At 35.9% G+C, this 268,527-nt stretch overlaps 4 protein-coding genes across 5 annotated transcripts; 3 read left to right on the top strand and 1 right to left on the bottom strand.

Moving 5' to 3' along the window:
• Positions 1–39,014: 39,014 nt before the first annotated feature.
• On the bottom strand, positions 39,015–130,190 carry IFT74 (intraflagellar transport 74). The gene is made up of 20 exons (XM_036898098.2): positions 129,999–130,190; positions 123,111–123,249; positions 120,192–120,324; positions 118,308–118,356; positions 116,743–116,841; positions 116,519–116,579; positions 114,626–114,685; positions 113,444–113,505; positions 99,569–99,707; positions 98,331–98,393; positions 91,088–91,231; positions 89,767–89,807; positions 87,665–87,744; positions 72,393–72,446; positions 70,668–70,765; positions 69,729–69,855; positions 52,295–52,458; positions 51,630–51,755; positions 40,626–40,686; positions 39,015–39,344 (listed from the first exon to the last, which is right to left on the bottom strand). The coding sequence occupies exons 2-20, from the start codon at positions 123,228–123,230 to the stop codon at positions 39,226–39,228; spliced, it is 1,800 nt and encodes a 599-aa protein (XP_036753993.2). The 5' UTR covers positions 123,231–123,249; positions 129,999–130,190; the 3' UTR covers positions 39,015–39,225.
• LRRC19 (leucine rich repeat containing 19) lies at positions 101,766–114,597 on the top strand. Its single transcript, XM_036898097.2, has 5 exons — positions 101,766–101,893; positions 106,587–106,676; positions 107,650–108,163; positions 109,310–109,498; positions 110,009–114,597. Exons 2-5 carry the CDS (start codon positions 106,596–106,598, stop codon positions 110,347–110,349), a joined length of 1,125 nt encoding a protein of 374 aa, XP_036753992.1. The 5' UTR covers positions 101,766–101,893; positions 106,587–106,595; the 3' UTR covers positions 110,350–114,597.
• Positions 130,191–131,682: 1,492 nt separating the features above from the next.
• PLAA (phospholipase A2 activating protein) lies at positions 131,683–173,320 on the top strand. Of its 2 annotated transcripts, XM_036898095.2 has the most exons (14): positions 131,693–132,665; positions 138,568–138,761; positions 152,863–152,963; positions 153,051–153,171; positions 154,931–155,098; positions 155,566–155,701; positions 157,231–157,400; positions 159,937–160,094; positions 160,782–161,001; positions 162,849–162,920; positions 165,750–165,818; positions 169,674–169,772; positions 171,289–171,453; positions 172,591–173,320. In XM_036898095.2, exons 1-14 carry the CDS (start codon positions 132,271–132,273, stop codon positions 173,154–173,156), a joined length of 2,634 nt encoding a protein of 877 aa, XP_036753990.2. In that variant the 5' UTR covers positions 131,693–132,270; the 3' UTR covers positions 173,157–173,320. The 2 variants fall into 2 exon arrangements, with proteins under 2 accessions (XP_057354724.1, XP_036753990.2); XM_057498741.1 differs by lacking the exon at positions 169,674–169,772 and having other exon boundaries at positions 131,683–132,665.
• A 10,792-nt stretch (positions 173,321–184,112) lies between these two features.
• Positions 184,113–264,637, top strand: CAAP1 (caspase activity and apoptosis inhibitor 1). Its single transcript, XM_036898070.2, has 6 exons — positions 184,113–184,769; positions 199,054–199,254; positions 200,037–200,121; positions 201,082–201,157; positions 244,518–244,591; positions 263,349–264,637. The coding sequence occupies exons 1-6, from the start codon at positions 184,128–184,130 to the stop codon at positions 263,693–263,695; spliced, it is 1,425 nt and encodes a 474-aa protein (XP_036753965.2). The 5' UTR covers positions 184,113–184,127; the 3' UTR covers positions 263,696–264,637.
• The last annotated feature ends 3,890 nt before the right edge of the window (positions 264,638–268,527 follow it).

Here is a 268,527-nt window from a genome sequence, read left to right as displayed (position 1 = left end):
CTAGGTCCTTTCATCTGGACAGGTCAAAGATGCTAGCTTTGTATCTCTGTGAAAGCGTGGGAGGGTCACAGCTGTGCTCTATTTTAAGAACATGGTGCCTGGGACTTTGTGAGGCCCACTGGCCCCAGCCACACCAAGCAACGGTGGAAGGCCTTGGAAATAAAACTCTAGGGCATCTGCCTCCTCAGGTGCAGCTTCCTCTGTTTGTGTTTGATGACCACACAATGAAATCGTCATTGCTCACACTCCCTCCTGTTGTCTAGTTTTTGTAGGCTGAAGATGCTACTACCTTGCTTCTTTTTCTGGGCTGCCTCCCTTTGTTATTCAGAAAAGCAGCTCAGTTTCATCCTTCTCCCATTATCCAGAAAGGTGGACCCTTACCCAGAATTGCTAGTCAACTTCTTCCTCCCTCTCTTGTTCAGAATGGGTGACTCAGTTCCATTCTTCTCTCTGTGTCTTGCCAATGGGTTTCAGCCCCGGGCAAGTTCGCTATGGATTCAGTGTGACCAAAGAAATTGACAGCAAAATGTTCTTTGGGGTGAAAGGATTATACCCAACTTTATTTCCAGGTGGCAGGTCTGTCACTAGAATCCCATTCACTCAGAACGAGTCTGCATGCAGCAAGCCGGTCTCTGCCTCTGGGCCCCTCTGCTTGCACAGCCATCCTCTAGGCCTCTGTCCTCAGTGCTGCTACCACTCCAGCCTCTGCTCTGCTCTCCTGCAGCCTTACAGCCCTGCCACCATGTCACGCCCAAAGCACTGGGCAGAGCTCTTTATATAGAGTCAACAGCCATGTATTGCCCACAGGTGTGCAGTGAGCTAGTCAACCAGGGCCAGGTGAGAATCCTGGCCACAGGAACTCTCATTTTATCCACACTGTGTATTCCAGAAATTTTGCTCAATTTATTTCTCCATTACCCAAAAGCTATATAGTTTAATCTCCTCTTCCATTTAACCCTTTCCACTGTTATTTAGAATACTGACTCCACTTAATACTGCTGGATTTCCCGACCCTGTGATTATATAGCTAGTCAAAGGGATGAACAATTTTTCTCTGGGATGTCTGAAACTTTAGCATGTAAATTCCAGGTATAAAGGGAAGATAACTTGTAGACAAAAGTGCCCAGACATGCTTCGCTCCAGTTTTCTGTCCTTTGGATCTTAGAACATGGAGAACCAATCAAGGGACAATAATAATAGCTTCACCAAGCACTGTGGGGCCAATAGGTCAGCAGAGATGATTGGCAACAGGTTGGGAAGTTGCAAAACTGGATGGCATGTCAAGATTTCCAAGGGAAGGGAGAGGCCACTTCCATGTCTGGATAGAACTTTCCCCAGTACTTAATGTATTAAGGAAATACCACATACTTGGACATGCCACAACCCTTCTCTAGAAAGCTGGCTATGGCCATTGTGGATAAAATGAGAGTTCCTGTGGCCAGGATTCTCACCTGGCCCTGGTTGACTAGCTCACTGCACACCTGTGGGCAATATGTGGCTGTTGACTCTATATAAAGAGCTCCGCCCAGTGCTCTGGGCATGACACGGTGGCATGGCTGCAGGGCTGCAGGAGAGCAGAGCAGAGGCTGGAGTAGTGGCAGCACTGAGGACAGAGGCCCAGAGGATGGCTGTGTGGGATGACTGTGCAGACAGAGGGGTCCAGAGGCAGAGACCGGCTTGCTGCATGCAGACTCGCTCTGAGTGAATGGGATTCTAGTGACTGACCTGCCACCTGGAAATAAAGTTGGGTATAACTCTTTCACCCCAAGAACGTTTTGCTGTCAATTTCTCTGGTCACATTGAATCCATAGCAAACTTGCTTGGGGCTGAAACCCATTGGCAAGACAGCCATCATCAGGGCATTTTCATTCCCTGAAGAGCTTTGTTGGGGATCAGCTGGATTAGTTTTCTATGCTCCATCTACCTGGAAAGGTTGAAATATCTTCCCATCCTTGCTTGACTACCCCTACTTATATTCTCGGACTCAGTTTTAGAAAGGTATTTCCTCATCATTAAACCTAAGTTAGGGTTCCCCTTGTTCTTCTCTAACACTATGTCTTTTTTTTCATGGTACTAATCACAAATGGTAATCATATTTGTGTCTTTATCTTATCAACCTTTCTTTCCTCCCAGTTGACTGCAATCTTCATAAGGCAGGGACCATCTAATTCACTACTGAATTCCCAGACCTGAGCATAGTGTCTGACACATAGGCCTTAAATAAATACTTAATGAATTAATAATAAATGAAGATATTCTGTTACTCATATTTAGAAAAGGTTTTAGAGTCAAGCAAATCTAGATTATATGTTATAGCTGTAATTTACTCTCTGTATAACCTGGGCAATTCATATCTGAACCTGATTCCACATCTTTAAAATGGGAGAAAAGAATGTCTAATTAGTGGGATAAGACATACACAGTATATGGCATAACACATATTCAATGAGATTTCTATGGGCTCCTTCCCCATCCACAACCATCACTACCATCCCCGGACTGTTATACAGAGCTATTTGCAATGAAGAAAGGAGGTCCCATACAGGCTAAGTAACTTGCTCAGCTGTGGGTAGTAGAGGAACTATTAGAATCCCGGTATCTTGGCCTTGAATTTTTGCAAGTTCAGTATATAACTTTTTTTTTCATAGTTCATAGACCACCATGTACAGAAAAGTAGACAAAGAAAAATATAGGAGGCATCACAAGTACCAATAGGGTATACCCAGACATTAGGAAAATATTCAAAATGAAACTTTAAAAGATAATGGAAAAATATGAAGATGCTGAGAAATGCAGTCACTTCTCATTGTGCTTTCAAAATAGTAATAACTAATATTGGGATATGTGAGCATTCCTGCCTTGCTCCAAGGACCTGAAAGGGGGCTTCCTCATGAGTCAAGCTTTTTCAGTTTGATTTTTCCAACACTTACAGCAGAACAAAAGGGAAAACCAAATCAATAAACTGGCAAAGAAAATGAGGCAACAAGCAAGGCACTTGGCTGGTTTTTCATTTTCTCTTCTCTGCTTTTTACACTTAATATATGAAAAAACATCTGTAGAAAACATTAAAAGTCTTTGGAACAGATTAACAAAAATATGAATGGATAATGAAAATGTTTGTGAAGACATGTGGAAAATAGTGTATACAATGTTACTATAAACTGGCATCACATGCCTAAAGGTCAATATCACAAATATATAGCAAAAGTTTTAAATGCATCTCTTTTAGCCCAGAAAACCCATTTTTATGATATACCACAAACCAAAATAAAAGATATACCCGAACTGTATGTATAAAGGCATTGTAGAAACACTGCTGATAATAATCAAACCCTGGAAACACTCTAAATAGCCAATAAAAATAGATTATTTATATTTATATAGATCATGGTACACAATGAAATACTAGCCCATGTGGAAATGTGGTGGAAGCAACTGACAATAAAAGATGTAAAAATGTTTATGCTATGATGTTGATCTGAAAAAGCAGTTGGAATAGCATGAAATTTATACATGTACTGTAGCTCTGTGGGGGAGGGAGTTGACTGCCTGGGGCGAGTTCACCATGGATCTGATGAAACTCAAGGAGGACAAGGGCAAGGACAGGTCGGGTTAAAGGAATTTATTTCTCACGTTCTCTAGCCAGGCCCTGTACCATGCACCCCCTCCTGCCATGGCCCATGCTCTGCTCTTCTGCCCCTTCCGGGAGGAACTCCATGGGCAGATCCTTGGTGACTGGCAAATGCCAGACCAATTAGGTACCAGGAACGGAGGGGAGGAAAGAATGGCTGTTTTCTCTCTGCCCCTTGCCCCGGTGCTCTGTTGAGGTAAACATCCATTGGCATGTAAATGGACTAAGGCCAGGCGGAAAATTCTGGGTGAAAACTTCCATTTATCACACATGTACACATACACACTCCATATATATAACAAATATACACCAAAGTGTTAAAAGTGATTATTTCTGGGTTATTGGAAAACCAATCATTTTGGTCTTTATAACTTTCGATAATTTCAACATTTTAAAAAACAGTGACAGATGTAAAATGAAGGTAGGAGGAAATCCTTGAGACAGTTGATCTGGGGCAGTAGAATATACCTTAAAACACCCATTGGCAGAGAAGAAATAAACTAAGTGACCCTCAACCTCTAGGAGGTGAGCAGACTGGGGTGTCGACTTCCCACAGCACAGGCTTGCCATTCTCCCTTTTGCTGGCATGTGGGTGTTGAAACTCCAGAGCCATCACAGCTGGCTTCTAAAGGACCTCCATGATGTTTTTTTGTGAATCTGCTATACTGAACAGTGGCTAGCAGAAAAAGAAGGGTCATCAACAATTAAGTCTTGGCCTTCAGCCAGGATAGCACAGTTAAAGTGGCAACACCCATTCTGGTCTGGAGCTGAGCTGATGGCTATGGAAAATACCTGACCCTCTATGAACCCCATTTACTCTAAAGCTTTTTTTTTAAGCATTAAATGGCAAGCACGGTTCTAGTCACTGTAGGAAGACACAGATATAGAAGGTGTGGTTTCTGCTTTTGAGGCTCACAATTACACAATCCCAGCATGGCAACAACGCATCAAAATGGGAAAAATTAAATAACAAAATCAGGCATTGTGTGGTTAAATTTTCAGTCTTTGCTTTAGTATCCTTTAGCCCACGAGGCACCAATTCTCGTGCCTTTTTTTCCTTCTCCTGGTCCTTGTGTGGCACGTGTGGCATTTTTCCAGACAGTCTATAAACCCCTTAGGGCAGGGGCCCTCTACTTCATTTCAGACAATGCTGTGTTATTCTCTCAATTGCTTGGAGTAGTAACTAGGATGCCCCATAATTGCACTGAGACCAATTTACCACAGACAGAATAGACTGGGGGTATTTCTATGACCCCTACCCCATAAAAAAGATAAAATAAGAAATAAGAAAAAGAAACTCCTATTCATCCTTCAAAATACAACTCAAATGTCACTTGATATGTAAAAGCTTCTTCCAACAGGTAGCTATTTATACTTAATAAACCATCCCTTAACTTGGAGACTTAAAACAACATGTACATAACTCATGATTCTGTGGGTCAACAGTTCAGGCTCACCTGGATAGTTCTGATCGAAGCTGGCCTCCCTCGTGTATCTGCAGTAAAACATCAAATCATTACCTAGCTCAGTTCTGGGGATGGGCTGACTGTGTGTGCGGCAACAGGGCTGAAAGAGCCACAAGACTCTCATCCTTTAGCAAGCTAGCCTCACTTGTTAATATGGCAGGCTCAGAAATTCAATACAGTAATCAGAAATGTGCAAGTCTCTTGATATTACTAAACTAATTAAATAAGGAGGCCATTTGACTGAATTGCCTTTAATGTTTTTGGTGGCCTATGTAAGCAAACCAAATCTAAGCCTGCAAATGCCTCAAGGTTACTAAGTCAAAACACTAAGCACAACCAATCACAAACACCCAACTAGGCTTTAAGCTAGAGCCAATCAAAAATTTCCTCATTTTGTTGTGCCTTTTCTCTATACAGTCTTCACCTCAAGCTCCTGCTGGAATGCTCCTAACCATTTCCAATTTTTATGCTGCCCAATTTGAACAGGTTTTTGCTCAAATAAACTTAAACAATTTTTATTATGCCTCGGTTTATCTTTTAACAGGTCTAGACTTTGAATTGGCACATCATTACTTCTGCCACATTCTATTTGCAAAATCAAGTCACATGGCTAAGACTAGATCCAAGAGGTAGGTATACTTCACCTTCTGATATGAAGAGATAAAGTTTAAAATCTAAAGGTCCAGAATTTTTAAAATGAAGATTTTTTTGGTCATTTTTTAAAAGTCAGGTTTGTTGAAGATATTTTGGTAATTTTTAAAAAGTCATATATTTTATATACAGTAAAATTTATCCCCCTCCCCTTTAAAAAATCTGTGGTATAAAAATCAGAACATAAAATTTACATCCTAACCATCATTTAATAGTGTACTTTTCAGTAGTGTTAACTATATTCACATTGTTGTGCAACAGATCTATAGAATTTTTTTTATCTTGCAAATCTGAAAAAATTCTATATGTATTGAACAACTCCTATGTTTATCGCACTATTTACAATAGCCAAGAAATGGAAGCAACCTAAGTGTCCATCAGTAGATGAATGGATAAAGAAGATGTAGTACATATACACAATGGAATATTATTCAGCCATAAGAAGAAAACAAATCCTACCATTTGCAACAACATGGATGGAGCTAGAGGGTATTATGCTCAGTGAAATAAGCCAGGCGGAGAGAGACAAGTACCAAATGATTTCACTCATATGTGGAGTATAAGAACAAAGAAAAAACTGAAGGAACAAAACAGCAGCAGAATCACAGAACCCAAGAATGGACTAACAGTTACCAAAGGGAAAGGGACTGGGCAGGATGGGTTGGAAGGGAGGGATAAGTGGGGGGGGGCGGGGGGAGAAAGGGGGCCTTACGATTAGCATGTATAATGTTGGGGGAGGCATGGAGAGGGCCGTGCAACACAGAGAAGACAAGTAGTGACTCTACAGCATCTTACTGCGCTGATGGACAGTGACTGTAATGGGGTATGTGGGGGGACTTGGTGAAGGGGGGAGTCTAGTAAACATAATGTTCCTCATGTAATTGTAGATCAATGATACCAAAAGAAAAAAGAAAAAATCAATTGACCACAATTGTGTGGGTATATTTCTAGAGTTTCCATTCTAATCTATGTGTCTATTTTTTTGTGTTTGTTCTTTTGTGAATACTATACTGTCTTGGTTACTAGTATTCTGTAGGAACTCTTGATGTTGGGTAGCACAAGTCCTTCAATGTTGTTCTTCTTATTTCAAAATTGTTTTAGTTGTTCTTGTTCCTTTTGTCCTTATGCTTACTTTGGACTTATTTTGCTCTACTTTAGTTTTTTAAGGTAGAGTTTGTATCATTAGAGACCTTTCTTTTTTAGTAGAATCATATTATGCTATAAATTTCCCTCTAAGCACTGCTTGAGTTGTACCTTACAAATTTTGATGTTGTATTTTCATTTTCACTAAGTTCAAAATACCTTCCAGTTTCCCTTTAACCCATGAGGTATTCAGAAATGTGTTGTTTATTCTCCAAATATTTGGGGGATTTTCCAGGTATCTTTCCGTAAATTATTTCTAGTTTAATTCTGCTATGATCAGAGAACAAACATGTTTTGTATGATTTCAGTTCTTTTAAGTTTGTTTAGGTTTGTTTTATGGCCCAGAAATACAGCATATCTTGGTAAATGTTTCAGTGTGCACTTGAAAAGAATATGTATTCTTCTGTTTGTGGTTGGAGTGTTCCAAAAATTATAGTTAGGTCCAGTTGGTTCATAGTGTTATGTCTGTTATGCCTTCTATATCCCTACTGATTCCCTTTCCACCTATATCAGCTTTGAAAGCAGGGTGTTAAAGATTCCAACTGTAATTATTTGTTTTTATCCTTTCAATTCTAGCAGTTTTTCTTCGGGTATTTTGAAGGTTGTTAGGTTTACTTATATTCAGGATTGCTATGTGTTTTCATAAATTGACTCACTTATCTTTAATTAATATCTTTATCTCTGATTATATTTCCTGTTCTGAAGTCTACTTTGATATTGTGGTAATTTTTGAAATTTATCACAGCAGACTTACTCTCTTTTTTCACAGTTACTTATTCATACCATCACCCTAGACAAAGCCACGTAGAAGGGACTCAGCAATGAAGCTGAGATGTTTGCCAGGTGAACCACGACAATGAAAAGGGGGCGGGTACAACAGGCATTTCTGACATATGGCCCAGTACTCTGAGCCAACATATGAAGGTATAAAATAATATACCATGTTAGAGGAAATATAAGTAACTGAGAAAGGCTGAAATAAGAGAGAAGAGGCTTGGCCAGAGACAAGGTGCATTTAACAAAATGGGTCCAGATTTGGTATACCCTACTAAGGTCTGGAACAATGGGAAATGAAAGGTTTTAAATCTAGAAGTGTCATAATCAAATTTTCATTTTAGGAAGATCACTCTGAGAGCAACAGACATTTACAATGTTGAAATTGTAGAGATTAAAGCTAGGAAAACTCATAATAGATGAATATTGTAATGTGGCATTTAAAGATCATAAAAGTCTGAAGTAAGGCTATGTAGCATCAGAGGTAGAGAGAATGACAAGTGTTAAAGTGACAGGAATATTAGTTCTAATAACTGGGGTTGACATAGTGGGAGGAGACTAAGGTAAGTCCAAGGTTGCTATTTTGTATAAAAATATGGATGTGGTAGTACTGTGAAATGCCACAGGACATGAAGTATTAAAAATTCAATATAACATTCTGTTACAGATATGTAGGTTCAGGCTAAGTATGGGGTATCCAAGTCTGGATAGATGTTTAGTTTGCAGTGGATACATTAGTAGCAAACTCAGGAGAGGGATTTGAGCATTGCTGTGGGCATGAATGAGATCACTTGGTCGACATGCAACGTGAAGGACTCCAGAGCATCCTGGACCATATGGAGTAGATAGAGGAAGAAAAATGAATAGAGGAGTGGAGAAACATGACTTTTGGGAGGTAGGAGGAGAGCTTTTTGAAATGACTAACAAAGTATTTGTCACTCTGCACTGTAATTCATTGTTTTCCCCCTAAGCTGAGCTCCTCAGAGCCAAAGACCAGGTCTTAGTTATCTTTATATTTCCAGTATTTAGCACGGTGCTTCAACAAATTTAGCACATATACTCAATATTAAGTATTGGTAAATGAATACAGAAGGGCCCACATTTTAGAGAACAGTTTGGCCATTTAAAACAAACCCCATGCAAATGTCCTTAAAGGGCTGGTGGTAAAGTAGTTATCAAATTGTCTCTGATTCAATCCAGATGTACATCATAGAAACCAGTCTCTAAGAGGTTGAGTTACAGAAAAGCAAGAAGTATGCAAGAGCTTCAGAAACACTGAGTTGGGAATCACACGGACCCTTCTCACTAGCTATTTCATCTTGGGCTAACTCAGTTCTCTAAAGCTTAGTTTCCTCTACTGCTAAGTGAGGGAAAGGGAGGGAGCCATCTATTTTGAAATAACATTTAATTTGCATAAAATCCCTAGCATAATGCTTGATAATGATGAAAGCAATTCTCCTCCTCCTCTTCCTCCTCATCATCATCAAATACAACCCACACATTTCACAGGTAAAAAGCATCAATAACCACTTGTGACAACCAAAGAAAAAGCTGAATCAGTCCTCTACTTGGGGAATCTAGAATGCTTTATTGTAGGAAAATTGACTGCTCAACTTTCTCTCAGGCTAGTCTGTGAGCTCCCTGAGTGCAGGAGTTGTACAGTATGTATCTTCAGCAGCTATTAAATAAAGATCTAGATTTGTATCATTACATACAGAGTTTTTAAACACTATAGAAGGCATTCCAGTTTGGAGAACTTTAATATCTTGGAAAACCAAATAAAGGCGGTTTAATTAGTTCTTACATAAGCAGGAGTTTGTTCAATTCAGTGCTGTTAGCACCAATGCGTTAAATGTCCAGGAAAAGCTCTCTGAATAGCAGCTGTTTTTTGCATGTAAGTTTTATAATGTCCACATGTATGTGTCCATAGATGAAACTGAAGCTGCCCTCACCAGCCAGTCAGGAATGCAGGCACCTCACTGTGAAATGACTAAACAGTAATTCTTTGACTTATAAAACTATCTACAAAACTGCTAGGAACTCAGGCCCAAATATTTCCCTTTTGATTCCTTTGGGGTAAAACTGCTGGGGGCCATGAAGTACTTCTCTTACACCTGGCACTGGCCACATGGAAGGACCCTGCCCTTTGTGACTCATGGCTACTCATCAGCTTTGTATTGTGAACTCTTGGCGTGGCCTGCAGTGCCCTACAGGAAACATTGTGCCAACTTCTCCAGTTTATCTGGAGCCACCCTCCCTTGGCCCTCTGCACTTAGGCACAATGGTCTCCTCATTGTTACTGGAACATTCTTCATAGCCCCCTAAGCCAGTCCCCCCTGGGGCCTTTGTAATAAGTTTTCCCTTTATCTTGGAAAGCTCTTTCTGTTAATCACTTCAATTAAATGGGAAAGAGATGGAGAAAGAGAACAAAATTAACCTGGAAAGAATGTTAGGTTATGTATCATCTCTTCAGCCACACCCAGCCACTGAGATAGCAATCATAGTCCTTCACATCAGATACAGAAACAAACAAAAAAACAATTGTAATGTGGAATTTAACAAAACAACTTAAAATAGAAACCTTTTTTTTTTTTTTAAGTAATGAGGGTTTTTTTTCCTCCTGCATTTGGCAAAGTACTCTTAAATTCAGGGACATAGAGACTGTGCTGTAAATTTTTCGACACTGGGAAGCACATATTTGAAATGACTTCTGACACTGGCATTCCAGCATCACATTTACTTAATAATGTTAATTGATGCTAATTAACTGTTCTTTAACCTTGGTTAAATCCCCAAAGGAAAGAAAATCCATTATCAGGAAATACTTAGTCATTTATACATGTGTAATTTAAAATGTAGATTCATATTAATAATACCTACAGGCCTATGCATAATGTATAAACGCATAGATATGCAATTCATGCTATCACAAATTGACCTAGACTTTCTATAAATTGAATAGGCAAGTCTCCCCCAGTATAATACAGAATATTGTTAAGAGAATAGGCCTAACAATATAAATGCCAAGTCCACCATTTCCTAGCATGTTACACTAGACATTTAGGCCTCAGTTTCTTTATCTGTAATAGTGGTTTGCAAGTTCCTACTTCAAAGGAGGGGGGAAAAAGATGTTGGAGTAGGAAGACAAGGCAGAAACCTCCTCCACACACATACCAAGTAAGCAATCTACAGCAAATACAACTAACCTTGAAAATGACCAGAAGACTGCAGAACAGATCATTTGCACCTGGTGAAGAAAAGACCACACAGAGAAGGGTAAAGTGGCAAAGCCATGACTGATTGGGACTCATGCCCTTCCCCTATCCAAGCCCATAAGTGGGAGGAAGAGGAACAGAGTGGAGAGGGTACAGGTGCTCAGGAACACTGCACACCTGACCCTGGAGATCTGCTCTGGGAATACAAGTCCACATTGCATTGGGTTTTGGGATTAGCAGGGATGGACAGCAGGGAGAGTTGGAGTATTCTGGGAAGCTGAGACTCCTGCCACTTTTGGAGGACAGGCATGTTCCATTGGTCCCACTGAGACCCAAAACAGGGGTGGCAGTTTGAAAGATTTACCAGCGGCAGGAAGGGTGCCAGAGGGGTGAGGGTTGGACAGAGCTCTCTCTGCAGGAGAAAAGGCAGGTGGACAATGCTTCCCCAGCTCTACCTCAGCCAAACTTGTTAGGCACTCACAGGAGCCTGTAGCTCCATGCTGAAGGGAGTTTCAGCTCCCAGCAAGTTCACTCTGGATTTGGTGAGACCAAAAAATGACAATGGAACACTGTGGGGAAAAAGGGGATTATACCAAGCTTTATTCTCACAGTGGCAGGTCAAGTGCTAGAATCCAAACCACCTCTGGGCAGTCTGCAAGTAGCAAGTCTGTCTCAGGTGCTGCCTCAGCTCCAGCCTCTGATCCCTTCTCCCTTAGCACTGGGCCAGGCTCTTTTAATAGCAACACAGACAATAATGGCTTATCACCAATGGGTATGCAAGCATGTGCAGGTGCAACAGGCTAAGTATTACATCATTGCATGTACATAGTGGGCATGTAGGTTAGGATCAGGTGAGGAACCTGGCCATGGAACTTCCATTTTCTCTAGTGAGCTCCAAATGCTCTACCTCCTTGCTGGCAGATCAGCCCTGGGGTAATTCAATGTGCAGTCAACCACCCAACTGGCCACTTGGCCCAGCAGCATCAGAATTTTCTGTCTGGCAAGCAGAGGGAGGCTTTCCCAGATTTCTTGGCCTTCTCTCTGCCCAACTGGGGATGCACCCATGGGAGCCAGCTTCAAGTGTTCCTTCCTCCTAGCAGGATGCTAGTCTGACTCTGTGTGCCCACACACCCTGCTGCCACACACCTCTGTGCCCCAGAACTGCAGGCGGCCCCATGCACCCTGTTAGTCCAGTAGCACCACCATGGCTGCAGGCAGGCAGAGGGTGGCCCTGCCCACAACAGTCCCAGCATAAGTACTGCTGCTGGGCTCATAAAGGGCCAGCTGAGATGAGCTGCTACCTGTAGCAGATGGATAGGCCACTGCTGGCAGGCAGACAGAAAGGCAGCCCAGCTCAGAGCCTGCTGACAGTAAGTGAGGCTCCACCACAAAAGATGGTACTGGAGAGGAAAGAGTCTTGGGCTTCTGGGCACCACAGGATGCCTTCTTTATTAAGCCATTACTCTCTAGAGGAGAAAGGATAGTGGATCCATCTAATACAAAGGAATAAACACAGAAACACTGACAAATTAGGAGGCAGAGGAATATGTTCCAAACAAATGTACAGGATAAGACACCTATAAGTGAAATGGAGATCACCAATCTTCTTGATAAAGATTTAAAAGTAACAGTCATAAATACGCTCACAGATCCATAGAAAAGTATTAAAGATCTCATGGAGGACTTCAACAAAGAGAAGAGGTGAAAAAGAGACTCAATTCTGAAAAATACAGTAACTGAAATGAAATATACAATGGAGGGGATGAATTATAGATTGCTGCAAGTAGAGAAGACAATAAATGAGATGAATATTAGAGAACAGGAAAACAACAAAGCTGAGGAACAGAAAGAAAAAAGAAACTCTAGAAACCAGAGGAGACTAAAAGAGTTGTGTGACAACTCCAAACAGAACAATGTTCACATAATAGGGTAGCAGAAGAAGAATAAAGAGACAAAGGGTAGAAATTCTACTTGAAGAAATAATTGTTGAAAACTTCCCCAATCTAGGGAAGAATATAGACACCCAGGTCAAAGAAGCACAGTGAGCCCCTAACAAAAGGACCCCAGGAAGACAACACCAAGACACATAAAAATTAACATGACAAAGATTAAGGATAAGTGGAGGGTATTAAAAGCAGCCAGAGAAAGAAAAAAAAAAAAAAAGATTTCTTACAAGGGAATCTCCATCAGACCCATCAGCAGACTTCTCAGCAGAAACACTACAGGCCAGAAAGGGGTAGCATAATATATTTAATGTATTGAAACAAAAGGACCTTCAACCAAGAATCCCCTACCCAGCAAGATTATCATTCAAATTTGAAGGAGAGAGTAAACATTTCCCAGATAAACAAAGGCTAAAGGAATATATAACTACTAAACTGGCATTACAGGATATATTAAAGGGCCTATGTAGATGGAAATGTTCTTAAGCCTAAATATTTTTCACCAGTGAAAATAAACCCACAGTTAAGGTAGTAGACTAATTATTTAACAAGCAAGTATGAAATTAAAAAAAAAAAGTAGTAAAACCAATCATACACAATATCAGTCAAGAGATGCACAAAAAACACAAATTATGGCATCTAATACCTCAAATGTGTTGGAGGAAGAAGAAAAAAAAGTACTTTTAGATTGTGTTTGAAATAGGGCAATCATGAACTTAATATAGACTGTTACGTACTTAGACTGTTATAAACATTTAAAGAAGAACTAATACACATCCTTCTTAAAGTATTCCAAAGAGTCAAAGAGGAGGGAATACTTCTAAACTCATTTTGAGGCCAGCATTACTCTAATCCTAAAACCAGACAAAGAAACTACAAAAAAAGAAAATTATAGACCAATATCCCATAAACATAGATGCAAAAATCCTCAACAAAATATTAGCAAACTGAATTTAAAAATACATCAAAAGGTTAGTACACATAATGTAGGGGGGTCACAGGGAAGGCAGTTACAGCACAGAGAAGACCAGTAGTGACTCTACAGCATCTTACTATGCTGATGGACAGTGACTGCAATGGGGTGTGGGGAGGGACTCAGTGATATGGGTGAATGTAGTAACCACAATGTTGTTCATGAGAAACCTTCATAAGATTGTATGTCAATGACACCTTAATAAAAAAAATACATCAAAAGGATCATCCACCATGACCAAGTGGGATTTATTCCAGGAACTCAAGGATGATACAAAATTCATAAATCAATCAATATGATACAACATTAACAAAAGAAAGGATAAAAGCACATGATTATCTTAATCAAGGCTGAAAAAGCATATGACAAAATTCAACATGCATTCATAATAAAAACTCTCAACAAAATGGGTATAGAGGACAAGTACCTCAACATAATAAAGGCCATATATGACAAACCCACAGCTAACATCATACTCAATAGTGAAAAGCTAAAAGCTTTTCCTTTATGATCAGCAATAAGACAAGAATGTCCACTCTCACCATTTTTATTCAACATAGTACTGGAGGTCCTAGTCACAGCAATAAAAAAAAAAAAAGAAATAAAAGGCATCCAAACTGGCAAGGAAGAAGTAAAACTCACTATTTGCAGATGGCATGATACTATATATAGAAACCCTAAATACTCTACCAAAAAACAATTGGAGCTAATAACTGAATTCAGCAGAGTTGCAGGATACAAAATTAATACATAGAAATCTGGTGTTCCTATATAGGAATAGTTCCTATATACTAACAATGAACTAACAGACAGAAATCAGGAAAACAATTCCATTTACAATTGCATCAAAAGGATACAATACCTAAGAATAAAACTAACCAAGAAGGTGAAAGACATACTCTGAAAACTGTAAGATACTCATGAGAGAAATTAAGACACAAATAATTGAAAATCTATCCCAGGTTCATGGATAAGAAGAATTAAAATTGTCAAAATGGCCATCCTGCTCAAAGCAATTTACAGATTCAATTCAATCCCTACCAAAATACCAATGGCATTTTTCAATTAACTAGAGCAATTAATCCTAGAATTCATATAGAACCACAAAAGACCCCAAAGAGCCAAAGCCATCCTGAAAAAGAACAAGGCTGGGGGTAATATACTCCCTGACTTCAAGCTATACTACAAAGCTACGGTTATCAAACAGTGTTGTACTGGCACAAGAACAAACTCATAGATAGATCAGTGGAACAGAAGACATCTCAGATATAAACCCACACAAAATGGCCATTAATATATGATTAAGGAGCCATGAATATACAATGGGGAAAAGATAGTCCCTTTGATAACTCATGTTGGGAAAACTGGACAGCTATATGCAAGAGAATTAAACTGGATTACTGTCTAACTCCATACACAAAAGTAAACTTGAAATGGATCAAAGACCTGAATGTAAGTCATGAAAACATAAAACTCTTAGAAGAAAACATAGGCAAAAATCTCTTGAACATAAGTATATGAGCAGTTTTTTCCTGGACTCATCTTTTCAGGCAAGGGAAACAAAATAAAAAATCAACAAGTGGGACTATATCAAACTAAAAAGCTTCTGTATAGCAAAGGACACCATTAACAGAAAAAAACAACCTACAGTATGGGAAAATACATTCATAAATGATTTATAAGGGGTTAATATCCAAAATATATAAAGAACCCATATACCTCAACACCAAACAATTCAAGTAAAAAACTGGCAGAGGACCTGAACAGACATTTTACCAAAAGAAATTCAGATGGCCAACAGGGGCATGAAAAGATGCTCCACATTGGTAATCATCAGGGAAATGCATCTCCAAACCACAATGAGGTATCTCCTCACACCAGTTAGGATGGCCATTACTTGAAAGAGAAGAAATAACAAGTGTTGCCAAGGATGTGGAGAAAAGGGAACCCTCCTACACTGGTGGGAATGTCAATTGGTGCAGTCACTGTGGAAAGCAGTATGAAGATTCCTCAAAAAACTAAAAATAGAAATACCATTTGACCCAGTATTTCCACTTCTAAGAATTTACCCATGGAAAACAAAATCTCTGACTTGTAAAGATAAATGCACTCCTATGTTTATTGCCACATTATTTACAATAGCCAAGATACAGAAGCAACCAAAGTGTCCATCAATAGATGAATCAATAAAGAAGATGTGGTACATATACATAATGGAATATTATTCAGTCACAAACGAAAAAATTCTGCCATTTGTGACAACATGGATGGATCTAGAGGGCATGATGCAAAGTGAAATAAGCTAGGTGGAGAAAGACAAATGCCATGGTTTCATTTATTTGTGGAATCTAAAAACAAAACAAAACACAAAATGAACAAAACAGCAGTAGACTCATAAAGCCTGAGACGTTTCTGGTGGTGACCATGGGGAAGGGATTGAGATGGATGGGAGGGGTGATGAGGGAGATAAAGAGGCACAAAATTCTCAATCACACTATAAGTTGGTCATGTGGATAGAAGTACAGCATGAAGAATATAGTCAATGATAGTAACCACATTAGTGGAGGTGAGGATTTAATAATATGGTTAACTGTTGAACCACTGTGTTGTATACCTGAAACCAATATAAGATTGTATATCAACTATACTTCAATTAAAAATACAGAAAGTACTTACCTCATGAGGTTGTTATAAAGATTATATGATAATATATGTACAAATGCTTAGCATAGTGCATGAGAGAGTATGTACAACATAAATATTGCTATTAATATTGTTAAAGCTTTAAAAAGGAAGTTAATAGTCATCATTGTATGAAACATGAAATAATACATCTCAGTGATTAAGAGAAGAAAACAATACATGTAATATTAATATAATTTTTAAGTGATCGCAAGAAAAAAAACCCATCATAAATGACTCAATTATGCTTCTGTTTCCAATTATTCTCAAAAGTAATGTTTTACCCAAGTATGGCTTATGCCTTGATTACCTGTTTTAAAAACAAGAAACATTTTTTAAAACTTTCTACTTACAATGAACAAGTAAAAAATTTCAAGGTGCAAATAGAATTGAAAATTAACTTCCATTTTAAAGATGGTGAATTCATCATATGCATTAACTACTATTCCCTCTCAAAACCATTAAAGTAAATGAATTGCTTAAAGATATAAAGCGAACCTGACAATGAAAATGGGGGGAAGACAGAAACCACATAATTTTAGTAGTTGGAAATTGTTGGGCCAGAGTTACCTGATATAATACGCACAGAAATGCTACAAGTGAGCAATCACTGGAGGGGAAAGCAATATGCACTGCAGAACCTCTAAGAAATGATAAATTAGTGGCTACTTGTATATTGGGAAGTAGAGATAAAGTGGAAGTAAAAGTAAGAGGAGTAGTTGAAAGTATGTTTAAAAACCAGTTTTAGACAAAATGAGGTACAATTTCATACACACTAGAATGACTATGATGAAAGTCAGGTAATAACAAGTATAGTGCAGGATGTGGAGAACTGGAGCACCCATTTATTGCTGGTGGTAATATAAATGGTGCAGTAAATGGTGCACTTTGGAAGACAGACCAATGGTTCCTCAAAAGGTTAAACAGAGTTACTGTGCGATCCAGCAAGTCTACTCCTAAATATATACTCAAATGAAAACATGTCCTTATAAGAATTTATACATGATTATTCACAGCAACATTACTTATAATAGCCAAAAAGCAGAAACTCCAAACCATCAACTGACAAATGAATAAGTAAAATATGGTATATCCATACAATGAAATACTGTAGCAAAATAAAGAAGTACATGCTACAATATGGATGGACTTGAAGACATTATGCTAAATGAAAGAATCCAATCAGAAAGGACTACATATTATATGAATCCATTTATATGAAATGTCCAGATTAGGCAAATCCATAGAAGCATAAAGTAGATCAGTGGTTGCTTACGTCTAGGGCAGGGGTCAGTGGAGGATGAGAGGAATGGTGGGGTGGGTGACTGCTCAGGACTCATGGCTTCTTTGTGAGGTGATGAAGTGTTCTAAAATTAAATGTGGTGATGGTTGCACAATTCTGTTAATATACTAATAACCACTGAATTATACACTAATTGGGTGAACTGTATGGTATGTGGATTTTAGCTCAATAAAGCTGTTCAAATTTTAAAAAAAAGGACCTCAAGGTTTTTTTTCAAGGTAGAAAAGCATACCTTTTTTATCACAACGAAGACGGGCTGGGAGTGGGGAGGAGTCTTTTTCTCTGAAAGAGGTTCTCTTGACCATACCGTTATAGTCAATAGGATCAGGCTCAAGTTCTGAACTGAATTTTAGGGCACCTCCAGCAAAAGCATTACAGTAGCTAGAGACTCACAGGCAATAAACTGAACTCATGGCAGAGCTTCCAGTCAGCTTTCTGGTGCCCCACTCTTAAACAGATGACCAAGACAACCAGATATTTCCAGATATTTGAGGGAAGAAAGACTTTAGTGTTAAAGCAAAGGCCTACAAAAACAGCCAGAAGAAAAGCAACTTGAAAGAAACAGACTACCATGGAAGAAGGAAATGTCAAAAAAAGGGACTAATATTAGTTACAGAAATATGTGAGAAGATATTACATGCATAAAACAAGAACAGAATGCTGTTTTTAAAATATTCAGATATATTCATACAATGGAATACTATTCACTGATAGAAAGAAGCTATCAAGACAGACAGATATGGATGAACCTTAAATGCATATTACTAAATGAAAAAACCCAGTCTGAAAATGCTGCATGCTGTAGGGTTCTATGACATTCTGGAAAAGATAAGACTACACAGACATTTAAATTATCAGCGGTTTCCAGTTGTTTGGTGGGAGTGTTTGATAGGTGGAGCACAGGGGATTTTTAGGGTGGTGAAACTATTCTGTATGACACTGTGATGACAGATATATGACACTGTGCATTTGTTAATCCCACAGAACTTTACTGCACAAAGAGTGAACCTTAATGCATGCAAATTAAGAAAAAAAATATTTAGAAAGCCAAGGGATACAGGAGGGAATACAAAATGTAAAAAAAAAAATCTAACTGTATTATAAATGTATGAAACAACCTCACCTAAGGAGAGGAGAAAAAGAAGGAACCTTCTTTTTTATCCTAGTGTTCCAAACATTTGCTCATGGAAATCTATTAATGTTAATAAAGTTAGGAAACTTTTTCAACTGACATTTCCAAGTAGATACTGAAATACTCTAATGAAGATGACAGCTGGTTATGACATGTTTCTTGTGATGAAGAAAGAAGTCTGCTCTCTTGATAGGTATATCCTTAATTTTTGAGAACAAATAAAGCAGTCCATTTTTTTAACTTTTCAGGAAATACCTGTTTAAAAAAGAGAAAGAAATTTATGCCATAACACTAAGCATTTTCATATATGTTGTTATTCGATCTTCTAAAACCTTGAACGAGGAATTTCCATGTCCATTTTAGAAAGAAACATCACATTAAAAGTCCTAGATAACAGAGTATGTGGTAGATTTTCAGTGACTATTTACAGGAAACAAATGAAAGAATAAGTAATTTAAATGTAAATTATGCATGTGAAACAAATAGTATATTATACATTGCTAAGGTGGAAATACATAATGGATTTAAGTATTGTTTAATTGGAAAGTTCAATTATTGTACAATTTTCATTGAAACTTTCAGAAACAGCATCAGTGAGAGGATGAGAGTTGAGGTGGCCTTTGAAGTGTGGCTAGAATATAGATAAATGGACAGAAGAGGAGTACAGTTCAGATGGAGGCAGGTAGAGGCAGTCTGTCAGGCAGGCAAAAACATGGTCATGTAGAGAGTAAAGTGGATTGAAACACTTTCCTATGAGCCTTTCAACCCTAATTATTTTCAACTTTCATATATACAGGCTCTGCAATTTGTCTACTAATTTTATGGCTCTCTTAAAGCTAATATTTAATTTTCTTCAATATAATAACAAATATAGGAATACCGCCAGATAAATCATTAAGTCAAAGAATATAAGAAGGAGTCTTCGATGCAGGTTAAGCTGTTAAAATTTTCCAGGACAACATGCATGGTACAGTGACAGAGCTGGAGGATGAACAGCCATCTCTGGTTTCTGAGTCTGTATTCTTTCTACCTACATAGTTTGATTCCTCATTTACAAATGAGGAACTGAAGTCTGGAGAGGTTATATTACATAGTATTTATTAAAGAGTTAGTGAAAGTTACCAAGAGTTATTAAAAGTTCTCCCTTTCTGATTTATCTAAAAATTCATATAGAATAACAGAATAAGAAATATAAATAGACCACAGCTAACAGGTTCCGTTATACAGAGAAAAAGCCAAAAGCAGAGAAGCAGGTTAGAGGGGAAAGGCATCTGGTTTGTGTCAGATATGAGTTACTGGGGGATAAGCTTTAGATTTCGAGGGCACCCTTCTCAAAAGATTCTCCAAATTATGGGAAGAACCACTTGGAATTTTGGCAGATCTTGGACAACTGTTTGTGTATATGCTTGTTTATTCTAATCCCAAAGATTCTCCTTCTTTGTAACCAATTATGAACCAAGTTGTGAACTGCCTCTAACAGTTAGGTATTAGGTGTGTGCATTTCCTTGGCTTGATAGTTCAAATAACCCTCTAATCATTACCCTCTTTGAAGATTTAGACTTAAGAGATAATGATGCTTCTCAGTCACTCCCATGCTGGAAGATATGTCTGATGTGTACCTTCACCCCCTTCTTTTCAGTTCAATGGAAACCTGATAAAGACCAGGCATAGGGTTTGTTCAAACCTAGAGCTGATGAAAAAGATGAAACTAATGTTACTGCAAAAGTATATTATATACCCTGCTCATGATTTTTTCCAGAAATTGAGGAAGAATCTCTCTCCTTTTTCATGAATGTATAACCAACTTAATTTAATATTGTATTTTTTAAAAAGCAATAGAATTGAGTCTGTTTATTTCAGAAAAAAAATTATCTCCTGGAATGCTTTTATCTTAAGCAAATAATTTTGATGAAAGAAGTAAGAACATGAAATGGATAAGAAATTAAGGTGGTATTCTCATTACCTAAGTTTCTCAATTTGCTGAGAAACGAGAAAGCAAGCTAATAAAAATACTTAGTCAAATTTATGTGGAAAAAAAACACATTTTTGTGTTTAATGTAACAAATCTGTAGGGGAGTTTGATTTATTTCTGAAATGATTAAAAAAATTTTATCTACATTGCTTCAAATTTCATCTTCATGTTGTCTTTTTTAATTGCTTGCTTGGCCATGAATTAATCAGGCTCTTTTCCTGTTCGTCAGCAGTCAATTTTTTACCATTTTGAGCAGTTTCTTTTTAGGCAGTTTTCATCTTTCTATCATCTCTCTTAAGCAAATGTGTAAATTAAGTATATCAAGCTTTCTTATAATCTATCTACTATGTGCAGAAATAGTATTTCCTCGTGGAAATTACTAATGTAGAAATTTTTGAAGTGTTTACTAGCCTCTATTAGTATTTTTCCTATTAACAGGAATGAACTGATAAATTTGTTTTACGATCTTTTTATTCCAACTTGTTAATCATGGTATTTTACTCTGCTTCCTAAAAAAGATGTGCTGTAAACTTAGTAAACTGAGCAATTAACTCTGGTTTCATTTGCTCTTGCTGAAGGACTTGATAGGCATCATCTATAATAAGAGAGCCTTTCTTCTTTGAACTCTCTGCCCTTCCTCCACTCCTTACCACAGAAAATCAGTGAAAAATGTTTTTCAGTGGTATATATCAGCATGCTGCACACCACAAAACATTTTGTCAAAAGAATAAGAAGCCAGTGAACTTGCAAGGAAAATTGTGAAACAGCCATATTGTATTACCAGGATGCTCAGACATCCTGTTTCAAGACAGCACACTTACAGAGGGGAAAGTCACTTACTGATGAAAGTAAACTTGGAAAGATTTCTATTTCAGTATTCTTTCCTCTTCAGCTCTCGTGTTCCCTGCCCCCATCCCACACCCAAACTCCACTTCCCAGTTACAGTAATTTAAAAGGGGGACATCCCAATGGAATGAATCTTTGTTTGAGACTTCCTTCCCAGAAGTTTACTGTTTTTTTTCAAGATGTCACTTTTATTGCTACATAACTGTTACATGTAAGTGGCATTTTCTGTAAAAGTGATGCAAAATGCTTTCATATTTCTTGCTGCTAGTAGAAGAGATTTATCTCTATACAATTTAAAATGCACATATCCTCCAACCTAGCAATCCTACTCCTGGGAATGTATCCCAAAGAAATAAATATATCAGTCAATAAAGATATGTAAGGATGTTTATTGTAGCATAATTTTGTGTAGTGTCAAAAAATGAAAAACAAAATGAGTGTTCAGCAAGTTGGAGATTGCTGAATTGGTAATGTTATCTCTAAATCATGGAATATTGTGCTGCCATTAAAATATGAATTCATATTATACCCCAAAATTGGAGGTATTTTCTTTCGGTATGGTTGGGTTAGTTAAGTCATATGTTGAAAAAATGGTCCTATTTTTAAAATTAGGACCTTTTTGTTTTTTGTTTTAAAAAACAAAAACAATCATATGAAAAAATATTTGACCTCACAAGTCATCATGGAAATTCCATTAAAATGATAATTCAAAAATATTTAAAGTTTGAAAATACCACGTTCAGGAGTTGACTGGTGGGAGTGTAAATCAGCACAACCACTTTGGGAAGAGCTAACTGAAAATGTACATACCCTATAATCTAGCAATTCTATATCCAGGAAATGAAAGTCATATACATACACACACATACCAGGATGTTCAGTGGAACACTGCAATACAGTGGAATACAATACATAGCAATTAAAATGAATAAACAAGATCTGTAAGAATCAATATGGACAGCTTTCAATGAAATAATGTTCAGTGGAGAAAAAAGAGGTTCATAATGATTCCTTCTTTGTAAGTATTTTAAGTATACAAAACAGTCCTACATTTTGTTTATAAATATATATATATATATATATATATATATATGGAGTAAAAATATAAAAATGTCTGGAAGGATAAATACCAAATTTAAGGCAATGATTAGTTCTGGGCAATGGGATTAAGGAAAGAAACAAAAAAGATATCACCTCATAATATCTATTTTTAACATATCTGTAATGCCATTCATATCTATAATGACAAAATATTAACAATTTGCTAATTCAGAGTGGTGAATAGTGCTTGTTGTAAAATTCTTTGTATTACAAAACTTTTAATATTTTTTCAATAAAATCAAAAGTATTATTACATACGGTTGCTCTTAAATGAATTGTAAAGAGGCAAGAGATTAGTTAAGGTCCAAGCAAAACAGGATGGTGGCTTGAACTAGGATTATAATTTAAAAAATAAACAACCAGGTGATATTTTGGAGGTGAAGTTTTAGAAGTTGCTGTTGAATTGAATATAAGGGGTAAGGGAAAGAATGGAATGAAGGATGTCTCTTAATTTTAAACCTATTTTTGCCTGTAGACTTACTTCCTGTTCACAGTTTGATCTTGTTGGGCAAAAACAGTGTGAAACTACATGTGTAGTTCTATTAAATGTCACTTATAAATAGTTGGGACAATTACTGGTTAATCAGTTTCTGGTACACAAATAAGAAAATCACACTTCATAACCTGTTGAGAAGCTCTTTACTCCCAAGTAATGCAAAGGTAACAGAGCTTGGTTGGTTCCTGCCGTATCTCTAGTTAAATCATGCTTTTTGATTCGCTTGAGCTCAATCTTCCCTTCATTTGCATCAGACCTTCTCCCAAGTTGCCCATGTCAGTAACTACATCTTCTTTAACTCTCATTACCCGTCTTGTAATGGTAGTACCAAACCAGTGGTTTAGGGGAAGCTCTTGAACTCCACGCTCTCTCTAATCTACATCACTGCTCCTGAAACAAAGTGTGGCTGCTATTCAAACGGAGCTTTAAGACAAGATTCCTAGTTAGACTTTCAATGAAATTAGCATTCCTAAAACACTCTCATACAGAGATTCTGCAGCCAAGTGAGACTCAACAGTCCTGGAGTATTCCGGGATGTTGGCCAGAACATGTCATTTAGGTTACAGGTGGATCATAGGGGCAGAGGCTATGAACATTCACTTATGCCTTCTTTTTTAGAAACTCATTATCCCATAAATTTTGAGACATTTGATACGCAACAGATGAGACATCAGGTCTTGAGGTACTCCTGGAGGTTTTACTTGAATACTCAGGAAAGACAGATAGTAGTAGTGGTAGTAAGGGTTCACGAACTTGGCATTTGGGCTTACGAAGGGACACTTGGTTTAATTTTCTTGAATCAGACAGTATATGCGTTTACCAAATAAAGTTATCATCACATTAAATTGCATTATTTCATTATTGTCTGTCCCTTGAAATGTAAGCTCCATCTAAGCAGGAATTTTGTTGGTCATGGTCTCTTCTTTATTCAGTACTAGTTGAATGAATTTGATAAATGGAAAACAGGCAGCTGTACTTGCTGGTATAGTTGCCTTTATACGTACATATGTGTATATGCTTTCTTCATATGATGGACTTCACACCATTAACAGTTATTGGCAATGAAAGTATTATTTTTTTGGCAATGAAATTATGATAAATAAGCGTGAGGGTAGAATATAGTTTGTAAAAGAATAATTTCAGAGGGTTGAGGCATATGTTATGTAATTTGCTGCTGTAATAAATTACCAGAAACTTGGTGGCTTAAAGCAACACAAATCTATTATCTTACAGTTTTGGAAGTCAGAAGTCTGAGAGGTCTTGCGGAGGCTTTAAGGGAGATCCATTTCCTTTCCCCAGCTTCCAGAGACTACCTGCATTTCCTGGCTCATAGCCCCTTTGTTCACCTTCAAAGTGCATTGTTCCAATATTTGCTTCTAATCCCCACATTTTATCTCGCTTATTTTTGACACTTTTGCTTCCCTTTTAAAGGGATATTGTGATTACATTGGGCCTGCCTAGAAAATACAAAATAACCTTGCATCTCAAGATCCTCAACTTACTAACATTTACAATGTCTCTTCTGCAATGTAAGGAAACAAATTCACAGGTTCTGAAGTTTAAGATGTGAACGTCTTTGAAAGGCATTATTCTATGTACCACAGCTATTTAGAAATTTTACTTGCATTGAAGTTTTCACAGTTTGCTCATTCACTATGTTGTTGCTTCAGTAAAAAATTTTGAGGCCCACAATGGACTTTTAATCTGAATCAATAAAATTGGATATCTATTTCTATATCTACCAAGAAGTCCTAATTATTTTTTTAAATGGACTGAAGCAGGGGGCAATACTATTTATTTTATCAATTATTTCAAAATATTGTAACATGAGTTATAAATAATGATTTTCAAGTAGTAAGACTGATCCTCACCTTACCCTCATTCCTTACCTTCCAAACATACTGAAATCTGCTTTTATTACATTCAAATGTGTATTGAGCTTCAAAGTAGCAAATTTGGTAGGGCAGGCTCTTAGCCCAAGGATGTTGCCTTTATTCCAAACACTTTATAGGTTCTTTTTTGGAACTGTCTTTAGAAACAGTTCTCCAGACACAAAGGAAAACATGGCTCATTATTTTTAAAGTCACAAGGTACTTTGCGTAGTCTGTCTTCTTCCCTTCCCCATTGTTTTAATCCACTTGCCTTCATCTCCACTCCTTCCTCTGCTGACATTAGTGCCAGAGATCTGTGAGGCTGAGAGAATGGCCTGGGAAGCCAGAGTGTGACTGCGAAGGGGGCAGGGAGAGCCTCATACAGAGTTCCAGAGGCAGCCTACTGCAATGTAAGTTAATCTGTGTGATCCAGCCTATTTGAGACAGTGTTAAATAACAATATTTGATCATTTGCTGTGTCAAATGATGTTGTTAAAACAAGTCCCTATTGAGAACTGTCTGCAACTTCACCTAAACTTCTTTTAGTTTCCAATGTAAATATTATTTTAGATAAAAAGGTATACTTAATCAAGCAGACTTTTTGATGTAGTATTTTTTGACAGAGGAAGTGGGAGCATTGGAGGAAAGACTAGAAAAAATTCTACCCTGTACTGACTTTTCTTCCAAAGGACATCTCCACTTAAAAATTTTCTTAGAATAGCACTATAATTCAAACTCTGATAATTAAAGTTTAACTACAATGGTACATGGAAAAATGAAGAAAATATTACCACTAATGGCATAAACATAGGCTGCAAACTGCAAAATGGCATTATTAAATGTAAGCACAATTTACAAATCTTCTGATATTTTTAATTCCTGAAATTACACAAGATCTGACTAGTAGGATTGTTTCAGGGGACCCATTCAGAAGAAAGTATCTAAAATATTCATGACTACTACATATATTTTTTTCTTCACTGGACCAATTAAGCTTACTTTTCAATGAAATACGTCTGTATGAATACCTCAAGAGTAATAAAAGGAAATGCAAAAAGTCCTACGTTAGGTTATCATCTCACATAGGAAAGGTTTTTTTTCCCCCTTATGCAAGAGTCTTCCTCTACTTAACAAAACTGCCATGGCTTCTATGCTGTCCCATTTGTAGCTACTATCCATATGTTGTTACTGAGCACTTGAAATATGGCCTGTCTGAACTGAGACCTGCTTAAGTAAAAATATACATTGGATCTTAAAGATTTATAATGAAAAACAGAACATAAACGATCTCAATAATTTTTATTAATTACATGTTGAAATATTTCAGATAATAAGTTAAATTAAAAATATATATTATTGAAGTACAGTTGATATACAATATTATTTTATTTTCAGGTATACAAATAGTGATTCAACAATTATATGTATTATGAAATACCACAATAAGTATAGTCATCAACTGTAACCATACAAAGTTATTACAATATTATTGACTATATTCCCTATGTTGTACTTTTCATCCCCGTGACTTATTTATATTATAATTAAGTTTGTACCTCTCTATCCCCTTCATGAATTTCACCTGTTTCTTTTTACTTGTTTAATGTAGGTACTAGAAAATAAAAATTTATGTATTTGGCTTACACTTGTAGTTCACAGTATATTTCTATTAGACAGAACTATTCTAAATCATCAGGGCACTATTTCCTTCTACAGGATCAGAAACCTTCACTGCTGAATAGACATGTCTGAATGAGATTTATTTATACATTAAAATGTCTTGAATTCAAAATACTTTTAAAGCTTTATCTATTAAATCACTAGATCTCTAAGGAAGAGTAGATAGTTATGTCCCCCATTTTCCAAATGCAGTGCCACAGACATTTAAATGACTGACAATTGTAAAAGTTGTACAAGTTCTCAAATCTCTACCCAGGTTCTTACAATGTCTTTACTTTCATTTTTCTTAGTATATATTCTTAGAGAAGCAATGGTCATTTGATTAAAAAAAAAAATGCCTAGAAATAACCAAATCATTAACCCTAGAAGAAAAGCTAGCAGATGGGAGCCCAAATGAAGAATCTCAACAGATGTTCCCTCAACCACAGAGAGAGACAAGAAAAGACTGAATCAATTGCTACAATTGTCAACAGTATTGTAATAAGAAAAGCTATAAAAAAATCTCACCAATTAAAATACTCCATAAAAAAATTATTCTGAATTATATTTATAGAAGGGTCAGTTTTATATTTGTTTTATCCTCCCAACAAGTGTAATCACCTATCTACCTTTCACGTATCTTTCTCTCTATCTATCTAAATATCCCAGGGGAACAGAAACCTGGCCTGTCCTTGAATAAGCTTTGAAAAGGTCCTCTCGATTACAATAGTGACGCTAGGGAAGAAGAATGGCATTTCAGACATTACTGTTTCTCAGCAGAATCCAAGAGAATATCTAAAGACCTCTTGAGTAACTGTATCCAAGCACTCCCAGGCCCCCTCTTAAACAAACAAACAAACAAAGGAGTATTTTATTACGAGTCTCTCTTTCATGTTAACCAAAGACGTTTAGTCGAGATTTATGTTTGGTTCCCCTAATTCTTTTTTAGTGTTTTTTTTAATTAAGGTATCATTGATATACAATCTTATGCTCAGGTTTCACATGAGCAACATTGTGGTTACTACATTCCCTCTATTATCAAGACCCCACCATATACCCCATTACAGTCACTGTCCATCAGCATAGTAAGATTCTATAGAGTCACTACTTGTCTTCTTTGTGCTCTATTGCCTTCCCCGTGAACCCCCTATGTTATGTGTGCTAATCATAATGCCCCCTTTTCCCCTTATCCCTCCCTTCCCCGTCACCCTCCCCAGTCCCTTTCCCTTTGGCAAAAGTTAGTCCATTCTTGGGTTTTGTGAGTCTGCTGCTGTTCTGTTCCTTCAGTTTTTGCTTTGTTGTTATACTCCACAGATGAGTGAAATCATTTGGTACTTGTCTTTCTCCCCATGGCTTATTTCACCGAGCCTAATACCCTCTAGCTCCATCCATGTTGTTGCAAATGGTAGGATTTGTTTTCTTCTTATGGCTGAATAATATTCCATTGTGTATATGTACCACATCTTCTTTATCCATTCATCTACTAGTGGGCACTTAGGTTACTGCCATTTCTTGTCTACTGCAAATAGTGATGCGATAAACATAGGGGTGCACATGTCTTTTTCAAACTGGGCTGCTGCATTCTAAGGATAAATTCCTAGAAGTGGAATTCCAGGGTCAAACGGTACTTTTATTTTAGTTTTTGGAGGAAACTCCATACTGTTTTCCACAATGGTTGAACTAATTTACATTTCCATTAGTAATGTAAATGTTCCCCTTTCTCCACATCCTTGCCAGCATTTGTTGTTGTTTGTCTTTTGGATGTTGGCCATCCTAACTGGTGTGAGGTTATATCTCATTGTGGTTTTAATTTGCATTTCTCTGATGATTAGTGATGTGGAGCATCTTTTTATGTGCCTGTTGGACATATGAATTTCTTCTTTGGAGAACTCTGTTCAGCTCCTCTGCCCATTTTTTAATTGGGTTATTTACTTTTTGGTTGTTAAGGCGTGTGAGCTCTTTATATATTTTGGATGTTAATCCTTTATCCGATAAGTCATTTATAAATATATTCTCCCATGCTGCAGAATGCCTTTTTGTTCCACTGATGGTGTCCACTGCGGTACAGAATCTTTTTAGTTTGATATAGTCCCACTTCTTCATTTTTGCTTTTGTTTCCCTTGCCCGAGGAGATAAGTTCATGAAAAACTTGTTCATGTTTATATTCAAGAGATTTTTGCTTATGTTTTCTTCTAAGAGTTTTATGGTTTCATGACTTACATTCACATCTTTGATCCATTTTGTTTACTTTTGTGTATGGAGTTAGACGGTAATCCAGTTTCATTCTCTCACATGTAGCTGTCCAATATTGCCAACACCAGCTGTTGAAGAGGCTGTCATTTCTCCACTGTATGTCCACGGCTCCTTTATTGTATATTAATTGGCCATATATGTGTAGGTTTACATCTGGTCTCTCTATTCTAATCCATTGATCTATGGGTCTGTTCTTGTGCCAGCACCAAATTGTCTTGATTACTGTGGCTTTGTAGTAGAGCTTGAAGTTGGAGAGCATAATCCTCTCTGCTTTATTCTTCCTTCTCAGGATTGCTTTGACTATTTGGGGTCTTTTGTGGTTCTGTATGAATTTTAGAACTATTTTTTCCAGTTCATTGAAGAATGCTGTCAGTATTTTGATAGGGATTGCATTGAATCTGTAGATTGCTTTAAGCAGAATGGCCATTTTGACAATATTAATTCTTCCTGCCCAAGAGCATGGAATGAATTTCCACTTAGTAGTGTTCTCTTTAATTTCTCTCAAGAGTGTAGTTTTTAGCATACAGGTCTTTCACTTCCTTGGTTAGGTTTATTCCTAGGTATTTTATTCTTTTTGATGAAACTGTGAATGGAACTGTTTTCCTGATTTCTCTTCCTACTAGTTCATAGTTAGTGTACAGGTATGCAACAGATTTCTGTGTATTAATTTTGTATCATGCAACTTTGCTGAATTCAGATATTAGTTCTAGTAGTTTTAGAGTGGAGTCTTTAGGGTTTTTTTATGTACAATGTCATGTCATTTGCAAACAGTGAGTTTCATTTCTTCCTTACCGATCTGGATGCCTTTTATTTCTTCGTGTTGTATGATTGCTGTGGTGAGGACCTCCAGAACTATGCTGAATAAAAGTGGGGAGAGTAGGCATCTTTGTCTTGTTCCCAATCTTAGAGGAAAATATTTCAGCTTTTTACTGTTAAGTATGATGTTGGCTGTGGGTTTGTCATATATGGCCTTTATTATATTGAGTCATTTACCCTCTATGCCCATTTTGTTGAGAGTTTTTATTATGAATGGGTGTTGAATTTTAACAAATGCTTTTTCAGCATCTATGGAGATGATCATGTGATTTTGTCCTTTTAATTGATACAGTGGATGATGTTGATGGATTTTTGAATGTTGTACCATCCTTGCATCCTTGGGATGAATCCCACTTGATCATGATGTATGATCTTCTTGATGTATTTTTGAATTCTGTTTGCTAATATTTTGTTGAGTATTTTTGCATCTATGTTCATCAGGGATATTGATATGTACTTTTCTTTTTTTATGGTGTCTTTGCCTGGTTTTGGTATTAGAGTGATGCTGGCTTCATGGAATGAGTTTGGAAGTATTCCCTCTTCTTCTATTTTTTGGAAAACTTTAAGGAGAATGGGTTTTATGTCTTCTCTAAGTGTCTGATAAATTCAGCAGTGAAAATATTTGGCATGGGGATTTTTTTCTTAGGTAGTGTTTTGATTAATGATTCAATTTCATTGCTGGTAATTGGTCTTTTCAGATTTTCTGTTTCTATCTGGGTCAGTCTTGGAAGGCTGTATTTTTCTATAACTTGCCCATTTCTTCTAGGTTATCCAGTTTGTTAGCATATAATTTTTCATAGTATTCTCTCATAATTCTTTGCATTTCTTTGGTGTCTGCAGTGATTTTTCCTTTCTCATTTCTCATTATGTTTATGGGTATAGACTTTCTTTTTTTCTTGATAAGTCTGGCTTGGTGTTTATCTACACTGTTTATTTTCTTGAAGAACCAGGTCCTGGTTTCACTGATTTTTTAAAATGTTTAACTTTTCTTGATTTTATTTATTTCTGCTCTGATCTTTATTATGTCTCTCCTTCTACTGACTTTGGGCCTCATTTGTTCTTCTTCTTCCAGTTTCAATAATTGTGAATTTTGACTGTTCATTTGGGATTGTTCTTCCTTCTCTAAATAGGCCTGGATTGCTATATAGTTTCCTCTTAGAACTGCCTTTGCTGTGTTCCCACAGAAGTTAGGGCATTGTGCTGTTGTCTTTCATTTGTCTCCATATATTGCTTGATCTCTTTCAATTTGGTCATTCATCCATTGATTATTTAGGAGCATGTTGTTAAGTCTCCATGTGTTTGTGAGCCTTTTTGTTTTCTTTGCACAGTTTATTTCTAGTTTCATACCTTTGTGGTCTGAGAAGTTGGATCGTACAATTTCAATCTTTCTGAATTTATGGAAGCTCATTTTGGGGCTCATATGTAATCTATTCTTGAAAATGTTCCATGTGCACTTGAGGAGAATGTGTATCCTGCTGCTTTTGGGTGGAGTGTTCTGTATATGTCTGTTAGATTCATCTGTTCTAATGTATTGTTCAGTGCCTCTGTCTCCTTATTTTTTGTCTGGTTGATCTGTCCTTTGGAGTGAGTTGTGTGTTCAAGTCTCCTAAAATGTATGTACTGCATTCTATTTTCCCCTTTATTTCTGTTAGTATTTGTTTCACATATGTAGGTGCTCCTGTGTTGGGTGCACAGATATTTATAATGGTTATATCCTCTTGTTGGACTGAGCCCTTTATCATTATGTAATGTCCTTCTTTGTCTCTTCTGACTTTCTTTGTTTTAAAGTCAATTTTGTCTGATACAAGTACTGTAACTCCTGCTTTTTTCTCCCTATTGTTTGTATGAAATATCTTTTTCCGTCCCTTCACTTTTAGTCTGTGTATGTCCTTGGGTTTGAAGTGAGTCTCCTGTAGGTAGCATATAGGTGGGTCTTGCTTTTTAATCCATTCTGTACCTCTATGTCTTTTGATTGGTGCATTCAATCCATTTACATTTAGGGTGATCATTGATAGATATGTACTTATTGCCATTGCATGCTTTGGATTCGTGGTTACCAAAGGTTCAAGGATAGCTTCTTTACTATCTAGCAGTCTACCTTAACTCACTTATTATGCTATTATAAACACAATCTGAAGATTCTTTTTTCTCTCCCTTCCATTTCTTCCTCCTCCACTCTTTATATGTGAGGTGTCATATTCTGTACTCTCTGTATCCCTTGACTGACTTTGTAGGTAGCTGATTTAATTTTGCATTTGGTTAGTATTTAATTGGTTTCCTTCCTTTGCTGTGGTTTTATTTTCTCTGGTGACAGCTATTTAGCCTTAGGCACACTTCCATCTAGAGCAGTGCCTTTAAAATACACTGTTGAGTTGTTTGTGGGAGGTAAATTCCATTAACTTTTGCTCATGTGGGAATTGTTTAATCCATCCTTCAAATTTAAATGATAATCTTTCTGGGTAGAGTATTCTTGGTTTGAGGTCCTTCTGTTTCATTGCATTGACTATATCATGCCACTCCCTTCTGGCCTGTAGGGTTTCTGCTGAGAAGTCTGATGATAGTCTGGAGTTCCCCTTTTTAGGTCATCTTTTTCCTCTCTCTGGCTGCTTTTAATACTCTGTCCTTGTCCTTGATCTTTGCCATTTTAATTATTATATGTCTTGGTGTTGTCCTCTTTGGGTCCCTTGTGTTGGGAGATCTGTGGACTTCCATGGTCTGAAAGACTATTTCCTTCCCCCGATTGGTAAGTTTTCAGCCATTATTTCTTCAAAGACACTTTCTATCCCTTTTTCTCTCTCTTCTTCTGGTGACCCTATAATGTGAATATTGTTCTGTTTGGATTGGTCACACGGTTCTCTTAATATTCTTTCATTGCTAGAGATGCTTTTTTCTCTCTGTGCCTCAGTTTCTTTGTATTCCTCTTCTCTAATTTCTATTCCATTTACTGTCTCCTCTATCTTATATAATCTGCTTTTAAATCCCTCCATTGTTTGTTTCATTTCAGTTACTCTATTTGTTAAGGTGTCTATCTCCCTCCTGAATTTGTACTTTAGCTCTTGAATATTTTTCTGTAGCTCCATTAGCAGGCTTATGATGTTTATTTTGAATTCTTTTTCAGGAAGATTGGTGATTTCAGTCTCACCAAGCCCTCTTTCTGGTGTTTGAGGGATTTTGAATTGAACAAGGATCTTCTGCCATTTCATAGTCGTGGAGAGATGGGAGTGGCCACAGATGAGTGGTATGAGTGTGAGCTGGGAGGACAAAGTCCCTTCCTGCTTGCTGGTAGCAGTGCCTGTCTCTGCTGTCTGTGCCAGTTATCCATGCCCAGGGAGCGGCCTCTGAGTTAATCTCCTAAACTGCCATGGGTGGGGCGGTCCTCAGGATGGCCTAGTGTGATGACGGGGGTCGCTGACAAGCAGTGCGGGTGTTTACAGGGTGGGCACACCCTTTGGTGCTTCCCAGTCACTGTGCCTGTCTCTGCTATCTCGGCCAGTTAGCAGCACACAGGGAGAAGCCTCTGTGTTAAGCTGTATAGTTGCTGTAGGTGGGGCTGTCCTCTGGCTGGTCTGCAGCAATGGCGGAGACAGCAGGCTTGCATGCAGATGCCAGTGGGGATGGAGGGGCTGCTTATTGCAGTGAGGGACCTCGGGGCTGCATTGCCATGCAGGAGAATAGGGTGCCTGAAGCTCCTGAAAGTTCCCAACCTGCTGGGCCAAGTGTGCTAGGAGAATTTTGTCCACCTGTTCCTTCTCCTAAATCCTTGCCCCTTTAGCCACATTCTGACTGTTGAGAAGTCTTTTAAAGTGCCTGCTTTTCTTTTGTTCCAGAGCAGCCGGCTGTGGGAACCTGTTCGCAGTTATAGTCTCTGACTTTGGTTTTCAGCCCCTCTAACCTCCAGAGCACCATGCAATGTGGGTCTGTACTCCTAGCGTAGATTTCTAGGGCTGGGTATTTAGCAGTCCTTTGCTTCTACTCTCTCCCCACTCTGATTCTCTTCCTTCCACCGGTGAGTTGGGTAAGGGGAGTGCTCGGGTCCTGCTGGGTCATGGCTTTTTACCTTACCCTTTTCCACTAGATGTTGACTTCTCCCACAAGTAGATTGGCTGGTGTTGTTACTTCTGGTCACTCTTTTAGGAATAGTTGCGTATGCTGTATTTTCAAATATATGTGGTTTTGGGAGGAGATTTCCACCACACTTCTCATGTAAAAGAAGCTCCTCTTCTTAAACATGGCACAGAAGTCTCCTTGTTCCTTTTTTAGTGTTTTTTTTTAAAGCAAGATATAACTCATATATCATAAAATCCACTTAAAGTGTATAATCAAATGTTTTTTTAAATATTCAGAGTTGTGCAAATACCATTTCAATTTTAGAATGCTGCCATCACCCCAAAATAAATACTGTATCTTTAATTATCAACCCCTTCAATTCTGTTCCTCCCATCCCTAGGCAACCGCTAAACTACTTTCTGTCTATGAATTTGTCTATTCTGGATATTTCAGATAAACAGAATCATACAATATGTAGTCTTCTGTGATTGGCTTCTTTCACTCAGCATGTTTTCAAAGTTTATCCATGCGGTAGTATATGTTAGTACTTCACTCCTTTATATTGCCGAAAAATGTTCCACTGTGTGTGTGTGTGTGTGTGTCTGTGTGTGTGTGTGTATGTGCATGCATGTGTGTGTGTTTGTGTGTGTGTGTATATACACACACACATTTTACTTATTCATTCATCAGTTGGACATTTGGGTTGTTTCCACTTTTACACTATTATTAATAAAGCTGCTATGCACATTCATGTACAAGTTTTTGTGTGAATATATATTTTCAAGTCTCTTAGGTACATACCTACAAGTGAAATTACTAGGTCATCAGGAGTTCCACATTTACCTTTTTAAGGAATTTTCAAACAGCTCTCCAAAGCAGCTACCATGCCTTTTTAATTTGGTTTACCCTACCCCACCCAAACTAATTCCATTCAATAAGCATTCACTGTGAGCCTATGTGCCAAGTTGTAGTAAAAGTCCATTTGGTCTTCTGGTAACTGCCATAAACATGGCACAGAAGTCTCTGCGGCATTAAGAAGGCAAAGGCTCCTGTACACTGCAGGGATGCAGGCTTCATCCATTCATCTACTGTTTGGCACTTTTGTTATTTCCTCCCAAGGGATGCTTGCTTTCTGTGTAGGCTACGTGGGAAGTTAAAGAAGCTGGAAAAGCAGTTTTCTTTTCCTCCTCTTCTTAACCATTTCCCCTAATCCTGACACACAAGGTCTCTGCTTTGTCCTTGCAGTTGGGGGTTGGGGGTGAGAATGGGTAGGGCTAGTTAACCTCTAAGACAGCCCTCCCCACTCCAGTTAACTAAGGGAAAGTTCATTTTAACAAGAAGCTAATTAAATATTGAGAGATTTTTAAAGTGAACTATAGTTCCCTTTTATAAAAGAAATCAGGTTGAGTTTTGGGCTGTATCAAATATCTTCACCTACATGTCAGTCTGGACTTCCTCTAAAAGAGTGAGTTTATCTGTTGAAAATGATAACACAGAAAATGAGATAAAATTTCAGTTTGGTTAGTGGTTCTTTCTTGACCCTACGCCAAGTATAATTTTAATTGTTTAAGTCTGCCTTTCTTCAGTGGTATTACCATGTATCATGATAAGAATACTATTTTACCCAAAGATTTTGAAATAAAATATAAGTTAATTTTAAAATTTCATTGTAGTTTCTGTATTTCCCTTGTGAAAGGCTTTTCTAGTGTGTCTAAGCCTCCTTTAGGTAGTAAACCATCAATTTCTTCTGACTCATGATTTTTCCAAACTCTCTTGTATATTGGACTCTCTATAGATGTTATTTTCTCTCCCATGACACAGCTTCTCTCTATGTGTAATCACTCTGACTTACAGGACAGAGAAAATGTCCAAATACAACAGTCTTGGTCCCCAAGTAGGTTATTTCTATACGTTATTCTTATTCCCCTATACAGGTTTTCAGAGCAGCACTTCACTACAATGTATAATGAGAGAAGATATTGAGGCAGCAAGAATAAACTAGTTTCTTCTAAAATAAGCAGAAAGCATTAAATTTCTGTTTTTACAAAATTATAATAAATATTTTTAAAATAGAATTTTAAAAAATCACTTTAATTTTTTAGTATGAAAACACATCTGCATATTCTTGATTAAAATGAAATAAAGTTTCTAATTGTAGTAATGGAGGCAGTGCTTTATTTAATAAAAAATTGAAATAAATAAGGTAGTACAATATCAACCTGGATAATACCAGTGTTGGTGAGACTGCAGGAAAATGAGTACTCTTGCACACTGTTAAACCTTTCCGACAGCCATTTGTGTCAAAAGCCTTGGAGTCTGCATACTCTTTGAATCAATCCTGAGTTAAGCATTATTATTTCATTTTACAGATAAAGAAAGTGAAATTCATACAGACTAAGTAACCTCCAGGGTCATAAATTAATAGTGAGCTTCAATTGCAACTCACAGCTACCTAATCCAAGTTTACACTTAACTGTTATACAACAAACTTCATTCAATAATATGAGGCTTGTTTTTAGAAAGTATTTCTATAACAGAATAATATGTGGCAACTAAACATGTTATTGTACTAGAATATATGATGACATGGACAAATGTTTGCAGAATTATAAATAGCAAAAGCAAGCTTAAGAACAGTAAGATCTTAATTTGTTAAAAATACATAAATACAAAAACAAAACATGTGATATATACTGTAGATGCACATCTAAAGAGACTAGTGAGATCACAAGTAATTTATTTTTTTCATTTTGTTTACCTGTCTTTCCTAAGTTTTTTAACTTTGAATTAAAAATTGTTTTTTTAAAGATGTTCAATCTCAGTTCTCCAACTGTGAATCTACAATTTAAAGACATTTGTACCTTTCATTTAAAAAGGTACAAGAAAATAAGATACAGCAATTTTACAATAGATTATTACAGTTCTCTAATGATCCATTTCATTTTCTTCTAACTTTAAATGTTCTAATTTATTAATGTTGTTTATGCCAGAGTCACACAGCAAAAGGAAAACACTATAGGGAAACTGGACAGAGGGAAAGTAAGACTCCTTGGAGCACCTACTAACTGGTCTTTCATCTCTAGTGTGAATGGTTTTATTCGAGGCTCTAATCCTCTAACCCTGCATTGAATTTTACATTTTAATGTGAGACCAGAGTATGGTCAAATCAGGGACTCCCCAGTTAGTGAAAAAGAGTATCAGGAACTCATGTTTATTTACTGATAAAGGATAAGGATAGAAAAACAAACACTTGCTAACTTTCCCATGTTGACCTTCATTAGTAAAACTACTCAGCATGTTTGTTCAGTCTACAACTTCTTTCCATATGACTTACAAGGTGTTGTTTTAACAGGAATGGAACTCACTGAGCAATGTGACTGACTGAGGAAGAGCCGGCTCATGCAGATGGTAGCCTCCAGTTATATCCTAGCAGGGAATATTCTTGTTGGATATGCTGAAAAGCTCTAAAGGAAGGAAGAGACATTAGTGAGAATTTCCCTCAGATAACACACGTTTTAGTTTAAAGAAATCCTGCTCAGTTATGTTTTTCAGATATTATATATGAGTAATTTAGATCAGAAGTTGGAAACCTGGTTTTCAAGAAATTTTCAATTTTCTTTCTGCCAAACTTCCCATTGTTAGAATGCAAACACATATATTTAATGGATAGGCCAATCTTCCTACTTTTTTTCTGGGTGAAGACAGTTTCAGTTCTAGTCCAACGTCTGCAGGGTTGTCATACTATCACACCTCCTTTCCACAACTTTAAGTACTAACTGTACGTAAGACTTTATTTGAATTTTTATTGCTTTTCTAAGTATTACATGTACATCAGAGATAATTTTGAAAGCACCAAAAAGTCCAAGAAGATTAAAACACCCATAATCCCACCATTCAGGAAAATCTCTTATAGTTAAGTTTATACTCTGCTTGAATTTATTGACATTAGCATATTAAGGGTTCTGAGCAATCAAGAAGAAAGAGAATAATTTACCTTTGTTTTAAATTAAGTTTCCCAAACTACTTTGACTATGAATCCTCTGGTGGTACAACACCTACCTATTCATAACCAGAGAAACTCAGGATCTGAGGAACACATTCTAGGAATGACACCTTAATGAATGTATCACTGTCCAGGATCTTCAGCCATATTAGTAATCCAGAGTTAACCAACCTCAACAATGCTCAACCCTCTTCCTAACCTCAATTTACAGTGACAGTCACTTGAAGAAAGCAACATGCATGGGTAATTTTATAGTAAGTACATTATAGCTCAATAAAGCCTTAAAAAAAAAGAAACCAGTATGCTTATTTTTCAGGAATACTGAGAAATAGAGTAAGTAACTTGTTGTATACAAAATCAGAACAAAAGGAGAATTCAAAGAAATACTTTATGCTGGCCAAGGTGATTCATTTTTGCCCACAAGAGGATACATCTTTAGTTACTATGTCTCCCAGATTCATACTACACAGTTCTACCTCTTCTAGCTTTCCCTTTCAGTCTAGCAATGCTTATAAAGTAAGGCTCTGCTTAATTTTTGCTAAAGTACAAAACAGTTATGTATACTACAATGGGGAAAAGAACACCAGAAGCCATAGTCCAAAACAGCCCACTGTAAGTGCAGCATTTCTTTTAATCTTCATGTTTTTCCTACCGTAAACACATGAGAAAATATTTTCCAAATGAAAAGATTAAAGTTTTTAATTCCAAATGTTTAGGGATAACTGACATATAAAGAATATATGTTATATATTTACCTGTGAGTTTATATGCCTTAAAACACACCAAACACATCTTATTTGGGAAGTAACGCTCAAAGCTAAACATCTCCCTAGTTCTATTCTTACTATCTTTTTCTAGAAGCAAAAATCAACTAAATTGATATCAGTGCTAAATTAGAGTTACACTAAGTATCCCACCTAGAGTTGACACATGAAAAGATGATATTTGCTGCCATAGATGGATTATACCAACTAACTTCTTAGTTTCTCTACTTGTTCTTTGAGGTATTTTTATCGCCCACACACAAAAAAACCAAATATAATAAAGGAGATAATATATTTTCATATGCAAACTATTTATTGAACTATTGTACTACTAAAATTTCACTCATCAAAGAGGTAACAAAAATTACAGCATTCAAAAATTTTAGATAAAACTTTTCGAGGGTGAGCTGTTATTTTTTTAGTCATCTTGTACAAGTTTAACAGCAAGAAGATACTTCTAGGGAGACTTGCAGTTGGTTTAGACTCAGTTTCTATTCATGTTATGTAGAGCATCCACGATGGTTTTATTGAAATCTGCAATCTGTTTGGATACGTTCTTCATAATTGGCTGGTAATCACTCTCTTGACTCTTGGTTGCTATGACTAATTACATGAGTTAAGGGGGAACACTGTCGATAAAAATATTATTCTGATTGTGGCTCAGAAAGGAGCCAAACCATAGTGGTATGTTTCTTAGTGAAAACTGGAGATGCACAGAAAAAAGCACAAATAAAATATATTTTTAAAAATAACATATTATTCTGACAGATTAAGAATCAACTGAAACCTCAAACGTCGAGCAAAACTAGTTTCAAAGAAGTTCGCCTATAGTATGAAAGCTTTTTATAGTTAATATGTTATGCATCTCAGTCTAATTCTGGTCTTAGAAAATTGAATGTTCAGAAGAACCATGTTCTCTAGACTATCATGCAGAATTTCAGGCAAGTCTCTAGACTTCACTGTTTCAAAATCATCTACTTTATGCTGTACAAAACTAGAGTGCTTCACTTTAGCATATTGTGAATGGGAGTCTCTGGCTTTAACTAAGTGGCATGACTACTGGAAATAGAGCCCCCAGAGTATCTCATCTGGAGAAGGTGGGGTCCATGCTGCCCTGAGCTGAAGTTCAGCAGTGTCCCAGAGACCTATGCTACCAGGGAGTCAGGTGCTAGTTCTCCATGCAAAGATATCCTTGAGTGGGTTGAAGAACGAACTTTCAGGGAAATGTTTCTTACAACTCCATAATACAGTCCTCAAGCAGCTGCTTCCTCCTACGATCACACAAAAGACAAACAAGAAGATGGGATCTATGTACTGTCTTGGTACAAATGAGATGAAGCTGCACTAGATGAAACACAGATGAGCTTCAAAGCCAACTTTCTCATGACACTACTTGGTTTATCTCTCTTTCCTGCCCAGATATACTGGTACTGCATTACACAAAACAACAAACATATGTGATATATATAATTCTTCTAGTCACTCTAATGGAAGGAAGTGACTGTATTTGAGATCATAAGTTGAGGCTTAAGCAAATTAATTATCCAAAGTCAGTAACCTGTAAGTGGTAGAGTCAACAGTTAAAATTAGATCTCCCAACTCCAAAGCCTGTGCACTTGGAGACTCTGCCACACCAGGACTTTGTACAGTATGCTTTCTATTAATTACTTTGGTACACACACACACACACACACACACACACACACACACACACACACACACACACTGTTTACTATATAGAGTAGGACTAAGTCTTATTCATTTATTCCACACATATTTTGTACAGATTAGGTATTTGATTAGTGAGTGTTGAATTTCATTTGTCTTAAAAAAAATTCCTAGAAAAGGAATCCTTAAATTCATTTGCAGCTTTTTAAAGGATACATTCTTTCATCACAAAATTATTTTGCTCATGGTGTTGCCACTTCCTCTCCAAATTTGTAAGCTAAAAACACAAAAGAAAAATGTTAACAAGTGCCCATATTCAAAAACAATTATATATACCCTTTTAGGAAGATAAGAAAAAAAATCCACTCAACTTGAAATCTTATCAACTCCCTTGCATTTTATTGACATAAAGCCATGGTAGACAAAAAGAAATTTAGGAAAGATTAAACAATAGTAAATACATTAATACATACAGTGTTTATTTTAATTGGAAAACATTAAAAATATTTATTATGCCAATGAACATGCCAAGTGAAAGACAATTTATGATTTTTCCCTCTATTAAAAGAACTTAAAGAAGAAGAACGGGATGTGATGAGAATCTCTCCTTGATATCTGGAAGTCTAATGCCACCAATGTAATATATATTGCAACATTGTCAAAGGTTCAGCTATACAGGAGAAACTTCCTTATTTCCAGGGCTAAATTTCCTGTCTAATTCCACAAGCTGTGATAAGAGCAGAGCTGCAGTGTGAAGATTATATGAGGGCTGGTAAAAAGCTGGCACTGGTACAATAATTTCTGCATCAACAGGAAGCTAATGTGGATATTATATTGATGGTTGCTTCCTCAGAAGACAATTTTACTGTTATAGAATTAAATTGTTTTTCTGATTTAATTAACCTTGTAACTCAGGTTACAGTCTTTCTTTTTTAAGACGCACATAATATTTTTCCTAAACAAAGGACCATCTGAAAAGTGAACATTAAAATAATGTTCTACATGCACATTTCTAAGAGGTAATGATCATTTTGTAAATTTTGATAATTTAAACAGCATTAATATTTCTTTCTACTCTCATGTTAAAATTATTTTCAGGGCATAAATTCAGTCTTAATGTAGCATCCATCCCATTGTTTCTTCAAAGAGATATATCTAGATATTAGGATGAATCATAACTAATTAATTATGTGAACTGTATGTACTGTCAGCTAAGACTACTAAATCAGATCTAGCTCCCCAGAAAGGACCTTGAAGTTAAGATGGACTTAAGGAAGCAGTCAGCACTTTTTTTGACAATAAATCTTTAATAACCTTTTACAAAGTCAAGTATCAAACTCTCCCCCTTTGTTTAATACAGAGAAGTGGCCTTCTTAAAAGGCAACAGACCTCTTATGTGCTAAATGAAAGAATATTGCTGTAAGAGCAACAGTATGTCAGATGGACAAATTCTTTCTATTTTAAACATTTACATTACTGACTGGCCTTTAAACTTCTGAGGATATCATGAAGGAAATATCTGTATATTTAAAAAATTTGATACGAGTTTTTCATATATTTTGGATATTAGCCCCTCATCAGATATATGACCTGCAAATACTTTCTCCCATTCCATAAGTAGCTTTTTCATTTTGCTTTTTGTTTTTTTTACTGTGAAGAAGATTTTCAGTTCCACTTATTTATTTTTGCCTTTGTTGCTTGTGCTTTTGCTAAAAAATCATTTCCAAGACTAATGTCAAGAAGCTTTTTCCCTATGTTTTCTCCTAGGAGTTTTACAATTTGTTGCAATATAAATATGCTTAAATGATTTAAAGTAAATAATAGCCATTCATTCAGAAAAAGGACTGTTATGTAAAATTATTTATAGATATCAAAAAAGTTTTCAAGAAAAAGTTGCAAAAGATAGAGGCTAGGACTTGATTTGGCCAACTAGGATTCACAAAATGCAACAAATAATACAGAGAATAACTGTAAATTGTGGCTTACTTTGTGAGTTCTTGTTACCGGTATATGGGGTTAAGAATATGATTAGTGAGGATGTGCAGAAAAGGGAACCCTCCTGCACATTAGTGGGAATGTAAATTGGTGCAGCCACTGTGGAAAGCAGTATGGAAGTTCCTCAAAAAACTAAAATTAGAAATACCAGTAATTCCACTTCTAGGAATTTACCTGAAGAAAACAAATCCCTGATTTGAAAAGCTATATACATCCCTATGTTCATTAGCACATTATTTACAATAGCCAAGATAAGGAAGCAACCAAAGTCCATCAATAGATGGATAAAGAAGATATGGTATGTATACAGAAAAGAAGACTATTTAGCCATAAAAAAACATCCTGCTATTTGCAACAATATGGATGGACCTAGAGGATATTTTGCAAAGTGAAATAAGCTAGGTGGAGAAAGACAAATACCATGATTTCACTTATTTGTGGAATATAAAAGCAAAACAAAACAAAATGAACAAAATAGCTGTAGACTCATAGACACTGAGAAGTGACTAGTAGTAACCATGGGGGAAGGTTTAGGGTAGGTGCATGGGGAGGATGAGTGGGATAAAGGGGCACAAAAATCTCAATCATGATGTAAGTTGGTCACAGGGATGGTAGTATAGCATGGATAATATAGTCAATGATTCTGTAACATTTTTCTATGTTGACAGAGAACAGCACTAGTGGGAGTGTGGTGATGATTTAATAATATGGGTAACTGTTGAACCACTGTGTTGTATACTTGAAACCAATGTAAGATTGCATATTAAAGATACTTCAATAAAAATATAGAATATGATTAGCACTTAATGTGAAAATAAACATTGTAGCCAATTTACTAGCTCTAAGAAATTTTGTTTGCCAAATGTTTTCCTCCTTAAGTCATCTGTTTAGTAGAAGAGGAGGGCTGATATTCTGTAAGAAATATCAGTACTTATGCCTAAGAATCATTTAAGGCAATGATCTTAAAAACTTTTTCTTAGGTTCCTTCTCCAGCACTCATCCACAGTCTAAACAGCTTGGGATAGTTCTTCTACTTACAAGTCTATATATAGACTTTATATTATGAAGTTGAGATAGAATGTCTGATAAATTTGAACTATGTAAGTTAGTGAATTCTAAGCTTTTAGTTGTAGAAAACTCTAGTGAGACTATACCCCTTCCAAGAAAGTATACCTTTTATAAAAAAGTGGCATATCAAAGTGGTACATGAAGTATCTGATGTCATAAAAATGCCATCAAAGAAGAGCTTGAAAATTTAAGAAAATAAATGCTTAAAGACTATGCATAGGAAGTCTTAGCCATGGCAATTAGACAAGTTAAAGAGATAGAAGGCATCCAAATTGGTAAGGTAGAAGTAAAACTGTCACTATTTGCCAATGATATGATACTACACATAGAAAACCCTAGACTCCACCAAAAATCTATTAGAACTAATAACTAGATTGAGAAAAGTTGCAGGATACAAAATTAATACACAGAAAATCTGTGTATTAATTCACTTATTTGTAGTATCTAAAAACAAAACAAAATGTACAAAATAGCAGTAGACTCATAGACTCTGAAAAAGTGACTAGTGGTTACCATGGGGGACGGATTGGGGTAGGTGGCTGGGAAGGGTGAGGGGGACAAAGGGGCATAGAAATTCTCAATCATAATATAAGTTGGTCATAGGGATGGAAGTGTAACATGGAGAATATAGTCAGTGGTTTGGTAACATTTTCCTATGTTGACAGACAGTAACTGTACTAATGAAGATGAAGATTTAATAATGTGGGCAACTGCTGAATCACAGCATTGTATACTTGAAACCAATGTAATACTGTGTATCAACTATATTTCAATTTTAAAAAAGGGAAAAAAAGATTATATGTACAGAATGATTTCCTTTTTGTAAAAACAATAAATTAGTAATGGATGTATAGTTGAAAAGGGAAAAAAGTTTACAAGGATATTATACCAAAATGTTAAAGATGGTTATCTATCACAATCATATTATAATGTAAAGAAAAGGAAGAAAATATTTTAATGCATATAGAATAAATCATAGTTGCTACATAGGCTATTAGATATGAGAATGACCAATCAGACCATAATTACTGATTTTGTGTAAGACATAATGCTTCATTTAATCTTCCAACAAATATTTACTGACCACCTATTATGTGCCAGCCACTAGACAGTGCTGGGGAGAAAATAAATGAAGCATATATCATCTCTGTCATCTCAGATAGAGCTCTCAATATACAATACCTCAGACCATGTTCAAATAATTACCAGTAGGATGAGTGATATGAAAAAGGGCCTTGTTTGTACATCTTATGTAACTAATCAGAGATGTAAATCAAGAAGTTCAAGGATAGGACTTCTCTTGATAGCATTTGAACAGTTATTTGAACAGTTTTAAAACTAAAAATAACCTAAATGTCAAACAACATGGATTGGTTCAGTGAATTGTGCTATATTCATGTAGTCAAATATTACATAGAATCATATTTTTAAAATATCTACTAACAAGGGAACTACATATGTATAGTTAATAATGAAAAATAATATGTAGCATATGATACCATTTTTATAAATCTATAGAAATGTGTACATGTGCATATGTACAAAGTGTGTGTACACATAACATATATATAAGGACTAAAAGGACCCACACAAAAATGACAATTACTCTCCTGGGTGGTAGGATACTAGGCATTATGGTTTATTTTCTTAAATGGTAGTTTTATGAGTTAGCAAAGTTTCTGCATTAAAAATTACTTGCTTTTGAGGAGAAGCCAAGATGGCGGTGTGAGTAGGACAGTGGAAATCTCCTCCCAAAAACATATATATTTTTGAAAATATAACAAATACAACTATTCCTAAAAGAGAGACAAGAAGATACAGTACAACAGCCAGGCTACATCTACACCTGTGAGAACCCAGTGCCTCGCGAAGTGGGTGAGATACAAACTGCAGCCTGGTGGGACCTGAGCAGGCCCCTCACCCCAACTCCTGGCAGGAGGAGAGGAGTCGGAGCAGGGAGGGAGCGGGAGCCCAGGAATGCTAAATACCCAGCCCTAGCCATCTGCACCGGAGCACAGACACAGAGTGTGTGTGGGGTGCTGGATACTAAGGAAATGGGACAGTAAAACCTGCGAGCAGGACCCCACAGCCGGTGCCCCTGGGACAAAAGAAAAGTGAGTGCTTTTTGAAAGTCTTAAAGGGACAGGGGCCTCATAGCTGTACGGAAGCATCCCGGTGCAATCAGCCTAGCAGCTGGGAATCCCGGGGAACTCCAGGTGCCCTAACCCTGGGTGGCAGCGCAGCTTGGAGGCTCCTCATGGTGATAAACAGCCTCCTGCCCATTCTCCCGCCAGTGCAGACCTGCCATAGTGGAGTAGCAACCTGAAAGTGGCCAGACCCACAGCAACTGCGCAGAGCTTAACTCCACAGTGGCCCGGGCAAGAATCAGAGACCCCGTCTGCGCACAGCTGCCCAGCACAAGCCACTAGGGGCCGCCATTATCCCAGGAAAGGAAGGCCAGGAGCAAGTGGAAAGGGTCTTGGTCCTCCCAGCTGACACATGCGCCAACTGCTTACGACTACCTCTGTTGCCATGAAAAGGCAGAAGAATTAGATACAGACCAGAAAAACCCAGACATCCTCCCCTGAGAGGGAATCTGAGGAAATAGATTTAACCAATCTTCCTGAAAAAGAATTCAAAATAAAGGTCATAACCATGCTGATGGATGTGCAGAGAAATATGCAAGAGCTAAGGAGGAAGAGTAAAGAAATAAAACAATCTCTGAAAGGACTTAAAAGCAGAATGAATGAGTTGCAAGAGGCCATTAATGGAATAGAAATCAGAGAACAGGAATGCAGAGAAGCTGATGCAGAGAGAGATAAAAGGATCTCCAGGAATGAAAGAATATTAAGAGAACTGTGTGACCAATCGAAACGGAACAATATCCACATTATAGGGGTACCAGAAGAAGAAGAGGGATAAAAAGGGATAGAAAGTGTCTTTGAAGAAATAATTGCTGAAAACTTCCCCAAACTGGGGGAGGAAATAGCCTCTCAAGACCACGGAAACACACAGAACTCCCAACACAAGGGACCAAAGGAGGACAATACTAAGACACATAACAAAATGGTAAAGATCAAAGACAAGGACAGAGTATTAAAGGCAGTCAGAGAGAGAGAAAAGGTCACCTACCAAGAAAAACCCATCAGGTTATCATCAGACTTCTCAACAGAAACCTTATAGGCTAGAAGAGAATGGCATGATATATTTAATGCAATCAAACAGAAAGGCCTTGAACCAAGGATACTGTATCCAGCAGGATTATCATTTAAAAATGAAGGAGGGTTTAAACAATTCCTGGACAAGCAAAAGTTGAGGAAATTTGCCTCCCACAAACCACCTCTACAGGGTACTTTAGAGGACTGCTCTAGATGAAAGCACTCCTAAGGCTAAACAGATGTCACCAGAGAAAATAAAATCACAGCAAAGAAAGCGGAACAATCAAATACTAACTAAAGGCAAAAAATAAAATCAACTACCCACAAAAGCAGTCAAAGGAAACACAAAAGAGCACAAACAAACAAACAAACAAACATCTAACATACAAAGAATGGAGGAGGAGGAATAAGAAGGGAGAGTAAAAGAATCATAAGACTGTGTTTATAATAGCTCAATAAGTGAGTTAAGTTAGACAGTAAGATAGTAAAGAAGCTAACCTTGAACCTTTGGTAACCACAAACCTAAAGCCTGCAATGGCCATAAGTACATATCTTTCAATAATCACCCTAAATGTAAATGGACTGAATGCCCAATCAAAAGACACAGAGTAACAGAATGGATAAAAAAGCAAGACCCATCTATACGCTGCTTACAAGAGACTCACCTTAAACCCAAAGACATGCCCAGACTAAAAGTCAAGGGATAGAAAAAGATATTTCATGCAAACAACAAGGAGAAAAAAGCAGGTGTTGCAGTACTAGTATCAGACAAAAAAGACTTCAAAACAAAGAAAGTCACAAGAGATAAAGAAGGACATTATATAATGATAAAGGGGTCAATCCAACAAGAGGATATAACCATTATAAATATATATGCACCCAATACAGGAGCACCAACATATGTGAAACAAATACTAACAGAATTAAAGGAGGAAACAGAATGTAATGCATTCATTTTGGGAGACTTTAACACACCACTCACTACAAAGGATAGATCCACAACACAGAAAACAAGTAAGGACACAGAGACACTGAACAACACACTAGAACAGATGGGCCCAGTAGACATCTATAGAACTCTACATCCAAAAGCAATAGGATACACATTCTTCTCAAGCGCACATGGAACATTCTAAAAAATAGACCACATACTAGGCCACAAAAGAGCCTCAGTAAAATCCTAAAGATTGAAATCCTACCAACCAACTTCTCAGACCACAAAGGAATAAAACTAGAAATAAATTGTACAAAGAAAGCAAAAAGGCTCACAAACACATGCAGGCTTAACAACATGCTGCTAAATAATCAATGGATCAACGACCAAATCAGAATAGAGATCAAGCAATATATGGAAACAAACGACAACAACAACACCAAGTCCCAACTTCCGTGGGACGCAACAAAAGCAGTTTTAAGAGGCGAGTATATAGCAATCCAGGCATACTTAAAGAAGGAAGAACAATCCCAAATAAATAGTCTAAAGACACAATTATCAAAATTGGAAAAAGAAGAACATATGAGGCCTAAAGTCAGTAGAAGGAGTGACATAATAAAGTTAAGAGAAAAAATAAATAAAATTGAGAGGAATAAAACAATAGAAAAAAATCAGTGAAACCAAGAGCTGGTTCTTTGAGAAAAGAAACAAAATACATAAGCCCCTAGCCAGACTTATAAAAAGAAAAAGAGAATCTACACACATCAACAGAATCAGAAATGAGAAAGGGAAAATCACAATGGACACCACAGAAATACAAAGAATTATTAGAGAATACCACAAAAAACTATATGCTAACAAGCTGGAAAACCTAGAAGAAATAGACAACTTCCTAGAAAAATACAACCTTCCAAGACTGACCAAGGAAGAAACACAAAATCTAAACAGACCAATTACCAGCAAAGAAACTAACGTGGTAATAAAAAAACTACCCAGGAGCAAAACTCCTGAGCCAGATGGATTTACCACAGAGTTTTATCAGACAAACACAGAAGACATAATACCCATTCTCCTTAAAGTTTTCCAAAAAATAGAAGAAGAGGGAATACTTCCAGACTCATTCTATGAAGCCAGCATCACCCTAATACCAAAACCAGGCAAAGACCCCACCAAAAATGAAAATTACAGATCAATATCCCTGATGAACATAGAGGCAAAAATACTCAACAAAATATTAGCAAACTGAATTCAAAAGTACATCAGGAGGATCATACACCATGATCAAGTGGGATTCGTCTCAGGGATGCAAGGATGGTACAACATTCAAAAATCCATCAACATCATCCACCACATAAACAAAAAGAAGGACAAAAATCACATGATCATCTCCATAGATGCTGAAAAGCATTTAACAAAATTCAACATCCATTCATGATTTAAACTCTCAGCAAAATGGGTATAGAGGGCAAGTACCTCAACATAATAAAGGTCATATATGAAAAACCCACAGCCAACATCTTAATGAACAGTGAGAAGCTGAAAGCATTTCCTCTAAGATTGGGAACAAGACAGGGATGCCCACTCTCCACACTGTTATTCAACATAGTACTGGAGGTCCTAGCCATGGCAATTAGACAAAACAAAGAAATACAAGGAATCCAGATTGGTAAAGAAGAAGTTAAACTGTCACTATTTGCAGATGACATGATATTGTACATAAAAAACCCTAAAGACTCCACTCCAAAACTACTAGAACTGATATCAGAATACAGCAGAGTTGCAAGATACAAAATTAATACACAGAAATCTAAGGCTTTCCTATACACTTACAATGAACTAATAGAAAGAGAAATCAGGAAAACAATTTCATTCACAATTGCATAAAAAAGAATAAAATACCTAGGAATAAACCTAACCAAGGAAGTGAAAGACCTATACCCCAAAAACTACAAGACACTCTTAAGAGAAATTAAACAGGACACTAACAAATGGAAACTCATCCCATGCTCTTGGCTAGGAAGAATTAATATTGTCAAAATGGCCATCCTGCCCAAAGCAATCTACAGATTCAATGCAATCCCTATCAAATTACCAACAGCATTCTTCAACGAACTGGAACAAATAGTTCAAAAATTCATATGGAACCACCAAAGACCCTGACTAGCCAAAGCAATCCTGAGAAGGAAGAATAAAGTGGGAGGGATCTTGCTCCCCAACTTCAAGCTCTGCTACAAAGCCACAGTAATCAAGACAATTTGGTACTGGCACAAGAACAGAGCCACAGACCAGCAGAACAGAATAGACATTATGTTAATGTCTTGGGTCTCCAGACATTAACCCAAACATATATGGTCAATTACTACATGATAACAGAGTGATGGACATACAATAGGGAAATGACAGCCTCTTCAACTGCTGGTGTTGGCAAAACTGGACAACTACATGGAAGAGAATGAAACTGGATCATTGTCTAACCCCATACACAAAAGTAAATTCAAAATGGGTCAAAGACCTGAATGTAAGCCATGAAACCATAAAATTCTTAGAAAAAAACATAGGCAAAAATCTCTTGGACATAAACATGAGCAACTTCTTCATGAACATATCTCCCCAGGCAAGGGAAACAAAAGCAAAAATGAACAAGTGGGACTATATCAAGATGAAAAACTTCTGTACAGCAAAGGACACCATCAATAGAATAAAAAGGTATCCTACAGTATGGGAGAATATATTCATAAACGACAGATCCGATAAAGGGTTGACATCCAAAATATATAAAGAGCTCACACACCTCAACAAACAAAAAGCTAACAATCCAATTAAAAAATGGGTAGAGGAGCTGAACAGACACTTCTCCAAAGAAGAAATTCAGAATGCCAACAGACACATGAAAAGATGCTCCACATCGCTAGTCATCAGAGAAATGAAAATTAAAACCACAATGAGATATCACCTCACACCAGTAAGGATCGCCACCATCCAAAAGACAAACAACAACAAATGTCGGTGAGGTTGTGGAGAAAGGGGAACCCTCCTACACTGCTGGTGGGAATGTAAATTAGTTCAACCATTGTGGAAAGCAGTATGGAGGTTCCTCAAAAAGTTCAAAATAGAAATACCATTTGACACAGGAATCCCACTTCTAGGAATTTACCCTAAGAATGCAGCATCCCAATTTGAAAAAGACAGATGCACCCCTATGTTTATCGCAGCACTATTTACAACAGCCAAGAAATGGAAGCAAACTAAGTGTCCATCAGTAGATGAATGGATAAAGAAGATGTGGTACATATATACAATGGAATATTATTCAGCCATAAGAAGAAAACAAACCCTACCATTTGCAACAACATGGATGGAGTTAGAGGGTATTATGCTCAGTGAAATAAGGCAGGCGGAGAAAGACAAGTACCAAATGATTTCACTCATATGTGGAATATAAGAACCAAGGGAAAACTGAAGGAACAAAACAGCAGCGGAATCACAGAACCCAAGAATGGACTAATAGTTACCAAAGGGAAAGGGACTGGGGAGGATGGGTGGGAAGGGAGGGAGAAGGGGGTGGAAGAAGAAAAGGGGGCCTTACGATTAGCATGTATAATGTGGGGGCAGCACGGAGAGGGTTGTGCAACACAGAGAAGACAAGTAGTGATTTTACAGCACCTTACTATGCTGATGGACAGTGACTAATGGGGTATATGGAGTGGACTTGGTGAAGGGGGGAGTCTAGTAAACATAATGCTCCTCATGTAATTGTAGATTAATGATACCAAAGGAAAAAAAAATTACTTGCTTTCGAGAAATTTTAAACCTATTTATCATAACAGGTATGCCCATAACAGTGTGTAGTATAAAATAAGTCTTCAATACAATATTTTAAGAAGCAGGAAAGCAGGAATAAATTCATTTTGAGTAGAGACTGTAAAAATCTGGTTACCTTCAAAGACAGAGAATCTGGAAGATAAAGAAAGTTAAAAAAAAAAGGAAAGGATTGTATTGGAGTGAAAATATAGATTAAGACATCAAGACAGCCTAAAAAGATATATGAATTCCAGTCTTTTTTACCTGAGAATGTGTCTCATTTTCTTGCAATTGTGTTTTTAGTGTTTCATATTCTATGTTTAGTTTCTCCATTATTTTCTTAAAGGCATTTCTGTGGGTTGATAGTACTATCCTCTCATGATGTAATTTCTAGATAAACCCAAATAGAAGTAAATAAAGCTTTAGTAAATATCTAGCAAACCAATATAAATCATATTTGATTTGAATAATTTCAAAAATTTTCTCATAAAATTCTACTCAGGCTATAATTACTCTAAAACATGTTTGTAAAAATATCCTTTGAACTATAATAAACTAAATTAACTGTATTAATAATAACTCTATTAAGGCTGCTGTATCTGTTTCTACCCCCAAAAATTTACTTTTTAATTAATGAAAATATCACTGAAAAGCCATTGAGAAGTCTTAAGTAGTGAGATATCATAATCAAATCTACACTTTATAAAGTCTGTATTTGTTGAAATGCTCTCTCTTGATTTTCAATTTTTGCCTCTTGTTTAAAACTTAAATCATGCTAAATTCTTACTATGTATGTAAACATCTTTATTTTATTCTTAGCTTATGTATTAATCAACTGAAAAGAATATATTCTATAAATTACATACATGTTAAATTTGAACAAGAAAAAAAATTTGAATTACAATTTTGTAAGACTGTTAATAATTTACCTTTTTCTTTTCTTCACCTGATGATTTTAAAGCTGGCAAATTATTATATGTCTCCAGATCAGCTGTCATTTGCTTAATTTTACATTTAAGAGAATGTTGTTCCTCAGTCATCTTACTTTCCAGAAGCTCCATTTTCTGCAGATCCAACTGTAGATGTTGACTATCTAAAACATTAGAAAATTTAAGGACATTATTAGTCAAAACTTAATTACTTTCACAAAAGGAAGTGCAACACATCCATTAAAAACCATGGTTTACAAATGTGTCTGCAAAAGAAACACATGTCTACTAAAAATTAAGAAAAAAATACTCATCCCCCAGATAATCACCATAACCTAATGCATATTAGCCACACTTACATCCATGTTCATACAACATAAAAGAACACACATAGTTTTTTTTCTTAATAATATAACATATGAGATAAGACCCATTGTTTTTAATAGGAGTATGACACATGCACACAGTTATGTGGGGAAAAAAGCAAACTATGAAACATTTTATATATATATATTTATATATATTTGTATATATATATATAAATATATTTTATATATACATATATTTGAACAAAATACTATAATTACATATACAGGCAATTCTCATTACTTGTGATAGTTATGTTCTATAAAGTCAACATAAACACTGAGTTAGCAAATACTGAACTATTGCTCTTGGAGGAAATACAGTTAGGTTCCTATGAGTCTCTGGTTACAATATTTCCATTGTCCAACTACCACAAAACCTTCTTTTATGTTTCTGTTTAAACACACCTTATTTAATATATACTGTTGATTCGTTAACACTGAACTCAAGGCCAACTTATACCTAAACAAGCAAAGCTATTTATAACACATTTTCTCCATAAGGCACATCACAACCTTCTTGTGCTTAGGAACACGAGACACCACAGTTCAGCAGTGGCTTAGGGGCCACATGCAATAGCAAAATCACCAACAAAAAGCACAAACGTGGAGAAAAGCGGCACTAAATATACCACGAGAAGGATACCTGTTAACAGTATGAGAACTGTAACAGGAAGGCAGAGTGTTGTGCCTTATTTGACCTCTGCTGGGAATAAGCATATAAGGCAATTCAAGTTTTTCATGATTCTGCACATTTCCACCAATGACTGTGAAACAGTGTTGCAAGAATTGATTTTGGGGTTACAAATTAATTTTAGTGAGTAGGAAAATTTACAACAGAATCTATGAAAAATGAGGACTGACTGTACATATGCATATGGGGAAGCACTGTGTGTTCTCATTCTTTCTTTCAAAAGATTGGAGCACCTACTGTATGCCACCTGCTAAGAATATAATAGAAATCAACAGACTGTTTTTTCTCAAGGAGCTATATTCTAGAGATAGAACCAGGCAATTAAATAAGTGTTTACAATAAACTGGATAACTACTAAGAAAAGAGTAATACCTGATGCTGTAAGGGCATGCAGGAGCTCTCTAAAACATGCCTTTTAACTGAGGCCTTAATGATTAGGAATCAAAGGAAAAAAGTAAAAGTGTTCTAGAGAAAACAATCAACATGTGCAAAGTCTAGAGGTAAGAAAGCATGATAATTTTGGGCAAATAACAGAAGTCAGTATGACTAGAACCAAAGTTCAAAGTGGGTAGTGGCAGGAGATAAAACTGAAAACTTAGTAGGACTTAGTTCATGAAGGGCTTTTTAAGCGAGAGAGGGAGGCAGGGACTTTATCCTAAGGGCTATGGCAAGCCATCAGTGAGTTTTAAATAAGAATATAGCATAATTAGATTTTAGAAAGTTCATTCTGGTTGCAATGTGGAAAATTAATTGGAATAGCTAACCACATTCATGAATAACAGTTACTTAACCCATTCAGTGATCTAGGTAAGAAATCTTAGGCTAGTATAGACACTCTGGGGATTTGTTTTCATTAAACAAAATGTATTAAATGCTTTCTACGTGTTAGGCAAATTTCTAGGCATGGGGGATATAACAATGAACAAAGCATATAAGAATCCTTATCCTTATAGAGCCTACTGTCCAGTGGAAGAAGACCATATGAAATATGCAGTTATATCAGATGGACATAAATGAGGAAACAAGGCAGAAGAGATCAAGAGGGACTCAAGGTACTTGGGGATGAAGAAGTAGGCAATTGACCAGATCCAGGAGTAGAATCAATGAAGAATCATATTTCCAACTTGAGTAAACAAACAGATGGCAGTGGTAGGCAGAGGGAGGAACAAACTTTTGTTTGTGGGAGGGAATGAGATGATGGATTGAAGTCAGTTTAGGAAATGCTGAGTTTGGGATACCTCAGAAGCATCAGATGGAGATAAATAAAAGATGTTCATGACAGAACATGTAATATCAAATTTTTAAAGAACAAACTGATGTGAAGGATCCTACAAAGAATAAGAAATGATCAAAGAAATAAGAAAAATTAGAGCCCATGGGGAAAGACATTTCAAGAATAAAGGAGTGGTTTGTAGTGCGGAACACTAATTAAAAAATTTTTTTAAATGTAAAAATAATGTTGGATTTACTGGAATACCTTGGCCTACCTGTTAAGAACAGATTTCACAGAGAGAACCAGAACTAAGAGCGAGAGGAAGGCTGTAAGAAATTTGGCTGCATAACGTTTGAAAGAGAAGGATGACGGCTGAGTAAAGAAAACTCAGGAAAGGCTTTTTCTTTTTTTCCAAGATGGGATAAAATATAGAAAAAAGACAAGAAAGATAAATATCAAAATTTTAATAAAGTCTTTATAGTGGGATTACAAATATTTTTAATTTTTTAATTTATGCTTTTCTGTATCTCCCAAATCCTCTATAATGAATATGAATTACATATGTAATCAGAAAACAGTATTTTAAAAAATGTTCCATTCTGATAGAATTATATAATATCTACCTTCTTTATTTCAGACTCCTTAACTTTGTGGTTTTGGCTTTAAAAATCCTTTTTTAAAGTGAGAGAAAGGTAAAGGATGGAGCCAGTATCACTGAGTACCTGAAATGTGCCTGGCTTTATATGTTTATCTCATTTACTTTTCATAACAGCCCAAAGGGGTGCGTGTTATATGTGAGGAAAGTGAAGCTTAGAAAGGTAATTTGCCCAACATCACACAACTAGTCAAGCTTTGGGGCTGAGTGATATTATTGTCTTTATGAACACTTTTAAGATAGCAAATGTTATTTTTATGATCCAAAAAGATGCCTTTTTGAGCAACAATGAACTATGGGAAGAGGAACAATAACACTTGGTCAATTCTGCCACTGCAGTCTCCACCAGGCATCATTCTTTGTTTTGCTTTTCTTATAGCTAGCTACCAAGTAAAATCTGATTAAAGCTAATTCAAAAAAGTAATTGAAATATGTATCCTTTTGGGAAGGTTTCTGTAGTATAAGAGTCATCACGCTCACCCAGACATGAGAGGTCCTTGGTTTGAGATATATATCCTGCATAACCAGATGAAGAATCTGAATTCAAGTATGTCCTGGCCAGTTTTTCCTCCCCTGTGTTTCCAGGGTTAGGCATGACAATAATCCAATACATCCTGTAGTTACTTATTTGTGGATAGAGATATAACAATACATTTCATCTTAGAACATTTTGCTTTCATTTTCCTCTATTTTAAAAGGGAATATGAGTATCCTCAGAAAAATTCAGTGGTATTTAGGAGTATCAAAAATCAAACATGAACCTCTTCTTTTCACTTAAGAGATTTAGGGGTGAAAGGTTTGTATATTAAAGTAATGTATTTTGGACTAAAATAAAAAATTTAAAGTAATATTGATGATAAAATTTAATCTTATAGAGGGATGTATTGTTCCCTGTACATACATATTATTTTCTCTGCCTCCTTTCATTATTTTCTCTTTATATTTATTTATATTTATTTCAGGAACTGTGGATGAAGACCAAATATAGCTGGGAAACATGTATTTGGTCATAATAATGACCAAATATGTATTTCTTATAACTCATTATATCACAGTTGGTAACAACCTCCTTTCTTAAATCAGTGTCTTTAGAAGCATTTTTTAAAAGTATTTTATATTTTACACTCTGATAGTTGTTATATTTGTAAATAGTCACTCAATTCTTGAACACATATTTATTACAGTGTTACCATCCAAACCAAGGACCTCTCGTGTTTGGGCGAGTGTGATGACCGCTATGCTACAGAAACCTTGCACTTCACCAGTTTACTATGAGTGCTTAGTGAAGGAGTTTTATACTGAGTTTCTTAGACCAATAAAATTAACTTTTTCACCAAATTTGGGAAATTTTAAGTCATTATTTTTTTCAACTACCTTTTCTCCCAAATTCTCTGGTCCTTGCTTTCTTTCTGGGACTACAATTACATGTATGTTAGACTGCTTGAACTTTTCCTACAGGTCATTTAGGCTTTTGTTTACTTTTACTTCTTCAGAATAGACATTTTTATTCTTATTTTTTTATATCTGTCTTCAAGTTCATGGGCTTCTTTTCAGTTGTGATACTCTATAATGGTCATTCAATGAATTTTTCATGTTAGTTGCATTTTCAACTCTAGATTTTTCACTTAGTTCTTTTTGGTAATTTCCATTTCTCTGTAGGATTCTCCATCTGTCCATTTATTATGACTTTATTTTCCTTTAACCCCTTAAATATATTTATAAATTTTTTAAGTGCTTTTCATTTCAACATCTGGGTTATTTTGGGTTCAGTGTCTAGTGAGTGCTTTTACCCTTGGCTCATATTTTCCTATTTCTAGTAAATTTTTTTTTTTTTTTGAGAGGGCATCTCTCATATTTATTGATAAAATGGTTGTTAACAACAATAAAATTCTGTGTAGGGGACTCAATGAACAATCATTAATCAACCCCAAGCCTAATTCTCAACAGTCTCCAATCTTCTGAAGCATAACGAACAAGTTCTTACATGGTAAACAAATTCTTACATAGTGAATAAGTTCTTACATGGTGAACAGTGCAAGGACGGTCGTCACAGAAAATTTTGGTTTTGATCACGCATTATGAACTATAAACAATCAGGTCAAATATGAATATTCGTTTGATTTTTATACTTGATTTATATGTGAATCCCACATTTCTCCATTATTATTATTATTATATATTTTTTTAAATAAAATGCTGAAGTGGTAGGTAGATGCAAGATAAAAGTAGAAAACATAGTTTAGTGCTGTAAGAGGGCAAATGTAGATGATCAGGTGTGTGCCTATAGACTAAGTATTAATCCAAGCTAGACAAGGGCAACAAAACATCCATGGATGCAGAAGATTTCTCTCAAAACAGGGGGGGGTGAGGTTCTAAGCCTCACCTCTGTTGATCCCCAATTTCTCACCTGATGGCCCCCCTGCGACTGTGCCTGTCTTAGGTTGTTCCTCCCTTGAGGAATCTTACCCGTCTCTGGCTAACCAGTCATCTTCCGGGGCCATACAGGGAAATGTAAAGTTGGTAAGTGAGAGAGAAGCAATATTGTTTGAAAAGGTTAGCTTTTTACTTTTTTGTACATTTATGCCCTGTGGCTTTTATGCCCAGTATTTGTCTTGAGGTATCTTTACCACTTGGAAGAATTATGATACTCGGTAATTTCGTTATGAGGCATGAATTCTACTTAAGGGTTGTAATTAGGAAGGAAGAAGAAAAGCTATAGAAGTAGCAGGTGGAAGAAAACATGGGAAGATTTATTATTTCTTTGACATATCTTCTTGTAGAGTAACCTAAGCATGTATAGGTTTTAAACTACTAAATAAATTGCGCACACACATTAACATAATAGGAATAGAGCTACATAACCAAAGCAGACCTACAATTACCAGCCATCTCCAGTGAAAGCAAGAAAACCAGTTAGGCACCCTAGGCATTTGTGAAAACTTATCAGTGATATGATGGATATTGTCTAACTGAATTTGAATAGTTTGAGAAAAATCAGACAAATTAAAACAACACATTCCTGGGAACTGTTCACATCCCATATGTTCTTTTAACAGTAGATAGTCTGTAGTCGCAAGATTTTGGAGCGCTGCAACTTGCACTTCTCCTAATTCTTGGTTGACTTCCGACGTATAGATCCAGTCAAATTTTTTGTTTTACTGTATGCACAGGCTAGCTTAGATATTCTAGTAAATTTTTATAGTAAAGTTGATGCTATAGACTCTGGATTCTTCTGTACTACTTTGAAGAGCATTTATATTATAAATGAATAAACTTGGCTAAATCAAAACTCCAAACTTTTCTCCTCTGAAGTGGGCAGAATCTGAGTCTACCTTTCCCACTTAGTCTACCTTTTACCAGTGTGTCTCCCTTGTACATGGGCAGGCAATGAGTAAATAAGTTCATTTCTTCATATAAGGTTTAGCAATATTTACTTGGGAATTAAATTTTATTATCTAGACAGACTGTCTAATAGAAAAGTCAAATACAATTAACCCTTCCTCTTCTACCTATGAAACTGGGAAGATTACTGATTAAAATATAGTTGGATGGCAACACTGCTATGAATATATGTTCAAGAATTGAGTGACTCTCTGTTTACAAATATAACAATCAATAGAGTGTAAAGTATCAAATACTTTAAAAAATTGCTTCTAAAGACAGTGATTTAAGAAAGGAGGTTGTTACCAACTGTGATATAATGAGTTATAAGAAATACATATTTGGTCATTATTATGATCAAATATATATTTCCCAACTATATTAGGTCTTTATCCCCAGTTCCTGAAAACACTGCAGTCTTAAAGGTGAAACAGGTGATTTGTCATGTTAATGAGAGACTTTTTTAACCCTCACCCAAGGGCAGGGGAGGCTGAATCAGCCAATGGCCAATAATTTAGTCAGTCATGACTATGCAATGAAACACTCACAAAACCCGTGATAAGATCTTGTTCTCTCTCTGCTCTGCTTTGCCTGCTCTGCTGGGGGAACAAAAAGGCCCCTGCCTCCACGTGCCAATGAGCCAGGCCCCCAAGCTCCATGAGGACAGAAGCTCCTTTATTTGGGACGGTACCCTGTCTCTCTACATCTGGCTGTCAACCTGTATCCGTTATGGTATCCTTTATTAAACTGATAAACTAAGTGTTTTCCTGAGTACTGTGAGCCGCTCTAGCAAATTAATCAAATCTAAGGGGGGGGAGGTAATGGGAACCGCCAATCTGTAGCTGGTAGGTCAGAAGAAGCACAGGTACTGACTGAGGGTTGCAACCTAGGTCTGAAGTCGGGGGTGGAGTGCAGTTTTGTAGGACCAAGCCCTAAACCTAGGAATCTGGTGCTGTCTCTGGGCAGATAACATCAGATTTGGGTTGAGTTCTCCAACACCCTGCTGGTGTTCAAGAACTGCTTATTGTAAATATGTGTAGGAAGACCCCCTCCCACATATTTACACACTGAAATCGGGTCTGGGTACAGAAATGAAGTCACACTACTATTACTGCTGTGTATAATATTGTTACTGCTATACATATATGCAGGGAAGAAATGCACCAATGCACTTGCTGTCAGAGATGCAACACCAACTAAATTTTCTTAAGTTGGTATAATTAAACTTGAACAGTTCCTTTTGTCCTTTTAAGGGTGTTAAAACTCAATTATACTGACATATATGTTATTAAAAACATATACATATTGACAGGATTAAAGATGGTGACATGAAAGGTTAGACAGAGACCTCCTCCTAAAACCACATATAATACAAAAATATAATTAATACAACTAATCCTGAAAGAGCAACAGGAAAGAAGGCTGCACCAGACTGCATACACCTGGAGAAAAGAGCAGACCTCACAGAACAGGGTAACATGCCAAAGCCCTGACCTGGCAGGACCCAAGCCCTTCCTCAACCCCAGCTCACCTGCGGGAGGAAGAGAAACGGAGCAGGGAGGGAGTGAAGGCTGAACAGCTAGCCCTGAAGATCTGTTCTGGGAACACAAACCTACACTGCATGGTGCTCTGGAGAGTAGTGGGGTTGGAAAGCTAAGACAGGCAGAACATCTGGAGAGACTGAGATTTCAGCCGCTTCTGGAAAACAGAAATCCATATCTGGCTGATCTGCATGGGCAGTTTGAGAGACTTCCTAAAAGCAAGAGGGCTGCTAAAGGGGCAAGGATTGCACAGAGCTTACTTCTCAGGAGAAAGGACAGGTAGACAAAATTGTCCGGGTGCACTCTGCCCAGCAGGTTGGGAACTTTCACAATCTTCAGGCACTCTATCCTCTGGGTGGCTACACAGCTCCAAGGCCCCCCACTGTGATACCGGCTGTGCCTTCCCCCTGGCCAGCCCGCACATGGCTCACAAACTGGCAAACCCTGCCCTGGCATCAGGCCAGCCAGAGGGAAGCCCCACCTACAGCAGCTACAAACACAAAGCATAGAGGCTGATACCTGTGTGTTCAGCCCCCTGGTTTTGGCAGTGGAGACAGGTGTAGCAGACAGGAAGCAGGAAACAGGTTTTTCCTCCCCCCAGGCACCAGCACTACTCCCCTGCGACCGCTGACATCACTCCAGGGGCTGAGCAGCATCGGAGAGTAGAGCATCTGGGCACTAGAGGGCACCACATACAAATATGAAATGTCAAAGGAACCTGGTTCAAAGCAAAATTGCAACACCACCAGAAAAATGATCAAGTGAGACTGAACTGATCAATTTTCCTGAAAGAGATTGCAAAATAAAAATCATAAACATGCTCATGGAGGTACAGAAAAATATTCAAGAACTCAGGAGCGAATGTAGGATGGAGATCCAGTCATTGAGGAACACAATGGAGGGTTTAAAAAGCAGATTCGATACAGTGGAGGAGACAATAACTGAAATAGAAATTAGAGAAGAGGAATACAAAGAAGCTGAGGCATAGAGAGAAAAAAGGACCTCTAGGAATTAAAGAATACTGAGAGAACCCTGTGACCAATCCAAATGGAACAATATTTGTATTAAAGGGGTACCAGAAGAAGGAGAGAGAAAAATAGATAGAAAGCATCTTTAAGGAAGCAATTGCTGAAAACATCCCCAATCTGGGGAAGGAGATAGTCTCTCAGACCATGGAGGTGCACAGATTTCCCAACACAAGGGACCCAAGGAGGACAACACCAAGACATATAATAATTAGAATGGCAAAGAGCAAGGATAAGGACAGAATAATAAAAGTAGCTAGAGAGAGAAAAAAGATCACATACAGGGGAAACCCATCAGGTTATCATCAGACTTCTCAGCAGAAACCTTACTGGCCAGAAAGGAGTGGCATGATATATATAATGCAATGAGGCAGAAGGGACTCGAACCAAGAATACTCTATCCGACAAGATTATCATTTAAATTTGAAGGCAAGATTAAACAATTTCCAGATAAGCAAAAGCTCAGAGAATTTAGCTCCCACAAATGGTCTCTACACTGTATTTTGGAGGGACTGCTATAGATGGAAGTGTTCGTAAGGTTAAATATCTGACACCAGAGGTAATAAAAACAGATAGAAAAAAAAAAGAACCTTTAGATTGTGTTTAAATAGCATACTGAGGTAAGCTAGACTCTTAGACAGTAAGGAAGTTACCCTTGAACCTTTGGTGACCATGAATCTCAAGCCTGCAATGGCAACAAGTACATATCTATCAATAATCACCCTAAATGCAAATGGACTGAATGCACCAATCAAAAGACATTAAAGTCACTGAATGGATAAAAAAACAAGACCCATCTATATGCTGCCTACAAGAGATTCACTTTAAACCCAAAGACATACACACACTAAAAGTGAAGGAATGGAAAGAGATATTTCACGCAACTAATAGGGAGAAAAAGGCAGGTGTTGCAGTACTTGTATCAGACAAAATAGACTTTAAAGCAAAGAAAGTCATAAGAGACAAAGAAGGACATTACATAATGACAAAGGAGTCAATCCAACAAGAGGATATAATCATTATAAATATCTAAGCACCCAACACAGGAGCACCTATACATGTGAAACAAATACTAACAGAATTAAAAGGGGAAATAGAATGCAATGCATTCATTCAAGGAGACTTCAACACTCCAATCACTTCAAAGGACAGATCAACCAGACAGAAAATAAATAAGGAGATGGACACGTTGAACAACACATTAGAACAGACAGACCTAACAGACATCTACAGAACTCTCCACCCAAAAGCAGCAGGATATACATTCTTCTCAAGTGCACATGGAACATTTTCAAGAATAGATCATATACTAGGCCACAAAAAAAAGCCTTGCTAAATTAAAAAATACTGAAATTTTACCAACCAGCTTCTCGGACCACAAATGTATGAAACTAGAAATAAATTACGCAAAGAAAATGATAAATCCCACAAACACATGGAGGTTTCACAACTTGCTCCTAAATAACCAATGGATCAATGACCAAATAAAAACAGAGATCAAGCAATATATGGAGACAAATGACAATAATAAATCAATACCACAAAATCTGTGGGATGCACTGAAGGCTATGCTAAGAGGGAAGTATATTATAATACAGGCCTACCTCAGGAAAGAAGAACAATACCTTAAGAACAGTCTAAACTCACAACTAAAGAAACTAGAAAAAAGAACAAATGAGGCCCAAAGTCAGTAGAAGGAGAGACATAATAAAGATTAGAGCAGAAATAAATAAAATCGAGAAGAATAAAACAGAAAGAATCAAAGAAACCCAGAGGTGGTTCTTCGAGAAAATAAACAAAATAGATAACCCCCTAGCAAGATTTCTCAAGAAGAAAAGAGGGTCTACACATACAAACACAATCTAAAATGAGAAAGGAAAAATCACTATGGACACCACAGAAATACAAAGAATTATTAGAGAATACTATGAAAAATGATATGCTAACAAACTGGATAACCTAGAAGAAATGGACAACTTTCTAGAAAAATACAACCTTCCAAGGCAGATCCAGAAAGAAACATAAAATGTGAACAGACCAATTACTAGCAACGAAATTGAACTGGTAATCAAAAAACGACCTAAGAACAAAAACCCTGGACCAGATGGCTTCACTGCTGAATTTTATCAAACATTTATCAAAGACCTAATACCCATTCTCCTTAAAGTTTTCCAAAAAGTAGAAGAGAAGGGAATACTTCCAAAGTCAATCTATGAGGCCAGCATCACTCTAATACCAAAACCAGGAAAAGACACCACAAAAAAAGAAAATTACAGACCAATATCCCTGATGAACATAGATGCAAAAATACTCAACAAAACAGAAGCAAACGGAGTTCAAAAATATATCAAAAAGATCAACCATCATGATCAAGTAGGATTTATTCCAGGGATGCAAGGATGGTACAATATTAGAAAATCCATCAACATCATCCACCACATCAACAAAAAGAAGGACAAAAACCACATGATCATCTCCATAGATGCTGAAAAAGCATTCAACAAAATCCAGCATCCATTCATGATAAAAACTCTCAACAAAATGGGTATAGAGGGCAAGTACCTCAACATAATAAAGGCCATATATGACAAACCCACAGCCAACATCATACTTAACAGCAAGAGGCTAAAAGCCTTTCCTTTAAGATCAGGAACAAGACAAGGATGCCCACTCTCCCCACTTTTATTCAACATAGTACTGGAGGTCCTTGCCATGGCAATCAGACAACACAAAGAAATAAAGGCATCCAGACTGGTAAAGAAGAAGTTAAACAGTCACTGTTTGCAGATGACATGATATTGTACATAAAAAACCCTAAAGACTCCACTCCAAAACTACTAGAACTAATACCTGAATTCAGCAAAGTTGCCTAATACAAAATGAATACACAGAAATCTGTTGCATTCCTACACCCTAACTATGAACTAGCAGAAAGAGAAATCAGGAAAACAATTCCATTTATAATTGCATCAAAAAGAATATTTAGGAATAAACCTAACGAAGTAAGTGAAAGACCTATACTCTAAAAAGTACAAGACACTCATGAGAGAAATTAAAGAAGACAGCAATAAATGGAAACACATCATGTGCTCATGGATAGGGAGAATTAATATTGTCAAAATAGCCATCCTGCCTAACGCAATCTACAGATTCAATGCAATCCCTATCAAAATACCAACAGCATTCTTCAATGACCTAGAGAAAATAGTTATAAAATTCATATGGTGCCACAAAAACCCCTAATAGCCAAAGCAATCCTGAGAAGGAAGAATAAAGCGACTTCAAGTTCCACAGTAATCAAGACAATTTGGTATTGGCACAAGAACAGACCCATAGACCAATGGATCAGATTAGAGAGCCCAGATATAAACCCAAGCATATATAGTTAATTAATATACGATAAAGGAGCCATGGACATACAAAGTGGAAATGACAGCCTCTTCAGCAACTGGTGTGGGCAAAACTGGACAGTTGGACAGGGATGAAACTGGATTATTGTTTAACCCCATACACAAAAGTAAACTCGAAATGGATCAAGGACCTGAATGTAAGTCATGAAACCATAAAACTCTTAGAAGAAAACATGGGCAAAAATCTCTTGAATATAAACATGAGCAACTTTTTTCTGAATGCATCGCCTCAAGCAAGGGAAACAGAAGCAAAAATGAACAAGTGGGACTACATCAAACTAAAAAGCTTCTGTACAACAAAGGACACCATCAGCAGAACAAACAGGCATCCTACGGTATGGGAGAATATATTCATAAATGACATATATGACAAGGGGTTAACACCCAAAATATATAAAGAACTTACATGCCTCAACAGCCAAAAGACAAATAACCATATTAAAAAATGGGCGGAGAATATGATCAGACAATTCTCCAAAGAAGAATTCAGAAGGCTACAGCACTAATTATCAGGGAAATGGAAATATAAACCACAATGAGGTATCACCTCACATCAGTTAGGATGGCCAGTATCAAAAAGTCTAAGAACAACAAATGTTAGCAAGGATGTGGAGAAAGGGGAACCCTTCCACAGTGCTGGTGGGTATGTAAGCCAGTTCAACCATTGTGGAAAGCAGTATGGAGGTTCCTCAAAAAACTTAAAATAGAAATACCATTTGGCCCAGAAATTCCACTCCTAGGAATTTACCCAAAGAATATAAATTCTCAAATTTAAAAAGACATATGCACCCCTATGTTTATCACAGCACTTTTTACAATAGCCAAGATACGGAAGCAACCTAAGTGTCCATCCGTTGATGAATGGTTAAAGAAGATGTGGTACATAGACACAATGGAATACTATTCAGCCATAAGAAAGAAACAAATCCTACCATTTGCAACAACATGGATGAAGCTGGAGGATATTATGTTCAGTGAAATAAGTCACGCGGAGAAACACAAATACCAAATGATTTCCTTCATTTGTAGAGTGTAACAACAAAGCAAAACTGAAAGAACAAAACAGCAACAGACTCACAGATTCCATGAAGAGACTAGCAGTTACCAAAGGGGAGGGGTGGGAAAGGGTGGGTGAGGAGGGAGGGAGGTGATTAAGGGGTTGTATGATTGGCACACATGGTGTGGAGGGGATCATGGGGAAGATAGTGTAGCACAGTGACTCTGTGCATCTTACTACATTGATGGGCAGAGACTGCAATGGGGTATGGTGGGGACACAATAATATAAGTGAATGTAGTAACCACATTGTTTTTTCATGTGAAACCTTCATAAGTGTGTACATCAATAATGCCTTAATAAAGAAAATATGTATGTTATTAAAACATATATGTTATTAAATATACATATATATATATATATGTGGACAAATGTTGAGGGGTTTTGTTTTGTTGGATTCATATCTCTAGCAGGGTTGGAAATAGTTAAGATGAAAATCAAAGTGATGAATCAAAGTCACTGAGGCTTACAGTGTTTCAATGCTCGACTAGGAAATGTACTTAGCCAGTATATTTTGATTGGTGCAAAGACATACATAAATCTAAGAAGTTTAATTTGAAGACATATTAGGGAAATACATGTAGGAGTTATACAAACTGCTTTTCCTAGAGAAAGGGAGAAAATGGTTGGTTGGTATAGGGTGAAGTTTATCTTCCTTTAACAGCAGGTCCCCATGAAAAGCTAAAAGCTTCTCCAAGGGAAGAGACAGGAAGAGGATGCAGACTAGTTCCTTCTGATATGCTATGAAGTTGCAAAGTTTACCAAGCAGTGTGTACACAGAAGCAAAATCTCAAAAGGAACCTCTCTGACCCGGGGAAATGTTTCTGAAATATTCTGCCATCAGTGCATTTGTTTATTCCCTGGAGTTTCCTTTCCAAAAATAAAAATAAAAACTAATGCTGACAGATTTCTTGCCTCTTCACTCATGCAGTATACTAGTGTTTCTTAATCTTTTTATTTCATTATTGTCCCCCAAGGAGCTTTTTATCAACTATTTTTTTTCCCAATCACCTTCCTCTTGTGAAATTTTTATAGTACAGATGTAAGGTACATCTGTTTACGTACAGTGACCCATTTGGAGGACACAAACTGTTATAATATCCAGTTTTTTTTTATCCTCCCCACAAGAAGTAATTTGCCCCCTTGGGAATGATATTTCCTTAAGAAATACAGAGTACACTAAGAAAATCAGGTGAGTCCCAGTGATAACTTCAGGGGCCAAAAGGGAGGCAATTGACAAAAGGGGAATTAAAATTCATTATCTCTGAAGAGTGAGAAGAATATTATAAACCTCTTATGGTGATTTCCAGATACAAGAAATTTCTTGTGGGTGATGGTGTTAACAAAAGAGAGAAAAATAATATAAATGCTTGGTTTAAATTAGCACTTAAAGATAACTGAGTAAATGAAGTTAATTGTAGCAGGTCAGTGAATTCAAGCCTTAATAAAGGAATTTTCAGTAAAATCCTTATCATAATAATAAACAAGATTTTCATCCAGTGAAGCCAGTTCCCATTCTTTTTCAATGCTACATCATTGGAGAAAATATAATGACTAGTTTTTAAAAGGAAGTGTAAACACAGTATAAAAAGTATGAAAGGAATACAAAGTCCTGATAATTTATTGGTATTACTATTTATGTTTTAAAAAATGTATGTTTCTCAACAGCCATTGTACAAAGATAGCTTAAAGGAGGCAAAAAACTTGTTGAATTGGCTTCACATAAATGAGAAACTTAAGATTATAGTCTAAAACAAAATGGGTTTCCTAGTGAATAATTACACATAAAATTCTTTAGCTTACAGAAAAAATAAAGATATTAAAATACCCATATTTGAAAATATGTGATCTTGAAGAGATGTGTGCCTACCACTGTTCATTGCAGCATGATTCACAACAGCTGAGGGGTGGAAACAACCTAAATGTTCATCAACAATGAATGAATGAAGAAAACGTAGTATGTACTATGACCCTTGAACAACACAGGGGTTGGGGCACTGAACCACCATGCAGTTAGAAATTTGCATATAACTTTTGACTGTCCCAAAAAACTAATATCCTACTGCTGATTGGAAGCCTTACTTATAATATAAACAGTTGATTAACACATATTTTGAATGTTATATACTGTGTTCTTCAAATAAAATAGAAATTGTCACAGAAGTTTTCCAATATATTCCAATATTTGAAAAAAATCCAGTATAAATGGAACTGCAAAATTCAAAACCATGTTGTTTAAAGGTCAACTGTACATCCTGTATATATAGAATACTATGCAGCCTTAAAAAAGGAAATTCTTTCACATAATATATATGAACCTCAAGAACACTATAATAAATGAAATAAACCACTCATAAAATGACAAATACTTCGTGTTTCCACTTATATGAGGTATCTAAAGTAATTGAACTCAAGAAACAGAAAGTAGATTATGAAGAGCAGGGGAGTGAGTGAATGGGCAGTTATTCCACTGGTAAGTGCAAGATGAAACAGTTCCAGAGATCTATTGCACAAAAATGTGCATACAATTAACACTAATATTTATATGCACATTTAAAAATGGTTAAGATGGTAAAATTCTTTTGTGTGTTTTTATCACATTTCAAAAAATACTCATAGTCAAGCTAACAGTAGGTGTAAATTGAATCTAGAATGTACCTCCTCTGGTTGCTTGGCATATAATTCAAATTTACAAATGAAACTATGGCAAACAAACTCTAAACAAATCCTGGCAGATAAAATATAATATTAAAAGCAACAATTGTCCACCTTTATTATCAATCTAAATTCAACTGAATATTAACAGCCTTCAGTATGCATCTATCCTAATCCCTTATATAAAAGTACTAGGCAGTTGTGTTTCAGAATGCAGAATTCTTCAGATTTTAGAAAAGTAATATAGTGTATATAATGATTATTATATAGCTCCCACAGCAGGAGCTGAGGTAGCAGCCTGTCATCAAGCACATGAATATTCGTGCAGCAAAAGCTATGAACAGTCACAGTAGTGACCACTAATAACCTCACATCAGTTCAGGTTAGGCTTTGCTGCCAAGAGCTTTTTAGATTTTGAGATTACAGATAAATGGATATTATGGATCCACTACTATATTTCAAGAACCTTTCAATATTTTTAAACTAGCAAATAATAATTAAGTCTTTATTCTCCATGATCTCACTAACTGCCAGTGTTAATTCCAAGTAGACAAGTATAAACAGCTAATTCAATGTCACCACACACCAGCATAAAGAACACCCACAGAATCAACAACTAAAAATTCCATACAAATTTTTACATGACTTTATCCTAAACTCTTTAAGCTCAATTTGTTTCTAATCTCTACCTGCACTATCCAAATAGTAGCACTATACATAGATGGCTTTTGAGTACTCCAATGTATCTAGATGAAATGAGATGGGTTATAACTGCAAAATCTCACTGATCATTTTTATACTGATTACATGTTGAACTGATACTATTTTGGACACACTGGGCTAAAAAAATATATCACTAACAGTCACCTTCCTCTTTTTACTTTTTTAATGTGGCTACTAGGAAATTTTAAATTATGTATGGTGGCTGGCATTACATTTCTACTGGATAGTGCTGCTCTAGTCTGTTAGTCATAGTGGCTGAAACTAATTATAATTAAAAACATTACCTCTTCTAGGATACCTCTCCTAACTATAACTGGGGTGAATACAAGCCCTATGTACTTCCATTGTTCCTATGCTTCTATCATAGCACTGCTTCACTATATGTTAATTGTTTGTTTGTCATTTCACCAGCTTGAAAGTTCCTTGGGGAAAAAGAGTATATATATTTTTTGTCTCTGTATAATCAAGTTATAGTGCAGGTAGAGAACAAGTTTTCAATATACAGTAAATGAACGACATTATCCCAGTGAAACACTATTAAGTTGATGTGAAAGTCACATAAATTTCTGAGACTATAAATGACTGGAGCAATAGGCAATCATATATTATATCCTCAGTCTTCCAAAAAAAAAAAGCAGAGAGAATAACATTAGACTTTAAAAGTTCTAATTTATTACAGAAAAAAACAGATACTAAAATCTAGGTTGTTTTCTCACCTGAAGTCAAATTCCTAGCTGTACTTTGTGATTTCTGCATTTCGGTAGATTTAAAATTGAGATCATCCTGCATCATCTTCAGTTCTTGATTGGTGATAGAGGATACCTGTTTCATCCGATTTATATTCTGTATTTGTAGAGAAACAAAAATGGAAAAAACTCCATGATTTAATCCTCCAATAAAACTCTTGGGAAACACTGCTACAGGACTGAGTGTTTCGAATGGGTATTCTTTTTTGCAGTACATCATTCATGATATATGTTTTAAAAAATAATATAGTACAATTCAAAGTCAGGTTTTCTCAATAATGAGAGAGGCTAAATTAAAATTCAGAACTGTTTCTTTTATATTTGCTTTATTTCACTGTAGAAAAAATTCAGTTATACTATTTTAGGAACTGACTAGAGTCTTAAAAAACTTAGAATACTGAAAAGAGACCATGCATTTTCCTCCTAAGGCACCACACATAAGTAGTACATTAGTACCTATTCAATAAGCATTTTCTGATGAATCAAGACACTTATGAGGTATCTTGTACTCTTGTAGATTCTTCTGTTTATAATATAAATTACAGTATATAAAAATATATTAACATTTTCTAATGTATCTAGATTTTGACATTATCTGTGTAAATGTTACCACTTGTACAAGTTCTGGTAGATGAACGATGGAGGAAAATCTTAATTACTCTGAATTAGTCCCTCACTTACTGCTGAATATTGATATGATACATATGTCATCCTTTTTTCCCTATCATCCTAATTAGCTGAACTTTGCTAGGAAGATTAAAAAATAACAACTTGGAGAAATAAAAAAACAAACAAGGGAATTTAAAGGAAATGGTTTAAATGAACATTGATAGTGAGTCACTGAATTTCTAAGTTGTATTTGGACAGACTGTCACAGTAAAACCAGTGAGACCAGCACATGGTACTTACTCGACTACAGTGCTCCAAAAGTGCAATGATGCTGGCCTCGATCTGTGCCTTCCGTTCCAGTTCCTGATTCTTAGTTTCCTCAAAAGTCTCAATAAAAGCTGCAGTTTGAAAAATATGATGAGAGGCTACTGTTGATACAGTTAACACTTTATAAACCCTGATTTATAGGTGTTAAGAGTACTTTTTAGAAATTCAAAGCAAAATAAAGTATTACTCTTTCAATTTTTTATTAACCCAAGGGTAATTAAATTACTCAATAAGAACATTTCTACATACTTTCAAACTTTGAAAGCCTAACTTAATATAAATGAACTAAAAATGTTTACATACCAGCTCAGAAATAACAGCTGATAAAATGGGGATCAGAAAAAAATCTGTTTTTATATTGGATCTCCTTGACACCATCTATAATTATTAACATCTATAATTAGCCACTAGCTTTATTTCTGAAAACAGTATTACTAGCTACCTACTTTATCTGAAAATGAGCATTTTACTTGTCAAACTTAGTAATGTTAACTAAAATAAGCTTAGTAATAACAGATTATAAATATTCTAAGAACTCATCCTTTTTCTTACCTAATATAGAGCCAGCACACAATTGGCTTATTTACATTCTTAAAGTTTTTAAATATATCTTCAAAAAATAAATACAGTTAAAAATAACTTTACTATTAGCATGAAACTATAAATTAATCGTGAGATAATTTTTGGTACTTGCTGAAATTTTAAAGAAATCATGGGTGTGTGACACTAAGAAAGCCAAAGCCAGTCTGCATAAAACTACACATTGCCCAAACTGAAGGTAGAGGGCCTGGTCACAGCAATATTACAACAGTAAAGCCTTTGGTTTCAGACTACAGTACCCAACAGATGACTCCTAGGTAGTGACTGGGGAACATGGGACACTCATTACAACAGAGAAAAATCCAACAAGAACAGTATGCAGAGGAAAGGAAGAAAAGATCCACTTTAGCCACATTGAGTTTGAGAAGTCAGGGCAAAAAAAAAAAAAAAAAAAGAGATAATGGGATATTGCAATTACTGCTTTCTAATATGCAGTATGCAGTAATAGGAGGAGTTAGCTGTTACTATGAAGGTAAAACTGACATCAGACCTATGAAACTTCAGAGTCTAGCAAAATGATAATTTAGAAAGGAAGCCAGTAATAGATATACTATTGTATATTATGTCAATTTTGAAAATTTTCTGAATATATTAAGTTTAAATGAACATGTATTTACAAAGTTAAGATTTTTTTAGAAAGTGAGTGTGAAGCTGCAACAGAAGGCTACTAATTTAGTTGGTTAGTGATGAACCAAGTAACAAGATCTGAGCTAAGGGCACATAATAAGTATTACAAAAAGCTAAAACAAAACCGTGAAAGATATTAAAGGTAAACATAGTGAAGCATGTAAAAGAGAACATTCAACATTCAACCAATAAATGGTCTGTAGGCTATTCAGATTATAAAAGTAAGTACTAGCTTTAGAATATATCCCTAATACATACTCATATACACACATACACATGTACAAAACCTTTTTACATTTCTCTACCCATCCCTAAACTATGCTAGATATTTAGTAATTCTTTATGGCATATGTTTTCAATATCCACACTTCTGTATTTATCATTAGCCAGTGTATCTTCCAAAAATAAGATCTCTGTTTTGGTATAAATGAGAGCTAAGAATATTTTCATATCTGTAAGATTATCACTTACTGTCCATATTCTCCTCCCTTTTTTTTAGCTCCTGGTATTTCTGATTCATTTCACCTATAAGAGATACAAAATATAACAATAATTTCAAAAACTCCAGATGCAATATTCTAAATTAGAAATAGCTCTTAGATTCTCTATCTGCCATTATTAGTCACCGAATAGTCAGTTATTTTCAATTAGGTGAAATTCTTTTATATTGACTTACAGAGTCTTTGAAAACAGCTATACATGTATGTTTGGCCACTTGGAAAAAACAATCTCCTGATTGGAAAGGCCTTAAAGGCTTCCCAATGGTGCTCTATCTCAGTCCCAACTTGGAGCTTTTCAATCTACAAATGAACGCTACTGGTGATGGGAAACATAAGCTCCCCAGGAAGTTCATTCCATCTTTGAATAGCTCACAACCGCAAGCAAATAGCACGGTTTCTTCCCTCACAGAGCCTGAAGTCTAGAGAGTTAATAAGTAATTAAAATATACTAAGCTCTATCATATGAAAAATAAAGAGTGCTATAGGAGCACACAGCAAGGACAACTAATCTAGTTTAGGGATTCAGGGAAATTTTCTCTAAAGAAGTAATAATTAAGCTGCATTATAAAGAATGAATGAATAGGAATTACTTAGTCAAAACAGAGAAGAATGGGTTCAAAGTCAATGCATTATATGTACAGAAATTTGAAAGTGAGGATGAATATGGTAGCACAGAAAACTGAAAGAGTAGTTGGCCAAGGCAGAGACTGTGATGAGAAAAAGTGGAACAATGATGAGGCAGGTTATTAAGAGACCTTAGAAGACACATGCTGTAAGTTTAGATTTTCTCCTAAGGACAATGATAAAATTATTGAAGAATTTTAAGAAGGGGAATAAAATGATCAGTTTGCACTTTTGAAAAATATCTGGTCCACAGAAAAAAAGAGACTGAAGGCAATGACACCAGTTAGAACTGTCGCAGTAATCCAGGAGAAAGAAGAAGGTTGCCTAGAGTAGAGTGGTAGCAATTAAGATGGAAGATAGTGGGTTTCTGTTCCAGACATTTAAGAGCAGAGTGAATGGGTTTTGGTGAGGGTTAGAGAAGGATGAGTCAGGTATGACCACTAGCATTCTGGCATGGGTAATCTAGGACATAGTGATATTATTATTAACTAAATAGAGAGGCAAGTTAAGGAAGAAGTTGCTTATAGCTGTTTGGACACACTGCATTGAATATGTGCAAAAGACAGGTTTAAAGGGCAAAAATCCAAGGCCTGGACAAATGGATAAAATTTAAGACTCTAGCTGCTTAAAGGAACCATTCATGAGTAGCCATGATTATTTTATGACATCAGGATTTTCAGCATAACAAAAAATGAATTTTGCAGGCACACAGCTATTTTCTTGTGTGCCTAGTGAAATGGGACTTTCTTATGGACTAGTGAAATGGCTGCAGGTTCCCAGGGCCCCAGGTAGAGAAAGCAGAATAAATTTGTTCTTGCTTCGAACTGAAATTTCTTCATCCCAAGATAGTAAGTTTTTAGCATTCTGGAGAAACCAAGGAACCTCACTGAGATAATGCCCAGCAAGGATGGAGGGAATAACAGGCTAGAGATTCCTAAGGGAGTTCCTGATAAACAGCTGGCATCTAGGACTTTAGGAAGAAGAGTTCAAAGGAAATAAGGGAGTCCACAGTTAGATCCCAGATGCTAAAACCTAATTATCAGCCTGTGTTCAATAAATCCTCCTATAAGGTATACAGTTTTTGCCAGTACTGGCTAGAGTAGCAATAAAGATACAGAGTGGAGGAAGATTGTCAGGGCAGAGCCATTAATCACATGGAGGCATGGACTTCTCTTTGTATATGTATTTGCTTGGGTGGGAAGTGAGTTGAGTACACAAAGGTGATGGCAAAGTCTGAGACCTGGGTCAGCAGAGTGTTTTCTGCTTTCTGGCTTGAGAATATTTTTCCCAAACTCACTGAGGACAGCCTTAATACAGAGAAAATCTTGTCAAGGCCTGTGAAACAGTACTGGTAGTAAAAAGATGAAAGTGAAAACTACTGTCTGAGGAAAGTAAATACCCAGTGGTCATAAATTCCTAGCCAGCAAATATCTGGAACCAATGGAAAACACTGAGTACACTCAGACTAAGGGTTTGGATGCAGTAACAACTCTACTTGAGTTCAAATGATCCACAATGGTGTCAGAGCATAATGATGAAAAAGATTAGTTGTGTGGTAGTGGGGGGGAGAGATAACTTATTATTAATAATAATTTGTATATGACTAAGTTATTTTTATTAAGGTATCATTGATATACAATCTTATGAAGGCTTCACATGAGCAACATGGTGGTTACTACACTCACCCATATTATCAAGTCCCCCTACACACACCACTGCAGTCAGTGTCCATCAGCATAGTAAGATGCTATAGAGTCACTACTTATCTCCTCGGTACTATACTGCCTTCCCCATGCTCCCCTACATTATGTGTGCTAATCATAATATCCTTAATTCCCTCCTACTTCTCTGCCCCCCATGCATCCCCTTTGGTAACCGCTAGTCCCTTCTTGGAGTCTGTGAGTCTGCTGCTGTTTTGCTCCTTCATTTTTGCTTTGGTGTTATACTCCACAAATGAGGGAAATCATTTGGTACTTGTCCTCTGCCTGGCTCATTTCATTGAGCATAATACCCCTCAGCTCTGTCCATGTTGCTGCAAATGGTAAGATCTGTTTTCTTCTTATGGATGAATAATATTCTATTGTGTGTATGTACCACATCTTCTTTATCTATTCATCTACTGATGGACACTTAGGTTGCTTCCATTTCTTGGCTATTGTAAATAGTGCTGCAAAAAACATAGGGGTGCATATGTCTTTTTCCAACTGGGCTCCTGCATTCTTAGGGAAAATTCCTAGGAGTGGAATTCCTGGGTCAAATGGTATTTCTATGTTGAGTTTTTTGAGGAAACTCTATACTGCTTTCCACAATGGTTGAACTAATTTACATTCCCACCAACAGTGGAGGAGGGTTCCCCTTTCTCCACATCCTTGCCAACATTTGTTGTTCCCTTTCTTTTGGATGGTGGTGATCCTTACTGGTGTGAGGTAATATCTCATTGTGGTTTAAATTTGCATTTCTCTGATAATTAGTGATGTGGAGCATCTTTTGTCTCCATAAATTGCTTGATCTCTGTTTTTATTTGGTCATTGATCCATTGATTATTTAGGAGCATGTTATTAAGCCTCCATGTGTCTGTGGGCTTTTTCATTTTCTTTGTGTAATTTATTTCTAGTTTCATACCTTTGTGGTCTGAGAAGCTGGCTGGCACAATTGCAATCCTTCTGAATTTACTGAGGCTCTTTTTTTGGCCTAGTATGTGATCTACTCTGGAAAATGTGTACTTGAGAAGAATGTGTATCTTGCTGCTTTTGGGTGGAGTGTTCTGTAGATGTCTGTTAGGTCCATCTGTTCTAATGTGTTGTTTAGTGCCTGTGTCTCCTTACTTATTTTCTGTTGGTTGATCTGTCCTTTGGAATGACTGGTGTGTTGAAGTCTCCTAAAATGAATGCATTTCATTCTATTTCCCCCTTTAATTATGTTCGTATTTTTTTCACATATGTAGGTGCTCCCATACTGGGTGCATAGATATTTATAATGATTATATCTTCTTGTTGGACTGAGCCCTTTATCATTATGGAATGCCCTTCTCTGTCTCATTACTTTCTTTGTTTTGAAGTCTATTTTGTCTGATACAAGTACTGCAACTCCTGCTCTTTTCTCACTTCTTTGTCTTCCTATTCCACTCTTTATATGTTAGGTGTCATTTAATTTTGCATTTGCTTAGTAATTAATTCATCTGCTTCCTTACCTGTGGTTTTATTTTCTCTGGTGACAGCTATTTGGCCTCAGGCACACTTCTATGTATAGCACTCCCTTTAAAATACACTGTAGACTGTTTGTGGGAGGTAAATTCCCTCAAGTTTTCTTATCTGGAAATTGTTTCATCCCTTCTTCAAATTTAAATGATAATCTTTCCAAGTACAGTATTCTTGGTTCGAGGCCTTTCTGTTTCATTGCATTCAATGTATCATGCCACTCCCTTCTGGCCTCTGTGGTTTCTGCTGAGAAGTCTGATGATAACCTGATGGGTTTTCCTTTTTTAGCCTCAGTTTCTAATTTCTATTCTATTTACATCTCCTCTATCTCTTCTAATCTGCTTTTAAATCCCTTCATTGTATATTTCATGTCAGATACTGTATTTTTCAAAATTTCTCTTTCTTGATGTCATCCTTGAGATCTTGAATATTTTTCTGTAGCTCTGTGGTCATGTTTATGACTTTTATCTTTAAATCTTTATCAACAAGATTGGTGATTTCAGTTTTACTGAGCCATCTTTCTGGTGTTTGAGGCATTTTGGTTTGCAAAAGGTTCTTTTTTCATATCATATTTCTAATAAGTAATATGTAATAGTATAGGTGGTGCCCTGTAGTGTCCTGAAGCTCTGCTCCCTGGAACTGTTCAGAACACGGAGTGATGGCGGTGGAGTGATCAGTGGCAGTGCCTTCTGGGAGCAAACAGTTCTTTCCTGCTTCCCAGCTGCAGTGCCTGCCTCCACTGCTATTACCAGAGGCCGATTATGCAGGAAGCAGCCTCTGCGTTAAGCCCTTGTAGCTGCTGTAGGCAGGGCAGCCCTCCAGGTGGCCTGGTGTGATGGCGGGGGCTGTAAATTTGCTAACTGGTGCTGTCTGGGAGAAAGAAGTGATAGGTTGCTTATTGCAGTGTGGGGCCTCAGCACTGTGCTACCAGCCAGGGGGATGGAGTGCCTGAAGCTCCTGAAAATTCCCAAACTGCTGGGCTTAGTACACTGGGACGATTTTTCCCACCTTTCTCCTGAGCAGCAAGCTCTGTGTAATTCTTGCCCCTTTAGCTGCCCTCTCGCTGTTGGGCAGTCTCCCAAAGTCTCCTGCCTTTCTTTTGTCCCAGAGCAGCCAGTTGTGGGTACCTATTCTCCAAAAATGGCTGGAATTTGTCTGTATTCCACCTGTCTTTGCTTTCCAACCCCTCTAATCTCTAGAGCACCATGTAATGTGGGTTTGTGCTCCCAGAGTAGATCTCCAGGAGTGGATGTTTATCAGTCCTGGGCTTCCACTCCCTCCCCTCTCCATTTCGTTTCCTCTAGTTGGTGAGCTGGGGTGCAGGGAGGGCTTGGGTTCTGCTGGATCATGGCTTTGCTACTTTACCCTTTTCCATGAGGTCTTCTCTTTTCGCCAAATGTAAGCTGTCTGTTGCAACCTTGTTTCTGGCTGCTCTTTCAGGATCAGTTGTATTTGCTGTATTTTTGTGTTATATGTGGTTTTGGGAGAAGGTTTCTGCCTCACTTCTCATGCTGCCATCTTTTATCCTTTCCAATGTATGATTAAATTAAAAAATATATATATTATACAACAATTCAGATTAGTCCTATAATAATGATGCCATTCACTTTTCTTATGGCAATAGTTTTTTGAGTGGAAACAAAGAGAAAGAATTAAGAGTTTGTAGTACGTGTGATCTGGAATACCTCCATAGGAAGGTGATGTGCATGTAAATATTATATATATGAAGCAGCAAAAAAGCTAGCATCTGGTGAAGCTGCCATATGCTAGGTTTCTAAGAAAGTTCTAGTTCCTTCTTGCGGCTGTCCGAGAAGTTGCACTCTTCAGAGACTGGTCAGGTATTAAGGGATTAAGAGGAAGGCCTGCACCCTAAGATTTACAGGAATTTAACTATATCTTATTTTTCCTTGGGAGAATCTCTTACACATGCTGTTTATAGTTCCTCATCTTCTATCCGACCTCGAGACAGTGCAATGAGGCTTCTCCTCCTGCCATTCCAATGAAACCATTCTCAGTAAGATTATATGACTCCTTAATTATCAAATCCAAGGGGCCGTTTCCAGTTCTTATCTTGCTTTGCAGTTTTTTACACTAATGTTACATTCTTCTTTCAATTTATTTCCCTTATGTTTTTTGTTGTTGGGGTCAGGGCTTCTCTGGTTTTCCTTACTCTCAAATCATTCCTTAGGTCTTCTCTTCATGACTTAACTCTTCTTCTTCAATTAAATTCTAGGTCCTGCTCTAAATTATTTCTAATGTTGCATTATATCCAAGGAAATCCCCCTCATTCTTGTGGTTTAGGAACTCTCAAATTTGACCTCTTTCCTAATTTTCAGTTTGTTGTATTCAACTGCTTACTAGATATATTCATGTGACTACCTTTCAGGACATCTTAATACACAGAGTATGCACAATTAAACTCATCAGTCTTTCCCCTCAAAATATGCATCCCTCTGTATTCCTTATCATATATGGAAGCCCTTCCCATATACTTGTCATTCAGTTCAGAAACCTAGGAGATTTTTCTCTCCTGCTCTCCTCAAATCCACACTCATGGTGCCATCAGATTGAGCTTGAAGATGTATCTGGTCAATGTCTCCAACTACACAGCTGGCCAGATGGATTAGATTGGACAGAATTCCCATATATCTCAGCAGATTACAAAGCCTCATAAAACCTCCTCCCATACCACTATTGTTAACAAGAAAAGAGATCATCCAACTAGTGAACTCCTCTACTTTGTGATTTCTTAGTTGGATGATTAGTTTCTGAGCTGCCCATGACAGAAAATATACAGATGTAAGAAGTCCTAAGGTAGGAAAAAGTATAGGGGTTATTACTAAATTTTCCCTTAGATGTACTATCATAGTAAGACAAGATCATGGATAGTGAGAAACTAATCAGTGTACCACACAGGAGGTGCTAAGCAAGCAAGAAAAAAGGGTCTAATGTAGTAAGATCAAGAATGAGGAAACCAAAAAAAAGGATAAGCTGATAAAATGAGAATTATTTTAGAGCTATCCTCAAATTTTGAGCATATGATGTGATCATAGTTCCATAATTCATTTACTTCAAATTTACTGAATATCTAATATATGCCAGATACTGTAATAGGTGCTGGGGGACATCAAAATGAACAAGACAAGAGTAATAGAATAGATAAAAAAGCAAGCCCCATCTATATGCTGTTTACAAGAGACTCACCTCAAATCCAAAGACATTCACAGATTAAAAGTCAAGGGATGGAAAAAGATATTCCATGCAAACAACAGGGAGAAAAAAGCAGGTGTTGCAATACTAATATCAGACAAAATAGACTTCAAAACAAAGAAAGTAACAAGAGATAAAGAAGAACATTACATAATGATAAAGGGCTCAGTCCAACAAGAGGATATAACCATTATAAACACATATGCACACAATACAGGAACACCAATATATGTGAAACAAATACTAACAGAATTAAAGGAGGAAACAATGCAATGCATTCATTTTGGGAGACTTTAACACACCACTCACTCCAAATGACAGATCCACCAGACAGAAAATAAGTAAGGACACAGAGGCACTGAACAACACACTAGAACAGATGGACCTAATAGACATCTATAGAACTCTACATCCAAAAGCAACAGCATACACATTCTTCTCAAGTGCACATGGAACATTCTCCAGAATAGACCACATACTAGGCCACAAAAACAGCCTCAGTAAATTCCAAAAGATTGAAACCCTGCCTACCAAGTTTTCAGACCACAAAGGTATAAAACTAGAAATAAATTGTACAAAGAAAACAAAAAGGCTCACAAACACATGGAGGCTTAACAACATGCTCCTAAATAATCAATGGATCAACGACCAAATTAAAATGGAGATCCACCAATATATAGAAACAAATGACAACAACAACACAAAGCCCCAACTTCTGTGGGACGCAGTGAAAGCAGTCTTAAGAGGAAAGTATATAGCAATCCAGGCATATTTAAAGAAGGAAGAATAATCCCAAATTAATAGTCTAATGTCACAATTATAGAAATTGGAAAAAGAAGAACAAATGAGGCCTAAGGTCAGCAGAAGGAGGGACATAATAAAGATCAGAGAATAAATAATTAAAATTGAGAAGAATAAAACAATAGAAAAAAATCAATGAAACCAAGAGCTGGTTCTTTGAGAAAATAAACAAAATAGATAAGCCTCTAGCCAGACTTATTAAGAGAAAAAGAGAATCAACACACATCAACAGAATCAGAAACAAGAAAGGAAAAATCACGACGGACCCCACAGAAATACAAAGAATTATTAGAGAATACTATGAAAGCCAATATGCTAACAAGCTGGAAAACCTAGAAGAAATGGACAACTTTCTAGAAAAATACAACCTACCAAGACTGACTCAGAAAGAAACAGAAAATCTAAACAGACCAATTACCAGCCATGAAATTGAAGCAGTAATCAAAAAACTACCCAAGAACAAAACCCCCGGGCCAGATGGATTTACCTCGGAATTTTATCAGACATACAGAGAAGACATAATATCCATTCTCTTTAAAGTTTTCCAAAAAATAGAAGAGGACGGAATACTCCCAAACTCATTCTATGAAGCCAACATCACCCTAATACCAAAACCAGGCAAAGACCACACCAAAAAAGAAAACTACAGACCAATATCCCTGATGAACGTAGATGCAAAAATACTCAACAAAATATTAGCAAACTGAATTAAAAAATACATCAAGAGGATCATACACCATAACCAAGTGGGATTCATCCCAGGGATGCAAGGATGGTACAACATATCAACATCATCCACCACATCAACAGAAAGAAGGACATAAACCACATGATCATCTCCATAGATGCTGAAGAAACATTCAACAAAATTCAACATCATTCATGATAAAAACTCTCAGCAAAATGGGTATAGAGGGCAAGTACCTTAACATAATAAAGGCCATATATGATAAACCCACAGCCAACATCATACTGAACAGCAAAAGGCTGAATGCTTTTCCTCTGAGATCGGGAACAAGACAGGGATGCCCACTCTCCCCACTGTTATTCAACATAGTACTGGAGGTCCTAGCCATAGAAATTAGACAAAACAAAGAAATACAAGGAATCCAGATTGGTAAAGGAGAAGTCAAACTGTCACTATTTGCAGATGACATGATATTGTACATAAAATACCCTAAAGACTCCACTCCAAAACTACTAGAACTGATATCAGAAGACAAAGTTGCAGGATACAAAATTAACACACAGAAATCTGTGGCTTTCCTATACACTAACAATGAACTAATAGAAAGAGAAATCAGGAAAACAATTCCATTCACAATAGCATCAAAAAGAATAAAATACCTAGGACTAAACCTAACCAAGGAAGTGAAAGACCTATACCCTGAAAACTACAAGACACTCTTAAGAGAAATTAAAGAAGACACTAACAAATGGAAACTCATCCCATGCTCCTAGCTAGGTAAATGGTTGACATTCAAAATATATAAAGAGCTCACACACCTCAACAAACAAAAAACAAATAATCCAGTTAAAAAATGGGCACAGGAGCTGAATAGACAGTTCTCTAAAGAAGAAATTCAGATGGCCAACAGACATATGAAAAGATGCTCCAAATTGCTTGTCATCAGAGAAATGCAAATTAAAACCACCATGAGATATCACCTCACACCAGTAAGGATCACCACCATCCAAAAGACAAACAACAACAAATATTGGCGAGGTTGTGGAGAAAGGGGAACCCTCCTACACTGTCGGTGGGAATGTAAATTAGTTCAACCATTGTGGAAAGCAGTATGGAGGTTCCTCAAAATGCTTAAAATAGAAGTACCCTTTGACCCAGGAATTCCACTTCTAGGAATTTACTCTAAGAATGCAGCAGCCCAGTTTGAAAAAGACAGATGCATCCCTATGTTTATTGCAGCACTTTTTACAATAGCCAAGAAATGGAAGTAACCTAAGTGTCCATCAGTAGATGAATGGATAAAGAAGATGTGGTACATATACACAATGGAATATTATTCAGCCATAAGAAGAAAACAAATCCTACCATTTGCATCAACATGGATGGAGCTAGAGGGTATTATGCTCAGTGACATAAGCCAGGCAGAGAAAGACAAGTACTTAATGATTTCACTCATCTGTGGAGTATAAGAACAAAGAAAAACTGAAGGAACAAAACAGCAGCAGAATCACAGAACCCACGAATGGACTAACAGTTAACCGAAGGGAAAGGGACTGGGGAGGATGGGTGGGAAGGGAAGATAAGGGGGGGAAAAAAAGGGGGGCATTACAATTAGCATTTATAATGTAGAGGGGGTATGGTGCAGGCTCTACCACACAGAGGAGTCAAGTAGTGATTTTACAGCATCTTACTACACTGATGGACAGTGACTGTGAAGGGGTATGTGGGGGGGACTTGGTGAAGGGGGGAGCCTAGTAAACAAAATTTTCTTCATGTAATTGTAGATTAATGATACCAAAAAAAGAAAAAAGTAACAAAATGAACAAGACAGTTACCACTCTATCCCAAAAGGGCTTATAATCTCTTAAGAATACCAACAAAAAGTTATAATGCAACCTAAGTGCTGTAATTAAGGCATGTATGAAGTTTTAGAAGAATGTATGGTAACTAGATAGGTGAAAAAAGTTCAGGAGATTTTTACACAGAAAGTGCCATAACTGCAAGGCATTCTAACAGGTCTAGAGATGAGGTAAGGTATTTTCCTTCAAGAAATTTTTACTCTACTAAGACAAGTTCCCCAAAATTTTCACTATAAATTCAAGCCTTTATCCCTTCACAGGGAGGAAAGAATAAATGGTATGAACTGTTACAAAAGACTTGGATGTAGAAAGAACACCAGTGGTTTTTAATACTCTCTGTTATACATAGCCAGGGGAGTAAGGGAAATAAGCTTTTCTTGCAGTACCAAGGGACTGAGTACTACCACAACCACTTCTGTCCTCACTGTCACTAAGTTCATCTGACTCTTACTTCTCTGCCATCAAATATTCTCTTGATTCAAAGTTTACAGAGCTTTGTTGACTTTTATACTCAGGTAGTTCTGACCCTGGATAGGGTCTAATTACCATTTTTCAGAACAGGTAGCTATGCCAATCTTCTCTCCTAATTGGTATATAACAAGGCATGTACTAGTGATGCCTCTGGCCGCAAGACCCCCAACCTGGCATTTTGGAACTGAAAAGGACAGCAGAAAGCAAATAAATTAGAAAGGTAGAGCAAGAATAAACTCCCAAGACTTCAGCACATCCATATTCTTTCCTTTCTAGCACTTGGGGTCTTTCTAAGGCAAATTAAGTCTCCCATTACCTTCAAGTATTCAGTACCTTTGAGTGTTTCTTATGTGGCTGTTTCAATCTCTTTACCATTCTGTTTGCTTTACTCTTGGTGATTTCCAGTTCTGCTTTATCCCTTGTATGATGCCAAGACACACTTAGGATTCCAAGTAGACTATCACTTCCCATAGTCCATGTATTCATCTTTTTGTTAACAATCTAGGATTCCAGCAATTTTGGACGTTAATTCATACTGGACTATTATCTAAACTCTCTCTAAAATTTTCACATGTTTTAGTAAGCTAGGACACTTTCTCCTCCCCTAATTCTACTTCAATTTTAATTTGGGGGTCCTATTAAATTTCATCTTTTTACATTCTGTCTCTCTCTCCCACCTACTTATCACATATCATTATAGCAGTAGGTAATAAAAGAGCATATCAAATATTACTAACTGGTATGTTAAAATGCATACATGTAAGTTTGATGTTTTAAACTAACTTTTTGCTTCAGGCTTCACCCAATTTAGTAATCTACATTCCTGCAAAATGTTTTAAATTTAGGAAGGAAAGTATCTTTACTGCTATGCAGACACAGTCTGATAATTCTATTTCTATTCTGGAGGCACTGAAAAAATAAATGATAAAAATCCTCTAAAAGTTAAGTTATTGATAAAAGTCTCACTATTTCTAAAGAAAAGAAAAAGGACTATGTACATTGTTTCAGAAGAGTAATTTCAATAAAATCAGATGGGATAATGAGTAGTCCTTGGCATATACTAAACACAAGTTCTTAACTATTTCCTACACCAGTGGTTAGCAGATTTTAAGAGGCATCAGAATCATCAGAAGGGTATGCTAAGCACTATCCCCAAGGTTTCAGTTTGGGGTAAAGTCAAAGAATTTTTAGTCAATGAGTTTCAGATGATGCTGATAACTACCTCTTATAATAGCTACCTGTTCTGAAGATAATACCACTATTCTACTGAAGGACATATCGTTTAACCAATACCCAAAATAAACAATAAGCAATAATTCAGTCTTCTTTGTATATTGAGAAACTACAGCAGAGAATGTATACCATTTGAAATCTCAGATGCCAGAAGATAAATCACTTTGAAATTGAATAGATTATTTTGTATAACCTGGGGAAAATATTGATAGGAAAATACTTCCAAAATATGTTTGGGAAAATCTCCAGGAAAATTATCCAAGTTTCAGCTTATTAACTGATAGCACTAATAATAATAACATTTATGTACACGCTTTTTAAATTGCATGCTATTCTGAGTCATACACACACTCCAATTATTTACTCTTCATAGTGACTCTAAAAAGTACATAGGTACTATTATTATCTTCATTTTAAAGATAATGCATTGAATCTAGACATTCTGTTTGCAGAATCTCTGCTGTTAAACAAAACCATTTTGTCTTTACAAATTCTATTTTATTTGATATTCCTAAAGAATAAAGGCTTCTAACCTAGGCCTTAGAACTCTGAGTATAAAAAAATAACCTAAGGACAAAATCAGAGTGTTATGCTTTATATTTTTACTACTCTTGAAAAAAGCATATAAATTATGAGGTAAGTTACTATGATATCATTTAGAGTTTAGGACAGTAATACAATGATCCTATAGCTTTTTATGTATATTTCTATAATGATACACACATTTATCACATTGAGGCAGTTAGATATTTAGATGTCTGTAACATGCTGTATTAATCATCATATGATAATCGGTTTTACAATCTAATAAATCTTTGTGAATATTCTGTACTTTAAAAATGAAGGGATAATTTGTAATGAGTAATAATGCCCAAAAATCCTTCTTGGGAAATATGTAACTGTACTTTGCCAACTGTACTCCTCAACCTGGTGTATGAATGTAGAGGTCCAGAATATTAGCCCCACCTTGTGGATCAAGGCAGTACTTAAAAAACAGAGAACTATCAAAGTGTTTCTTACTTTAACGGACAAAAACTAAAGAAATTTGTAACAAAACTACCATTGGTGAGGAAGCATTTTCACATACTGCTGTTACTCATATAAAATGGTACATTTTTGGAAACAAATTTTCAAAAACAATAAAAACTGTTAATGTAAGTAACATTCTATTCAAAATTTCACTTCTAGAAATTTATACTATAGAAATATTTAAATTAACAAACATGTATATAACAAGGTTATTTACTGCAGCACTGCTCTTAGGAGTGAAAAATTAGAAACAACCTAATGTCAATGTTGATACAGCAAACAGTATTTAAGAACAGTAACAATGATGACAACAGCTAATAGTTGTTACAAGTGCTTAATATCAGCCAGGCACCATTCTTAGTTTGGCTGTAAAGCCCTGTCAGTGAACACCATGCTGTACTTCTTAGAATGAAGTATACATACCTCCTCATTTGGAAGAATGCACATTAGACACAATTAAATGAAAAGACTCAGATTCAGAAGAACTACATAGTATTACTCCATTTAAAAATATATATGCTTATAGATGTATAGAAAAAAGCCTAAAGAACTACAAACATCAAACTGTGAACAGTGATCACACCTGAAGACTGGCATGAGTGAGGAGAAAGGAGATGACTTTTTACTTTACACAGTTTTATATTGCTTGAATTTTTCACATTAAGTATATACCAGATTCATATATAAAAAGCACACAATTTTTAAAAATAACTTAATCAGAGTCTTTAAAATAACTTTACCTAGTTTAAGGGAAGTTTTTAAAAAGCAGGAAGAGGTAACTTCCTATATGCTGAGGCCAATGCACAGTTAATAAAAGCACATAGGAATAGTCATTAGAGTATGGGAGAAAATATTTGTAAACGATCTATCTGATAAGGGGTTAATATCCAAAATACATAAATGCTTCAACACCAAAAATGCAAATAAACTGATTAAAAAAATGGACAGAGGACCTAAACAGGCATTTTTCCAAAGAAGAAATACAGATGGCCAACAAGCATATGAAAAGATGCTCCACATCACTAATTATCAAGGAAATATAAGTCAAAACAATGAGGTATCACCTCACACCAGTTAGAATGGACACTATCCAAAAGACAAGAAATGACAAGTGATGGCGAAGATGTGAAGAAATGGGAACCCTTCTATGGTATTTGTAGGAATATAAATTGGTGCAGCCACTGTAAAAAGCAGTATGGAGGTTCTTCAAAAAACCATTTAACTCAGTAATTCCACTTCTAGGAATTTACCTGAAGAAAACAAAATCCCTGATTCAAAAAGATATATGCATGCCTATGTTTATCACTGCATTATTTACAGTAGCCAAGATATGGAAGCAATCAAAGTGTCCATCAATAGATGAACAGATAAAGAAGATGTGGTACTTATATACAATGGAATATTATTCAGCCATGAATAAAATCCTGCCATTTGCAACAACATGGATGGATCTAGGGCATACTATGCTCAGTGAAATAAGCCAGGTGGAAAAAGACAAATATTATATGATTTCACTTATTTGTGAAATATAAAAACAAAACAAACAGAATGAACAAAGCAGCAGTAGACTCAGAGACAGACACTGAGAAGTGACTATAGGAGACACTAAGACAGATAGAAATTAAAATGGATTATATGGTTACTATGGGGGAGGGGTTGGGGTGATAAAGGAGCCCCCAAATTCTCAATCATAATATGAGTTGGTCACAGGGATGGTAGTACAGCATGGAGAATACAGTCAATGATTCTGTTATATCTTCTTACATTGGCAGATAGTAACTGCACTAGTGGGGTTGAAGATTTAATAATACGGGTAAGTGTTGAACCACTGCGTTGTATATTTGAAACCAATATAAGATTGTGTATCAATGATACTTCAATTTAAAAAATTATATTGCAAACAAAATTAATTCTTGTCATTATATAACCATTTTTATTTCAAGTTTTTAGTCAGGTTATATAGTATAATAATAATATTTATTATAGTAGTTTAGTATTTTAGTAAAGTTACTGATGTCATAAAGAATTAAATTAAAAATCCCAGGTAAACAGTCCCCGAGACCTAGGTTAATAGTGTATTGATACTGCTATGTATCTGTTACTATTCATTATAAAATACCAGAAAAATTACCTTGGTGTTCTTCTAAATCCATGTCAAGTTGCCTAATTTCTTCATTGAAGCGATTTATTTTTTCTTTTATATCTGATAACCTGTTGAAATATTATTGAATGATATTCACTAAAAATATTTAATGATATTAGGATATCTTAAATCTTTTCTGTTTTCAGAGTCAATATCTGCAAGTAATATGCCTTATTCTGAGGATAGCATTATAAATTTAAAGAGAAAAATATTTTCTAGATATTTTTTCATGACATATTTGGAGTACAAATATACTCTGAGAATATAGAATGACTTCCACAGTGAACACTTCCCCAGCCTTCTGTGGAGCTTGACTTTTGATAATAGGAAAGTGAAAAATCTTCAGCAATCTTCTATTTGTAAGTTTGTACAAACTGAACTAGGTTGGCAAATTAGTCTAAAAAATTAGAAAATAAGAAAATTTACCACTGATAGACGATTATATGAGTTAAAATTTCAACAAAAAGCAGTTGTACTTATTACGAAGCTACAGTAATCAGGATAGTGTTGTTCTGGTATAAGGATAGACATATAGCAATGGAAAAGAACTAAGAGTCCACACATAAGACCCTCTATCTATACAACTGATTTTTGACAAAGATGTCAGGACAATTAAATGGAGAAAGAATAATAAGTAATATTTGTTGAAAGAATATTTTCACAAATGTTGCTTGGACAGCTGGAGATACACAAGCAAAAAAATTAAATCAGACTCTTACCTCCTATTACATATAAAAGTTTAACTGAAAATAGATCACAGATCTAAATGTAAAAAATAAACTATAAAACTTACAATAAAACAAGGCATAAATCCTTACAACCTTGGATTAGTCACTGGTTTCTTAGATATGACATCAAAAGCATAAGCAACAAAAGATGCAATAGGTAAACTAAACATCATCAAAATTTAAAACTTTTATGCTTAAAGGATACTATCAAGAAAATAAAAAGACAACCCAAAGAATGGGAGAAAAATTTTGCAAATCATTTATCTGATAAGAAACCTGTATCTAGAATATATGAAGAACCCTTATAATTCAGTAATAAAAAAATAACCCAATTTAAAAATGGGCAAAAGGATAGGTATTTCTCCAAAGACATAAACATTGTCAATAAATAAGCACAGTATAAGAAGCTCAACATCATTGGGAAATAGAAATCAAAACCATTATGAGATACCGCTTCATACCTGGAAGGATGGCTCTGATCAAAAAAGATATATATTTACGTGCATTGGTGAGGATATAGAGAAACTGGAACCCTCATACACTGCTGGTAGAAATGTAAAATAGTGTAACTGCTTGGAAAATAGTCTAGTAGTTCCTCAAAAAAGTAAAATATAGAGCTACTATATGACCCAGCAATTCCACTCCTAGGTATATACCCCCAAAAAATGAAAATATGTCCATCCAAAAACTTGTATGTGAATGTCACAGCAGCATGATTTAATATAGCCAAAAAAATGTAAACAATCCAAATGTCCACCAGTTGATGAATGGATAAATAAATATGGTACCCCAGTGTAATATTATTTGGCAATAAAAAAGATGAAATACTGATACATGCTACAACACAGATGAACTTTGAAAACATTATGCTAAGTGAAAGAATCCAGCTATATAGGATCATATATTGTATGATTCTGTTTATATGAAATATCCAGAAGAGGTCAATCTACACAGACATACAGTAAGTGGTTGCCTAGGGCTGGGAGTTGGGGATGAGATGGGTGATAGAAGTGGTGTGGGGTCTTATGAGGATGACTGAACAGTTCTAAAACTGACTGAGATGTAGTTGTACAACTTCGTGAATATACTAAAAACCTCTAAATTGAACACTTGAAATATGTGAATTGTATGGTATACATTACATCTTAATAAGCTGTTTTTAAAAAGCAATTATACTATGTAATGGCTCTTAACTAAATACTCAAAGAAATATTTAAAGCTGTAGGATTGAAAGTTATTCACATATTAACACTGTGGACTATAGGAAAACATGACTATAACCATATGCTCCTATTGCACACTTAGAATGTAATCTAAAGGTTGAGAAATGGATATAAAATGTCCTGGTATAAATGTACTTACTGTCGCTCCATGCTGGCAATTTCCTGATTATCTTCTTTAACCTGTAAAGGTAAAAAAAAGAAAACAGCATTTAAATACTCCTTGTAGGCTATCTTAAAAAGAATTTCCTTCTAAGGCATGTTGTACTAAAATGTCAAATATAGCCTCTTTCTTGAAACTTATTTTTAAAATTCAGCCTTTCGAGTTAAAAAGAGCATCATTAAGGAACTAGCGGTGACTAATACATCCATACCTATACACAAGGCAACATGAGGATAACACAACTTCAGTTCTGGATCAGTTTATGTAAACATCTAGGACTTCTGAGACTGTCTCCCCATCCACCCCAATATACACACACACAAGGTAGGTTTGCCAGATTTAGCAATCCCTGTTACATCTGAATTTCAGATAAACAATGAATAATTTTTAGAGTATATACATATATACCATGCAATATTTGGAATATATTATCATCCTTACATAAATACTTATTCTATAAGATTATTCACTGCTTATTTCAAATTGAACTAATTGTTCTGTATTTGATCCAGTCATCCTATCTCAAGATCACTCTCTTCAATGATCCTTTTCCAAGGTACTTCAGAGTCTAGATTTTAATACTTTTGGGGAAGGATTCTAAAATTTAAATAGCTCATGAGTTGATCCCTAAGGTTCTTCCAAAGCCAGTTGGGTTCAATGCAAAGGAGTCCCATTTGTAGGTTCCTGACTGGACCTGTTTACAAATAAATAAGCAATTCTCCTTAAGGGTCCTATAGTTAGGATGTCTCAGGATAAACAGATTAACTATAACTTAGGGCTAAATTGAAGCCAGCTTGTAGTAGTGAGAAAGCTCCTGAATATACATGACAGGACCTTGTGACATTGTGATTTCACAGAACATTCAATTCCATTCACTGCATGGAGGCACTGATAGCAGCAACCACAAAAATGCATTAGCCTTGGGGCTTCATTTTCTAAACATGCAGTCCGAAAGAAATAACAGAACATATATTCAATAAGATGATCTAATTATTTACTGGACAATAAAAAAGACTTTCATGTTTTCCTTATAAGGATACAAAACATGAAAAATGGCCAGAATTTGTATGAAGACGATATAAAATTAGGATTTTGGTCAAATAACAGTTTACGTGAGAAATGACTTTTACCTAGATTTTCTTGCTCAAGTACTTCATATTAATTTAGGTGAAGCTCATTTTTCACTGCTTAAGAAAATAAACTTATTAGCTTTCTTTTCAATTCATATGCCTTAAATAAAACAAATCAATATATTTACCAAGTCCTGACATATTAAAATAAGTATATATTTTTTTCCTACCTGCTTAAGCAATCTTTCTCTATCTTCCATTGGAGATCCCATGCTTTTGTCTTCTGCAATCATTTGATCTCGATGGGACTCCAATTCATAAAGTTTTTCATGCAGCAATACAGCTTCCTGTTTCACCTGAGAGTGTGCTATTTCCTGTAGGCAACAAAAAAAGGAAAAATTTAATTAGTATTTTACCAAATACTATTCACAAATAGATTTCAGTTTATAAGAATAAGGACAGATTTAAACCACCAGTACCTTTAAATAAAGATATCAAATATCTACAGTACTCAATAATGCTACAAAGCATATTTCTAAACTGCAAGAATAAAAGTAAATCCCTGTATATTTTCATAAGCTATTTTCAACCTAAGATTCATAAGAAGGTGGCAGCCTTACTTTATTTTCTAAATATAAAATCTGAACAAAGACAAGGACATCCCTAACAATGGGAAGATAGCAAAGAAAATGTCATAATATCAGTACTTTAACCACAATATCCAATTCAAAGTCCAAAGAACTGATCTCTAGATGTAAGATATTTTCCCCTGAAGAGGTCATATGTACATACTTTTCCACAGTGTTATGGGTTGAACTGTATCTCTTCAAAAGATTACTCAGCCTCAATAAAGAATGATATCTTTTCATTTGTGAGAACATGGATGGACCTAGGAGGTATTATGCAAAGTGAAATAAATCAAGGATACAAATACCATATGATTTCACTTGTACATGGAATCTTAAAAAAAAAAACCAATCAAACAAACAAACAAAATAGAAAAATTGATGGTTACATAGGGGACAAGATGAGGGGATGGGTAATCAGGTGAAGGGAATAAAGTGATTCACAAAATTCTTTTTTGGGGCTGAGTAATCTTTTGAGGAGATACAGTTCAAACCACAACATTGTAGAAAAATATGTACATTCAGGTTCAAGCTTCCAATTATAAAATAAGTAAGTCAAGGAGATTAAAAGTATAGCATAGACATATACACAATGGAATACTATTCAGCCATAAGAAAGAAACAAACCCTACCATTTGCAACAACATGGACTGAGCTAGAGGGTATTATGCTCAGTGAAATAAGTCAGGCAGAGAAAGACAAATACCAAATGATATCCCTCATTTGTGGAGTATGACAACAAAGCAAAACTGAAGGAATAAACATAAACTCCAAGAAGGGACTAGTGGTTATCAAAGGGGAGGGGTGGAGGAGGGAGGGTGCGGAGGGAGGGAAAAGGGGATTGAGGGGTATTATGATTAATACACATGATGTGGAGGGGATCATGGGGAAGACAGTGTAGCACAGAGAAGACAAGTAGTGACTCTGTAGCATCTTACTACACTGATGGACAGTGACTGCAATGGGGTGTGGGGGGGACTTGATAATATGGGTGAATGTAGTAATCACATTGTTTTTCACATGAAACCTTCATAAGAGTACATATCAATCATAGACCGTAATAAAAAAGAAAGATATAAAGCTGGAAGAAAATTGGTGCATTATTTAAGGGCTTTAATCACATATAAAGGTAAATGGATAATAAAAGATAATTACAGGACAAAAAAAGTACAGTATAGGTAATATAGTAAACAATATTGTAGTATCTTTGTATGGTGACAGATGGTAACTACACTTACCATGGTGAGTACTTTGTAACATAAATAATTGTTAAATCATTATGTTGTACTCCTGAAACTAATATATTGTATGTCAACTATACTTCAATTAAAAAAAAATCTTCTGAGGGAAAAAAGAGATATGTTGAAGTCCTAAAATCCAGTACCTGTGAATGTGACCTAGTCAAGTTAAGATGAGGTTATTAGGGTTGACTCTAATACGGACCAGTATGACTAGTGTCCTTATAAGAAGAGAAACCATAAAGAAAGAGACAAACAAGGCAATGCCATATGATGATACAGGCAGAGATCAGAGTGATGCAGCTAGAAGTCAAGGAAAGACAACCATCACCAGAAGCCAGGAAGAGAAAAAGCAAAATTATACCCAGAGTCTCAGAGGGAGCATGGCTCTGATGATACCTTGATTTTAGATTTCTAGCTTCTCGAACTGTGAGAAAATTTCTGGTGTTTCCATCTACCAGTTTGTGGTAATTTATTACAGCAGTACTAGGAAATTAATACTTAAAAGTAAAATAGTTATTGTGTATTCACCACTGTGCTGTAGTTCACAAAGAGAAAATAAGAGATGTGATAAAGAGCTACAGATATCGGTGGTGGTGATGATCATGATAAAAATGGCATTTGAAGCTACTATTTATTGAGCACTTTTCTGTGCCAGGCACTATACTATACATTCTTTAAGCACTATCTGCAATCCACAAAACAACTCTGTAAGATAGTACTACTACCATCTCTGTTTCACAGATGAGGAAACTGAGGATCTGAAATCTCAATAATTTTTCTAAGTTAACAAAAACAAAAGATAATGATGAAATCTGTGGTCAGGCCTACAGCACAAGTAAGACCAAATTTTTAAGAGAGAAGACATCCACTTTTTTGAAAGCAAAAGAGAAGGAATCTTAGAAAAAGGAAAAAGTGAACAAGAGGAAATACCTGAAAGTCCATAGGGTTATATTATAGTTCAAGTATGAATTGTCCTCAGGTGAAAAAGCATGATAATAAAATACATATAGGAGAAATGCAGATGTTCTGAGGTATCCCTTTCCATAGTATCTTCCCCTTCTTTTTTACTTAAACAAACTATAGACTTGTTAAAATTGCATCTTGGAAGACAAGTACCAAATGATTTCACTCATATGTGGAATATAAGAACAAAGGAAAAACTGAAGGAACAAAACAGCAGCAGAATCACAGAACCCAAGAAAGAACTAACAGTTACCAAAGGGAAAGGGACTGGGGAGGATGGGTGGGAAGGGAGGGAGAAGGGGGTGAAGAAGAAAGGGGGCCTTATGATTAGCATGTATAATGTGAGGGGGACATAGGGAGGGCTGTGTAACACAGAGAAGACAAGTAGTAATTTTACAGCATCTTACTACGCTGATGGACAGTGACTAATGGGGTATGTGGGGGGGACTTGGTGAAGGGGGGAGTCTAGCAAACATAATGTTCCTCATGTAATTGTAGATTAATGATACCAAAAAAAAAAGTTAAAAAAAAAATTGCAACTTGGTAAAACTGTTCCTGAAGACTCAAGCCTGCACTGATCCTTCACCTGATTTTTTCAAATCCCTGTGAACTTAGCACAGTAATGAGCACACAGTAGATATTCAATAAATACTAGTTGATTGATATCTGACATAATGTTTCCTTGAAGAACAGGTCCAAAAAAAAAAAAAACCCACAAGGAAATCTGGCAAAAGTTAAACAGAATTAGTGTTAGTGACTTATGCTTTTTGATTTGAAAATACTGGACATTTAAAAATATCATGGTATTTTAGGCATACACGTACTGAAGTCAAAGAAAAGTGGCATCATAAAAATACTCAACAAAATATTGGCAAACAGAATTCAAAGATACATCAAAAAGATCATCCATCACGATCAAGTAGGATTTATTCCAGGGATGCAAGGATGGTACAACATTCGAAAATCCATCAACATCATCTACCACATCAACAAAAAGAAGGACAAAAACCACACGATCATCTCCATAGATGCTGAAAAAGCATTTGACAAAATTCAACATCCATTCATGACAAAAACTCTCAACAAAAAGGGTATAGAGGGTAAGTACCTCAACATAATAAAGGCCATATATGCCAAATGCACATTCAACATTATACTTAACAGTGAGAACCTAAAAGCTTTTCCTTTAAGATCGGGAACAAGACAAGGATGCTCACTCTCCCCACTTCTATTCACATAGTACTGGAGGTCCTAGCCACGGCAATCAGACAACACAAAGAAATAAAAGGCATCTAGATTGGCAAGGAGAAGTTAAATTGTCCCTGTTTGCAGATGACATGATATTGTACATAAAAAACCCTAAAGTCTCCACTCCAAAACTACCAGAACTAATAACTAAATTCAGCAAAGTTGCAGGATACAAAATAAATACACAGAAATCTGTGGCATTCCTATACATTAACAATGAACTAGCAGAGAGAGAAATCAGGAAAACAATTCCATTCACAATTGCATCAAAAATAATAAAATACTTAGGAATAAACCTAACCAAGGAAGTGAAAGACCTATACTCTGAAAACTACAAGACACTCATGAGAGAAATTAAAGAAGATACCAATAAATGGAAATACATCCCGTGCTCATGGATAGGAAGAATTAATACTGACAAAATGGCCATCCTGACTAAAGCAATCTATAGATTCAATGCAATTCCTATCAAAATACCAACAGCATTCTTCAACAAACTAGAGAAAATCGTCCTAAAATTCATATGGAACCATAAAAGACCCCGAATAGCCAAAGCAATCCTGAGAAGGAAGAATAAAGCAGGGGGTATCTTGCTTCCCAACTTCAAGTTCTACTACAAAGCCACAGTAATCAAGACAATTTGGTACTGGCACAAGAGCAGACCTATAGACCAATGGAACAGACTAGGGAGCCCTGATATAAACCCAACCATATATGGTCAATTAATATATGATAAAGGAGCCATGGACATACAATGGGGAAATGACAGCCTCTTCAACAGCTGGTGTTGTCAAAACTGGACAGTTACATGCAAGAGAATGAAACTGGATTATTGTTTAACCCCATACACAAAAGTAAACTCGAAATGGATTTAAGACTTGAATATAAGTCATTAAAACATAAAACTCATAGAAGACAACATAAGCAAAAATCTCCTGAATATAAGCATGAGCAACTTCTTCCTGAATGCATCTCCTTGAGCAAGGGAAACAAAAGCAAAAATGAACTCATGGGACTACATCAAACTAAAAGATTTCTGTACGGCAAAGGACACCATCAATAGAACAAAAAAGGCATCCTACAGAATGGGAGAATATATTTGTAAATGACATATCCAACAAGGGGTTAACATCCAAAATATATAAAGAACTTACACACCTTAACACCCAAAAAGCAAATAACCCAATTAGCAAATGGGTGGAGGATATGAAGAGGCAATTCTCCAAAGAAGAAATTCAGACGGCCAACAGACACATGAAAAGATGCTCTGCATCACTTATCATCAGGGAAATGCAAATTAAAACTGCAATGAGGTATCACCTCACACCAGTAAGGATGGCCAGCATCCAAAAGACTAAGAACAACAAATGCTGGCGAGGATGCGGAGAAAGGGGAACACTCCTACACTGCTGGTGGGAATGTACGCTAGTTCAACCATTGTGGAAAGCAATATGCAGGTTCCTCAAAAAACTAAAAATAGAAATATTAGACCCCGGAATCCCACTCGTTGGAATTTACACAAAGAATACAACTTATTGGACTCAAAAAGATATATGCACCCCTATGTTTATCCAGCACTTTTTACAATAGCTAAGATATGGAAACAACCTAAGTGTCCATCAGTAGATGAATGGATAAGGAAGATGTTGTATATATACACAATGGAATACTGTTCAGCCATAAGAAAGAAACAAATCCTACCATTTGCAACAACATAGATGGAGCTGGAGGACATTATGCTCAGTGAATAAGGCAGGTGGAGAAAGACAAGTGCCAAATGATTTCCCTCATTTGTGGAGTATAACAACAATGCAAAACTGAAGGAACAAAATAGCAGCAGACTCAGAGATTCCAAGAATGAATTAGTGGTTACCAAACGGGAGGGGTGTGGGAGGGAGAAGGGGATTGAGGGGTATTATATTTAGTATACATGGTGTGGCCATCTGTATTAATACTAAATGTGGTCCTTATTCATTAGAGCATATTTCTATTACCATTGACATGCAAGAAAATAAAAATTATGTGTACTCACATGTGAACAATCTGACATAGAAGCCATATTAATATTTTTAAGCAAGCTATTTTTTCAACAGCAAATTTCCAAAAGAACTGTTACAAAATATTCAAGTTTATGTCTTTTGCAAGCTAGGTGACAGCAGTCTTGTCAATCTACAAATGCTACTATTCCTTTCTTTATTACATCTACCTGAATCCATAGGGAATCAGGAAAGGAAGGCAAAGCTTGAGGTAGACAGTATACTGAAGTAAAAAGGACATGAAAAGGTAGTTCAGAGAAAAAGAAATACATTGGCCGTAAAATATGTGAGAAGATGCTCAACTTCATGCATAAATAAATGAATATTAAAACAACATAGTAATCTTTACCTATTAAAAGAGCAAAACTGGGAAAGGTGGATAATGCTTGTAAATGCAGAGGAAGATAGGCACTCTCACACATTGAATCTACAGTTGGAAATGAACAAACTTTTTGGAGGGCAGTTTGGCAATGTCACAATTTTAGAAGTATATACCTTCTGGCCCATTGTAAAAAAAAATTATCTTATGTAACTTTGCAAAAAATGTATGTTTTCAATGCAGCATTGGTTATAACTCCAAAAAAACTACAAATAACCTATTTACTTACAAAGCTCTGTGTTACAGCCATACAATATAATACAATGCAATAATTTAAAATGATGAGGGTGACCTCTAAGAGCTGATGTGAACAAACATACAGAACAAAATGTTAGTTGAAAAAACAAAACAATAAACAAACAAACAAAAAGCAGCAGCAGCACATCAAGGGTGAATTCCACTTGAGGTTTCCCACAATAGTAAAACAAAGATAGGACTATAGGATTGTTAACCTTAAACGACAAAGCTGGTGATAAATATAAAGAGTTCAAAAAAAGCATGCAGTAAGCACTCAATAAATGGAAGCATAGTTCTCACTGGAAAGAGGGAAAAGAAACAGGCATTTTAACTTCCATCTTACTCAATTTTTTTTTTACCATAAACAAGTTTTGTTTTGTGAGTTAAAACTGCTTTAAATAAGTAAGAAAACAAACGCAAAATTTTACATCTTTAAAGTGATGAACTGAAGTCTCTTTCTCTTCATTTTTAATATTTTGTTCATATGTCTTTAAATTACCATTAGATTTTGTGTGCTCTAGCAGGGCAGAATTATCTTTTGTACACAGCAGGTACTCAATAACTGAATCTAATTTGTTCTTCCCAGACTAAGACATTTGTGCTCTAGAATGGGAAAAAAAATTATACTCCTGTTAGCAAACTGCTAAATAAATATGTACCTGAAATAGTCCCATTAATATATTTAGTTGAATTAGCTTTTGTAGCTGAGGAATATAAGAACCTTTATTTGATTTTATACTTACAGCTTCCAGGCTCTCTTTTTTCATGTTCAGTGAATCTAGTTGTTGCTGAAGTGTATCTAACTCCTAAGAATAAGGAAAAAGGCAAATACATATGCAAGTTATACTAAGAATAATTTATTTGTTTCCAAACATTTCAAATACAGATGTAACAAAAGTAAATTGCGTCAACATCTTCAACCCTTGTATCTTGTGATTTGACTAGAATTTATTAACAATCATTATTTCCATTTCTGCCAAATTTGTTATTCCTAAAATTTTTGCCATGATCTATTTAAAAAAATAATTTATGAGCTTGATCTAAAGGTAGCCAGACTTTTTCACAGTAAATCAACTGTGCTGAGAATATTAAATATCAAAAGCCTTCAAATTAATGATGACATTGTTTAAATTTATGTTTTTTTATTTTTAATCACATTTTCATACCTTTTGCTTAACTTCTTTTAGGGCCAAGACCTATATACCAATTTATATGGCTCACTCCTAGGGACAAGACTCTTGAACAGATTACTCATGCAAAACCCTGTGCAAGATTAACTATATTTTAATATCACTTTGGCATTTCTATAATATTATTTGCTCTGTGTTTCATTTTATCTTATAAATCCTGTCTACATTAAAAAGTTACCTTAATTGTCAATGAAGTATTATCTGAGAAACTGGAACTGCGTTCACTGTTAGCATTTGTGGGGATTAATTCCCTATTAACTGTTGGTTATGGGACATTTGGGCATGAAAGGGCACCAATTTACAAATCTGAATCACCATGACTGAATGTTGGAAGGATTCTCAATAATCTCAGCAAGCACCCAAACTGCTTATTTAAAACCATGATTAAGGGCCAAAAGCTGTTCAAATTACAAGCACAGCAGGTAAGAGATTTGCTGCTTAGCCGGCAGGAAAAAAAGAAAAGAAAGTAAATACCCATATGGCTCTGGTATATGAGGCCTTTTAATGTTCCATTAAAGACAAATATTCTCATGTGTCTTTATGATATGCAACCATGAAGGATGAATAGAACTGAACAAATACAGTAAAATCTAGGTCATCATGCAGCCTAAGAAAATAAAGTTTTCTAGATCAATGCTTCTCAAATGTAAAGGTCCATATGAATGAAGACCTTGTTAAAAAGAAGATTCAGATCAGTTGGTCTCAGGAGATGCTCATGCTGCACATCTTCAGATTATAATTTTAGTAGCAAAACTGCTATATGCCTGGCACAGAGTAGTAATTAGTATTACCTGTAACAATTTCTCATTTGTGGTTTTCATTTCTACGTACTTGACTTGTTTTTCAGGAGACATATTTTTTATAATGCCATCTGCTGCGTCTTTTTCCTGTTCAATTTCTTCTTCTACAGTTCTAATTTGTTTTTCTTTCCTGAAATAAGAAGTATGCAATATTTCTCTTACTATATTGAGACAAAAAACAAAAACAAAACAATTTCACTCAGGTCACAGTCCCAATTAAATAGGGTTTTAATTTAAAGCTATTCAACCATAGCTCATGATCTAAAAATCCTTAGTCCTTAATAGATTTATTAAAAAAAAACCCACTTGATCTGTACAAAATTTGGCCCCATTAGCACAGACTTATTTTATGTCTTTCTCTTCTCAATCCCTAAATCCTTCTATTTCCTTACTGTCCATTTTTCTTTACTTTCCTAAAAGAAAATACAAAGATTATTTCAGAAATCCTTAAAGCCTTATACATATGAGCATGTAGCTATACTTTTGTTATCATACTCTCAAGACAAATAAGACAGTTACATTTTAGAATAGTGATTTTCAAATTTCTTCTGACTATAGATTCTTTTTGCTCTACCCATCTACAGCATTATTTGACCAAATGAAACCTTGTATGGAAATTAACCATGTAAATTATAAAAAGTAACACAACTCTGATAGAAAGTGGGGAGTAAGAGACCTAGAGAGCAACTGGATTAAAAAAAAATTACAGCTTTACATTAATTCCATTTTATCTACTGCTTTAACTAAAATTGGTATTTTAAAAATTATGAACTGTATTTTAGCACTGCAAAATAGTAAATTAACTTCCCTAAAAATATAATAAGAACATTATAAGTACAATCATATAGTAGTAGTTGTGAAATTAATTATAGATAATAACCATCTTTATCATATAATCACAAGAAATACCAGTGATATGCCACTTATTTACCTATGCAAGGTCAATTATTAATGGGATAGAGAAAAAAATTTGAAAAAAAAAGATGCTAGTTATCAAGTAAATACTTCAAGATTTACATAATAAAAGCTGTCTGAAAATAAAATTTTAGTCCCAAGATCATAAATTTCCATTTTGAGTTTCAAAATGATTATCCTATTTATTCTTTCACACATTGTATCTTCCACAGTTTTTGCAATCATTACCTATGCTATAGATCCACATAACCACTCACTCTTCACACACTCATACCCTACTAGAGTAAGATAATCTAAACTCAGAAATTTTCCTACAAAGAACATCTCATAATAACTAAACAAAACATAAACATAATGAAACAGACAACCTGAAATTTCTATTTGTCTCACTGTTGGGTAGTGCAGACGTAGTCACTTTGAACCTCAATTACTAGAGTGTAACAAACGTCTGCTGCTGCTACAAATTATATGAGCACATGGGCTCCTAGGGCTTTCACACAGAAAAAACCACCGATTTCAATCTCTTTGTTTCACAGATGAAGGACACTGAGGCTCACAGGAATTAATCTTTTGGAACTCAGTCATTCTGAACTTCATGATTTTTCACTATAAACAACAAATCTTCACCATGTTTTTGCCTGATGTGCCCACTGCAGTTAGATGGGAACTAACGTACAGTATTCCATTTTTTTTTTGGTATCATTAATATAAAATCACATGGGCAACATTGTGGTTACTAGATTCCCCCCATTATCAAGTCCCCACAACATACCCCATTACAGTCATGTACAGTATTCCATTTTACAGAGGGGAAATTACACGACGGGGCAGGGAATTGATATTTCGAAGGCCACATAAGGGCCAAGAGTCAGGTCTTTTGATGCTTTGAGCACTGTGCTCCTCCTATAACTTGGTAATAAAACCACAAATGATAGTGTCATAAAAATGAGTAAACAGCACAGTTGAAACTCAGTGGAATACAAAACTCGGTGGTTCTTTTCAATTTGAATTGTTCCAAACAAAAAAAACCTTTTGGACTAACACTTAAATCATTTTAGCAGTATTACCTTTCAAAGAATGCATTCTCAATATTATATACTTTAATTCACAAAGTAAATTTGTTAATATTTAAATTTTTCAAGAGTAATTAAGAAACAGAAAGGTTAAGCAAACCACTTTACTTGTTAGACTAAAAAGTCAAACATGACTTTAAGAAATTATTCTTCTAGTCAATCTTTTGCTAAGGAAGTCTAGCTTTTTTTTTTTTTAATCAGTTCACTGGGTACAAAGGTTAAAACAAAGTGAAATACAATCATATGACATACTTTTTTTTAATGGTGTAGAAGAAACAGAATAGATTCCTTAGCATACGAGTCTCAGAAACAAAAGAAAAAAGTTAAGGTAAGATCCTATATATTTACAGTGGTGGATGTTTCTGAATATTTTTAGTTTGTACAAAAATCTTTACCTTTAATAAGTGACAGAAGACCAGAAAATATGATTATGTTTTCACATGATTTGCCTTAGAAATATAAACATGGGACAAACATGGTAAAAAAAATCCTTCTCAGAGTTATAATGTAATTCAAAGTAATTATTTTTCTTTTGGGAAAAAAGTTTCATCTAGCCATCAAATGTGGTAAGATCTTTTTATTTTTGAAATATACTAATCACAGAGCATTTTGAAGTGGCATTAGCTTAGAAACAAGTTTGTAAGATGAAAAAAATAGGCCACCATATAATTGCTGAAACTGAGTAATGACTACTTGCCTTATGTAGTTTCTTCCTTAGAAAGTTTCCATTGTAGAATTTTTTAAATTTGCACCCAAAAAAATGTATACAGCGGTTTACAACAGTGAAGTTAAGTGAATTATTACCATCTTACTCCAAATACACTAAATTCTGACACAAATATCTAAAATATTAAATGGCAAGGCTATATATATGTTTAACAAAACCAAACAATAATTGCAGCATCTTTTTATTTCATGGTGTATAATAGTTGTATAAAGTAAATAACCAAAAACTCCTAAAAAACTTGCATTTGAAGTTGCATTAAGAAAAACACTGTTTATTTTTCAGTATCTATCATATCCTTTTGGGTAAAGCTTTATTTCTGTCATGTAGAACACAGGCTAAAAGGGGTCTTAATTTTGTAAAATAATTAAAAGTAACTTACATTCCATTTGTTGTCTATTTTTTAATCACTAAATTTAAAGACAAATTTCACTTCAAAATAAATCTGAAATTGAGAAAAAATTCCAAAGCAAGAAAAATGGCAACTGCCTTCTTTGTATATAAGGTAATTGACTCAATGACAATTTCTGTATAGTCCACTAGGAGCTATTCTGCCAATCTGATTTCTTCAAGTTAGCTAATAACAGTGGTAGCAAATGTTGTTGGCTAGGGATTTATCTATTCCGTGCTGGGATAGTCAACATCCTCCACCTCTCTCAATCTTTATCCTCTCAAAAGACATAAACATGAAAAATCTCATGAACTGTGTAGCTCAATCAGTGCACTTCATAGCTATAGACCTAATAATGCTTTAGATTTGAACACTTCCTTGTATAGAATCTACTTAAGCTCTGATATACTGCTTCTAACTCTAAAATTTATCAAATTAAAAAGAAAAAAATTCCTTTTCTAATCCATATAACTTTACCTCCTTTAGCACACTGGAGAAAACAAGTATGAGTATAAAACAGACCATAAAGCTAATAAATGCAAGACAATCCTCTGTGTCCCTTTCCACACAGGCTAGTCCTGCCTGACCTCCCCTACCTTCTTTAGCTGGTTCTGTTCCATGTCAACCCTTTACTTAAGTTCTGCTAATTCTCTGTGTGGCCTATTTGCCTCTTTAATGACCCCTATCCTATTTATTTCTGAAAAAAAATAGTACTTCTCCCTTATTCACCATTACCTTACCCACATCTGCACTCTACTAGCTACATTGGTAAAAACTTCACTAAAGTTTGAGAAATACTGAAACATGCCATTGACAAGACTGCACACATATTCGTAGAGATCACTAACCGTGAGTAAACTACCTTTTATATATGATTTAGGGATCCCCTTTTTGTGGGCAATGGTCTGGAATATGTGATAGCTCAAACTCATTTCTGGCTTTAAAAGGGATTCTATTACAGTATACATCCAAGTTGTAAAATCTAGGAGGAACAGTGGCTTTTTCTAACACATCTGACTTAACTATGGAAGGGTGAGAGTAGAAGGGAAATAAGCACAAACAGATCAACGAATTGAAGGCAATAAGGAAGTTAACCAGAATAAGCCTGTACTGAAATAACAATAAATTCCTTATTGCTAATGAGGCACCAGACCAGTAACCTAAAATGAGTCTTGCTCATTCTGAAGTTTTCTACTTCCTGTTGATACGGAATAAACTTTTCCTTAAAAATTATAAGTAACTAATAGCAACAAATGCCATAACAATGCTCAAAAAGCTAAATTTTAGAAAACCACTAAGGCTGATAATAACAAGATAATGTTCATATCCTTTTTAACAGATCATTTGCAGTAGTTTCAAATGCTGACTTTAAGAACAAAGATAAAAACAAGAAACATCAAGGTCGTTAATAAAATGACTATATGGAAGGTAACTGTTTAACAAGAAGAATTTATTTAAATAAATGGCAATTTCCTGTTAAAAATGGTATGTTGAATATACCCATTAACTTCGACTAGTACCCAAAACCTGACTAAAATGAAAATAAAAGGTAATAAGGACTATGACTCATATGGATAAAATGAATGGAAGATAGGGCAGCAACAATAAAACCTAGATACTAGAAAGCTAAGAGTTAAGTGAAAAGTGACTGGGAAAGCACAATTTTCCCAAGTCAGCAGTGGAGAAAGCTGAGAAGCCAGTGGAGAAGCCCTGTAGAACCCCTAAACAGCCCAGAATTGGCAGCACCAGGTATTCCAGCCAGTAGGAAAGGAGGGACTGAAAGTTAAAAGTCTTCCTCCCCACCTCTGCCCAGCCAGGTAATGATCCTCTCCTAGGTAAGCAGAAGACTGAGGCTTTTTTCCTCTGGGGAGAATAAAACAAAGGGAACATGGGCACCAATGAGCGCAGGGCTGTTGTGACAGGAAAGTTGAAATTTACATACGAATTATTGATATTAATTCACCTTTTTTTACTACTCACCTCTCAGAATGCCTACCCCTTTGTTTTTATCTGTTCAAGCAAGAGATTAGAGCAGTCATTTCAGGGAATCCAACCAGAACAAGAGAAAAGATCTATAGATAATGACATTTAGAGATTCCCCAAGAAAACAGTCCAGCATGTTCACTCTACAGTAAGGTCTAAAGTTAGTAAGATCCACACAAATGCAGTTTCCAACCAGCTATTTCGTTTCCCACTCTCAAATATACATCCCAAACCTAATATTAACAGGTATATGAAGATACAAGAAACAAGAAGATAAAAAAAAATTTTTTAATAAAAATTTGAATATAATGTTGAAGATGTGCCCAGAAAGCAGAGCAAAACACACAGAGATGAAATGTAGGGCAGTAAAGATAAAAAATTAGAAAATCATTCCAGGAGATCCAACACCCAATTAAAGGAGTGCTAGAAAGAGAATGAGGTTTCTTTTATAAGAAAATAATCAGTATCATCAATGAAATTATTCAGAAAATTTCCCAGACTGAGGGACATAGCTTCCAGATTGAAAGTCCCCATCAAGTACACAGTTTCATGAATGAAAATAGACTCTCAAAGGATCTTGAAATTTCAGAATATTGATTTTAAAAGTTTTGGAGGGCAAAAGGAGGCATATCACATTAAAGGATAAAGAATTGGAATGGCATAGCATCACAGTCCTTAACAGTAATACTAGAAATCCAAAGACTATACGGCAATGCCATCAACATTTTGAGGGAAATTTATTTTCTACTTAGAATTATACTTGTAGCCAAAATATCTTTTAAGGTCTATAAAAAAATTCCTCTCATGGACCTTCTAAGGAGGCCACTGCAGGAAGCTCCATTAAAAAAGGGCAGTAATCCAAGACAGGGCATTCTATAAAACAAGAATCCAGTAACAATGGCAAAGGGGAATCTCTACAATGAGGATGGACAGAAAGTCAATGGCTGTGTAGAAAGCTAATTCATCAGCTAATCCAGCATGGCAGCAGGCTCTGAAAGCAACATCTTTAAGCAGATGAAACAGATTAAACATTTTATTTGCATAAACTATTGAGAGATTTGCTAGGGGAGGGCTTAGGTATAAATTCATGACAAAAAATAAAGAAAACTAAGTACATGAATAAAACAGTACTACAATTAGAGAAAAAGTGTGCAGGAACAGACGAGTAATCCTGGTCCATGGTTCATCACTGATATCATTTATTATATATTTACAAGACTAAATACTCAACCAAAATCACAAGTGACTATGCTTGGAGAATGAAGAGACTGCAAGTATGTACTTGATGTGTTAGAGATGAAGGTATAGAGTGTTTGAAAGAGAGCTGAGATTCTCATTTCCCACAACTGAAAATCAATGGATTATACCAACCTATAATGTCTAAAATTGAAAAACCGAACATTAGCAATATATGCTTATACTTAAACATGCATATATATATATTCTTCTGGACTTTCTTTTGTGCAAGTATATAAACATTTTTAAATGTACGTATGTATAAATTTTTTGTATGTATTAAAATTTTTATGTGTGCATAATTATGTATAATATGTATTTTGTATAACAAATATATGTACAAAATTTTTTAATGTTAACATTTTTAAATATATATAAATATATGTTTTTCTAGACTTTTGTGTACATATATTAAAATTTTTAAATGTATGACCACTTCAATTATTTTAAAGTTCCTTGAAATGTCTTAATAAGACACCTCTGAAAATACTATCTTTCATTCTCCACAGGAAGTTTTCCAGTTTGTTAAGATTAGAATGCAGAGAGGGTGAAGGGAATTACTTTTTCACATTTTATACATTTTAAGAAAAAATAATTTTAAAAAGAAATAAAGGAGATCAAAACATCCTCAATAATCTCTAAACTTCTGGTCTCCTATTGAGATGAAAATATTCTGTTTTCTATCAGGCCTGCGATATGAAAACCACAAGCATCATGATCTTGTTTTGGCCCTTCTCTATGCTATTATTATCAGAAGAAAGCGAGACTTCTAAAATAGTAAGTTTTTACAATCAAGGTAGCTAAAATATTTCAAAGGTAAACTTTGTAAAATATCTCAAGGCAATAAAAGAAAGAAAAAAAATTCAAGCTATGCTATCAAAACTAACTCTGGTTAGCTGTGTACATTCGAAATCTGTCATCTCTGAGCCAGACTCTAATTTGACAAAAGCAGTCTTCATGTTTGTTTAAACTGAGTTCTTTAAAGTTGATTAAAGGAGAAATCTGTAAATTTTCACTACAAAATCAGAGATTTGTTTCAAGACATAAAACCACACTTTAAAATGTAGGAAACACTTTTTTAAATTTCATATTTATGAGGAAAATTATTTTTGCATATTTATTATGGGGGGCAGTCAAAACAAGAACTATTTCTTTGGATCTATGTCCACATATGGAAAGCAGTTCCTTCATGGTGCCTGGCTCTTTAAATTCAATATGTGGCTCAATTCCTATTATAACGTATTTTCTTCTAAAACACTAACCTTTGAGCTGTAAATACTATGGAGTTATATAGTATTATTTCTTAATTACTTAATAGCCCTAGGTGCAATGTTGGTAGCTTTGCTTTTTTAAAATTAAGTATTTTAAAATAATTTCATTATGCCAATCTTGTACATTGAAATACTAAATTAACAGAATTATTATTTACCATGTATTTCCACATATGTAAATGGGAATGTACCAGTACTCTTTCTTTCTGCAATGATTATGTAATAAAATTTGGAAGATAACATGTATAACAACTAGAAGCTCCTTGCTCAATTATAGGTATCAGAATTTTCTTAATCTTCAGTATTTCATTCCAATAAAGAAAAAAAAAGGTATTTGCTTTCCCTTTTTCACACTGTAACACCAAAAGGTAGATTATTTTTTAAAACTATTTCCTTCCAATGTCTCATTGTCTGGATATAAAAATTTGGTAAATTATGTTAATATGTTTCCTGATTTTTCTAATTTTTTTCTTTTTTAGGAAATCAAATGTAATTTCACTGAAATGAACTATTATTTGATTCCAGTGGATATCAATAAAGATGTTACTATACTTGATCTCAGTTACAATCAAATTACTCTGAATGTTACAGACACAAGGGCTCTACAGACATATTTTTTACTCACTGAGCTCTATTTGATTGAGAACAATATTGTTATCTTACATAATAATAGTTTTGGTAACCTCTCCAATCTAGAAATTTTAAATATCTGTAGAAATTCCATCAGTGTAATTCAACCAGAGGCATTTATAGGATTAAGTGAACTAAAACAGTTATATCTCTGCCAAAACAAAATATTACAACTGAATCCTGATATATTCGTGCCTTTAAAAAACCTGATACTTCTGAATCTGCAAGGTAATTTGATAAGCTATTTTGATGTACCACAACTGTTTCATCTGGAATTAATAATTTTATATGGAAATCCATGGAACTGCTCTTGTAGTCTGCTGAATTTGAAGAACTGGTTGAATACATCAAACGTGACACTAGGTAAGCTATCATAATTTAAATTAATAAAAACAAAATATGGTTGATTTTGGTTGTTCTGCACCATAAAGTCTCTCATGTTTTAAAGGAAAGGAAGCTATTCATATTTAAGAGAAACAGGAAGAAACACTAAAAAGTAATTGTTGATGGAGCTAGAGGGTATTATGCTCAGTGAAATAAGCCAGGTGGAGAAAGACAAGTACCAGATGATTTCACTCATATGTGGAGTATAAGAACAAAGAAAAACTGAAGGAACAAAACAGCAGCAGAATCACAGAACCCAAGAATGTACTAACAGTTACCAAAGGGAAAGGGACTGGGGAATGGACTAACAGTTACCAAAATGGACTAACAGTTACCAAAGGGAAAGGGACAGGGGAGGATGGATGGGAAGGGAGGGATGAGGGCAGGGAAAAAGAAAGGGGGCATTACAATTAGCATGTATAATGTGTGTGGGGGGAGCATGGGGAGGGCTGTACAACACAGAGAAGACAAGTAGTGATTCTACAGTATCTTACCATGCTGATGGACAGTGACTGTACTGGGGATTGTGGGAGGGACTTGGTGAAGGGGGGAGTCTAGTAAACATAATGTTCTGCATGTAATTGTAGATTGATGATAACAAAATAAAAAAAAACACAAAAAAAGTAATTGTTGAATAGATGCTCTCCCTCTGCCTCTCAAGTAAAAAAAAAAAAAAAATTTAAATGTTGTATATATGTGAGATGATACTGTCACCTCATGTATTAAGTTTGCAGTTTCAATACATAAGATTAATTTAAGTACTTCCTTTTGTTAGGATATCCTACAAGAGAATAGGTGAAAACAGGTTCCCTAGTTTCTTACCTACAAACTGTGCTCTGCCTGAAATCCAGATTTTCACCACAATCTTAATCATAGTATCTTTACTAACACAAACAATAACTATATATACTGAATTAAACTATACTTATAAAATAACTTGGTAAACAAGAATGTGCATCTTCTCCTCATTGTGTTGGGGCGCAAACACAAGAGTGCTTTCTTGTATCTTCAATAACCACAGATATGTCAAAAACTTCTAGAAAAAAATAATTATAAAATGTTGTTAAACATAACTAATCTTATTCCACATAATAAATCTTAATTTTTTTCTTTCTTCTTTACTAGAAAATGAGAATATCACCATGTGTAGCTACCCAGATATCTTGAAGTTCTACAGTATCAAAACAGTACCTTATAAGGCTGAATGCTACTCAAAATTTCCTTCACTTATAACTGAAGATCTTTATACACATTTTCAGTCCATTAGCAACTCAACACTTAACAGCTCTTTGAACAACTTAACAAGAAATTCAGGTAATGGTTTTGAATATTAATACTGCTGAGGTAGCATAATAAACAAACTGAGATGGTCTTCATTTTTCTGCATTCTACATTTCTAGAAACAATGTAAAGAACATCTCTGTAAAAATTCCTCATCTCAACAAAGACTTACAAAATACTAGGTTTCTGAATTAGGCCCTGCTAGTTACCAGCTAAATGCCATTATGCAAGTTATTAAAATTCTCTGAGCCTTTGTTTTCACTAACCAAGTTATAATTCTTCTGAGTATAAATCAATATGTTCCTAGGTGAATGGATAAACTATACCTGTGAAGATAGGAGTTAATTGGAAAAAGGTATTCTTTCCCCACACTGTGAAAATACCTTTATTGCAGTTCTAGTAACCTTTGCTTAAAGAAAATAGAATGTACATTCACTTCTAATGTCAATATTGGGGAGTTATTACATGTAATTAAGATTATAGTTTGTCAATTTAACAAAATATCTCCTCTCTCTCTCTCCCTCTCTCGGTATTCCATTTAAGAACATGAACCTCTTGGAAAAAGCTGGGCTTTTCTTGTTGGTGTTGTAGTCACTCTACTGATGACTTCACTCCTCATTTTTATTGCTGTAAAATGCCCAATATGGTATAATTTTCTGCTTAGTTACAATCATCACCGCCTGGAAGAGCATGAAGCAGAAACCTATGAAGATGGTTTTACTGGAAATCCAAGTTCTCTTTCACAGATACCAGATACAAACTCTGAAGAAGCTACGGTGATATTTGAACAACTACATTCATTTGTGGTAGATGATGATGGATTTATTGAAGACAAATATATAGATACTCATGAATTACGGGAAGAAAATTTCCTTCCATTTTGATTCTTTAAAATTGTTATCAGTTCACTCACAGTTTAGACATGGAGATTTTGTTATGTGACATACCAACTATACTAAACTCTAGCTAGTAGACTTCCATATTAATTGTAACACATATTAAAGTCAAAAATTAGGTTTTTCTCATTGCTATTGAGCAAGTAGGTGTAAATACAGTGGCTAATACTCCTTGGTAGCTAATATTTATAATACTAGCTTTACCACTCTCAGCAGTATTTAGAAGACTATACATAATAGAAGGAAAAGGCCTAAATTTTTCATTAATTAAAATGATGTAATGTATCATTTATATGATGGATTTATTTCATGTTAATCAGATGGCCAACATGTCAATAAAACAAGGATATACTTTGACACTACACAATCAAAGGGAAAAGGACATGCTATACCTTGAGAAAGCAGTTTTCACTGTCTTCTCTTTAGTACCAGTATTTAGTGTGATATGACCATCTGGTTTATTATGGACCAACTATTCATATTCAGTTGGTTATAGTATATAGCTTCAATGTATTACTTCAATACTTAGAACTTGGCTTTAATTCAATTGCACATGCCTGCTTGAACTAATGATTCTCTTCCAGTTCTGATGTCTATAATTTTCTAATTTGGTATTAGCCCAAATCAGTTATCTTTTGAAAATAAATGTAATTATAATTTTAAACCCATTTATTTTACTTGTTTAGTGAGATATTTTTAAAAATTCAATATTCAATTATAAGAGGCTCTTGAATATAAGAGGTTAGATGCAGTCTTTGTTCATTCATAATTACATTTCACTTTACTACAGCAAATTTAGTGAAATTATAGACATCAGAATTGGAAGAGAATCATTAGTTCAAGCAGGCATGTGAAACTGAATTAAAGTCAAGTTCTAAGTATTGTAGCAATATATCGAAGCTATATACTATAACCAAATTACTATGAATAGGTGTTCCAAATAAACCAGATGGTCATATTACACTAAATAGTGATACTAAAGAAAAGACAGTGAAAACTTAAGTTTTTTACATCTGCCTTCTCAAGGGATAGCATGTCCTTTTCCCTTTGACTGTGTAGTCAAGGTAGATTCATGTGTTACTGAGATGTTGGCCATCTGATTAACATATAAAATAAATCCATCCTCCTGCTGCATATAGAAGTAATCTTCATAAAAATTTCTTAAATTTCTGCTTCAATGGGTCAGAACCAATTTACTCAGCCTCTATTAGAATTATAGATAATAAGGGTTTTGTTTGTTTGTTTGTTTTGATATCAAAATTGTATACAATTTTGTATCCAGCTTTTTTTAAAATTAAAATATCATTGATATACAAACAGATAATAAGTTTTTAAACAGCTTACATTTTTAGGACAAGCTACCATATTTTAAGAACTTTTTTTTCTTAACTAAATAAACCAAGTAAGACATAAAAACCTATGATATTCTTAAATTTATACCTAAACTCTGGGAGTTATCTTTTTGGACAAATTATCTATAAAACATGTACATATAATACTTATAAATCTGACCTGCATATTATATTACCTTTACATAAATGATGAAATAAATGGGACCTAAATATTCTAAACACTATAAGGTCTTCAATAGGTTATAGCTTATTATTTTGTATTCTTTAGGTACCCAGAAGACTACTGTATACATAGTAGATGATAAATACTTGCTAAATGGTTTAAACCCAGATTAACAAAAAGGAAAGTTTTCAAGGGCTTGGTCACTATGAATATGGAATTTTTTTTAAAAGGGAAGAGACTTGCAGTATTTGTAATTTTAAGATAGCACTTCACAGCAGTATCAAATGATAGATGGGAAAAAGAGATTCCTTTGTTTTTAATCAAAAGAATAATTCTATTTATCTTTCAAATGTTTCATCAATCTTAACATCCTGTTCTTCATCAACTATTCACCGTACATGCAGAGGTAGTATGACGGTATATTTGATGTTACAGAATTTCAGTAATTTTGGTTAATTATTATTCTTGCTCCCAAAGAGACGAATATGGATAAATTTCTGAGACAAAATACATGTGGTTTGTATATATATATACAAAATAGCTCAACTTCTTGTTTGCATTGCCTTAAACAAAATTTAATTAAGGTAAAAAGTCAATGAAGAATAATTATGTTAACCACTGCTACTTTCTAAATTTTTGTGTCCCTCTAAAATTCACGTTGAAATATTAATCTCCAAAAGGTAATGGCGTTGGTAGGTGTGGTCTTTGGGTACTGATTAGGTCATGAAGGTAGAGCCCTCATTAATGGGGTTAGTGCTCTTATAAAAGACCACACTGAGCTCCTTAGGCCCTTCCACCATGTGAGGGTACAGCAAAATGGCACCAGATATGAACCAGAAAGAGAGCCTTCACCAGAACAGAATCATGTTGTGCCTTGATATTGGACTTTCCAGCCTCTAAAACTGTGAGCAGTAAGTTTCTGTTGTTACTGAAATACCCAGTCTATAGTACTTTGTTATAACAGCCCGAACAGACTAAGACAACTACATCACATCTACTTATTATCTTAAGCATTACTGTCACTGCCACAATTACCTTATTACCAAAAATGAAGTTACTCGGGTTTGTCTTTAACCATGTCTTACATAAAGATGCACATATGATCTACATCTATGATGTAGATTACTATTAGTTATCAATTAATAATGAAGTAATGTAAATAGCTCAAAACTAAGCCCTTTGACTTAAGCCCTAATGACTTAAACCCTGTAACACTGGGGCTTAAATCTCATAATTCAAATTAGTTAAAGAGCACAGGTTAAAATTACAAATGGTAGAGAAGAAGACACTGTTACCCATCTTAGATTTTAAACTCCTAAAAGTGGAAATTTTATTTATCTAACATAGGTAGTAATTTTATTTGTATAGGACTTGGGTATTTAACAGTAAATGAAGATAATAAATGCATAAACAATAACACTTTTATTTCAAATATCCAAATTTTTAAAATTAAAATGCAAAAGGGAAAAATTATTAAGAAAACTTAAAGAAAATAAATGACTCAAGAGTAACTACCTAATACAGCTCACTTACAAATCTGTTTGATCTCTAAATGAGATGGACTTACGCTTGTCTTTCAGTAAATATGATATCCATACTTTGTGTTTCTTGATCATTTTGAGCTTTAAGCTGAATAAAAAGTTAACACATAAGTTAGTTATAAAAAATTATCATTAAGCTAAGCTATTTCTTTAAAAGTTACTTTGGTTGTGAACTGAGAGATTATTATAATAATCTTAATGCAATATCCAAAGTTTAAAAAATACTGTATTTATTTCAGTTAACAAACCATCATACCAGAGAAAAAGAAAGTATTTTTCACAGGCATTATAATCTCACACCAAAAACTCACTAGTGATCTGTCAAATAATTCAATGTAAGCTTAATTTATGTAAACAGAATTTCAAGAATTTAATGGGTGTTGGATAATTGCTGAAGTTAGGCCCAACACAAACTTTACTCCTAAATCATCCAGGGTTTTACCTAAATACTCCTACTTGACTCTACCTGTGCATATTCAACCTAGAAATTGAACTGATCCCAAATAATTGACAAAACACAAGACATTTTTATATTTTACACAGATCCTGTTTTCAGAATTCCAGTTAGGAGAGTCATTTTATAAATTCTACGCTTTCATTGACTAGTTTTTGTGTAAATTAAAAGCTATATAAAATTTGTGTAAATAAAATATAAACTACATAAATTATAAGTTATATGTACATTATTTTCTTCCAAATGTTTATAACCAAAATAAGCTAGCTATTATCATTTTATTGTTTTCTACCAAATAATCTAAGAACACTGAACACAAATTCTCATCTACCAATCAAAAGTAGTACTTTATCTGGCATCATAGAACTCTGTTTTTCTCCCTTTCTTAAAAACTCTGTAAAGATGCCCTAGTATGTCTATTGAGTACTCAGCTCTGTCTGTGCAAACATTAAACCAGAAGTGTTAGAAACCAATTTATATAAAGGGAAATGTATATGGGATTCCCTAACTAATCCTAAGTGTGAGACCAGTTCAAACATGGCTTTGTAATAAAGACATGAAAGAGCCAACTAACAGGAAGAAATTTAAAAAGAGCAACTAAGGAACTCAACTATAATAGCAGCATTTAGGGCAGAGTGATACCTATCTCTAAGGTCCACAAGGTTTTAATATATTCTAGATATATTTTTTTATGTTTTGTTTTGTAGGATATGATCTATGTAGGTCTATTGCTTATACTTAAAAATTTTCTTACCATGTTGTAATCATTCATTACTTCTTCCATCTCAGTATTGGTATTAAGTTTATCTATTAGCTAATAACAAAAATACAAAAAAAATTTTATTAGTCTTTATAAGTTTTCTCTATAATTCACTACATTGTTATTCAATCTTACAAATGAGTAGTTATTAAGTACTAATACTTCCAAGTATTTTTATCTCCTAATACAAAAACAAATATTGAGATACCTAAGTAAGCATATATGATACATGCATTCAGCCAATCAATAAATTACATTTTTCGGGGTGGAAACGTGAGCAGTAATGAACTACTCTTCCTGGAGATCATTAACTCAAAGAGCTTTGCCTGTTCTGAAAATATGTCTGCACTTATAAAAAAGGGTCTAGAGAAGACAAAAGTTTGCAGAAGGTCTCTCTCTCAATTTTTAAGGGATGGGTGTTAAAAGAGATTTACAAATTTATGTCAGTGAAAATGAAAAATGATTCTCTTGGTCTTCTAAAAATTAAGAAGAAAATAAACAGGGTAAGACAGAAACAGAACACTCATAAGCCTAATTCAAAAAGTTAGGCAATGGTAGCAACAGCTAACATATTTACCTTGTGTCAAACACTGTTCTGAGTCTATTATATGTATTACTTCACTTAATTTCCACAATTACCCTATGAAGTAGGTATCATTATCCACACTTTGCAGATAAAGAAATTTAGCAAGTTGTGGAGCCAGAATTTGAACAGGAAGGCCACTAAAAGCAAACTGTTGGGGTATAATTGATTCCAAAAGAATAAATTTTGTTAATGAAATACATATTAGTATATATCACATTTTCATTTGTGATATGAATAAGTGCTAATAAAACAACATTTTTTGAGATCATTGTATATGTTAGACACATAGTTATTTTTTCTGTATCAGGTGTTAGCTCATTAAGCCTATAAACAATGGATTTTACACATTATTTTTATAGTAAGTAATTTACCAGTACATTCATACAACTAAAAGTCCCTTTCATTCAATGTCATTTCATATTTTATAATATATTTTTCTCATGTTTAGAACAGAACATCATTTACTAAAAAATAATTGCATTGAGTATTAGGCCCTACAAAATGCGTGTTGCAGATTACATAGTCTAAGAAATTTGAGAATTACAATATACTATAATCAGAAAAATCTTGTTTTTAAGAATAATATAATGCTATCAGGTAGGTATGCCATAATTTACCTAACCTTTATGGTAGAATGTTTATTTTGTGTCACATTATATTTTAATAAAGGTAAAATCAAAATTTTCCTCTTCAAGTTCAAATACCATTGCTGCCTAAAATAGCTACACAGTGGAAAGGAAGAAAATTCTGACACTAGAAATTTTCATGGGGCCAAGATGACCCCCCAAATTACAGCAGTTATCAACATGGCCAAGGGGTTATTTCTTCTGTAAGTCCACCTCAGGATGCATACTTGAAGAAACTGTATTTATGTTATATACTTTATTTTGACAGAAAGCAAACACACTGTATTTTGAATGAACATAGGGTTGGAAGTAAACTGTGTAGTACATAATTAAAATTTTTAAATATGATGACAACATGCAATAGAAAGGTAAAATATTTTTTAAGTAATCAAATTTTTGCTACTTTTAAAATGATTATTTTAACATTGTTGGGGAAAATAAGTAAACTTTTTTTTTTTAACTGGTAGAATAGATACCAATCTGTTAAGCCAAATTATTTCTGGGAAGGGAAATGAAGAAGACAACAAAGGGACACTTTAACCTCTATAGTTTCTATAGTTTCAATCTATCACAATAAGAATGTATTCATATGTTATTTGGTATTTAAAATATTTTTAAAGTAATAAAAAGCAATGAAAATATTTAAAGGAAATTCTCTCATAAAAGAGTAAATACCATGTTATAGTCTGCTAGCTGTCCTTGACACTCTTTGATTTCAACAGCTAAAGTCTCAGCTCTGCAAGCACAAAATAAATACATTCATAAACACATAAAACAGGCAGATGAACATTATCAACATTATGTATAACTATAAATTCAGTATTAAACTCCTCCTAAAGCATATTAAAGTTACTCATAATAAAATAGATCTTGCATATTTTAATGGCAAAATTACTCACCTCTTTTCATATGACAAATATACTGAATTCTCTTGATTATACATTTCTATTTCTTTCTGAAGTTTATTAATTTCTGTTGTAAGTTCATTTATTTTACTTCTAAGTGAAAAGAAATAAGAAAGTCAACAATACTTCTCATCCAGAAAAGGGGCTTCCTAATCAAATAAAACAAACTTTTCATAAATGTATAATATTATAGAAATGGATGTGTGAAATTTCACTTAAAAAAAAGAAAAAGAATTTAAGTGACTTATTTGATTAAGAATGTGGTATATCACAACTGATAATTAACTTACATAGATTCTCTAATCATTAGAGATGAAATAGGACCAGAATGGAAACCTGCTGAAACTGGTAGAATATACAGACAGAAGTAGATGACTAATTGCCACAGTCACAGCTCCTGCTACCTCTAGGACAGGGATTTCTCAAGAGTAGCAGAGTAGCACTACTGACATTTTAGTCATTGAATAATGCTTTGGTGGTGGGAAGGAACTGCAGGGTATTTAATGACACCATTGGTCAGGATACCAGTAGCATATCCCCCAAGTCCAGTTGTAATAACCAAAAATGTGCCTAAAAATTGCCAAATGTTCCCTGGGGGCAAAAATCACTGCCAGTTGAGAACCACCACTCTAGAATCAAATAATTATACAAGAAGCTGGAATTATTTTTGGGTGCAGAAGCACAGATCCTAGAGAAGCGAGGCAATGCAGTAGTGTAAAATAGCTCCATTTCCTTTCCCTCTTTTGATTAAAAAGCAGCTAGATATCAAGAGATACGATACAACTCATGGCCTCACTGTCTTTCTTACTGATGTTAATTAGCTTTAAGGATATATGAGGAAAACATGTACTTCTCTTTATTGCTTTCTAGGGGTTTGAGAATTAAAAGGATCCAGGTAAGTGAGAGACAATCAACAAGGACTAAGAAAGAAACAGAGCTTTTAGGACATGATGAAAGGATGGATTAAGTGGAATGGCAGCGAGAGAGAAAGCAGTTACAGATGATGAGCCAAGAAGAAAATAAAGTGGAATGGAAAAATGGAGACAGGATGGTAGGACATCTGAGCAGAGAAACAGGGAGGTAGAGAATGAGAGTTACTAATTTAGAGCTGCACACTTAGAGACACACAACAAAGTTTATGAATTAATTAAAATGGGGCCACATTTGCAGCAACTGACCAAATACATACTTATGTAAAGCTTTACCCTAATTAATATATTATAAATAAGTATATATATTTTCCCTGTCTTATTACACCTAACTAGTAACATTTTGATAGTATGAATTACATACTTCAGAATTAGTGAAAGAAGCATAAAAGATTACTATTAGATGAAAAACAGTCAACTTAAATATATAATTTCACATATATGCAAATACATAAACTTTTAAATCTCAGCCTAACTGTATTATCACATTTATTTTGCAGTATAGCCAAATTAACCAGAAATTATGTACAATAAAAAATTATTCTTAGAAATCAATAGACACCTAATTATCTTAATAAGTACTATAGTTAAAACTTCATGCAGAGAAAAAAATATGTTTATTTAACATACCGAAGAAGCCCAAGATAGTAAGATTTGTCTAAAATTTGCCTCTGGGGACCTAAAAAAAATTTTTAAATATTAGTGTTCAGTTTGAAAATTCCACTTAAATAGAAAATCCAAAGCACATCCATATTATACTCCACAATTCTCTGATAGTCCTCATGAATGCCCCAATAAATCAGATAATCAAGAAGAATCACTGAAGTGGAAAAGAAAACTAGTATCTAACATGGTGACATAATGGAAGATTGAATTAGACCATAAAGATGAGAGTAGAGGTAGGGCTGTTAAGACAGCAGACAGTAGAGTCTACAGTAGTCAGGTTGACTGAATGGAAACTGGGTCTAAAGGAGTCCAGAACAGGGCTGTCCCTAGAGAACTTTCTGCAACAATGGAAATATTCTATTTCAGGACTGTCCAATAAAGTAGCTATATGGGACTTTTAAAATGAAATGTGCTGGTGCTACTGATGAATTGAATTATTTCACTTAATTTTAATTAGATTTAAATAGCTGCATTGGCTATCATAAGAGTGCAGATTTAGAATATGAATTTCTCAATGTGACCAAAAGATTATGATTTTTCATAATTTGTCTCAGAGATTTTTTTTAGAAACTTACATTTATGTCAGTGGAACTAAGAAAGTATTCCTAGGTTAAATGTCCCAAATAGTGAAGAGATGAAGTACCTGCAAGGTGTGATAGGTAAGGCTAGGGAGTATCAACTGTGAGGTCAATGCTCAGAAGAGGGAGAGAATGTCTTATTATATTGAGAAAAGAAATAGAACATCAGAGCAGGTAAGAACAAAAGTCACAGCAAATAGTGGTAGGTGCACAGTGGTAACACTCATCTCTTTCATGTAAGTCTTTGAGGTATATTGGTATTAGCTATCTTAAGTGATACTGGTTGTGTTCTGAAGGAGAAATTAATACAGTAAGAAATATTTGATGAATTCTCTGTAGAATTTCAGTATGTTTCTACCTTTGATATTTCTAGAAATATTTGATGAATTCTCTATAGAATTTCAGTATGTTTCCACCCTTGATGTTTCTTAATAATATTAAACATATAAACATTTCCATGAAAACACTTTTAAAGACTAAGTAACTATATAACTTTGACTCATTTTTTTCATAGTATTGATTATTAGTTATTAAGCAAGCATTTCTAAATAATCAACTGGCTTTTAATATTTAGTAAGCTAAGTGGTAGGAAGTTTAAGTCTTCTGAAAAAAAGTAGTATGATATCTCATAATTTTGTACTAAAGAATATTTTAACCTCTAATAAGTCAGTCACAGATACAGAAAACAAAAAAACTTACTATAGAACAGCTCACCATGCTTTAATTTATATATATTGAAGACCAATTTTTTGAGTAATATATAATGTATTGTTATGCCTTTCTTAACACATACAGGGAGACTGATGAGAGATGCAGTACAAATCTATGTGTTAGCCTCATTTCCTAGATAAGCATTTTAATAGAGTATTAATTATTAGAAGTAACAGCTCTTGACTCACTTCTCAAACATAAACATATCTTAATAGTGTCATTTTGATATGGAAACAAAGTATTTTAGAATATTTCTATGTATTACTAAAAATCTAATTTTCATTCCTGAGCTTTACTCCAAATTATTTCAAATTTCTTCAAGTTATGTCAAAACTCGATGTTCAGAAAAATGAAGATCAAAATAGTTCATATCTGTATATAGCGCTCTAGTTCACAACGTAGTTTCCTATTCATTCTCTTATTTCACCCTCACAACAATTTTGTTAATCAAATAAGACTTGAGTAAAACACAGCTTCTTTCACTCTGTAATTCTCATACTATAATATGGTACTGTAATACTTCTTATAAAAAATATACTCATCTTCTTAAAATAGATACCTTTCATTCCTGTTTTCATTCCACTCAAACCTTGTTGTGTTACAGGACGATCCGCAACTTTGACTTGAGAAGACAGAATTCCTGCCCCTATGGGTCCACCACGCGAACTTGGTCTTGCTGTTCCAGGGGGCATCTAAGTGACAAGCAAGATTTCAGTTTTAGTAAATTAGAAAAACACTGTATCTCTACTATTGTTAAGACTGCAAAAATAATATTTAAAAAATTAAAATTTTATATAATTTGTACAATATTCCTCATATTTTTGGAATGTCTACAATATGAAATGTTACTAAATAAAATTCCTTTACATTGAAAATCATGACAGTATTAAATAAACCATTCTTTAAAACTTAAAATTCTATATGTAGACATTATTTAAAACCCCCAAACTGGGAAGGAGAAATATGTCCACATATTTATGCTTATTTAGTAAACAGGATTATAATTAATAAAGGAAATACAGTTTTTCCTAAATTTTCTAAGTGTTTATCTTCCTTTCTCTCTCTTCTTCCCCATCCCCATCTGCCAAAGAGTAAATACATACTAGAAATTTAGATAGGGGTTGGATATAGCCATTGTCATTCACTTTATTTTTATTTCTTTTAGCTAGTAGTCTCTAATCCTATCAGCTAACATAGTTCTTAATGATTCTGAGAATTACTTGGTAATTATTTTAAGTTTGGGGACCAGAAACAGTACACATTCCAGAGAATACCTTGGACACAGGAACACTCTAAACTACAAACTCAAATGAAATGAGTTCAGAGGTTATCCTGATTGATCTTTGGGAGAGAATGCTAAATCTCCTCTGGGTAAACCTGAATAATATCTTCTTTGACTCTATGTGAACATAATTATGACAGCTTCTCAAATAACTAGGCTACTCTTTTGAAAATTTATGAGACAAAAGTACAGAAAAAGTGTAAGTATAAAGTACACTAATTAAAAAGAATGAAGTAGATATATATGTAGTCACATGGAAATGCATTTACAACATATTATTGGAAGTAAAGGACATGATAAATAAGAACATATATAGTATTACCCTCACTTTGAAAAACACTAAAACCACACAATTTTATATGTGTGTGTTTCCAAATGGTTGGAAAAATCCTGAAAGGATACATGTCCCACTGTTGACAATGGTTATACCTGGGGTAGAAGGAGGGAGCTCTAACATTTTTCCTTTGTATGTTTCTTAATGAGTATTACTATTTTTAAAACTATAAACAGTAAATAGGTAAAGCATCTGTCAAATAGTAGGTGGCCTTTTATATTTAGTTAACAAGTATAAATTCTTATTAGAATAATAGAAAAAGACATGTAGCTCAGTATCATATATAAGAATTCAGAAAAATCACTTCAGTTTAAGTTGATGATATTGATAAATTATCTGATACTACAGAAATACCTGAAAACTTTAAGAAAACCTGACTTTAACAACACTATTCCCTCCAAAAACTGCGCTCTTACTATGAAATAACATAGGACCTAGCATTATCTCTAGTTTGTATTTAGCCTACTGTCTAGGCTTGAGTACCTCATATGTACTTTATGAGGTAGTCAAAACCATCTGTTGTGAGCATCAGAGAAACTACTATTAATATTTTGGTGTATTCATTTCTTTGTGTGTACACATAAATGTTCTTATGTTAAATTGATACCACACTGCTTTTTTATTTAATATTGTACTTTGAAGATACATTATTTCCTCAAATATTCTTTAAAAATAATTTTTAATGGCTACCTAATAGTCTATTACAGGGATATAAATATCATAATTTAAGATTTACCTATTGTAAGGTCATCTAGGTTGCCTTCAAATTTTCACTATTATAATGACAAACTAATAATTATCTAGATACTATTCTGCTTAGAATTATCAGTTTATAAACTTTATCCAGATTTTTTCTAATGTGGTATGTTTTCCTTGTTGATTCACTGATTTATGACACTACCTTACATTGAGCTCTTAACACTGACTAGAGTTTTTTTCTAGGCTGCTATGGCAACCAGAACATTGTTTTACATATAATTTATATTTTTATATTAAAGCATGATACTTTTTTTTATTTTTGGTTTCTTGTTATTTTAGATGAACTTAAAGTCGTTTTATTCCTCCCATCCCCCGAAAAAGAAATCTCATGAAACTGACTGGACATAGGGTTTATAGCCTTAATACATAAAGAACTCTTATAAATTAGTAAGGTTTGCTTTTTCATTTAAAGATTCTGAACTTTATGTATGACATATATGTTAGAAAATTTTTTTACCACTCTGTCATTTTTAACTTTTTTATTGTTTTCGATTTTTGTATTCAAATATATAAAAATAAAAATACTTTCCTTTTCAGTATAGTCAGTATTTCTGTCATTTTAACAAGGGCCTTAGCCTACAATGAGTTTAAATGAAATACTTGCTATATTTTCTTCTAGTACATTTAGTTTCATTTTTTAAATATAAAGTTTTCTAAAACATCTAGAATTCTGTGTGAAGGAGGGATCAATTTTTTTTTTAAAAAAATGGTTGCCAGTTATTTGAATGCAATACTGAATATTCCATGCTTTTCCAACTAATTTGAAATGCCACCATAATCATTAATTAAATTTTTACATGTGTCTGATTCTGTTTCTGGTCTATTCCATTTTATTTGATTCTGGCACCAATACACTATACTACCTGAATCACTGTAGCTTTAAAATAAATGTGATTATCAGCAAAAGCAGGCATCTTCTCTCAACAGTGTCTTTTAGACATTTCCCACATTTTACTTATATATGATTTTCAAAAAGCAAGCATATATAATACTATGCTTATAGAATAAAGAAAGAACAAAGAAGAAGCTCTTATTATAGAAAGGCCTTCAAACTTCTACCAGGATATATGCACAAGAATTCAGTAGATACGTTTTAAACTTACTCCAGTTGCCACTCGAGTATTTCCTGATAGGGGTCGTATTCCAGAAGGAGGCCTTCCCATCAACCCAATTCCACCTCGTGAAACAGGGCGAGCTGCTGAAGGTTTGTGATTACTTGCCATTGTTTTATCACTTTAACCACTGTTTGGAAACAAGGAATAGTTCAGTTATCCTTTGGTACTTTCTATAGCAAGACAGCAGTGATCCAGGCATCCTATCTTCAAACATCCAATCCATGATGACTTTTCTCGGGAACTGCCATTCCAGGTACTACTACAAGACTAAGCTTGATTTAATTTTATTCAAATTTGATGCTACAGTTTCATTTAAAACCATGGAATTATTTACTACAACATGTCTTCTTCATTTCCCTATTATCTTATCAAAATGCAAACCCCTCTGAGTTATCTCTCCTGTAATCTCACTCCACATACTATAGTTTAAAGTTTTTTCTTAGCAGGCCTATCCAGCATCTTTCTTCTTACCCAATCTTTTCTCTGTGCTTTTTGGCCTATGACTAACTCTCTTATAATCCCAGTCCTGTTATCAAATACTTCCTTTTACACACTTCAACAGAATCCTGGCTTCCCCTGAAACACTTTCAATAGTGAAGGCTGTTTTAGCTTCCTGTTCCACAGTTCCAAAGCAAAGAAGGAGCGTTCAGCACTCTCCTTGCTCCCCAATGCCAACACTTAAAGCATTACTCTCCCAAGTTTTTTTTTTTTTTTAAAAAAAGGATTCTCTTCCTTATAGCCTTGGATCTTTTCTGACTGCCATTATTTATGAACCTCCGGATCTCTCCTAATTCCCTTCCTTGAGCAAGGGAAACAAAAGCAAAAATGAAGTCTTTTGTACCTTGTTCACAGTCTCTCTACTCCAGTCCCAACAACATCCTGCATGACTTCCATATGGATAATGGATTCAATACCTACCATTCTAGCTTCACAGTTCCCTAACCTAAATTTCAGTAACCATCAACTCCATTTCAGTCATTCAGATCTGTGGCCAGACCTGGAGCTTATCATTTGCAATTTTTCATCTCAAATATCTTAATTGAAATACTTTACCCTCTAACCTTAATCTCCTCTCCTTCTATCCCTGTCTCATCTTCAGCCTCACCACACCTCCCTTTACACTACTTCCTTAATTAACTCACTCTCTCCCAGTTTATCAGTCTCCTCCTTTACTCATCAGAATATAATATTTAACTCTCAACAAAGTCAGTATAGAGGGCAAGTACCTCAACATAATAAAGGCAATATATATGACAAACCCACAGCCAACATCATACTTAACAGCGAGAAGCTGAAAGCCTTTCCTTTAAGATCGGGAACAAGACAAGGATGCCCACTCTCCCCACTTTTATTCAACATAGTTCTGGAGGTCCTCGCCATGGCAATTAGACAATGCAAAGAAAAAAAGGCATCAAGACTGGTAAGGAAGAAGTTAAACTGTCACTGTTTGCAGATGACATGACATTGTACATGAAAAAACCTAAAGAATTCACCCAAAAACCACTAGATCTAATATCTGAATTCAGCAAATTAAGACACAGAAATCTGTTGCATTCCTACACACTAACAATGAACAGGCAGAAAGAGAAATCAGGAAAACAATTCCATTCACAATTGCATCAAAGAGAATAAAATACCTAGGAATAAACCTAACCAAGGAAGTGAAAGACCTATACCCTGAAAACTAAAAGACACTTATGAGAGAAATTAAAGAAGATACCAATAAATGGAAACACACCCCATGCTTATGAATAGGAAGACTTAGTATTGTTAAAATCAACATCCTGCCTAAAGCAATCTACAAATTCAATGCTATTCCTATTAAAATACTGACAACATTCTTCAGTGAACTGGAGCAAATCATTCTAAAATTCATATGGAACCACAAAGGACCCTGAATAGCCAAAGCAATCCTGAGAAGGAAGAATAAAGCTGGGGGGAATACACACCCCAACTTCAAGCTCTACTACAAAGCCACAGTACCAAGACAGTTTGGTACTGGCACAAGAAAAGAACAATAGACCAATGGAACAGACTAGAGAGCCCAAATACAAACCCAACAATATATGGTCAATGAATATACGATAAAGGAGCTATAGACACACAATGGGGAAATGACAGCCTCTTCAACAACAGGTGTTGGCAAAACTGGACGGTTACATGTAAGAGAATGAAACTGGATTATTGTTCAACCCCATATACAAAAGTAAACTAAAAATGTATCAAAGACCTGATTGTAAGTCATGAAACTATAAAACTCCTAGAAGACGACATAAGCAAAAACCTCCTGAATATATACATTAGCAACTTCTTCCTGAATGCATCTCCTTGAGCAAATGAAAAAAAAGCAAAAATGAGCACATGGGACTACATCAAACTAAAAAGCTTCTGTACAGCAAAGGACACCATGAACAGAACAAAAGGGCATCAAAAGTATAGGAGAATATATTTGTAAATGACATATCCGACAAGGGGTTAACATCCAAAATATATAAAGAACTCACATGCCTCAACACCCAAAAAGCAAATAATCCTATTAAAAAATGGGTGGAGGATATGAAGAGATAATTCTCCAAAGAAGAAATTCAGATGGCCAACAGACACATGAAAAGATGCTCCGCAACACTAATCATCAAGGAAATGCAAATTAAAACCACAATGAGATATCATCTCACACCAGTTAGGATGGCCAGCATTGAAAAGACTAAGAACAACAAATGCTGGCGAGGATACGGAGAAAGGGGGACGCTCCTGCACTGCTGGCAGGAATGTAAGCTAGTTCAACCATTGTGGAAAGCAATATGGAGGTTCCTCAAAAAACTAAAAATAGAAATACCATTTGATCCAGGAATCCCACTCCTAGGAATTTACCCAAAGAATACAAGTTCTCAGATTCAAAAAGACATATGCACCCCTATGTTTATCACAGCACTATTTACAGTAGCCATGATATGGAAGCAACCTAAGTGTCAATCATAGATGAATGGATAAAGAAGAAGTGGTACATATACACAATGGAATACTATTCAGCCATAAGAAACAAATCCTACCATTTGAACAACGTGGATGGAGCTGGAGGATATTATGCTCAGTGAAATAAGCCATGTGGAGAAAGACAAGTGCCAAATGATTTCCCTCATTTTTGGAGTATAACAGTAAAGCAAACCTGAAGGAACAAAACAGTAGCGGACTCACAGACTCCAAGAAGGGAATAGCAGTTACCAAAGGGGAGGAGTGTGGGAGGGCAGGTGGGGAGGGTGGGAGAAGGGGATGGAAGGGTATTATGTTTAGTACACATGGTGTGGGGGCTGTCACGGGGAAGACAGTATAGCACAGAGAAGGCAAATAGTTAATCTGTAGCATCTTACTACTGATGGACAGTGACTGCAATGGGGTACGGGTGGGGACTTCACAATATGGGTGAATGTAGTAACTACATTGTTTTTCATGTGAAATATTCATAATAGTGTATGTCAATAATACCTTAATAAAAATATTTTTAAAAATAATAATAAATAAATAAATAGACATAATATTTAAAGTTTTGGTAATTTAGAATAGCATTTTTCAAATTGTAGGTCATGACCTATTAGAGGGTTGTGAAAAGAATTTGGCAGGTTCTGAACCAATATGCTTTGAGGATGACATAACAGAAAATATAAGAGAGTTCACTGCACATAGCAAAGTATCGTTTCATTAAATTTACGCTTCAGTTATCTTCATACAAATTTACAGATATGTGTGTATTGGCCTGTAATGCAAAATGTATGTCCTATTTAGGTCATGTTCAGAAGAGTTTTAAAAATACTGAACTAGAGACAGTTTGGTGAAAAGTGTTCAAGACTGACTTCACTGATGTCAATACATGCACACACAGAAGAGGAGAAACTAGCAGATTGAAGATGAAGACCCGAAGGTAACAGCAAAACCAGAGATGTCAGAGATGCCAAGAGAAGTCATTTACTGCTGGGAATTCAAGTAAGATGAACATTGAAATGTCCAATGGAATCCCCATTGAAGAAGTCATTAATGACTTTGGTAAGGGCAGTTTCAAGGACACCTTTCTTTCCTTTTCTACATTGAACTACTGCCTCATGAGCATCATCAACAAATTAATACCCTTAAATTCATTTGGGAAAATCAGAAACCCTTTATACTCAACCTGGACTGCTGAACATTGCTGGTGGAAATTCCAATTCTTAACCACTTTTCTACCTAGCCTCTGTTCCTCCCCCTCTCAGCAGATGACTTAATTTCCCACTAATCTGAGAAAATCACAACTAGAATCCATCACATTTGGAGCATACAAACTTATCCATATTCACCATGCCATGCATTCTCAATTGCCATCTCTTCTTTTATTCAATATCAGTCTCTATTCTGATTTATCCTCTTGATTCCATCTTGTCTGGAACATTAGCCTCCCTCTACTTGCCCCCACTTTCCATCTCCTTTGGGGCATTATCTTATTCTTGCCTGTATCTTTCAACTTCCTTCTTTCTTTGAGTCTGTTAATATGGTCAGTTCTTTCCTAACCATAAAAACTAATTTCTTGATCCAGAAACCACCTTTAACTTTGTCCCATATATCCTTTTCCTATACAGCCAAACTCTGAATAGCTTATATCCACAATTCTCTACTTTTTCAATTTCTACCATCTCCTGGACTCCTACATTGAAATGTCCCCTGCCAATACAGCTGGGAATTTAAACGTCGTCTCTCCATTACTGGTATCTACTCCTACATGAAACTGTATCCATGACACTCCCCTCTTCTGGTTCTCCTTTTTCAGTTTCCTTCATTTATTCTACTTGCCCTTACTAGCAGCACTCAAGATACCATCCACAATCTATTTTTGTTTTTTCTCTTTAAGCTTTTTTGAGCCACCTCATCTACACTCAGGGTTTTAACAATAAGCTGATGATTCACAAATTTGTATCCCCAGCCCTGACCTCTCACAGTCTGAGGTGGTTATACCCAAATAATTACTTGATATTTCCACTCAGATGTCCCATGGATATTTCAAAATAAATATACATAAATGTAAGCTCACTGCCATCTCCCCAAAGTTTGCTTTTCCTCTGGGTACCACCTCCTAGTCACATAAATCAAAAGCCTAGTCTTTGATTTCTCCCTCACCCTCATTTCCCATAACTAATCACATAGCCCTACAGATTTTATTCCTAAATGTTTAATGTGTACCTTCCTCTCTATTTCCATAGCACTGTTCACTGCCTCACGGACTCATTGGATTATACTGGCCTCCTAACTAGTCCCCTTGCCTAACACACATCTTGCCTGTTATATTCCCTATGAACCTTCCACAACAAGTTCATAACCACCCCCACTTTCTCCAATTTGAGTTTACAGGCCTGTCCTATATGCTACCATGCATCCGTGCATACCTCTATCCCAGTACCTATTACAACAACTGAAATGATCTGCTTGAGTATTTCTGTCCCTTGAGGGCAAGAGTTGGATCTTATTCTGTATATCCCCAGCATCTATTTCAGTGCCAGACAAAAACTCTGTTCTCTTTCGAGTCTTCTAAATTTCTTCCCACATGAAGGCATTTCCAATTATAAAAATTCATGAAATTATTAAAAACCAAATAAATCATTCCTTGAACTAAAATGGTTTTTCAGTTTTTATAGCCCATACCCAGAGCTTCTCTGCCTTTCCTTAGCATCACTCATGATCAGCATCTCTTGGATTGCTTTTCTTCTATCTTTCATTCTTTTCTTTAACTCCAACTATGCCAAAGATTCATGGATCAGTGTCTCCAGTTCTGTCTTTTAAACTGGGCACCAATTCTCCATTTTCAACTGTTTACTGGAAATTCCTATTTAGATATCCCATTATCACTTCCTATTAAATATGTTCACACCAAATTTACAATCTTCCAATTTCAACTAGCTCTGTGATTCTATTTTCCAGCTGTTTCTAACTGTGCAAACTAACAGAATTATTACTATTGATTATTATTATTGGAAATGGAAAAAGGAGTTTCATGAAATGACTTTTGAAAGGCACACAAGATCTATGATGAAAATGGGTCCCTCCCAAAGAAAGTTCATACAATAAACCTTTGTTTCCAGCTTAATTAGTCAATGTTAAACTAGCTTTCTCGATAATTTTAAGAAAATATACAATATATATAATTTCCACTTAAACTGTCTTTGCCTGCTTTACTACCGGAGGGGGGAAAGCTTAGCATTAGATCAGTCTCGGGGTGAAATAAATGTGAGTGGCACTTGTAACAAATATGCGACTAACTCCAGAGGTATTGACACAATCTCTTGGGTTAGTCATACAATCATAGAGGCAGCATGGCCTCTGGTTCCAGAAAGATTAGGGATGCAGCCTTTAGCTCTGACAATTACCAGCCATATAATCCCCTCTGGATGTGTTTCATCAATGAAACGCAAATGCCGCAATCTTGCAGAACTGTTAGGAAGATCACAGATAATTTCTATAAAATACTTGGCTTCTAATTATTACTATTATTATCCTCCCTCAACAAACCATTTTTACACATATGAAGAGGAAAAGTTGATAAATCCCTTCCGCTACCACAAGACAGAAATCTATTTTTCCTTTGAGTAAAATCCCTCAGCCCGGACTGAATTTTCTTTGGGGCTCTTGGATCCTTCCCTCTGTTTATCGCCTTGGCAAGTCTCCTCATGTACCAAGGAGGTTTCTCCTCACGCTTCGCCAGACTAGAGTTGGGACTTCCCTGGTCTAGCGACAGGCCTGATTACAGCTAAGAGATGGAGAGTTTGCATTTGTTTTTTCAGAGCGGATTAGCATCTCCAAGGATAGAAAACCGACTCGGGAGGGAGGAGGGATGGACAGATGGGACCTGGGATTTCTCACCTCCGCTGCCGCGCGGAAGGAGGTTAAGTGGCACCGCACAGGGGTACTCGAATTTCTTTCCGAAGCCGTCACCACCGCGGAGCTCACAAGGCAACCCCGCGTAGCCTCCAGTTTGCTCCTTCACGACTCCCTGCTATCCCCCACGGAGTTTTCTCTCAGTAGTAACCACTAGAGGCAGCGCGCCGCCTCGTATCCCGGCAACAGGGGCGGGACAGGGAGAAGTTCTTCCTCCTAATTGGCCAATCCCAGGCCTCACTTCCTGTAGGCTTCGTACCTACAAACGAAGCAAGAATGAAGTGTTCTCGCGGTATTTGATAGCTAACTTTGGTTTTTCCCTTGCATGAGTATTTTTGTGGAAGGAATGGAAAATAGTGAGTTGGCTAGAAAAGAATATTTGGAAAACTTCTGTTTTATTTATTATCAGTGTAGCCTTTCTGATTGTTTGCCTCACCCGAACTCACTCCTAGCGAGTTTTTTTATATTGCTGTGTAACTTCACATCTGCTAGAGTGTGACTTTTTAATAAAATTTTTTATTATGTGTTAGTCAGCATTGTACATTCTTCACATCTAATCAGTGGTAGTTTCACTTCCAGTTAAGAATGGGCAACGTACATAAAACAACGGAAGTATGGATGTGATTCTGAAAACCATCTCTTTCTCCTTTCATGGGAACTTCATATCTTTAAGCTTCCTTTCAGAGTTCGACTTTGTGAGGACGGCTGAATTAAACGGAAAGTGGTCTTAAAACTATTTTAAAATAAGTGTTTAAAAATAACTACTTCATTTCAAATCCGACCTCTCTAATAAAATTGCAGTTTGTTTTCTTCAGTCTTCCTGTAGACAGAGCTTACATGTGATTGCAGCTATAATCCTAACATACATACATAACGGACTTCTAACATTTTCACATTATTTCCAACTTGCATACATTATTTATATACAGTTTATTCCCTTATATTCCTGCCTTAAAGTAGTTCAAATTCTAGGCAATAAAAAAATGAAATACAATCTATCATGTGTCTTGAGTTTCCACTTAGAATTTGTAAAGGTTCAATTTTCAGGTAATTATCCCAATTGAGACCAACATATCTGTAGTGGCCACTTGTTATCCTTTTGGTCACTGTGGTGAAGGGTGATAAAATTTGCAAAGCCAAACTATGCCACTTATTTTGAGCTTAAGGCTTTCTCTACCATTTCACTGTTTGCCTAAAGCAGGACAGAAATTTTCAAAGCTGTGCCTCCTCGACTCTCTTGTCAGAAAGAACAACTTAATTATCAGACAACTTTAGAGCCTTTACCAGCCTGAAGAGGACACCGGAAAAATATACACAACAAACTTCACTAACCAGTCTGTATCTACCGCAAGTTTCCCATGTATTTACCTTCACATAATTTGCTGCCTCTAAAGACTTAAGCTGTTTTTGTTTCTTCCATAATAATTTGTTTATATACTGTACAAACCCAAGCTCGTCACCTCTTTTGAGTACTCATCCCTGAGTTTTTCTCTTGTATACACAAGATCTGCGTGTATATAAAATTTTCTATTATTAATCTTTTGTTACAAAGCCCCAGCAGAAAACCTGTAAGGGTATGAAGAAATTTCCTTCCCTACAACCTCTAGACGCTCAACCAGTCCTTTCGTTGTCTCAGAAGCTACTGACGTTATCGAGATTTCTCCCTCGGTTCCTTTGTATGAGAGGGGGACCCAACATTTGTCACGTGTATACACACAGAGAGTTACGACAAACTTTTTGCTTTAAATGATTCCTCAACAAAATATTACAATATTTTTAAAGTACCAGGAACTCAGTTTAGTCTTCACAGGATTTAAGGCGACTGTATACAATTTGGCCCCAGGAGCTCTCGTTTTCATTAAAAAAAAGTTTAGTTTGTCAAAAATCTCAGGAGACTACGCAGAGATTTGAAGAAATCGGGGTAAAGCAGCCCGATCAGGACAGTCTGCACAGTATCTCTCAACCACAAGACAGCAAGCAGCCTTACGTCCCAAGATTTAAAATATCCTGATTCAGCGTGACTGTGGCTCACGCCCCACTGGCGTGCGGGATTGTGGGATTTGTAGTCCTGGACCCAATCGCTTATGAAACAGTTCGGCCAGGGCTGGGAAAGGACCGCGGCTTGGAAGGGACTCGAACTGGGGTTCCCGAGCAGAAGGACCCGGCGTGGTATCTCCTTCTCCGCCGCCTGTCCAGAGAGCAGGAGAGAAGCGAGTCTGAGATTCGCGTCGCCCTCAGCCGTCGGGACGCACACACTATGCGTCATGGCGGGCTGAGGCCGATGATGACTTCCGGTGTGCATGTCAGGGTTGCTGTGTCACTCGGCCCGTTCGGCGCTCCTCTTCTCCGTCACCCTTCCGCACCGGCTCTCAGGCTCTTCCGGTCTTCAGCTGCCCCTTACCTGCAGCCCCCCTCTCCCTCTGCGCGCCGGCGCACGCCCGGCCTTCCCCGCGAGCCGATCTCGCGCGGTGCCCGGATCCCGGGCGCCGGACAGACTAGGGCCATGGCGAGTGGTGTCGCCAGGTACCGGCTGAGCTGCTCGCTCCCGGGCCACGAATTGGACGTGCGGGGCCTGGTGTGCAGCCTCTATCCTGCGGGAGCCTTTGTGTCGGTGTCCCGAGACCGCACTACTCGCCTCTGGGTCCCAGACAGGTGAGCTGCGAGTCCGACTAGACCCCGCCCAGGCTGTGTTGCAAGCTTTCTAACTGTGAGAAGAATGACCCTTTCCTGCACTGTCCTGCCTCCTCTCTTTTTTTCCGGCCTGACCTCGGGTCAGAGCGTTCCTCCAATTCTAAGAACACTGGCAGTCTGGTCTCACAGTGTAAGAAACCGGTGAGATTTAAGTAGACAGAGCATCGATTGGGGAACAGAGACCTACTTTCTTGCCCTAACTGACCACTAACGAGTGGGTGACCTTGGACGAACCTCCTACCTTTTGGGACTTAAGTTTTTAGACGATTATTTCCCATATTTCTCTAAGATTTGAAAATTTATTGACGCCAGGTGCACCCTCCTCCTAAATGAGGCAGTGTGAAAGCGCGTAATTGAAGTAAGTCCTTTTTTTCATAGAATTTGCTCAGTTTAAGTCTTCCCTTAAATTTCCTTTTTCATGCATTGCTGGAAGTTACATTGGCTCCTCTCGTTGTGTAAATCAGAGGTTCTTAATCTGGGATCTGACAAGCTTGAGTGGAGGGCATGAAACCCCTCAAATGTATGGATATGTGGGGATGTGCCGTTTTCTTGAGAGAAAGTTCATCGCCTTAAAAAAGATTGCCTGAGAGAATAACCAAAAAAGAATACAGAACAAACTGTTAAGTTTCAAGTTAAAAGGTTCAGCCCTGATTTGGCCTGTTGTAACAAGAAATTTACAGTCTGGAATACAGATTTCAGTTCAGAAAGAAAAATTGAAGTGCGTTGCTTTATGTATTGTTTCCCATTAGTAGAGGTTTGTTTCACCCAGAGTTTGGTTAACCAACCATAAATTAAGATGTTAAGTATTTAGTGAGTGTCTCCTATTTGATTGTGATCCTGAAGAAGAATAAGAGGACAGACAAGTTTTCTGTGTTTATAGAGCGTTCTTACAGTCTGGGAGTGAAGTTGGATCAGAAAACAAGCATATAGATAATTACACATTGGCATGTGTACTACGATAAAAACAAATACAGAACTGAGTGGAGAGAGAAGTTAAAGGAAGCCTCCCCTTTTCTGAGAAAGGTCTTTTGTTTGTTTTAAAGTTGGCATCAAGAAGGAGCTGTTCTTGGGAGCAAGAAATGAGGAGAGTTGAACTGGAACAGCACTGTGGGCCGTAGTAGCAGGAGCAAAGACAGAGGTCCAGGATTGAGGGGGAAATTCCCCGTGTGCAGGAGGGAATGAGCTGTGAGGTGAGGGCCGGTCTTAAAGTTTGGCAGGAGCCAGGTCATGCCCAGGTAGAAGGTCTGAGGAAAGGAGATGGTAGGTAGAAGCCTTCAAGGAGTTTCAAGCAGGGAGCAGTGTAATTTGCTTTACCTGTTGAGAAGTTTCTACTAGCCACTGGTGAAGAATGGATTAGAAAGGGATAAATGTCGAAGTAGATCTGTTTGGAGGCTTTTGCACCCTTATTGAATTGGATGAGATGTCTTCTAAAGGTCTATTTTAATAATAAGAGTCTGCAATATTCCAAACTGTTTAGGGTAACACTAAAGCATAACTTTTTGTGTGTTTGGGTACAATTCCTAATTAAGCATGTACCTTTAAAATTGAGTTCAGTGAAAACATATGCCTGGTAGGATATAAATATTGAAGTAAGGAGTATCTATAGGATACCTGTTGTAATAGTTGAATCCTGTCATTACATGTAGACATGTTTTGTAGGCCTGTGCTTAATTGACAAGGGTATCTATCACTGGAGTAGCTGCGTTACCAGGAGATGGGGAACTTTCTCAAGCTGAAATCATTCTCCATTTGAAAATGGGTTCTTGTCATGTAACTTGGTTTTTGGTTTTGTTTCTCGAAATTCATTCATGTAATTATTCGGCTAACACTGATGGAGAGCCTGCATTGTGCTGGCCCAGGGCTAGATAATGGGTGATAAGTGATAAGAGTTTTACTTCTCATTTCCTGCTGCCCGGGGTAGAGCATCTTAGTCACTGGGTGATGAACCTCTTATGCACACCAACTGGACTGTCTCAGCCATACCTTTATAGTTATAAAAAGTGTCCTTAAGATTGATATCCTGACCATTTCTATTTCATAGTGTGTGTGTGTGTGTGTGTGTGTGTGTGTGTGTGTGTGTGTGTATACATATATATATATGTATGTATATATATATATGTATATATATATATATATGTATATATATAAAGGTACTGGAATGCTATAAAATGTTTGTTTGTAGCCAAGAAGTAAATGAAAATTGTGTTCCCATGTGCATTGTTGATAGGGGTCTGGATCAGAGTAGTTGATATAGGGATGGATTTGGAATGATGGGGGTATTTAGTTTCAGGGAGACAAAATTGTTCTAGGGTGGACTAAACCCTAGAAATGATTACTTAGAAAGAGATACCTCATCTTTCACAAAAGCCCATTGGAAACCAAGAAATTCTCTGGGCCTTCTGAAGGCTGCTATAATAGAGACATTATTGTTTGGCTGTACATTTAACTGAACCGGTCAACATGCTGTTGTTTTCAGACTGCCTCAGGCCTCTATAAACCCACTTCACATTAAATAGGATTTCCCAAATCTATCACCAATGATTGCTTTGCCGTTTGAAAACTACCCATATTTGAAAGACAAAACTTCAGATTTAGCATAATGCCTTAAATCTTCCCTGACCATGCCAAGGCTGAAGAAACTCCTCCTTCATGTTAGCACTTAGCTCTTTGGGTCCTTGGTCAACTAGTGGTAGGTTTGTTAAGAAATTAGAGCCATTCCCCTCCCACCCCCCATTTCCCTTTCTTGAAGAAAAAATTTTCATCTCTTGACTGCTTGCTTTTGTATTTTACTTCAATCTATATATAAAGTGCTTTTTTGCTATTTCTTTTTACTTTTAAAATATTTTATTTTAGGCATTGTCTATTCTTATTACAGAATATGAGAATTGGCTCTTTTTCCATACTCTACCAACCCCATCACATATATACCATTTCTTTGCCCTAACACTTATAATTTATTTTGGACTAAGTCAGTATTTTGCCACAGTACAGAGTCCATCTACACCTGAGCCATGAAGTAAATTATAACTTTTCTTTAATCTTATCTCCCTATAGCTAATAACTGCCTTGTTTCTAAGTTTTTCATTTCCCTAATTTTCAATGTATTTATCACTAATTCAAATTATTTGCTAATTGTCTGAATCTCCTCTTAAGACCTTTAGACACACTGAATATTTCAGTTTCATCTTCTTGACAGTGAACATTTTCTAACCTGGTCTATATATTGCTCGTGGTACACAACTAATACTGGGATCTTCCTTCACTGTCATTTCCACAATTCCCTTGTAGACCTCTTTTGTTGGATTTCTGTTCTCAATATCTTTTACTTTCTCTTTCTTAGTTTTCTTCCTTGATGCTTTATTGGAGCACATCCTCCAGGAGCTATCTGAAATACAGTGCATTGATAAGAAATGTATTAAGACTTTGAAAGTCTGAAAACTCATGATTTTATTTTACCTTGCTACTTGAATAATAATTCAAATGTTTGTAGCATTCTAGTTTTCCTTCAAAATTTTGAAGCCATTGCTCCATTGTATTCCATCCTCTAGTGTAATATTGAGAAGTCTTGATCTGTTATTTTTTCCTTTCTGGAAGGCAGTTTATATTCATCCATTGTTCGGGGTCATTAGTGGGACCTTTAAATACTAAAACTCATGTCCATAATTCTGGGAGATTTTTCCTAAATTTATTCTTTGGTTTCTTCCTCTCCATTTTCTCTGTCCTTTTTTCTGGAACTTTTTATTCAGATATTGAACTTTTTCTAAAAATTTCTTTTTTATTTCTCTTTCAGTCACTCTCTCTTCTATTCTTTCTTAGAAATTGCCTTTTTGTGAAGTTACATTTTTGTTTCATGGTTGCAGCATCTTCCCTGATATCTCTAAGCATGGTAATGATTTTTTATTTTTAAGTTATTTTCTCTTTAGTGGTCTTTTGCCTCCAAATTGCCTTTTAAAATCTTCTCCCTGTATTTGGTGCTAGAGAAGGCTTCCCCTGGATGTCTGGTATCCTTCTCTGGGCTCAGTGTTGAGGGTGGAGAACTAAAAAGCTGTGAAGCTGTGCTTATGGGTGGAGTTTGTTGTCTGTGAGCTTCACTGTGGGCTTTTGTGGCTGGACCATTTTACTGGGCTGGTTTTCTGCCCAGAGAATGACTGCCTGGCTTCCTCAGTTTTGTGTTTCGTGGCCTTGGACTCCATTATGAACACACATAATTCCTAATACCCCAAGGCTCAACTATGCCTCCTCGTCCCTCCCTGACACCCCCCCACCACCACCACCACACACACTCCCAGTCAAAGACTTTAAGCTTTTCTAAAGAAAAAAACTTCAGACTTGATGGGTACAAGAGTGGTAGTTGTCTGGCTGGGGTGCCTAGTGCCTTTTTGTCCCTCTTAATAGTTAAAGTATTTTTTGATCAATTCAGGAACTATTTAATGCTTACCATGTAGAATATTGTGCTAGGAACTTGGGAAGATAAAACACTTCCCAGACTGCTATGGACAATACATACTAACATGTCTACAGGGAAGTGCTAAGGGAAACAGCACACATAGGTAGATTTAGTGGTTTATAAAATGTAGATTTTTAAAGATGTTCTATCTTTTAAGTTTCTTTGGGCTTATTGATAAAGTGGTTTCTAAACCACATTAAAAAAAAACACGAAAATAAAGAGAGCAAATTACAGATAGCTGTTACCAAATGCCTTCTTTTGAAGGGTTGTTTTCTCATAATTCAGCTTCTGACTAATTCTGAAGACTTTCAAGTAGTCTTCCTTATCCTTGTTCCTACCTTCTTTTGTTTCCATTTCTAGAGGTAATTATGCTGCTAATTCTTGAGATTTGGGGGGAGATTCGTTGATAAATTGGTCCTCTGCTTCCCCTGATGCCTGCTTCAAATTCATTTTTTTCAGGTTTCCTACCTTTACTACTTTACTGTTAGCTTTTGCAGTATTCAGAATTATATTCTTGTTCCTTTATTTCTCATTCTCCCTGGCCGTGTGGGTTTATGCCTTTCTTAGATGTGTGCACACACACAAATATACTTTCATGTATATTGTTTTACTGGTGTGTTTGGGAAGGGAGCAAAAAGAGAAGAGTGTGTTTGATGTCTGTCTGGAAGCCTCATCTCTTTATGTGCTCTTATCTAACCTGCTTCAGCTGGACTGCAAACTCATTGATTTAGCTTGAGTAACGGGTTTTAATTCTTGATCTCCCTCTCACAGCTGACTTACTGCCTTCCACATAATATATCGTAATTTATTGTTTGACTTGTTCTGTAAGACAGTGATGCTTGCTGAGTGACTGATGTATGTAACAAATTGGTAATCATTCTAATCCCAAGGCAAATATTAATATTCTGTGTCCCTAGAGCAGTCATTTATGTATCTCTGTATTCCTTCCTTTAGTTTGCATATTGAAAATGATTGATAGTTGAGCTATTTAGGTACAGATACTATGCTAATGGGTATTAAGTTAATGTTTCATAGTGACAAAATGTCCTCACCATATTTAAGGCTGTGGTAGTGGATTCTATTATCCTAATTCCATGAATGTTCACCAGGGATGAGAATCACTGATGAGTAGAAATTAAGATGAAAGATGAGAAAAAGCCACTTACTGATACTTGTTTCCTTCCTTTTCATTCCTTTTTCTTTCTCTTACTATACCCTTATCAATGAAAAGCTATTAAACTTCTCCTAATCTGATGTAAATTAGCTATTTAACATTTGATTTAAAACAATAGATTTCTTAAAATAGTATATACTCCTACATTCAACCTAGACATTAAAAGAAAATGAGTCCTTTGAAAACTTAGGTCCTATGCTAAGTCAGGGACAAATGTATATCTTATCCTTATATCTTTCCAGTCCTAACAGGGGCTTTACAGAAATGCACTGTATGAGTGGCCACTCCAATTTTGTATCTTGTGTATGCATCATACCTTCAAGTGATATGTACCCTCATGGACTAATTGCCACGGGAGGAAATGACCATAATATTTGCATTTTCTCACTGGAGAGTCCAGCGCCACTTTATATACTAAAAGGTCACAAAAATACTGGTGAGTATAATATTTTTTTAATTTTTCAATTTGAAAAAGTTTTATCCTTTTGAAAGTAAAATTCACATATCCATTTTCCCTAGTTTTTGTTATGTTTTTTTTCCGTATTGCTATGGCTTGATAGTGGAAACATTTTTGGGTCATCATTGTTCTGTAAATTATCACAGATTTATTGTCGTCATCAGTAAAGGTTGACATGCTTATATATGTAGAAAGTAAAGCATTCCATTATAAAGGAAACACTGTATAGTTTTAATATACTTTGTGATTTTAGTTTTTTAACTGTTTGCTTCTGCTGTTTATGTCTGTATTTATGCCGCATATTAAAGACCCAGAGGGAAAATGTTTTTAGAGCTCTGGCATCATTATTGAAGAGTAATACTTTTGAATATAATTTTCCTTGATTTGTATGTATTTCTGATTATCTGATATTCCTGGATTTGTGTATGACTTAACAGTTCTTTGTTATTAAATGATATGCTCAATCAATGCAAAGATTTTTATTGTTAAATGGTATGGTTAATCAGTGCAGTATGTTTGCTTTTTATTTTTGTGTATCTGGAATAGTTTGGCATATGTGTAAACAAATAGTATGGCCTATAAATACTTAAAACTTCATTTAAAGAGTTTGTAAATGTTTTCTGTGTATTTTTGTGAAATCAATAAAGAGCAATACAGTTTTTTTATTAAAGAAATTGTTCAAATGTATACAAAATAGAGACAGTGTTTTTAAATGAATTATATATAAATATATATAAAAGACAATAATGACCTCTTCTACCCAAGTATTTATGTAGCTTCAGGGATTTTCAACACATGGTCTATCTTGTTTGACTTTCTTCCTCTTCTACAACTTTATTTTAAAGGAAATTTCCAGTATGATTTTAATTTGTAAGTACTTCAATATGTAGCTCTAAGATAGAGTTTGGCAAACTGTGTATAGGGCCAGATAGTAAATGTTTTAGGCTTTGCTGGCCATGTGGTTGCTCTCACAACTACTCAAGTCTACCATTGTGTGCAAAAGCAGCCGCTGATAATACATAAAGGAATGAGTATATTTGAGTTGCAATAAACCTCTATTTATGGGCACTCAAATTTGAATATCATATAATTTTCACATAGATGGAGGTATCTTTAGGGTTTTATTTTCCTCAACCTCTTAAAAACATAAAAATCATTCTTAGTTTGTGCACTGTACAAAAACAGGCCTTTGTTTGCTGACCCTCTAAAAGACAAGGATTCTCTTAAAAAAAAGAAAAGTCATTGCATCTAAAACAAAAACTCTACTGTCTTATTATCAAATATCCAATGAATGTTGAAATTTACTCATTTGTCTCATAAATGTTTTTTTTTTTAGTTTATTTGAATTGTGACCCAAACAAGGTTCACATCTTTTAATCTGTTGGTTTCTTTCCCGTCTTTCCCCTCTGTATTTGAAACCAGTTTATTTTATCTATACAATTTCCTACAATCTAAACTTTGCTCAGTAAAACTTCATTATTTCCTGTAACATGTTCCTCAGTACCCTGTATGTCTTGTAAACTATTAGATTTAAAAGCTTGATCAGATTCAGATTCAAGTTTTTGGCCAGAACACTTTATAGATAGTATTGTGTACTTTCTGCTGTAGCACATCAGGAGACACATAAAATCTCTTTTTGTGATGTTAAGATTGATCAGTGAATTCAGTGTGAGTATTCCATTCATTATAAAATCCCATCAACCTTTTATATAATGATTTCTAACACCTGCTAATGATCATTAAGTGATCTAAATATTTCATTAAGATCTGCAAAATGATTGTATTCCAATTCTGCCATTATTTCTTAATTTAATAGCCAGTATTTTTCTATATGGATTTTTCCAACATCATCTCTTTGGTTATCATGTGAGACTTTATACCTAGAAGACAGGATAAGTGTTTGTCTTGCCCACTCTCCCACCTCTTTTGCTGCGTTTCAGAATGAGTTGGTTTCCTAACATCTTTTTTCTTCTTGATTCTCAAACTATCACATATTTGGCCATTGGACACTGTAAACTGGCTTCAGTGGCCTTTTTAAGAACCTCAGTATATACGGTTGGATTAAAGATGGTGGCATGAGAGGTGAGACAGAGACCTCCTCCTAAAACCACATATAATACAAAAATATAATTAATACAACTAATCCTGAAAGAGCAACAGGAAAGAAGGCTGCACCAGACTGCATACACCCGGAGAAAAGAGCAGACCTCACAGAACAGGATAACGTAATAAAGCTGTGACCCGGCAGGGCCCAAACCCTTCCCCCACCCCAGTTCACCTGCGGGAGGAAGAGAAACAGAACGGGGAGATAGTGGAGGCCTGGGACTGCTGAACACCTAGCCCTGGATATCTGCTCTGGGAGCACAAACCTACATTGCATGGTGCTCTGATGATTTAGTGGGGTTGGAAAGCTAAGACAGGTGGAATATCTCGAGAGACAGAGATTCCAGCTGCTTGTGGAAAACAGGGATTCATATCCGGCTGATCTGGGTGGGCAGTCAGAAACTTCCTAAAAGCGAGAGGGCTGCTAAAGGGGCAAGGATTGCACAGAGCTTACTGCTCAGGAGAAAGGACAGGTAGGCAAAATTGTCCGGGTGCACTCTGCCCAGCAGGTTATGAGCTTAAACGACCTTCAGGCGCTTCATCACCCTGACTGGCTACACACCTCCAAGGCCCCCCACTGTGATACGCAGCCTGCTGTATCTTCCTCGCAGCTAGCCTGCACCTGGCTCAGGCTTGGAAACCAGCAACCCCTGCCCTGGCATCAGGCCAGCCAGAGGGAAGACCTGTCTATGCCTATGGCAGCTACACACACAAAGCATAGAGGCTTACACCTGTGTGTTCAGCCCACTGGTTCTGGCAGTGGAGAAAGGCATAGCAGCCAGGAGACAGCAAACAGCTCTTTCCTCATCCCAGGCACCAACACTGCTCCCCTATGAGCCCTGACGTTGCTCCAGGGGCTGAGCAGCAGCAGAGAGTAGAGCTTCTAGGAAATAGAGGGTACCACAGACAAATTATGAAACATCAAAAGAACCTGGTTCAAGGCAAAATTATGAATATACCTAAGAAAGATGCAAATGAAATTGACTTCATGAATCTTCCTGAAAGAGATTTCAAAATAAAAATCATTAACATGCTCATGGAAGTAGAGAAAAATATTCAAGAACTCATGAACGAATTTAGGATAGAGATCCAATCATTGAATAACACAATGGAGGGTAATAAAGGCAGATTAGATACAGTGGAGGAGACAATAAATGAAATAGAAATTAGGGAAGAGGAAGGAATACAAAAAAGTTGAGGCACAGAGAGGAAAAAGGACCTCTAGGAATGAAAGAATACTGAGAGAACTGTGTAACCAATCTAAACGGAACAATATTCTTATTACAGGGGTAGCAGAAGAAGAAGAGAGAGAAAAAGAGATAGAAAGTGTCTTTGAGGAAGTAATTGCTGAAAACTGCCCCAATCTGGGGAAGGAGTTAGTCGCTCAGGCCATGCAGGTGCACAGATCTCCCAAAACAAGAGACCCAAGGAGGACAACACCGAGACACATAATAATTAAAATGGCAAAGATCAAGGATAAGGACAGACTATTAAAAGCAACCAGAGAGAGAAATAAGATCACATAAAAAGGAAAACCCATCAGGCTATCATCAGACTTTTCAGCAGAAACCTTACAGGCCAGAAGGGAGTGGCATGATATATATATAATGCAATGAAGCAGAAGGGCCTCAAACCAACAATACTCTATCTGGCAAGATTATTATTTAAATTTGAAAGGATTAAACAATTTCCTTATAAGCAAAGGCTGAGAGAATTTAGCTCCCACAAACCATCTCTACAGTCTATTTTGGAAGGACTGCTATAGATGGAAGTGTTCCTAAGGTTAAGTAGCTGTCACCAGAGGTAATGAAACGGGATAGACAAAGAGTACCAAACACGATACCTAATATATAAAGAATGGAGGAGGAAGAATAGGAGGAGTGGGGGGAAAGAACCTTTAGATTGTGTTTGTAATCACATACTAAGTGAGTTAAGTTAGAGTCTTAGATAGTAAGGAAGTTACCCTTGAATCTTTGGTAAGCACAAATCTAAAGCCTGCCATAGCAATAAGTACATACCTATCGATAATCACCCTAAATGTAAATGGTCTGAATGCACCAATCAAAGGACATAGTCACTGAATGGATAAAAAAAAAAAACAAGACTCAACTATATGCTGCCTACTAGAGACTCACTTCAAACCCAAAGAGATACACAGACTAAAAGTGAAGGGATGGAAAAAGATATTTCCTGCAACTAACAGGGAGAAAAAAGGAGGTGCTACAGTACTTGTATCAGACAAAAAAGACTTCAAAACAAAGTCACAAGAGACAAAGAAGAACATTACATGATGATAAAGGGGTCATTCCAACTAGAGAATATAACCGTTGTAAATATCTATGCACCCAACACAGGAGCACCTATATATGTGAAACAAATAGTAACAGAATTAAAAGGGGAAAATAGAATGTAATGCATTCATTCTAGGAGACTTCAACACTCCACTCACTCCAAAGGACAGATCAACCAGACAGAAAATAAGTAAGGACCCAGAGGCATTGAACAGCACATTAGAACAGATGGACCTAACAGACACCTACAGAGCTCTCCACCCAAAAGCAACAGGATACACATTCTTTTCAGGTGCAAAAGGAATATTTTCAAGAATAGACCACATAGAAGCCCACAAAAAGAACCTCAGTAAGTTCAAAAAGATTGAAATTGTACCAACCAACTTCTCAGATCACAAGGGTATAAAACTAGAAATAAACCGTAAAAAGAAAACAAAAAGGCTCACAAATACATGGAGGTTTACAACATCCTCCTGAATAATGAATGGATTAAAGTCCAGATTAAAACAAGATCAAGCAATATATGGAGACAAATGAAAACAACAGCGCAACGCCAAACTTCTGTGGGGATACAGTGAAGACAGTTCGAAGAGGAAAGTATATAGCAATCTAGGCCTATTTAAAGGAGGAAGAACAATCCCAAACGAATAGTCTAAAGTCACAATTATTGAAACTGGAAAAAGAAGAAAAAATGAAGCCCAGTGTCAGCAGAAGGAGGGACATAATAAAAATCAGAGAATAAATAAATAAAATTGAGAATAAAAGAATAGAAAAAAATTAATTAAACCAAGAGCTGGTTCTTTGAGAAAATAAACAAAATAGATATACCCTTAACCTGACTTATTAAGAAAAAAAAGAGAATCTACACACATAAACAGAATCAGAAATGAGAAAGGAAAAATCATGACGGACACCACAGGAATACAAGAATTATTAGAGAATACTATGAAAATCTATATGTTAGCAAACTGGATAATGTAGAAGAAATGGACAACTTTCTAGAAAAATACAAACTTCCAAGACTGACCCAGAAAGAAACAGAATATCTAAACAGACCAATTACCAGCAATTAAATTGAATCAGAAATAAAAAGCTACCCAAGAACAAATCCCTGTAACAGATGGATTCACAGCTGAATTTTATCAGACATTTAGAGAAGACATAATACCCATTCTCCTTAAAGTTTTCCAAAAAGTAGAAGGGGAGGCAATACTCTCAAACTCATTCTATGAGTCCAACATTACTCTAATACCAAAACCAGGTAAAGACACTACAAAAAAAGAAAATTACAGACCAATATCCATGATGAACATAGATGCAAAAACATTCAACAAAATATTAGCAAACCGAATACAAAAATACATCAAAAAGATCATCATGATCAAGTGGGATTCATCCCACAGATGCAAGGATGGTACAACATTTGAAAATCCGTCAACATCATCCACCACATCAACAGAAAGAAGGACATAAACCACATGATCATCTCCATAGATGCTGAAAAAGCATTCAACAAAATTCAACATCATTCATGATAAAAGCTCTCAACAAAATGGGTATAAAGGGCAAGTACCTCAACATAATAAAGGCCATATATGACAATCCCATAGCCAACATTATACTTAACAGCAAGAAGATGAAAGCTTTCCCTTTAAGATAGGGAGAAAGACAAAGATGCCCACTCTCCCTGGAGGTCCTAGCCACCGCAATCAGACAACACAAAGAAATAAAAGGCATCCAGATTGGTAAAGAAGAAGTTAAACCGTCACTGTTTGTAGATGACATAATGTTGTACATAAACTCTAAAGAATCCACTCCAATACTACTAGAACTAATACCAGAATTCAGTAATGTTGCAGGATACAAAATTAATAAAAATAAATCTGTTGCATTACTACACACTAATGATGAACTAGCAGAAAAAGAAATCAGGAAAACAATTCCATTCACAATTGCATCAAAGAGAATAAAGCACTTAGGAATAAACCTAACCAAGGAAGTGAAAGACCTATACCCTGAAAACTACAAGACACTCATGAGAGAAACTAAAGAGGATACTAATAAATGGAAATTCATCCCATACTCCTGAGTAGGAAGAATTAATATTGTTAAAATGGCCATCCTGCCTAAAGCAATCTACAGATTCAATGTAATCTCTATCAAAATATCGACAGCATTCTTCAACAAACTGGAAAAAATCATCCTAAAATTCATATGGAACCACAAAAGACCCAAAAAGCCAAAGCAATCCTGAGAAGGAAGAATAAAGCTGGGGGGATCTCACTCCCCAATTTCAAGCTCTACTACAAAGCCACAGTAATCAGGACAATTTGGTACTGGCACAAGAACAGACCCATAGACCAGTGGAACAGAATAGAGAGTTCAGATACTAACCCAAGCTTATATGGTCAATTAATATACAGTAAAGGAGCCATGGATATACAATGGGGAAATGACAGCCTCTTCAACAGCTGGTGTTGTCAAAACTGGACAGCTACATGTAAGAGAATGAAACTGGATAACTGCCTAACTCCAAACAAAAAAGTGAATTCGAAATGGATCAAAGACCTGAATATAAGTCATGAAACCATAAAACTCTCTGTAGAAAATACAGGCAAAGCTCTCTTGAATATAAACATGAACAACTTCATGAACATATCTGCATGGGCAAGGGAAACAAAAGCAAAAATGAACAAGTGGAACTACATCAAACTAAAAAGCTTCTATACAGCAAAGGCACCATCAGTTGAACCAAAAGGCATCCTACAGTATGGGAGAATATATTCATAAATGACATATCCGATAAGGGGTTGACATCCAAAATACATAAAGAGCTCATGCACCTCAACGCAAAAAAAGGCAAAAAACCCAATTTAAAATGGGCAGAGGAGCTGAACAGACACTTTTCCAAAAGAACAAATTCAGGTGGCCAACAGGCACATGAAAAGATGCTCCACATCACCAATCAGAGAAATGCAAATTAAAACCACAATGAGCTATCACCTCACACCAGTTAGGATGGCCAACATCCAAAAGACAAACAACAACAAATGTTGTTGAAGATGTGGAGAAAGGGGAACCCTACTACTCTGCTGGTGGGAATGTAAATTAGTTCAACCATTGTGGAAAGAAGTATGGAGGTTTGTTCCTCAAAAAACTCAAAATAGCAATACCATTTGACCCACTAATTCCACTCGTAGGGATTTACCCTAACAATGCAGGAGCCCAGTTTGAAAAAGACACATGCACCCTATGTTTATCACAGCACTATTTTCAATAGCCAAGAAATGGAATCAACCTAAGTGTCCATCAGCAGATGAATGGATAAAGAAGAGGTGGTACATATACACAATGGAATATTATTCAGCCATAAGAAGAAAACAAATCCTACCATTTGCAACAACATGGATAGAGCTAGAGGGTATTATGCTCAGTGAAATAAGCCAGGCAGAGAAAGACAAGTATCAAATGATTTCACTTATCTGTGGAGTATAAGAACAAAGAAAAAACTGAAGGACAAAAGAACAGCAGACTCACAGAACCCAAGAATGGACTAACAGTTACCAAAGGGAAAGGTACGGGGAGGATGCATGGGAAGGAATGGATAAGGGGAAAAGGGGGCATTATGATTAGCACGCATAATGTAGGGGTGGGCACAGGGAAGGCAATAGCACCAAGAAGACAAGTAGTGATTCTGTAGTATCTTACTACGCTGATGGACAGTGACTGTAATGGGGTATATGGTGGGGATTTGATAATGGGGGGAGTCTAGTAACCACAGTGTTGTTCATGTAAGTGTATATTAATGATACCAAAAAAAAAGAAAAAAAGAAAAAGACCTTCAGTAGTCTTCCTTGCTTTTTTGTATTGTAGAATGTTCCAGATTCGCTTTATGCATTTCTTGTTCCAGATTGAAATCAACTGTTTCACCAAGAAGCCCATTGTTTGATCTTTAGTCTGAAACTATTTTGAAACCTCTATTTGTGCTGTAATGGTTCTCACTAGGATATTTGAAAACTTAATTTTGTTTTATAATTACATAAAACACATATAGTTTCAAAGGAAAAACTACCCAGTAAGGTACAGAGAATTCTAGGTTCTATCTGTATTGCCCTTTTGCACCATCTTTTCCTTGTATTTTTTATTAATATTATCTTTATTTTTTTATAAATATATAACAAATATGTATGTTTTTTCTTTTTCTTTGAAGGTACATAATATATTCAGTTTTCTGCCCTTGCTTTTTTTGCTTGATAATATCCTGGAAGAGAGAATACTTCATTACAGTATATAGAAATCTTCATTTTTATAGTGGTGTTATACGTCAGTGTGGCTCTATCATAGCTACTTAGCTTATTCACCCAGTCCCCTATTGATGGACATCTGAGTTCCCAGTCTTTTCCTGTCACACATAGTGCCATAATAAATGGCTTGTGCATATATCATTTTGTGCTTTTCTGAGTCTTAGGTTAATTTTTTACTTTGATAAAGGTGTAATTTAGAAAGTATGCATTGATTACATTTTTATAAACATTCCCCAAACTTTTTTACCTGCTGTGTTCCAGGAAAAATTTTAAGTGGCTTCCATAAATACATATATTATAATAAGACAAAAATTAAAAGCAGTGTTTTTTGTTTGTTTCTGTAACATGTCTAAGTTTCAGTTGTCCTTGTTGAAAAGCCTTCTCAGGTTTGTATTTTATCATTTGGGGTTGACAAGCAATTGGCTCTTCCAACCCTGCAAGTTCCTAAGCTCTGAACTTTTTTTCTGCTTGCTTGAGAACCAGCTGTTTCTCGATCTCTCTTTATTCTTTTTGTACTTAGTCAAATGTAGCTGATAGTGACTGACACCTATCACTCATTTTCCAACCTTTTTTTAGAGATACAAGTTTATCATGTCCTGGGTTATTGCTTGCAGCAGTTTTACCGAATGTTCCAAACTCTGTATCCCCAGCCTTCCATTCTCTGATTAGTCTTTACTTGCCCATTAAGTCAGTGCCATACATTTACGATTTTTGTTTCAGCAGTGCCTCATGTGTGCTACCAATCTCTGAATCAGTCAGGTAAGGTAGGTGACAATGTGGTAATGTAACTCCAGAATCTCAAGAGGCTTAAACACAATAAAAGTTTTCTTTTCTTCTAACAGACCCAGTGCAGTGCAGCAGGGAGCTCTGCCCCTTGTAATTACTCAGGGATCCAGATCCCTGTGCTTTCACAGACATTGGAGCAGCAGCGAGGGAACTGGGCTTAATTGTGTACCTTCCTTAAAGCTTCTACCTGGAAATAACATTTCTGCTCATTTTTCAATGCAGGACAGGTCACGTGGCATATACCTGAAGCCAAAGGAACTGGGATTTCAATCTATGTTTGCTTAGAAGGTGAAGAGGAGAAAATATTTTATAAATATAACTAATGGCTACCGCACACACTAAAATATTTATCTCTTCCATGTTTTTTTCTGGAAGTTTCCTTCTTGAAACCTAGCCTCCTGGATTGGTGCTTCCTGGGCTGATGTCTACTGTGGATTCCCCTCTGTTAATCTATTTTCTATATCTCACATTTTTGTCATTCTTAACTTTATCATTTTAGTATCACAGCTATTACGGTTTTCTAAGAAATCTGTAACATAAGAGTTAAATATATTTTATGTTTGTATACCAAAAATGGCTATGCTACCTTTATATTTGATTGTTAATTTGGCTAGATGCGGAATCCTATGTTAAAACCATTTACTCTCAGAATTTTGAAGGCATAGCTCTATTGTCTTATAGTGTATGGTGTTACTGAAAAGTTTGGTGCTGTTCTGATTCTCCATCTTTTCTATGGGACATTCTTCTAGTCCTCTCCCAACCTTTTAGGATCTTCTCTATTTCTGATGTTATAAAATTTCACAGTGCATCCCTTTCAGTTTCTGAAGTGCCTTTCATCATGCACTTTTGTGAGTTCATTCAGTCTAGACATTCACGTCCTTTACTTCTGGAAATCTTGTACTGTTTCTTTGTCCTTGCTGCCCTCTTCTCCCTTTCCCTTCCCTATTCTCTCTCTCTGGAATCCCTTATTAGCATAGTAAACATTCTGAAATTATTTTCTAACTTTAACTTTTCTTATTTCTCATGTCTTGTCTACTTGGTCTAATTCACCACAGAGATGATTTTTTTTTCCTACTTACACATTTTTCAGTTCTTCTATTTCTAGATTTTATTTTTCTTGTTCTCTCATCAGTCCTTTTAAAATAATATTTCATCTGTTTGCAAATACAGCATTGAAGTTTTTTTCTGCTTCTTGAAGTTGGATTTATTTCTTCTGAATTGCCTAACCCTTTCCACCTCATTTTTCTGTTTCTTTGTTTTGGTTTTTCTCTTCCATGATGGAGACTTTTGTCAAATGGCTGTTGATATTAAATTGGCAGCTCATATTTAAGAATAAGGTTTAAAGAAGTTGGTTGAAAATTTTTTTAACTGGTATAGATGAGGCTTGGTGATTGGTGTGCTTTATTGGAGGGTAGTCTGGTGATGGTCTGATCTTTTAGATAGGAAACCCTCTCAGATGTCTGTATCTGGGGTTCTTTAGCATTATTCAATACTGTAGAGAAGAATTCTTTGGTTCTTGCCTAGGTAAAGGGGTATGTATGCCTAGATGCTGGTATTTAGCCTTAGGTACCACTATTTCAGGATGTAGCCTTTCCATTTATTCTCCTTGCATTGTATAAAGCTCCTTACTTTCCCTTTATTATGCCCAGCTGCCTGAATCTGGAAGTTGTGCTTTAGTTCCTCCAGAGTAAACCTCCAATCTCCCGTAGTCAGTGAGGATGTCCTTTCCGGACCCTGTAGGCTGAGAAGAGAGATCAAGCGTTTCCCTGTGTTGTATGTAGACTTTGAATCATTCTTCTCATTTTTCATAACCTCTGCTTAGCCCCATCCTCCATAGAACCTAGTGGCTGGATACTGAGTCTCATAGGAGTTTTGTATGGCGAGTCACTCTTCTTCTAAACCCTCTCTAGATGTTTAAATTATAACCTCCTCCATTTCTCTAAGTCAGTTACATTGTTTTCTTTGTCCCCTGTAGATTAATACCATTTATAGCTTTACTGTGAACAATCACCAATACTTTTTTTTATTTTCGTATCATTAATATACAACTACCTAAGCAACTTTATAGTTATCAGACTCCCCCCTTTATCAAGTCCCCACCACATACACCATTACAGTCACTGTCCATCAGCATAGTAAGATACTATAGAATCACTACTTATCTTCTCTGTGTTATACTGTCTTCTCTGTGCACCCCCCCTTTCCCCCACATTATGTGTGCTAATTGTAATGCCCCTTTTTCCACCTTGACTCTCCCTTCCCACCCATCCTCCCCAGTCCTTTTCCCTTTGGTAACTGTTAGTCCATTCTTGGATTCTGTGAGTCTGCTGCTCTTTTGTTCCTTCAGTTTTTCCTTCCTCTTATACTCCACAGATGAGTGAAATCATTTGATACTTGTCTTTCTCTGCCTGGTTTATTTCACTGAGCATAATACCATCTAGCTCTATCCATGTTGTTGCAAATGGTAGGATTTGTTTTCTTTTTATGGCTGAATAACATTCCATTATGTATATGTACCACTTCTTCTTTATCCATTCATCTGCTGATGGACACTTAGGTTGCTTCCATGTCTTGGCTATTGAAAATAGTGCTGCGATAAACATAGGGTGCATTTGTCTTTTTCAAACTGGGCTCCTGTATTGTTAGGGTAAATCCCTACGAGTGGAATTAGTGGGTCAAATGGTATTACTATTTTGAGTTTTTTGAGAAACCTCCATACTTCTTTCCACAATGGTTGAACTAATTTACATTCCCACCAGCAGAGTAGTAGGGTTCCCCTTTCTCCACATCCTCACCAACATTTGTTGTTGTTTGTCTTTTGGATGTTGGCCATCCTAACTGGTGTGAGGTGATATTTCATTGTGGTTTTAATTTGCATTTCTCTGATGGTTCATGAAGTGGAGCACCTTTTCATGTGCCTGTTGGCCATCTGAATTTCTTCTTTGGAAAAGTGTCTGTTCAGCTCTGTATTTGCTTTTTTTAATTAAGGTACATGAGTTCTTTATATATTTAGGATGTCAACCCCTTATCGGATATGTCATTTATGAATATATTCTCCCATACCGTAGGATGGCTTTTGGTTCAACTGATGGTGACCTTTGCTGTACAGAGGCTTTTTAGTTTGATGTAGTCTCACTTGTTCATTTTTGCTTTTGTTTCCCTTGCCTGTGGAGATATGTTCATGAAGAAGTTGCTCATGTTTATGTCCAAGAGAGTTTTGCCTGTGTTTTCTTCTAAGAGTTTTATGGTTTCATGACTTATATTCAGGTCTTTGATCCATTTCGAATTCACTTTTTTGTTTGGAGTTAGGCAGTTATCCAGTTTCATTCTCTTACATGTAGCTGTCCAGTTTTGACAACACCAGCTGTTGAAGAGGCTGTCATTTCCCCATTGTATATCCATGGCTCCTTTATTGTATATTAATTGACCATATGTGCGTGGGTTAATATCTGGGCTCTCTAGTCTGTTCCATTGGTCTGTGGGTCTGTTCTTGTGCCAGTACCAAATTATCTTGATTACTGTGGCTTTGTAGTAGAGCTTGAAGTTGGGGAGTGAGATCCCCCCAGCTTTATTCTTCCTTCTCAGGATTGCTTTGGCTTTTTGGGGTCTTTTGTGGTTCTATATGAATTTTTGAACTATTTGTTCCAGTTCATTGAAGAATGCTCTTGGTATTTTGATAGGAATTGCATTTAATCTGTAGATTGCTTTAGGCAGGATGGCTATTTTGACCATGTTAATTCTTCCTACTCAGGAGTATGGGATGAATTTCCATTTATTAGTATCCTCTTTAGTTTCTCTCATGAGTGTCTTGTAGTTTTCAAGGTATAGGTCTTTCAGTTCCTTATTTAGGTTTATTCCTAGGTATTTTATTCTTTTTGATGCAATTGTGAATGGAATTATTTTCCTGATTTCTCTTTCTGCTAGTTCATCGTTAATGTGTAGTAATGCAACAGATATCTGGGTATTAATTTCGTATCCTGCAACATTGCTGAATTCAGATATTAGTTCTATTAGTATTGGAATGGATTATTTAGGGTTTTTTATGTACAATATGTCATCTGCAATCTCCCATTTTTAATCAAAATTGTCTTTATTTGTTCCTTGTTTTTAGGTTATTTTTCACATCATTAATTTTTAGCCTGGTTAATTGACATCATGATAAGACATTTACTTAACCATTCTATTACTATTGAGCATTTAGATTGGCTCCATTTTTTTGCCATTTTAAATACCTATATAAATGGCATTTCAAGTTATTTGCATTATCTTTCCATATAGTTTCTTAGAAATATAAGGGATTGTGCAACCCACTTAATCCTTCTCCCTAATTTTATAGATGAGGAATCTGAGGTTAGTTAAGTCATATCCTTGTGGTCAGACAGCTCTTAAGTGGCACAGTTGGGACTTGAACCCAGGCATTCCAGAATCAGTCTGCTCTTGACCCCTGCACTCTTCTGCCTCTCCATTGAATTAAGCCCTAGTTGGCTAAGTACTGTCACTTCACAGATTGTTTTAAAGTTGTAGTGCTTTAACAACTGCAAAGTTGAGCATTTATCTATATGAAAATGTGTTAACTAATGCCTTTTATTCCTTTAGTTTGTAGTCTTTCATCTGGAAAATTTGGGACATTACTTAGTGGTTCATGGGACACCACTGCTAAAGTCTGGCTGAATGACAAATGTATGATGACCTTACAGGTACAGTAATTCTGTGTGAAGATTCTAGATAGTAATTAAATATGATGGTTCTGTGGCAACTTAAATTAATTCCCATTTTACTCATAGGGTCATACAGCTGCAGTATGGGCAGTAAAGATCTTACCTGAACAGGGCTTAATGTTAACTGGATCAGCAGACAAGACTATCAAACTGTGGAAGGCTGGAAGATGTGAGAGGACTTTTTCAGGTAAAATCAGAGTAGACTACTTTTAAAATCTCATCACTTCATATTTGCTCAAGTGAATTTTTTCTCAAAAGTTTAGAAACTTGAAAATGGTATTTAAAAACATAAGTGTATTTGAATCTAATTTGGATTAATGTAATTTTCTGTAATATCTTTGTAAAAGACACAGTGAAACCTCATAAAATAACCAGATGTGGACAAACAAATGACTACTTGATAAACTGTATTATGGTCTGCAGGTATGTTTTTCATTGTCATTTTAACAAGCACAGCCTGAAACCTCTAAACATAAACCTTCTTTATGGTTGGTTAGTAGTTTTATCTTTATTATATGGAGGAAATCATTATTAGTGCTTTTATTAATACTGAAGTATATTGTGTAATAAGAAAATTTTGCAGCTTTGTTTATGCTGTGGTTTTAGGTGGGTGGTCTTTTTAAACCTCAGCTGTTAAATAATGCCGTCACTGAGGCATCTGCTCTCTAGTATTAATATTGCTGACTTATTTGTGGAGCACTTATATTTTTGGTGTGAATTTTTTTGTTGTTTTTCCTCTCTTTTACTTGCTCCTGAAAAGTTGATCACCAACCTGGGTGATATTGCAAGAAGTCCCTTTGTACAGATAAAACTTATCTATAGATGGAAAATGGACAATGAGTTAAAATTAATCATACGTCTGTTTCTACTTCTATACATAGAATACATGTATCCAGTTATTAATCTGTGATAGCTAATGTTATTCAGCAAATACTGAACATGGGAAAGTTTTTTATTTCTGATCTCCTTTGTTAGATCACAAGCTTCAGAGAACATTTTGTCCTTAAAAAAATTTTATGGTCATATTATCCACAGTGCTTCATTTCATATTGAAAGAAATTGAATTATATTGAGTTCCAAAACATTCCACATTCTTTGATCAGTAGAATTTCTTGATACATAATTAAGAATATAATGCAAGAAGTTTATTCCATAAAATCTTGCTTGCCTTTCTAAAAAAATCAGTTATCATTGGTTTTTATTGTATCATTTTAATGTCTGCATTTATATAAATTATGAAATGTTTCCATTGATAAAGCAGTGGTATTTGGCTCTGTTTGTTTTGGTTGAATCAAAGGGATAGGAGAAGTTACAATTGGTTGAATCAAAGGAGATAAAATTAAGAGGCAGGAAACCTGAATTCTTATTTTAGCTTTTTCACTGTGTGGTTTCAGATAAATTAATCTCTCAACTTATTCTTTCATACTTTATTAAAGTTTACTGTTCCATGATGGTTTTACTTACAATTCTTAAATAATTATCTTTGTTGTAACTTAATTTTTCTTAATTTTCTCTAGAGGTTTATAAATATTAATCTCCATATTGCATGGCAAAATATTTAGGGGATATTTACTCTGTTACATATTTCTGTTATATTTGGATAATGTATATGTTATGAATTAATCTCATTATTGGAGAAGAAAAGTTGAATATGAATTGTTAGGTAAAAATACAAAATTGTTGAAATAAAAATCCTATTTCTGGAGGGTATTAGGAAATAATTTGGAAAAGATACAATAAATAACTTCCTAAGACTGATGATAAAAACATTGCCAAACCTAAAACACAAATTTTGGTTACTAAGGCTTTTGTACAGAAAAAATGCATTTCTCTACCTTAAAAATCAGGTTTTACTATTCAGTAATATGTTTTATGATGAAATACATAGATCCATCAACCAAATGATCCATTTTATTGATTTGCATGATTTTTTTTTTCTAATATAGGTCATGAGGACTGTGTAAGAGGCTTAGCGATTTTGAGTGAAACAGAATTTCTTTCCTGTGCAAATGATGCTAGTATTAGAAAGTGGCAAATCACTGGCGAGTGTCTTGAAGTATATTATGGACATACAAATTATATTTATAGCATATCTGTCTTTCCAAATTGTAAAGGTAAGATTACCTTATATATTTAAATTTATGTATTATGAATTATTCCATCCCAGTCTTAAGGTGGACAAGACCTTATTAAATCAATTTACTATCTGTAATTTGAATAATTTATTAACTATTTCATAAGTATCTTTCTTTTAAAGGAGAAAATTATATGATTGTCTTTGTATTCAGGTTGGATAGTTGTTTCATAAAGTAATCTTTCAAGAAAAGATACTTTCCCGAGTATCTGAGGAAAGACTTTGTACAATTTATTGGTCTAAAGTATATATAAGATGTGAAATATATAAAATCATGAGTTTTTTTATGTTGTGTGTAGTGTAAGTGACATACATAAAATTTTAAACTAATTTAAAAATACTTGGGGTTAAAAAAAAGATAAGTATGCCCAAATGGAAACGTGGTAGGTATAAATATATTTAATTTAATTCATTCAAACAAAGTTTTTCTGTATTCATTAATTCTAGATTTTGTGACAACGGCAGAGGACAGATCTCTGAGAATCTGGAAACACGGGGAATGTGCTCAAACAATCCGACTTCCTGCTCAGTCTATATGGTGCTGCTGTGTACTGGACAATGGTGACATTGTGGTTGGTGCGAGGTATTTATTTTCCAGTCATTCTATACACAATATGCCTCTAGATCTTTGGGAGGCATTAGAATGCAGAGAGATAAGTCATAAGGAATTTCAGGTGAACTGAGGAGACCGTATGCCCAATTCTGTACTGTACTGCACAAGTGCTAGGTATGACAGCGTTTACACTAGTGATGTGTGATATAGTACCAGTAATATAGTACAGGTTGTGCAGTCAAATATGAAATGCAAAAGAAATTAGAGAAGGTCGAGATTGGCGTTAGAAAGCTTTCTGGAAAAGGAGAAATTTAATTGGATATTGAAAGATGATGAGTAGAGAAATAAGAATATAAAAAGAAACAGTAAATTAAAGGTCTGGCATGGGAATAAAAGTGATATGTGTGGGAGATGAAGGAAAATAGTGAGGGACTAATGCTGGGGAATAGTGAATAATGGGTGCTAAAGTGGGACTTGAATATAGAGAACCTTGAATACCAGGCATTTTTGAGGTTGATTGCTTGAGGTAAAAGGGTTGAGCAAGAAGTGATATAATTAAAACAGAACTTATGAATTATTAAATATGTAGGTTGGATTTAACTAGTGACAATGGCAGGAAAGCAAATTAAAAAGTAATTTAAAGTATTACAGGAATGTGCTGTTGGGAAGTTTTGGCCCCGCAATGCTAATGAAAGCGAAGAAAGAAAGGGGCAACCACTATAAAGGATATAGAGTCCAATAAAAGTGGAGGCGTTTTACTGTTTTTTTGGTCCTGGTGGTTTATTTGTTGATTTAGTTATTTCTCTCTAAGCATATTTAAAGTAAAAATAAATAAATATTTATTTTGAAATTGAATTTTGAAATTTGAATTTTGAATTGAAATTTGAAATTTATTTGAAATTTATTTTGAAATTGAAATTGGCTGTAGTGGAAAATTAAGTAAGAAACAAAGTTTTCTGTAGATTGGGTGGGATGAGTACAGGTGAAAGTGGCGTACTTGTTTTCCCTACCCCAGAATTGAGAATTGAGAAATTATGGAAATGAAGTCGTTTTTCTTAGAGTAGAGGTTGGGACTGCCATCTAGACCAAAGGAGAGGCTATTTTTTTCTTAAGGGGGGTTACATTGCTAGTTAATGGTAAGGACAGACTCTGTGTTCCATAATGAACATACAGAGCGTCTGCTACTTTCTAAGCCTTATGTGGGGTGTGGTATTTGAGCCCTTTAGAAAGTATACCAAGTCTACTACCCTCTTTATATTTACTTAAAGCATACACTGTATATCTAGATTTTTATGATGGTAAATATTTGGCTTGGAATTGAAAATCATGTTAAATATATATTTCTCTGCCTTTTGGTATAACTTTTTGCCACATTACTTTAGAAAGTAATAGGGAGTAAGAAGTGTGTGCTGAAGTCAGCGTAGTGCTACCCTCAGCAAAAAATCCATAGTAATGTTTCTCATATTCACAAATACAGATTATTTTTGCTTTGGATTATTCAGGTATGATAAGTTAATACAATATGGCAATGACTTAAAATAGTTTGTTTTTCCTTACAGTGATGGTATTATTAGAGTGTTTACAGAATCAGAGGCTCGGACAGCAAGTGCTGAGGAAATCAAGGCTTTTGAAAAAGAACTCTCTCAAGCAACCATTGATTCCAAAACTGGTGACCTAGGGAACATTAACGCTGAGCAGCTTCCTGGGAGGGAACATCTGAATGAATCTGGTACGTACTTCAGTGTGTCTAGCAATAAAACATGCTACCATGATTGTCTTATGGGATAATTACAGTAATAAGAAAAACGGGTTGTTTACTAGTCGTTCAGTGTTATTGCTGGCTATGGATTATTTAAAAGTTTTACTACCCTGACCACTGTGAGAAAGCATTTTCTTCTTGCCTCTGTCTCACAGTTTTAAACACTTGAGCTAAACTCCCCATAAACAAGAGCTTTTTGGTTTTTTTAATACTTATTAGCTTATATATAATGGGTACTCAGAAGTCACTCATTTAATACATTTTGCTTGATTGGGTTCCCTGAGAGGTTATACCGACTAAAATAAAAATGAGCTTAAATAAAGCAAAGTCTGCTTAAAGAGCTGGGGATCTTTTGAGTTTATAACCAGAGGACAGTAGTTATTTCAAATGAAATCTTGTGTTGGGTATATCCCTGATCCATTGTATCAGTGCTTCTCAGAGCTGGGTCCATGGACCCCTGGGAATCCTGAGATCTTCCAGGGTATCCATAACATCAAACTAATTTTGTCCTACTAAGATGTTGACTTTTACACTGTGTTAATGTTTGCACTTCTGGCACAAAAGCAATGGTGGTTAATACTGGCTCATGAGTACACAAATCAAGGCAGTGATACCAAACTGTTCTGGTAGCCATTTTGTTCTTCACTGGTATGCAGAGTAGTTAAAAAACATTAAGACCATCTGCCCTTAAGAATGTCTTTGATGAAGCATTAAAAATTAATTTTATTGCATCTTGAACCTTTAGTACCTGTCTTTTAACATTCTGGTTGACAAAATGGAAAGTATATATAAAGTACAGTACCATGTGCCATGGTGTCTCAAGGATAAGTACCTGCACAGCCCTATTCTCCCTGTTTTCTTTCAACTCCAACATTGGGTATTTGGCAGACATTTTTTGAAGATAAAGTGAGTATGTCACTTTAAGGAGAACAACTGACAGTATTTGTTGCCAAAAACGAAGTCCAAACTTTCAAGTGAAAATTGAAATTTTAGAAAGTTTGTATGTTATCAAGAGCTTGATAGCATCCCAATATTTTAAAAAATGGTTCTAATGATATCAGTGGTAATAATAACAAATGTGATTTTCTAATGTTAAACAATAAAATAATAATGAGTGTAATAATAAAGTATGTAAACATGTGGAAGATGTGCATTGCTCAGTGTATCAGTATTTTCCAATTGACCAAGTCCAAAATAAAAAATGGGTAAAAGATCCATTCAAAGTTAAAATAGACCAATGGAATTTAGTGTAACAAAGCCTGAAAAACATACTGATGTGTTTTCAGATTCTAAATTGTAACATTTAAGGACCTACTATTTGGAGAATATCTGCATTTTTCTGAAAAGGCTATTAAAGTAATCCTCTCTTTTTTAATTATGTTAATCTGTGAGGCTGAAATTTTCTATGCACAGTTCAAACAACAGATTGAATGCAGAAGCAGGAATGATAATCCAGCTGTCTTGAGACAGTAAGAGATATTTACAAAAATGTAAAATGATACCAGTCTTCTCACTAAATTTCTAAAAATATAATTATTTTTCATTGAACTACTATTTATTCAATATGTAATAACTATATTGTTTTCCCATGAAGTAAATGCATTTTTTTATCTCCTGTAAGTCAGTTGCTATAACCATTAAAAAAAATTCTTCTGTGCTTCTGAATAATTTTTATGACTATAAAGAGATCTTAACACCAAAAGTTTGAGAACCGCTGCCTTATATCATGTTTTTAGTATTCTTATAATTCTTCATAAAATGTAAGCTTTTCATCACTGTGTGTATATATATATATATATATATCAGATGTATATACATATACACACACATACACACACACACCTACATATACATTCAAAAAATATTAACTGAGTACCTTATGTGTAGAAGGGTTCTTGAGCAGAAGTGTGTCAGCAGAAGGCTCCTTAAACTTTTGGAAGGATTTTTCTGGTTACTGGGTTGAGCATAGACTATAGGAAGCTCCAGGGCAGGAACAGGAGGCCATTAAATCAGTCCAAATGAGAAATGGTGGTGGCTTGTACCAATGGGTAGTGGTGGAGATGGTGAGATGTGGTAATATTCTAGATATATTTTAAAGATAGAGCTGATAGAATGTGCTGAAGGATTGGCTATGGGGTTCAGAAAAAGAAGAATCAGATTCTTTGATAAGCTAAAATAATGGAGAGGCAGTCATTCACTGAAATGAAAGTGTTGTCAGAAAATATTCAGTAATAAAACTTGTTTTATTTTCGGTGGGCCAGCTACTTTCTAGTAAAATCATATATTTTTAACCTTTACTTAATAAAGTTTCCCTTGAACCATTATTTTCTTTTTGGACACTTTCCAGTAGTGTTACATTTTTAAATCTTTTGTTTAATAAAATTTTCTGTTAAGCCAAAATAAATACTTTCTTATATATAAATTTTAACGGTAAAAATCTTTTATCTAAGTGGTTTTGAATTTTACTCTGCATTCTACCTTTGATTCTTAAAATTTTTATTTTAAGGTACTAGAGAAGGACAGACTCGTCTGATCAGAGATGGGGAGAAAGTCGAAGCCTATCAGTGGAGTGTCAGCGAAGGGAGGTGGATAAAAATTGGTGATGTTGTCGGCTCATCTGGTGCTGATCAGCAAACATCTGGAAAAGTCTTATATGAAGGGAAAGTATGTCAACTTCTACTTTCTAATTACCAATATTTTAAAACATTAGACAAAGGTTTTCTTTTCCCTTTTCCCCATGCTAATAAAATTTTCTTTGGTGTTTTGACATTTAAAAATACATTTCTATAGAGAAATTCTTTCTTTTCCCTGTCTTGAAGTAGATTTTTAAAAACTCTCCATGTACAGAGAGCACATTTGCTGGACAGATAAGCCATTACTTGTCTTTTGGTAGTTACTGTGCATAAGCTGTTCCCAACCATTTTGGATTAGGAGCTTCTGTGCTACCTTTCATCTAATGCTTCATGCCTACTTATATTTAACTTGACAGGAGATTAGGGACCCTGCAGGAACATGATTGTAATGCCAGCATGTTTTGGTGAGTGGGGCCTAGTAACAGTGGTAACAGCTAATACTTTTGGCTTCGAGATCAACCAACTGCCTTAGAATTAATATGTAGTCATAATCCATCTCCCACCTTACTTTCAATGAAACACTAATTTTGTAGCAAGCACTTAAAGATGATTCCTATTAATATTTGCCAAACGGAAGATTTCAACATTGCACTTTGGAGATAGTTTAAGTGTATAATTATCAAAATAAAGAACACATATTTTCTGTTATATATGTCATTAATATATACGAACAGATAAGTTAGTAATCATTTATCTCCTTTTTATATTCCAATTAAAGGAATTTGATTATGTTTTCTCAATTGATGTCAATGAGGGTGGACCATCATATAAACTGCCTTATAACATCAGTGATGATCCCTGGTTAACTGCGTACAACTTCTTGCAGAAGAATGATTTGAATCCCATGTTTTTGGATCAAGTGGCTAAATTTATTATTGATAACACAAAAGGTCAAATGTTGGGACTTGGCAACACCAGTTTCTCAGATCCTTTTACAGGTAACTTAGGGTTTGTATTAAGTCTTATGTACTTCAGTCAGTGTCAGTTGATTTTCTTTTTTCATGTATTTGAATGATCATTATGATTAGCTGTTTAAATAAAAAGATATACAGCAAATTTTTACTTCATATTTTTAAGTCTCAAATTACATAGTAATTCTGTCATAAAACAATTGTAAATTGTCTTTTTAAAAAATATAGCCACACTGCAAACTAAATAAAATTAAGAAACTTTAATTCAATACTTGAAATGAAAAGAAACATTTAATTTCTTTATACAGTTGCTCCTTTTAAAAACAAATATTTTGGTGGAATTCAGTAAACAAACATTTTGTTTTCACATGAGGCTAAGTTGATTAGTTGTGCATAAAATCTTGGACTGAACTCTGTGTGATTTTAGTTTATATGTGATTTGTAGCCCGCATGTTCATTTTGAACAGTTGTTTGTACACAGTATACAGTGTCTAAAATGTTATAAATGGAATTAGGTTCTCCTGTCAGACCATAAATTATTATCCTAATAGTATTAGTCTGAATCCTGGCTCCTAAGAAATGGATTATAATTCTAATTGTGTTAGCTGAGTTTTGTGTCCTGGGAACTGAGGCTGTGGAACAGGAGGAAATAAAATACTTCCTCTTTTTTTTAGGTACAGGGACAACTCTAAATACAATTTTGAAATTGGTGCTTTATTATTAATGTTTTTCCTCTTGTCATTTCTGACTCCATTTTTCATGTGCTAGTGCTCTTTTTGTTTTACAAGGGTCCCATATACCCTTTTACTTTCAAGTCCTTATAGATATTTTCTTTCTTGTTCCAACACAGATACTTCATGCTCCTAAGTTATCTCTTCTCCTTGTGGTTCAAAATTCCATTACCCAATTCACATAGTAAAGCTAATCTCACCTGCATGCTGACATAAACAGAATTACCAGAGTGACTCATTACTGAATTACTGAAGTATAAATTATGTAACCCTCCCAATAGTTGCACTTCATAGGAAAAAATTAGAAAATGAGTCATTTATTACTTGGATATTTCTGTTCGTGGAATTACAGACTGTAGTACAAAAGAGTGAACATGTTAACAGTTTGCATAAACTGTTTTGTGGATCAGGGGACAGATACCTAAGCAGCTGGCTCTGTCTGTAGGTCTAACAACTCTGTGTACCTTTTTTATACTCTTTCTGAAACTGTAAGCACTCCTTACATACATCTTTTTGCTGACGCCTCTGAATATTTCCCTAGTGGTGAACAGAACACATACTCACATACACCACACATTTGTAAACATAAAAATGGAAATCTTTTTCCTTAGTAGCTCTCATCCTTTTGTTATTGTCTTCTCCCATAAGTTGTAAGCTTCAGTGGATACAAGCAGTCTTGTTTCCTGCAGTATCCGCAGCACTGAATGCAGTTTGACACAGGAATCAGTGAACCCAGGGGTTCTATAAAAGATTAACATCTGATGCCTGTGGTTTTGATAACACAGCAGCAGCAGGAATTCTAGGGAATTTGTATAGGAGCAGGAATAATAGCCTGTACCTATGATTTAGGTCAGACACCACCTGCTATTTCTTTTCATACTTGAATTCCTAGTTATTTTAATATTAAGTGCATGGGCTAAGATACAATAAGGTAAAAAAGCAAAACTAGGAGAATCACTGAAAATTTTAGTTTCTTACTAGTCTTTCCAACTATGATTTCTGACTAATTTCTCTGATTCTCTCATGTGACAGCCTTGCTGTTCTGTTTTTCTCCAAGTTTATATTCTCCTAATGTAAGCATTGTACTTCTCATAAATTTTAAAATGTTGGCGTACTTCAGCTTTCCTTTATTTGCCTGCACAGGTGGTGGTCGGTATGTTCCTGGCTCTTCATCAGGATCTTCCAACACACTGCCTGCAGCAGATCCTTTTACAGGTGGGATGCAGTTTTGGTTAATGCATCTTTCTTCACTAACTGTATAGCATTTTACATTATATGGCTTTACATTTTAGAATTACCATCCAATAATTGATAATTACCTTTATGTTTCTAATTTTGATGGATCTCATTTTCTTTACCTTCTAATTTTTGCTTTTTCATGGAGTATTTTGTAGCTTTCTTCATGACTTTTAAATAACGTATTACTAGAACTCATTGCTTTCTCAAGTGGTTCTTCTTGCAAGGGGAACAGAGCCATTAAGAGCATAGGTTTTAGAGTCAGACAGACCTTGGTTCAGAATCTGGCTCTACCACTTATTTGCTATGCAACGTTGGCAAGTCACTTAACCTGTCTGAGCCTATTTTTATCTGTGAAGCTAAATAATAGGGGAAGACACAGCATGAATGCCACCACTGGGGAGATGCTACTGATCACAATCAGAAAAGGAGCCGTGGAGTCCCTGATAACTGGATGGAGCAGTGCAGTCAAAAGTCTGCCCTGGCATTATTTTGCCTTAGCAGGGAAGGAGACAGTCCACCCATCTATCCAGGATTGGTCTTTCTAATCTAGGTTATTATTAGTGGCCTTTATGAAACCCTAAAATGTCAGTGTATCTCTTCAGAGTGACTTTATTTACCAAGGTATGCATGCCTCAGCATCAAAACTACTGGAAAAAAATGGCCAGACTTGGACTTGAATGCAACTGAAGAATTCTCTGTTTTCATAATAGCTTTTAATACATTCTATGATGCTATTACTTGATCTTTAGCCACAGTTCCTGATAATATATCAAATCTGGGAAGAGATTCATAGCATTTATGGCACTGGCCTTGCCAACGTACATCCTAAGCCATAGATTGGACCAACACACAACCTTGGGTCAGTGTCATGAAGTTGCAGATTGTTCTCAGTGAGCTTGCCTTCTCCTGTGAATGAATGGGTGGCCCACATGCACATAGCTGCACCCTGGGATTGATATGCAATATAGAATAATAACCAGCTATCAGGCTAAGTGTTGTGATAGCACCATGGCTCTTAAGGAAGTCTCTGGTGACATAATGCAATTTGAAAAGGTAGTAAGGATTTGAAGAGACATAATAAAATGATGACTCTCTGTCAGCATATTCAGGCTCAAGGATGCCCTGAAACTTAGAACAATAGAGTTCCTGAATCCCATAAGCCGTTTTTTTTTTTTTTTTTTCGGAACAGAAAGAACATACCACACTTGAAACAGTACCAGCAAAGTCAACAGAACTCCTGGGGCCTTAATACCTGGAGCATGTCACTATTGCACAATGTCAGTTACTCAGAAGATGAAGTGATTATAGAGTTATGCAAGATAGCATGTTAAATGTCTAAGAGAATTATGGAAAAATTATTAGGATAACTGAACCACACTATTACAGAAAAATAGATAATGTACCAGTCATGTTGAGATATGAAAATTAAATGGTCCTATACATGTAAAGTATTAAGCAAAATGGAATACAGTTAAACCCTCAATATGTTATTATTGTTAGCAGTTATTACTGTTGATGTTGCCCAATTGTACCAACAGTACTGGGGCCAAAAGCTTTCCCTGTCTGGTTTATAAATTAAGGTCAACCCTAATTCCTTTTTCTTTTCCTTAATTATGTAGTTCTCAAACTTGTCATGTCGATTATAATCACTGGGTTGCTTGTTAATTTACTTAAGGTAGGGTCCTCCCTGCAGGTTCTGCTACAGTAGGTTAGTGAGGAGGTTAAAAAGATTCATGCTCTGATTCCTAACCCATGGATTGTGATTAAATGGTCTCAGGGGTGGTTTGCTCTTAGGTAGTTTTAGAAATCCCTGTAGGTTTCTGAAGTGAAGCTAGTTTGGAGAACCACCAAGCTGTTATGGATGGGTCCTGGGAATCTGCATGTTGAACAGGTGACTCATTCAGGTGATCTGAGAACCACATTTTTAAAAAGTGTAAGACTTCACTCTGCCTCACAATGCCTTGGGCGAGTTACTCACCCTTTCCTTTCTAAAATATGTGAATAATAATGGTGTATATTACCATTATTAATGAGTATATAAATATGAGTATATAAATATAAGATGCTTAACACGCTGGCTGGCATATGGTAAAAACTCAACATATCATTCTGTGTTCTTTGTAATTTTAATTAATCTTTTTTTCAATCTGTATCTTTTGTTTTAGTTTTGTTTGCTTTTTGTGTGTGGTATACAACTGCTAGATATTAAACTCAGAGGAGCTAAGCAGTAGCTCATTTTTCTTCCCACAAAAGCTGATCCTAGATTCTGAACATCTCCAAATCCCACTGGTTCTCTCTCCATCCTTTTTTTTCATGTTCCTTTCTTTCCATTTTTAGTGAGACAGCTGCAAGTATAATCTCAAATGTGAGACCAGGCCTTTTCATACCATACCTAACTCTTACTTAGTCTCCTTCTTTCTTGACTTACATGCCAGTTAACCCTTTCTATATCAATAGAAGAGTATTCACATTTCATTAGGGAAACCTTTTAATTTCTTTCTTTCTAATCCACTAATGCTTTTGTAACTCATTAGCTTCTATAGTTATATATAAAACATTTAATGTTTATTTTGTAACATGAGAATTATGTCTAAGGTTAACACTTGGGGACACTAACTACTCTCCAGTACTGTTTTATTAAGCATTTTTCTGTATTAAATTTATGGCCGATTTATTACGTGTGTAAAGATGTCATTCTGAAGTGTGACTAATAATGAAAATAAGTTATTGTGTGTAAAGAAGGAGCAGTTTGAACATTATAATTTGCAGTTACCTTTGCTTACTGGGAGTATTGTTGCATTTTAGGTGGTGGTCGTTATGTGCCAGGGTCTGCAAGTATGGGAACTGCCATGGCTGGAGTTGATCCCTTTACAGGTACACACTTTTCACTTCTTTTTCTTTTTTTAGATTTAAAAAATTCACTGAAACTTTTATTTAATGAAAGATCAAGAAAATTGGTGTCTTTATCTTGCTGGAGAACTTTTTATATAGTAAATAAAGACCAAACTTCTTGACTTGGCTTGAGAGTGTTCTAGCAGTTCTGTCTTTATTGTACATTAGAATCATCTGGAGAGTTTTTAAAAAGTTCCTCAACCTCATCCTCAGGATGCTCACTTGGTCTAATGCTGATTTGAGCCGGGGCCTTGGCAAGGGTACTTCTATAATCTTCCAATATGATTCTGATGTGCAGCCAGGATTAAAAACTGTTCTACTGTAGTAAAGCTGGTTTCCTTACTATCCTTACTAAATCTGAGTTTATGCCAATCTTTTAAGCTCCTTTGTTCATTCTTTATGTGTTAAGAATGTTATTCACTATGCTACCCATTGTTCTCTTTAGGAGGACTCAGAAAAATTTGCTTTTATGATTTAGGTCTATACTATTTGGCTTTCTCCTAAGCAACTAATTTTTTTCACCTTAGTCTCTAGCCCAGAGTCTGGCTCATCTTACTTGTTCATCATTGTTGAATATATACAGGCATGTTTTCCTCCGGATTGGCTGCAGTAAAATGCAGAACTAAATTGTGGTTCACCTTTTGCAAGTTTGACAGATCTCTTGGCATATATTTTTCCCTGTGATTTTATACAAGAGAAAGTGTGTAACCTAAATGTCATTGAGCACAATAAAATATCCTTAACATCACCACTCCACTTAAGAACTAATTTACTATGTAATTTTGCAAGCTATTTTTCATTGCTAAATAACATTGGCTTGCAGTATTGAAATGTATAACGAAGTAATTAAGATTAGGGGTTTTGGAATGAGAATGCTTATATTCAAATCTCAGTTCCACTTTTATTTTATTATTATTAAAGTATCATTGATATACAATCTTATGTTCATTTCAAATATACAGCACAGTGGTTCCATACTATTAAATCCTCACTCCCTCTAGTGTGGTTACTGTCTACATAGTAAGATGTTACAGAATCGTCAGTTCCAATACTTCCTAACTGTCTTCCTTGAGGAACTCATTCTGTTTCTGTGCCTTCGTTTATAAAGTTGAGACAATATCTACCTCCTAGAGTTTTTGAGAGCTTAAAATTACAAAATAGATATAAATCACTTTATACAGAATAAACGCTTAATAATTGTTAGCTGTACATCTTGTATTACAAAAGAATAAGTTTACAGTGTTTCTGTTTTTCAGAAGTTAGTCTTTGACAGTTTGGTATATATACCTCACCTTTGTATATCATCGCCCATGCTAATGTCAGCTCTCATGTACAGTAATGAAATAATAGCCTCCAAATTGGTTTTGTCATGGTCCATACTGCAGCTAACTCTGTTTATGCTCCTCCCTTGATTAAAACCCTTTTAATGATTTCCCACTGAATATTTACTCTTGCCTTACATCACGTTCCTCTCTGTCATTTTTCTTCCCAGCCATACTGGCCTGTGTCAATTCTTGAGCATGTTATGCTATTTTCTACCTCAGGAGTTTTGTACACACTGTTTGCTTTTGGAATATTTGCATCCTTTACATTGTTATTTAAACCACAAGTTATTGTTAGTTTTTCCTTCTTTTTCTTTTTTCTTTAATTTTACAATATAGTATTTATTAAATGAACTCAGTGAAATTTATTTGGGCACATCTGCCCCTTGCTAGATCACCTACTCTATGCCAAGTTCTCATTGCACCCTGCACTTCTCCTTCAGAGAAATTTTCACTGTACTTAATTGTTTAGACAATATTTGTCTTACATTCTCCATACCATAACTAGACTCTGAAGACCAGGAGTATCTGTGTAGCTCATCTGTGATCATGTCCATAAATACTTTATGCTTTATAAGCAGTTAGAATTAGTTTTATGCACTTCTGTCATTACATGCCCAGTTGTCATCTACCTTCCCCCCTTCTATTTCAAATAAACTTAGTAGATTAAAATGTTGTATTTATATTTTTGCAAAATACTTTAATCTTACACTAGAACAAATATGTATAAATTGATTTGAAATGTAAGTTAGATACAAAATTAGATTTAAATTATAGTTTAGTTGAAATAGCTTTATTCATTATGTATTGCTGAATTTTCATTCTGCCAATTTTTGTTTATCATCAGATACAGATTTACAGTTACTAAAATAGGGATTTAAGAAGTAAAATCTTCATAAGAGCTTAGGACCCTTGCCCTTCAGGAACTTACAAGTTGAGGTGATTTATAAAACTAATCTAGAAAATGACTGGACAGAATAACAATGCCTGCTGCATCATTTGGAATAAACAGTAAAAGACATGAGAAGAAAGAGCTCAATATGCCTTAGAGAAGATGGGAATGAAAAGTTTTATAATTGTTTTATATTTTTAAATCTTTTAAAAATGTATAATTTAGATTGAATCTTTAAAATATGAGAGTAGAAAATATGAAATGAAAAGTCTGCTCCACTTTTTTTATTGTTAAATTATTATTATTTTTATTAAGGTATCATTGATATACAATCTTATGAAGGTTTCACATGAGCAACATTGTGGTTACTACATTCACCCATATTATAGAGCCCCACCCCCATACCCCATTGCCATCACTATCCATCAGTGTAGTAAGATGCCACAGAGCCACTGCTTGTCTTCTCTGTGCTACACTGTCTTCCTCGTGATACCCCCATCATGTGTACTAATCATAATACCTCTCAATCCCCTTCTCCCTCCTTCCACACCTATCATCCTCCACCCCTCCCCTTTGGTAACAGCTAGTCCCTTCTTGGAGTGTGTGAGTCTGCTTCTATTTTGTTCCTTCAGTTTTGCTTTATTGTTATACTCCACAAATGAAGGAAATCATTTGGTATTTGTCTTTCTCTGCCTGACTTATTTCACTGAGCATAATACCCTCCAGCTCCATCCATGTTGTTGCAAATGGTAGGATTTGTTTCTTTCTTATGGCTGAATTGTATTCCATTGTGTATATGTACCACATCTTCTATATCCGTTCATCTACTGATGGACACTTAGGTTGCTTCCATTTCTTGGCTATTGTAAATAGTGCTGTAATAGGGGTGCATATGTCTTTTTGAGTCTGAGAAGTTGTATTCTTGGGGTAAATTGCAAGGAGTGGGAATCCTGGGTCAAATAGTATTTCTATTTTTAGTTTTTTGAGGAACCTCTCTATTACTTTCCACAATGTTTGAACTAGTTTACATTCCCACCATCAGTGTAAGACGGTTTCCCTTTCTCCGCATCCTTGTCAGATTTGTTGTTTCTTTTCTTCTGGATGGTGGCCATCCTAATTGGTATGAGATGATGCCTCATTGTGGTTTTAATTTGCATTTCTCTGATGATTAGCGATGTGGAGCATCTTTTCATGTGCCTGTTGGCCAACTGAATTTCTTCTTTGGAGAAGTGTCTGTTCAGATCCTTTGCCCATTTTTTAATCTGGTTATTTGCTTTTTGCATGTTGAGTGTGTGAGTTCTTTATATATTTTGGATGTTAATCCCTTATTGGCTGTGTCATTTATGACTATATTCTTCCATACTGTAGGAGCCTTTTTGTTCTGCTGATGGTGTAAGTCTGCTTTGCATTTAAGCTCTGTTCTAAAACTGAAATATATCAACAAATATAAACTACATTAAATCTTAAGAATGTGTTATTTTCCTTTGGTTTTCTAAGCTGCTTGTCATGTATTGCATGCAGATGAACAGCTACATATCTGAATTGTGAAAACAAAGTCATGCATTTATAAAAATCTCATTTTTGAGCACTTATGATTTTCATCATCTTCTATTCTGTAAATAGGGAATAGTGCCTACCAATCAGCTTCATCTAAGATGAATATTTATTTCCCTAAAAAGGAGGCTGTCACTTTTGACCAGGCAAACCCTACACAAATATTAGGTAAGTGTATTTTAATTAATTAGTTTTCTCACATATACACAGACTCTTTGCAGTGCACTCAAGGCTGTTTCTCCTCCTAACATGAGTATGGAACTGGATAAGTATAACAGAGACTTCTATTGCGGTATTACACAACTGTGTCAGTGACAAATACACAATCTGATAATGGACCTGTTTTATTCTGTAAGAAGCCTTATTCAAATATAAGATAAATGCTTTATGATGACTTTAATGAGCAGAAAACTAAGGGAGGAAAATATCAGTTCCATCCCCTAAGCTCTTAATGTTTTCATAAAAATATAGTAAAAACAAATGAGTAAAGCATTAAAAAAATTAGTGACCCTTAGAAATAATAATAAAAGTTCAAATTGCCCATTAAAAATGAAACTTCTCAATTGACTTTGATTGCTTTTCCCAAAACAAAATGACAGACTTTTTTTGGACTAGGAGTAGTATGAGTTCTGTTTGCCACAAAGATTATGGTGAGAATTATTTGAGATAAGATAACATATACATCTGAGTATAAAAAGGGGTTTTTTGTTTTTTTGGTTTTTTTTGGTCAGAAGTATCTTTCATACTGTCATTATAAATATCATTCATAATTGTTTTCTTGATTGCTTTATTTTGAACAGTAAAGAAGTATTTGCATACTTTTAGACAACTTGGCATTTTTAAACCGTTGTACAAATCTAAAAGGTCTCTTGCGTTTTACATTCCTTAAATAAATTTTGTTTTCAGTATTTTGGTAGTGTTAAACAAAACTTTTCATGCCAAAGAATAAGTGAAACAGGTCCAGGTTTCCTGTTATGATTGACAGAAATTTGTAAACTTGGACAAATTATCTTCTTAAACCTTCTATGATGGGAATTTGGGATTTTTAAAATTTGAGATAAACACTTAAGATGGAAACATGTTAGATGACTCAAAGTAGCATTAGTGATGACTAGGATGCTGATATTGAAGGTGCATATGAAGAGTTTAAATTGTGTCATGAAATGAGAGAATAGTGGGAAAAGGCATTATTTCTACTCAGTATGTTTTAAAAATAATGTGATGGCAAATGTACATATGGAACTAAGTGAATAAATTAAATATTATAGACAATTAACTCTTTTATTCACAATCAGAATTTGACAGAAGTTGGCTAAAATTTTTCTCATTGGGAAAACAGGATTGCCTTATACTTGGGTATATATAACATATGATATTGTTATGAAAACCATTCAAAATTATTACAAACACGATAACACTTTAAAACTTACTCAAAACAGAAAGCTCCAGAAGATCTTAGGAAATAACAGGTAAAATGAAAATCATCACCACAGTAACCTTGTCTATACTGTGCTTAACTTAAGAATACTTACAGGCCTTATCCTTATTTTATGGTCTGATAATTCCCATGAAAAGTCTCCCCATGGTGTATGGTATCGTACTTTTTTTGAAATTTTTGGCATTTTTCTGTTATATCTGGCTAATTATAGTTAGAGAATTCTGAAGGTTTGATTTTACATTCTAGGTAAACTGAAGGAACTTAATGCAACTGCACCTGAAGAGCAGAGGTTAACTGAGGATGACTTGATACTTCTCGAAAAGATCCTGTCTCTAGTGTGTAATAGTTCTTCAGAAAAACCCACAGCCCAGCAACTTCAGATTTTGTGGAAAGCTATTAACTGGCCTGAAGGTACAGAAACACTTCAGAATGTAACTAGAAAGCGCAAAGTATGTCTTCATTTCTAACAATATTGCTAGTGTTCCTAGATAAATAAAAGTTAATCTGGATAGTTGTAATTAACATTGCAAAAAACTTAAAACAAAAAGGATTCACTATACCACTGTAATTCATAATCTTGTTTTGTTCACATACTTATAAGCATTTGAGGGTAATGCAGTGACCCCCTGAGTGTGCTATTTGTGGATACCCTGCAGCCATCCAAGAAACTCTGTGACCTTTTAACCCTAGACAATGAATGTTTGCTATGAGTATTCTCTTGCCTTTTCTCTTTGCTCTTCCCTTTTCCTTTTTCTTTTTTTTTAGTTAATTCATTTAACTCCATTTTAATTCCAAAAGTGTCCTCTTCCCTGTTTTTTCATGCTGTTAATTTATTGGAGAAAAACATGTCTTACAAAATGTCCTGTATTGTGGATTTGACTGCTCACTTAATGTGTTCCTGTATCTCAGTTCCTGCTAGACATAATTAGATTCTGGTGCAATAGAGTTTTTTTAGATCAAGATCCTTTATAAATGATGTTGTATACTACCTTTACAGTAGTACAAAGCATAATTTCTGGTTTCCTCACTTTTAAGTGATGCTAAGATTGTTCATTGCATTCATTCAGATGGTGTCTACCCCATCCCTTGATTATAAGGCTCTCCACCAACCTCTATGCATCCTATATAAGGCTCTCCACCAACCTCTATGCATCCTATTAGCATTTGTCAACTAGAATTCCATAAAGAACTTTCACTCTGCAACTTGGTCTTGTTTAGCATTTTTAAAAGCAAGATCCCTATCTCATTCATTCCACAAGGATTTGAATACTTACTGTATGTCAGGCTATTTGATAACCCAGGAGAGTTACATTATTTTTAAAGTATATATAATCTTGTGGTAATCAATCCAGTCTCCATTAAGATGAAAAATCAAGTAACACAAATTTTAGAAATAGGTATTTTGTAAAGCAGGCACATGAGTTTTAACATTTTCTGAAATGGTCATATATTAATTTTGTAACATGTAATGAGTCCTTAACAAATGAGTAACAGTCACAGGAATTTTCTGGGTTTTCACAAACATTAATGAATTTTTCTTTTCAATAGATATTGTGTTTCCTGCACTTGATATTCTTCGGTTGTCAATTAAACATCCCAGCGTGAATGAGAACTTCTGCAATGAAAAGGAAGGGGCTCGGTTCAGCAGTCATCTTATCAGCCTCCTGAACCCTGAAGGAAAGCTAGCAAACCAGCTGCTTGCTCTGAGGACCTTTTGCAATTGTTTTGTTGGCCAGGCAGGACAAAAGCTCATGATGTCCCAGAGGGAATCACTAATGTCCCATGCAATAGAACTGAAATCAGGGACCAATAAGAACATTCACATTGCTCTGGCTACACTGACCCTGAACTATTCTGTTTGTTTTCATAAAGACTATAACATTGAAGGGAAAGCTCAATGCTTGTCAGTAATTAGCACAGTCTTGGAAGTTGTTCAAGACCTGGAAGCCACTTTTAGACTTCTTGTGGCTCTTGGGACACTTGTCAGTGACGATTCAAATGCTGTACAGTTAGCCAAGTCTTTGGGTGTTGATTCTCAAATTAAAAAGTATGCCTCAGTATCAGAACCAGCTAAAGTAAGTGAGTGCTGTAGACTTATCTTAAATTTACTGTAACAGTGGGGAAGGGGAATGATATTTTAAATTGGTTACTGTTTTTTTCTCACATTTTACATGACTGCTTACAGATGATTAAAAAAAATGCTGTGGATTAAGTAAAACTGCAGATATTGTAAAGTGGGGAACGGGGAAACAAAGGAGAAATAAAATTTTTGCACTGATGAACTGTGATATTTTCCTGTATGGTTTCCTGGGTAGGTTTTCAAGAGTTTAGAAACAATAATGAGCTGTAATCAACAATAGCATAACAACTACAGTGGCATAATTTCTGTACCATAGCCACACATAAGACAAGGGCTGTTATTCACGTAATCTGCTTTTACTATTTACATACTGTTAATTTTTGGTAGATATCTTTAATTTCTGCCCTACTCATTTTCATTGTTGGGTTCTTTCAACATCACTGATAAATTTCAAGGTTTTGTTTTAGGATAACTACTTTAGAATTTTTTTAAATTAGGTTTCTAATTATTCCACATACTGAAAAGACATAAAAAATAATATCACTTAAGTCATTTGGAAATAGAAAAAGTATTTGTTTGATGGCTCATTTTTAGATGAAGTAAAAGCAAATTACTAAGCTATGTTAGGTTCTGAATTCAGACAGATGAGGCTCCAAATTATCTTAGGTTTATGATCCACTTTCTTTTTTCCTTCAGTATTTGAGATAACTTCATTATTTATTCCAGTTTTGATACCTGATCATTTATTTTTGGTCATTTCCAGTGATGTCAAGGGGAATTATGGAATGTGTTGTATTTTATCTGACAATCATGCAAGAACATATCAAATTATGTTATTTCCAAGACCAGACTGTCATGTGAAAATAGTATTTATTTTTTTTTTAATATCATTAATATACAATTATATGAGCAACACTGTGATTACTAGATTCCCCCCATTATCAAGTCCCCAACACATACCACATTACAGTCACTGTCCATTATGTGTCCATTATGTGTGCTAATCATAATGCCCCTTATTCCCCTTCTACCCTTCCTACCCACACCGCCCAGTCCCTTACCCTTTGGTAACTGTTAGTCCATTCTTGGGTTCTGTGAGTCTGCTGCTGTTTTGTTCTTTCAGTTTTTTCTTTGTTCTTGTATTCCACAGGTGAGTGAAATCATTTGGTACTTGTCTTTCTCTGCCTGCCTTATTTCACTGAGCATAATACCCTCTAGCTCCATCCATGTTGCAAATGGTAGGATTTATTTTCTTCTTATGGTTGAATAATACTCCATTGTGTATATATACCACATCTTCTTTATCCATTCATCTACTGATGGACACTTAGGTTGCTTCCATTTTTTGGCTATTGTAAATAGTGTTGTGATAAACAGGGGCGCATATGTCTTTTTCAAACTGGGCTCCTTCATTGTTAGGGTAAATTTCTAGGAGTGGAATTCCTGGGTCAAATGGTATTTCTATTTTGAGTTTTTTGAGGAACCTCCATACAGCTTTCCACAATGGTTGAACTAATTTACATTCCCACCAGCAGTGTAGGAGGGTGCCCTTTTTCCACATCCTCGCCAGCATTTCTTGTTCCTATTCTTTTCTATGTTGGCCATCCTAACTGCTGTGAGGTGGTATCTCATTGTGGTTTTAATTTGTATTTCCCTGATAATTAGTGATGTGGACCATCTTTTCATGTGCCTGTTGGTCATCTAAATTTCTCCTTTGGAGAAGTATCTGTTCATATTCTCTGCACATTTTTTAATAGGGTTATTTGCTTTTTGGGTGTTGAGGCATATGAGTTCTTTATATATTTTGGATGTTAACCCCTTGTCAGATATGTCATTTACAAATATATTCTCCCATACTGTAGGATGCCTTTTTGTTCTGCTGATAGTGTCCTTCGTACAGAAGCTTTTTAGCATGATGTAGTCCCATATGTCCTTTTTTATTTTGTTTCCTTTGCCTGAGGAGATGCATTCAGGAAAAAGTTGCTCATGTTTATATTCAAGAGATCTTTGCCTGTTTTCTTCTAAGAGTTTTTTTTTTGTAATTTTGGTATCATTAATGTACAGTTACTTGAACAACATTATGGTTACTAGACTCCACCATTATCAAGTCCCCACCACATACCCAATTACAGTCAGTGTCCATCAGCATAGTAAGATGCTATAGAATCACTACTTGTCTTCTCTATATATACTGCCTTTCCCATGTCCCCCCGTCACCCTACATTATGTGTGCTAATTGTAATACCCCATTTTCCCCCTTATCTCTCTCTTCCCACTCAGCCTCTCCAGTCCCTTACCCTCTGGGAACTGTTAGTCCATTCTTGGGTTCTGTGAGTCTGCTGCTGTTTTGTTCCTTCAGTTTTTCTTTGCTCTTATACTCCACAGACAGGTGAAATCATTTGATACTTGTCTTTCTCCACCTGGCTTATTTCACTGTGCATAATAGCCTCTAGCTCTATCCATGTTGTTGCAAATGGTAGGACTTGTTTTCTTCTTATGGCTGAATAACATTCCATTATGTATATGTACCACCTCTTCTTTATCCATTCATCTACTGATGGACACTTAGGTTGCTTCCATTTCTTGGCTATTGTAAATAGTGCTGCGATAAACATAGGGGTGCATCTATCTTTTTCAAACTGGGCTGCTGCATTCTTAGGGTAATTTCCTAGGAGTGGAATTCCTGTGTCAAATTGTATTTCTATTTTGAGTTTTTTGAGAAACCTCCATACTTCTTTCCACAATGGTGAACTAGTTTACATTCCTACCAGCAGTGTAGGAGAGTTCACCTTTCTCCACATCCTCACCAACATTTGTTGTCATTTGTCTTTTGGATGTTGGCCATCCTAACTGGTGTGAGGTGATATCTCATTGTGGTTTTAATTTGCATTTCTCTGATGATTAGTGATGTGGAGCATCTTTTCATGTGCCTGTTGGCCATCTGGATTTCTTCTTTGGAGAAGTGTCTGTTCAGCTCCTCTGCCCATTTTCTAATGGGCTTATTTGCTTTTTGTTTGTTGAGGTGCATGACCTCTTTATATAATTTGGATGTCAAACCCTTATCAGATATGTAATTTATGAATATATTCTCCCATACTGTAGGATATCTTTTTGTTCTACTGATGGTAGCCTTTGCTGTACAGAAGCTTCTTAGTTTGAAATAGTCCCACTTGTTCAGTTTTGCTTTTGTTTCCCTTGCCTGGGGAGATATGTTGATGAAGAAGTTGGTCATGTTTATGTCCAACAGATTTTTGCCTATATTTTTTTCTAAGAGGTTTATGGTTTCATGACTTACATTCAGATCTTTGATCCGTTTTGAGTTTAGTTTGGGGTATGGGGTTAGACAATGATCCAGTTTCATTCTCTTACATGTAGCTGTCCAGTTGTGCCAATACCAGCTGTTGAAGAGGCTGTCATTTTCCCATTGTATGTCCATTGCTCCTTTATCGTATATTAATTGATCATATACACTTGAGTTTATATCTGGATTCTCTATTCTGTTCCACTGGTCTATGGGTATGTTCTTGTGCCATTACCAAATTGTCCTGATTACTGTGGCTTTGTAGTAGAGCTTGAAGTTGGGAAGCGAGATACCCCATGCCTAATTCTTACTTCTCAGGATTGCTTTGGCTATTCAGGGTCTTTTGTGGTTCCATATGAATTTTAGGACTATTTGCTGTAGCTCATTGAAGAATGCCGTTGGTATTTTCATAAGGATTGCATGCAATCTATCGATTGCTTTTGGCAGGATGGCCATTTTGAAAATATTATTTCTTCCTATCCGTCAGCACAGTATGTGTTTCCATTTATTGGTATCTTCTTTAATTTCTCTCATGAGTGTCTTGCAGTTTTCAGGGTATAGGTCTTTCACTTCCTTGGTTAGGTTTATTCCTAGGTATTTTATTCTTTTTGATGCAATTGTGAGTGGAATTGTTTTCCTTATTTCTCTATTAGTTCATCATTAGTGCATAGGACTGCAAAAGGTTTCTGTGTGTTAATTTTGTATCCTGCAACTTTGCTGAATTCAGGTATTAGTTCTAGTACTTTTGGAGTAGATTCTTTAGGGTTTTTTATGTACAATACCATGTCATCTGCAATCAGTGACAGTTTCACTTCTTCCAAGCCAATCTGGGAGCCTTTTCTTTCTTTGTGTTGTCTGATTGCCATAGCTAGGACCTCCAGAACTAGGTTGAATAAAAGTGGGTGGAGTGGGCATCCTTGTCTTGTTCCTGATCTTAAAGGGAAAGCTTTCAGCTTCTTGCTGTTATGTATAATGTTGGCTGTGGCTTTGTCGTATGTGGCCTTTATTATGTTGAGGTACTTGCCCTGTACACCCATTTTGTTGAGAGTTTTTATCATGAATGGATGTTGAATTTTGTTGAATGCTTTTTCAGTACCTATGGATATGATATGGTTTTTGTCCTTTTTGTTTATGTGATGGATGATGTTGATGGATTTTCAAATGTTGTACCATCCTTGCATCCGTGGATGAATCCCACTTGATCATGATGGATGATCTTTTTGATGTATTTTTGAATTCGGTTTGCTAATACTTTGTTGAGTGTTTTTTGCATCTGTGTTCATCAGGGAGATTGGTTTGTAATTTTCTTTTTTTTTGGTGTCTTTGCCTTGTTTTGGTAGTAAAGTGATGTTTGCCTCATAGACTGAGTTTGGGAGTATTGCCTCTTCTACTTTTTGGAAAACTTTAAGGAGGATGGATATTGTCTTCACTAAATGTTTGATAAAATTCAGCAGTGAAACCATCTGGTGCAGGGGTTTTGTTTTTAGGTCATTTTTTGATTACCATTTCAATTTCCTTGCTGGTAATTGGTCTATTCAGATTTTCTGTTTCTTCCTGTGTCAGCCTTGGAAGGTTGCATTTTTCTAGAAAGTTGTCCATTTCTTCTAGGTTATCCAGTTTGTTAGCATATAATTTTTCATAGTATTCTGTCATAAATATTTGTATTTCTGTTGTGTGTGTAGTGATTTTTCCTTTCTCATTTCTGATCTTGTTTATGTGTGTAGCCTCTCTTTTTTTCTTGATAAGTTTGACTACGGGTTTATCTATTTTTTAAATTTTCTCAAATATCCAGCTCCTTTCATTGATTCTATTGTTTTATTCTTCTCGATTTTATTTATATCTGCTCTAATCTTTATAATGTCCCTCCTTCAACTGGCTTTGGGCCTAATTTGTTCTTCCTCTTCTATTTTTGTTAATTGTGAGTTTAGACTCTTCATTTGGGACTGTTCTTCTTTCCTGAGGTAGGCCTGTATTGCAATATACTTCCCTTTTAGCACAGCCTTTGCTGCATCCCACAGATTTGGCGGTGTTAAATTATTGTTGCCATTTGTCTCCATATATTGCTTGATTGCTGTTTTTATTTGGTCATTGATCCATTGATTATTTAAGAGCATGTTATTAAGGCTCCATGTGTTTTTGGGCTTTTCCTTTTTGTGTAATTTATTTCTAGTTTCATACCTTTGAGTTCTGAGAAGCTGGTTGGTAAAATTTCAATCTTTCTGTATTTACTCTATTTGTGCCCTAGTATATGATCTCTTCTTGGAAATGTTCCATTTGCACTTAAGAAGAATGTGTATCCTGTTGCTTTTGGATTGAGTGTTCTATAGATGTCTGTTAGGTCCATGTGTTCTAATGTTCAGTGCCTCTGTCTCCGTACTTATTTTCTGTCTGGTTGATCTGTCCTTCGGAGTGAGTGGTGTGTTGAAGTCTCCTAAAATGAATGCATTTCATTCTATTTCCCCTTTAATTCTGTTAGTATTTGTTTCACATATGTAGGTGATCTTGTGTTGGGTGCACTGATATTTACAGTAGTTATATCCTCTTGTTGCACTGACCCCTTTATCCTTCTTTGTCTTGAAAATAGTATTTATGAGCCCCTAACATGATCTAGGCACTGTGCTAACCACTTTGATATTTCCTTCCCAAAACCCCTTAAGTGAAAGCTGATATCTCTGTTTTTAGAATAATGGGATGATGCACTCCTATGTTTATTGCAGCATTATTTACACAAGCAAAGATATGGAAGAAACCCAAGTGCCCCTCAATAGATGACTGAGTAGAAAAGATGTGGTACATACATAGAATGGATTATTCCTCAGATATACAAAGAAGGATATCTTGTCATTTGCAACAACATGGGTGGACCTAGAGGATATCATGCTAAGTGAAATAAGTCAGATAGAGAAAGACAAATATCATATCATTTACATATAAGAAATTGATCCGTAAATACTGAGAACAGACTGTTACCATACAAGAGGGAAGTGGCAGGGATGGGTGAACTAGGTGAAGGGGATAAGGAGTTACAAACTTCAAATTATAAAATAAATTAGTCATAGGAATGGAAGCACAGCATAAAGAGTATAATTGATAATACTGTAATATCTTGGTATGGTAGCCGGTGGTACTATACTAACCATAGTGAGTATTTAGTAATGCAATCGAATTGCAGTTATACATTTGAAACAAATAAATACTGTCTATCAACTACATTCCAATAAAAGAGATGAATCATCATAGGAGGAAAAAAACTATACCATGCTATACCTCCTAGAGAGGGGGAGGTCACAAACTTGTCCCTGAACATCTTAGCAACTAGCACAAAGAAGGAACTGTCCCATTAATTACATAATTTACTGTGTCTAAATAGAACTTTAATCACTTAAGAGAAGCATGCCTATTCCTGTTTTTAAAAGTGAAAAATATCTTTTCACAAAGAGGACTTTGCCTAAAGTAGCAGCACTCTCAACATTTATGACATAGAACCATGGGTTTCCTGGCTTAATGCCAAACTGCATTCAAAGAAGAATTCTTCCCCCATAGGGTAGGAAAAGTTTCTTAGCTAATTCTGATTGCCTAGATTAATCCAAGAAAAAACTTTGGAGTATCAAAAGAGAATGGATAAAATGTAAAGAGAAGAAATATATGTTTTGCTAAATATTAAACTGCAATTTTCTGGTGTGCACCCAGACTTAATTATTCTCTTTGCTGGTTCCATTAGGAGCCTGTGCTTTACTTTTTGTCGAATTGGGATTTAGGTGTTAAGTCAAAGTTAATTGGCAAATTAGGAGTTTAACCAGATCAGCCTGGTTCCATTAAAATACACTTCTTTCTTATTAACATGTGCAGTGTAGCAGGCAGATGTTAAGTACAAACAACTTATCTATAATATTTGGAAACACTCCAATACATAACTTTTAATAAAGGTAGGAAACTAAGAAAATGATTTTACTCCAAAATGTAAGGGATGGCAAATTGCAAACACCATTTGCTCCCTATTAGTATACATATCTTTTTATAACACCAGTATTTCATGTTTACTGAAGAAAAATTACAAGATACAGCTAAGCAAAAAGAAAAACAATCCTACTTGAAAAATGTGTTATATGGTGTTTTAGTGATATTTTAAAGATTTTTTTTTTCAGTTAAACATTTTTCCATGATACCCTTAATAAAGAATTTTCTTATCTATAACCATACATTTAAGATAATTAGTAATTTCATAATATCTAATATTGAGTCCATATTCAATTTTCTCACTGCCCCATAATGCCTTTTGTAACTTCTACTTTAAAGGATCTCATTTAATAACCAAGGTTTACATATTGTGTTTAGCTACTTGGTTATATGTCTCTGGTCTCTTAATCTAGAACAGTTCCTCTATCTTTTTTTTTTCTTTTTTTCAAATATCACTGACTGAAGTATCTAGGCCCATCCAGAATGTGAAGCACTCCAATTTTATATTTATGAAACATTCCTATAACCGTATGTATTAGTTATCTACTATTGCTTAATAAATTATACCATACTTAAGTGGCTTATAAAACCACACACATTTATTATCGCAAATGTTCTGTGAGTGAGAAATCCTGGCACAGCTTAGGTGGTCCTCTGCTTCTTGGTTTCACATGAGGCTGAAGTTAAGGCAGCCAAGGCAGGGGTGAAGGCTTGATTAGGGAAGGGCGCATTGTCAAGTGCACTTACATGGTGAGCATTCAATTCTGTTCAGTTGTTCAATTGTGGACCTCAGTTTCTAGCTGACTGTTGGTCAGAGACTGCCCTCAATTACTTGCCTTGTGGGCCCCTCCATGGCGAGTTGCTTCATCAAAGCCAGTAAGGGTAAGAGTCAGCTAGCAGGAACAAACTCAGAATATTTATAATGTAATTACAGACATGACATTCCCTCAACCATCAAGGTGTTCTATTTGTTGAAAGCAAATTACTCAAGGAGAGTAGGTTACACAAGGCCATGAATACCAGACAGAGGGATCACTGGGGGTCTTCTTAGGATCTGCCTGCCACACCTATTTCCTAGAAACTGAAAGTTAAGTCCAAAAGCTTGGTTAGGTTGACATTAAATTTTTATGGCAAGAATACTTCATAAGTGATATATACTTGTTTTTTTATTTTATTTTGTTTTACTTGATGGCATCATATCTGAGCTTCCTTAAAGATACTTCCCTCCCCTTAACTACAGGAGCTTAGAACAAAACCAGGATGTAAATGGCCTAGTACAATCTCAGTAGAGATGGGGTAATGTTTTTAAAATGTCTTCATTCTCACATTTTTTCTGCCAGTCTTCTTTCTCAAAGTGATTATCAAGTTTTATATGTTTATTGTTTAAAATTAGAGTGCTTGTTTTCTGGGGGTACTAAGAAAGATAGAATCTTGACTTTGAGGGTAACAAGTAAACCATTGTGGTGCCTCTCATGGAAGCAGTTTTCAGAATATAGTGAGTAATGGAAACTTTAAAGAAGAGAAAACTGACTAATACCCTTCTGTAAAGTATGTAGACTGATACTGATCCTAGGCCTACCATGAGGTGCTGGGACTTGAAACTTGGCCTTGGGGTTCCTGAACACACTATAATAGAAAAATAAAATGTCCAAATGGCAATGATATTTTCATCAGATTTAAAGGCTCTAGGGAATTCATGAGACAAATTGATAAACTCTTAACTAGCAGTGCCCTGCTTTCTTGTTCCAGCCAAAGAAATATGGAAACTGTATGTTGCTGTAGAATGAGGTGAAAACCAAGAAGCTTCTCAATTGATTTTATAAGGTAATATTTGCATCCAGGAATGAATAAGCAACCATATCTATCCGGGCTAACACATACCATTTTAGATTTGTTATCAGTTTGCTCGTTGCATACCACCGCACCACAAACTGGTGAAGGTGAAATTAAACAACAGAAATTTATTTGCTCACAGTTGTGGATGCTAGAAGTCCAGCACCAAGATCAAGGTGCTGTCAGTATTGGTTTCGGGTGAGATCTCTTCCCTTTTTGTAGATGGCTAGCTGCCTTCTCACACTGTCTTCCCATGGGCTTTCCTTTGTGTGCTCATAGAGGAAGAGCGATTTCTTTCTTCACTGAAGAAATATCTTAAGCTGTTTAAAACTGCATTTAAAAAGTAATATCTCTTCTTATAAGGACACCAATTTTATATCTAAGCTTAGGGATCCTACCTTCATGACCTCATTTTAACTTTATCTCCTTAAAGGCCCTATTTCCAAATACAGTTACATTTGGGATTAGGGCTTCAACATGTAAGTTTTGGAGGGACACAAGTAAAAAATGTTATAAATATTACATGTCATTAATTTTATGTATTTATTCTGTCTATGAATATAATACTCTCATTCCCTTCAGGTAACATATTTGAATGATGCCAATATGGAATTCCTGAGAGCTCAGTGCCCTTGGCCTCAGCATTTCATTTACTTTAGAAGGCGAAGCAAAGGGTGGAGCAAGGGAGTCTAGGCAGCTGTTTCTCAGGGCTGGAATCACCCATGTACCTGGTTTGTTCTAGGCCATCATTAAATAGTTGAATGACTGAGAAACAGGTAGGGAATGTGGTCACCCCAATGCTTTCTATCACCCCAGTGAAAGATACAGGATTATTATCACTCAGCCAACATTGCCCCAGGCCGTCTTCTTTCTTCTGTGGCTAAAAGTCCCTGCTGAGACTATCCTGATTTTAAAAAACTGTCTCGTGTTTAGATCCCAAATCCTCCGTATCAGTACACAAATCTAACACTTATAACGCTATGATCCACAGTCAGTTTTCAAAAACTCAACACCTTTACTTGTTCCTCATCTAATCCAGGCTGCAAATATATAATAATCTACAGAAAATACTCCCGAAATTCTCTTCTACTCTCTTCCATTGTTGCCCTCACACACTGCTGCTTTTCTTTTGCATTTCCTCCCACAAACTCTTTCTAAACATGGCCTGGGATTTCATCAGTCCCTAACACTCCTAAATTCTTCTTGTTTTTTTTCCTTCAAAAAAATCAAGAACTAGTCGGAAAAGCCAGTTTTTGAAGAAGGGAGAGAGAAAAGATAGGAACACTGACATGCCAACACTATATCCTTGCTCCCCTCTCCCAAACATAAAAAATGTGCATTTATAAGGAAACTGTATTCAGTAGATACCACTCCAATCAGCGGTAAAGTATTTAACACTGTAAATCAAGAATGCAAGTCAAGTCTATTATTATATATTAGGACAATTTTTTAAAGATTTCAGTAACATTTTGGGTTGTTTATAACATTTAGGTCATTCTTTCTTCAAAAGAATCTACTTAAACAGGACAGGAAAAATATGAAGCTTATATCCTTTGATCAGTTTCTTTTTGGGTACAACATACTATACGGAAAAAGGAAAATAGTGTAAATTTTTTAAAGCTATTTATAACTGCATTATTCTGAAACGTGATAGACTGTCAACAATCTAAACGCTATCATCCGAATATTAGTTAAATAAATTACAAAGAAAACAGTGAAATACTAGAGCCACATGCCTTAAGTGAAAAGTAAACATGCCTAGAAATTCGTGTTAATGGGGACAAACAAGGAAGCACGAGACCTATTCCAGCACAGTTGCCTAAAATAAATTTTAAAAAATTTCCCCAGGTGATTATAATGAGATTTTCCTTAAATTCTTTTTGTTACAACGTTGTCATAAAAACCGGAAGACAAATGAAGATTCAGAAACTACACCTTTACTCTACACTGTACTTGTCTATCGACAAAGCTCGAAGCAGTTGTAAGGCTCCACCTTTTGTCCTTTCTAGAGGTACAAAACCAAACAAAAACACAATTAAACAACCGGCCACCTCTCCGGTAAACTCAAGCCTCCACCACGAGGATGCCAAGACGGCGCGGTTCGTCCCGGCACCGCCTCCAGACACGCCTCCCAGCTTCTGCAAAAAGCCGGAAGTGACGCAAAACTGCACCGCCAGCGCGCGGCAGGAGCTGGGTTTAGATCGCTTCAGGGACGGAGGGCTTTCACCGGATGGTTGCAGGGGGGCAGTCATGACGGGGAAGAAGTCCTGCCGGGAGAAGCGACGCAAACGAAGCGGTCAGGAGGCGGCCGCGGCGCTCGCGGCGCCGGACCTGGCACCCGCGCTCGCCAGCAGCGGCAGTGGAAACACGAGCGGCTGCGGCAGCACCAGCGGCTGCGGGAGCGTCACCTGCTGTGGGAACACCGGTTTCAGTGGAAGTGTCTCCGGTGGTGGGAGCGGCAGTAGCTGCTGGGGCGGGAGCGGCGTCGAGCGCTGCGAGCGCCGGAAGCGGAGGAGCACTGACTCATCTTCCAGCGTCTCAGGCTCCTTGCAGCAGGTGCGTGCGCTCTCTTCTCGCTCGTCTCAGGTCTGGTGCGTTTTCCGAAGACGGCGCGGGAGGAGCGCAGTGTGGTCCCGACATAGGACATATGCAGTAGCTCAGTATTAGCGCTGGTCTCCCAAGGTTCCCCCGTTCTTGAGGTTCCTGCTTCTAAGGCCCTGTGATCCCCGCACTCTCATTTTGGGGTTTGCTGATCATCTCTTTCATTTTGGTCTCTCTACTCCTGTGGGCCCCCTCAGGCTCCTTGGACAGTGTACGTCGGGAGCTGTTCTTCAGGGATCTTGCGAGACATGCTTTACTTCTTTCTTAATCTTTACTTTTTAGTAGATTATGATTAACTCCACATTAGAAAATTGAGGCTCAAAAAGGTTAAAGAAGCCTACCACAGTTGTAATTTATCAATAACGCCTAGATTTGAGTCCAGTACCTGATTATAAAAGCCATATTCTTTATGCTACGTTGTTCTGCCAAGGTATTGCCGTTAAAAAAAAATCGTTTCTTATATAATAAAACAAATGTATGAATGCGTACTTAAAATTCATACAACAAAATAAAGGGAAAAGCGTGTAATTCTCTTTTTAAGCTTTCCCATTAATAGACTGATACGCAGCCTCTTCATTAATTCTTGTATATTTAAGTGCCTACACAAGCTTTATTGTGATATTCACCCCCATTGAATTGGATAATACCGCTGCATTTTTGTGATGGGGGTCTTTTTATATGCGATACTTTATTTTTCAGCGGCTGCATGACATTCCATTTTATCTCTATAGGTGAATTATTTAGGTTTCCAATTTTCTTCAGAGATAATATGAATGAAAATGAACACTCTTGTACATATATCTTGTGCAAGAATTACTGTAGGGTAGAGTCTCAGAAGTGAAATTGCTAGCTTAAAATGTACGCATTTAAAAGGCTTTGGTAGGTACCAGCAAATGCTTTCCAAAACAGGTTTTTTGATATATAGTCCACACAATATGTAACAATATCCATTTCTGCAAATACTCTTATCAACTTTTGAAAACGATGTCAGCTTAATGGGTGAAATTACTATTTCATTTATTTTTTTCTGATTAATAGTGCGCTTGAACATTTTTATATTTTAATTTGTCGTTTGATTCCTTGTGTAAATTTCATATACATTTGTGATCTGGCATTTTTCTTTTTGGTTGTTTTCAACTTTTTACTGGTAGGTTCTGTGAATCTCTTTACATAAAGTCGGTTTAAATCCTTTTTGTGAGGTATATTGCATGTTATTCTAAGTTTATCCACGGTGTACTAAAGTTTGTGATTTTTTTGTCAGCACTATTTTTCTTTGCCTTCTAGATTTTGTGTGTGGTTTAGAAAGGTCTTTCCTAGTCCAAGAGTATAAACTATCTATTTTCTTCTAGTATTTTTAAACTTTTCATTTTTAAATTGGGAGTTGTGGAATCAAAGAAGGCCATTTATTTTTATGTATTTTCTTGTATCTTGCCGAGATTATTATTAATTTAAAATAATTAGCTCAGGTAAATTTGTGCTAACAACGAGTTTTACTCTTCTGTACTAATACTTTCTGTTCTTTTGCATTGTCTTAAACTTTTAATATACTGTTAAACAGAAGCAGTGATAATAAGCATTCTTTTTCCATTCCTATTTTTAGTGGGAACATTTCCAATGTTGTTTCAATAACTGTGCTTGCCATAGGTTCTGAAAGATAACTTTAATCAAGTTAAGGAAATTTCCTTCAATACTAGTTCGCTGAGGGTGGTAATGTTTTATCAGATGCTTTTTTGGCAAAATGTTGAGATGATCACTTCGTTTTCCTCTTTAATATTATTATGTAATTTTATTAGTAAATGAACTTATGTTGAACTGTTCTTGCAGTCCTTGGATAGCTCTTACTCGGTTTGGTTTGGTTGTTGTACTCAGCTGCAATTCAGTATTTTTAGTTTTGTGTCTGTGTTCCTAAGTTAAATCAGCCTGTGGTTTTTATTTCTGTAGTTATTCTGTCTGGTTTTGGTATCAAGGTTATGCTAGCCTCATGGATTGAGTTGGGAAGCTTTGCATTTTTTTTGGTGTGTTCCAGAATAGTTTATATCTTTGTCTTGAAGGTTTGTCAGAACTTGACCATTGGACTGTCGCGCGCCCCGTCCTCGCCGGCAAGAACAGCACGCAACAACAGCAGGATTCTTCTGCAGAAAGCTTTAATCTTCAGCTCTTTTGTGATACAATCATCAGGGGAAGGACCCAAAGGGAAAGACTGGGCTAGCTATATAGTTCTCATGCTCCAAGCTGATTGCGCGCTGCTTGTGATGCTTTATTAGCATAGCTGCTACGATACGCCAATTGGTTAGCAGGTGAAGGTCTAATTAGCATGTGGTATGCGGCCAGGAAGTGGCGGGATTATCCAGAAGTAGTCTTTGTTTTACCTACAACTTTTTCTCAAGCTGGGCGCCATTTTTGGGTGCGGCAGGTATGGCTACCAACATCTCCCCCTTTTTTGTTTTGTTGAAACTCAGGGCGGAACTTGTCAGCTGAGGTGGAGATAGAGGCCTGATCTCCAGAAACATTTGATGTCCTATTTTCGGAGAGGGGTTTGTAGACATCCACCCCTATGCAATCAGGCATGTCTCTCAGAGGGGCCCATGACCTCTTGCAGTGCAGTGCCTCGCACCCTCTAGCTGACGGTGGGACCGCCCGGTACAAAGGGCTTGGGCCTGTGCAGTGACCCTCTTGTACCGAGTTTCGTATGAGAAGCTTCGGGTAAGCGAACAGGTACCTTAACCTGGTGCGATGCCACAAAGGCTCAGGGTGCAAGGGCTACCTCAAGCTAAAGCTGAGCTTCTTTATTGAGCATGTTGAGCCATACTTGGGGAGAGGCGCCAATATCTACCGCCATCAAGGCTTGAGCAAGGATCACTTTATCTTGCCTGTGTTGGGCACGGAGCCTGCATAACAACCAGAGTAGGAGCATGAGACCTCCAAGCATGAATACACCCATCCCAGCCATGCCCGCCCACTCTTTAACGTGGGAGAGAGCTCTGTGGAACCAGGAAGAGAGTCCTTCTGCTACGGAAATATCTAGCCGGGTGGAGTTGATGTGGGTTATTTCTTGCCGTAGCTCTTCTAACGTTCCATCAAAGTCTTGGGACCAGTTTCCTGAAAGATACTGGGACAGGCTTCGTGACAGATTAGCTGCTCGCGTAAAGTTTTCATATTGTATGCTAGTAATGCAGAGAGCGCGAAACTTTCGCTCACATCCCAATTGGGCTAACTGCCAGAGCACATCTAGTTGCTCTTCCACTAGATCTACTCGCTGATTGAGGACCATAATTCCTCCTTTCATCTTTCCATCAAGTGAGGATTGGCGGTCCAGAGCAGTGGCTACTGAATCCGCAAGATTATTCAATTCTGCAGCCGCTTTAACAGAGGTGTCCAAGGCTATGGCAGCTGCAGTGGCAGCCACTGCAGCCAGAGATATTAAAGCCACTATGGCGGCAGTGACACCAAAGTCACGTTTCTCACGAAACAAGGTCATGGAATCAGGTGAATCCACTGGGACAGGGACCCAGCGAGGAATGTGGGCCACTAAAGCATTGGAATGGACAGTTATATTCCAGCACTGAGACAAGAAACAGGTGTCATTGGAGCAAGAGTCAAAACTGTTATTGGATAAGATAAATAGAAATGGGGGATACACGCATACCGGAGTAGGTGGATATTGGGCAGGGGCTGGTGCAACTCTTTGACATGAAATATTATAAGTAGTCTTATTCACCTGGTATACAGTTTTGCCATTTAAGGTTGGGCTTGTAGCTTCATAGGTACAGGAACTATCAGACATCCCAATCCCTCCCCCTTGTAGGACAATAAAGGGAGAAAGGTCTGAACATGAACCATTAACTCCACACAGCAGCCATTTATCGAAGGGGTTCCTGCCTACATCTTGTTGGAACTCCCCTCCTTCTGCCACCCTTCTATAAACACTGCCGGAAATTTCCTCCATATCTGGGGACAAGGAAAATTTGTGTCCCTCATCTGCCCAGGTTGTTGCATGTGACTGGCAATCAGTCCAGGGCCATTGCTCTCCCTCATAATCTCCCATACAATGGGGAGCATATTTGGGTTGACGGGGACGGTAAGGGAAGAATATGTTGCTATAATTAATCTGCTTAATAGGAGGTTTCATAAATGTACCATTGATCCAAAGGACCCTTAGACTTACTACTGCATTAGTGTAGGTCTTATTCTCACGAAAGGACTGACTAAATTCACCCGATTTTCTATCACGGCTAAACCACCCGTACATATGCTGTTTAAGGGACAGGCAATTTGAGTGGTTACGAGTGGTGAAGCACAAAGATCCATCGGTTTCAAAGGTTCGGTTTTCTCCTAAAGAAGCTGCTAGGGAATCTAATGGTAAGTAAGGCAGGTTCATGCTAGAGTTAGTAGTAAAAAAGCGTGGAAAAACTGCTGCATTATAGCGAACAGGCATGGGCTTAGGGAAGACTGACAATATTCCCCATCTCAGTACTCCCTGAGTCAGGATTCCCATCGACAAGATCAGGATCCACAGGCACAGAGACGCCATCTCCTTTGTTCAGGACTTTCCTGGTCAGGCGTTCCGGGATCCAGAAGGGGTTTTCTTCGCCCTGGGGGAAAACACATACAGCTCCCCTGGATCTTATTATAATTGGATCCGGGCCTTTCCATTGGTTAAATACATCCTTCCATTTTACCAGTTCTTGTGGGTCTTTTGGCCACTGATTATGGCGGTCCGCCGCTGTATGGCCTTGAGCATCCAGGTTCAAAAAATTGAGAGTGAAGAGTGCTAGGGCTATAGCTGTTTTGGGTGTGGGGGGTATGTCCTCAATTCCCCCTTTTTGTTTAATTAGATAGGATTTGAGAGTGCGGTTCACGCGCTCCACAATCCCTTGACCCTGTGGGTTGTAAGGAAGACCAGTGATATGTTTAATTCCCATGTGATGACAAAATTGAGCAAATTTGGCAGAAGTATAGGCGGGACCATTGTCTGTTTTGAGGATTTGGGGTAACCCCCATGCGCTCCAAGCCTCAAGACAGTGGTGAATGACATGGGAAACTTTCTCTCCAGACAATGGGGAGGCAAATATGACTCCCGAACAAGTATCTACAGATACATGTACATATTTCAGCTTCCCAAAGGAAGAAATATGTGTTACGTCCATTTGCCAAACCTGTAAAGGCTTAATACCTCTAGGATTGATCCCAACATGAGGTGTGGGAAGAAAACTGCAGCAGTGTTGGCAGCTAAGAACAATGTTCCTAGCTTCGGCTCTGGTTATGCTAAACCACTTGCGCAATGTTTCAGCAGTGACATGGAATTGTGAGTGGAATTTTGAAGCTGTGGCGACAGGGTCTAGCAGAGGGAAAGCTATGCTTCTAGTTGCAAGATCTGCTAAGTGGTTGCCTTGGGTCATAGGCCCGGGAAGGCCTGAATGTGCTCTAATGTGAGTCATATATAAAGGAGAGCGTCTAAGGAGTAATTGTGATTGTATTTGTTTGAACAGGGTAGCTACCGAACTTGATGCTTTGATCAGCCCAGCTACTTCTAGGGAATTAACTGCATTAACAACATAACGAGAGTCTGACACAATATTTAAAGGCCCATGAAAGGTTTGTAGTACTTCCAAAACTATATGGCACTCTACTATTTGAGGAGTATTGGGTGTATACCTTTTTGTTACTATATTGCCGTTATGGACATAGGCACCTGTACCTGTCTTGGATCCGTCTGTATAGACTGTGTTTCCATGTGGCAACGGGGTTAAGCTAGTGACTCGAGGGAACACCAGGGGATGATTTCTAGCAAAATTGATGAGGGGATGTTTTGGGAAATGATTATCAAAGGTTCCTGAGAAGCTATAAGCAAGTATTGCCCAATCATCATTCATAGCACATAATATTTGTATCTGCTCCATATTGTAAGGGGTTATGATTGTTGCTGGAGCTTTCCCAAAATATGTAAATGAGTTTTTTACTCCCCTTAGAGCGAGATTGGCTATGGCAGCTGGGTAGTATTCTATCGTTCTAGCCTGAGAGGCTTGGGGATGGATCCAGAGCAGTGGCCCTCGTTGCCACAAGACTGCAGTTGGCAGTCCCGGAGTAGGAAGGATGCATAATTCAAAGGGTTCATTTAATTGTATCCTATTCAATTGTGCTGTCATTAAGGCCTGTTCTACCTTATGGATAGCCTGCACTGCCTCAGGTGTAAGGGAGCGCGGAGATGTTAGTTGTGAGTCTCCTTCTAGGATTTTAAACAGTGGTTTCAAGTCAGTGGTAGGTATCTTTAAAAATGGCCGCAACCAATTAATGTCTCCTAGGAGTTTCTGGAAATCATTCAAAGTTCGCAGCTGATCATGTCTTATCTTAAGCTTTTGGGGGCAAATTACATCTGTATAAATGGTGGCTCCTAGGAATTTGCTAACACTAGATTTTTGAACTTTCTCACTGGCTATATTCAGTCCCCAAGTCTCTAGGGATTTAGTGAGCTTTACATAGGCCTCTTCTACTTCTGCTGATTGTGGGGAGCAGAGAAGGATATCATCCATATAGTGAATAATTTTCAATTTGGGGTAGTTTTCGCGAATTGGTGCTAGCGCTTGCTGAACATACAGTTGACATATGGTGGGGCTATTTGCCATCCCTTGAGGGAGGACTTTCCACTGAAATCTGGCGTCTGGTTGCTCATGGTTAATAGCTGGCAGGGTGAAAGCAAACCTTTCTCTATCTTTGGTGTTTAGGTGTATGGAGAAGAAACAATCTTTGATGTCTATTATGATTACTTTCCATTCTTTGGGTAGAGCAGAGAGAAGTGGCAGTCCTCGCTGGACAGGTCCAAATAGCCTCATTTGAGCATTTACTGCTCTCAAGTCATGAAGCAATCTCCATGATCCTGACCTTTTTCTGATTATAAATATGGGCGTATTCCATGGAGATACAGAGGGTTCTAAATGTCCTAATTGGAGCTGTTCTTGTACTAAATGGTGAGCTGCTTCTAATTTCTCAGAGGATAGGGGCCACTGAGGAACCCATATGGCCTCCTCTGTAAGCCAAGGTATGGGCATGGCGTCTTCAATGGCCCCTAGGAAAAACCCAGGCCATGACGGTCATTTTTTACTTTGGGAAGGATAGGCTCTGTGCGTCCCTGTTGGTGTTTCCCTAGTCCTTTACCAGGAATATATCCCATATCCATCATCATGCCTTGGGCAGGGGTGGAGTATTCATTAATAAGTTTAAGGCCTAGGCCCTGCATAACATCTCTCCCCCACAAATTGACTGGTAGTGGGAGCACATAAGGGGTAACTGTACCTTTTTGCCCTTCAGGCGCCTGCCATCTCAATGGTTTGGCACTAATGGTAGGACTAGACTCATATCCTAAACCTTGTAAAGAGTGTGAGGACTGGGTTACAGGCCATTTGGAGGGCCACCAGTTTGCAGAGATAATACTTTTATCTGCTCCAGTGTCTAGGATTCCTTCAAAACTCTTTTCTTCTATTTTGAGGGTCAATTTTGGTCTGTCTGCTAAATCTAATACTATAAAGGCTGAGTTATAATTAGAGGAACCAAAGCCCTTTTCTCCTCTCTCCGTGGTGGTAGCTGGATAATTGGCATGGAGACTAGGCAACACTAAGAGTTGGGCTATGCGGTCTCCTGGGGATATAGGGTAGATTCCCCTGGGGGCTGAACACATGATTTTTACCTGTCCTTCATAGTCTTGATCAATAACCCCGGGGTGGACTACAAGGCCTTTCAAGGTAGCAGAAGAGCGCCCCAAGAGCAACCCTACTGTTTCTGGTGGTAAGGGGCCTTTAAAGTCTGAGGGGATGGGTTGAACTCCCATCTGTGGAGTTAACACTATTCTGGTGGTGGCACGGATGTCCAATCCCGCGGAACCTGGAGTGGCTCTCCTTGGGGGGCTGTGCTGCTCCTGAAGGACACTGGTGTGCTGGCTGCCCCATATATTTGCGGGCCCTGGTGGCGGGGGCCCCTCTGGGAGTTTTTTGGCGACTCTAAGGGTTTCCCTTCTATGTCTTTAACAGATCGGCATTCCTTAGCCCAATGTCTGCCTTTCTTACATCTCGGGCACACTCCAGGGGTTTTCTGGGCCGTCTGTTCGAAGTTTGGGCCTCTACAGTCTCTCTTCATATGACCTAGTTGTCCACATTGAAAACACTTAACATTCCTATTAAGGGTTTTTGCTTGTCTATGACTCTGCAATATAGCGGCAGCTAGGCCTGCATTGGTGAGGGGCCCTCCTACCTCCCTGCAAGCTTTCAACCAAGCAGTCAATCCTTTCTGCTTCCAGGGGGTAATTGCCTGTCTGCATTCTCTGGTGCACTGTTCAAACACTAGTTGTTGGACAAGGGGCATGGCCTGTTCTTGATCTCCAAACACTCGGCCTGCAGCTTCCATCATGCGAGCGACGAAGTCTGAGAATGGCTCGCTTGGTCCCTGAATTATTTTTGTTAAATTACCTGACACTTGTCCTTTATTAGTGAGGGCCTTCCATGCCTTAGTAGCACACGCATTTATCTGTGTGTACAATGGTACAGGAAAAGCGATCTGGTTGGCTACCCACTGTCCCTGGCCTGTCAACATATCATAGGACCAATGACACGCGGGTTCCCCCGCAGCAGCGTTATCACGCGCCTGGGTCATGCTTATATCATGCCATAGTGCCTTCCACTCTATATACTGTCCCATGCTAGAAAGACAAGCTTTTGCTACATATTGCCAGTCTGAGGGTGTCATAGCTGATTCCGCCAGCCTTTCAATCTGCGCTAGGGTGTAATTAGCACTGACTCCATAGGTCCGAACAGCCTCTGTGAGGTCTTTAACCTCTTTATGAGTAAGGGGTTGATGGGCACGTGCTCCATTGTCTTCGATTACGGGGAACATCCGTCTAATTGCCCTTAAATCCTCTGGAGCACAGAAGGAATGTGCGCCGTTCGCATAGGGCGGCGGGGCTAAGGGCGATGAGGAGCGTCTCACTTTCATTTTCCCTTTAGTTTGCGTCTCCGTTTTGCTGGCATCTGTACTTTTGCACTTAGCAGTTCTAGAGACTCTGGTCTCTTCCTCCTCTTCCGAGGACATTAATTCATCTTCTGATTCCCTATTGGAAAGTTGGAGTTCCCTCAACTCTTTCCAGGGGTATTTGCTATTTTCTCCGAGGCGGTCATCACCTGCTTCTCGGGGCTCTTTCGCTTTTGCCCTGGACGGGCTCTCTCCCTCACTCTGGGGCTTTTTAACTTTCGTTTTAGCGGCCCCTTTTCGGCCGCGAGCTAGCTCTGTCTCCCGTTCCGTTTCTGACATACTTTCTTGGATGTCTGACAAGGCTCTCTGACCTGCTTTTATCACCTTTTCACACTTTTCATCCTGCAGGCAAGCTCTAATCAGTTTCCATAGTGGTCTAGTGCCTCCTCTCAAGTGTCCCTCTTCTTCCTCTCTATCAAGATCTTTTCCTAACTTGTCCCAGCTCGGGATGGAGAGGGACCCTGAACAGATAAACCAGGGGGCAACACGGTCTATTTCTTTTACAAATGATCCTAAAACTTTGGTGGAGACCTTCAAATTTCGCTCTTTGAGAACTGCCTGTAATGCTGAGACTAACGATGGTGCGTTTCCCATGGTGCCTCTTTATTTACAGAGAACCATCAGCCACCACCCTTAAAAGCGCGTCTCTCGGAACTTACCTCTCCGGGCTATCTCTGCAGTTCTGAATCTTGTCCAGATGTCTGAAGGGTCCTCCCGGTGCCGGTGATGTTCTGGTTCCCGGGTTTCGGCACCACTTGTCGCGCGCCCCGTCCTCGCCGGCAAGAACAGCACGCAACAACAGCAGGATTCTTCTGCAGAAAGCTTTAATCTTCAGCTCTTTTGTGATACAATCATCAGGGGAAGGACCCAAAGGGAAAGACTGGGCTAGCTATATAGTTCTCATGCTCCAAGCTGATTGCGCGCTGCTTGTGATGCTTTATTAGCATAGCTGCTACGATACGCCAATTGGTTAGCAGGTGAAGGTCTAATTAGCATGTGGTATGCGGCCAGGAAGTGGCGGGATTATCCAGAAGTAGTCTTTGTTTTACCTACAACTTTTTCTCAAGCTGGGCGCCATTTTTGGGTGCGGCAGGTATGGCTACCAACATCGGACCATACAGCTGTCTGGATCTGTTACATTTTTTTACTGGTATTTAAAAATTTTTTATTCAGTTTCTTTTAAAATTCATTGATGGTTAGACATCTATTCAGTTTTTCCATCATTTCTAGATTCAACTTTGGATATCACCATTCTTATTTTAAATAGTTTCCATATGTATAGCACTCTTTATTATGATGGGGAGACCAATAATGCTAAGTGTCAAACATTTGCATAAAGAACTAAACCTTATTTCTAATGAGAAGTGTATTTATGAAGGAAAAATAGAAGTTATTACATATCAGGCATTTAGATAACATCTCAGAATTCAAAGAGTGCCATAATATCCATTGTGTATTTAGTTTCCTGTTAGTGTTTTTGCCAACAACTTTATCATATGCCATACAATTCACCCATTTCAAATATACAGTTCACTGGTTTTCAGTATATTCACAGAGCTGTGCAACTATCACTATAATCAATTTTAAAATATTTGCATAACCCCTAAAAGAAACCCTCTGTGTACCTTTTACCTGTCAACCCTAATACCCCCACGCTGTTCCATCCCTAGGCAACCATTAATCTTTCTGTCTCCATTGATTTATAGATTTCCCTGTTCCAGACATTTTATATGAATGGAAACATACAATATGTGGTCTTTTGTAACTGGCTTCTTTTGCTTAACATAATACGTTTTCAGAGTGCATCTGTGGTGTAATACATGTCAGAACTTCATTCTTTTTTATGGCTGAGTAATACTTCATTATATGGCTATACCACATTTGTTTTTTCCATTTATCATTTGTTGGATATTTGGATTGTTTCTACCTTTGGCTATTATGAATAACGCTGCCGTGTATATCTGTGTGCAAGTTTTTGTGCAAATGTATGGTTACATTTCTCTTGGTTATATATCTAGGAATGGAATTGCTGCATCATATAATAGCTTTCTGAGGAACTGCCAAACTGTTTTCTAGAGCAGCTATACCATTTTATATTCCTACTATCATATGAGAGTTCCAGTTTCTCTATATCCTTGCTAACACTTGAATTATTTTGCAAGTCATGAGAATAAGAGCTTACTTTCTTTAGTATCTCAGTCTAATTATCATAGTATTCTTTAAAGTTGGCCTGTTTTTATGTGGCCTTTTAAAACAATTCCATTAGAAAACCTAACAGATTTGCCTGAACTATATAGTTAGAGAAGATTTTCCTGAGGAAATGACTTTGGAATTGATAATGTGCATTTGTTAATCTTGGGAATATAGTAGCGTAGGGGAACTGGGGAGGAAAGACCGTCCTAGAAAGAAGAATGAGTATGTACAAAAGCCCTGCCTATATGAGGTGAAGAGAGAACAGGTTATATTTGAGTGTATTCAGAGAAGGTCCTCATGTTTGGAGCAGCAACGATGAGTATGAAGGGCCAGATAGCCTGTATTACCCTAAGAGCAGTGGGAAGTCATTTAAAGATTATAAACAGGGAGAATGAATGTACGTACATTTTATAAGACCCATTCTGGTAACAGTTTACAAAACAGATTGGAGAGACCTCAGATTGCATGTCGGGAGCTTGGTTAAGTGGTTATTGAAGTAATCTAGGGAAAAGTTGTTGGTACCTTAGACCACGATATGGTAATAGATTTGGGTGATAGGAAGTACAATTGACAAAAATGTCTTAAATAACTTGACTACTTTGAATATGATTTAATTATAACATTTTCGAAAATAGACAGTAATACTTTTTTAATTTATTTATATTTTGTTGTCATTAATCTACAGTTACATGAAGAACATTATGTTTACTAGGGTCCCCCCTTCACCAAGTCCCCCCCACAAACCCCATTACAGTACTGTCCATCAGTGTAGTAAGATGCTGTAGAATCACTACTTGTCTTCTCTGTGTTGCACTGCCCTCTCCTTGCCCCCCCAACATTATACATGCTAATCGTAATACCCCCTTTGGGTAGTTGATTTTATTTTTTGCCTTTAGTTAGTATTTGGTTGGTCTGCTTTCTTTGCTGTGATTTTATTTTTCTCTGGTGACATCTATTTAGTCTTAGGAGTGCTCCCGTCTAGAGAAGTCCCTCTAAAATACCCTGTAGAGGTGGTTTGTGGGAGGCAAATTCCCTCAACTTTTGCTTGTCTGGGAATTGTTTGATCCCTACTTCATATTTAAATGATAATCGTGCTGGATACAGTATTCTTGGTTCAAGGCCCTTCTCTTTCATTGCATTAAATATATCATGCCATTCTCTTCTGGCCTCTAAGGTTTCTGTTGAGAAGTCTGATGATAGCCTGATGGGTTTTCCTTTGTAGGTGACCTTTTTCCTCTCTCTAGCTGCCTTTAAAACTCTGTCCTTGTCCTTGATCTTTGTCATTTTAATTATTATATGCCTTGGTGTTGTCCTCCTTGGGTCCCTTCTGTTGGGGGTTCTGTGAACCGTGGTCTGATCGATTATTTCCTTCCCCAGTTTGGGGAAGTTTTCAGCAATTATTTCTTCAAAGACACTTTCTATCCCTTTTTCTCTGTCTTCTTCTGGTACCCCTATAATGTGGATATTGTTCCTTTTGAATTGGTCACACGGTTCTCTTAATATCGTTTCATTCCTGGAGATCCTTTTATCTCTCTCTGCATTAGCTTCTATGCGTTCCTGTTCTCTGGTTTCTATTCCATCAATGGCCTCTTGCATCTTATCCATTCTGCTTATAAATCTTTCCAGAGATTGTTTCATTTCTGTAATGTCCTTCCGGATATCATCCCTTAGCTCTTGCATATTTCTCTGCAGCTCCATCAGCATGGTTATGAGCTTTATTTTTAATTCTTTTTCAGGGAGATTGGTTAGGTCTATCTCCTTCTCAGGGTTTGCCTCTGTGATCTTGGTCTGTATCAAATTCTTCTGCCTTTTCATGGCGATAGAGGTATTTGTGGGGAGCTGGCGCGTGTGTTGGCTAAGAGAAAGTCCCTTCTTGTTGGTTTGTGGCCCTCCTCTCCTGGGAGAACAGTGACCCCTAGCGGCTTGTGCTGGGTAGCTGCGTGCAGGCGGGGTTTTTAATTCTTGCCCGGCTGCTGTGGAGGTCTGTGGTTGCTGTGGGCATAGCCAGCCTCAGGCTGCTTTTCCAATATGGCAGAGCTGCGTAGGAGGGGTTAACGGAGGGAGGCTGTTTATCGCTGTGAGGGGCCTCCGAGCTGCAGTGCCGGCCAGGGAGTTAGGGCGCCCCGAGTTCCCTGTGGTTCCCAGCTTCTGGGATAAGTGTCCTGGGATGCTTCCGTCCAGCTGTGGGGTCCCTGTCCCTTTAAGACTTTCAAAAAGCACTCGCTTTTCTTAGTCCTGGGTGTGCCGGCTGCGGGTACCTGCTCACAGGTCTTACTGTCCTGTTTCCCTAGTATCCAGCACCTCACACACTGTGTGTCTCTGTGGATGGCTAGGGCTGGGTGTTTAGCAGTCCTGGGCTCCCTCTCCCTCCCCTCTGACTCCTCTCCTCCCGCCGGGAGCTGGGGTGAGGGGCGCTCAGGTCCCGCTGGGCCGGGGCTTGTATCTTACCCCCTTCGTGAGGCGCTGGGTTCTCACAGGTGTGGATGTGGTCTGGTTGTTGTCCTGTGTCTTCTGGTCTCTCTTTTAGGAATAGATGTATTCGTTGTATTTTCAAAAATATATATGGTTTTGGGAGGAGATTTCTGCTGCTCTACTCACGCCGCCATCTTGGTTCTCCTCTCAGCAGTAATACTTTAGAATATTTGTGATCTGTAACATTTTTGCTGCTATCCTGTTTTTTATATGAATTTAAGAGGAATGACAATATATACATAAAATTTTTAGGTGAATGACCTACTGGTAGAATATCCTAATTCTTCAGAAGTTTGAAATTGTAGGAAATCATACTGAATATATTTTCATTTGTATGTTCTAAGATTCTATCTCTTCACTTTATATCACCTTAGTGAACTTACTACAATGTGGAGAGTAAGATCAAAGAATACTAAACAATTAACTGTTCTTTCCTATGGCTTTAGGTAAGTATGCAAAGAATTTGGAAATGTTAAATGAAGAATTTATTAAATGAAAATGTCTGATGTTACATGCATATTTCCATTATTTAATGGTTCTTTGTCTATTTTAATTTTAGGAAACCAAATATCTTTTGCCAACTTTGGATAAAGAATTATTCTTGGCAGAGCACAGTGACCTTGAGGAAGGTGGACTGGACCTGACCGTATCATTAAAACCAGTTAGTTTCTATATATCAGACAAAAAAGAAATGCTTCAGCAGTGTTTCTGTATAATAGGAGAGAAGAAGTTGCAAAAGATGCTTCCTGATGTGTTAAAGGTATTTCATTACATTAGTTATGAGATTATACACCTATATAGAAATATACAAATACTTTTTGTAGCAATGATTTTACTTAATGCAGTATATAATTGGATGTTTTCAACTAAAACAAGCTACTTCAAAACGATACAAAAGAAGGGATTTTGAAGAACCATAAATGGCCTTATATATTTAAAAATTCCCCAAGAAAAAGTGGGGAAATTTATTGACCTTTGGAAATAATTCTATTAAATGCAGGCAATTTTAATAACTAAATTAGATAAATAATCATTCTTTATATTGCTCTAAGAAGTAATATATTGTTGTATAACGATAACAACAATGGTTTTTGGTAATAACTTATATTCATTAAATTCATGATTTAGTTCTGAAAATTATTTAAGGAAATATCTGGTATTCAGATTTTACTGTTGTGGAAATGGCTTGGACAAGGTTAAACCCAAGATCATAAATTAAGATGTATAGAGCCAGGATTTGAATATTTAAATCTTTAGAGAAATTGTCTAACATTAATAGACTTCTGTTAAGAATATCTGGGCACCCTAAATTACTCTTTAGTCTGTTCTTTCATAATAAACATGACTTTATATACTCCCATGAAATCTCTATAAATTATGTTAAATGCAGCTTTTTATTTCATCCCATGAAAAGATTTATGTGACTTTTAATTTGTTTTATTGTAAGATTTGCTAATAAGACTTTTAAAAATGATAGATGTTTTCTAGTTAACATTGGTACTATCTTACATAAACACATTTTTAAAATGCTATTTTCTCTAGAACTGTTCACTAGAAGAAATAAAAAAACTATGCCAGGAACAGTTAGAGCTCCTGTCTGAAAAAAAAATCTTGAAGATTCTTGAGGGTAAGAATACACATTCTTGCATTTTGGTAATTTATTAGTTAATACTATATTCAGCATAAATATTCTTTTATGAGAAGAATTCCAGAGGTATTCTTTTCTTACTTGAATATTAGTTTAATTTCATTACTGGGTAATCAGTGGGTATTTTTACTTTTATTTGTACTGGGAAATACAGTTTACATATCAGAATAGAATTTCAAGAACAGACTTTTTGGTGTATGTGTGGCTTTTCCAAGCAAGTGTATAGGTAAGAGCATAAGGTATACAGTAATAAAATGAAATAAAAAATGGTTAATCAAAATGCTTTAGAAAATTGAGAAGGCAAGCCTTCTTTTAAAATAATTTTTCATTTTCTGCCTTATATTTGTTCTGCTTTTAATTGCTTGTTATATGCTGTTTCTGCTCTAATAAGGCCTGGATGTAGAGTTAGAATTTCTTGCATTTTGCCACCATTTATTTGCTTGAAGTATGACTCTTCTTTGTGATACTATTACTTGCAGAATTTTGAACTTTAAAGCTTTTTTTTTAACCTTTTGGAACCTTGCAAAGATTTTAGCATTGGCATCACAAGAACAAATAATTGGAGACTTTCAATTTCCAGAGATATCTTTTTTAAAGGTAAAATGGTTTAATGGAATTTGTAACTGTGATAATAGGTGTATATGTAGTGAATAGTTTGTAAGTATATATATATATATATATATATATATATATATATATATATATATATATACACACACAGTCTTGACTGTGTATTTTTATGTAATAAAGGGAAGGTAATAAATACCTCTCATGAGGCATTGAAAAGATTACTTTTAAATAAAAGAAATTTAAAATGTCATCCTTCAACAACTATAAAGTTCTTCTATCTGCATCACTTTTATAGGTAACATTTTGTGCAGTGATTAGATCATTCTGACGTTTTAAGCATCACCCTCAATAGTTTATTTCATTTATCAGGTGACAATGGTATGGACTCTGATATGGAAGAGGAGGCAGATGATGGCTCTAAGATGGGATCTGATTTAGTCAATCAGTAAGTTAAAAACTTTCATTTTCTTTTTTTTTTTTTTCTTTTTTTTATCACTAAAATCCTTTATTATAAGTCCTATGAGGGACATAGATCAAATTCTTGGGTAGAACATAGAAATGGTTGAGCTTTATTATTTTAATAACCGTCTTTTGTAAATATCACACTCTTTTGGCTCCATCAGATCAAGATTTTAAAGGTTTAATCAGGAAGATTCATTGTTTTCCCAGGGTAGCATTGCTAATTAGTGGTAGAACTGGATTTGAAATCAAGTGTATATGGTTCAGGGCTTTCTGTTGGACCATGCTGCTTTGGGTTGCAACCTAAATATTGAGGTAGTTTTAGCACACTCACAATTGGATTCTGCATTGTGGTACGTACCTCAGGAGGACAACACAGATTTTGCAGAAAAGCAGTATTGAATTTTCCTTTCTTGGTTTTGTAATTCGCAGACAGAAACTTTGTTTCCTGTTTCAGAGAGCCTGAAGTAACTCATTGCTTTTTTTTTTTATTAAGGTATGATTGATATACACTCTTATGAAGGTTTCACATGAAAAAACAATGTGATTACTATATTTACCCATATTATCAAGTCCCCAACCGTACCCTAATGCAGTCACTGTCCATCAGTTAACTCATTGCTTTTTAAACTAAAACAACCAAGTATAAAATAACGTGATGTGTTTTTAATTTTACTTTATGTCAATTGGCAAATTGAGCCATGTGTTAAATAAGATATTTCCAATGATACAAATGAAGCTCTGTTCTTGCTTTGATTGCTTTAACTTTGTAAAACTCTACTTTCTCTTTACATCCTGGTTAAGTACCCATAGGGCCTTTTCAGAAGACTAAACAAATGCAGGCAGTCATTGTTTTCTTCCATCACCAAAGAAGGACTGTAAAATTTCATGATTTAATTTTAAGACAGCTCATATTTACCATCATCTTGATATTTCTATCCTTTACTTTTCCCAAGGACTATTTTAACATGCCCATTGCTCTCAGAAAAGAAGAGTTTGCTTTTGGTAGGCTGCCTTAAGGAAGCTAAAGATATTTCATCATAACTATGACTACAAAAAGCTATCCCTTTCCTGGATCTAAATAAGGGGGCCAATGTTTAAAGTTCTCACTTTAGGGGAAATTGCATCAAATGCTTGGAAAAATGAAACATTTTCTTTCCCCTAACTCTTTTTTTTTGAGAGGGCATATCTTTTATTTATTGATCAAATGGTTGTTAACAACAATAAAATTCTGTATAGGGGACTCAATGCATAATCATTAATCAACCCCAAGCCTAATTCTCAACAGTCTCCAATCTTCTGAAGTATAAGGAACAAGTTCTTACATGGTGAACAAATTCTTACATAGTGAATAAGTTCTTACATGGTGAACAGTACAAGGGCAGTCATCACAGAAACTTTCGGTTTTGATCACGCATTATGAACTATAAACAATCAGGTCAAATATGAATATTCGTTTGATTTTTATACTTGATTTATATGTGGATCCCACATTTCTCCCTTTATTATTATTATTACTGTTTTTAATAAAATGCTGAAGTGGTAGGTAGATGTAAGATAAAGGTAGAAAACTTAGTTTAGTGTTGTAAGAGAGCAAATATAGATGATCAGGTGTGTGCCTGTAGACTATGTGTTAATCCAAGCTAGACAAGGGCAATAAAACATCCACGGATGCAGAAGATTTCTCTCAAAACAGAGGGGGAGAGGTTCTAAGCCTCACCTCTGTTGATCCCCAATTTCTCACCTGATGGCCCCCCTGCGACTGTGCCTGTCTTAGGTTGTTCCTCCCTTGAGGAATCTTACCCGTCTCTGGCTAACCAGTCATCTTCCGGGGCCATACAGGGAAATGTAAAGTTGGTAAGTGAGAGAGAAGCCTTATTGTTTGAAAAGGTTAGCTTTTTACTTCTTTGCATATTTATGCCCTGTGGCTTCTCTGCCCAGCGTTTGTCTTGAGGTGTCTTTAGCACTTGGAGGAGTTACGATACTCAGTGAATTCGATATGAGGCATGAATTTTATTTAAGGGTTGTAATTAGGAAGGAAGAAGAAAAGCTATAGAGGTAGCAGATGGAGGAAAGCATGGGAAGACTGATTATTTCTTTGACATATCTTCTTGTAGAGTAACTTAAACATGTATAGGTTTTAAACTACTAATTAAATTGTGCACACACATTAACATAATAGGAATACAGTTACATAACCAAAGCAGATCTATAACTACCCAGCCATCTCCACTGAAGCCAAGAAAACCAGTTAGGCACCCTAGGCATTTCTGAAAATTTGTCTATGATATAATGGATATTGTCCAACTGTACTTGAACAGTCTGAGAGAAATCAGACAAATTAAAACGACCCATTCCTGGGAACTGGTCACATCCCATATGTTCTTTTAACAGTAGATAGTCTGTAGTTGTAAGATTTTGGAGCACTACAACTTGCACTTCTCCTAATTCTTGGTTGAGTTCCAACAGTATAGATCCAGTCAAATTTGTTGTTTTACTGTATGCACAGGCCAGCTTAGATATATCCTTCTTCAGTCCAATGGCAAGTCCAGGAACCAGTGGGATGAATACAGCTACAACTGCAGCATCGCCTGGATCTTTGTTGAGGTTTTTTGATGATCATCTTCTGGTATGACTCTTCCAGAGAGTGCTGATGTTGGAAGTTTTTCTTCATATCGTATCTTAGTTCATTTTCTGGGTAGCCAAATTAGGCTTTGATCCTCTGTATAAACACAAACAGACCCTTTGCCCACACTTTGATCTGCCCTTTATACCATTGTGTAGAACTCATTGTAGGTCACCACACAGGAACTGCTTTTTTTTTTTTTTTTAAGAGAGAGGAATATTATCAGAAAAGTGTACTTCCATAGCTGATCATCTGACACCCTTTAAGTGATAAAAATTAAGGATATTTAAAGCATGCATTAATCGTTGATTTACAGTTAGTTTTATCCTATCATGGAGTAATCCCCCTTTTCTTTCTTTTTTTTTATCTTTAATCTACACTTACATTAAGAATATTATGTTTACTAGGCTCTCCCCTATACCGGGTCCCCGCTATAAGCCCCTTTACAGTCACTGTCCATCAGCATAGCTAAATGTTATAGAATCACTACTTGTCTTCTCTGTGTTGTACAGCCCTCCCCTTTCTCCCACCCCCCCTATGCATGCTGATCTTAATACCCCCCTTCTCACTACCCCCCCTTCTCCCTCCCTACCCACCCATCCTCCCCAGTCCCTTTCCCTTTGGTACCTGTTAGTCCATTCTTGGGTTCTGTTATTACGCTGCTGTTTTGTTCCTTCAGTTTTTCCTTTGTTCTTATACTCCACAGATGAGTGAAATCAGTTGGTATTTCTCTTTCTCCACTTGGCTTATTTCACTGAGCATAATACCCTCCAGCTCCATCCATGTTGCTGCAAATGGTAGGATTTGCCCTCTTATGGCTGAGTAGTATTGTGTATATGTACCACATCTTCTTTATCCATTCATTTACTAATAGACACTTAGGTTGCTTCCATTTCTTGGCAATTGTAAATAGTGCTGCGATAAACATAGGGGCGCATCTGTCTTTTTCAAACTGGGCTGCTGTATTCTTAGGGTAAATTCCTAGAACTGGAATTCCTAGGTCAAATGGTAAGTCTATTTTGAGCATTTTGAGGAACCTCCATACTGCTTTCCACAATGGTGGAACTAATTTACATTCCCACCAGCAGTGTAGGAGGGTTCCCCTTTCTCCACAACCTCACCAACATTTGTTGTTGTTTGTCTTTTGGATGGCAGCCATCCTTACTGGTGTGAGGTGATACCTCATTGTTGTTTTAATTTGCATTTCTCTGATAATTAGGGATGTGGAGCATCTTTTCATGTGTCTGTTGGCCATCTGTATTTCTTTTTTGGGGAACTGTCTGTTCAGTTCCTCTGCCCATTTTTTAATTGGGTTATTTGATTTTTGTTTGTTGAGGCGTGTGAGCTGTTTATATATTCTGGACGTCAAGCCTTTATCAGATGTGTCATTTACAAATATATTCTCCCATACTGTAGGGTTCCTTTTTGTTCTATTGGTGGTGTCTTTTGCTGTACAGAAGCTTTTCAGCTTAATATAGTCCCACTTGTTCATTTCTGCTGTTGTTTTCCTTGTCCGGGGAGATATGTTCAAGAAGAGGTCGCTCATGTTTATGTCTAAGAGGTTTTTGCCTGTTTTTTCCACAAATTTAATGGTTTCATGGCTTACATTCAGGTCTTTGATCCATTTTGAATTTACTTTTGTATATGGGGTTAGACAATGGTCCAGTTTCATTCTCCTACATGTAGCTGTCCAGTTTTGCCAGCACCATCTGTTGAAGAGACTGTCATTTTGCCATTGTATGTCCATGGCTCCTTTATCAAATATTAATTGACCATATATGTTTGGGTTAATGTCTGGAGTCTCTAGTCTGTTCCACTGGTCTGTGGCTCTGTTCTTGTGCCAGTACCAAATTGTCTTGATTACTATGGCTTTATAGTAGAGCTTGAAGTTGGGGAGTGAGATTCCCCCCTACTTTATTCTTCTTTCTTAGGATTGCTTTGGCTATTCAGGGTCTTTGGTGTTTCCATATGAATATTTGAATTATTTGTTCCAGTTCATTGAAGAATGTTGCTGGTACTTTGATAGGGATTGCATCAAATCTGTATATTGCTTTGGGCAGGATGGCCCTTTGACGATATTAATTCTTCCTAGCCAGGAGCATGGGATGAGTTTCCATTTGTTAGTGTCCCCTTTAATTTCTCTTAAGAGTGACTTGTAGTTTTCAGAGTATAGGTCATTCACTTCTTTGGTTAGATTTATTCCTAGGTATTTTATTCTTTTTGATGCAATTGTGAATGGAATTGTTTTCCTGATTTCTCTTTCTATTGGTTCATTGTTAGTGTATAGGAAAGCTACAGATTTCTGTGTGTTAATTTTGTATCCTGCAACTTTGCTGTATTCTGATATCAATTCTAGTAGTTTTGGGGTGGAGTCTTTAGGGTTTTTTATGTACAATATCATGTCATCTGCAAATAGTGACAGTTTAACTTCTTCTTTACCAATCTGGATTCCTTGTATTTCTTTGTTTTGTCTGATTGCCATGGCTAGGACCTCCAGTACTATGTTAAATAGCAGTGGGGAGAGTGGGCATCCCTGTCTAGTTCCCGATCTCAGAGGAAAAGCTTTCAGCTTCTTGCTGTTCAAAATAATGTTGGCTGTGGGTTTTTCATAGATGGCCTTTATTATGTTGAGGTACTTGCCCTCTATTCCCATTTTGCTGAGAGTTTTTATCATGAATGGATGTTGAACTTTGTCAAATGCTTTTTCAGCCTCTATGGAGATGATCATGTGGTTTTTGTCTTTCTTTTTGTTGATACAGTGGATGATGTTGATGGATTTTTGAATGTTGTACCATCCTTGCATCCCTGGGATGAATCCCACTTGGTCATGGTGTATGATCCTTTTGATATATTTTTGAATTCGGTTTGCTAATATTTTATTGAGTATTTTTGCATCTACATTCTTCAGGGATATTGGTCTGTAATTTTCTTTTTTGGAGGGGTCTTTGCCTGGTTTTGGTGTTAGGGTGATGTTGGCTTCATAGAATGATTTTGTGAGTTTTCCCTCCTCTTCTATTTTTTGGATAACTTTAAGGAGAATGGGTATTATGTCTTCTCTGTGTGTCTGATAAAATTCCGAGGTAAATCCATCTGGCCTGGGAGTTTTGTTCTTGGGTAGTTTTTTGATTACCGTTTCAATTTCTTTGCTCGTAATTGGTTTGTTTAACTTTTGTGTTTCTTCCTTGGTCAGTCTTGGAAGGTTGTATTTTTCTAGGAAGTTGTCCATTTCTTCTAGATTTCTAGCTTGTTGGCATATAGGTTTTCATAGTAGTCTTTAATAATTCTTTGTATTTCTGTGTTGTCTGTCGTGATTTTTCCGTTCTCATTTGTGATTCTGTTGATTTGTGTTGATTCTCTTTTTCTCTTAATAAGTTTGGCTAGAGGCTCATCTATTTTGTTTATTTTCTCAATGAACCAGCTCTTGGTTTCATTGATTTTTGCTATTTTATTATTCTCAATTTTGTTTATTTCTTCTCTGATCTTTATTATGTCCCTCCTTCTGCTGACTTTAGGCCTAATTTGTTCTTCTTTTTCCAATTTCGATAATTGTGATGTTTGACTATTCATTTGGGATTGTTCTTGCTTCTTCAAGTGTGCCTGCATCGCTATATACTTTCCTCTTAAGACTGTTTTTGCTGTGTCCCACAGAAGTTGGGACTTTGTGTTATTGTTGTCATTTGTTTCTATATATTCCTTGATCTCTATTTTAATTTGTTCGTTGATCCATTGATTATTTAGGAGCATGTTGTTAAGCCTCCATTTGTTTGTGAGCCTTTTTGTTTTCTTTGTAGAATTTATTTCTAGTTTTATACCTTTGTGGTCTGAAAAGTTGTTTGGTAGAATTTAAATATTTTGGATTTTGCTGAGGCTCTTTTTGTGGCCTAGTATGTGGTCTATTCTGGAGAATGTTCCATGTGCACTTGAGAAGAATGTATATCCTGTTGCTTTTGGATGTAGAGTTCTATAGATGTCTATTAGGTCTATCTGCTCTACTGTGTTGTTCAGTGCTTCCGTGTCCTTACTTATTTTCTCCCCAGTGGATCTATCCTTTGGGTGTGTTGAAGTCTCCTAGAATGAATGCATTGCAGTCTGTTTCCCCCTTTAGTTCTGTTAGTATTTGTTTCACATATGCTGGTGCTCCTGTGTTGGGTGCATATATATTTAGAATGGTTATATCCTCTTGTTGGACTGAGCCCTTTATCATTATGTAGTGTCCTTCTTTATCTCTTGTTACTTTCTTTGTTTTGAAGTCTATTTTGTCTGATATTAGTACAGCAACCCCTGCTTTCTTCTCGCTGTTGTTTGCCTGAAATATATTTTTCCATCCCTTGACTTTTAGTCTGTACATGTCTTTGGGTTTGAGGTGAGTTTCTTGTAAGCAGCATATAGATGGGTCTTGCTTTTTTATCCATTCTATTACTCTGTGTCTTTTGATTGGTGCATTCAGTCCATTTACATTTAGGGTGACTATTGAAAGATATGTACTTATTGCCATTGCAGGCTTTAAATTCGTGGTTACCAAAGGTTTAAGGTTAGCTTCTTTAATATCTTACTGCCTAACTTAGCTCACCTATTGAGCTGTTATATACACTTTCTGGAGATTCTTTTCTTCTCTCCCTTCTTATTCCTCCTCCTCCATTCTTCATATGTTGGGTGTTTTGTTCTGTGCTCTTTATAGGAGTGCTCCCATCTAGAGCAGTCCCTGTAAGGTGTCCTGTAGAGGTGGTTTGTGGGAAGCAAATTCCCTCAGCTTTTGCTTGTCTGGGAATTGTTTAATCCCACCATCATATTTAAATGATAGTTGTGCTGGATACAGTATCCTTGGTTCAAGGCCCTTCTGTTTCATTGCATTAAATATATAATGCCATTCTCTTCTGGCCTGTAGGGTTTCTGTTGTGAAGTCTGATGATAGCCTGATGGGTTTTCCTTTATAGCTGACCTTTTTTTTCTCTAGCTGCCTTTAAAATTCTTTCCTTGTCCTTGATATTTGCCATTTTTATTATTATGTGTCTTGCTGTTGTCCTCCTTGGATCCTTTCTATTGGGGGTTCTGTGTTTTTCTGTGGTCTGTTTGATGATTTCCTCCCCCAGTTTGGGGAAGTTTTCAGGATGTATTTCTTCCAAGATGCTTTCCATCCCTTTTCCTCTCTCTTCTTCTTCTGCAACCCCTATAATACGGATATTGTTCCTTTTGGATTGGTCACACATTTCTCTTAATATTGTTTCATTCCTGCAGATCCTTTTATCTCTCTCTATGTCACCTTCTATGCGTTCCTGTTCTCTGGTTTCAGTTCCATTAATGGCCTCTTGCATCTTATCCATTCTGCTTATAAATCCTTCCAGCGTTTGTTTCATTTCTGTAATCTCCTTTCTGGCATCTGTGATCTCCCTCCGGACTGCATCTCATTTCTCTTCTGTATTTCTCTGCATCTCTGTCAGCATGTTTATGATTTTTATTTTGAATTCTTTGTCAGGAATACTGGTTAGGTCTGTCTCCTTCACTGGTTTCTCTGTGATCTTGGTTTGCCTGTAATTTTTTCTTTTCATGGTGATGGGAATAGTTTGCAGAGCTGGGACGAGTGACGGCTGGAAGAACTTCCCTTCTTGTTGGTTTGTGGCCCTCCTCTTCTGGGAGAACAGCGGCCTCTAGTGGCTTGTGTTAGGTAGCTGTGCGCAGACAGGGCTTCTGCTTCCTGACCGGCTGCTATGGAGTTAATCTCCGCTGTTGCTGTGGGCGTGGCCTGGCTCGGGCAGCTGCTCCAAAGTGATGGGGTCGTGTTGGAGGGGGAGCAGCTGGGAGGCTTTTTATCTCTGTAAGGGGCCTCCGTGCTCCCTGCAGCCCAGGGGATTAGGGTGCCCAGAGATTCCCTGGGTTCCCTACCTCTGGATTAAGTGTCCTGCCCTGCCCCTGTAAGACTTCCAAAAAGCACCCGCCCCAAAAAAAAAAAAAAAAATTTAGAAAATAAAAAAAATAAAAGATAAAAAGTGGCTGCTCGTTTTTCTTTATTCTCTGGCAGCAGCCTCAGACACCTGCTCACCGGTCTTGCTGCTCTGTTTCCCTAGTATTAGGGTCCCTACCCCTTTAAGACTTCCAAAAAGCGCTGGCCAAAACAAAACAACAACAACAATAATTTAAAAAATAATAAAAGTAAAAATAAGTTCAAAATGGCTGCTCACTTTTCTTTTGTTCTCCGGCGCCAGCCTCCGATACCCGCTTGCTGGTCTTGCTGCCCTGTTTCCCTAGTATTGGGGTCCCTGTCCCTTTAAGACTTCCAAAAAACACTCACCTCAACAAAACAACAACAACAACAACAACAAAAAAGTGGCCGTTCGCTTTTCTTATGTCCTCTGGCGCCAGGCCTCCAGTACCTGCTCTCCGTTCTTGCTGCCCTGTTTACCTAGAATCCAGGGCCCTGCGCATGCACTGTGTATACGCTCTGGCCCGGATGGCTGGGGCTGGGTGTTCAGCAGTCCTGGGCTCCGTCTCCCTCCCGCTCTGCCTGCTCTTCTCCCACCAGGAGCTGGGGGGAGGGCGCTCGGGTCCCGCAGGGCTCGAGCTTGTTTCTTACCCCCTTTGCGAGGCACTGGGTTCTCGCAGGTCTGGATGTTGTCTGGATGTTGTCCTGTGTCCTCTGGTCTTTATTCTAGGAAGAGTTGTCTTTGTTATGTTTTCATAGATATATGTGGTTTTGGGAGGAGATTTCCGCTGCTCTACTCACGCCGCCATCTTGACTCCGCCTCAAAAACTTTCATTTTCATTTCAAAATTTTTTTGTTATTCCTCTGGTGATTTCTTAACTTAAGAATGTTATTGTTTTTCTGTGTTGTGTTTGTATAAAATGATTCAACAGTGTGGGGTTGATTTCTTGTAATGATTGGTTCTTCTGGTATATCTGAGATTGGAATTAATTGCTTTGAGGAGTATGATGATTTTCTTTAGCTAATATTCATAGGATAACAATGATGCCAGCCTTAAGCAGAATCACATCTCTTATTTGGAATTTGAATATGCTACTGGTACTACTTACTATTTATTAAGTAAAACTATTCACTAATTATAAAACTTTCAGTCATTATATTAGTAGTTTAGAATACTTTATCTTACTGAATTCTTCTGTATACCTGTTAATGTTAGGTGATAGATAAAGGCCTCATTTCACAGACAAGATAGTAAGGTGGGTCATTTTATATGAGTACATATAATTTGATTATTGTGATGATAGTAAAATGCCCTAAGTTTTGGGATACCTAGTAATCAAGAATTAACATCCTAATTTTATTGCTAGATTATTCTGCTCTGTCATGGCTCATTGAACTATCACCCACCAGTTTTATCATCTACTGATGATTTTTGACTACGATAATTATTTTTTGGTAATTGCCAAAGACTAACTTGTATCTCTCTTTGTAAAGTTTGGCTACAGGCAGTAGCACAAATAAGAACAGATTACCAAAGGTAGTAGCATAAATAAATAGAACATATTTAACCTGAAATCTTGAGTACTTTTTCATTTCTAATGTAATAATATTTGGTAAGTATCACTAAAAAAGGACAATTTCATTATATGTTACAACTGTAGAGAGCATCAAATAATCTGCTTGTACTAAAGCCTTCAAACTCATATTGTTCAGCTGCCTCATAATATTTTTGGTCATCACATGCATCTTGCCTAAGGATATCATATACTTAACCACAAAATTAAAAATGTACACATTTCTAAAAATAATCTTACTATATAGGCTTTTCTTCAAAATACTTAGCTTTAAATTTTTTACGTGGCATACTAATCTAGTTCAGCTAGTTCAGGGATTTACAAGGTTTGTCATGTTTTAGTACTTATAAATTTCTTAAATTATCTAAATCATTTTGTTCCTTGATGCTACTTATCATAGAGAATCCTGAATTGAACTTTTCCTTGGTTACATATTTGTTTTGCCATTGTTCAAATTTATTTATTTTTCCTAGTTTTTTGAGATATCAAGGTTAAAGTCTTTTAATTTTTCACACCTGAACACTAGTGATATCTTTTCTACTGTTAGAAGCCATTTAATGAATAGTAAATTAGATTAGAAATTTAATTATTTTAAAAGGTTATAAAATAATACAGTATTTGATTTCTGGACTTTTCTGAAAAAAAAAATGATTAATAGATTCAAAGTGACTGCAGTGAAGAATTTACAATGTGATTACAAGTCACGTCACATGCTATAGTGAGCAGATTGAACAATAACAAATATTACCAAAAATTGTCATGATAGCCACCTGATAAGTGCCAGATCATTGACATTCTTTTGAATCACTTGAGAATGTAGGCTTAAAAAAACAAAATTCTAAGCTGCAATATGTCAAATTAATAATACTATAAGTTAACATTTACTAAGAATTGTATGCCAGACATTGTTCTAATCACTTTATATATATATGTCTTTATTTCCTTAGTGGATTTGCACAACAACCTTGTGAGGTAGGTATTAGCATCATCTTTTCACAGATGGTAAAATAAGGCCCTAACAGATTTGTGTGTCATCTAATATATTGACCATGTAAAGTTTCCCCAGTACTTAAAAAAAAAATTTTATAGTATATTTATTTATTTAAATAACTTAACTTGTTGATTCCAACCTAGGATCTCAGTAGAGTTCACATATTCCATTTGATTGTTACCATCACAAAGCTGAGTTTAGAGGGAAGATTAGATTCAAGAGATTAAAAACTTAATGATTAGCCCAGGAACTTAGTTCCATCTCAAAGGAATTAAAAAAATAACTAAGTCAAAAAGAAAGTTGGAGAAGTGACAACAAAGGTAAACATCAAAATTAAAGAAATGGAAAATGAAAAAAGGATAAGTAAATCCATAAACTTGGTTTTTATAAAGACCAGATAATAAGTAAACTCATCTTGGGTCTGATTAAGGAAATAAGTGAAGAACAATTATAACTAAGATTAAGGAGGAAGAAGGAGACATAGATTATGTGTGAGTTTAAAATAATAGTGAGAATCCACATGTACGATTGTATAAACAAACTTGAAACTAGCTATGGATAATTTTCTGTCAAAATACAAATTAACTAAATTGACTTACTCCAAAAGTGGAAAATTTGAGATGAACAAAGAAGAAATTAGGTGAGTAGAGATGTATTGCTGAAAAAAACACTGAGACAAGGTGGATTCACAACTGATTTACTACTTACATAAATTAATAAATATAATATGTTTATAGCTAATAAAAAATTCAGTAATGCCATTTTTTATTATTAATCAAACAGATTACACCTGTGTTATTTAAATTACTCTGGTCTGTAGGAAAAGATAGAAAGGCCTCCAATTTACTTTATGATTTCTGTATAGCTTTAATACTGCACATGTCACAAATACCAACCAAAAAGTGTTTAGGGGATTATAGGCCTTCTCACTTGTGAATATATATGTAAAAATTTAAAGTACAATATTAGCCTATAGAATCAAGTGAGTAATTGCACTACTGAACAAGGAGGATTTACTACAAGAATTTACAGGAGACTTAATTAGAAAGTGTTAGCATAAGTCATATAATGAATTAAAGGAGAAAAGTTACGTAGTCAGGTAAGTAGATGCTAAAAAGGCCTTTGGTGATATTCAGCAGTTATTTCTATTATAAGTTATAGGTAAAAAAGATATAGTAGAAAACTACTCAGATATGATAAAGACCATTTGACTAAACTTAAATACTCCTTGGTGAATTCAAGTAAACTAGTCAGGAAGCCTGTTATTATGACTATTAATTTTAAACATTTTCTTGGGATTAGACCAAAAAAAAAAATGGTCAGTGGCTGGGAGTAATGAACTGATATGATAATGATAAACTTTAGAAATGAAGAACTAAAAGTATTTCTCTTTTCAGTTTATATGATTATAAACCTAGAACACCTTAGAGACTCTAGGTTTTTTTTTTAAAGAGTAGAATTTAATAAAGTAGACTATATATAAGATAACTATTAATAAAGTCAACAACTTTTCTCTCTTATAGAAGAAATATCTATAAAGGAAATGTTTTAGTATTTTCCATAGAAAGAGAACTGATAGGATATGTATAGATATATAAAAGAGGAGATTTATAGGAATTGGCTTATGCAGTTACTGATGCCAAGAAGTCTCATGATCTGATCTGTCCTCTTTAAACTAGAGAACCAGGAAACCTAGTTTTTAATCTCTTGTATCTAATACAGTCTGAATCTGAAGGCCAGAGACTGGGTGGGGTCTGATGGTATAAGACCAGGAATGCCCATTTCTCAGTTCAAGTCCAGAGAGCTAATTTGCTCTTCTGCCTTTTCTATTCCAGCCTTTAAGTATTGGATCATGACCATATTCCTTGGGGAGGGCCATCTGCTTTTACTCAGTTCACCAATTCAAATGCTAATCTCTTCCTGAAACGTTCTCACAGACACATTCCTTAGTCTTTTGAAGTTGACAAATAAAATAAACCATCACAGGGAATTAAAAAAAAAATTCTACTCATAATAGTTACAAAAACTATGATATGCTTTCAAATCTACTTAAGAGGAAACTTATGAAGAAAATCATAAAATCTTAGTAGAAGACCAAAAAATCATCTGAAAGTGTACTTTATAGTGTAATCCATGGTGGTAGTGGGGAAGAAGTTCTTAAATAAGGTTAAAAACCCAAAAACGATAAAAGAAAAGTAGATTTGTGCAAAAAATTTTTTAAAGTTTCAATGTTAAAATATGTCATAAAGTCAGTTACTAAACAAAAGATCTGGAAGAAATACTTTCACGTAAGACATAACAATCCTAATATTAGTCAAGATTGAATTCAGGGCAAAAAGTGAGACAATTAAGGGCAATGTGACATCTACAAAGATGACCTGACAGGAAAATATATGCCTCAGATAATGCCATATATACATATATGTATTTCTTTTTTAAGGCAAAAACTACAGGAATCATGATGTGAAACAAAGAAGTGCTTGAGTAGCAGGAACTTGATTTCATCTCTCTTACCTATTTCATAGTAGATCAACTGGATGAAATATAGGTAAGGGCATTAAAGACCTGAAAGAATTAATTTATATAGTTGATACTTTGTACTATGAAAACAGAACATACCTTTTGGTGGAATATTCACAAAAACTGATAATAAGTTTGGTTATAAAATGTCAGTTAAGTCCTCAAGAAAAACTTCAAGAATTATCCCAATTTTAGAGCACTAACCTAAAATGAACAAAGAAGCTGGGGAGCTTCACTACTTACATAGTTTAGATATCCAAATCTTATAGGTTAGATAAGAATTATAAACTAAAAACTAACAATAAATAAAACATCAGTTTTGTCGGCTATAGCTGAAGTAGTACTGAGGAAGATTTTAGCCTTAAATATATATAACTGGTCTCCAAATAATTACAATAAATGAGCTAAGTATCCAAGTCAAGAAGTTAGAAAAAAAAACAATAAACTTAAAAACAAAAGCATGTAGATTATGTCACACTTTTTAAGAGGGAAGCAATCTGCTCTCACCATTACTATTCAACAATGCACTGAAAGTCCTGATAGGCACAGTGAGGTAAGAAAAAAGTAAAAGGCATAGATTAGATGAAAAAGTAAAACTCCCACTTTGCAGAAGACTTAATGTCTTAATTTATTGGGGCTGGTGTTACAAAATACCACAGACTGGGTAGTTTATAAATGACAGAAACTGATTTGGTTTTGGAGGCAGGAAGTCTGAGATCAGGGTGTCAGCCTGGTCAGGTGAGAGCTCACTTTAAGGGTGGCAGGCTTCTTGTATCCTTACATAGTGGAAGGGATTCTGAGACCTGTGGGAAATCTTCTATGAACACGCTATTCCCATTCCTGAGGGCACCACCCTGATGACCCAACCACCTTCCCAAAAGGGCCTACTTGGTAATGTTACCACCTTTTGAGGGTTGGGATTTCAATATATGAGCTTTGTGGGGGATACATACTTTCATTCTAGCATATAACCATCTATCTAGGAAACCTCAAGAATCTACCAAAAAAACCCCTAGAACTCAAATATGGTAGAGAGAATAATGACCTTCCCCCCCCACCCCCCTGGGTTTATCTATTATCTATAGTCCTAATCTCTAGATCCTGAGTATGTGGATTTACACAGCAAAAAGGATTTTGCTGGTGTGATTGAATTAATGATCTCAGATGAGAGGATTATTCTGGATTATCCAGATAGGACCAGGTATTCACAAAGATCCTCATAAGAGAGAGATGAGAAGGTCAAAGGCAGCCAAAAGAGACGGGATGAAGCAGAGGTGGGGAGGATTGTCCTTCAAATGTAGAGAAAGCAATTACACACTAAGGCATGCAGGTAGCCTCTTACAAGCTGGAAGGACAAGGAAATGGGTTCTCTGCTGGTGCCTAAAGAAGGAATGCATCACTATCTACACCTTGGTCCTAGTGTCGTAAGGCTATTTGGGACTTCTGACTTTTAGAACTTTAAGAGAATACATTCATGTAGTTTTAAGCCACAAAATGTATGGTAATTTATTACAGGGGCAGTAGAAAACTAACAGAAAGTACTTGATTAAAACCTAGACTTAAGCCAAAGTTATTACAGTTTGGCTGCCTAGAGCCATAGAGATGTTTTGTTAGATTTAAACATCCAAAATGGTTTCCAACATTTAAAAACCAAGTGATACCACACCAAAATCTGGATTTCTGAGTTGTTTGAAAAATCAGATGAAGCAAATTTTCCTGGAAGGACAAAAAATTATTGGGATCTGATTATGTAGCTACTCTCTTTTTGTATGGCATGTATATGTTTCACTGTGTTACATAGTATTTCATTTGCCTGAATGTTTAATGTACAAAATGTCTATAAAATGAAACTCTGATTGGAGGGAAAATATATAAAGGCCAGTAGTTGGCCTTGGATCTAGTTATATCTGTTTGTCAGTGTCTTATCAGCTGAGACATATAACTTTACCTTTTTATCCCAATTTTGATGAACAAAAATAATTTAAAATAGGTCTAGCTAAAACAATCTATGTTATTGAAAGTACATAAAAATTTGTATTTTCTCTTAATGGGCAGCCTATATCTTTTATTATAGTTTTTTATTGGAAAGGACAATATAAACATTATATTTAATATGAATATAAATATAAATTTCTTCTTAGAAATCTCTAAGAAGTTGTAAAGTGGCAGCTTTCAATATGAGGTATACATATGTGTATGTATATGGTATTTAATATGCACTGTGTAAATTAACTTTCTTATAAACCTTAAAGGTTTTAAGATACACACAATTGTCTGAGGTACATGCAAATGTTTTTGCACAAGTAAAAAAAATTCTAAAATGATCTTTTCAGTTTCACATTATCTGCTCACATTGCCAGCTTTTTTATCTTCAAGTTATATTTATCCTCAACGTCGCTTTCAGATGCATGTTTTTCTTCCCAAACTTTTTGGATATCTATTGCTCTTTAAGTTGATATGCTTATTCTTTTTCATTACCAAAAATAACAAGAAAGCGGGAGTTATAAAAGTTTTTGTTACATGTGCTGCTTTGAAATTTGAAATAGTGTTTTAAGAATTTTGATAGGAATGAAATTAAGGCACTATGAAGATATAACATCCATAGTTTCTGAATAACTTCTTCATTTTTAAGAGGGTGAGGGATGGGATTGTCACTTAAGTTCAACCTTAGCAATGAACAAATTTATATTGTGCTGCAGGTAGTCTAAGAACTTTAACATATATAATTTTGCATTGTTTTAAAACTACTTGGTATTGTGACAAGGTTTGCAAATGTTACAGATTACAGTTGCTTAATAACAACAATATTAAGTAAATAAGGTAATTTAGAGACTGGAATTAAGAGTCCTATCTCCTTTTGGAGATGTGGTGGGAAAGAACCTTTATTGTGGCTAAAATAGCACTAAAAATGAAAACAGTATTAGCTAGGCCTGTAATGTAGGATGATTATATTCTAAAGAGTGTATTCATAATAAAATTTAAGTCCTGAATAGTGCAATAAAATAATCAGGATTGTGAAATGTATAGAAAATAGGAATACTTTAGGGAAATTGGAGCAATACTTTAGAATTTCTCTAATTGTCTTTTTTTAAAAATAAGGTATTTATATACAATTGTATGAAGATTTCACATAGGCAACATTGTGGTCACTACATTCACCCATATTATCAAGTCCCCTGCACCTCCCCACACACACCCCACAAAAGTCACTGTCCCATCAGCGTAGCAAGATGCCACAGAGTCACTACTTGTCTTCTTTGTGTTACACCATCTTCCCCATGTCCCCCATATACCATGTGTGCCAATCAGAGTACCCCTCAATCCCCTTCTCTCTCCCTCCCCATATACCCTCCCCAACTTTTCCCTTTTTGTAACTGCTAGTCCCTTCTTGGAGTCTGTGAGTATGCTGCTGTTTTGTTCCAAACGTCTGCTTTGTTGTTAAATTCCACAAATAAGTGAAATCATTTGGTACTTGTCTTTCTCTGCTTGGCTTATTTCACTGAGCATAATACCCTCTAGCTCCATCCGTGTTGTTGCAAATGGTAGGATTTGTTTTCTTTTAATGGCTGAATAATAAATACTCCATTGTGTATATGTACCACTTCTTCTTTATCCATTCATCTACTGATGGACACTTAGGTTGCTTCCATGTCTTGGCTGTTGTAAATAGTGCTGCAGTAAACATAGGGGCGCATATGTCTTTTTGAATCTGGGATCTTGTCTTCTCTGGGTAAATTCCTAGGAGTGGAATTCCTGGGTCAAATGGTATTTGTATTTTGAGTTTTTTGGGGGACCTCCATATTGCTTTCCACAATGGTTGAACTAATTTATATTCCCACCAGCACTGTAGGACTGTCTCCCTTTCTCAGCATCCTCACCAGCATTTGTTGTTCCTTGTCTTTTCGATATTGGCCATCCTACTGGTGTGAGGTGATATTTCATTACGGTTTTAATTTGCATTTTCCTGATATTCAGCAGTGTGGAGCATCTTTTCATGTGCTTGTTGGCCATCTGAATTTATTTTGAGGAGTGTCTGTTTGGATCCTCCACCCATTTTTTAATTGGGTTATTTGCTTTTCGTCTGTTGAGGTGTGTGAGTTCTTTATATATTTTGGATGTTAGCCCCTTGTTGGATATGTTGTTTACGAAATAATCTCCCATAATGTAGGATGCCTTTTTCTTCTATTAATGGTGTCCTTTGCTGTATAAAAGCTTTTTAATTTGATGTAGTCCCACCTGTTCATTTTTCCTTGTTTCCTTTGCCCGAGGAGATGTCTTCAGAGAAAAGTTGCTCATGTTTATATTCAAGAGATTTTTGCCTATGGTTTCTTGTAAAAGTTTTATGGTTTCATGACTTACATTCAGGTCTTTGATCCATTTTGAGTTTACTTTTATGTATGGGGTTAGACAGTAATCCAGTTCATTCTCTTACATATTGTCCAGTTTTGCCAACACCAGTTGTTGAAGAGCCTGTCATTTCCTTGTTGTGTATCCATGGCTCCTTTATCATATACTAATTGGCTGTTATGTGTGGGTTTATATCTGGGCTTTCTATTCTATTCGATTGATCTATGGGTCTGTTCTTGTGCTAGTACCAAATTGTCTTGATTACTGTGGCTTTGTAGTAGAGCTTGAAGTTAGGGAGCAGAGTCCACCCAGCTTTATTCTTCCTTCTCAGGATTGCTTTGGCTATTTGGGATCTTTTGTGGTTCCATATGAACTTTAGAACTATTTGTTCTAGTTTGTTAAGAATGCTGTAGGTATATTGATAGGGATTGCGTTGAATCTATAGATTACTTTAGGCAGGAAGGCCATTTTGACTACAATAATTCTTTGTATCCATGAGCACGGAATGTGTTTCCATTTATTGGTATCTTTTTTTAAGTTCCCTCACAAGTGTCTTCACCTCCTTGCTTAGTTTTATTCTTACATTTTTTTATTTTGATGCAATTGTGAATGGAATTGTTTTCCTGATTTCTCTTTCTTCTAGTTCATCGTTAGTGTGTAGGAATGTAACAGATTTCTGTGTATTAATTTTGTTTCCTGCAACATTGCTGAGTTCACTTATTAATTCTAGTAGTTTTGGGGTGGATTCTTGAGGGTTTTTTTTATGTACAATATCATGTCGTCTGCAAACAGTAACAGTTTAACTTCTTCCTTACTGATCTGGATGCCTTGTATTTCTTTGTGTTGTCTGATTGTCATGGCTAGGACCTCCAGAACTATGTTGAATATAAGTGGTGAGAATGGGCATCCTTGTCTTGTTCCCAATCATAATGGAAAAGCTTTTAGCTTTTTGCTGTTAAGTATGATGTTGGCTGTGGATTTGTCATATATGGCCTTTATTAAGTTGAGGTACTTGCCCTCTATACCCATTTTGTTGAGTTTTTATCATGAATGGATGTTGAATTTTGTCAAATGCTTTTTCAGCATCTATGGAGATGATCATGTGGTTTTTGTCTTTTTGTTGATGTGGTATATGATGTTGATGGATTTTCAGATATTGTCCCTTCATTGCATCCCTAGAATAAATCCTACTTGATCATGATGTATGGTCTTTTTGATGTATTTTTGAATTTGCTTTGCTAATATTTTGTTGAGGATCTATGTTCATCAGGGATATTGGTCTGTAATTTTCTTTTTTTGTGGTGTCTTTGCCTGGTTTTGGTATTAGAGTGATGCTGGCCTCATACAATGAGTTTGGGAGTCTTCCCTCCTCTTCTACTTTTGGGATACTTTAAGGAGGATGGGAATTAGGTCTTCACTAAATGTTTGATAAAATTCAGTGGTGAAGCCATCTGGTATAGGTGTTTTTGTTCTTAGGTAGTTTTTTGATTACCAATTCAATTTCATTGCTGGTAATTGGTCTCTTCAGATTTTCTGTTTCCTCCTTGGTCAGCCTTTTTGAAGGCTGACCTTTGGTCAGAGGTTGAATTTTTCTAGAAGTTGTCCATTTCTTGTAGGTTATACAGTTTGTTAGCATATAATTTTTCATAGAATTCTCTAGTAAATCCTTGTGTTTCTGTGGTGTCCATAGTGATTTTTCCTTTCTCATTTCTGTTTCTGTTTATGTGTGTAGACTCTTTTTTTCTTGAGAAGTCTGGCTAGGGGTTTATCTATTTTGTTTATTTTCTCACAGAACCAGCTCCTGCTTTCACTGATTCTTTCTTTGTTTTAGTATTCTCAATTTTTTATATTTCTTCTCTGATCTTTATTATGTCCCTCCTTCTACTGACTTTGGGCCTCTTTTTATATTTGTTCTTCTTTTTATGCTTTCAATAACTGTGAGTTTAGACTGTTCATTTAGGATTGTTCTTTTCTCTTGACGGAAAGCTGTATTGCAGTATACTTCAATCTTAGCACAGCCTTCTCTGTGCCCCACAGATGTTGGGATGTTGAGCTGTTGTTTTCATTTGTCTCTATATATTGCTTAATCTCTGTTTTTATTTTGTCATTGATCCATTGATTATATAGGAGCATGTTGTTAAGCCTCCACGTGTTTGTGGGTTTTTTTATTTTCTTTGCATAATTTATTTCTAGTTTCATACCTTTGTTGGCTGTGAAGCTGGTTGGTACAATGTCTATCTTTCTGAACTTACTGAGACTCTTTGTGTCCTAGTATATGATCTATTCTTGAAAATGTTCCATATGCTCTTGAGTGGAATGTGTATCCTGCTGCCTTGGGTGGTGTGTTCAGTATATGTCTGTTAGGTCCATCTGTTTTAATGTGTTGTTCAGTACCTCTGTCTCCTTACTTATTTTCTGTTTGGTTGATGTGTCCTTTGGAGCGAGTGGTGTGTTGAAGTCTCCTAAAATGAATGCATTTCCTTCTGTTTCCCTGTTTAATTCTATTAGTACTTGTTTCACATATGTAGGTGCTCCTTTGTTGGGCGCATAGATATTTATAATGTTTATATCCTCTTGGTGGACTGACCCCTTTATCATTATGTAATGTCCTTCTATGTCTCTTATTACTGTCTTTGTTTTGAAGTCTGTTTTGTCTAATACAAGTACTGCAACTCCTGCTTTTTTCTCCCTATTATTTGCATGAAATATCTTTTCCATCCCTTCACTTTTAGTCTTTGTGTCTGGGTTTGAAGTGAGTTTCTTTCAGGCCACATATAAATGGGTCTTGGTTTTTTATCCATTCAGTAACTCTGTCTTTTGATTGGTGCATTCAGTCCATTTACTTTTACGGTGATTATCAATAAATATGTTCTTACTGCCATTGCAGGCTTTAGATTCCTGGTTACCAAAGGTTTAAGGGTATAGCCTCTTTAGTATCTAACAGTCTAACTTAACTCAATATGCTATTTTAAACACAGTCTAAGGTTTTGTTTTGTTTTTTTCCTCTCTTCTTTTTCTTCCTCCTCCACTCTTTAATATTAGTTGTCACATTGTGTACAACTCTTTGTCTATCTCTTGACTGACTTTGTGGTTGATTTAATTTTGCATTTGTTTAGTAATTAGTTGGTCTGCTTCCTTTACTGTGATTTTATTTTCTCTGCTGACAGCTATTTTGCCTTAGGAGCAGTTCCATCTATAGCAGTCCCTCCAAAATGCACTGTAGAGATGGTTTGTGGTAGTAAATCCCCCAACTTTTGCTTATCTGGAAATTGTTTAATCCCTGCTTCACATTTAAGTGATAATCTTGCCGAGTAGAGTATTTTTGATTGGAGTCCCTTCTGCTTCATTACATTAAATATATCATGCAACTCCCTTCTGGCCTGTAAGGTTTCTGCTGAGAAGTCTGATGGGTTTTCCTTTGTATGTGACCATTTATATCTCAGGCTGCTTTTAATACTCTGTCCTTCTCCTTGATTTTTCCCATTTTAATTATATGTCTTGGGGTTGTCCTCCTTGGGTTCCCTGTGTTGGGAGATCTGTGCACCTCCATGGCTTGAGAGACCATCTCCCTCCCCATATTGGGGAAGTTTTTAGTGATTATTTCCTCAAAGAGACTTTCTATCCCTTTTTCTCTCTTCTTCTGCTGGTACCCCTATAACACGAGTATTGTTCTGTTTAGATTGGTCACACAGTTTTCTTAATATTCTTTCATTCCTAGAGATCCTTTTTTCTCTCTTTGTATCAGCTTCTTTGTATTCCTGTTCTCTCATTTCTATGTCATTTACCATCTCCTTTACCTCATCTAATCTGCTTTTAAATCCCTCCATTGTATGTTTCATTTCAGATATTTTTCAAAGTTTCTGTCTCTTTCTTGAATTCCTCACTGAGGTCTTGAGTATTTTTCTGTAGCTCTGTGAGCATGTTTATGATTTTTATTTTGAAATCTTTGTCTGAAAGATTGGTAATTTCAGTTTCACTTAGCCCTCTTTCTTGTGTTTGTGGGATTTTGATTTGTACCAGGCTCTTTTGCCGTTTCATATTTGTGTTGATTACTCTGAAATAAGTTTGTGTAAGCAGCCATAACTAGTGTCCAGAAGCTTTTCTCTCTGGAGCTGCCCAGCACCTGGAGCAATGGTGGTGGTCACAGGTCAGCTGTGCCAGTGCCTGTAAGGAGGAAAGAGCTCTTTCCTACTTCCTGTCTGCGTTGCCTGCTTCCACTGCCAGGACCCGTGGGCCAAGCGTGCAAAGGAGCCTCTGTGTTATGTCCCTGTAGCTGCCCTAGGTGGAGCCACCCTCTTGCTGGCCTGGCACAATGGCCAGGGCAGCAGGTTTGCAAATTGGTGCTGGCGGGGCGGAAGGAGCGGCAGGCTGCATATCATTGTGAGGGTACCTTGGCACGTGTCACCAGGCAGGGGGATGGAGTGCCTGAAGCTCCTGAGAGTTCCCAACCTGTTGGGCTGAGTGTGCTGCGACAATTTTGTCCACCTTTCCTTTCTCCTGGGCAGCAAGCTGTATGTAATCCTTGCCCCTTTAGCAGCCCTCTCACTGTTGGGAAGTCTTTCAAAGTACTCTCCTTTCTTTTATCCTGGATCAGCCAGTGGTGGGTACCTGTTCTTCACAAGCTGCTGGAATCTCAGTCCCTGCCAGTATCCTGCCTGTCTTTGCTTTCCAACAGCACTAATCTCCAGAGCACTATGCAATGTGGGTTTGTGCTCCTGGAGGAGATCCCCAGGGCTGTGTATTAAGTAGTTATAGGCTTTTACCCACTCCCCACTCCATTTCTATTCCTCCCATCGGTGATGTTGGGTGGGGGTAGGTCTTGGGTCCCACTGGATCATGACTTTGTTACTGTACCCTTTTACATGAAGTCTTCTCTTTAGCCCAGATGTAGGCAATCTGTCGCCGTCTTTCTGGTCACTCTTTCAGGATTTGTTGTATTTGCTATATTTCCATATTATATGTGGTTTTGGGATGAGGATCTGTCTCACTTCTCATGCCACCATCTTTAAACCAATCCCCGCTAATAAGTATCTTTTTAGAATTTTAAATTAATGTGCTTTGGTAAGTGATACTGAGGGAGGTGTCAGTGGAAACAAGCTGTATTTCCCTGTAGATAATACATTGATGAGATAATATCACAGTTCTGGAAGATAAAGAAATGAACAAACACAGGTCCTCTTAAGAAGGTATACTGTGAAGTAGATTCTATATTCTGAAAACAGGAGAGGAGACAAGGTGTCTCACCAGAGATAAGCATCTTGAGACCACAAGTCAAGCCTACACCCAACAACCTCCCTTGTGCTCTTTGCCCCATTCTTGAAAGCCTTAAAAGACATAATCCTCAATCTTTCAGTGCACTTCCTTTCTGAGGATGCCTGCACTTTCCTTTCTTTAAGTGCATACTTTGAAATAAAGCTTCCTCACTGCCCGTGTTATTGCAGTTTGTCCCTTTGCTGTTTCATTTTATTTCCAAACCTTCACTCTGTCTCTGCTTTATGCCTAATATAGTAGGAAGGGGCTGCTAAGGGCTCAGATTTTGGCCTGCATGTTTCCATCGCCTGGGTGACCTGGACGGAACTGCAGCTGTGCGATCTGCTCTTAGTAGCCTGCCTGGAAATCTTTGGGAATTTCTCAGAGTATAATTTCACTCCATCCTGTGCTCTGTGGCTCCCCCAAATCCTAGGATGGTATGGGGCTAGTCCCCATGCCATGCAGATTCAAGCAGACACAGGATGCCAGGTGACCTGGTTTCAAGAGTTTGCAAGCAAATCTGCCCTAGGCCAAGAAGTTTCCCTCTTTCCCTCTGCACTTTCCTGTTCTCTGCTGCCTTCAAGGCAGCTGCCATTCCTTGTTGCTTTTGCTTTAATGAATTCCTTCTTTACCTACACTTGTCTGACCTGTTCAAGAATTCTTTTTTGCCCAGAGTCAAGAACCCTCTGCTGTTCAGGTTGAGGTTTCTCCCAGTTCTTCATCTAGTGAGCAGGGAAAGACCTCCCCAGATCCCCAGACGCAGCTGCCGAGCAACATTATGTGGTAGAACTCTCATACTGTTTATTTAATAAAAAGCCAGAGATTAGAAACTGTGTTAACAGTTTTCCTATTGAGCTATCATGTCACAGCTACTTACCACCTTTTGTTTTTAAGGAAAAACCATCCACATCCTTTTTGATGTGTTGCCCAGTAGGTTCAGCTGAGCTGTCATTTGCATACTAAGAGGTTTTTGTTTCAGTTCAGGTAACGTATATATTCTTTGAATATGTATGTGTAAGTTACTTTCAGAAGGACAGTGTTTTCAGCCAAATGCTTAACCTTGAGGGTCAATAAAACTGAACTTGTTGGGAATAATAGAATCCTCCATAAACTGCCACTATTGAACTTCAATGGAATGAAGTATTTGAGTATAATTTACAGTGCTCTGAAACACTGGATTAATGGGCAGCATAAATCTACAGTACATAATTAATTAAGCATTTTATCAATGGATACAAAAGTAGGCCTCAGGTAAACTGAAGACCTGGGCTTGTTGGGAAAGATAAACTTCAAAAATGAACCTATGATTTCATCCAAACTTACGTAACCCACTCCGGAATGTATAGGGTTTTGTATCAATTACTTGTTTAACAATTTAAATTTATGGAAAATTTGTACAGTGAATCCTTGCATACCTATTGTCCACCATGTCCCCTCCTATATTACTTTATACTCCTTCCCTCCATCTTCTCCAAACTTAGTAACTTGAAACAGATCTTGACCCAGTTACTTTTAACTGTTAAACAGGTAGGCACCACTTCAGAATCTCTAGAAACATCCCTTAGAATGGGAGGGAGGGAGCTTCTCAGATGCCTCAGATGGAATCTTCATTTGAATTACAGCTGTGTTTCCCCATAAGGAATTTTGAGGGACTTGGGAAGCATTGTTTTCTAATTTTGTAACTATACACCAAAAAAATGTGTATTGTTTGCGTTACAGAAACCTAATTTTTAAGCTGTAACATGTTACCATTTTTCTGTCAGTTTACTGCTGCATCCTGCAGCTCAAGTACTGGTTAGATGTTAACAGGTATTTATCCTTTTTCCTAACATAACCTCATTTTTAAAAAATGTAAGTATTTTATTTTCTTTTTAAATAGGAATATAGTTGATATGCAGTATTGGTTTCAGAAATACAACATAGTGATTCAAAATTTTATACATTACCAAGAACTGTGGTAGGTATAGTTGCTGTCTGTCAACATACAAAGATACCTACTGGATTACCAACTATATATTCTATAGTCTATTTTCATCCCTGTGACTGTTTTATAATTGGATGTTTGTGCCTCTTTATTCTCTTCACCTATTTCACCCATTAAAATTTAAGTTTTTCTTAATCACTTACCTGTTCCACTTTGTTAATTATTGTTTCCATTTCACTTGAAAAGTAAATTCATTGATGTTCAGAGTGTGCTAAACTGTTTGTTAATAATGACTGTTCTCTAATATGCGTGTGTATTTCTCCCACCATTTGAACTGTTTGCGTGCCAAGAGTCACTCACATTTGTTTTCAATTCAGTAATTATATTTGCATAATTTAGTTAAATGTATAAACAGATGAAGTATCAGTATGAAAAGAGTAGTTGATCAAGTTGAATGCTTTGGAAAAACTCAAAGTGGAGTTGCTAGGTTGTCAGTTAGCTGTGGGAAAAACAGCAACAAAAGTTTGAGAGACATTCTGTAAATATAAAAGCTTATTTTTTTTTTTGCACTCAGATATTTTACGTTATAAATAAGCCGAAGTAGAAATGTTTTCTGTAGTATGATGAAGCAGAACTCTTTCTGTGGATTCATTAAAGTTAAGGCTGTGGCCTCATATCCAAAGATGGGTGAATGAAGGTACATTTCTTTTTTATGTTAATACAAAATGCTTAAAATTATATTTGTAACTTTTAAAAGTATTTCCCTATGTTAATAAAGATTTTGCTTTAGGTAAGTGACGTTACCTGAGTTAGGTAAGAAGGGGTTTCACTGAATTAGAGCTTTTAATTTTAATTTTTTATTTTTTATTGTGTAAAGTGTAGCATATAAAAAAGAGAAAGTAATAATGAAACCCCCATATACCAATTGCCTAGATCTAACAGTCATTACAATTTTCAATTTTCTATATTTGCTTCTTCTGTTTTCTTGTAAAGTTAATGCAGATATCTTGATTGTAATTGTGTTTGAATTTCCAGAAAATAAGGACCTTTTCCCACATAGCCATGTATCTAATGCTATTATTTAACAGCTTATTTGGATAGTAAATGGATGCATATAGTACAAAATTTTTCAAAGTGTATAGTGAAAATAAGCCTCTCTTTTTCCTGTTCCCCATTTGCCTGTCTATAACCAGCCACATTAAACAGTTTGTTGTGTATCCTCCTAGAGATACTCCATATATTTATAAACGTGTGTGTGTGTTTGTGTGTGTGTGTGTTTTTTTTTCTTTTCACACATGTAGTAGCATACTGTGCAAACTCTTCTGGACCTTTTTCCATTTAATTTTTTCCATATAATAGTGTGTCTTTTATTGGATTTTGTTCCTAGTATATATATAAGGCTTCCTGTATATACCTGTATACTATTCCATTATTGGATGTAGCAAAATATAAACAGTCTATCAGTATAGGCATGGAAGTTGTTTACTATCTTTTGTTACTACAAATGATATAAATATCTTTTTAAGTAATCTTGTTCTTCTGTGATTATATGTAGCATGTACCTAGAAGTTAATTGTTGGGCATTTGAAATTTTAATAGATACTGCCATAATCAACTTACACAGAGTTTAAACCAATTTATACTCCTCTCCCCAATGTATAGTGCATGTTTTCATATACTTCAGCCAGTGGAGTGTTATGTAATATTTTGATTTTTGTTCATAAGATAGGTAAAAATTGATGTCTCATTGGAATTTTAATTTGTATTTTCTTTTTTTTTTTTTTTTTTTTAGATAATTATTTTTTATTGAAGGGTAGTTGACACACAGTATTACATTACATTAGTTTCAGGTGTACAACACAGTGATTCAACATTTATATACATGATAATTCTAAGTACCAGCTATCACCATACCAAGTTGTTACAATATTTTGACTATATTCCTTATGCTATACATTACATCCCGGTTGCTTATTTATTTTACAATTGGAAGTGTGTACTTTTTCTTGGTTGTTGTTGTTAGGGCATCTCTCATTTTTATTGATCAAATGGTTGTTAACAACAATAAAATTCTGTATAGGGGAGTCAATGCTCAATGCACAATCATTAATCCACCCCAAGCCTAATTTTCGTCAGTCTCCAATCTTCTGAGGCATAACGAACAAGTTCTTACATGGAGAACAAATTCTTACATAGTGAATAAGTTACATGGTGAACAGTACAAGGGCAGTCATCACAGAAACTTTTGGTTTTGCTCATGCATTATGAACTATAAACAGTCAGTTCAAATATGAATACACATTTGATTTTTATACTTGATTTATATGTGGATACCACATTTCTCTCTTTATTATTTTTAATAAGATGCTGAAGTGGTAGGTAGATACAACATAAAGGTAGAAAACATAGTTTAGTGTTGTAAGAGAGCAAATGTAGATGATCAGGTGTGTGCCTGTAGACTATGTGTTAATCCAAGCTAGACAAGGGCAATAAAACATCCACATATGCAGAAGATTTCTCTCAGAACAGGGGGGGTGAGGTTCTAAGCCTCACCTCTGTTGATCCCCAATTTCTCACCTGATGACCCCCCTGCGACTGTGCCTGTCTTAGGTTGTTCCTCCCTTGAGGAATCTTACCCGTCTCTGGCTAACCAGTCATCTTCCGGGGCCACACAGGGAAATGTTAAGTTGGTAAGTGAGAGAGAAGCCTTATTGTTTGAAATGGTTAGCTTTTTATTTCTTTGCATATTTATGCCCTGTGGCTTCTATGCCCAGCATTTGTCTTGAGGTATCTTTACCACTTGGAGGAGTTATGATACTCGGTAAATTTGATGTGAGGCACGAATTCTATTTAAGAATTCGTTGTAATTAGGAAGGAAGAAGAAAAGCTATAGAAGTAGCAGGCGGGAGAAAACATGGGAAGATTGATTATTTCTTTGACATATCTTCTTGTAGAGTAACTTCAGCATGTATATATTTTAAGCTACTACTTAAATTGCGCACACACATTAACATAATAGGAGTATAGTTACATAACCAAAGCATACCTGTAATTACCAGCCATCTCCAGTGAAACCAAGAAAACCAGTTAGGCACCCTAGGCATTTGTGAAAACTTATCAATGATATGATGGTTATTATCTAACTGAATTTGAATAGTTTGAGAAAAATCAGACAAATTAAAACAACCCATTCCTGGGCACTGTTCACATCCCATATGTTCTTTTAACAGTAAATAGTCTGTAGTTGTAAGATTTTGGAGCGCTACAATTTGCACTTCTCCTAATTCTTGGTTGAGTTCCAACAGTATAGATCCAGTCAAATTTGTTGTTTTACTGTATGCACAGGCCAGCTTAGATATCTCCTTCATTCCCATGGCAAGTCCAGGAGCTGGTGGGATGAGTGCATCTACAGCTGTAGCAGTGCGTGGATCTTTGTTGGGGTTTTTTGATGATCATCTTCTGGCATGAGTCTTCCCGAGAGTGCTGATGTTGGAAGTTCTCTTTCATATCGTTTCTTAGTTCATTTTCGGGGTAGCCAAATTAGGCTTTGATCCTCTGTATAAACACAAACAGACCCTTTGCCTACACTTTTATATGTCCTTTATATTATTGTGTAGAACTCATTAGAGGTCACCACATAGGAACTGCATTTTTTTTTTTTTTTAATCATTAATCTACACTTACATGACGAATACTTACGAATACTTTGTTTACTAGGCTCTCCCCTATACCAGGTCCCCCCTATATACTCCTTTACAGTCACTGTCCATCAGCGTAGCAACCTGTTGTAGAATCACTACTTGTCTTCTCTGTGTTGTACAGCCCTCCCCTTTCTCCCACCCCGCTATGGATGCTAATCTTAATACCCCCCTACTTCTCCCCCCCTTATCCCTCCCTGCCCACCCATCCTCCCCAGTCCCTTTCCCTTTGGTACCTGTTAGTCCATTCTTGAGTTCTGTGATTCTGCTGCTGTTTTGTTCCTTCAGTTTTTCCTTTGTTCTTATATTCCACAGATGAGTGAAATCATTTGGTATTTCTCTTTCTCTGCTTGGCTTGTTTCACTGAGCAAAATACCCTCCAGCTCCATCCATGTTGCTGCAAATGGTTGGATTTGCCCTTTTCTTATGGCTGAGTAGTATTCCATTGTGTATATGTACCACATCTTCTTTATCCATTCATCTATCGATGGACATTTAGGTTGCTTCCAATTCTTGGCTATTGTAAATAGTGCTGCGATAAACATAGGGGTGCACTGATCTTTCTCATACTTGATTGCTGCATTCTTAGGGTAAATTCCTAGGAGTGCAATTCCTGGGTCAAATGGTAAGTCTGTTTTGAGCATTTTGATGTACCTCCATACTGCTTTCCACAATGGTTGAACAAGTTTACATTCCCACCAGCAGTGTAGGAGGGTTCCCCTTTCTCCACAGCCTCGCCAACATTTGTTGTTGTTTGTCTTTTGGATGGCAGCCATCCTTACTGGTGTGAGGTGATACCTCATTGTAGTTTTAATTTGCATTTCTCTGATAATTAGCGATGTGGAGCATCTTTTCATGTGTCTGTTGGCCATCTGTATTTCTTTTTTGGAGAACCGTCTGTTCAGTTCCTTTGCCCATTTTTTAATTGGGTTATTTGTTTTTTGTTTGTTGAGGCGTGTGAGCTCTTTATATATTCTGGACGTCAAGCCTTTATCGGATGTGTCATTTTCAAAGATATTCTCCCATACTGTAGGGTTTCTTTTTGTTCTATTGATGGTGTCTTTTGCTGTACAGAAGCTTTTCAGCTTAATATAGTCCCACTTGTTCATTTTTGCTGTTGTTTTCCTTGCCCGGGGAGATATGTTCAAGAAGAGGTCACTCATGTTTATGTCTAAGAGGTTTGTGCCTATGTTTTCTTCCAAGAGTTTAATGGTTTCATGACTTACATTCAGGTCTTTGATCCATTTTGAGTTTACTTTTGTATATGGGGTTAGACGATGGTCCAGTTTCATTCTCCTACATGTAGCTGTCCAGTTTTGCCAGCACCATCTGTTGAAGAGACTGTCATTTCGCCATTGTATGTCCATGGCTCCTTTATCAAATATTAATTGACCATATATGTCTGAGTTAATGTCTGGATTCTCTAGTCTGTTCCATTGGTCTGTGGCTCTGTTCTTGTGCCAGTACCAAATTGTCTTGATTACTATGGCTTTATAATAGAGCTTGAAGTTGGGGAGTGAGATCCCCCCTACTTTATTCTTCTTTCTCAGGATTGCTTTGGCTATTCGGGGTCTTTGGTGGTTCCATATGAATTTTTGAATTATTTGATCCAGTTCATTGAAGAATGTTGCTGGTAGTTTCATAGGGATTGCATCAAATCTGTATATTGCTTTGGGCAGGATGGCCATTTTGACGATATTAATTCTTCCTAGCCATGAGCATGGGATGCGTTTCCATCTGTTAGTGTCCCCTTTAATTTCTTTTAAGAGTGACTTGTAGTTTTCAGAATATAAGTCTTTCACTTCTTTGGTTAGGTTTATTCCTAGGTATTTTATTTTTTTTGATGCAATTGTGAATGGAGTTGTTTTCCTGATTTCTCTTTCTGTTGGTTCATTGTTGGTATATAGGAAAGCCACAGATTTCTGTGTGTTGATTTTGTATCCTGCAACTTTGCTGTATTCCGATATCAGTTCTAGTAGTTCTGGGGTGGAGTCTTTAGGGTTTTTTATGTACAGTATCATGTCATCTGCAAATAGTGACAGTTTGACTTCTTCTTTGCCAATCTGGATTCCTTGTATTTTTTTGTTTTGTCTGATTGCCGTGGCTAGGACCTCTAGTACAATGTTAAATAACAGTGGGGAGAGTGGGCATCCCTGTCTAGTTCCCGATCTCAGCGGAAATGCTTTCAGCTTCTCGCTATTCAATATAATGTTGGCTGTGGGTTTTTCATAGATGGCCTTTATTATGTTGAGGTACTTGCCCTCTATTCCCATTTTGCTGAGAGTTTTTATCATGAATGGATGTTGAACTTTGTCAAATGCTTTTTCAGCATCTATGGAGATGATCATGTGGTTTTTGTCTTTCTTTTTGTTGATGTGGTGGATGATATTGATGGACTTTCGAATGTTGTGCCATCCTTGCATCCCTGGGATGAATCCCACTTGGTCATGGTGTACGATGGTTTTGATGTATTTTTGAATTCGGTTTGCTAAAATTTTGTTGAGTATTTTTGCGTCTACGTTCATCAGGGATATTGGTCTATAGTTTTCTTTTTTGGTGGTGTCTTTGCCTGGTTTTGGTATTAGGGTGATGTTAGCTTCATAGAATGAGTTTGGGAGTATCCCCTCCTCTTCTATTTCTTGGAAAACTTTAAGGAGAATGGGTATTATGTCTTCCCTGTATGTCTGATAAAATTCCGAGGTAAATCCATCTGGCCCGGGGGTTTTGTTCTTTGGTAGTTTTTTGATTACCGCTTCAATTTCGTTGCTGGTAATTGGTCTGTTTAGATTTTCTGTTTCTTTTTGGGTCAGTCTTGGAAGGTTGTATTTTTCTAGGAAGTTGTCCATTTCTCCTAGGTTTCCCAGCTTGTTAGCATATAGGTTTTCATAGTAGTCTCTAATAATTCTTTGTATTTCTGCGGGATCTGTTGTGATTTTTCCTTTCTCATTTCTGATACTGTTGATTTGTGTTGACTCTCTTTTCCTCTTAATAAGTCTGGCTAGAGGCTTATCTATTTTGTTTATTTTCTCGAAGAACCAGCTCTTGGTTTCATTGATTTTTGCTATTGTTTTATTCTTCTCAATTTTATTTATTTCTTCTCTGATCTTTATTATGTCCCTCCTTCTGCTGACCTTAGGCCTCATTTGTTCTTCTTTTTCCAATTTTGATAGTTGTGACATTAGACCGTTCATTTGGGATTGCTCTTCCTTTTTTAAATATGCTTGGAGTGCTATATACTTTCCTCTTAAGACTGCTTTTGCTGCGTCCCACAGAAGTTGGGGCTTAGTGTTGTTGTTGTCATTTGTTTCCATATATTGCTGGATCTCCATTTTGATTTGGTCATTGATCCATTGATTATTTAGGAGCGTGTTGTTTAGCCTCCATGTGTTTATGAGCCTTTTTGCTTTCTTTGTACAGTTTATTTCTAGTTTAATGCCTTTGTGGTCTGAAAAGTTGGTTGGTAGGATTTCAATCTTTTGGAATTTACTGAGGCTCTTTTTGTGTCCTAGTATGTGGTCTATTCTGGAGAATGTTCCATGTGCACTTGAGAAGAACGTGTATCCTGTTGCTTTTGGATGTAGAGTTCTGTAGATGTCTATTAGGTCCATCTGTTCTAGTGTGTTGTTCAGTGCCTCTGTGTCCTTACTTATTTTCTGTCTGGTGGATCTGTCCTTTGGAGTGAGTGGTGTGTTGAAGTCTCCTAGAATGAATGCATTGCATTCTATTTCCTCCTTTAGTTCTGTTAATATTTGTTTCAGGTATGTTGGTGCTCCTGTATTGGGTGCATATATATTTATAATGGTTATATCCTCTTGATGGACTGAGCCCTTTATCATTATGTAATGTCCTTCTTTGTCTTTTTTTACTTTCTTTATTTTGAAGTCTGTTTTGTCTGATACCAGAATTGCAACACCTGCTTTCTTCTCTCTGTTGTTTGCTTGAAATATCTTTTTCCATCCCTTGACTTTAAGTCTGTGCGCGTCTTTGGGTTTGAGGTGAGTCTCTTGTAAACAGCATATGGATGGATCTTGCTTTTTTATCCATTCTATTACTCTGTGTCTTTTGATTGGTGCATTCAGTCCATTTACATTTAGGGTGATTATTGAAAGGTATGAATTTATTGCCATTGCAGGCTTTAAGTTTGTGGTTACCAAAGGTTTAGGGTTAGCTTCTTTACTGTCTTACTGTCTAACTTAACTCGCTTGTTGAGCTATTATAAACACAATCTGATGATTCTTTATTTCTCTCCCTTCTTATTCCTCCTCCTCCCTTCTTCATATGTTGGGTGTTTTGTTGTGTGCTCTTTTTAGGAGTGCTCCCATCTAGAGCAGTCCCTGTAGGATGCCCTGTAGAGGTGGTTTGTGGGAGGCAAATTCCCTCAACTTTTGCTTGTCTGGGAATTGTTTAATCCCTCCTTCATATTTAAATGATATTCGTGCTGGATACAGTAATCTTGGTTCGAGGCCCTTATGTTTCATTGCATTAAGTATATCATGCCATTCTCTTCTGGCCTGTAGGGTTTCTGTTGAGAAGTCTGATGATAGCCTGATGGGTTTTCCTTTGTAGGTAACCTTTTTTTTCTCTCTGGCTGCTTGTAATACTTTGTCCTTGTCTTTGATCTTTGCCATTTTAATTATTATGTGTCTTGGTGTTGCCCTCCTTGGATCCCTTGTCATGGGAGTTCTGTGTACCTCTGTGGTCTGAGAGGCCATTTCTTCCCCTAGTTTGGGGAAATTTTCAGCAATTATTTCTTCAAAGACATTTTCTATCCCCTTTTCTCTCTCTACTTCTTCTGGAATGCCTATGATTCTTAAATTATTTCTTTTATATTGATCACTCAGCTCTCTTAAAATTCTTTCATTCCTGGAGATCCTTTTATCTCTCTCTGCATCAGCTTCTCTGCGTTCCTGTTCTCTGTTTTCTAGTCCATTAATGGTCTCTTGCATCTCGTCCATTCTGTTTTGAAGTCCTTCCAGAGCTTGTTTTATTTCTGAATTCTCCTTCCTTAGTTCTTGCATATTTCTCTGCAAGTCCATCAGCATGGTTATGACTTTTGTTTTGAATTCTTTTTCAGGTAGACTGGCTAAATCTATCTCCCCAGATTCCTTCTCAGGGGAAGATGTAGCAGATGCCGAAGCTGTCTGGGTTAGTCTTGTCTGAATCATATTTTTTTGCCTTTTCATGTTGACAGGTGCTATTGACTGTCAGCTGGGAGGGCCAAAATTTTCACTTACTACTGGCCTTTCTTTACTGGGGCAACTGCGACCCCTAGTGGCTTGTGTTGGGTAATTGCGTGTAGAGTGGGTCTTTGTGTCTTGCCTGGCCGGAAGGGAGAAATTTCCCTTTCTGTGGGCGGAATTTGTCTCAGGCTGCTTCTCTGCTTTCGCAGCGCCCGGTGGGGTGATGGATGGGGGGGCTGCTTGACTGTTTGCCTCCGTGAGGGGTCTCAGAGCTGTTGCCCAGGGGGTTAGTGCACCCGGTTTTCCCTGTAATTTCCAGCTGCTGTACTGTGACCTGGGTTGTTTCCGTCAAGCTGTTAAGTCCCTGTCCCTTTAAGACTTTCAAAAAAGCCCCCGCTTTTCTTTGTCACAGGGGCATCAGCTTCAGCACCCGCTCTGAGGTCTACCCCCTGTTCTCCCAGTATCCAGGGCCCCCTGGGCATATACTGTGTCTGCGCTCTGGCCCGGATGGCTGGGGCTGGGTGTTCGGCAGTCCTGGGCTCCGTCTCCCTCCCGCTCTGCCTATTGTTCTCCCGCCGGGAGCTGGGGGGAGGGGCGCTCGCGTCCCGCAGGGCCGGGGCTTGTATCTTACCCCCTTCGCGAGGCGCTGGGTTCTCGCTGGTGTAGCTGCAGTCTGGCCACTGTCCTGCGTCTTCTGGTCTCTCTTTTAGGGCTAGTTGTGTTTGTTGTATTTTCAAAAGTATATATGTTTTTGGGAGGAGATTCCCACTGTCCTACTCACGCCGCCATGTTGGCTCCGCCTCTAATTTGTATTTTCTTATGAGTGAAATTAACCATCTTTCCATATATCGCAGAGGTATTTGAATTTTCTTCTCTGTGAACTCTTTGTCATTTAGTTACCCTTTGTGTGTGTTTAGGTGGAAGACTTGGATCTTTATAAGCCATTGTTTGTGATGTGCAATTTTTTTTTTTGCTTATTGCCTTTTTAAAAATTTTACTTTGTTTATGGCTTTTATGGGGGTTTTTTGCATGCAAAAATATTTCATGTTTATATAGTTTGATTTTATTAATCTTTTTTGGTTTCTGGTTTTTATATTTAGAAAAGGCCTCTATTCTGAAATTATAAAAAGTATTCTTCATACTTTCTTTTATACTTTATAGATTATTTAATGTTTAAGTCCTTGATTTCATTTGGAATTTATTTTGGTGAAAGTTTTAAGGTAGTGCTCTTAAGATCCTCTTTTAACTTCCTTTTTGGTACATCCCTTTTTAAAACTATCAAGGATTCAATGAGAATATTAAAAGTTTTTGATTAGACTTCTGTTATGTAGTAAATTTGTTCTGTATATCTTCTATCAGCTACTTTTATATTTCCTTCCTTGTCTTCTTTTACAAACTTGTTTGAACTTATACTTCCATTAACTATTTTTTTTTTAAGCAAATAGCACATGCATGGGCATTGTTTAAAAAATTCAAACAGTACAAGATAGTATGCAAAGGTATATAGTTAGGAATGTTTCTTTCCCACCTTTTCTTTCATCCGCAACCCTCTCAGGCTCTTTCTTGAGTAGTTGGTGGCCTTCTGCTGCTGCTGTTCATGTCTAGATCTTTCTATTGAAATTTTCAACTTTTAAAATAATTCAGTCTTGATGATTTAATAGCATATCAGTTTTCCCAATAAGTTTTTTCATCTGGGGTGTTGAAGTCAAATTCTGAGTGAAAACTGATTTTATGCTTTGAGATGTATATAGCCATATGTTTATGTATATGGTTACATACAATTTTTAGGTATTATTACTTGGAGAATTATTTCTGTAAGGAGTTGAAAGTCTGTATAAATATAAAGAGTGAAGATTCTAGAGTTAAACTGCCTGCACAGCTTACTATCTCTCTGACCTTTGGCAAGCTACCTAAACACTCCTGGGCATCAGTTTCCTCATCTTGAAAACAGGGATAATATCAGTGCCTACTCCATAGGATTGTGATGATGAGTAAGTGAGAAAAAGATTGTAAAGTGCTTAGAATAACACCTGTTACATGGTGGTAAGCACTGAAAAAAAAATAAGGTAGCTCTATTTGCTTTGGAATTTTACTCTGAATCTGTAACAGTAACTGTTCTTAAAATTCTACTTGGCCCTGATGAGTATTGGAGGTTTTCCCCATTCCTTTTATGAAAGCCTAAAGAAAGTAGTGAAATAATTCATTATGATTTTTAATTATTCTTCACTGTTAATTGCTTTTTTAAAAAAACAATTCATTGCTTTCAAGTGTCTAATTTTTTCATTTATTACAAAAAGCTTAAGATAAAAAACAATTGCATATAAATTTTTTTAAGTATGAAAGATTCTTCTCACAAATGAGATCAATTTGGTATATTGACATTGTAAACTCAATTCTGTTAGACATATGTATTATAAAGAGCTGACTGTGTCTCAAGCTGCTGAAGGATAAAAATTGGTTATCTGCACCCCTTATGTTCTCACGTCCTTTATAAATTGTTGTTAGGCTACAACATGTAGGCAGACTTTTACATAATGGGCAAGTTTATAAAAAATAACAGGGTAGGTTTTTCAGGAAACCTTTGTAGAAAATAGTACTGAGCATTAACAACATTCTGACTTAATGCTTAGATAGGACTCCACATTCAAAATAACATTGCACCTCCTACAGGCTTGTATCATTAAATGCGCTTACAGATTGATCTCATGCTAATTTTTGAAACAGAAAGAGACATTAAACAGGAAATTAGGAATAGAACAAAGAGGAGAATCTCTCTGATTACCTTTAGTCACTTTTATATAGAATAGAGTTCCCTGTTTAGGGACTTGCCTAGTCACAAAAACTTGTTGGAATCGCAGGTGGGGGCAGTGTATACACTTATGAAATCATGAGTCATGGTGTTGGGGGGGATAGTGGGGAAGACAGTGTAACACAGAGAAGGCAAATAGTAACTCTGGCATCTTACTACACTGGTGGACAGTGACTGCAATGGGGTATGGAGGGAGACTCGGTAATATGGGTGAATGTAGTAACCACATTGTTTTCCATGTGAAACCTTCATAAGAGTGTATATTAGTAGTACCTTAATAAAAAAATCATCAGTCAGAGAAATGAATATGGTAACTTACTCTTCGAATTATATTATTTGGGGAAAGAAAGTTGAGATAAGGGATAAATTTTGCTCTTTTGAAGGAAGAGGTTGCTGAGGGACATAGTAGAGCTGTGGATTTATATGCTATTTGCAAAGGCCCTTTAAGAAAGGTGGTTGTGTTTGTAGATTACAGTTTACTACTATGTGATTTTATTTTTCTAAACCTGCTTTAAGACTTTTGTGGTGCCCCCAATTAAAATGTTTTAAGGTATAATTTAGATACAGTAAAATTCATCTTTTTTTTACAATGCAGTTTTGTGAATTTAGGCAAATAGATGGTAATTTGTTGTGTATTACAATCACCATATAAAACAGTCCCATAGCACCAAAAATTTCCTCCATGGCTTTTTGAATCTGCTGTTTCTCCCATCCCTAATCCCTGACAACCAGTGCTCTGATTTCTGTCCCTGTAATACTTTTTCTTTTTCTAGATGTCATATAGATGGAATAATACAGTATATAACCCTGAGTCTTGCTTCTTTCACATTTGAGATGCATTCATGTTGTGTATATCAGTAGTAGTTTCTTCCTTTTTAGTGGAGTAATTAATATTCCATTGTGTGGGTGTTCTGTAGTTTGTTCATCCATTCCCCAGTTGAGGCAGTCTTGTGGGCAGAATAATGACTCTTCAAAGATGTTTACACTCAAATCTTCAGAACCTGAGAATATCTTACTTTATATGACAAAAGGGACTTTGCAGATTTGGTTGAGGTTAAGTACTTTGAGATGGAGCGATTATCCTGGATTATCCAGGTTATCCCATTTTAATCACATGAGCTTTTAAAAGTTGAAGAGGAAAACAGAAGAATAGGTCAGAGAGATGTGACCTGAGAAGGTTTTGCTAGAAGCTGGAATGATCCTCAGCTTACAACCAGCAAAAAAAAAAAAACAGGGACTTTGGTCCTACAACTTCAAGGAACTGAATTCTGCCGAAAACCTGTAGGAGCTGGAAAATGAATTATCTCCTAGCACCTCCAGAAAGTAATGCAGCCTGTAGACACTGTGATGTTAGTGTGGTGACACCCATACCAGACTTGTGACCTACAGAACTGTAATTCTGGACTGTTGTTCTAAACTAGCAAGTTTGTGGTCATTTGTTATGGCAGCAGGTAGAAAATTTATGACATTTGAATTGTTTACAGTTTATGGTGATTTCAAAACAACCAAACATTCACATACAAGTTTTGTATGAACGTAAGTTTTTCACTTTACATCAGGAACCTAAAGTGAGATTTCTGGGTCATTTCTGCATCCTTGCTGATACTGTGTGAGTTTCAGGTTTCAGTTGTTTGATTTTAGCCATTCTAATATATGTGTGATGGTATTGCGTTGTAGTTTTAATTTGGGTTTCCTTAATAACTAAGGATATTGTGCATCTATTACAGTGTTTGTTTGCCATCTGTATATCTTCCTTTGTCTACTGATTGTTAGTTTTTTAACCAGTTTTTAAAAGGGTTCTTTTCTTATTACTGTGATTTGACAATTCTTTTTATGTTCTGAATACTAGTCTTTTATCAGACATGTGGCTTGCAGATATTGTCTTCCAGTCATGGTTTATCTTTTATTCTGTCAACATCTCTTCTTTTTTTTTTAAGTTGTAATCTTCTAATAACATATGCATATTCTTTTACTTTCTTTTTAAAGGTTGTCTTCCTTTATCAAGTTGTTTTCCTTTTCTTTTTTTTTATTGGAATATAGTTGATACACATCTCAACATCTCTTTAGAAGAGCAGGTGTTTTTAATTTTGAATCCAGTTTACCTATTTTTATTTATAGATTATGCTTTTGGTGAAATCTTTGTTTAATCCAAGGTCAAAAAGGTTTTTTCCTATATCTTCTAGAGTTTTTATAGGCTTATATTTTTTAGGTCAGTGATCATTTTGAGTTGAGTTAATCTGTGTATATGGTGCAATATATGGATTGAAAGTCATGCATCTATATGGATATCCAATTGTACTAGCAGCAATTGTTCAATTTCATTGAATTGTCTTTGCACCTTTGTTGAAAATCAATTCACCATACATATGTAAGTCTATTTCTGCACTCCATTCTGTTCCATTAATCTGTGTGTTCATCCTACAGTAGTTTTAATATTTATAGTCTTGAAGTCTGATACTGTGCATCCTTCAACTTTGTTGTTCTTTTTCAAAATTGTTTCGGGTGTTCTAGTTTCTTTCCCCATCTTATGTTTTTAATAGTAGAAAGTTCATAGGGTAATAGGCTGGCTTCCATTCAGTCTCTGTTTTTACTTCCAGGACTGTGGAGAGACTTGAGGATTATACCTTTGTTAGGCCAGTTTGCCAGATTCTTTGTCAGCTGACTTTTGCCAAAATGGGAAGGATCTGACTAGTTTGGTCCTGTTTCCTTTTTTTTTTAATCGTTCTTTTTAATTGAAATATTGTTGATATGCAGTCTTTTTTTCTTAAGTCTCATGGCCTCTCCGTAAGATGCTGTGACTGGTAGAGATCACAGATGCCTGAAGGGTACAGAGCCAGGGAGAATTGGAATACTTCAGAAAACTCCCTTTCCTCCGGGACTTTGGAGTCTTTTTTTTATTGTTTTTGTTTTTGTTTTTTGTTTGTTTGTTTTCCATTAAAGTATCATTGATATACAATCTTATGTTGGTTTAAAATATACAACACAATGGTTCACAGATACCTATATTATTAAATCCTTACTCCCTCTAGTGCAGTTACTGTCTATCAATGTAGAAAGATGTTACAGAATCATTGACTCTTTTCTCCATGCTATACTTCCATCCCTGTGACGAACTTATATTGTGGTTGCAAATTATTGCACCCCTTTATCCCCCTCCATCTCCCTCCAACCCACCCCAAGCCCTCCTCTTTGGTAACCTCTAGTCACTTCTCAGTGTCTATGAGTTTACTGCTATTTTATTACTCCTGTTTTGCTTTTTTTTAATACTCCACATATAAGTGAAATCGTATAGTATTTGTCTTTCTCCACCTGGCTTATCTCACTGAGCTTAATACCCTCTAGATCTATCTATGTTACTGCAAATGACAAGATTTTCTTGTTTTTTTATGACTGAATAATAGATGTATCAAATCTTCTTTATTTTGGTCCTATTTCTTTATCCTTCTGTGGAGGGAACTTCCCAGTATTTTTCATTTGGACAAGAAATTGGCTTTTTTTTTCCTGTCTAGAAATATATTTTAAACCATTAGTAATTCATGTGTGTGATTATCTTGATTGAGTTCCACAGATCTCCCTATTGTAGTATTCTGATTTAAAAAACAAATTCAATAAGTTTAAGTAAAAATAGAGAGTAGCACTGTACTTGGGGTAGGAGAAAGGAAGTTGGACTAATATTGAAGACTTAAATCCCAGGGATAGATATAGGTTTTCCTTAAAATTCAAGACCAAGATTGTAAATTAAGTTGCTTAAGAAGGAGCATTGCAGATGGGACAAGGGAATTAGAGAAATAAAAAGTTATTTTTTTCTTAATGGAGAGGACCACAAAAACCATTGCAAAGATTCTTAAAGCAAGACAGTTTAGCAGTATATTCCCCTCCCTTCCCTACTTTTCTCTCTTTCGTTACAAAATTCTTACATAGTTCTCAAGTGTTTGACAGAAATATCTAAATGTCATTTAAATATTAATTGAAATTTCTTTTCTTTTCCCAACTCTGATACTTAGTATGTCTTATTATCTGAGGGTAGATATTTTTTATTGCCATAAAACGGGAAATAAAAAGATACCCTATGTACACAGTATACCTTAAGACATTGCCTTTTTTGTCTATTTCTTGCCTTTTGTGCTCTTTGATGAAGATAACTTTGAGTTGTGTTACAGAATTCTGAATGAAGATGGTAAATTTAGTTGCAAATTCTATTATCAGGGAAGAATTAGCTAGTATGTAGATCTTGATATTCAAAACTATTTTATGGAATTTTTCTATTTCGCATAATACTCATGTAAAAGCATCTAGCTTTTCTCTTTTCAACCACAAGGTGGTATACTGCATCTACTGTCTGAAATTCTGTTTGGTGATTTTCTTCAACAGCCTGGCTAAACCTAATTCAAGATAAAACAGAATGTTATAAAATTTTACTTTGGACACTGTTCATGACAGCAGGTAGTCTTTATAGAGGGGATCTAGTTTTATTTGAAGGGGGTCTAATGGTTTTTCATAGAGAAAATAAAATAATGCATTTTACTGCATTATTATTAGTATTTTTTATTTGGAAATAATTTCACACTTATTAAAATGCTGCAAGAATAAGAATAGTACAAGCAATCACCATATGCCCTTTACCTAGATTTACCAATTATTAAGAATTTATCCCATTTGCACACTTTCTCTTTATATACATGTGCATATATTTTTTTCTAAAGTATTTCAGCTATATTAAATACATCATGACATTTTATCCCTAAATACTACACTGAGCTTTTCCTAAGGATAGTGGTACTCCATTTTATATAACCACAAAACAGCATCAATTTCAGCAAATTCAACTTTAGCATATTTAACATTAATACACTTTTATCCAATCTGCCATCAGTATTTCAATTTGTCATTTAACTCAGTAATGTCCTCTGTTTTTCCCCCTTATAGTTCAGCAGTCTTAAATCACTCACAACATTTAATTGTCACGACTCTTCAGTCCCATTTAACCTGGAATATTCCTACAGCCTTTTTCTTTTTAACATTAACATTTAACTTCCTTGCTCCTTCGTAATAGAATATTACACATTTCCATTTTGGAGTTGTCTGGTGATTCCTCATAATATAGGTTATATATTCTCAGCTATAATACTTCATGGGTGGTGATGGTTCCTTCTTAGGATATGACATGTGCCCATGGTCCTTTTAATGGTGATGTTTCATCGTGTTTTTGTTCAAATCATATTTTGTACATTTAGATTTATGTGTTTAATAGAAAATTAAGTGCCCATTCAAGGATGTGTAAGAGCAAACAAACATTTTATCTAAAGGAAGGTACTTAGAAATAGATGAATGCTCCAAGTAGGTAAAATCTGACTGTAAAGACTGTAAAAAAAATTTTTGACTGTAAAGCTTGAGATAGCATATGTAACTTTATTCCTTAAAAAGTCCTTAATGTAGTATATTGGCATTTTATCTGTCCCTAGAAGTATTGTTACTATCTTCCTTGGGATTTGCTAGTCATTCTAGTAAAAGTATAAAACCTGAGTGGGTGACATTAGACAGAAAGAAATATAAAAAATGGAAATATCTCAGTTAGAAATTCTTAGATGTCATAATTAATACCAAATCAAATAATTTTATAATTTCTGTTGGGGGTTATAGCTTGTATTGGTAAATTTTTTCACAAAAAACAAAACATGTAAGTGCCAAATATGTTGACTGGAAAGAGTATTATAAACTTCTCCCAAAAAATGATCACAAGTCTTTATCCTTTGATTTTTTGAGGGTTTTGTTATTGAGTGGATAGAAATAATTTTGTGAGTAGGAGATTTTCCCAAATACTTCTAGTATGTTATTTTCATAAGTCAATAAATACTTATTTTGAAAGAAAATAGTCATTTTCAACATTTGCAATTAATTTGACTTTTGTGAAAAGTATATGTAATATCAATATTAAGATGGTATAATAGCTTTAAAAAAGAACACTAGTTTGCAGCTCTGTTGCAGAACATGGTGAGTCAAAACTTTTTCATGGCATGATATTGCATGCAATCCATTTACTTTGATTATATATGTATATTACACATAAAATATGTGTTTCCTACATACTGTAGACATCAAAGCATTTGAGGTATGAAATTAGATTAGTAGAACATAATTTGAATACCAAAGTGCCCATTAAATTTGACAGTTGGACTTTAAAAATTACAGGATTCCTCTGTGAATTGATTTCTTCCATCACTTACCGTGCAGAATATTAGAAGGGAGAAAAAAAATCCCTCTGTATTATGTCCAGGTTTGCCTCTTGATTTTGCAAAAGACATATACTACTTAAATTGATAGTAGTTTATAGCTGCTGCTCCTGACAGTTGTGTATATGTTTCTGAGTTTCTAGAGTGTACCCTGGGAACTTAAGAAGAATTACAGTGTGTCTTCCTAAGTGTCTAACTTTATTTTAGGAACCTGAACAGTAAGCATTATTTGATTGAATATAGTTTTAAAAATTGTTTTTATTTATTTTTCATTTCATAGACAAGACATCTGTACAGATTCTGCTTCATCCTTGCGAGAGAACAAGCAACCTGAAGGTTTAGAATTAAAACAAGGTATGAATCAAATACTCAATGTTTACGTAACATTAAATTATAAGCATTTTACCAGTAATAAATTTTCACAGTGTTCCAGCTTGTCCCAATTTTGGAGGTAGGGGAACAGAGTAATTTATTTGGTCCAAGATCAAAAGAGTATAGAATACATCCTTTAGTTCATGAGTCCCTTATCCATTGGTGTATTTCTGCCTTAGTGATGTATAATTATAGCTTCTAACAGAAAGATGTCACCTTGAGTCATTTTAATTCAGTATCTCTGTTACATACCCTCAGCTGCAAGATGTTGGAGACATGTTAACTGGGTAGCTTTGAATTGTATGTGGAAAAAAATAAGTTTCATAGGGTAACTTTTTTTCTCTTTGCTTTGTCCTTAATTTACTTTCTTCTATATTGTTTTCTGTAAATCAGTAGTTTTTGACATTACTAGTCAGTGGAAATAAATTGGTAATTTGAAATATATTCAGGCCAACTAGATCAATAGGGCTTATCTCTTAGATGTCTTTTTTCCTTGTTTTTTCTTATCCTAGTAGGGAAAATTGAAAGTAAAATAATTTTTGTTAGTTACTCAAAAAACACTTCACATTTTTTCTTTTCCCTGATAAAATTACTTCAGGGCAGTAAGACTGTTGCAGCCACAAGAGGGTTGTTTGTTATTTAAGCAACTAATCTTTGATGGCTTAGAATAGTTTCTCTAAAACTTGAGTTATATTAATTTATTTGTTAGAAAGAAGAAGGGCATAAGGCAACATTTCTTTTTTTACCTGTGATCTGTGTTAACTAGTGTGTTATTAATTAACAAAGTGAAAAAAAGTTGGATAATTTTGTGATTCATTCAGTTCATGTATAAAAAAGAACAAAATCTAGATTTTCTATAGTTCTAATTTAAGTACTCTGGAATTGATAAATATTTCTGATGTCTTTGAAAATTCCAATGCTTTTCAGAAGTCCTAATTTGTTACTAGTCTTCAAATAGCCAGATGAAATTATGTCTTTGTATTCTCACTTCTTCTCAGCACCCACCCCAGACATAAACTCAGATTCAAAGTTTTATTTACATGTATTTATCATGTATAAATACATGTTAAGTGCACATAGTTCATATAATATAGTCATAATCATATAAGTCTTGCGCCCCATGTATAATTTGTTGACACTGCTATTGTTTCTGTCTCTGTTTCTACTCTGCAGAAAGTGTGAAGGGTATGCTATTAGGTCATTTTTGAAGAGAAGAATCACAAATAAAGGATAGAACAAGCTAGAATGGGCTAGTTGTTTCGAGTTCCTAGGGAAAAGGAATGGAGACCTTGTGCAAATAGCCCATGCTCCCCTGTAAGGGAATATGTTTTTCTGCTCCCTGGAGCTCTTTACGATCCCCTTCTTCCAGTGTCAGCAGCCTGTGTTGCTGTGATTTTCTATGGTAACTTCAGCCATTTGGAAGTCAGCCATGGAGGCAAACAGAGAAGAAGAACTAAGGGTAGCCAGATATCAATCAGTAAGCCAGGTCTTACTTTGAAGCCTATATAGACCACTCTGAGGTTCTTACCTAGGCATCAGAAACATCAGGAGCATCATCAACAAGTGACAGCAAGCAGAGGTGAGAAACATAGTAAGATCAAAGCACAGCAATATATTGTGCAGTACAGTTCATGTGACTAAATCTGTAGGAAATGGCTAAATTAACTGCAACTTTTTTAAGAAAGGGAAATAAAGTTTTTTAGGAAAACATCCTTATAAAGTATAAAATGTTTTATTGCATAATGGAATAAACATAAGTTCTCTAGAAGATTCACTTATATAGAACATCTTCCAGATAAATATTAGTATATACCTAAAATCTGAACTGGATAGGATGGAACTTGCCTGGAGTTTCCCAAGCTGAGTGATATACCAGGAAATAGAAATCCTGGTAGGCTTACTAAAGATTATTGCCTTTTTTCTAAATGAACTAATGTCCATTTTTAATATGCAGAACTTTCAAAATTGATTTAATGTTATCTCTAACTTTTCTTGCAAAGCTAGCTGTTCTTGCTCACAGTGAGTTCAATAAAAACAGAATATAAAACTCCTTGTGAATGTATTGTCATTTTATTTAGTGGCTTGACCATTTAAGAAAATTCATTGAAGCTTATTTAGTACTAAAGTAACCCTTTGTTCAGTGGACCAAAATATAAAACAGGATCAAATTTTCTCTTTGCTCTTTCAGAATAAAATAAATCTTACTATATGACCTATTATTAATGTTGTATGGTACTGACAAGTTTTTAAATTACGTTTTCAGTTTTTTTCAGCTTCTCAGCTTCTAAAGCACTCAAATACTGAGAAATATTAACTGTAAAATAGTTAATTGAAATTGGCATTTCTTTGTCTAGTACTGGTTTCATTCATCTTGTTGATAGAAAATATGATTTATGAAACTGTGCTGAAGATCAGTATCTGATTGTACACCAACTTCTACCACACTGTAATAATGGACTAATACCTGAAGATATACCTTCACTGTGTAAACATTATTTAAATGTAAATATAATCTACTGGTTGATAGATATTGTACAGTAGAAACTCTTCTGTAAGGATTAGTTTCTTAAGTCACTCATTTTTAGCAGGAGGTCAGTTGTATAACAAACGTCATTTCTGGTTTTGTTCTTTATCTTTAGCACCGCTGTGACTGCACATATGTGCACATATATGCGTGCAAGCCTGAGATCTTATATTCAGTTCCTGGAGGATTTCACGGTTTATATTATGGAAAAGATGTAGGTCAGCTTTTGAAATAATAATTAGTTATATAACTTTTCTTTTCTAAATTGGTTATTTGTGCTATAGTTAAAAAAAATGAAAACTATTTGTCAGAGGTATTTATAGATAATATTTTAAAAATATCAAGCAAATTTTTGATAATACAAGTGAATTCTATGTATTTATATATAAATAAATAAATTTGCCTTAAGATACTCAGTAGTAAAATAATGGTCTATATTTAAATTATTGCTTTTAAATTTTACAACTGGGATATGTACAATTTTGCAAATTATTCTCCTTTGTAACTTCAAGAACTAAGCTCTTGTGTTCACATTCCTTCTTGGAAGTTTGTGAGAAATTTTTTAAACTTTTTAAATTTATACCTGTGGATAAGTTAAATGTGGATGTGTAGGTTGAACAGAAGAGTTGTTTTATTTATATATGTTTAGGTTGAAGAGGAGTTTATAGTAGTTGCTTTAAAATATTTGAAGAGCTGTTAAGTGGAAGATGGATTAGGCTTATTCTCGGTTGCCTCCAAGAATGAAGATAGGGCCAGTAGATAAAGTTATCATCAGACATATTTTGGTGGGTGTATTTATTTCAAATAACCAGAAATGTAGTGATCTGCCTTCCTATTGCTGAAGGGCTTTGAACACAAGTTACATAAAACCACCACTTGATGGTGCTATTGTAGAGCAGATTCAAGCAGCGCTTGGATGTTTGGCCTTCATTCCTTTCTAGCTGTCAGGTTTTGTAAGGACCAGTGCATATAGTACAGTGTCTCTACTTGAGAAAAGTGCTTAATAACTGTTTTCTGAAATTGTTTAGTAGAAGTAGAATGAAATATATAGTTTTTTTCTCTCTACATCTTTTATTCTGTTAGAAAATTTTCTTCCTTTCTATTAGAGGAAGACATGCAAACAACGTACAAAATATGCACACAAATAGGCTCAGATCTTACCACTGTTTGTTTTTTTTAATAATGTAGTTGCTTCATGCAGTTATTCTTTTTGACCTTCTAGTTCATGAATTAGCGAAAAGATAGCTTTAAGAATTAACTTGTTAACAAGAGCTTCAAGAAGTTGAAACGCAGACTTTAATAGGGGAAAAAAGTGTTTATTGTTGGTTAAACTATGTGATGGAAGTTTAGAATAGATATTGTCTATGGGCTTCTTTCAGCCTTTCAGACCAGTGGTCAGCAAAGAGATTATGCACACTCCCAGAGAATGTAACAAGAAAATACCAGAACTTCTAAAGTAAATAAGTATACATAAACTTTATATATTTCAGTCTCTCTCTTTTAAAATTTCTGATTACAATACATATTATTGTAATAGTGCATATTGTAAGTAAATAAATATATACTGGAGCAGGTATTTTTCACTGATAGCTTTATATAGGTAGTAAAGTTGAGAGACCACTTTTTAGGCTATCATAAAGAATGGATGACAGCCATAGCTTATTCATTTATTCTAAAATATTATATGTGATGTAAGAAATTGTGCCATCATTTAGCAAAGATATTAAATATAAAACTGTAAGAGACCATTTGAATCCTTAAGGTGAGGTATAAATGGAAAAATCCAACTAATTTTTGTTCTTGTTCTAAGATAGTACTGCGCTGGGAGAAGCAAGGGTGGGTAAATAAAGGGACTAGAACAGGAAAGACTGAAGGGATGAATTTGCAGTTAAAAAGGAGCTGAAAAGAACTTTACAACCATAGCTGAAGGAGTAAATACAAGTTATAAGAAATAAAGTAATAAGAAATATAAAGATAGTAATGAAAATGTCATCAGATACTTGTACTGCTTTGTAAAAGAAGAGAGAATGAAAATTATCAGTTAATTAAAACAGCTTTGTAGGCTAAGAGTGTTATATGCTTATCGTGTGTGTATTGCCATAGGAATCTCTAGATTGACAAGTGACCTCTGTGCTGCCTCTTTGAAGACCTACCTTGCAGGCATATATGTTAGGAGAGCTATGAGGAGACTGAAAAAAGTGCCACAAGCCTGTTTGGTGGTGGAAGCAGAGAAGCATATGTATCACTGATTTGTTCTAAAAGTTTGAGTCTAATTCCTTTCTTCCTAGCCCTTTCTATTTCCTGGACTGGCTCCAACAAAAAAGTATTCACACAATCCAGCTTCTTAACATGAGTTAACTTCTTTAAAGGATTTTAAAAAACAGATTCTGGGGAAATGATGTCCAGTACAACAGTTGGTGGAGTAAAAAGAGATTGTGGTATAACCATCAGTGCAACTTACGAATTGGCATTCTATTCTCATTCCTTTGAGGTTTTTCACAAGTTATTACCAGCAATGACACCAAACAGAATCCTTTTTGCTTTTTAATTTGTCTCTTTCTATGAACAGTAGTTAAATGAAAGGGTGAAAATTATACTTTGTGTGGCAAATTAGCCCATACTGTTTTTGTACCTTTTGAAGACCCTTCTATTGCATTTAATTGTGAGATGTTTCTGGATTTTTTTTTCTTTTCTGAAGTAAACTGGCATGGTTTTAGGATGCATAATGCCCTGTGTATGTATTATTTGAAATGATACATGAAAAATTTGGTTCACTATCTTGAGAGAAATGTTTATTTCCATGTATCTTTAAGTTATATTAACTTAAAACATTTTATCTTATATTTTATAGGGGCCTAGACTGTCTTAAGCAAGCTACTTTGAGGGTTTCATAGTCCAAACCTTAACAGATGTTGGGGTCCCTTTGGATTCACTCTGCTTCTTAGTCATTAGGTTCTTGTCCAATTCATTATAAAAAGTACCTCCTTATATGGAAGGGCTCCTACCAAAGGAAAGATAGTGAACACTAGGCTTGAAATAAGATTTTATTAACAGTTCCTAAACTTTTTGGAAATCCCATGCCATAGTCTATGGTTTAATTAACAGTTTTGGGTGCCACATTATATAGTTGATACATATTGAGCTTACCAATAACAAACCTTATCTTTATTTTTAAAAAGTTAATATTCCTTAAACTCTCTTGGGGTTCATTCTTTGTGTTATATATTCTGTGAGTTTTGATAATTATATAATCACATGTGTCTGCTGTTACAATATCATACAGAATAGTTTTACCTATTCGTCCCTCCCTCCATCCCCCAGATCCCTGGCACCCACTTAGATTTTTATTGTCTCCATAGTTTTATCTTCTCTGGAATGTCATGCAGCTGGAATAATAGAGAATGTATGTAGTCTTTTCAGATTGGCTTCTTTCACATAGCAATATATGTATTTGAAGTTCTTCCATGTCTTTTTGTGGCTTCATAGCTCATTTCTTTTTATTGCTGAACAATCTTCCATTGTTTGGATGTACTGAAATTTGCTTATCTGTTCACCTATTGAAGGACTCTAGGTTGCTTCCAAGTTTTGGTAATCATGAATGAAGCTTATATAATCATTTTTATGAAGGTTTTTGGGTGGACATAAGTTTTCAACTCTGGGGAAATACCAGGTGTAATTTTACAACTGCCAAACTATCTTTCAAAGTGCTGTACCACTTTTTATCTCCCAACTAACAAGGAGTGGGAGTTTCTGTTGTTCCACATCCGTGCTAGCATTTGGTGCTGTCAGTGTTTTGGATTGGCCATTCTGATTTGTGTGTAGTGGTATATTGTTTTTCTTTGCAATACCTGAGTGACATTATGTTGAGCATCTTATCATATGTTTCTTTGCCATCTATATATCTTTTTTGGTGACTTGGCTCTTTTATCTTTTTCCCACTTTAAAATTTGGTTTGTTTGTTATCTAATTAATGAATTTTAAGAGTTCTTTATTTTAGATACCAGTCTTTTATTGAATGCATTCCATAAATATTTTCTCCCAATTAGTGGCATGTCTTTTCATTCTCTTAATATTTCCTCTTATTATTTTTTATACTTCAGAATCTGTTGTCAATTTTTTTACTGAAATATCGTTGATATACAATTTTATGTTGGTTTCAAGTATACAACACAGTGGTTCAACAGTTCACATTATTAAATCCTCATCTCCACTCGTGCAGTTACTATCTGTCAATATAGGAAGATGTTGCAGAATCATTAGCCATGTGCTCCATGTTGTACTACCATCCCTGTGACCAACTTATATTATGATTGTGAATTTTTGTGCCCCTTTCCCCCCACTCACCTGTCCACCCCAACCCCTCTCCCATGATAACCACCAGTCACTTCTCAGTGTCTGTGAGTCTACTGCTATTTTGTTCATTTTGTTTTGTTTTGTTTTTGTTTTGTTTTTATATTTCACAAATAAGTGAAATCATACAGTATTTGTCTTTCTGTGCCTGGCTTATTTCACGTTGCATAATACCCATTTGTGTTGCAAATGGCAGGATTTCTTTCTTTTTTTAATGGCTGAATAATATTCCCTTGTTTATATATACCACATCTTCTTTATCCATTCATCTATCGATGGACGCTTTGGTTGCTTCCATAACTTGGCTATTGTAAATATTGTGGTGATTAACATAGGGGTGCATATATTTTTTTGAATCAGGGATTTTGTTTTCTTCAGGTAAATTCCTAGAAGTGGAAGTATTGGTTCAAATGGTATTTCTATTTTTAGTTTTTTTGAGAAACCTTCATACTGCTTTTCACAGTAGCTACACTTATTTACATTCCCACCAACAGTGTAGGAGGAAGGTTCCCTTTTCTCTACATCCTTGGCAGCACTTGTTAGTTCTTGTCTTTTGGAGAGTGGTCATTCTGACAGGTGTGAGATGATGTCTCATGGTAGTTTTGATTTGCATTTCCCTGATGATTAGTGATGTGAAGTATCTTTTCATGTACTGGTTGGCCATCTGTTTTTCTTTGGAAAAATGTCTGTTCAGGTCCTCCACCCATTTTTTTGATCAGGTTATTTGTTTTTTTGGTGTTGAGGCATGAGTTCTTTGTGTATTTTGGATGGTAACCCCTTATCGGATAAATTGTTTCCTCATGTATTCTCCCATACTATAGGTTGCCTTTTTGTTCTGCTGATGGTATCCTTTGCTGAACAGAAGATTTTTAGCTTTCCTACTTGTTATCTTTTGTTTCTCTTACCTGAGGAGATGTGTCCAGGAAATATTCTGTTCGAGAGACTTTTGCCTATATTTTTTTCTAAGAGGTTCATGGTTTTATGTCTTATATTTGGATCTTTGATCCATTTCAAGTTTACTTTTGTGTATGGAGTTAGACAGTAATTCAGTTTCATTCTCTTGCATGTAGCTGTTCAATTTTCCTAACACCAGGTTTGAAGAGGCTGTCTTTTCCCCATTGTGTATTCATGAGTGCCCCCCTTTCCAGTGTGGCTGTTTCGCTGGTCATTGCTAAGTCATCTTGAACTAAGCTATGGTTAACATCACTGATTATTCCCTTTTCCCTTATATTTTCTTCTCAATCACCCTTGCATCACGCTTCACTTTACCTGACTTCTAAAGGTGAGTACTTCTTTGCACTTCTTCTTTTCTCTACAGCTTAATATAATTTCAAGACTAGCAACTACAAATTTATTTCTCCAGTTCAGACCTCTTTCCAGCACTTATATAATCCAGCTTACTTCTTAGATGTTCAGGTAAGTATTTTGAAGTTAGAAACTGCCAGAAAAAAATCCTGGATTCCTTTCTGACCCCTGCAAAGCAACAAATAAGCAAAAACTCCCAAACCTTGCTTCTCCTGAAGTCTTCTCCATCTCAGTAAATAGCAATTACATTCTTCTAAGTGCTTAGGCCAGAAATCTTGTAATCATCCTTGAGTCCCTTCTTTCATCTCTGTCAAGAAAACATCCTCTCTACTTTCAGAATATTTGGAATCCAACCACTTCATATCTCTTCTTAGCCATATTGTTCTGGTGTTGATTCAGCATCCTGATCCCTCTTTTTCTATCTGTGCTCCCTGTAGTCTAGTAGTCTGAATGATTATTTTAAACTGTAAGAATGGTCATGTCATTGTTCTTAACAAAGCCTTTTAGGAGCTTCTTATCTCAAAACAGAATCTGAAGTCCTTCCTTCTCTGGCCAATGCAGCCTTACTGTGATGTGGTCTGTCACTCTCTCCCATACTCACTCTGTTCCTTTTCCTTGCTTTCTTCTAGCTCAATGAGTACTCTTGTGTCAGGGTCTTTGCTTTTGCTGTTCTCTCTGACTGCATGCTCTTTTCCAAGGTAACCATATGAGTCTTCCACACATCATTTAGATCTCTGATCAAATGTTATCTGATCTGTCTAAACTAATGAGCACTGCATCATTCAGAGCTCATAACCTTCTTAATAAACCTAGAATTTTCCTGGGCATTGATAATCAGATTTATTGTACTATAGTCTTGTAAAAGTCACTTTTTGGAAAACAGAACTATGTTGCTTTTTCTATCAAGTGTCTAGCTCATAGCTATCTCAGACTATTAAAGTAAATACATCAGTTGTGACTACAGATTTTTTTTCTAGCTCTCAGTATGTCCAAATCTGAGTTTTAAACTCATTCACACCAGTGGTGTACCCTTATGTAGGTCAAAAAGCTTTTTTTAATGATCAGAGATCTCCAAATCAGTGAGGCTTTCTCTGACCTTTTACTCATCTCGCCACTTCTCTCCTATGATAGAGAGATACCTAGTTCATACCACTGTTGCCTGTTTATTTGCTTCTGTTATAACACTGCCCAATAAATAATTGTTTTCAATTCAGGAGACATATATAAGTACCTAAGCACTAATTTCACATGGTCCTACCACTGAGTAGCTTTCCAGAAATTCTGTGTTATATCTATTTGTTTACATATGACTATCCCCTTTAAATGGAGTGCTTTAATTAAGGGAGAGGATTTATCTTAAGATTCTTTAAGTCTTCAGGCATCGTCCATAGTACCTACTCAGTTTTTGAATGCATAAGTGATGGATAGAAGAATGAACGAATTCCTTCTTTCTCTTCTATCCTGTCCAGTATGTATGTTATTCTTAATAGAGAAGATGGAAGCAAAACAGAATATTAATTATTTTCACCCTGTTGTTATTCTGCCATCTACCCCAAAGTGTGTGTTGCTTCTGAGCTCATTTTTCTTCCTGATCTTAATAAAACTGAGTCATTTTTTTGTTTCCCTTAGGCTTTAGCTTTGTTTATATTACTTGTGTAAATTCATACTGGTCTTTTATATTAATCATTGATTATATGCCCTTTGTAAAATATGTGGTCATCATAGAGATTCCTCTGTATTTCTTTGGATATTTCCTTATTTGGAAAATTAATGTGTAGATAGAGTTTTATTTTTGAGCATCTTTCTATACTCTTAAACTATCCTTCCCCAGGAGATTATACCTTTTCTCTGACCATTTTGAAAATATACAAAACACTTCTTACTGTGTTTTCCACCTTCACTCCCATACACTCTAAGGTGGCATATTATTTTTCCCAAAGGCACCCACTATTTCTATTTACATATTTTCTTTTGTGGAATGAATTAGGGTGAAATGGATAGTTTTCATTATTTTTCCTACTTCTTTAAAGAAAGTGTTTTTGGTTTTAGGGTAGGACTGCTATATTTTATAAGGTATACAACCACTTTTTGTTATACTGATAAGGACTGGCTACATGAGTACATAAAAGGCACTTTTATCTAAAATTAGAATCAAGACATGAATATCTCTAAGTTTACATTTATTTTTAAACAAGCAAAAGTAATGCCACAGGAAACACGACAGTTTGTGAAGTAGATAGCAGACTATGGAGCACTGAAAAGTTACTAGCAGAAAATATTTGCATATGTTGCCCTTTTAAATGAGTAAATTCCAGTAGATCTTTGTGGGAAAAAATTGACAGGTTCTAAACTCCAGTAGTTATAAATATAGCCACTGAATTAGCTATTCTGTATTTTTTCCTCTCTGTATTTTCGTGTTTCTTCCTAGATTTTGATAACAAACTTTTATTCTATTATAAGCCTGTTTACTCAAGTGGTAGGAGAAATGATAAATGGAATGTAAAAAATTTTTCTCCTATTTACTTTCAGATTAATAGAGGAAAGATTATACTCAGGAATCCCTTATGTCAGCCTGTTACTGTGCCCCAGTGTGACCCCAAAGTATTTACTTACCTGATCCATTGTAAAAGACTTGCAGGAGGTCCCTACTGTGCTTTTTCTCCTAGAATTATGATGTCTTTAGAAGCAATAATTTTGGATATCACCCTTTTACATGTTCTCACAGGTGCATTTTATTGTGTTAGGCTCACATTCTTCTATACTAAGTTTAGATCTAGCACTTTACCTTTGTCCATTCTGTCCCTCGCACTTGGTGTTTCTTCCTCTGTCAATATCACCTGTTAGATTCTTAGACCTACTTCCTATGGTATGTTTATGAACATCCTTGACTTTACCCAGCAGTTGAATTTACAACTGCTAGACTTTTCCCTTGACTCTGCCTAATACCTTCTGAAATACTGTTAGACTTTATATTGTACAACTTAGCAATTTACAATGTCCATATTTAAGCATACATGAAGCACCATGAAGGCAAAACCTATGTCTTAATCATGCCACAGATGTCTACTCTACCTGTGGCATTTTGTAAGGTCTGCCTTGTCTGTGGCCCTTACAGCATCGTTGTAGCATATGTAATAGATAGTGAGTGAATATTCATTGGATTCTTGTAGTATTCTCTGAATTTGCAATTCTTAAAAGTTAGATTTACAGGCTTAGTTATCCAGAAGTTCAGTGGGGATTTGGAAGAATATTAGACAATTTTTCTATATTAAATTGTTTTCATCATGTCTCTTATAAGCAACAATCAGTTGATGCCATGATTAAATTTTGAATGTGATAGTTACATGATACACTTAAATATAAATAAACAGTTTAAAATACTACATGAAAAAAAAATACCAAGTTCTGTTAGTTTTGCTGAGGAAGACTGAAACCTTTTACAGAAAAGATAATTTTTATACACTGAAAGAACAATTGTTTCTTCTTCAGAAAATAAAGTTTTGGTTTCTTGAAATGCTGGAACTCAATAAAACTGTTTAAAGTTATCAAGTTGACTTTGTGCAGTAACAATACATTAGAAGTATGTTCCTTATAATTTAAAATTTTGGAAAACCAAAATTATCTGTTGTTCAAGAAAAGAAATCCATGGAGGCATAGCATTGCTGTCCAATGTATCAGACACTGTTAATAATGAGATTCTAGCAGATTGGTAACACTGGAATCCTTGGAGAATTAAGATTCTGGAGGGAAAGCTCTGGAGAGAAGGGTGGTGAAATGTGTTGTTCTCAATGGTGTAACCACTGAGTGTGAATTAATTTAAAATCCGAACTAATTAAAAGAGAAAACAAAGTAAAATAGTTTAACCCTTTTACTAATCAGCTATATTATTTCTTGATAAGAATATTGAATTTTAATTTTCTCATGTTTTCCTCCAGGATATATGTTTTTAAGTACTTTCAAAGTGTTTCAGGTTTCTAATTAGAAATCAGCATTTACAAAAAAAATTTTATCTTGGAATTTTTCAAAGAAAAATGGGTAAGAAAGTAGGAACATTAACTCCCTGTACTTATCTCTATCTTCAACAGTCATGTACCTTTGGCTAATCTCTTTCCATCTAGACCCCCACCTGTTTCACACTGCTAGATTGTTTTGTTTGTTTATTTATTTATTTTTATTTTGGAATCATTAATATACAGTTACATGAGTGACATTGTGGTTACTAGATTCCCCCCATTATCAAGTTGCTAGATTGTTTTAAAGCAAACCCTAAACATTTTTTCAGTTCTTCTGTAAACACTTCAGTATGTATGTATCTCTTAAAGATAGATCATTTTAAAACATAGCCGTAATACCTTAAAAAGTTAGTTTTTCTTAATATCAGGTATTCAGTAAGTATTCAAATTTAACCTAGTTTATTCATTGGTGGTATTGTAATATTAAGATTGATTGAACGATTGGTTCAGGTGTTGTTAGCCTTAAATGTATTTTTATTTATTTTCTACATTTTCAGTTTTTTCTTCTTTACCACTATCATACAGCAACCACTGAATGTTTGCTTTTGATAACTGTTGTTTTCAAATTCTAACATTTCTTCTTCTCTGGTCTTTTTTCATTGCACCATGTACTTGTTTTATGGCTGCAGTGTCCATTTCAGTCTCAAAGGATACCTAGTAGAATCCACCACCCTTTATTCTCCCCCTATAGGTTATCTTATGATCCTTAAATTTTCTTTATTTCTTCATCTTGATCCTTAATTTACTGTAGCTGGGGGTTTTTTGGTTGCTTGTTTGGGTTTCTTCACTAGCTGTCCAGATATATTTCTCTAAGATACTTCTTTCTTTAATGTAAGTGGATGGGGTGGGTAGGACCTCCCAATAGAATGCTTGGGAATGTGGTAGGGAAAAGGAGAGACAAAAGGAAGGGTTCAATTGGCTCAACTATTCGGAATGAATTTAATTATCTTGCTGTTTGTTCCACAGCTAACTCTGCTCCTTCCAACACTCTTCAAGAAAGAATCACCCTTATCTGTGGTGTCTTTGGCAGAGGTTTTTGCTTTGCTTTTTTTTTCCTGTCAATTTCATCTTGCCTACTTAACATTTTGTAAAACTCTTGCCAAATTTCTTTTTCTTGTTTACTAATACTATGACATCATTTCTTCTTTTTAAACTTTTTGCAAGGTTATATTCTTAGAAATGGTTGAAGAAATACTTATGTTCATAGAGCAAAGTACGGAAGACTCATTTTCTTCTTGCCCTTTATTTGTACCCCCCTCCTCAAAAGTAACCATTATGAATAATTTACAGTGTTATTTGTAACATAAATATGACTATCACTCTTTAGCTTACTTTTTTGACCTAACAGTGTGTCTTAATCATTTTTTATCTTACAATTAATTTTTTTCAGATGGATAGTATTCCTATTTTTAACTAATGGGTTCAAAGTAATATCTTACTATTTTAATCTGCATTTCTCCAGTTAGAAATTAGGGTAAGCTTTTTGCATGTACTTGCTGATCCTTTGTATTTCATACTATGTAAAATATTTGCCCTCTTTCTGTCTTTTGCCCATATTTTTCGTTAATTCTTAATGATACTTAGTGTATGTATTCTTATATTTCTCCTTTAAAAAATGTATTTTGCTAATATTTTCTTGTAGTTTGCTTCCATCTTGAAACTTTATCATTTCTTTCTCAGAAGTCTTGTATTTTTATTTAACTGCATTTGTTAAATTTTTTCTTTTGTGGATTCTCCATTTTGTATTTTACTTAGGAAGGACTACTGTTAGTTTTATCCTCAGTTAATTTACAACTTTTATGCTGTTATTTTTAAGTATCTCTCTTCTGTCACTTCAGTGGGTTCTGGGTAGGGAAGGGAATTAGATGTGTGTGTTCAGTTTGCCATCTTTAGCAGAAATTCAGACAGATATTTAATTATTCCATGTTCTATGGTTTGTCTCTCAACTTAATTTAATAATTCACTATCAAGAAGTTTCACAAGCATGCAGTGACTCATAACATTAGGTATGCTTTCATTTCATGCATTAAAACTATTCTGATAAGTTAAATTATTAACAAGTAGATTATAGACCCTATCGAGGTTTAAATATGCTAGCATAACTTAAAAATCCTTTAAAATTTTTATCTCTCAAAATGTATATGATTAGTAGTTCTTGTCTGTGTGTTTACTTTCATTGACTATTTAAAACTTTTAACAAAAAAGCAAACCTAAGACATAGAATATGTTTCCTTTATCTAGCTTAGGGAATCTCTCCAGCTCTTAAGCATTTAGGTTTGTTATAGATGATAATAAAAATACAGGTGTTACACTTTAGTTTTTCCTATAATATACTATACTCCCTTTTATTTTACTGAAAGTATATTTTAAAGTGATTGGGTCTTTAGTAGTTGTATTTTTTTCTCCTTGTCAATAAAATGCTTAAAGGCTGTTGTGTGTTGTACTTAGTTCCCAAATATTTTCCCTTAATGGTTTTATCCCATGTTCATAACTATACCTCATTAAATAATATGAACAAATAATTCTCTGGTAAATTATTTCCATTCATCTGTGTCAGTGATGAATTTAGATGGTGATTGATTCATCTTGCTGTCTAGATACTGAATCTAGATAGATTAGTTTGTTATTTAAATTATCTTTGGTAGTTGGGTGCAGAGACTAAGTTTGAATAAAAGATAGCAAGAAAATGAAAGAGAAGAGAAATGATGAAAGTATTGAGAGCAGAAGAATATGGAATAGAATGTATCCTGGTGAGTAGTTGGCTAGGGGATCAGCCATGAGATGAATGTTCAATAAATTCCTGAACTCTTTATTACTTTTTCCTTGTTATATTTTAACTTTACTTTGTCTTCCTATGTAATATTGTTTAACCAAGCTCTTAAACTTCTTTAATCCTTTCTCACAAGTTATCTATTCCATTTCTTCACTTATATTGCCTTTCTCTGAAGTGCTTTAAGTGGTACGTAGTATTTTAAGGGCCAGCCATCTTACTGGATTATATAAAGGAGCAGAATTAATGTAAAGACTGTATCATATCCTTGTTTCTTTGTGTATACGTTAAAGTTACTTTCCTACACTATGACATCAGTAACCTGGATCTAATTTTATGCTTGATCTCTTCCCTGAGCCACTTTTGTTTATTATGTCTTTTTAAAGTTAATAGTCTGAATTTTTATTCTTAATATTTTTAGTTGCATTTGTATTATTTTACCTCAGACCTGCCTTTTTTTTTTTTTGGTAGATTTCAGCAACCTAGTTTAACATCATGCATACATTGAAACTATTTTTATTTCCTTTAGAAGAGTAGAAATAATTTACCTTAGATTGATTTGTTACTCTCAGACTCCTAACCCCAAAGTGTGAAAACTTGAAGATGCTTCTTTGTGGAATTCTCATAATTTAAATGGGCTTTCACTTCCCCCTGAAAACACAAACATCCATGCAGAGTAGGGATGTGGAAGGACAGACCATGACCACACTTAGATTTTAAAGACTTTGAATGAGACATTTTGGGGTGAGGTTACTTTTTTAGAAAGAGTGTACAGATTTTACCCCTTCTCCTTTGAGGGTCATAATTGACAAGAAAAAGCACTGCAATTTCCTAATACTACAGATGAGATTAAATTATCTTTGGAAATGTTTTCATATGTTTGCAGATGATGCTTTAAAAACATGTCTGTAGAATGATGAAAATAAAGGAATAGTTAAAATACCTGAAGTAAAACCCTAGGTCTTCAAATAGTTTGTCATGTTACATTGTACAAATCACTTGACTTGTTTCACATTTGTGAAATGAAATGCTTATGTTAAGTTATTTCAGGAAAACATTCTACAAAGCTTTGGCATCCATGGTGCAGGAATATATAACGGGCAGATGGAAACTGTGAATGCACTAACCAGTACTGTGTTACAGACAACTCAGTCACTTGGATTTGGGATAATTTTTAAAATGTAAACAGAGAACACCAAATTTATAGAGCAACCCTTCTTCAGTGATAGAAAATGTATACTTGTTTCTGATATAAAAATAAAGAAATAAAGTAAAGCCTACTTTCTGCCCAAGTAAGTTTGAAACAAACCCATTGAAAATAGAACTAAAAAAAAAACTTCTTGTCAGGAGATTTTCCTCCTTTGAAACATTGGAAGTGTGTGTATAAACATTTTGATCCTGAATCTCTGGTGCTGATAACTTTAAAAAACAGAGATTTTATTATTACAAGGTTGGGGCAGAGGAGCTCTTTATCTGTGGTTATTTCTTAAATAAGCTTATGTATATAAATAGGTTAAAAAATGATCTAAATTAAGTGATTATATATTGCTCACTGGTTCTTAGCCATTTGAAAAGTATGAAAGCTATGGACCTCTTCCCCAGAAAAAAATAAGATGGACATAATATACGTTCCATTAAAAAAAATCTATGTATATTTATATATATATCCCTGTAGTTTTTGGCAAAAAATACAGGCTGATGGTGAATGACAGTGACATTCAGCCAGAAGATTTACCGTGTATGTCTTCAGGATTTACTAGTGTAGATTCTCCACTTATTTAATGAAAAGATCTCTTAAGTTTTACATCATTCTCTTATTTATCCACATATAGATTCAAAGCAAATTAATCTCATAAAAGTGCATCTACTTCAAATTTTTTAATTTAACTTAGAAGAGTTTCCATAGTTGTGACAGTATACACCGATCCCTGGACCCAAGATAGTGGTGAGCTTCAGTTACAGTTCCTAGACATTCCAAGAGAAATGTACGTCTTTTCTCTAGAAAAATCTATTGCCAAAAAGGTTGGTGAAAAAAATTTAGATTTACTGACTTGTTACTTCTTTCATTGGCTACCACTGTCAATAGGGAATTCTTTTGGATTATTATCCAAGTGACAAATATATTGTGTTAGATAAGTTAGTAACCGTGTCTTAGGGAAGAAAGTAAGAGTATTGCCATTTTGTATGTTTTTATATAGACTTAACTTACTGTAATACTAGACCTCAGACCTTAGAAATAGCCTGAGATAATTTGCCCTAATTTTTACAGAAGAGAAATTCTGAGAATGTAAGGGATTTGCCCCAAATCACATACTTAATAGGGTAAGAATTAGAACTCAGGTATCCAAACTTTCAGACTCCCTCTTCCCCCAGTTCACCCATTGTATTCTTCAGCTCTTCATTCACTATCAGGCAAAAATTCTGATCTGAAAAACAAATGACATGTTTTCAAAAACTTATGTTTTACAGTCTTTTAAACACACTGCAGACTTTCACTCAATCAGAGACTACAGATTTAGAATTTTAAATTAATGCCTGCTAGGCATGGAAATTAGGTTTTTGAGACTATGAGCAATTAACGCTTATTAAATTTATTTATGTTTCAAATTAGAATACTTATATAAAACATTATTTCTTTACACAAAAGGCTATATTCATTTTTCTTTAGCTGTTTGGAAATACTTGTGCTTTTGGGGAAATATGTAAAATGTTGTCTGGCTTTAAATAACTAAAATTGCAACCTTTTTGTTTTTTAAAAGTTCTATTTGTGGACACAAAGATAATTTATTGATTTGTTTTCCACTTTAATTTTGGAATAGGGAGTATTCCAATAGGGAGTTTTTGAATTATTAGAATGTAGGAGGATCCGTCAAGGTCAGTAAATTGTATTGTAAAATCAATGAAGTAGAATTGTTTATCTCCAGATTTTTCCATCTGTTTGTCTTTGTTATATAAATAAGTTTTCCCTACGATAAGAAAGCATACAACGTTAACATTTGGGAGATTATTACTTTCTTTTTAAAAAACATGTTAGGGAGCTTACAAGATAAATAAATTGGAGATATAAATGAACATTCAAAATTGTAAATGACACCTGAACTTTAAGTAATGTCCAAGACCAAAGTGGTTGAAGGCTATAATTTGCATTTGTATTCAAGTTTTTAGCATCAGTTATAGAAGTTTTGTAACAAATGTATTTTTAAACATTAGGGTATACTAACTTCATTAATTAAATCTTCTTGATGAAAACTTATTATAATACCTTAGAAAATGGCCTTAGGCATTCTCCTTTAATTTATTGATTTAGAACAAAGTGTTTGAAAAAAACATATGAAAAGATTTGGGATAATTGGAGTGCACATGGTGTCCAGCTTGCCAGTGATGTTTTTCCTTTCTTGTAGTTTATAGAGCAAAGTTTTTGAAACTCCTCTTAAAATGGAATTTTACTTCTTCAATAGCAAGCAACACTCTATTCAAAGGGTTTTCACTATCAGTTTTCATTTTGTAATAATGTAGAAGCTCTAGTGTGGTATAAAGTGTCATAACATTTTAATAAGGAAAATAGATAATAGAATTCCATATTATGCTATGAATTGCCCAGTGGTATTTTCAAAATGAGGCATCAGGTGAAAAGAGGGTGATGGGGATCATGGAATGTGTTTGGGATTCTATGGTGGGAGGTGGGACCATAGCAGCCCTTTTATTGTAAGTAGAAAGGAAATTTTGACCAGGGTATATTAGGTTACATGGTTCTTTCCCCTTTTTTGTTTGTTACAGGCAAAGGGGAAGATAGTGATGTACTCAGTATAAATGCAGATGCTTATGACAGCGACATAGAAGGCCCATGCAACGAAGAAGCAGCTGCTCCTGAGGTCCCAGAAAATACAGGCCAGAGTGAAGCTGGTCAGATAGATGACCTGGAGAAAGACATTGAGAAAAGTGTGAATGAGATTCTGGGACTGGCAGAGTCTAGTCCAAAGGAACCCAAAGCAGCCACCCTGGCTGTGCCTCCTCCCGAAGATGTTCAGCCTTCTGCACAGCAGCTGGAGCTGCTAGAACTTGAGATGAGGGCTAGAGCAATTAAAGCCCTAATGAAAGCTGGTGATACAAAAAAACCAGCCTAGTTATTTAATTTGAATCTGAATTTTAGGTATGTTTGAACAACGCCCATGTCATATCTTTTGTATCTGAAGTTTATTTTGGGTCTTATATGATAATTCTCATGTAACCCTTATTAGATAAATTCATCTTAGGGCTAAAATACCTATGGTTTTTGTTGTCAGTATGTGTGTTATTATTTTATGAATTCATGGCAAATATTGTTGAATAGCCTGGATACTTTGTTGGATGAGTATTTAGCTGTGTCTGCAAATTAGTATCTGAAAAACTGTTAGCAAAGAGTTATAGCATTTTTTTCTTTATGTTTATGTGTTTTGGCATCAACCCTAAAAGTTTAAGAACTAATGACCAAGTGCGCTGTTCTTAAGGCCAACTATATTTTGTGATAGAATAGCAAATTATGGCTCTTAGATTTGTTAACACTTGAAGAAATTTTAAAATACATACTGTATTGAAGATGCCTTCTGTGAGTATGGATTTACCAGTAAAAACTGAATGACAGTTTTTGTTATAAGCCTTAGAGGTCTGAAATGGTTGAAATTTTTTATAAAAGAAAAAAAGGACATAATTTAAGACAGTTTTAAACATAGTAGAAGTAATTGCCTAGCTTTAATTCCAGCAGACAAGCGATTTAACAAGTATTTGATATTATTGGATACTTTGTTCAAGTTTTTTCCTTCAATAAAAAGGGAAGACATTTTCATTTACATTCCAAGCTATCATGAAAAGGAGAATATTTTATCATACAGGCTTTTATCTGGTGTTTTTGCTTAAAGATCTGATGTGCTATAATTCCACGAAATAAAAATAATAGACTGTCATTCTGGATCTGAAGACTTTTGATACGTTTCCAAAAGCAAATTAATTTCAGGAAGCTTTGATAAGTTGATGTTGTAATTAATCTAATTTTGTATAGTTTTTGTAAATAAATTAACATCCTGCCACAATTACAGATGTCTTTTGCCCCATCATTTATTGGAGTTGTTTGATACTAAAATAAATTTAGGTAGAGACTCTTAGCTTAAAATAATTAATTTTATTCTAAAATATAAATCTGGAACTGTTGTTTTTATATTTGCTGACAAATATATATTTTATTTTTAAGCCATGCTGTACTAATGTTATATGAGGATTTTCCTCATACACAAAACTTGGAAAGATTATGTTTTATTAGCTGGCTTAATTATATGTAAATGCTAGAGGGTTTCTTATGGAAATAGAGAATGTTTATGAAACATTGGAGTTGCAATTACAAATTCTTTTTTTTTTTCCTGCACATGACTTTAAATAATCCTGTCATTTTTTTTTCCCCTCCCTAATCTTTCTAATGAAGTGCAGAGGCCTGTATCATTCAAAACACTTTTCAGAGGCTGGTAAATATAGATACGATTTTAAACAGTGAGTTCTCATAGTTCCTGCTTCAAGATGAAAAAGCATTGATTATGGTAAAATATTTGTATTCCAACTTAAACTAAAAGTTAAAATAGTAACAAAGTAGTGCAGAATAAACTTCAATATGCCTACTAATTATAAGATGCAGTAGATGACATTTGTGTGATTAAAAATACAGGAGCAGAAAAAGGTCTGAGTGCTTCATAGCTGATGAAAGTCACCATCTTTATGAAGCATCATGTTTCTGTTTTAGTTAGTGTGCAGAATGGCTTAGAGGACATTTGACTAGAGTGGGTATGTGTGAGATAGAATGAGCTGAATAAATCAGGCTACTTAGATCTCCTACCTTGGAAAATCAACTTTTCCTCCTACTCTTTTTTTTTTTTTTTTTTTTTAATACTGAAAGACACGAGAGCTTTTGGAAAATAAATGGCTTTAGAGAATAGGAATAAGTTTGTTTTAGAAATGCTTAAGTAATTGGAAAATACCATATATTGATCTAATACTGTCATTTAAATCATCAACTCACTGGTATTTATTGAATACCTTTAAGATGTTCAGTCCTGTTCAGAATCTTAAACTCAGGAATGTTATAGTATAGATTTTAGCATAAAATAGACTGATGAATAAAAATATGGGTATTGCTGCTTTTTATGTCTAATTCCTCCCTTTTGCCAAAATAAGGAACATTTCTAGGTGATGTTTAATTAGCAATTAAAAGAAATTTTGTCAGCCTAATTTTTCCAAAGTCAAGTAATCCTGATATTTGACCAGGAACTTGACTAGATCTTGAACAACAGGTGACAGCTACTATTAATGGGTATTCTGCATCAGGCCTTGGCCACTTTTTGATGTCCCTACTAATTCACACACCTATATATATATATATATATATATGCTAAAAACCTATTAGCCAGTTACCAGTATAACACACTAATATGAAAAATCATCTAAACCTCCCAAATTCTTTTGTTGAACACCATTCTTTAAAACTAGCAGTATCTTTTCCTTACACACCTTCTTGCCAAAACGTACTTTGAGCAAATCAGTAGATGGTAGAGCATGATTAGCCATCTGAGTAAAGGTATTCTGAATTATTTAAACAGTAATAGAAATTGCAATAAGACTGTATTTTCAGTGCCATTTTCAAAGTAGATAAAGCAGTAGTGAACCCATAATTTGAGCCAAATAAGATGGCAGCCTAAAAGTTTTAAGAATTCTCAGTTCTAGTTCATCATAAAAAGTAGAAGCAGGTTGTTATACTTTTCCTTTACTTGTTTTTCCTTAAAAATATTAGTTTTACATTTTCTTTAAGAAGACCCCCTTTTTAAAACTAGAGTGGGTATCCTTGATATTTAATTATTATTTTGAAATGCACTGTGATGCAATCGTAAGAGTGAGAGTTAAGAGCAGAGGGTTCTGATTCTGCACATTCAGGTTTATAACCCTGGACAAGTAACTGTAGAATGAAGGAAATAAATTGTTAGCCAGTCTGTAAGATTTCTTTCTGCTATAATATTCTGTGATTCCAGTACAGAACACTGTAAGATTTGGAAAATATATGGAACTCTTTTGAGTTTAAGTATTTCTTAACCTCTTCCCTTCTTCCTTCAAAATGAAGCACTCTCTTGTTTGTCACACAGTGCTGCTGGAGAGAACAACAATGCAGTTTTTGTTTTCATTTTTCCTTTTATGTGTTATAGTCTTTACAGTCAAGATCTCTTGGTAAGTACATTGTGTAGAATTACTCATTTTGGCCCATAAACTTAATCTTTCATTTATTGTTTTATTTCAGAATAATACATAGATAATCTTAGGTCAATAAAGGTTTTTTTTCCAAGGCTTATAATAAAAAATAGTACTCTACTATTCTTTTTATATCACCTCTTGCTACTGAGAGGTTACAACTTTCAAATCTCATAGCCATTTTTTCTATGTATCTGTTTCCAAGTAACATGATTATTATGTTATTTCTTGATACTTTGTTTTCAGATTTTACCAGTCTGTTGGACTTTGAAACTTAAGCTCTATTGCTTCTACCTCCCCTAAGCACATACCTTCCGCATCCTCCCAATCAGTGTTGTAACAGCATGCCATTTTGTCAAGTTAGCACTCAGTATTACACTATGTGTTTTAACACTCAATATTTACACTATATAGTATTTTGACTATGTAAATACTATTCACACTTGGGGTATATGGTATCTGTCATTCTATATCCTCTTTTTGATCTGATTTGTTTTAATTTTTTTGAAATTAATATTTTTACCTTAGTAATTTTATTTGCTCAGTGTTCTATATAGCAGACATTTAACTTATATCCTATTCTCCAGAAAAGTAAATCTTTTCTCAGTAGGTTCAAATGCATCATATAATCTTTTTTTTTTTTTTCTTTTTTCCTTTAAAGACATTCCTGCTGGAACTCTGTTCTATGCCAATCTGGATGGTCGCTCTTCACCTGTCATGCTGGATATCCCATTTCCTGAATCCTGTCTTCTTTCAATTTATTTCCTTATTTTGGTGGCCTTCCTCTTCAACAGCTTCCTGTGAAAGAATGCATGAACAGTAAATTGTTTCGATTCATTGATGTGACTCAGCTTGGCTCAGTTCTGTCCACATACTTGATTGAGACATTATGTGTGTTAGAAATCATTGTCCTGAATTTTCAGCATTACATCTGTGCCTTCCAACTTGAAGCTACTGAGAAGTCATTTCTCATACTGATTCTTGATACTTATGTATATCCTGTTTTTTTCTCTTTAGAAGGTATTAGGATCTGATCTTTATTCCTGGCATTCTGAAATTTCTTGATGTGTCAAGGATGGATCTTTTTTTTGTCTATTGAATTCATATTTGGTGAACTGTTTCAGTAGTGAAGGAAATTCATGTCAGTCAGTTCTGGAAAGTTTTTAAATATTACTTTTCCTAGATAAGTTTCTTCCCTCTATTTTTTTCTCTTTTTTTTTCCTGAAGCAACTTTTATTAAAAGGTACTGATACTTTACCTGATTTCTAGTTTTATTATTATCTACTCTGTTTTTCATCACTTTCATGTATTTTCTCAATATTCTCTTCCAGTTCTTCCAATGATTTAAAAAATTTTTCTTCTGATGATATAAGAAGATATTTTAATATCCAAAAGACCTTTTATTTTTTATCCTCTGACTATTGTCTTTTAAAAATAGCTTTACGTTCTGGTGTCTCTAGGGCAATGGCTCCACACTAGTGTCCACGTGACCTTGCATGTATCCTCGTAGGCCATGCAGGCAGAGCTTGAACCTCTGACTGGCCTACATATGTTGCAACAACTTTAGAGCCTCCCAGGCAATCTTGTAAGGAGCCGGCAAGAATGTTTTCTCTGCCTCTCTTGAGCGAGGCTCCCTATCGTGTAGAGGATGCCTTGAGGGACTTTTCCTATCTGCTTTCCTGGTTCAAGACAGGAGAAA

Source organism: Manis pentadactyla, chromosome 3 (genome assembly GCF_030020395.1).
Source record: "Manis pentadactyla isolate mManPen7 chromosome 3, mManPen7.hap1, whole genome shotgun sequence".
In the NCBI taxonomy this organism is placed as follows: Eukaryota; Metazoa; Chordata; class Mammalia; order Pholidota; family Manidae; genus Manis; species Manis pentadactyla.
The sequence above is the reverse complement of the archived record's forward strand: the minus strand, read 5'-3'. Positions and strand labels throughout refer to the sequence as shown.

What these genes read in the sequence shown, in the direction of transcription:
- LRRC19 (XM_036898097.2), top strand. Translation starts at nt 106,596, where the DNA reads ATGAAAACCACAAGCATCATGATCTTGTTTTGGCCCTTCTCTATGCTA. An exon ending in AAAGCGAGACTTCTAAAATA is followed by an intron (nt 106,677 to 107,649) that starts GTAAGTTTTTAC and finishes TTTCTTTTTTAG; the next exon opens with GAAATCAAATGTAATTTCAC. An exon ending in TACATCAAACGTGACACTAG is followed by an intron (nt 108,164 to 109,309) that starts GTAAGCTATCAT and finishes CTTCTTTACTAG; the next exon opens with AAAATGAGAATATCACCATG.
- IFT74 (XM_036898098.2), bottom strand. Translation starts at nt 123,230, where the DNA reads ATGGCAAGTAATCACAAACCTTCAGCAGCTCGCCCTGTTTCACGAGGT. An exon ending in ATTGCCAGCATGGAGCGACA is followed by an intron (nt 87,745 to 89,766) that starts GTAAGTACATTT and finishes ATATTTCAACAG; the next exon opens with GTTATCAGATATAAAAGAAA. An exon ending in TTTTGGAGCACTGTAGTCGA is followed by an intron (nt 69,856 to 70,667) that starts GTAAGTACCATG and finishes CTACAAATACAG; the next exon opens with AATATAAATCGGATGAAACA.
- PLAA (XM_036898095.2), top strand. Translation starts at nt 132,271, where the DNA reads ATGCGTCATGGCGGGCTGAGGCCGATGATGACTTCCGGTGTGCATGTC. An exon ending in TGTCTTTCCAAATTGTAAAG is followed by an intron (nt 155,099 to 155,565) that starts GTAAGATTACCT and finishes CATTAATTCTAG; the next exon opens with ATTTTGTGACAACGGCAGAG. An exon ending in GACATTGTGGTTGGTGCGAG is followed by an intron (nt 155,702 to 157,230) that starts GTATTTATTTTC and finishes TTTTCCTTACAG; the next exon opens with TGATGGTATTATTAGAGTGT.
- CAAP1 (XM_036898070.2), top strand. Translation starts at nt 184,128, where the DNA reads ATGAAGATTCAGAAACTACACCTTTACTCTACACTGTACTTGTCTATC. An exon ending in AATCTTGAAGATTCTTGAGG is followed by an intron (nt 200,122 to 201,081) that starts GTAAGAATACAC and finishes TTCATTTATCAG; the next exon opens with GTGACAATGGTATGGACTCT. An exon ending in AGGTTTAGAATTAAAACAAG is followed by an intron (nt 244,592 to 263,348) that starts GTATGAATCAAA and finishes TGTTTGTTACAG; the next exon opens with GCAAAGGGGAAGATAGTGAT.